This window comes from Lepus europaeus, chromosome 9 (assembly GCF_033115175.1).
Source record: "Lepus europaeus isolate LE1 chromosome 9, mLepTim1.pri, whole genome shotgun sequence".
Taxonomy (NCBI): domain Eukaryota; kingdom Metazoa; phylum Chordata; class Mammalia; order Lagomorpha; family Leporidae; genus Lepus; species Lepus europaeus.
Window position 1 is genome coordinate 117,109,520 of NC_084835.1, and position 288,358 is coordinate 117,397,877.

Sequence of the window (288,358 nt, forward strand, 5' to 3'; positions counted from 1 at the left end):
TCAAAAAAAAAAAAAAAAAACTTCCATTGAAAACATAGCTGATCTGGGTGCAATAGTTTCTGCACTCATTGAATGGAAAGTTTCTTCAAATTTTCCAGTCAGAATTGTTGAACAAATTGAAATTTCTATGGTATTGGCTATTATTTCTGCTATTTATTGTCAGGGCTGTACAGTTATCACACTGTTTACACTGTTTAATTAGGGCACAAACAAGATAATTTTTTCCTTGCAAACTGATATGGAAAGTCACTGTCGGATTCATCTTTAATACCATCTTCTCCCTTCTTAAAATGACTCATCCATTTATAAAACACTGATTTCTCTGGGGCATTGTCTCTGTCAACTTTTGGTAAAGCATCAATGAATTCAGCAGCTCCACCATAGCTTTGATGTTTTTTTTTGCTTCAGTTTTAGAATTCATGTTGCTGTGAGCCATAGGGATTTTTGTCAAACTCTTTAGTTCTTAGTGCCTCAAACTAGATCTTGCTCAGACGTTTTTCAATAGTAAATAAACTTTGTTCCTCTGAGATGACATTGTGAATAGTCACAGATTCCCATATAATACAGTTATGTGGTTTCAGGAATGTTATTACAAGGTTTTATTACAAGAATTAATTTATTTTGGTGCAAAGAAATTTGGAAATCCATGCATTGCTTTTCCATAATATGCATTTCCATAAGCTTCTTGAAAACTTTTCATACTTACCCTTGTGAGCAGTGCTTTGTAGGACTTACTTAGGTTCTCAGAAAGGACTTGGCATGTATCCATACCACCAATCTTCTCAGGACTGTGGTGTGCATCTCCAACAAGAACCTGCAATCCTTTGGCATGTTGAAATAATAGCTCTGACAGCACAACTTACTTCCCAGCACCTTCCCCTCCATGGAGGGAATGTTTTCCAGGAAACAGAAGACTTAATATTTTATTTAAAGTTATATGATTTTTAAAGAATTTTATAACAGTTAATCACTGACAAATCTAAGGGACAATTAACTATGGTCCAGGTCCTCTGCCCTGTGGTCAGTGCTTGCACCAACTCTACAAGTTAGCATCTTTACCCCCACACCAAATAACAGAGCCCCAAACTTGAAATTGGGTCCCCACAAGTACACTGGAGTAGCCAGGTCCAGTGGACTCCAGAGCCCTCTACTTTTTTTTTTGCCAGGCAGAGTTAGACAGTGAGAGAGAGAGACAGAGAGACAGAGAGAGAGTTATAGACAGTGAGAGAGAGAGAGAAACAGAGAGAAAGGTCTTCCTTCCATTGGTTCACTCCCCTAATGGCCACTATGGTCAGCACTGCACCAATCCGAAGACAGGAGCTGGGCACTTCCTCCCAGTCTCCCATGTGGGTGCAGGGACTCAAGTACTTGGGCCATCCTCCGTTGCCCTCCCGGGCCACAGCAGAGAGCTGGACTGGAAGAGGAGCAACCAGGACTAGAACCCGGGATATCGGCACCGCCGCAGGCAGAGGATTAACCTAGTGAGCCACGGGGCTGGCCCAGAGCCCTCTACTCTTAACCACTCTCTTAAGCTCTTTCATTTATTGAAATAGCTACAGTTATCTTTGCTACCATTCTATAAAATCTAAGGAACATGATGGCTCAAGAAGGAAGCTTGAAACTTCAGCAACTTGAGAAAATGGGGGCACAGCCAAGGTGCAGCCACAAACACTAATGATGGAGAATTACTGCAAGTAATGAGTTTAACACCACAAAGGAAATTGGTGACCTGGAGTTAAGTAAGCAACATTCTGTTTTCACTTGACTCTTTACAGAATACCAAACAAGAGTACATCCATTATTCACCTGCAAATGTTTTTAGAAAGAGTAGGAAAATACTTCAGCTAGGTCTTCTAACTATCCTTTTACTTATTTCTTGTTTTCAAAATTAATGGCCACTTTCTCCCCCGCCTTGTTCAAGGTCTTAAATCCAGAAGCCTCACCATCAATGTGTAAACTTATCCACATGGAAAGCTTTTAAATGCTTCCACAGCAGACAGACATACATTAACCCAATCAACTAAAGATGCTAGGAAACTGAAAAAGGAGATAATGTGTGCAAAGTAGTCAATATAGACCAGCGCCGGGTACTAGTCCCGGTTGCTCCTCTTCCAGTCCAGCTCTCTGCTGTGGCCCAGGAGTGCAGTGGAGGATGGCCCAGGTGCTTGGGCCCTGCACCTGCATGGGACACCAGGAGGAAGTACCTGGCTCCTGGCTTCGGATTGGCACAGCGTACCACTGTAGCGGCCATTTGGGGGGTGAACCAGCAGAAGGAAGACCTTTCTCTCTGTCTCTCTCACTGTTTAACTCTGCCTGGCCAAAAAAAAAAAAAAAAAAAAAAAGTAGTCATTCTACTCATTTCCTGGGCACCTGTAAACACTGGGACATGTGAGAGAGAACCAGATGCAAGTGTTGATTCCATCACCAAGTAAGCTTAGTGATATTTTCATGTTCTAGGTTGTTTCTATGGTCAGAGGAATTAATCAGTGTTTCTCAATTTATGCTGAGCACACCTGAGGAAGTTGCTAAGAATTCTACTGGACACGTCCCCGAGACTATCTCAGGGGTCCAGTTATCTGCATTTCACTAGCATCCCAGAGATTCAAATGCTGCTGCCACCAAGGTGGATGCATGCCAGCTGCTCACACAGTGGCTCATTTACCCCAGGTGACTTCTGTCTAAGCATCTTCCACATGGGTGGACTGCACACAACCTGAAGAGGCCTAGCTGTGAAGACCACCACCCAGGACCTGCACTGTGCAGGTCTCTGAGTTCAGTCCTGGACACCAACAGACCCAAGTTTAAGCTTCCCTGAAGCCGTTGCTCATCTCCTTAACCTGTGGTCTGCAGTCCTACTGGCTTCAACAGGTGACATCCCTTCCGATGTTAGTGTATGCTATGCGTTGCCGAAGCAAGCACAACAGGTAACATCTCTGAGTGGTTTTGATACCTGCATTACAAATCCTCCTCTGATACTACCATGAACTGCCAGGAAAAATAATTACAGCTCCTCCTGGTCCAAAGAGAAGACGAGGCACAGTATACTCAGATACAGAAACCAAGCCATCCATGAATCATAAAGGGAAGGATCATTTCGCTGAAGAGAGCAAATTTTTTGTAGAAAAATGGTAGTTGTCTTTTAAGACCAAAACACAAAGACATATATTTCAGTGGGGAAAAAAATAAAAGGCAGCATAGCATAGTAATTAAAAAACATTTTAAAGATTTATTTATTTTACTTGAAAGGCAGAGTTTCAGAGAGAGGGGAAGACAGAATCTTCCATCTGCCAGTTCATTCCCCAAATGGCTGCAAAAGCCAGGGCTGGGCCAGGGCAAAACCAGAAGCCAGTAGCTTCATCTGTGTTGCCCACATGGGTGCAGGGGCCTAGGGCCTTGGGCAATGCTCCACTGCTTTCCCAGGCACATTATCAGGAAGCTGGATTGGAAGTGGGGCAGCAGGGGTTCAAACTGGCATATGGAATGCCAGTGTTGCAATCTGTGGATCAACCCACTATGCTATAGCAACAGGCCCAGAAATTAAAATTTTTAAAAATCGAGGCTTATTAGCAGTTATCCTGGGTTCCAACCACAAATACTTAACAGGCACAGACCATGAACAATTCACTATCCATTCCGACCCTCTGTTTAGTTATCTCTAACACAAAGATAATAAAATTTTAGAGGAAGACAAAGTGAACAGTAAAAGTCTTCAGAATAGTACCCGAGACTTAGGATAAAGAATTCCCAAGACTCCTGCTCTTAGTATTGGTGAATATTCCAGAACACTAGTATGTTTACTGCTTCAAATTAATTTGGGCTGGTCATAAAAATCTGGGCTTCCTAGAATTTTTCAGACCTCTGATCACTAATTCTCAGATACCACAAACTTACCTGTTGTTATTATACAACACATATTTTGTCCTAATCCATCCCACTTAAATAACATCACATGGCTTATTCTGACATTAGCAATTTCCTATAAGCACTTAATAAAAAAGATGTTTTTCTCTTTTCTTGTGAACCATAATCCAGTTAGTTAGAAAAAAATAATTTTTTTAAAACACTTCTCTAAGTAACGTGTATATCTGTATGAGTGTGTATTCGCTTTTATTTTTCTTAGACACAGTTTTCTCTTCTTGATTTCAAAAGTGTTGGGAGAAACTCTGAAAGTGACTACTACATGCTGAGATCCCTTATCACACGGCGCTCAAGGCTAGAAGTGCTTCAGATTCTACAGCTGTCCAGTTGAGCATCTCCAATCTGAAAATTCATAATCTAAAATGTTCTGAAATCTGAGAGCTAGTTTGTTCTTCCTGTACTTTTCACAAGTATAGCAATGCCATTTTACTAAGTTTAGTACTACACTTTTTCATTATTTTATAATTTTTTAACATTTAGCTACACTGACTTCAAATGTAGACATTTATACATGTACACTGTTTTTTCTTGACAACAGAGATATCAATACTAGCGTGAGGGATTCTTGACAATGATCATAACATGGGGAATGAAAAATATATTGTCATTTACATGGTATGATTTGTGAAGCCATATTTATAACTAAATACCAAGTGATATCACACTAAATTATTATATTCTGTATATATTAACTTCTATAAATAAGAGAAAACATGTTTTTCTGGCTCTGGCTTCTTTCATTTAGTGTAATGATCTCCAGTTCCATCCACTTTGTTAGAAATGTCAGGGCTTCATCCTTTTTTATGGCTCAGCAATATTCCATTGTGTATATGTACCACACTTTCTTTATACAATCACCAGTTGACGGACATCTAGGTCAATTCCATGTCTCTGCTACTGTGAATTGAGCTGTTATAAATGTGCGAGCACAGGTATCTCTTTCAAATGCTGATTTCATTTCCTTTGGAAATATCCCCAGGAGTGGAATAGCTAGGTCATTTGGTAGATCTATTTTTAGTTTTCTGAAGAAAGTCACAATGTTTGCTTCAATCTGCATTCCCACCAACAGTGTATTAGAGTATCTTTCTCCACAACCTCACCAGCATTTTTTTCTTTTCTTTTTTTTTTTTTTTTTGTTTCTGGATAATAGCCATTTTAACTGAGATGAGGTGAAATCTCATTGTAGTTTTTAATTGCATTTCCCTGATGGTTAGTGATCCTGAGCATTTTTCATGTTTCTGGTGGCCATTTCTATTTCATCCTTTAAAAAATGACAGTTCAGGTGTCTTGCCCATTTCTTAACCGGATTGATTGTTTTGTTCTTGCTGAGCTTCTTGAGCTCCTTATATACTCTGGATATTAATCCTTTATCAGATGCAGTTTGCAAATATTTTCTTCATTCTGTCTGTTGAGTGTTCCTTGTGCAGGAGCCTCTCAGCTTGATGTAATCCCATCTGTCTACTTTTGCTTTTGTTCTAAATTTAAGAACGGTCACATTGATACAAATATAAGAGTAAGATAAATATAATTATAAATATAAATCAGCGCTCAAAATGTTTTTGATTTGAAAGCACTTCAGATTTTCAGATTAGGGATGTTCAAAGTCTACTTGAATTGATTTAGGTTTAGATACTGGGTTCAAAAATGCATGCTGGTTAGAGTTATGCAATGAAGTACTCTACACAGCTTGTTCCTCCTATATTTTTCATGATGTTTGGATTGAGCTAGAATTTGAACCCAGGCCTATAGGACTATAACTCTACTTCCTCTTTCTTTACCACGTAGCCTTTCAGAAGCTCAGAGGTAAAAACTGTAAATAGAACTGTTTTACAAATGATTTAGAAAAAAGTTAGCATCACTGAAAATTACACGAGGAAGCTATTCACAAATTTATACACTTACACCACTATATTCTTTCACACAAATGCATGCTGAAGGCAATCCAAAGGTTTGAAAACCAGGGATTTGTATTGACAAGGGCCAAATTTCATGACAAAATTTTTTAAAAAGAGTGAAAACAAAATGCAATACTTTTCTCCAATTCTAAAAATTAATATTCATAAGGTTGATAAAAGTCTTTAAGTAGTAATTAGTGAATTTTCAGTTTCTAAAAATATTTTTATTAAATAACTTAAATAGGATTTATACAAAGAAATTGCATAGAAAAGGGTAAAAAATGTTTATGTTCCCAGAAATTTCTATCTCCTTTTTGATACCCCGTCAGCTGCTATTACTTCTAGAGAGCTGCCACAAATGAACAGATTTGGTGTCACCAATTCTACTTCTTTCAGGGGTGCCCGTTCTGTTTCTCACAGGAAAGGAAGGATCTCAACACCTTGCAGTCAGCATATCTTCAGGAAACAGCTGCTACACAGCGCTGGCTTCAAGTTTAGCTTCCCTGTTGAGTGGCAGTCGGTTTTAAGCAGCATCTCTTGGCACTCAGGAAGAATTAAGGTGTTGCACAAGGTTTTCAAGACATTTCAAATAATAGGCATTTAGTGAGTTTTCTTCTGAGTTTGAGAAAGCTGAGAAAGAAAAATAAGAGTATAAAACTACTAGTTTACTAAAATCAGCATTACACTTAAGAGTGGCTACACACAAATATATCGATTTATATATAAAATTCCATACATATTTAAGCTCTTCATTTACGAACATTGTAAAGATATTTTACACTTAAAAATCAGGAAACTATAGAATTTGTGTCTATTTCTAATTAATGGTTTACCCAAAAGAGTATTTTAAAAATATACCTCCATAATAGGTACTAGCTAAATATATTATTAATTACAATTTCAAATGAACGCCATTACTTTTTAAAAAATGTCTATCCTTCCTCAAGCACAAACTTCAATGTAACTCAATTATATACAACCTCTAGAAACTTATGATCACAGATAAAAACAAACCAAAACTTCTCTCTCTTAAAAAAAATCAGACTATAACAATACAGACTAAAGATCAACAGATCCATTACAGTACAGTAAAGATACAGTTTATTGTGGTGAGAAAAATATGATTCAGAAAATGCTGAAAACTAGTATCAGCTAAAACAAGTAAAGCACTTTGAAAAGAAAATCCTCTCTCATACCATGACCAGATCACACAAGGACACAGGGGTAATGACATCTGTTCTTGGAGAACCAAAATTTGACACCTTTATGTTAAATCAAAGTTTTTTGTTCAAGGTTAATGCTAATTGGGTCCAGTTCTTAACACCTAAGAACACACATTAGCACAGTGGTAGCCACTGGCAAAAGAAATTTAATAAAGCAAAAATGACTTGGAGAAAGATCAGACACACATTTTAAGAAACTATTATATCTCAAACCATCATCTATAGATATTTATTATTTTAATGTTACAAAGGAAATCAAGAAACAAATATTGGCACATTTTACAATGTTTTAATGTTTTGGCAAAAAATTTCCTCAAATCCTAGTAAAAGAGTGTAAAAACTATCATTTTGCTACAGCTTGTCCAAATATTTCAATAACCAGAGAATTCACTCAATAGCCTCCAAGTTTAACTGTAATCTCTCCAATAAAACTTACCTTTCTTTGCTAAAGAATATGCTTCATCCACTCTTCTTTTTATTGATGGATTCCTCAAAGTTGTTTTTGCCTAGAGATAATAACAAACAAACCAAATATTAGATTTATTCACACATGTTAAGGACTTGGATATCAGAATATTAATCCTGCCCATTGCTATCTATATAGTCTTAAACAGGATATCATAAAACATAATAAACTATAGAATTATGTGAGCATGTCCTATTGTGCCATCCTATAATGCAACCATTCCACACATCCTTAAGTCTCACCCATAGCCTTTCTTATCTAATTTGATTCTTTCTCTACTACCCATGTTCCTTCTTCTTCTTTCACCCCTAAAATCAATTTGTTGTCTGAAACTTTAGTTTCAGTGTTTAGTAGTCTTTCATAACTCAGATTTGAGAGTAAGCACAAACATTCCAAATTGGTCAACAAACATTTATTGAGTGGCTACAGACTGCCAAGTCCTGTGCTGTGCCCTGGGGACCGCTGGGTGGACAGGACAGCAGCACCTCTCTCCTCGTGTCAGGAGAACCACCGGCGCAGACAGGCTGGCTGACAGCACCGCTTCAGGAGGCTGTCTACCCTGCACTTGCACTGTTTAGTCACTAGGCACAGTTACCTCTTAGGAGTGATTAAAGACGAGAGGCCAGAGGAAGAGCAGACACAGTACCCACCCTCTCGGTCTCGATTCACTCTGGGCAGACCCTGCACGGAAGCTCCTAAGAACTGAGCAGACCTCAAAGCTCAGTGCTGATGCGCACTAGGGAAGGGGAATCCTATGACTGCATAGAAGTTCATCATCTGGTTTTACTTCAAGATGCATTTTTCCTTGACATAAATTTTAGAAGAAATGATCTTTCCTAAATTGTAACAATATGGCAAATCCATTTAAATTACAGGAAAACTAACTTAAAACAGAGATACTCTTCTGAACTGAGACATTCAGTGAAAATAATTCAATAAAAATATTCTGACTGATAATTTCCTAACTGTATGCATGAACAAAGGAAATGTGTATCTGTGACTTCATTTGTGTTAATTTTACTAATACTCTTCTGAAATGGTTGGCAGTATCCTGGTCACTTGCCTGCCAGGTATGTCAATGATTTGAAAAACTGACCTTCTGGTAATTGTAAATCAGAGCCCAAAGCGCAGCTGCTCCAATCCTCTGAGCATTTTGATTCTCACTTTCCAGACAGGCAGCTAGCACAGTAATGACTTTTTCTAAAAATAAACACATTAAAAAGAAAGTCCAGTTCCAGACATTACATTGTACTCTTATCTTCAACTAGTTGAGTTCCCACATTCCCCCACTAGAATATATATACGAAAGTGGTATCAGTAGACCATGGCAAACAATCTTTTATAATTCCTAATACAATGAGAGGCCAGCTTCAAAACAACTTGATTTCCTTACAGGTAGTAGAATGGTCAGAGAAGCTGAGGCTGCCTACATTTTGTAGCACATTCAACAAAGGCACATTCACTTTATAACTCTAAGAATGCAAAAATAAATACACACTTACATTAACGACTTTTTCAATTACAGCTCACAATTTAGAATACAGGAAAATAGATTTGCTATCACAAGAAATCATAAAGACCATTATACAAACATACCAACAGTATGGCTGCCATATACAACAGTAATCAAGAAATACAATACAAGTTCTATGGCTGCTGTATAAAACAGTAATCAAGAAATACTACACCAGTTAAATCTTCTCTCTTAAAGATTTTTATTTATTTGAAAAGCAGCAGAGTTACAGAAATAGAGACAGACAGACAGACAGACAGATCAGGATCTTCCATCCAATAGTTCACTCCCCAGATGGCTGCAATGACTGGGACTGGGCCGGCAGAAGGCAGGAGCCAGGAGCTTCATCCAGGTCTCCCATGTGGGTGCAGGGGTCCAAGCACTTAGGCTGTCTTCTGCTGCTTTCCCAGGCAAGCAACTGGGATTCAAACTGGCACCCACATGGGATGTCAGCATTGCAGGCAGTAGCTTTACCTGGTATTCCACAACTCAGTCCTCTAAATCCTTTTAAAAAGAATATTTGGGGCCAGCACTGTAGTGCAGAGGGTTGAGTTACCAGCTACACTGGCATCCCCTATGAGCAACAGTTCATGTCCCAGCTATTCCACTTCAGATCTAGCTCCCTGCTCATGTGCCTGGGAAAGCAATGGAAGATGGTCCAACACTTGGGCTCCTACCACCTACATGGGAGACCTGGATGGAATTCTGGTTCCACCTGGCCCAGTCCCAGCCATTGTGGCCATTTAGGGAAAGAACCAGTGGATGGAAAATCTCTCTAACTGTAAATCTTTGTTCAAATGAATAAATAAATCTTTTTAAATTAATAATTTTTTAAAAATTAGAGTATTAAAAATTATATCTATTTATTTGAAAGAGAGAAAGAGAGAGAGAGAGACAGATGCCATCCAAAGGCTCACTCCCCAGACGCCTGCAATGGCCTTGGCTAGGCCAGACTTCCTGAACCAGGAAGCAGGAAACTCAGTGCAGGTCTCCTACATGGGTGGCAGGGTCCCAACAACTGAGTATTACTTGATGCCTCCCAGGGTTTGCATTAGCAGGAAGTTAGAATAGAGAGCAGAGCCAGTGTCAAAGCCAGGCACATGGGATGCAGGCATCCTAAGCAGGCACCTTTACTACTACACCAAACACCTGTCCCACAGCCATGTTTGTGCGTATGTTTGCCTGTGTGTGTGTCTGTGTGTGTCAGAGGAAAAGGTGATTTAAAGTCTATCAATAAACAATATATGCCTTTTTATATTTTTCACAAAACTAAAGTATAAAATAAAGACATTAATTATCTACTAATTTTACATGAAGATTCACAGAAGTCTATTTCCAACAAAATGGTCAAGAAGTTTCAGTATAATATTTGAACATACTTTATTACTATTTTTAAATATATTAAATTGTATCAAACTATTTCCCTCTAAATTATGTAATTTAAAAAAACTTGTTGCATCCCTAAAGTTGAAACATTACTGGGAACTCTCTCTAGATGCATACATTAGCCACCTCCAGCCTGAACACAACGTGTAAAGTAACCTGTTGAAAACAAGGCCCGATTCTGCTCACTGGTGAGAGAGGACTTCAAAATGTTCAAAGAAGAAGGGAATTGAAAGGGAAGGTTATTTTGGTGCAAAAATTTTTGAAAACCATGCATATGAGAGAGCTGCAAAGAATCCCCAAAAACGTGTCTTTGAAAACCCTATACATGAATCTCAAAATATTTTGTACCAAAATCAATGTATATTTTAATTCCATTTCCATAAATGTTTTGAAGTACTCCTGTACATATTTTAACCTCCAAGTTAATTTATATTACAGTTTGAATAAATACTAGTTGCAGAAAATATTCCATAACTTAATTGATTCTATTAGTTGCTTTTTTTTTTTTTTTAGTTTAAGGAATTTTACATACTTTACAGGGAAAAATGCTGCACAGTAAACGTCCATTGTGCAGTGAGAGCACGGTATGACAGGTGGGTGTGCATGCAGCAATGCTCCCACCACAGAGCCCCCTACTGCCTCAATGCCTCATGTGCATTGTCTGGTTCTTGGGCTATCTTGTACCACAACCTATCCAGAACTAGCTCATAAAAATCATTATCAGACATATTTTATCGTGGGAGGTAAAAAGTGACACCTGGTACTCATTAGGATACATCATCAAATGGGAAGGCTATTTCCTTTGTGTTCATCTGAGTACCACCAAGTTTTAGTGTATTGTACCAAATACTCAGAATATATAACCCTTGTGACCTAAGTAGGTTTATGTAACTCCTTATGGATGCTGGTTTGAGTCCTGGTTGTACCACTTCTGATCTAGCTCCCTGGTAATGTGCCTGGGAAGTCAGTGGAAGATGGCCCAAGTCCTTGGGCACCTGCCCCAATGTATGAGACCCAGAAAGACTCCTGGCTCCTGGTTTTGGCCTGGCCCAGCCTTGGCCATTGCTGCCATTTGGGGAGTGAACCAGCAGAGGGAGGCTTGCGCCTGCTTGGTATCTCTCATCTGTAACTCTTTCAAACAAATAATATATAAAAAAATTTTAATTGTGTGTGGTGTGTGTGTGTATGTGTATGTGTGACAGAGAAAAAGAGGGAAAGGGAAGAGAATCAATATGGCAGCACCCTCTCATAATGCAAGTGAACTAAATTTTTTTTTAAATCACATTTTATTGTGGAAAATTACATACAAAAAAGCACATAAAACACAGTTTTATGTTTGAGCTCCCAAATAAATGTATAAATAAGACAATATATATCAGTAAAATGCAGTTAAATAATTAGGAAGGGATGAGTTTTATATATTTATTAACTTTCTTAATAAAAACTATCTAATTATAAGCTCAGGGATATGTTGTTAGTGGTCTGAAGTCAGCTCTAGTGAGAATATTTCCACCACAAAAATCAACAAACACTAAATATCAAACCTGATTCAATGGTCAAGCTGAAAGAAATTTAATGAATAGACATGTACCTCAAAAAGTTTGTGGAAAGATAGAATTAAAAAATAAGTTTACTTTAGTGTAAAATAAAATACCTTTTGAAATCCATGCATTTTTTTTTTTTTGTAATACACACTTTTTTTTCATGAATTTCTGGGGAGTTTATTACACAACTCTCTGCTTTGGTATGCCTGCAATTTTCTCTAACAGAATATTTTTTAAAATATGAAGAGGAATCTCAAAAGAAATCAAGTCCCATCTAAGTGACAGCGTGGAGATCAGTCTTGTCTCATTGCAAGTTAAACAGCCACTTGGGACAATGGCATCCTGTCTGCTCCACTTTGGATCCAGCTCCCCTCTAGTGCACCTGGGAAAAAAGAGGAAGATGGCCCAAGCACCTGGGCTCTTGCCACCCACATTGGAGACTGTGATGGAGTTCTTGGCTCCAGCTCTGGCCTGGCCCAACTTCAGCCATCATGGCCACCTGGGGAGTGAACCAGCAGATGGAGGATTGCTCTCTCTCTATGTCACTGTGCCCTTCAAATAAATAAATGAATTTTTAAAAATAATAAATGATAGGACAAAGAAATTATTTTAAATTTCTTGGGAACTGTGAATTAGATTTGGTAACCACAAAATCTTTAAGAAATTAAACAGAACAGAAAAATAGCAGAATACAGCCTTCTAAGTACTGTTTTGTAAAGTATTTTACATTATATATGCATGTGTGTACTCAGTGAAAACTTTTTTTACTGTTATTGATAAAAACAAGTTTGAAAAACATAGACCTAATAGATAAAAACATAGCTTTGTGCCAACATAATTTAGTAATGAATTTTAAACTACTGAAAAATACACACAGGAACCCAAGTATCTGTCGTAAGAAACAGATAAACAAATGGAAGAAGGAAAAAGGGTTTTGATTACTGTTAATGTGAAGTGCTAACTGGTAAATGTGGAGAGTGTCAGTCAGGAAATTAAAACTGGTTCAGGCAAAAAGCAGCAGTGAATGCTAAATCCAGGAGGAAATGTTGGTGAGAAGCTGTGTAATTATAATTACATGGTCTCAAAGCATCTCAAAAGCATCCAAGGGAGAAACTGGACAATATTTTGTCAGGATGATCGAAACATCACCACCATTGTAGGCAAAGGATATGCTGTGCCTCTATGTATGTCACTCTGAGGACATAGCATCCCTTACGTAATACTCCACCCAGGCACACAGTACCTGAAGCTACTGACACAGAATAACAGACAAACTCACATGAGAAACACTCCAGTTTTTAAAAGACACAGAGGCAAGGACTATCACAATACACACTTTTCCATGAACCTTTCAAAGACCCCTTATATATTCATCAAAGGAGTTAGAAATCACTTTAACAGTACATTATTATCAAATTTAATGACAATAAATAAATTTATCTGGAAAAAAGATTGGGATGCAATTCCTTTTGTCATGTCACTACTGAATGGCAACTATAAACTGGCTACTGATACTAGAGTTTAGCCAAAATCAGTGAAAGTACTCTGTGAGAATAAATTAGCCGTAGAGAACTTAAATAGAGTACTGTTTATCATACCACTATCTGTGTGTGTTGTACATTCTTTAGCAAAATTTATATATATATATATAAATATAAATGAAGGTTTATAAAGCTTGTGGAAAATGGAATTAAAATATTAAAATGTAAGTTGGTTTTGGTGCCAAAGAATTTTTTAAAGATGTATTTACTTACTTATTTGAAAGTCAGAGTATGCAAGGGAGAAGGAGAGGGAGGAGAGGGAGGGGAGGGAGGGGAGGGAGGGGGGGGAGGGAGGGAGATGTATTTTCTATTTGCTGGTTCACTCACTAAATGGCCACAACAGCCAGGGTTGGGCCAGACAAAGCCAGAAGCCTCCAGGAACTCTGCCCTGGTCTTCCACATGGGTGGCAGGGATACAGGTACTTGGGCCATCATCCACTTCTTTACTAGGCACATTAGCAGGGAGGTAGATCAAAAGTGGAACAGCCAGGATTTGAACCAGCACTCCGATGTGGGGAGTCTGCATTACAACATCAGCTCCAGTGCAAAACACTTTGAAATACAGGAATAATGATATCATAATATATATTATCCATGAGGTTTTTAATGAAAAAATTATGCATGAATTTCAAAACTTGAATCCTTAATTTCATTTTCCCACAAAGTACCCTCATATATGCTACCCCTTCATTCTCTTAGATCTAAAACACTCTGTTCTTAACAGATTTTGGTAACAAGTTTTACACCAGCTTCAAAAAAAATGAAAAGCTATTCCCTCTTTGTCTTCTCTCTGTATCAGTCTATGTGTGTCTAGAACTACTTTTTGCTTAATATTTAGGAGAATACATTGGTGAAGTCATGTGGGCCTAGATTTCCTGTGTGATCAGATTACTGATGAATTCAATGTCTCTCATAATTGTTGGAATTTTTGGTGTTCTATTACCTCTTGAATCAATCTTTCTAAGTTACCTTCATCAGAGCACACACTTAATTTGTCTTTTTAGAAATTTTCTGCAGATTCTCTACGATGTGTCTAGGAAATAATTTATCTTTACATACCTGTTTAGAATCACTTGAGTCTATAAATCTGCATTTTAGAACTTAAGTTTTTTAGGGGTTGGAGCTGTGGCACAGTAAGTTAAGCGGCAGCCTGAATATCAGCATCCCATATCAGAGTGCCAGTCTGAGTCTCAGCCTGGCTAACTCCATTTACAACCCAGCTTCCTGCAATTGTGCCTGGGAAAGCAGAAGCAGATGACCAAGTAGTTGGCTCCTGCTACACATGTGAGAGACCAGGATGGAGTTTTTTGGCTTCAGCCTGACCCAGCTTTGGCTGTCATGGCTATCTGGAAAATGAAGCAGTAGATGGAAGACTTCCTCTGTCTTTCAAATAAACGAATAAAATGAAACTTAAAAAAAAAAAGTTGTGTGCTCAAACAGTATTTGGCAATTTGTATTCTGTGTGGGGCAAACTGATGAAATCTTTACTTAATATATACTAAATTGATCTTCTGTATATAAAGATAATCAAAAATGAATCTTGAAGTGAATGGAATGGGAGAGGGAGCAGGAGATGGGAGGGTTGTGGTTGGGTGGGAAGTTATCAGGGTGGGGGGGAAGCCATTGTAATCCATAAACTGTACTTTGGAAATTTATGTCTACTAAATAAAAGTTAAAAAAAGTTGTTAGGCATCATTTATATATTTACTCCCCAAGTCTTTTTCTTCTCTATTCTAGGACTTCATTAAACATACACCTAGACAATCTCAATGTATCTACTATGTTACCTACCTTTTAATCTTTTAATTCTTACACATTAGCTCCCTCTGCTACACTCTGGGTGTTTTTCTGATCTATCTTTCTAATTTCCAAATTCTCTCTTCTGCTATATTTAACTTTCTGTCTGACATGTATAGTGATTTTTGAATTTTGCTTACTAACATCCTAGAACAATGTTGTCCAATAGAACTTCCTATAATTACAAATTTATAGTTGTGCTGAGAGGACAGCCACAATCACACACAACTAGTGAGACTCATAGAATGAATTATTTAAAATTATTTAACCAATTTATTATTTAAAATAAATAGCTACATGTAGCTGATTATCATATTGCTAAGAGAAATTCTGTTTGGGTCTTGTTTCAAATCCTCCAATTTTTGAGTTTACTATTCCCTGAAACACTGTCAAGCCATCAGTTATTTATCTAAACATGACATTAGTAAATTCATTTTATAGTGTGAGTGCCTGAACTCTGGGCACATTAGTCAGTATTTTTTCTTCTGCTGGTTCTTATTCATGTACTGGTTAACAATTCAGGAAGGCCACAATCCTCCGCCTGCGGTGCTGGCACCCGGGGCTCTAGTCCCAGTTGGGGTGCTGAGTTCTGTCCCAGTTGCTCCTCTTCCAGACCAGCTCTCTGCTGTGGCCCAGGAGTGCAGTGGAGGATGGCCCAAGTGCTTGGGCCCTGCACCCGCATGGGAGACCAGGCGGAAGCACTTGGCTCCTGGCTTCGGACTGGCACAGCGCGCTGGCTGTAGTGGCCATTTGGGGGGTGAACCAAAGGAAGGAAGACCTTTCTCTCTGTCTCTCTCTCTCTCACTATCTAACTCTGCCTGTCAAAAAAAATAATAATTCAGGAAAATTATTTGTACAGGACTCCTGAGGGTTAGTATGAACTTAAGACACAGCTGCTGTCTCTTAGCTTATCCCTGCCTTAAAAACCCACTGATGTCAGTTTGTAGCTGTCAGGGAAGCTCCTTCTCACCAAAACTTTGTCAATGTGCTTTAAGTTAGTGAGGGAGAGAAAGCATTGCTGCCTACAAGGAAATAGATCCAAAGGAATCTACAAGGAAAATGCAGACTTCTTCAGTTCCCTAAAAGCTTCCCCTTTTTCCAACTCTCCCAATAATAAAATGTGGAAGGCATTGTTTTCCTTCTGCTAAGCACCCACAGGCACTGTCAGTTGAGAATGACCTCAAAACAAGGCCACAGTCCATGATTCCTGTGCAGTTCTGTGGTGCCCATTCTAATATTTTTCTTTCTTTTCTTTACAGTCACCCGGATAAGGGTTGGGAGACCAATTCATGCTTCTCCTAAGATGACAGTTTTTTGGAGGTTCAGTCTAATCTATCAGTTAAGAATCTCCAACATACAGGGTCTTGACTTCTGTTTGCTCACCACGTGGCACCCCTTATCTTCTGCAGTAAAGTGTCTTGGAGATTAAACAGCTGCTTCCTACTAGTCCAGGCACAGGCTTTCAGTATAAATCTCTTCAGTTCTCTATTTTGAGGTGAGTTATAACAGAGCTTCTCAGCATTTGTTTGTTTTCATGGGAGACTTTAGTCTGACATGACCCCTGACAAGGACAGTTCTGGATCTATTTTTAACAGGAAAGTCGTGTAACCACCAAAATTGGAAGTTTGGATGCTCCTGCTTAGAGGCAAGCAGCCCGACCTTTAGATTTTTAAGCCAGCCAACTCTGCTAATGTCTCCTCCATGGATCCCCAGGTGGAAAGGGAGGCAATGCCTGCTAACAACCCCCAACAGCTCCTTACAGAAACTGCACAGCTGCTGTCTCTTAGCTTGTCCCTGCCTTGAAAACCCACTGATGTCAGTCTGTAGCTGCCAGAGAAGCTCCTTCTCACCAAAACTTTGTCAATGTGCTTTAAGTTAGTGAGGGAGAGACAGCACTGCTGTCTACAAGGAAATAGATCCAAAGGAATCTACAGGGAAAGTGCAGGCTTCTTCAGTTTCCTAAAAGCTTCCCCTTTTTCCAACTCTGCCAATACTAAAATTGTGGTAAGCAGTCATCAAAGACAAAATTATTCTGAGAAAGGTGAATAAATATGAGAAACTATTGAATGGCTATTATGTACTTGTAATGGAAACAGACAATTCATACATTGTATCGCAGCTCAGAGGTAAGGCCTATTATCATCCACATTTTACAAATGGGAGGATTCAAGGCCGACACCATGGAAGAGAACACAACAGACAGGCTGAAGTGGATTTCCAAGCAAGGGACAGCAGTGTCAGCAAGGAGTCAGGAGAACACAGAGTAAGATCTACTGTTAACTTAATTCAAAAGTTGACTGGACTTTAAAATTTTTTAACATAATATTCTGGCAATTTAGTAATTATCCAAAAACTAGAATCACTACTATATGCAGATAGTAAGCAAAATCACTGCTATTCACTTGAAAAAACATGTGTTAATAGAAAAAAGATAAAGTGAAAAATATGAAAGGAAAAGAGAATGTATATATCTTATATATCTAGCATGTAGCAAAAGTGATGCTAGACATTTAATGTGTTCGAAAACTGAACCTACCTAAATCAAGAAAAAGAAATGTTGTAGATGAAGAAATTGAGTTCAGGGAAGGTATCCTAGGGACACTTAAGTGAGCACACATAAGTCTGGAATTCAACGTATGTGGGGGTCTACAGCCCGCCTCCTTTTTATTTCTTATTCTAAGACAATGTCTCTTAAAAAAAAAAAAAAAAAAGCAATGTATCCTTAAGCAAGTGTTTGACACAGCTGTTAGGAACCTACTTGGGGGACTGGTGCTATGGCGCAGTAGGTTAATCCTCTGCGTGCGGTGCCAGCATCCCATACAGGTGCCGGTTCTAGTCCTGGCTGCTCCTCTTCCAATCCAGCTCTCCACTCTTTCTCTCCAGGATAGCAGTGGAAGATGCCCCAAGTGCTTGGGTCCCTGCACCCAAGTGGGAGACCTGGAGGAAGTTTCTGGCTCCTGGCCTTGGATCGGCAGTGAACCAACAAAGGGAAGACCTTTCTCTCTGTCTCTCCCTTTCACTGTCTGCAATTCTTCCTCTCAAACAAATAAATAAAATCTTTTAAAAAAATAATCCACTTGGGAACTCCTATATGTTGTATCACAGTGTCTGGGTTCAGGTCCCAGCTCCACTCCTGATTCCAACATACTCCAATAGGCAGCAGGTGATGGCTCAAGTATTTGGGTCACTGCCACCCATGTGGGAGATCTGAACTGAGTTTTGGTTTCCTGGTTTTGGCCTGGCCTGGTCTTGCTATTGAGGTTTATTTTGGGGAGTTAGCCGGTGAATGAAAGATACACCCCACCTTCCCTCCGTTTCCTCCCACCCCCCCCCCACCTTTTAAATAAAATAGGTAATTTAAAAAACAAAAAACTCTTCACATGAAATTCACACAATCCTTACAGATATAGCACATGGCTGCAAAAACAGATCTTTCCAATTCTTTTGGCTTCAAAATTTTTCCGAATGCTCACCAGTCCTTGCCTCCATCTGTCCTATATCTCAGAACATTAAGTCTCTGTAAGGCCAAGCTTTCCATCTGGTCTTCTTGGGACCTGAACTCTCCTGCCTGCTCAGAATTTCTCTCAATCATCAAATATTTATTGAGTGCTCACTAGTGACTGGCACAATTCTAGGTGCTATGGATAAACATAAACAAACAGACAAACACCTCTTGTTTCTGTAAGAGTTTATTTTCTAATGCAGGAAGTCTAGGAATGAACACAAAAACTGTTTCAGATAGTGATGAATGCTATGGGGGGCGGGGATAAATAAGAGTGAGAGGGAGGGAACAACGCTGGACTAAGTGGTAGAGGCTTCAACTTGACTAGGTTCATAGGAAAGGTAAGTGACACAGTAGCATTTTCTCAGACACAGAGGAGGCAAGGAAGAGCAGAAGAGAGGAAGGGGAAGTGAGGTCAGAGGGCTCCTCCTGCATCAGTGTGTCCACTGGAATGACACGATTTGTTAGCCGCAGGAGACTCAGGGCAGCTCAGGAAAGCCGCAGCCTTGCTTGCGTCACTTCTATAGCCCCGCCCTCCACAGTGCCTTGATTACAGAGTGGTGGAAAATTATTTGGCAAATTATTTATAAAATTGTTTTGTTTTGATTACGTCAGCTGGCATGATCACTGCCTCACCTCCTCTCTGCCGAGGTGGTCAATACCTATGGCGAGCCCACAGTGGCTGCACACCCCACCCACACATCTGCAAGAACCACACAAAGGATCTGTGCAGTCTTCAGGGTATGCACAGAACCCGCTGCAATGAGCCCCAGGCACTCGGGGAAGCCACAGTGATGCCCAGAGACCTAGCTACACTCAACACACTACCACGTCGTCACAGAATTCCCAGTCACAGCACCTGGGGCTTCCACAGTCATAGGGAGCAGGAGATCCCCTCAGCCCTGCAGGCTGCTCTGTCCACGGAGAGACCCAAGGCATTCCCAGAGCCCACTGCCTGCTGCTGTTCTGCCTTGAAGTTTGAGTGTAGGTGCCAGTGATATAGACAGTAATAACAGAGTACAAAAAATGTAACGTATATGAGTTAAACTGACATTTTAGGAACTGATTATTGTTTACAGTCCTTGTCTCTACTGTTGGGGAACAGTATTCTTTTCTTCTTCTTACTATTTGTTGAATTCTTTACTTAGTGGAGGGTTAAGCTTATGATAATAAAATAAACTGAAAGTATGTCATTGGAAAAATTAAAAAAATAAGAAAAGAAGGAGAAGGGAGTGTGGGAGCAAGGGTGGGAAGTAACACTGTGATACTAAATCTTCTCATGAAATACCTGAAATTTGTTCATCTTATTTAAATTAAAAATTTAAATACATTCTACTAAAAACTAAAAGATTGTTTTGTATTCATCTGAACCAAACAGTCCATTAATAACTACTTATGTGTGCATATATGTGGAATCTACTGTGACTACTTACCATTAGCCAGGATCTTGGGCTTATTAGCAGGACTAAAGCAAATATTATGAAAAATAAGAAGAGGTATATAAGGACTGCTCTTGTGCTTGTACTTGCTCATTTCAGTCAGCAAGTCTAAACAGCCATCAAGCCTCAGGATCATCTGCTGTCCATCCTCTCCAGACGACATATTCAAGAGAAGCTTCAGCCAGAGAACAGTCAGATTGCTGAGATGTTTACTTCCTCCTCTTGGCAATGTTAGGGAGAGAAAGTTCTGCAGGAAGTTACTCTGTGGGTAAACAGAGAGAGCATTATTTTCCTCCGGAGTCTTTTTCATTATCTTCCTAGTCCCTTAGTGACCAATTAACTACCATTCTGATACAATTTCCACCAACTTTAATTTTTTTCTCCCTCCTAATACTTCCTAAATGCTCCATATATATTATTTCTGAGTGGATGTGGGAAAGGTAAAGAGAAAAAAATATTGCCCAAATTTTAACTCTTGCTAATTCTTTCCTGATGATGGCTAAAGTAAACTATAGTGAAGTCTTAATTATTTAGGATTTTAGGATTGATAGTTCAGTTTGGAGAACTGTATCCGGCCTCTTGAGTTTTCTCTTTTTGTCTGCCTTCTGGCAATTTTGCTACTCATTAAAAGCTATCCTACTGAGAAGAAAAAGAAATAAACCTCAAATCAATCCTGGATACTAGTTAACAACTCCAGTGTTAGGGTACCTTGAATCATTATAGCTACAACATTGTTTTTTATAATCTGTGGGTACATTTCATGTAGCAGTTTTTATATAGCAGTTATTTATCATTGCAAATAACTTCTCATAGATACATGTCACTCTGATAAATTTGTAAGAATAGTAATACAGACAATACAACTCTACTACTTGAACTGTAAGAGTCATTTCAATCTCCAAATGAAGTCTCTTCCACAAAAATCTCACCTAACCCTAAACCATATGAAAGATAATAGATTTAGATTACTGCACAGAATAACCTACACGAAAACCAAGTACAAAAAGACTATATCCAGTACAAGCCCATGATAGTATGGGAACTACAGTTGGTTAGGTATTTCAGAAATGAGATGCAATCACTTAACATTTGTAAGTACACAGAATAGTTCATTTCTCTCTCTCTCTCCTTCTCTCCCCCACCCCCCACCGCCTACCTCCCTTGAACAATCTACTCTAGTTTATCTCTTGGATTCTCTAAACCTAAATCAAGATATTGGCCATAACTTATAAATTTAATACTTTCACATAAAATGATTCTGACTATAAGAATGAAACTACAGAAATATTAGTAATATTACCCAAGTAACAACTGTAAAAGTGCATGACCACTGAATTGTACTCGCTGTCATTTATACCTACTTTTCATCTCTCAGCCCAGACTGATGCTTTTTTTAGATTCTTCCTTTTTCTTTTCTATTTGGCTACCATGACTGTGGAAATTTTAAGCTTGACAACAGTGATAAAATACATAGGTCAGTGCTTTAAAATGTAAGTGTGCCAGGGAAGCCCAGTGGCATAGCAAGTTAGGCTACCACCTGTGTCACCAGCATCTCAGATGGGCAATGGTTCAAGTCTTTGCTGCTGCTCCACTTCCAGTCCAACTCCCTGCTGATGTGCCTAGGAAAGCAGCGGAAGATGACCCTGGTGCTTGGCCCCTGCACCTATGTGGGAGACCCAGAGGAAGCTCCTGGCTCCTAGCTTCAGCCTAGACCAGCCCCCACAGTTGTGGCCATTTGGGGAGTGAGCCAACGGATGGAAGATCTCTCTTTCTCTCTCTCTCTCATTGTGTAACCCTGACTTTCAAATAAATAAAATAAAACTTAAAAAAAAAAAGAAAATGTAAATGTACTTGGGCATTCCTTCTCTTTGCTGGGCTTAAAGATGATTTTAGATAATTTCCTACTAGGCAGAATATATATAAATTCACCACTAGAAAGAAATGGAATATTTTAGAACCTGAGTTGTACAACAGCACTAGCTACATTTTCCAGTATGTGTAGATGAGTAATGGACAAGTATGACTGCAAGTAACCAGGCTAATTCTTACTTAGCATAGTAAAATGAATCTCACAAGTTTCTTAATTAAATCAAAGGAAGATGACTTTGTAAGCATATTGTATCAAAATATTTTAAGTATAGTACTAGAATTATAGATTGAGAATTGAAGACACCTTACCCCAATTATTATAAAATTGAAAAAAAGACATAAAAAGAGAATAAGTATCCAGTTCAAAGTCACAAACCAGACTCAAGATTAGCACTGACATTCCATTTGAGGGTTCCTGCTTTGCTTTCTACCTTTCATTTTGAGAGGCAGAGATCATACACATCCAGATCAAAATGACTTCTCTGTACATACACATGGATAGATATATATGTATATATAAATATAAGTATATTCTAATATATGTATATGTGGAACACACACATATGAACATTGGTATGAAGAAAACTGTGTGCTGTGTGCTAGTAAGTAACAACTGGTTCCATTGAGGGTAGGGGGGTCTCTGATCTATAGCATTTGTGGATTACATGATGTGAACATTCTCACCACTACTGATTTCAAGACACAATACTGTGAAAACATAATGATGGCACTCGTGAGGCAGTGGGAGTTCGCTCCAGCACACAACTGAAAACATTCTTCCTAAGACAGACCCATCTTCCCATTTCCTTAGTAAGAATGATCTTTCCACTTATTTTGTGATTGCACTGAAAACATCTTTGGGGAATTCAGAAAGATCTACCAGTAGAGGAAAAGGAGACTCAATTTTCATGAATAGTGTCAATTTTTGCAATTGATCTGGGCCTTCACATAAAATAAATGGAAGCATTCAAATGACTATCACTAATAAATAACAATAATCTGATAACATCCAAATTTCAAGGAACTTTCCCAAATATGGCTGCTGTTTATACATTTCTAAACCTAGACTCTGCACACTGCACTAATTTGTTTAACTCATTCCATCTGTTTAAGTACCATGTTAGAATCAATGATAAGAAGTTTTGGAAATTAAGTCCCAGATAACTAATAAAATTTCATATTATGTCATAAAGAAGTTAAAGGCCTAACTAGAGGAAAAGGGGCTGTGATTTCATAAGCCATTTTATCAATGTAAATTGAACTGAAATTGTTACTACTCAATTTGTTAAAGGACCAAATATATTACTTTTATGATCTCCAATAAATGTAAGCCAGCTGTCTTTCTAAAACCCTTGTTTTTGACAGAGATGAAATAATCCAAAAACTAAGAAGATAAACTAAAAAGAAATGGCATGATCATCATATTCTAGCTTCTGTCATTTTCCATGTAACATCTATCAACTGGCTTTAAGCAAAGCAAATCTCTTAATCCTTTTACAATCCTTTAAAATGTCTTGAAATCATAATAAATTAATTTTAGAACTTGAATCCTAAATTTTGATTGGCAGAATTATTTTATGGACTATCTACTTTATGATATGAAGGAGAGACTAAGAACATACCTTCTGAATGACTCCTTTGCAGTCATGAGACAAGGCCAGGTTTGAAAGAAACATGAAAACCATCTGCTGAACTGTGGTGTTCTCGAGAGGCCCCTGGGAAGCCAGCTTTAGGATGCACAGCATCAGAGAGCTGCTGGGGGCTCCTCTGTGTGCAGCTTGAGCAGGGTGCTGTCCGTAACTTGACCAACAGAGAGAGCTGCAACCTTCAAAAGTAAGAGCTCATAACAACCTCTTTCCAGCGTCACCATTCAGTTTAAAAATACGAAGCTGTAAAGCATATCTGTCTATCAAAATGACCTGGTCATTAACTTGTGAACCGCCAATTAACCCTGAAGGGTAACGTTGATGTCTACATTCATTCAATCTAATACATTTGCTGTGCTCATGGAGGGCCTAATTATCTCAACAGAACATTTTAAGACATCAGGTTTCTTTCTTTCAAAGTAATAAGCATAATAGATTTTTGATAGTTTCTAATGCCATATTAATAAAGGCCTACATAGCAGTTAAGATATGGAAGGTAACATGGTCTAATGACTTCATTTTGCAGAAGAAACTGAGGAACCTAACATCCCTGAGATACAGGGAGCAGTAAAAATACTGCTTTCTACACCAGGTAGACAAAGACAGAGCTCAGAAAAGCCAGAGAGTCACTCAAGGTCACACAGCTCACAAGCACAGGACCCAGCAGACGCATCTACTGCCCCTCCAGAGTCCAGTGTTTCTTCAATAAATTAGGTAACCACATGAGATTTATTCAGGGAGAAAAATAATCATAGAAGAATTAGAAATGTATTTTGAAAAAAAAAAAAGAAATTTATTTACTGTTCAATCAGTAAGACTATATTGTAACATAAACTTAAGGCATAATTCACTTGTAAAGTTCATGTAACGAGGTCAGCTTAAGTATAATTAGAATAGAAACCACTATAATATGCAAAATAAACTCAAAGATAAGTAAATAAATAAAACATAGTGATCTTTCTTGTATTCATAACTTTATAGCAGTATTGAAATACCAAAGTTTCCATTAACTGTTACACAAAACTGCCATTAAATGATGCAGTTTTGTTTAGAATTAGGAAAATAAAATTTCTTTGTCAATTTTATAAACCTAACCATTTCTAATATTCACAATGATTTTCAGTATGAAAACAACACAAATTAGTTTCAAAAGACTTGTATTAAAGTGTATATTTCTCTTGCTTAATACTTAATGACCCATTCCGTGTTCCTCCTAACTCCCCTATCTCTGAATAATAGACAGAACTCAGTAAAGGAGGACAAGGCACAGACGGATGCCACTGGCTCCTTCTCATCTCCCTTTAGTGCTGATTTCTCTTCTTTGATCAGCTCCAACAGGTGATGTACTCCAGAGCTTAGAAATGAGGCTCTCCCTCTGTGTCTAGGTATTCTCTCTAGATAAATTCAAAGAGCCCCATGGCTTCCAATTAAATGCAATCTCTTCGGACAGTGACTCCCAAGGTAGACAGCCTTCAAAATGGCTCCAGTGGCCTTGCCTCAGCCCTTTCCCTCCCTGAGCCAGGGCTGGTCTGTGTGACCAGAAGACAAGAGTGCAGTATGTCCCTCCTGCACTGGAGGACAGCAGACTGCAGCCCAATCACTCGAGAAGTTGCTTTCAGGGAAGCCAGCCTCCACATTGCAAGGGAGCCTGTGGAGAGGCCTAGTTGGCAAGGAACTGAGGCTGTCAACTGCCACCCTTTACCCCTCTCCACCCCCCAAAACGGGCAATGCACAGCCCAGTCAACAGCTTAACTGAAACCTGTGAGAGAATCAGAGTATGAACCACTCAGCTAAGCTGCCTCCAGACTGGTGAGTCACAGAAACTATCAGACAATTCAATGACTGTAGTTTACAGGTGCTTAGTTTTGAAATACTTTGCCATTCAGCAATAGATAACTAATAAAACTCCCAACATTTTTAATCTTCATTTTACCTCTCTGCTGAATTCAACTTGAACTTGGTATTTTCATTTTAATGAACAGACACCTCATATTTAACATGACCAAACTGAACTCGTGGGTTCTTCTTTTCCACATCAAATCTTCCCATATATTCAAGCCAGTTTCTCCCTATTTCCTATCTAGTGACTCTCCCACGTCAAGAAACAGACTATTTGTCTGCTTTTATAATACCTAGAATAAAGTTCACCTGTGATCAACATATGCTCAGCATCTAGAAGAAACACTTCAAAACAGCCATTAATTTTTCTAATCCACATTAACAACACTATATAAAATCAAGATTTCAGTTTATCATTAAAAGAAAATAGTGGATTATTTTACCATTTGGAAAATTTGCAGTATAGACACAAAGTAGCTGCAAGGCAATTTGTATCAGCGAATCATCCATCAAAAGCCAAGGCCAGAGAGAGTGCAAGACAGGGACAAGATGAGCACCGAGAGCTGCTTCCTGTTGGGGAAGGAAAAAGCGACAGATTAGTGTGAAGATATGAAAATATAAAACTGAAATCAAATCCACATAGAGTTCTCACCAAAATAAGAGGAAAACTGAATTTATCTTTGTTCTGATTGGTATGAGAGGCACCAAGGTCCTGCAGATGGACTGCTGCCTCAGGTTCAGCAGGCTTTGTGGCGAGGAAATCTCAGGAAATCCCTTGAAGACGAGGGGACTAGGACATGCCACTTATGTGGGAAACGTAGAAAACCAATGCTGCCATGTATAAACAAAGCAGGAGAGTGATAGCTCACAATACGAATACACACTCTGACAAATGCTCTGCTACGGTCAAGCAATGGCAACTTGTGGTTAAGTAAAATCCTTATCGGCTCTGAGTAATCCTCTCTTACCCTGCTTCACCTCCTTCCTGTGTATCAAAAGTAAATTAGTTTGTCAATAATTTAAAAATAGTAAAATTCAGTTTAAATGTTATGTTAAATAACCAAATTCTTAACTCTTATCATAGATTAGTTACTACCAGGGCAATATATAGATAAAATACTTGAGTCCAGCAATATCTTTCTTTAAATAACTTTTATGTAATTAATATAAAGAGATTTAGGAGCATAGTGATACTTTGAAGCCACCAAGGCAACTTCCGCTATCTGACAAGGTCACAGCAGGAGGTCTGTCTCCGTAGGGCTTGAGAACTACAAGCTGCGGTCCTCTTGGTGGTTTTAGATTTATTGATACAAGAAAGCCAGAGTTTCCTGGTGATCTCGCTGCTGATCTCTATATTCTTGAAAATCTGTGAGAAACGACCTCTGCTCAAAATGACCTCACTGAGAGTTGAGCTGTTTGATGTACTAGATCCTCCTAGAATAATTCAACCCCTTCTGATGCTTCAGTTACCTACAATAAAAGCCTAGAGGGAACTCCAAACTGTAGGGTATATGGAACGCAGTTAGACCTGATTTGCGGATAAGAGGGTCCTTGGAGATCTTCAGTCTCCTGCTATAATCCACTTAGAGTATGTCTTATCATAGACTAATGACTTGTAAATACCTTAGTTTGTGTGGCCTGGTGGAAAGAACATAAGGTAATTACCAAAATCAGGGAGTAAGTCTTAAATGAGCTACTAAAACTAAATAGTAATGAAGGGTTATGGAAAGGAAATGTGTAATGAATGGATTTGTTTGAGCAGGGTGTTAATGGTTACTAGTAAAGTTAAAAAAAGGTAGACATTGGCCAGCGCCGCGGCTCACTAGGCTAATTCTCCGCCTTGCGGCGCCAGCACACCAGGTTCTAGTCCCGGTCGGGACACCGGATTCTGTCCTGGTTGCCCCTCTTCCAGGCCAGCTCTCTGCTGTGGCCAGGGAGTGCAGTGGAGGATGGCCCAAGTGCTTGGGCCCTCCACCCCATGGGAGACCAGGAAAAACACTTGGCTCTTGCCATTGGATTGGCGCGGTGCGCCGGCCGCAGAGCACCAGCCACGGCGGCCATTGGATGGTGAACCAACAGCAAAGGAAGACCTTTCTCTCTGTCTCTCTCTCTCACTGTCCACTCTGCCCATCAAAAAAATAAATAAATAAAATAAATAAATTAAAAAAATAAAAAAAATTAAAAAAGGGTAGACATTCCAATCTTAATAATCAATTGTTACAAGTAGTTGTTCCGATTCTTTGCAAAATAACCACTATGTTTTCTGTAATCGATTATTGTATAATTTAGAATAACTTTGAGTCTCTGTTCTATTGTATCTCAAAAATTAAGTAAATCTTTAAAGTCAAAGAAATTGTTAAAATTGTTACATGGCTATGGAAACAGGATTAGGGAGGACTTACACATAACATAAGATCAGTGGTTTAAAGTGGATGGGAAACAGACTTTGTTATTATAAGGAAGAATCATTAACTCGGTTAGGATCACTAATGAGCAGATATTTGCAGAATTTATGAGAACAGTAAAGATTGTGTAAAATGAACAGTGGATATAACTTAGGGTGTAGATATAAAGTCTGGTGCTCCCTCATCGGAGCCATGTCATCAGCCTTGCTGTGAGTGTGTCTCTCCTTGTCACGTGGAAGCCTCCCACACCTTCGGGAACTCCTGGACCTGCTGGAGATGGCCTCCAGCAATACTTTCTACTCTCCCTCTTCCTCCATATTCTCTCTTTTAATTTTTTACAGTGATATACTTTCAATTCATCTTAACCCTCTACTAAATAAAGAATGCAACAACAACAACAACAACAAATGTTCCACAACAGTAGAAAAAAGGGATTTAAACAATAATCAGTTCTCAAAATGTCAATTTTGCTAATATACAGAGAAGAAATCAAGAGGATTGAATCCAAAAAAACATTACAAAAAATCAGCCAAACGAGGAGCTGGTTTTTTTGAAAAAATAAACAAAATTGACACCCCATTGGCCCAACTAACTAAAAAAAAAAAAAAAAAAGACCCAAATCAATAAAAATCAGAGATGAAAAAGGAAACATAACAACAGACACCACAGAAATAAAAAGAATCATCAGAAATTACTACAAGGACTTGTATGCCAGCAAACTGGGAAATCTATCAGAAATGGATAGATTCCTGGACACATGCAACCTACCTAAATTGAACCAGGAAGTCATAGAAAACTTAAACAGACCCATAACTGAGACAGAAATTGAAACAGTAATAAAGGCCCTCCCAACAAAGAAAAGCCCAGGACCAGATGGATTCACTGCTGAGTTCTATCAGACATTTAAAGAAGAACTAACTCCAATTCTTCTCAAACTATTCAGAACAATCAAAAAAGAGGGAATCCTCCCAAATTCTTTCTAAGAAGCCAGCATCACCTTAATTCCTAAGCCGGAAAAAGATGCAGCATTGAAAGAGAATTACAGACCAATATCCCTGATGAACATAGATGCAAAAATACTCAATAAAATTCTGGCCAATAGAATACAACAACACATCAGAAAGATCATCCACCCAGACCAAGTGGGATTTATCCCTGGTATGCAGGGATGGTTCAATATTTGCAAAACAATCAATGTGATACACCACATTAACAGACTGCAGAAGAAACACCATATGATTCTCTCAATAGACGCAGAGAAAGCCTTTGATAAAATACAACACCCTTTCATGATGAAAACTCTAAGCAAACTGGGTATGGAAGGAACATTCCTCAATACAATCAAAGTAATTTATGAAAAACTCACGGCCAACATCCTATTGAATGGGGAAAAGTTGGAAGCATTTCCGCTGAGATCTGGTACCAGACAGGGATGCCCACTCTCACCACTGCTATTCAATATAGTTCTGCAAGTTTTAGCCAGAGCTAATAGGCAAGAAAAAGAAATTAAAGGGAAACAAATTGGGAAGGAAGAATTCAAACTATCCCTCTTTGCAGATGATATGATTCTTTATTTAGGGGATCCAAAGAAGTCTACCAAGAGACTATTGGAAGTCATAGAAGAGTTTGGCAAAGTAGCAGGATATAAAATCAATGCACAAAAATCAACAGCCTTTGTATACGCAGGCAATGCCACGGCTGAGGAAGAATTTCTAAGATCAATCCCATTCACAATAGCTACAAAAACAATCAAATACCTTGGAATAAACTTAACCAAGGACGTTAAAGATCTCTACGATGAAAATTACAAAACCTTAAAGAAAGAAATAGAAGAGGATACCAAAAAATGGAAAAATCTTCCATGCTCATGGATTGGAAGAATCAATATCATCAAAATGTCCATTCTCCCAAAAGCAATTTATATATTCAATGCAATACCAATCAAGATACCGAAGACATTCTTCTCAGGTCAGGAAAAAATGATGCTGAAATTCATATGGAGACACAGGAGACCTCAAATAGCTAAAGCAATCCTGTACAACGAAAACAAAACCGGAGACATCACAATACCAGATTTCAGGACATACTACAAGGCAGTTGTTATCAAAACAGCATGGTACTGGTACAGAAACAGATGGATAGACCAATGGAACAGAATAGAAACACAAGAAATCAATCCAAACATCTACAGCCAACTTATATTTGATCAAGGATCCAAAACCAATCCCTGGAGTAAGGACAGTCTATTCAATAAATGGTGCTGGGAAAACTGGATTTCCATGTGCAGAATCACGAAGCAAGACCCCTAACTTACACAAAAATTCACTCAACATGGATTAAAGACTTAAATCTACGACCCGAAACCATCAAATTATTAGAGAGCATTGGAGAAACCCTGCAAGATATAGGTACTGGCAAAGACTTCTTGGAAAAGACCCCAGAAGCACAGGCAGTCAAAGCCCAAATTAATATTTGGGATTGCATCAAATTGAGAAGTTTCTGTACTTCAAAAGAAACAGTCAGGAGAGTGAAGAGGCAACCGACAGAATGGGAAAAAATATTTGCAAACTATACTACAGACAAAGGGTTGATAACCAGAATCTACAAAGAAATCAAGAAACTCCACAACATCAAAACAAACAACCCACTTAAGAGATGGGCCAAAGACCTCAATAGAAATCTTTCCAAAGAGGAAATCTAAATGGCCAACAGACACATGAAAAAATGTTCAAGATCACTAGCAATCAGGGAAATGCAAATCAAAACCACAATGAGGTTTCACCTCACCCCGGTTAGAATGGCTCACATAAAGAAATCCACCAACAACAGATGCTGGAGAGGATGTGGGGAAAAAGGGACACTAACCCACTGTTGGTGGGAATGCAAACTGCTTAAGCCACTATGGAAATCAGTCTGGAGATTCCTCAGAAACCTGAATAGAACCCTACCATACAACCCAGCCATCCCACTCCTTGGAATTTACCCAAAGGAAATTAAATGGACAAACAAAAAAGCCATCTGCACATTAATGTTTATTGCAGCTCAATTCACATTAGCTAAGACCTGGAACCAAACAAATCCCCATCAACAGTAGACTGGATAAAGAAATTATGGAACATGTACTCTATACAGTATTATACAGCAGTCAAAAACAATGAAACCCAGTCATTTGCAACAAGATGGAGCAATCTGGAAAACATCATGCTGAGTGAATTAAGCCAGTCCCAAAGGGACAAATATAATATGTTTTCCCTGATCGGCGACAACTAACTGAGCACCAAAGGGGAAACCTGTTGAAGTGAAATGGATACTATAAGAAACAATGACCTGATTAGCTCTTGTCCTGACTGTTGATGTACAATGTAATACTTTATCCTTTTTAGTATTTTTGTTGTTGTTGTTGTTCTAGTACTATTGGTTGAACTCTGTAATTAACACACAATTATTCTTAGGTGTTTAAATTTTAACTGAAAAGTGATCCCTGTTAAATATGAGAGTGGGAAAAAGAGAGGGAGGAGATGTACAATTTGGGAAATGCTCAATCGGACTTGCCCCAAATGGTGGAGTTAGAAACGTGCCAGGGGATTCCAATACAATCCCATCAAGGTGGCATGTACCAATGCCATCTCACTAGTCAAAGTGATCAATTTCACTTCACAATTGATCACACTGATAGGTCTAAGAGTCAAAGGGATCACACAAACAAGACTAGTATCTGCTAATACTAACTGGTAGAATCAAAAAGGGAAAAAACAATCCAACATGGGAAGCGGGATACACAGCAGACTCATAGAATGGCAGATGTCCTAAATAGCACTCTGGCCTCAGAGGCATTCGGATATTTCTGAAGAGCCCATGAGAGTATTTTAGGCATGGAAAGCCAAGACACTATGGGGAAGGAAAAAAAAAAAAAGACCTAAATCAAAGATCTCTGCGAGTGAGATCCCAGTGGAAAGAATGGGGCCATCTAAGAAGGAGGTACCTTTCTCTGAAGGGAGGAGAGAACTTTCACTTTGACTATGACCCTGTTGGAATAAGATCTAAGTCGGCAAACTCAAAAGGCTTCCATAGCCTTGGCAACTCATGACTAGAGCCTAGGGTGATTACTGACGCCATAAACAAGAGTGTCAAATTGTTAAGTCAACAACAGGAGTCACTGTGTGCTTACTTCTCACGTGGGATCTGTACTTAATGTGTTGTCCAATGTGAAGTGATGCTATAACTAGTACTGAAACAGTATTTTACACTTTGTGTTTCTGTGTGGGTGAAAACTGATGAAATCTTTACTTAATATATACTAAATCGATCTTCTGTATATAAAGATAACTGAAAATGAATCCTGATGCGAATGGAAAGGGAGAGGGAGCGGGAGATGGGGGTTGCGAGTTGCGAGGGAAATTATGGTGGGGGGGGGAGCCATTGTAATCCATAAACTGTACTTCGGAAATTTATATTTACTAAATAAAAAAAATATATTAAAAAAAAGGAAAAATGGGATGTTAACAATATTTAGTTCTAAAATGTCTGTTTTGCTAATATACACTTTTTTTGTACTCTTTTGGTGACCACAGATCAGGGACAACATATGGTATTTGTCTTTTGGAGAATGGCTCACTTCACTAAGTATAACTGTCTCCAGACAGGATTTCATTCAAGTTTATGGTTGAGTGGTATTCCACAGTGCATAAATAATCATATTTTCTTTATCCAGTCATAAGTTGATGGACATCTAGGTTGAATCCATATCTTAGCTATTGTGAATTGAGCTGCAATAAACATAGGAGTATAAATAACTCTTTCATATGCTGATTTCATTTTGTTTGACAGATTCCCAGGAGTTGGATGGCTGGGTCATAGAGTAGACCTATTTTCAGCTTTCTGAGGAATCCCCATATTATCATCCACAATGGCTGTACTAGTTTGCATTCTCACCAACAGTAGGTTATGGAACCTCTCCCCACACATTCTCACTAGTATTTATTGTTTGTAGATTTCTGTATGAGAACCATTCTAACTGGAGTGAGGTGAAACCTCATTGTGACTTTGATTTTTATTTCTCTGAAGGCTAGTGATCTTGAGCATGTTTTCATGTGTTTGGTGGACATTTAAACTTCATCCTCTGAAAAATGCCTGTTCATATCCTTTGTCTACTTCTTAACTGGATTGTTTGCTTTGTTGTTGTTGAGTTTGTTGACCTCTTCATAGATTCTGGGTATCAACCCTTTATCAGTTTCATGGTTTGTAAATATTTTCTCCCATTCTGCTGGTTGCCTCTTAACTTTGTTCAGTGTTTCCTTTGCAATGCTGAAGCTTCTTAACTTGATGCAATCACATTTGTCTGTTTTTGCTTTTGCTGTCTGCACTTCTGGCATCTTTTACAAGAAGTCTTTGCCTATGCTAATGTCTTGCACAATTTCCCCGATGTTTTGCTTTAGTAATTTAATAGTATCAGGTTATATATTTAGATTATTGATCCACTTTGAGTTGATCTTTGTATAAAGTGTAGGTAAGGGTCTGGTTTCATATTCCTGCATGTGGAGATCCAATTTTCCCAGCACCTTTTTGTTGAAGAGACTGTACTTTTTCCAGGGATTGATTTTAGCCTATTTGTCAATGATAAGTTGGTTGTAGATGCATAGACTGATTTCTGTTATTCTACTGGTCTACATGTCTATTTTTTTTGCTGGTACCAGCCTCTTTTGATTATAACTGCCTTGTAGCATATCTTGAAATCTGGTATTGTGATGCCTCTGGCTTTGTTTTGGTTGTTTAAGATTGCTTTAGCTATTTATGGGGCTCTTGTGTTTCCATGTGAATTTTAGCATAATTTTTTCTAGATCTAAGAATCTCATTGATATTTTAATTGGGATCACATTGAATCTGTAAATTGCTGTGAGTAGTATGAACATCTTGATGATATTAATTCTTCCAACCCATGCACATGGAAGACTCTTCTACTTTGTCTTCTACTTCCTTCTTTCATGTTTTGTAATTTTCATTGCAGAGCTCTTTCACCTCCTTGGTTAAATTTATTCCAAGGTATTTAAACATTTTTTGTAGCTATTGTGAATGGGACTGATCTTACAAGTTCTTTCTTAGACATGGCATTGTCTGTATGTATACAAAGGCTATTGATTTTTGTGTGTTGATTTTATACCCTGTCACTTTACCGAACTCTCTAATGAGTTCCAATAGTCAGTTTCTCTAATTTTAACATCATGTCATCTGCAAACAAGGATAATTTGAGTTCCTCCTGTCCAATTTGTATCCCTTTGATTTCTTTTTCTTGCCTAATGGCTCTGCCTGAAACTTCCAGGACTATATTGAACAGTTATGGTGGAAGTGTACATCCTTGTCTGGCTCCAGATCTTAGCGGAAATGCTTCCAACTCTTCCCCATTGAATATGATGTTGGCTGTGAGTTTGTCAGATATTGCCTTGAATGTGCTAAGGAATATTCCTTCTACTCAATTTGCTTAAGGTTTTTATCATGAAAGGATACTGTATTTTACCAAATGCTCTCTCTGCATCTATTGAAATAATCATATGGTTTCTAGTCTTTAATTTGTTAATGTGATGTATCATATTTATTGATTTGTTTATGGTGAACCATCACTACATACCATGTATAAATCCCACTTGGTCTGAGTGAATGGTATTTCTGATATATTGTTGGATTTGATTAGCTGGTATTTTGTTGAGGATTTGTACACCTATGTTCATCAGGGATATTGGTCTTTAGTTCTCTTCCTTTGTTGTATCTTTTCCTGGTTTTGGAATTAAGGTGACACTGACCTCATAGAAGGAGTCTGGGAGGACACCCTCCCTTTCAATGGCTTTGAATACTTTGAGCAGAATTGGAATTAATTCTTTAAAAGCCTGGTATAATTCATCAGTGAAGCCATCTGGTCCTGGGCTTTTCTTTGTTAGGAGGGAGGAGCAATATCTTTTTCAAATGAACAAGAATTACTGGGTTATATGCAGACCTATGTGCACACACATGTGAATGCACATAAATACACACACCCATGAAATGTAATGGAGTATCAAATGGCAGAACAGTTGGGAAGTTATTCCCAATGCTCAGCTTTCTCCACAAGCTTTGATGCCATCCCCAGTGTTCTTTCTGAAGGTCTTTCTCATGTCACCACTCTGTGTAAACTTGGCACACACACCTCTATTTGCAGCAGATAAGCTTGCATGCTATTTCATAGAGAAGAGAGCAGCAAATTACATGTAAATCCTATCTACCCTGCCCTTCTGTCCACACAATCTCTAGTTTCATCCATTCACCCTTCCTGCCTGCCCAGCAGTGAGCACATGTGTTCCTCTTTTTGTCACAGATTGATATATCCTCTGTGTTCTGAATACACCCCTTCCATCTCCTAGGGGGTCTTTATCCATGGACTATTTCTTTTCTTCCTGTTTCTTTAATAACTGCTTGCCAATTGGTTCTTTTTCCATTTGTATTTAGGCAGTTTAAATGTTGAAAAACAAACACTCTAACTTCCTTTAATGCTATGTGCTCTAAATTATTAATGGCTTTTCATGACCAAGATTCTAGAAAGAGCACTCTTACTGCTGTTATTTCTCCATCTTACATTTGATCTTCAACGAACTCCAATTTATCTCTGTCCTGATGATTTTATTGAGACCACTTCAGCAAACACTCATGCACCGTGGCATTTACTACAGGTCTCTTTTTTCTTTATTTGCATGCTATTGCTCTGTACTGAATCATCTCCAAATTCTGTCTTCAGCACTCTCCTTGGTTATTTTCTGCCTTCTCTGAAATAAGTATTTCCCAAAGATGGGACCTAGGCTTTCACTATACATTCTCTTGGGAAATTTCAACCACAGTCAAAACCATAAGCAACATCTACACATTCCTACTATCCCCAGCCTATTTGACTCTTCAGAGCCCCAGTTTCAAGTGTTCTGCTGACTACAAGTGTCCTCAACTAGATGTCCCTGTAGAGATGCTGCGTAAGTGCCTCTCGGGGTGGGACACACCCCCTGAAATTAGAGGCATAGCCACAGTTTCTGCTCACACCCAAACAGGCCAGGGCTGGGCGCACCTACCCAAAAGGAATGTGCAGCACGAGCAGCAGGGGGCTAATGGACATGAATTGGTACCTAGAGTATTTTCGGAAATTTGTAAATTTTCATGAGCATCTAAACAGGCCTGTCTCTGAAGATTTACAACACAGCTCTAATCCCTATGTTAGTCCACCAGAGCGAATTCCTTTTCCCAAATCCTTAAGTGGATGTATAACCTTGTCTATGTGCCTGCAGGCTTGCAGACTTGCTGGTACCCTCTAAATAAAAGTGGGAGCCCATAGCTATCCAGTGGTGTGCTCTTAGAATGGATGCTCCCATGTCCTGTCCCCTCATTTGAAAAACCCAAAGGGATTCTCCACTAGTATCTGCACAACTGAGCACCTGTCTCTCAAACCTATGCTCGGCTCTGCCATGTGTTCTTGCACTGGGAATCACTGTATATGGAGTCTGGAAGTCATTCCACATTTCTGTTTTCTCCTCAAGACATCGAGTCTACGCTCCACTTCCTTCCCTTTCCTGCTTGCCAAGGTTAAGGTCTTCTTTTGCCTGGCGTATCACAGTCATTTCCTTCTATCCATAAAAATGTAAACTCCATGCTTGTAACTAGTAGCCAGGGTGGCATTTCCTAAATCTCTACACGTAGATCCTGTCTGGGAATTATTTCACAGTATTCCCTGAGTAAAGAATCATCAATGAATATTGACTGTACCAAGTCACAATGATACGATTTGGCATTATAAATTCAGTAAACACCTCTATTTTGAGAAAAAGTTCGTAAAATTCATATACTGGGAATCTTAATAAAGTATATAAATAAATACTTCCATCAGATTGTTTCAAAATGTAAATTGTTAGTCATGTGTCTTGTTATTTAACATAGCCTATGGAATCTGTGTTTAGTATGTTCATGTCCCAGACATATTTTTTCCAGTTTTACTACAAGTAAGGGCCAAAAAGCTAAGGAATTAGAAAACAAAGAAGCTTCTATAATTTAACTTTGTTTTACTCATTTTCCACAGTACTTCCACATTAAAGAATTAATCTAGTGCTTCAAAAGTGTTGTACCAATATAGATCAAGCAAATCAAAATGATCAAAAGATTATATCCTATGCAGTACTAACACAATAGTTTAAAATGACAGCACTCATGCTTACAGAAAAAGAAAATACCTCAATGGTTTTCAGATGGGGAGCTCTGTACCTGTCACAGGGAGTCAGCAGAACCATCCTAGGCAGCAGCTATAAATACTTCCTACTCTGAAGCAGGAACCATACTCATCTTCTCCCCTTATTGCTACAAATACTGCTACTTATTCTTCTAAAGAATAGCTCTGAGAAGGCCCCTTTAAAAAATCTACCTTATAAGGCACACATTCATTTCATCCTAATTACAAAAAGACACATTTAGCAGAAGAGTACAGAATGAAGCTGAAGTCTGTGAAGGTGAAGTTTCAGTGATAAGATTAAGGTTAAACACTGATGTAACCAATAAATGTAACCTGTGTTGAAGCATAAAGAAATTTGGAGCATCTATGTCTCTGAATTAATACTGAGCTTAAGTACCAATTGATTGTTTAATCTAAAAAAAAAAAAAGAAAATTCTAAGAAATTTCCATTTTTTCTCCTAATTATCTCATATAAAAATTAAACTACTTAATATCAGCACTGTTATCAAAATTTTGAAAAGGAGTTCTACTTACTTTACATTCTTCATTTTGGTAAAGACAGTTTCTTAGGAGCTGCATGGTAATGCTCAATTCTTTAATAAAAGCATCCTCCTGTTTAAACAAAAAGCAGTGAAAAATGTGAACACAGCCACACAGAGTAACTGTATCCCCTTGGCAGCATAGCACAGCGCAGCCATGCTCTAAAACGCCTGACCACTGTAACTGAGGGGCTGACAGCTAACAGGCTCTGAGCAGTGACCATTTCTCAAGGAGACTATCCACCACATAGAAGCTATTTCTGTTCTATCAAGCACAGAGGAACTCAAGCTATATAATAGCCTCCATGTTTCATCTCCATAAAGTGAAGCAGTACTGACTGGTCTTCAATCATATCAGGTGCTGACTGACTTTCCCAGTGAAAGTCAGGGCCTCTGGCTAAGGGGGAAAAAGGAAAAGAGGCAAGAAAAGAAACAAACACAATCAATCCCCTGCATCAATTAAGGCTTTGTCTTAATATCTTATCAAATGCCATGGACATAGAGTGTTGCTATAATGAATGGTCTTCCTATACACATTTACTATGTGTATGAGAGTACTTCAAAATGTGGAAGATGGAATTAAAAAATAAGCTTATTTTGGTGTAAAAAATTAGAAATCTATGCTTAGGTTTTTCACAATACGCATTTTCCCTGAACATTCTGAAGGACCTTCCTAAGTATATATTTATACATATACACACATTTATTTTCTGAATAATACTGTGTGGCAGATCTTACTAACTAACGTTATTATTATTAACCACAGCTATGATATAACTATGTTATTACAAGTTCATGTGAACATAAGTTTAAACATGAGCCCAACAGAGTCAACACCAGAAAAGATACTCAGAAGTCTCATGAAGAGATAAACAGAGACTGAAGTACCAGCTCTGTAACCACTCAGATACACAGGCAAATTCTGGCTTCATCGATCACCAGTTGTGTGACTATGCTGTCGTGAGTGTTTGTTCATGAGGTAATTAATATGAAATGTTTGAACACTACCTGGCATACAGTAAACATTTAATAAACTGTAGTTTTTATAGCTCTCATTCTCTCATGAGCCCATGTTTATACTAAGAAAAAGATCTTATTGTGGAGCATAAAAAATTTATGCCACAGTATTATCTGCCCATGTAGGTATTTCCAAATATTTATGACAAATATACATCAGGAAAACTATCATTTAAATATCTTCAAGTGAGAATTTAGAAAAATAAAAGCCAACCACCTGCTACTGTAGAAATCTCTTTAATTTTTCTTACTGAATATATCAGACATTAATTTGAAGCCTGTACCCATTTATAGGCACAAGGGCACTGGAGATAAGTTCTCCATATACAGCCATTCCTTTACCCAGAATTTCAGAATTCACAGTTACCTTTTTTTTCAGTGCTGCTTTTCCAGGCCTCAGAGAATCTAGGTTCAGTTGTGCATGAATGTGCTTCATCTGCTCCATGCAGTTCTCTATGAGATTAGCTAAAAGACAAAGTCTGCAATTGTCAAAAGGACACTCCCTTTCCAAATAAGTTAAAACCATATATAACAGTGGTTATATAACATATAACAACAACAATAACAAAAGAACTTTATACTTCTTTCTTTATAAAGATTATTTATTTTAAAGGCATTGTGATAGAGGGGACAGTGGGGAGGGAGGGAGGGAGGGAGAGAGGGAGAGAGGGAGAGAAGGAGAGAGGGAGAGAGAGAATCTACCATACACTGATTCAGTCCTCCAAATGGCTGCAATGGCTGGTCCAGGCAGAAAACAGGAGCCCAGAACTCCATCCAGGTCTCCTACATGGGTGGCAGGGACCCAAATACTTGGATCATCCTTCACTGCCTTCCCAGGTACATTAGCAGAGAGCTAAACAGGAGGTGGAGCAGTTGAGACTTGAACCAGTGCTCCAGTATAAGATTCGAGCATTGCAGGCCACAGATTAGCTCACTGTACCACAATGCTGAATCCAACACTTTATATTTCTGACTTGCTTCATTTTAATGTTTTTATGGTGAAAGATTACTGAGAGTAAACAAAAAAGTGAACTGAAATGATGTTTTCAGTTCCTGGTATGATACTCCCCAAATCTAATTGACGTTTTGAGGCATGTATAATTTGTTTTAGTAGCAAATCACAATTGAAGTTAATGAATTTGATGATGCTGTTATTCCATTTTGTCAGACCTGTGTTTCCTGATGTCAAGAGGGGAAATTACAACACTCTAGAAAGGAAATTTATATGAAAATATAGGATCATCTGATGCTGTCATTTTTAACATCAAAACTGTGTTTCTTTGTTCTCGGGTATGCAGTGTGTGTTTGTGGATACTAACACTAAATTATCACAAAACTAAGTAAAGTGTCACTTTTTTTTTTTTTTTGCTGCTGTAATATGCACATAGAGTAAGTATCATTACATATTAAATAAGTAATCTGATCATAATCTGTCTTATTTTGAAAGTACTGCTTGGGGAGGCGGCAAGATGGCGGAATAGGCAGGAAGCACACTTAGTCCGGGGGGAGAGAAAGTTTAATATAAGTGGAGATACTGTAGAGTCAAGGAAGAGTAGGGGATAAAACAGCAGAGGAAACTCTTCCGGAACTAGTGATTCACAGTGGACCTGCGTGGAGAGCGTGGGAGCCCAAGTTCGGGACACCAGCGGCAGACTCAACGCACCAGCGCTGGAACGCGAGGTGAGCCGAATCTCCATAGCCCGAGATACCAGCAGGCAAGCGGAAAGAGGAGGCTAGAGGGAACGAGGCTTGAAACTCCGTGGGGAAAAGTTCACCAGGCTAACTAGAAGAGAGAGAAAAAAAATTAAAAAAGTGACTGATACGGACACAAGTTTCTCTCTCTCCGCTCACCTCTCAAAGGCGAGCAAGACAGAGCAGGCGCCATTTTGGACATACGTCATAAGCAGGGCGACCTCAGGTCTGCACCAGCCCTGAGCCTAGCAGAAAAACCTGACTCTGTGGGGAGGGGTGAAATAACAGGAGATTAGCATCTAACTTGGCAACCCAGTGGGAGACTGCAGGAGAATTGGAGCCCACACTGAGGGCAGCACAGATTCCCTGTGTGGTCCTTGGGAAAGAGCTTCTGATCTCTGGCTCCTGTGGGTATATCATTTGCCTGCTAACTACCTCCAATTACGTTCAGCTGTGCGGAATTACTTCCCATTTAAATCAAAAAAAGAAAGAGAGATTTACCACACCTAACCTGGGAGTGTCATCCTTGACACACCCTCAACCCTGAGGAACCAAACACAGCTCTCAGTCCACACTCATCTCAAGCCTCTAAGGCTCCACTGAAAGCAGACAGTCCACTTAATATAGAGCCATAGTGTAACAAGAAAAAACACCACAGTGAAGAAACCAAATATCTCCAACATGCCAAACAACAAACGCAAAAACCAAGCTAACAAGAACAAGGAAGAAACTATGACGCCCCCAAATGAAAAAGACACCCCAATTCAAGATTATGAAGATGATGAGATCGAAGAAATGCAAGAAGCAGATCTCAAAAAATTGATAAGAACATTAAGAAGTTCTCAAAAACAAATTCTTGAACTACAGAAATCCTTCATGGACAAGATAGAAAATCTCTCTCGTGAAAGTGAAATATTAAGGAGGAATCAAAATGAAATGAAACAACTACTGCAACAAGAAACTCTGAGAGTGACTAGAAATCATAATGAAATGAAGAGTTCAATAGATCAAATGACAAACACATTAGAGAGCCTTAAAAACAGAATGGGCAAAGCAGAAGAGAGAATATCAGACTTAGAAGACAGAGAACAGGAAAGGAAACAGGCAAACCAAAGAAAAGAAGAAGAAATTAGAAATCTAAAAAATATTGTCGGGAATCTACAGGATACTATTAAAAAACCCAACATTCGGGTTCTAGGAGTTCCTGAAGGCATGGAGAGGGAGAAAGGATTAGAAGGCATTTTCAGTGAGATACTAGCAGAAAATTTCCCAGGTTTGGAGAAGGACAGAGGCATCTTAGTACAGGAAGCTTATAGAACCCCTAATAAACATGACCAAAAGAGATCCTCACCACGACATGTTGTAATCAAACTCACCACAGTGAAACATAAAGAAAAGATCCTAAAAGGTGCAAGAGAGAAACGTCAGATCACTCTTAGAGGATCTCCAATTAGACTCACAGCAGACTTCTCATCAGAAACCCTACAAGCTAGAAGGGAATGGCAAGACATAGCCCAGGTACTAAGAGAGAAAAACTGCCAGCCCAGAATACTATATCCTGCAAAGCTCTCATTTGTGAATGAAGGTGAAATTAAGACTTTTCATAGCAAACAGAAACTGAAAGAATTTGTTGCCACTCATCCTGCCCTGCAAAAGATGCTTAAAGATGTGTTACACACAGAAACACAGAAACATGGTCACCAATATGAAAGAAGGTAAAGGAAGGAAACCTCACAGCAAAAGATCACAGGAAGCTCAACTTCTCTTTGACATAGAATTAAACTCTGATGCTCTGTTAAAGCAATGTGTTAAAGTAATCTATTATGTTCTCTTGATGTCTGTTACCAGACTTTAAGTTTCTATAATGGAAAATGCTATTAATACAAATGTTTGAGAATTAAAAAGTCTAATGATCTTGTGTTACTAGACATGATAGTTATCTTAATGAGAAAGCCCCAGAGGCCTAAAGGGTTAAATACCTGTAAAATCCTACAGGTGCTTTCAAAAATACTGTGAAGTAAGCAAGTGCCTCTTGTTGGTTGATGAGTTTATAATTTTAAACATGGCGACTTAAAGTCTTTTGTCATCCACAGTTATATATGATCTGCTGCTCATAAAACTAAAGCGTTGTTGGTTCTGTGTTTAGCTGTCCTCCTATAGGTTCCTATGGACTTTTTCCAGCCACTTCTATTGTATTCAGTACTTTGGGATGGCTCTGTAAACAGATGAAGCCAATAATGTATTAACAGTACCAACTGAGAGAAAGTATGGTTAACTGAGGTTACTAAAAACAAAAAGCAATTCAAATCAATTGGCAATCTACAAAAAGAGTTAAAGATTTTAAAAGCTATTATTAAAATTGCTATATTGGTCTATTATGCTATATTATATGTGTGTACATATTGTATGTCCACATGGGGAAATTTTATTAAGAGTTTTATTTTAAATGGCTTATAGATAAGATTGTCCATAAATTTAAGCTGCTAAAATCAATCAAAGATACATTTTAATTTGTGTGACCTGAATCTGTGTATCATATGTTTTAGACTTGTTGGTAGAAAGAAACTAAAAACATTTTATATGTTTGTGCTTAAGTTTACTGGCTAAACAAACTACACCTTGTTAGATTATTTAAGAGGTGTTTTCAAATACATGATTCTTAAAATTTATAGAAGGCATTGGACCTTCTGGTAAATGTTTTCTTAAGTTGTTATCTAATGGTTGAAACAGTTTGCTAAGTATTCATGTGATATTGCTATCGTCAGCAAGCGATCTAGGACTTGCTCCCTCACTTCTCTATTCTAAGCCCAACTTGTTCTTTCATTTCTCTATTCTCTTCAAGGTAGGAAACTAATTCTATTATGAAGGAATCTGTAAGATGCACAATTTAATCTTTAGACCTTATAAAAGAGATGGCTAACATTTTTCTGCAATAGCATAGCCAAAATAAGAACTTAAATAATAATCTCATAGCTAGATTCACTTCGCCATCAGCGAAGTATACAGTAAGTAGAAAAAACCTCCCTTTCAGACCAAAGGGAAAGAAAGTTTTAAAGTGAGAATATAATTTTCCTCATGGGCATTGTCTACCTTAGAAAAACTACTACAGAACATGCCTGTGACTATAGACTTGTAGTTCAGGCCACCGAAGATTAGAGATGGGACACGGGCACTCCCTTGACTTGCATCCTCTGGTCTGCTTTAACACAAGCCAGGAGGAAAAGAAAGCTCGGCATCAGAAGCAATGGGTGGCAGGCCTATTAATGGCTGATCTGTACAGTGATCTGCCCTCAAGGAGACCCAACAGGCCAGTCCACTGCAGTGGCTTTCAATGTGGTAAGCCTGGGCTTCAGCAGAAGTCAGCTTGTGAAGAGCCCTGGCAGCTCTGCCAAGAGTTGGATCACTGGAAATGGACCTGCCCTGGAGTCGAAGGATGCCCGGGTCAGAGCCACAGATCTTATTGGCTCTAAGCTGAAAAGCCCTTCACTCAGCCCAACTTCCAAAGGGACCACTGCAGCTGAGGGGATGGTCAAGTAGGGTCAGCAACATTGCAGGCAGAACTGTAAATTTCTTGTTAGAGATGCCACCTGCCTTTACCTGGCCAGCTCTCCTCCCAGGCCAGCCAAGTAATGAAAGTCAACAGAGTGCCTTCCCCTAGGAGGTTCACACCTCCCTTAGGATATACCCCATGTGAAGAGATAGATAGGTCTGGGCCTCTGAATTTACAAGGCCTAAAGCCCATCAGATTATTATCAAGTCCCTTCTATCAGGTTCTATTTGCCTCTCAATCAGAAAACTTAATTGTAGATTAGACAGCACCTTTCTTAGCTCCTCTAATAATGACTCTGTCCTTTGTTCTAGGCCCTGTCTAGTGCACTTGGGCCTCATTCCTTTGTAATCATAACCTCTACTCTACCACCAATGGCTCTACTCCCAACCTGTGTGTACTGATGGTCCTCTTCCCCACTTAATGCTGTATAATTGTTCAAACCTGGTAAATGCCACTCTTAGGATCATTGGTTACTATCCTCACTCTGTCTTTTATGACCTTGTCTAAATATGATCAGAGTCGGCAAACTTGGAAGGCTTCCATAGCCTTGGCAACTCATGACGACAGCCTAGGGTGGTTACTGGCACCATAAACTAGAGTGTCAATTTGTTGGGTCAACAACAGGAGCCACTGTGCACTTGCTCCTCATGTGGGATCTCTGTCCTTAATGTGCTGTACATTGTGATTTGATGCTATAACTAGTACTCAAACAGTATGTTTCACTTTGTGTTTCTATGTGGGTGCAAACTGTTGAAATCTTTATACTAAATTGATCTTCTGTATATAAAGAGAATTGAAAATGAATCTTGATGCAAATGGAAGGGGAGAGGGAGCGGGAGAGGGGAGGGTTACGGGTGGGAGGGAAGTTATGGGGGGGGGGGGGGAAGCCATTGTAATCCATAAGCTGTACACTGGAAATTTATATTCATTAAATAAAAGTTAAAAAAAAAAAAAAAAAAAAAGAAAGTACTGCTTGGGCATTGGCATAGCAGTTAATATGCTGTTTGGGATACCTGCATCCCACATCAGAGTGCTGAGTTTGAATTCTGGCTCTGTTCCTGATTCTAGCCTCCTGCTAATGCAGATCCTGCAAAGCAATGTATGATAGCTCAAATACTTGAGTTCCTGCTACTACATGGGAGACCTGATCTGATATTTTGGCTGTTGGCTATGGCCTGGTCCAGAACTGGCTTTTGTGGGCATTTGGGGAATGAACGAAGGAATGAGAAAGTGTTCATTCTCTCTCAAGTAAATAAAATAAAATACATTTTAAAGAACTGATTAACACATTAGATTCTCAGAGTCACAGTAAATGCATGATAATTACTACAACACAATTCTCATGTTAATGTGATGTAAATACAAAGAGAATGGATTCAATGCTGTTCATAGATACAATTCTATGAATATATTGATACTTCTCTTCCTTCCCTTGCTCCCCTCTCTCTCTTTCTGTTTTAGTTTTTGGGATAACACATTTTTACTTTACATTAAAATCAAAGGCTTGGGCCGGCGCCATGGCTCACTTGGTTAATCCTATGCCTACGGCGCTGGCATCCCATTTGGGTGCCGGGTTCTAGTCCCGGTTGCTCCTCTTCCAGTCCAGCTCTCTGCTGTGGCCTGGGAGGGCAGCGGAGGATGGCCCAAGTGCTTGCGCCCCTGTACCCACAGGGGAGACCAGGAGGAAGCACCTGGCTCCTGGCTTCGGATCAGTGCAGCTCCGGCCGTAGTGGCCATTTTGGGGGTGAACCAATGGAAGGAAGACCTTTCTGTCTGTCTCTCTCTCTCACTGTCTAACTCTATTAAAAAAATCAAAGGCTTAATTCTCCACTAAACAAAGTTCAACAAGTAAAAAGTAAAAGACCCTAGTTCAGCAGGAATATAGTCAAGAGCTATAAATAATAATCACATCAAAAGATGACATTTCATTCACAGACAGTATATTTTAAAATAATCACAAATCATTAAAACTATAGTAGTATATCATTCTTAACCATTGATTTGACAAAGATATAAAACAAAGTCTGATAAAACTATATTTGCAGTAATATTAACATATACAGGCATATCTTTTTTTGTTTTCGTTTTTTGATTTTTTTTTAATTTTAGCTCCCACATTTAAGAGAGAACATATACCTGTCTTTCTGTGTCTGGTTTAGTTCACTCAATATGAGGTCTTCTAGTTGCATCCATCTTGATGCAAATGGTAGAATTTCATTCTTCTTTATAGCTGAATAATATTCCATTATTACTCACACACACATGTTCTTTATCCATCCATTTAATGACACCTTGGTCGAACAAATTTTAAGAAAATTTTCTACGTAATGAATGTTTACTCTGTTTCCATATGGGTAAAAAACTATTGTTCTACTGACACTGATATTGTACCATAAATTCTCTAAATTTGATTCCAAGGAAATTAAAATGAACTAAAAGCAAAATGTGAGTTGACAAAATGCCATAAAAAAATAACTGACACGTCTTGTGACTCACCTTTCAAAGCATGTTCCTGTGCTCTTCTACTGACTGCCAAAAGTGACATCAGTGCATTGGCAGCAACTCTTTTTAGGACATCGCTGGAGGATTTTCCTTCATAGCACTGCAGAAATACACATCAAACTGCCTTGAAGAAAAATCTAATCTGGAGCAAAACTGTTGTGAACAAAACACTATTCTACCTAAAAGGTGTTTGCAGGTTTCAACTGTCACGTGAAATGCATTAAAATTTGGTAAATCACTAGTACTGAAACAGTATTTTTATACTTTGCGTTTCTGTGTGGGCACAAACTGATGAGGTCTTTGCTAATTATATACTGAAGTGATCTTCTGTATATAAAGAGAATTGGAAATGAAAAAAAAAAAAACAACCTGGTGTTAAAATGGAAATGGCATAGAAAATTAATTAATTTGAAAAAAAATTATGTAGGATCTCTTCTTTAATATGCTGTACATTGCTATTTAATGCTATAATTAGTAATCCAATGGTAGTTTTTTCACTTTATGTTGCTATATGGGCAAAATGTTGAAATCTTTACCTAATATATACTAAACTGATCTTCTGTATACAAAGAGAATTGAAAATGAATCTTTACATGAATGGAAGGGGAAAGGGAGCGGGAAAGGGGAGGGTTGCGGGCGGGAGGGAAGTTATGGGAGGGGGGAAGCCATTGTAACCCATAAGCTATACTTTGGAAATTTATATTCATTAAATAAAAGTTTAATAAAAAAAAATTTGGTAAATCACTTGAGAATTTGATAAATCATCTAAGAATGCTCTTTCTGAAAAAAACTACATAAAATAATATGAACAATATTAACAACCATTCTCAAATAAGTCTACAGAGGAAAAAGCTTTATTTCTTTATTTAGCATTAACAAATAGCAAGCTCATGCATTCAATCAAATTTGCCAGGCTATAAATGTAAACATGTGTAACTTATTAAAACACATCCTTAGAAAACTGTTAAACTGGGGTCAAATTCCTCCTTTCTCCTCCTGAGGATACATTCCCATCCCTCTTCCCACTTAACATACTCCTATATCTCAGGAGATTTGGTTCTCTCCATCTCTCTTTTCTATAGTAACATGTATCTGTCATATAACCTACTCTCCTCCCCAACTCCACCCCCAACCCCCACAGCAAAATCTAGGTGTAAGCATTGGGGTGTAGCAGGTTTATGCTGCTGCCTGGATTGGCCATATCCAAGATCCGAGTGCCAAGTCCAAGCATTGGCTGCTCTGTGCTTCTGATCTAGCACACAGCGGATGATGGCCCAGGTGCCTGGGTTCCCGCCACCCATGTGGAAAACCTGGATGGAGTTCCAGGTTCCTGGCTTTAGTATGGCATAGCTCCAGCTTTGAGGGCATTTCAGGAGTGATCAGCAGATAGAAGAGTTATTTGTCTCTCTCTCTCTTTCAAATAAATGAATGAGTCTCTCTCTCTTTTTTTTTTTTTTTTTGACTCTTTCAGAAAGCAATTTTTAATTTTGAAAATACTAGTATTCATTTGTGGGCCGGCGCTATGGCATAGCAGGTAAAGCCACACCTGCAGTGCCAGCATCCCATATGGGCACCGGTTCAAGTTCCAGCTGCTCCACTTCTGATCCAGGTCTCTGCTATAACCTGGGAAAACAGTAGAAGATGGCCCAAGTCCTTGGGCCCCTGCATCCATGTGGGAGACCCCAAAGAAGCTCCTGGCTCCTGGTTTTGGATTGGCACAGCTCCAGCCGTTGCAGCCAGTTGAGGAGTAAACCAGCGGATGGGAGACCTCTCTCTCTCTCTCTGCCTCTCCTTCTCTCTCTGTTTAACTCTGACTTTCAAATAAATAAATAAATGAATCTTTTAAAGAAAGAAAATACTAATACTCAAATATATTTCTTTTACAATGAATTTATGAGTTAGAACAAATTTTCATTGTAAAGTTTCAAACATATAGAATACTTACAGAAACTGAGTAACAAATCCATTCTAAGATTTTAAAGAAAATACTAGATATCATAGAATGTTCTATCAATATATATAACCATAAATGATCATCATTCCTAATATAACTAACAATAATTTTTTGGCATCAAGTAATACCGCTCCAAATTCACATTTTCTCTTTTGTGTCAAAAATGTCTTGCAGTTGGTTCACTGGAGTCAGGATAATAGGAATCCTCATGCCGCACCTGCAGCCATAGCTCCTCCGTCTAGAATGGCATCCTCTGCCCCACGGCTCCAGCAGCACTGTTTGGTTGCTGTTATTCCCGTGTCCCTGGCTTGCTGACCAAGCCAGACCACTCCTACAGAATGCCCACATTCAACATCTGTCTGCTTGCTTCCTCAGGATGCTTCACTGTCTTCTCTCTTCTGCATTTCCCATCTACTGCATCTTTTAGCTCTAAAGCCTTGACTACATGTATGTTCAATATTTGGCAGTAAGATTTCATGTAGCTATATGCACATAATTTTATAATTTCCACGGACTCATGAATTACATAAGATTCTAGAAGCTTCTCATTTGTAATTATTAAATTCAAATTCCTAACTTTTTATTCTGTCAGTAATTTTCAATACAATCTGACTTCACAATACCATTATTAAAATTAAACATAAGGTTATACAGTGTAACATAAAATATAGTACAGCCTGTCTAAATGCAATTCCACTTAGAATTCCTGTGAGGCCTGCGCTTGAAAACATGACAGTGGAGAGGCGTGCACGGAGGCCTCCCCAGCCACGTGATCAGGACCAGGGACATCTTGGACACCTCACGGCGGCTGCTGCCTGCAATCAGGCAGCATCCCATTAGTCAAGAAACTATGTTGTAAATACCCAGACCGAGATGCTTGTCAAAGATCACATTGACTGCAACCACGAAGATGAAGGGAGAAAATGGCAGGGGCATGCTGTAAGGTGATGAATACACATGGAGTGCAGCACAACCACTGTAGTTACCTAGGAGACTCCTAACTCATTTTAACTGCACTCTTCACCATTAAAATAAAAATCTTTTCAATACACTTACTAAATTTCCATGTATTAGTAATTTCAGAAAAATCAGAAAAATAAAACATACTAACACATATGCAGCAATTGGTGAGGAAAAGAGGTAAAACCTCTAAGGAAACAGCTATATCCACAGATTCCCTCTTGAATTCCAATTAAAATTACAGAAATGGAATTACACACACATATACACACACAGACACACACACACAGGTCTGGAGACTAAAAGGCAGGCATACAGGTGGCCAAAGTGCTAGCCTGCGAATCCTGACTCATTAAAGGAGGAGTGGGGAAAGCTACACTGAACGGCTGAAAGCTGAGGAAGTTCAGCACCAGCTGCTCCTGGAAGCAAGCGGTAGGCTTGTCTGGGAAGGCCAGAGTCTGTGTGCTGCCCACCAATTTCTGTGCAGCCAAGCCACTGCTCTTCCCAAGCTCTTACAAAAACCTGAAGGCCTAGTTTCTGGAGAAGATAAATTAGAAGGATTCTGAACTGACAAAGACCAGGCACACTGTGGTAAGGGTATTCAGCTGAAAACAGGAAGGATTAAAACTCCTCTCTAGGGAATCTAAAAGCTCCAGAAGGCAGGTCCACAACAAAACCCTCACAAGTCCCCTTGCACAGTCCCGCTTACAACTGCCAACCTCAACTCACATGCTCAGAGCTGTCAACCTGCTTTACGTCTCCCAGTCTTAAACTGAGCTGACAACCAAGACTTATCAAGCACCTAGTCAGAAAATAAACTAAAGCAGACAAAAACAGAGAGAGAACAAAGATTATGTAGAGAGAAGACGACTTAATAGAAATGACAACTCACAGAGCACCCAAAGTGGACAGAACGTCCACTAAATATTTAAAAATATGGATTTGGAGGTGAAAGAGCAAACAAGAGAGCCCAAAACAATTGATAAAATACACATCCTGGGCAGTACATAAGAAAAACTTAGAATAGTAGAGAAAAGAGAAACAGTTTAAAAACTTCCAGGCAGAAAAATAGCAGGAATTACAGTAGCTTCAGAATGTCTCATTAACACTGGGAGTTAAAGAAGGTGATGATTTCTGAATTATGAAGTAAATGATTTCCAAACCAGAATTCTCATCAGCCAAAATATTAGTAACGTAGAATGGCAAGTAGGATAAAGACACCTGGAGTTCAATAAAATCCCTCCCCTACACCTTTGCTCTTAAAGATACTGGACAACAGACTGCACAACTATAGGAGGGCATCAAACCAAAAAGGATGATGTGAGGAAAGGCAACGGAACACAGGAGGCAGACTAAACATAGCAGAGACGTCAAAAACCCAAGACCAGTGTGAATAGAGATTACAGGATGACACTGGGCACCAAACAAATCAGAAGGAATTTGGAGGGGCCGGCGTCGTGGCTCACTTGGTTAATCCTCCGCCTGTGGCACCGGCATCCCATATGGGCGCCAGTTTCTGGTCCCGGTTGCTCCTCTTCCAGTCCAGCTCTCTGCTGTGGCCGAGGAAGGCAGTGGAGGATGGCCCATGTCCTTGGGCCCCTGCACCCGCATAGGAGACCAGCAGGAAGCACCTGGCTCCTGGTTTTGGATCAGTGTAGTTCCGGCCATGCGGCCATTTGGGGGTTGAACCAATGGAGGGAGGACCTTTCTCTCTGTCTCTCTCTCTCACTGTCTATCTGTCAAACAAATAAATAAATTATTTTTTTAAAAAAAGAAGGAATTTGGAGAGATGTTTTTCCAGTAAATGAAACCATATAAGTTCTGAATTTTGAACACACTGAGAGGTCACTGCCTACTGGCAAAGAAAATGGAGCTGGCTGGCGCCGCGGCTCACTAGGCTAATCCTCCGCCTGCGGCACCGGCACCCCGGGTTCTAGTCTCGGTCGGGGTGCCGGATTCTGTCCCAGTTGCCCCTCTTCCAGGAGTGCAGTGGAGGATGGCCTAAGTCTTTGGGCCCTGCACCTGCATGGGAGACCAGGAGAAGCACCTGGCTCCTGGCTTTGGATCAGCGTGGTGCACCGGCCGCGGTGGCCATTGGAGGGTAAACCAACGGCAAAGGAAGACCTTTCTCTCTCTCTCTCTCACTGTCCACTCTCCTGTCAAAAAAAAAAAAAAAATAGAAAGAAAGAAAATGGAGCTTACAACTGATAAGACAAAACTCAGCAAATTAAAAACTAATAATGACTGCTAAGGAAAGCAAAAGTTGTGCAGGAAAAGAAAGTAAACATCGTCTGCAATACGTGTTTTATAAATATATATATATATATGAACAGTATTTACTTAACATATATTATTATATATAACAAAATAAACATGTATTTAGACACATGGGAGGGAAACTATAAAATAATTAGCTAAATGAGGTATAAGTGGTCACTTCTGAGAGGAGGAAAAAGAGGAATATAGAAGTTCCCTACTTTGGGTAAAAGCTTCAGAATCGTTTGGTGCTCTAAAATGCATGCATGGTAAAACTGATATGAAAAGCCCCAAACCAAGAACAACTAGGACTGATTAATACTAAGTCCACATACTTCACACTAAGAAAGGCCAGGGTAAAGGATTTAACTCCTGTGTGTGTGTGTCCATCCGTGTGCACGTCTGACTTTCTGGAGCTGAAAAGTGGTCTGAATTTCTGAACACAGAGCACACAGATGTCATGGAACTGTGAAGAGCCTGGAGGGAGGAAGGCTAACAATTGCAAGTGAAGAAAACTAGCTACCAGATGATGAGATAACCACCAATCAGAGGACACAGGTAATATGTCTTCTTTCAACTGATTTAAAAAAAAGAGAGGATTCAATGAAACGTTTTAAAGCTTATACCCTTTTTTGGACTAAGCCCTTCCATACATATGCAATGTAAAGAACAAATTTTTTGGGGGTAGCCAGCATTGTGGCACAGCAGGTTAAGTCACTGCCTATGATTCTAACATCCCATATGACCCCGGGTTCAAGTCAGGACTGCTCTACTTCTGACCTAGCTCCCTGCTAATGTACCTGGAGAAGCAGCAAAAGATAGTCCAACTATCTGGGTCCCCTCCCGCTGACTAGGAGACCTAGGTAGAATTTCAGGCTCCTTGCTTTTGCCTGGCTCAGCCCCAGCTGTTCCCACTATTTGAGGAGTGAACCAGCAAATGGAATCTCTCTCTCTCTTTCTCTTCCTCTCTCTCTATAGTTCTCTCTTTTGAACATTCATCAACACATAGTATCTCAAATATGTAAGCCTTCTCTTCAACAGTTACTCTTTAATTTTACCATTTGCTAAACTCAGGTACAAAACACTCACATATTTCCTAAAATATGACTTGATAATTTGTTGTTTATTTACATTTCTATCCTTATATTAGACCAAATATAAGGAGTAAAATTAATTCAAATTACACAGTCTATTACAGAAAGGTTTTCATTAGTTTCATTATCTACCTATTTTTGAAATGAAACATACTGGGGCTGGTGCTATGGCATAGCAGGTTAAAGCCCTGGCCTAAAGCACCGGCATCCCATTTGGGTGCCGGTTCTAGTCCCAGCTGCTCCTCTTCCGATCTAGCTCTCTGCTATGGCCTGGCAAAGCAGTGAAAGATGGCCCAGTACTTGGACCCCTGCACCCACGTAGGAGAACTGGAAGAAGCTCCTGGCTCCTGATCGGCGCAGCTCTGGCCATTGTGGACATCTGGAGAGTGAACCAGTAGATGAAAGACCTCACTCTCTGTCTCTACCTCTCTCTGTAACTCTTTCAGATAAATAAATCTTAAAAAAAGAAACATACTGTGTATTTCTATAAACTAAAGAATATAAAAATCCTTTAAGTAAAACAGGTTCAATATTTTATGGATAAAAGACAGATAATAATTTCTTATAAAATATTCAAACCCTGAAACCAGCTCAAAATGAATTTATAAAATAAACTTACACATATTTATGACTTAAGTATTTAAAATTTCCAAATGTATCCCTTATAAAGTAGTGCTATGAATCAGTCATTGAAAAGATACTCTGCAATTTTAATTGAAATTCTAATGTAATAAGTGATTAGTAGGATGGAAAATTTTAGAGGTCACTGAAATTTAGTAATAAAGTAACACAATCCTCTCATTTTGCATTTCAAGAACTAAATCTCAAAAGGTTAAATGATTTGCCTAAGGTCCAACATCTAATATTTTTTTAATATAGCCTTACACAGAATTTAAATATACCTTTAAAGACATCAATTTTAGAATAATATTTCTTCTGATAATTTAAAGACTGTAGTTTATTTTGTAAGATACAATTCTTAGCACAACTCCTAGCCTACACAGACATCTGAGTACAATAAGACACATATATATACTATTTATGATAATGTGTGGCTATTTAATGTATTCTAATATTTTAATTCACATACCATCTTCCTTTAGGGAAAGAAAATACATTGCTTGCAGCTTCATAGGCTGACTGATACCTGCCCCACTTCACACTGGTGTACGTTCTCTTGCAAGTGTGCCATACGTGCCACTGCTCTCTTCACTTTTTGCACTTGGAGCTAACTTACCTGTATTCTACTGTATATATGAGCAAGAAGAGTCTGGTTGATTAGGAAACACAACTTAAATAACTGTTTAATGTACCACTAACCACATAAAATATATCTTTCGTATTTTGGAAGAAATGGAAAATTATGGAGATACGCTGTGGCTACAGAATACCTCATTTTCTTTAGCCAAGAAAGTAATATAAAAATATCATAAGCAATAATTCTTATAATGAATAGGATTTCAAAGTATTAGAGAAAAGTAAGGGCAAGGTAAATTTCACAAACATTTATAGCATAGAGTTTTCCCTACACACACTATTAAAAGCTAGCACATGGGGCCGGTGCTGCGGCACAGCAAGTAAGGCTGCCACCTGCAGTGCCAGCATCCTATATGGGCACTGGTTTGAGTAGTCCTGGTTGCTCCACTTCTGATCTGGCTTTCTACTATGTCCTGGGAGAGCAGTACAAAATGGCCCAAGTCTTTGGGCCCCTGCACCAATGTGGGAGGCCTGAAAAGAGCTCCTGGCTTTGGATCGCTGCAGCTCCAGCCATTGTAGTTATCTGGAGAGTGAACCAACAAATGGAAGACCCCCCCCCCCCCCGCCTCTCTCTCGGGGGTTGAACCAACAGAGGGAGGACCTTTCTCTCTCTCTCTCACTGTCTAACTCTATCTGTCAAAAACAAATTGTTTAAAAAAAAAATGCTGGTTCAAGCCCCAGCTGCTCTGCTTCAGATCAGCTCCCTGGGAAAGCAATAGATCATTCAAGTGCTTGGGTCCCTGCCACCCATGTGGGGAACTCAGACGGAGTTCCTGGCTCCTGGGTTCAGTCTGGTCCTTCCCAGCTGTTGTGGTCCTTTGGGTTATAAACTGGTAGGTGAAAAATCTTTCTCTGCCTCTTCCACTCTCTTTCTCTCTGTCACTCTACCTTTCAAATAAATACACATATAAATCTTTTTAAAGAGAATTCATAATATTGAAAAATATAGAAGTAATATTTATAAAAAAAATGTTCAATACTAATGTAGGTAACATTTCTAGTTTTGTTTAAATTGTTTAGATAAAATATAGTTTAGTGATTTTACAAATTTCATGACTAAAATTCTTATTTCTTTTTTTGGATTGTAAAAATAAGTTTATAAGACAAAAATAGACAACGGGGTTTGGAAAGAGATTATTTGCTCACAGTGTACAAATCAAGTCCATCTTCTATATACTTCACTACTGACAAAATTATATGGCCACTCACACAAACGAACTGTTGCTTAAGATGTATTTTCACAAAGAGATAATCTTTCAAATGTCAATTTGAATTATACCTTCATTCATAAAATATGCATATTTAGTCATGACTTGGAACACTTTTAATAAACTGCTGGATTTAGATTATTAAAATTCCAATTTTTACATCATCTTCATCAGGGAAACTGGTCAACACCAGGACATCAGACAGGAGAGGAGACAGTTCATTTATCTTTGTATATTTCTGCATTTTTTTAAACAGTCATCATAAACATTAATTATTTTTTAATTCAAATGACTGAAAAAAATTTACAAGACTGAAAATCAATTCATTTAAATACTAAGCAACAGTTACAGAAAATTAAGAAATGACATACCTGAAGAATTACTTCATTAAATCGTTCTAGACGTTTTAGATTTTCCTGAGCTGTATCAAGAAGTGAGGCAATTGTTGGACTGTGGGATGAACTTCTTTTACCCTTATCCTGGAGATGCCGTTTTGCTTCTTCAGTTAAAAGAATAGAAAGGAATTGCAGGCCAGCAGTATATAGAGTAGGGCTTGTGAGAGACAAATCCACACATTTGCAGAACATATCTAAATGAAAAAATAATTTAATTTTGTATGTTTGAATAGTAATATTGGTTTTATGACTTTCTTATTTAAAATCAAGTAAAGCTATCAATAGTTTCAGTGTAAAAAGACTGACTCTAGCGTTTAAAAATATTAACTCATATTAAGAAAACACACTGAGCTAAGCAATCTATTTAATATTCAGTACATGCTGTTTCTTTTTCTTTATTTGAAAGACAGGATGTATGTGTAGGGGAGGTCTATAGACACCTATATACACAATATCTACTAATACACAAAATAGGAGGATTGCTTACATGTAAATGGGTATTAATTTTTTGGTGTCTATGGGGATACATGAAGTCTCAGGAATTTTTTTTTTTGAAGATTTATTTTATTTATTTGAAAGGCAGAGTTAGAGAGAGAGAGAGAGAGAGAGGGAGGGAGGGAGGGAGAGACAGAGTGAGAGAGATCCTCCATCTACTGCTTTACTACCCAAATGGCTGCAATGGCTGGGACCAGGCCAGGCTGAAGCTAGGAGCCTGACCTCCATCTGGTTTTCCTACATGGGTGCAGGGGCCCAAGGACTTGGCCGATCTGCTGCTTTCCCAGGTGCATTAGCAAGGAGCTGGATTGGAAGTGGAGCAGCCAGGAATACAACAGTTGCATATGGGATGCCAATGCCACAGGCAAAGACTATACCCACTATACTACAGCGTTGGCCTCAAGAATTTTTAACTTTAAAGTTTTGATTTTAATATTAACCTTAAAAAAATCTACTATATTCTTGATCATCTAGAAAAAAATCTCATGAGTATGACTGTGTTTCTGTTTTCAAACAAGTTAGTGTCAAACAGTATTTAAGACTGACTTAGGGGGCTGGCACTGTGGTGTAGTGGGTAAAGCTGCCGCCTGTTGTTCCGGCATTCTATATGGGCACTGGTTTGAGTCCCAGCTGCTCCACTTCTGATCCAGCTCCCTAATATGGCCTGGGAAAGAAGTGGAAGATGGCCCAAGTCCTTGGGCCCCTGCACCCATGTGGGAGCCTGGGAGGATGCTCCTGGCTCCGGATAGGCACAGCTCCCGCTGTTGTAGTGGTCATCTGGGGAGTGAACCAGTGGATGGAAGATCACGATCTCGATCTCTTTCTCTCTCTCTCTCTCTGTCTCTGCCTCTGCCTCTGCCTCTCTGTAACTCTGCCTTTCAAATAAAATAAATAAATCTTAAAAAAAAAAAAAAAGACTGACTTAGATGCCATGCTGCCATACAAAGATTTCATGGTAGAACAAGAATGCATTTTTGGAGGCTCCTCAAAATTCCTCAAGAAAAGCACCCTGGTATCTCCTTGCAGTGGCACAATTACTGGATTTTGGAGAATTTCCACATTCAACTGGAGTAATGACTATCAAATCAAATGTGACAGCATCTTCTTACCAAGCATGGCCGCCCAGTTCTTAGCCAAAGCCATGGTGACAGAAGGGAGACAGGCAGCACCAGCTTTCCTCAGAAGTGTGGCCAGAAGGTTAAACAGCTGTGTCCACGTGTAATGAAGAGTCGGTATAAGCTCTACATCTATAAAATTGATCAACACTTTTCAAGTTATTAACACAAAGACAGATAATCCCTTAAAATACAAAACTCACCACATTTTATGACACCTAAGAGGGTCACATTCACCAAATGCATTTCAGCACTATGCAAAATTTATTTCAATTAATCACTCTTTTCCCTTCCTTCTGAAAGATATCTCCCTTCCACCCTCCTACAAAGACACACTCACAAACACTCCCTTTACTAAAGTATACCAGAGCACACCTGACAACAAACACAAGTGTGGCAAACTGAACTGTACTTAGTAACTTAAGAACTACATATTGGGAACATTATAAACACATGTCATTGCACTATTCCATGAACATAAGGTTTCTCCTATTTACTTTATCCACTCTAGCAGCTTTGTGCACGACTGGAAAGGAAACATTAAGGACCAAGGTTAAGAGAAAATAATTATTTTTTGAAGAACCAAAAAGAGTATTACCCCACATAGAAAACTATGATACAAAATGAGATTCTGCAGTTTTGTCTATGACTAAGAACATATTTATTAACCTTTCAGGTAAGGACACCCTTTGCTTCCTTTGTGTCTGGGTAAATGGCAGCTGGAGAGTGGGGCTATCTACTGTGAAACTCCCTGACTATGTCGTCACCTTTTGCACACAGGCATTCAAGTGGCATCGTAACTGCCAGTCTGAAGGGCTACCCTGAATAATGTTTTAATGTATCAAAAGATAAGTTGATAGAATGAATTTTGTGTCATTCAAAATTATTTATCCAGAAAAGAATATTTTAAAAACTTAATCTCTTAAAAAATATTTTAGTGAACTTTTACCTTTTGCTAGATATGAAAAAATAACTTTTAACTTAACCAGTTGCTAAATATACATCCAAAAATTGTTGAATATTTTATTTCCAGCACTTAAAATACTTGATGGGTTAAATAACTTTTAGATAACTTAATAATAAAGTATATACAATTTTTTTTAGTTAATTTTCAAAGCCCTATTCACACACAAGCAAGAGAATGGAAAGCACCCAAGGCAACCAAAAGGAGCCCACACGTTTAGTACCCCTCTTGTCAAATGACTTTGGGACCAAGCAAGTGATCAAGTCTTCAGTTGAAGTTATTTTTCATCATTGTTTTAGGCACTAACTTCAACAACTTAGTATCTTCCATTAACTCAATGTCAATACTTCAGGGATACCCAAGAAAATCCAACCAGAGAAATGAAATGCTAAGTGGTAAGATTTTATCAGGTACAGATGAGTTTTGGGGGCCCCAAACCAATGTAATATCTAAGAATTTTTCACCTCATCCACTTCTCCTAATAATTTTCACTTCTTGTTGAGAGTACACAGTCTAACCTAACCAACTTGGGCTATTACTGACACAGATTTTCAAAGTGACAAGCCTCTGCACCTCTAGAACTAGATAACGTTTACAATGCTGAGATGCTAAGTACTAATTTACTGGATATCAGAACACACTTAAAAAAATCAAGTTAGCCGGCGCCGTGGCTCAACAGGCTAATCCTCCACCTTGCGGCGCCAGCACACCGGGTTCCAGTCCTGGTCGGGGCGCTGGATTCTGTCCCGGTTACCCCTCTTCCTGGCCAGCTCTCTGCTGTTGCCCAGGAGTGCAGTGGAGGATGGCCCAAGTGCTTGGGCCCTGCACTCGCATGGGAGACCAGGAGAAGCACCTGGTTCCAAGCTTCGGATAAGCGCAATGCGCCAGCCGCAGCGGCCATTGGAGGGTGAACCAACGGCAAAAAGGAAGACCTTTCTCTCTGTGTCTCTCTCACTGTCCACTCTGCCTGTCAAAAAAAAAAAAAAAAAATCAAGTTAACATTGTAATACAAAGAACTAAAAAGAATGAATGGGAAAACAAGGAAAATTATCAAATGATCAATTGCTTCTTTATAAACTATTATTTAAATTTCTGAAACAATTATATTTGATTTTTTATTAATATCCTACATTGGTTTAATTTTATCTGTTACTAAGAATTATACTCAACTTTTTATCATAGAATATCTTCCAATAATTTAGGACCTGAGGAAATTTTGACATTATATGCTAGATTGAATTATACTTGTCACTGCAAATGATTTATTAGGGGGTCATCTGGCCTTAGCCGCAGTTTATAAGTTTAATTAATTCCCAAAACTCACTGTACTTTCCAACATGACATAGAGAGCTTTGCCCTCACTTAACCTGAAAGCACCGGGATGGCCCTTTATTATACTACACACTTGCCTCAAGTGATCTCCTGGAACAACTTAAAAGCATCCAAACCATAAAACACATTACCAAATGCTTCCAGAATACTGGCAAAACAAACAGAAAACAAAAAAAGTAACTTTGAAATGAATGTCTGAAAAAAGAGTAAAACTTTTTTCCCTCAACATTATTCAATTCTTCCTTAATCTAAAAGAATTAAGGTTGCCTAACATACCTTTGGTGCATATGGTAAGAACGCCAACAACATTAGTGATGAGAGGTTTCAGAATTTTGTCCTGAATCACAAGGTTGGGATCTACCAACAAACATGACTGCAGAAGACTGGACAAAGAGGACATATATTCCAGGAGAAAGAAAACCTATTTGAAGAAGGAATAAAGTATAAAGAACATACCATATGAAAAGCCTGTTTCAATGATACAATATTTTATTTTTCTATGCATTATTATAAATCACTCTTTGTAAGACAGTGAAACTAATACATGGCAGGCAAAGCACTATTTTTTTTTTCATTTTACAAGCACATAATGGTCACATTAATACTTTCAACTATAACAACACGAAACAAAGCGAGATTTTTTCAACGCCAAATAAGATGGTCCATACGGATAAGTGAGCCGTAGAGCAATCCTGCAGTCATCAGAGACACTTCTACATACAGGCTGTATCTCTAATGTTAATACTCTCAGACTGGGGCCAGCACTGTGGCGCAGCGGGTAAACGCCCTGGCCTGAAGTGCTGGCATCCCATATGGGCGCTGGTTCTGGTCCCAGCTGCTCCTCTTCCGGTCCAGCTCTCTGCTATGACCTGGGATAGCAGTGGAGGATGGCCCAAGTCCACGGGCCCCTGCACCCACGTAGGAGAACTAGAAGAAGCTCCTAGCTCCTGGCTTCAGATCAGCGCAGCTCCAGCCATTGCGGCCATCTGGGGAGTGAACCAGCAGATGGAAGACCTCTCTCTCTGTCTCTACCTCTCTAACTCTGTCTTTCAAATAAATAAAATAAATCTTAAAAAAAATACTCTCAGACTATTTCAAAAATAGTTCTTCTGTCCTATCTCTCTTAATGAAAATATGCTTCCTTTATTTAACCAGCTAAAAGTACAGGTGGCTATACTATACACTTCTTATACTCCTCAGTCTGTCAAACTTATATTGCTTATTACTATGAAGTCTTTTTAATCCCTTCAAATTGTTCATTTAAAATAAATTTTGTTTATTTGAATGCTAGAGAGACAGAGACACACAGAGAAGTATTTCTTTTGTCTACTAGTTCCCTCCCCAAATGTCCACAACATACAGGGCAAGGCCAGGCCAAAGACAGGTGCCTAGAACTCAGCCAAGGTTTCCCACATGAGTAGCAGGCACCCAAGTACTTTGGGCTATCCCTGCTGCCTCTAAAGGTGCACGTTAGTAGCAATCTGGAATCTGAATCAGAGCCAAGACTTGAACACAGACACTCTGATACAAGAAAAGCTGAATTGTTCGACTGGTTTATAAATTATTATATTTAAGACTGAATATAAAGTATCAATCTAGTAGTTCATAAGTAAATCTTCTTCAATGAATGGCTCATCAAAAAATGTACAACCAGAGGGCCAGTGCTGTGATGTAGCCGGTTAAACTTCCATGTGTGATGCTGACATTTCATATGGGCACCAGTTTGTATCCTGCTGCTCCACTTCAGATCCAGCTCCCTGTTACTGTGCCTGAGAAAGCAGTGCAGGATGGCCCAAGTGCTTGGGCCCCTGAAGCCACGTGGGAGACCTGGAAGAAGCTCCTGCCTCCTGGCTTTGGATTGTCGCAGCTCTGGCTGTTGCGGCCAATTGGGCAGTGAACCATCGGATGGAAGACCTCTCTCTCTCTCTCTCTCTCTCTCTCTCTCTCTCTGCCTCTCCTCTCTCTGTGTAACTCTGACTTTCAAATAAATAAATAAATCTTAAAAAAAAACCCTCCCACCCCATTACAACCAACACAAACTTCAACAACCTTTTGCCTTTATCAGACTGCAACCCGACCACCCAAAGTCCTGCTGACAGGCTCTAGCCCAGCCGCCCATAGCCTGTTTCCTAACTTCCCTAAGATCTCTGCTCAAAGGCCAACTCCATGAGGTATTTCCTGAACACCTTACATGACCCTGCATAAAAGTGTAATGTCTCCCCCTGCTGACACCCACATTTGCCCATTTTCATTTAGCTTCTTCCATCCAATAAAGCACTAGACAGTTCATTTACTTGTTTGCCATCTGTTTCCCACAGGTGCTGCACTAAACATTCAGGACACACACAATACATAACAGGAGCCATGGAACTGCCTTCATAGAGCTGACTGCCCATCTGCCCCTGACACTCTTTCGTGGGTTCTGCTCCAGCCTCTCTGGCCTCCTTGCTGTTTCTTGCATAGGCCCTGTTCTCAGGAGCCTTGCTACTTCCTTGGGACTAGCTTTCTCACTTACTTATGTCACAGCTCATAGACGGCCCTCTCTAACCACACCAAATTGAACAACCCCACTATTCCAATGCTGACATCACTTCCTGTAACCCATTTTGTTTTTCTTCTGAGATATCTATTATCATCAGGCATATATGGATTTGCTTAGTATCCATTCTCTTAGAGAGAAAAGGTCATTGTCTTTTTATTTCCTTAGGGAAGAGTCTGGTGCACTATAGGCAATAAATAAAGATTTGCTGTATAGACAGAAGACAGAGGAGACAATCATTATGAAAATAAGTATGCTCAAATGAAAATACTGCATTGGGACAAGTGTTCTGAAGACAATGTACACGGTGTTCCCAAACCTTGTAACAGACGTCTACCCTTTTAACACAGCTCAACAAACACATCTCAAAGCAAGGGCTACTCCTCTACTTGACATTACTTCTTCACCCCTTCCCCCCAAAAAATCTTGAAGCCAATATTAAAATTTAATTTTGAGATAAAATTTCTATCAGCAACAATGGCACAAGGAATCATTAAGTATACTTTACATACAGACTCTAGCAACAGCAAGAACTTAAAATATTTTGTTCTTTGAAGGAACAAAAACAAAATTATTTACATCAGATTGGGCTTTGAAATGTTTAGCCACCCTGTATCAGCTTCAATTTAGGTGAAAACAAAGGATATGACAGAGAGAGGCTAAAATCACAGGAGAGAAAAGTGGGCCGTGCTCCCTATGCACCACTACCACCACCCCTACTTTCTAAAATAGACTTATTTATTTCAAAGGCAGAGTGACAGAGAAAGGGAGAGACAGAGATAGATATTCCATTTATTGGTTCATTCCTCAAATGCCCATAATAGCCAAGAATGGGCCAGCCAAAACCAGGAGCCAGGAACTCCATCTGGGTCTCCCATTTGGGTGGCAGGGACCCAAGTATTCAGGCCAAAATCAGTCACCTTCCCAGACATATTATCAGTCAGCTGGACTGGAAATGGAGAAGCTGAGACTGGAACCAGCACTCTGATATGGGACTTGAGTGTCCCAAGCTATGACTTAACCCACTGTGAGACAATGCACACACCCCAAATTTCCTTTCTGAAAGTGTCACAGAAATATGGATCCAGATACTTGGGTACACATTGATAGCTGAGTAATGAAGGAGTCAGGAATATATTCTAGGACTTCAAAGCCACTGCTCTTTTCTATCATCCACATTTTTTTTTTTTTTTAAATTTGACAGATAGAGTTAGACAGTGAGAGAGAGAGACAGAGAGAAAGGTCTTCCTTCCGTTGGTTCACTTCCCAAATAGCCGCTAGGGCCAGAGCTACACCAATCCAAAGCCAGGAGCCAGGTGCTTCCTCCTGGTCTCCCATGCGGGTGCAGGAGCCCAAGCACTTGGGCCATCCTCCACTGCCTTCCTCAGCCACAGCAGAGAGCTGGACTGGAAGAGGAGCAACTGGGACTAGAACCCGATGCCCATATGGGATGCCAGGGCTGCAAGCGGAGGATTAACCAAGTGAGCCATGGCACCAGCCCCTATCATCTACATATTAAAGTATTAAGTAACCTAATTCAAACAACCTCACTTAATGTATTTTCTGAAGCATTTCCATCTTTCTCCTACGGTTTGTATCTCCTCAGTAGAATGCACATTTTGGAAAGTAAAGCAAACAAACACCAACAGATAGACATGAGGCAAGGGATAGACCCGAGACACTTACCTGAGCTTGAGTGTGCTCAACTGGAGGAGACGAAGGCAATGGGGTCTTGAGGTCCTGAACAAAAGTCTCAATGAGGGTAGCATCAGCAATGCTGTGAAGGACAAGCAAAGAAAACCCTTTCGATGGTTAGAATGCTTCATATTGATAAGACTGATAAATCAGAATTTGAAGTTTGAAAGTATCCCTGAATATAAATGAAGAGAAAGAAGTTTTATGAGAAAATGTTTGTGAAAAAGTATTCTACTACATTTCAGAAAAACGGGAAAATATCCTGTCAGTTAATGTGAGAGTAAATTCTGAAGAAAACAGTATCTAAGGAAGCCTTATTAAAAGCTAAATAAAATATAATGCAGCCCATCCAGAAAAAAAAAAAAAAAAAAAGGCAAACAAGAATAAAAGTTTGGGGGCCAGCATTGTGGCATAGCAGGTAAAGCCACAGCCTGCAAAGCCATCATCCTATATGGGTGCTGGTTCATGTTCAAGCTGTTCCACTTCCAATTCAGCTACTTACTAACACTCCTGGGAAAGTAGCAGAAAATGGCCCAAATCCTTCAGCCCCTGCACTGACATGGGAGTCCCAAAAGTTGTTCCTGACTTGAGCCTGACCCAGCCCTGGCTATTATGGCCATTTGGGGAGTGAACCAGCATATGGAAGATCTCTCTCTCTCTCTCTCTGTAGCTATGCCTTTCAAATAAATGAAAAAAATCTTGAACCCAGGCTTTCCTAAGGGCAAATCTAATGGGATGAGAGGTGGGTATTTTTTTTTTTTTCTATGTTGTCCAAGGAAAAGAGAATCCCAGGGGGCATTGGTGATTAAGAATGTGTTTGGTGCTTTTTCAGCAGGTACCCACCTGGCAGACCCAGTAAAACCCAGCAGTTTGGGAATGGCTCTGAAACGGATTCTTCTAAAAGAGCATCTAAACCAGGGAGGGTAAGGGGCTGAGGAAATCAACAAGGACAACGCCAGGGACACTGCAGGCTTTGGAACAGAATAGTCTCCACCATTACCATCACATCACCTACATCCTCCACATCTTCTGTCAGATTTATCCCTAAGTTTTCCCTATTATTCACGTTTTTGTAAGTGGTATTGCTTTGTAATTTCAATTCCTGGATATTCGTTGCTAGTATAGAGTATACATCTGGTTTTTATGTATGCATCATGTAAGCTACAAAACTCACATATTGGTTCTGGTATTCTTTTTATTGATTCCATAAGACTTTTAATAGAGAACAGCTTGTTGTCAGCAAATTCAATTTCCTTTGCAACATGGATGCTTTTTACTTCCTTTTTTTGATTTTTTTTTTTACACAAGCTAGAGCCTTTAGTACAATGCAAGGGTTGAATAGAAGCGGAGATCCCATCCCCAGGGTATTTCGTTATGTATATGCAGGTATTCCAAGTCTGAATTTGGTCCAAGTATTTTGGATAATGGAGTCAGCTGGTAGCTGTCAGCGGCAATGGCCTGAAGTCTTCTGGCTTGCTTTTTTCCATGAGAAATCAGCTGTCATTCTTCTACCTCTGCAAATGCATTTCACTCTATTTTGCAGATTTTTCTTTATCACTGGTTTTAAGTAATTTATGATGAAACTTGATATATTTTGTTCATATTTCTTGGGGTTCATTGAACTTCTTGGATTTATGGGTTTATTGTTTTCATTCATTTTGGAAATGTTCTACCTGTTATTGCTTCAAATTTTCTGTAACCCTTCCTTCATTTCAGGGACTTCAGTTACTTGTGTATTTTGGCCACTTGAAACTGCTACATTTTTCAGTGATGCCCTGTTATATGTTTCTCTCCCTCCTTCTTAAATAAAGAAAAATTGTAAAACTCAAAATAAAAAAAAAAAAGCTTTGGTAGATACTTTCCTATTCAAAAATGTAAAAACATTGTCTAGGAAATATGCTCATATGTAAGAAGTAAAAAAAATACATCAAGTAGGAAACTATTTTTCAAAGCTTGAAATAAAAACCAGGTACAGAAATATAATAAGCCTATGCTACAAAAGATCTTGTATCATCTCTATGGTCTCAGCTCCACATCAGACGCTTAGCTGACCCTAGGAAGAATATTACTAGAGTTCCATTCCAGTCATTCTTAAGGCAGCAGCATACAGAAAGGGCAGTCAACTGACTGCCAGTTACTTTCCCAACCCTCATAGGCACTACAGCAGAGAAAATGACAAACAAACTCATACTTTTGCATATTATAAATGCTTAAGGAGTAATTACAATTGAGTGAAGTCAAACAAGAAATAGTTCAATAGTTCATTCTTTCTAGAATTTTAATATACAATAACAAAGAAGACATGATTCAGCAAAGAGAAGGAAGACATTTCAGACAGCAAGTGTTCAAAGGTAAAGACAAGACAGGCAATGAATATGGAGCTGAAAGACAGCACACAGACTTGGTAAGAATAAACTAGATGTCAAGAAAAGAAGAAAAATAACACTTCTAAATATAAGGAACTATCACAGACATCATCACTTTTAATCCACGTGCTAATCCCCTGAAACAGGTATTCTTAATGACACTCCAGAGACTGAAGTAATTTTCACAAGGCTGCCTTGCTACAGGGCAAATGAACTATAATTAGACCTCAGATCAGCCTGAACTCAACACGTAAGCCTTTTTACTATACATTGTAATAAGACTTTTAAAAAACGGAGAGACTCAATAATGTTAGGTTGAATAAGTAATAAAAATTCAAAGAATCAAATTATGATTTCTCTAAATTTTATCAGAATACTTTTCAAAGAAAAGTCTATATTCCAAATCACTCCAGATGAATTTCAATTGTGACTTTTCAACTCAAGGACACTTTTCTGATATGACCACTAACACTCCAATCCTTGTACATCCATTAAAAATAGGAGGATTGTACCATATTCCTTGAGTGTGCTGGAAGATAAAGTTTAAAATTCCTGAATTTAAAAATTTGGAAATTTTTTTCTTTTGGTCTTTATGGTCAACATAACAAACAGTACAAGTTCTATGATAGACCTAAAATAAAAACTGTCAAGAAAATTCTGGAAAAAGCAAAAAAAATAAAGCCTAATGAACCTAAAATGCTAAGAATCTATTTCCAGCACACACAAGTCTCATATCCTGTCATGCACAGTGTGCAAATCCATCTCTACTATCACACCTGCAAGGGAGTGCTTATCTCTTACCTGCAGAGCAGCTCTACAAGATGGGCCTCTTGAAAGGCATTTGCAGTGTCTCTTGGGGCAATCGCCAAGAGGTTGTCTAAGAGGCTGCACATCGCCGACAGAAGAGATGGAGTAACAAAAACACACTGTTTGGGGAGGGGAGCAGAAAAGGAGGAATCACGAGGAGGTCGTGGTGATGCAGTCTCATGCTGACCTATTATTGAAAATAAGCAAAAAAATTATTTTTTACCTTGTGGTTATGCACAATACTCACAATATATTCTTATAATTGGAGGAAAGTTCCCTTTATCTAGTATATTACAAGTGGTAACTTTAAGTCTATTATAGTCATTTTAACACCTTTTCATTGTTTTAAATACTTTTCATCTGCCTCCACCACCAATTCACCTTAACTACATTTTTAAATTGCTCAAGTTTTAGCAACTTTTATGACCCTGATATTTGTTTGTAGAACAAAGAAAATGAAACCAGCAGCAGATGAGCTATGAGATTAAAAGAGCTAATTCCTATAGAGGGCCTATGCAGGGTACACTGTCCAATAATCAATAGATAATCCTAACAATTTTCTTAGGGAGTTTGTTGTTAATAGGCATATGACTTTTCTTCAAAACTTAAAATAAGTGATTAGAGTAACAAATGATCTTGTAAATTTTACAAAATAAATGAAGAAAATGGAAACTATGCAGGGTTTCCAAAATGTTTCATGTAAAAATATATATTATGAAAAATGTATTCATGGATTTCAGAAAATTTTTGCACTAAAATAAGCCTATATTTTAATTCCATTTTCCATAAACTTTTTGAAGTACCTTTATATATATATTGATGCATATTCTAAATTAGCCTTCCTTATAGGAAAACTACATATCTTCAAGAAAGTTTGGTATTTTGAACCAAGTAAAACTGGGAAAATTAAACTGAGATAATTCTATGGAAACTGATCAACCATTTCAGGGAAATTTTTAAATATTCATAAGTGTGTCTTTAGCATAGGGCAAGCAAGAAAAAATATCCAAAAAAGGGAAGGAGGGAACTCAGCATTTAAGAATTTCCAACTCCTTGAATACACTCAATAAAATTGTACGTTTTATTTGTACATAATTTGTACATAATTCATATTAAAATATATGATACTTAGGAAGTTAGAACTTAGCCTATGTGTGTGAGAGGGGCATAAGGAGAACAAAGCATCTGCAGGTCACCTGGGAAGCAGCCCCACGCTTTATCCTACAAGGTCCTGCCCTTGCTCTGACAACAGGTGGTCTCGGCCTTCCCCCTCCGAGGAAAGCTTCTCAGGAGAATCCTTTCTCCTCAGCACCAAAGAGTACCTGGCCTGGTAACACTGAGCAATAAAACCTTTACATCCTTCCTCCAAAGCAGACTCCCCAAAGGAAGCTCCTCTGTCCAGGGGAGAGGGCTCCACAGTCTGATAGCACTGCATAGTGAAACCTTGGGAGGAATTTTACCTAACTCACACTCAGCAGAAGGGTTGCAGAAGGAGGAAGAGGGAAAGGAGAAACAGTGGAAAGAACTGGTCTCCTTTCCCTTAAAAGCCCCAGTCTGAATGCAGACTGCATGCTCAGCTCTCAGCTCTTTCCTGAGCCACCCACCTGGTCTAGCAGGTGTATTCTCTTCATTAAGCCACAGAACCTTGCTTTCCCCAATCTGAACGATTAGGTACTCCTAAGGATTCTATTCTATCTGTTAAAAAGGATTCCCTACCCCATCAAACCTTCCTACCTTGCTTACCACTATTCTCTGTCTCATGTCTGGCTTCTTTCTTTGTGCAAAGATAAGAACGTATCCTACCCATCACTGCTAACATGCATAGTACTCAAATGTACAATACTAATTAATTTTTTTTTTTGAGAAGAGAAATGGAGATAGAGAAAGACAGAGAAACATAGCCCCACCCTTTGGTTCACTCCCCCAAATGCCCACAATGCCCAGGGCTGAGCTGAGCCAAACTCAGGAGCCAGGAATTCAATCCAGGCCTCCCACTTGAGTGGCAGGGACTAACTACTTGAGTCATCCCTTGCTACTACCCAGGATACACATCAACAGAAGCTGGAATTTGAGAGCTGATCTGAGATTTGAATCAAGGCAATATGGAAAGTGTTTTAACCACTAGATCACACCAGTCCCTAAAAATTTCATTTTTTAATAATGACTTTTAATTTTGTACATCACATGTAGACTTACAGATATTAAAAGATCCGTTTAAAGTTTTATTTCTTATAACAAAAAAGGTTATATTTCTGGAGTAGTGATCAATGGGCATTACTTGAAAATAAATTAAATTGAGAGTAATAAAACAAAACTGTATATCCTCACAAAACTTTACATTGACAGTGACAGCAGTGTTATTTTTAATGGAAACATGGAAAAAATCCAAATGACTATCAAACAATGAATGGGTATATGCAATATACATGTACAATGTATATCAATGTACAATGGAATATTATTTAATAATATCAAAAATGAAGTTTTTAATTTATTTGACAGGTAGAGTTATAGACAGTGAGAGACAGAGAGAAAAAGGTCTTCCTTCCGTTGGTTCATTCCCCAAATGGCCGCTATGGCTGGCACTGCACCGATCCGAAGCCTGGAGCCAGGTGCTTCCTCCTGGTCTCCCATGCAGGTACAGGGGCCCAAGCACTTGGGCCATCCTCCACTGCTTTCCCGGGCCACAGCAGAGAGCTGGACTCGAAGAGGAGCAACCAGGACTAGAATCCAGTGCCCATATGGGATGCCAGCACACAGGCAGAGGATTAACCCAGTGAGCCACAGCGTCGTCCCCAAAAATGAAGTTTTGATATATGCTGTAACACAGAAGAATCTTGAAAATGATATACTAAGTAAAAGAAGAAAATCACAAAAGACCACATATTATAAGAGTCCATTTCTAAGAAATGTCCAGAATAGGCAAACCTATAGAGAAGGCTGTGGAGACTGGGGGTGGACATCATTTCTTTTTGAGATTCTGTAAATGTCCTAAGACTGATTGTGGTAATGGTTGTACATTCCTAAATATATGAAAAAATCAATGAATTATGTACTTAATATGGATGAATAGTATGGTATATGAATTATAGCTCAATAAATCCATTTTTAAAAAGAGCAAAGAAGTATGCTTTTATAGGTAAATATTCATGAATTTCATGATCAAGTTTCATTTCATGCTGGGTTCTTGGTCATAAAAACTGTGAATTTGTTCCTTTTCTTCTTGGGATCAAGTGAATATTTTCTAAAACGAAAAACTTTTATGCATTGTTAACGTGAATTACAAAAATAAAAAAGGGGCATCATTTAGTAAATTATTGGAACAGAAATTAAAATGAATATTCCATTTTTAATCAAGCATTGCTAAAAGCTTTAAAAAGTATTTTTTCTGCCCATGCTTATTATGTCCGTGTTTAAATTACTTTATTTTGGTGGTAGTATATTCATTCCATGTTATGTACTTAAAGCTACTGCATAAGGTCTACATACTCTCTAGAATTAACCAAAGCTAAGTTGTAATCTTTGGAATATATAAATATATTGATCCTAAACTTAAAATTTTAGCATGTTCCATGAGTCATTTCATGAACATTTTTGTTCTCAGACATTTAATTTCAAAGTAAATGTCTGGATCAAGCTATCATTTTCATCACGGAAGTAGAAAGCCTACTGGAGAAGATACCTTGAGCCACAAACTGGTCATGGGAAGGTTCAGGCAGAAGAGCTGTTGATGGCGTAAGTGGTTGAAATTCAGCACTCCCCAATGAGGGTGCCACCTACGAATCAGTAAATAAAACTACTTATTATGTTACAAATGGGAAATGAAACATAAGCAACATACATGTAACATATCCTTAAATAAGAAAAATTATAAAAACATATAGTAGGTAGTATAACTAAAAATATCTCCATATCTGGAGGGTTAACAGGATTTTTTTGAATGGCATTTTCTACTTTATATAGGAATTGTTATTATTTAAATATATTGGTAATTTGAAAGAGCATTTTTTAATTCGAGGCCCACTGAGGATTTTAAGGCCTATTTCCTCATGGCATGGCCGAAATGGTGAAAGAATAAGATTACTTAAAATAAAATTCATCGTGTTCCTGAGATATTTTGCATTTTTTGATTCATACCTTCTTAGATATTTCAAATGGCATAGTTTTTAATAGTACTTATAAAAGTTAATTTATTAAAAGATTTTTTTTCTATCTCACTTTATGTCAAAAAAAAAACATTGATAATATACTATTTTGCAGTATTTTAAAAAAATAACAGAAATTCTGTAAAAAAGCAAACACAGTTTCACCTATAGGTTGATAAAACAGCAAATTGTGTTGTCTCCTAAAATTGAAAAACCCAAAGCTGGTCTGTCTGGCACCTCTCTGTGAAAAACACCTTAGGTAGAGAGGTCAGGTAACTTTTTCTATGAGAGCTCTGAAATGCTCCCATATGGACAGCCTCCATGTCAGTGCACACAAATAGTAAACTATTAACAGAACTAATAAATCAATACTACTTCAGGAACAAATACTCTATAGCTCACAATGTTTGCACACTGATGGTGTATATTTTATCCTAATACTTAAAGTAGAATACTTTAGAATTAATAGGATAAAATGAAAGCAAATAAGGCTATTTTCATTATTATCATTCTGATAATAAAGCAAATACAAATGAATGCAAATTCCATAGGTACAACTTTAGGAATATAGTGGTTCTTCCCTCCAAACCCGCCCTCCCACCCCCACTCCTGTCCCACCTCCTACTCTGTCTCCCATCCCATTCTTCATTAAAATTCGTTAATTAATTTTATATATAGAAGATCAACTCTATACTAAGTAAACATTTCAAAAATTTGCGCACACACACACATACAACGTATAAAGTACTGTTTGAGAACAAGTTTTACAGTTAATTCTCTTAGTACAACTCATTAAGGACAGAGGTCCTACAAGGGGAGTAAGTGCACAGTGACTTCTGTTGTTAATTTAACAAATAACACTCTTATTTATGACATCAGTGATCACCCAAGGCTGTTGCCATGAGCTGCCAAGGCTATGGAAGTCTTCTGAGTCCACAAACTCCATCAGTATTTAGACAGGGCCATAAGCAAAGTGGAACTTCTCTCCTCTTTCCACTGGCGTCTCACTTACAGGATGTAGGACTTTTTTTTTTTTTTTTTGCTGCTGTGTCGCTGTGTCTTGGCTTTCCATGCCTGAAATGCTCTCATGGACTTATCAGCCAGTCTAGAGAGCCTTAAGGGCCAGCAAATACAAATCTGAAGTAACTGGAAGAAACGAAAATAGTATACAGTATTTTTTAAATGTCCCTATTGGGGATAGTGCTATGGTATAGTAGGCTAAGCCTCTACCTGTGGCACCAGCATCCCAAATGGGCACTGGTTTGAGTCCCGGCTGCTCCTCTTCCAATCGAGCTCTCTGCTTAATGGCCTGGGAAAGCAGTAGAAGATGGTCCAATTGCTTGGGCCTCTGTTCCACGTGAGAGACACAGAAGCAGCTTAGGGCTCCTGGCTCTGGGTCAGCTCAGCTAAGCCATCTGAGGAGTGAACTAGCTGATGGAAGACCTTTCTCTCTATCTCTGTGTGTGTGTGTGTGTCTGTCACTCTACTTCTCAAATAAATAAATAAAAATATTTTTAAAAAGAAAGGAAATCTCCCTATCAAATTAAGACTTTGATCATCTTAAATATGATAGTTACAAAAACAAGAAATAAGTACAAAGCAATTATTTTATAGTTGGTTATCAGAGGTGTTTAAAAATATGTCCCTCTCAGCATATATCAAGAAAAATGTTACAGCTCTACAAAAAAAAAAAAAAAAAAAAAAGAATCAAATACTCAGCCTGATTATCACAAACTATGCAGCCAAACTCCTTTGGTTGCACAAGTTAGGTGGCCAATGATACTGACTCCTTTATCGCTTCACTTAATATTCTCTGAATTAACAGAGGCTCAAGAAGTGCTAGCTGTTCCACGTTTTAGCATTCAGTGCAGGACCAGAAAATGCATACGGGCCCACTAAGCACCTGGCTCATCAGAAGAAAGCAAAGCTGTGATGAAAGGTCAGGCATTAAGAAAACCCATGATTTTTCTGAGTACAGTTGAGGGAAAGGCCTCAGAAATTTAGAAAAGATGTTAAAAGCATCTGAGGAGATTCTGTCTGAAGGAGAAACCCGCGGTCCCTGCTGACTTGGAGTATGATTTGGAGTGCATGGAGGACAGGAGGCCCACTAAGCACCATGACAGAGGGGCGTGCTCTCCCTGACTGCCCCTCACCCTCCCTTCAAAGCACCAGACTCTGCTTGCCAGGGCAGAGCACCTACTGATCTATTGAGCAGGTGGGTGGGTCTGGGGACAGGGAAGCCCTCTCTGTGGACTGCGAGGCTCACTGGGCAGATAGTAGATCCCCCTGTACCCTGCGAATGTGGGGTAGGCAAAAAACTGTGAAGGGCATGGGGTGTGGCTAGGTCTTGGGAAATCACTGGGTCTCACTCCAGAAGCTGAGAACTCTGAGTGCTGGGAAGGGTCATCAGGGAGTGCTCCACACGCACACTCCAGAGCACATAGGTTCTGTTTAATTTGTGTGCCTGAGTGGGCCAGGTATACAGGCAGCATGGGGAGCTCACACTAGGTAGCTGGTTCATCTCAGCTCACAGAAAGACTCAGACTGTGAACATACCAGCCAGGACAATCTCCCCTGCCACCAACTGATGTACAGGAGATCTGCCCCGCCCAACATGAGTGTCACTCTGGACACTTACCCACCCACACACTGGCACTAAGCTCCCTGGCCCCACCTACAACACAATTCTTGATATCTGACAGAAGTACAGGCATTCTAGTAAGCCACAAAGGCACATTTCCAAGAAAAAAGACTTCAGAGGAAAACCAACAAGCTTTTCCCCAGATGCATAAAAATAAACATAAAAATACAAGAAAAATGAACATGGAAGACAACAGAACTCCCCAAAAGTAACAATAAGACTTAAGTACTAGACTGTGAAGACTAATACTGAAGACTATGAAGAAGTATTAGACTTGTGAAGAAGAGGAGGAGGAGGAGGAAGAAGAGGAAAAAGAAGTGGAAGAGGAAAAAGAAATTATTTGGAACCTACAGGATACCATCAACTGACCCAATATACATATGTTAGCAGTTCCTGAAGAAATGCAAAAACAAAATTGGCTTAGAAGACTTATTCAGTAAAATATTAGAAAATTTCCATAATCTGGGGAAAGACATGGAAATCTAAGTTCAGGAAGTACATAGAACCCCATATAGACATGAGCATAAAAGATCTTTACCATAACATTCAAGTCAAACTTTAAAAAGTGAAACATAAAGAAAAGATCCTAAAATGTGCAAGAGGGAAACAACAGATTACCTTTAAAGGAACTCCAATTATATTGACAATAGATTTCTCATCAGAAATCCTACAAGATAGGAGAGAACAGACGAACATAGTACAAGTCCTAAAAGAAAAAAAAAAAACTATCAACCTAGAATACCATACCTTGCAAAGCTTTCCTTTATAAATGAAGTAAAATACAGACCTTCTAAAACAAACAGACATTCAAAGAATTTGCCACCACCTGGCCTTAAAAATGATAGTTAAGGATATGCAACACACAGAAATAGAAAAAAAGATAATTAGCATCATAAAACAATGTAAGGCAGAAAACTTCCAATCCAAAGATATCCAAAACAAACAATGGGATTATGTCTAGAAAAATTGCAGGCCCAAGTCATTACTTATCAATAATAACTTTGAATCCAAGTAGACTACATTCCCCAAATAAAAGATACAGACTTGCAGAATGGATTAAAAAATAAGATCCACCTTATGCTGTCTACAAGAAACACACCTCACAAACAAAACACACACACACTGAATGTGAAAGTATGGAAAAAGATATTCCATGAAGTTGAAAACAAAAATGAGCAGCAGTAGTTATCCTACTATCAGACAAAATAGACTATAACACAAAAACTGTTAAAGGAGACAAAGAAGAGCATTATGTAATGATTAAGGGATCAATTCAAGATGAATAATTGATTATAGTAAATGTATATGCACCCAAGTCCAGGGAATCTGGTTATTTATGACAAATGTTAATAGATCTAAAAGGAGACATAAGCTCCAATATGATAATAGTGGTGGACTCAACACTCCACTCTCATCAACACACGGATCAATAGAAAAAACAAACAAAATAAAACCAACAAAGAAACAAGTATTGACCAAATGGATCTAATTGATATCTACAGAACACTTCAGGGAAGAAATAATTAAAATAGAAAAAGATTAAGGAAATTAATATCTGGGTTTTTTTTTGAAAAAATAAAAGTGCTAAATCACTGATTGGTTCAACTGACCAAGAAAAAAAAAAAAAACTAAATTAAGAAAATCAGAGATGGAAATGTTACAACAGATACCATAGAAATAAAAAGAATTATCAGGATTAGTACAAACAGCTTTATGCCAACAAATAGGAAAATCTAGAAGAAATGAACAGACTTCAAGACATAGTTTACCAAAATTTAGGCATGAAATAATAGAAAACCTAAGTAGACCTATAACCAAGATAGAGATTGAATCAGTAAAAAAGATCTTCCCAATAAATAAAAGCTCAGGACTGGTTGGCTTCACTGCTGAATTCTACCAAACTTTTAAAGCAAAACTAATCCCCAAAGCTTCCTAAATCTGCAAAACAATATAAAGGGAGAAAATCCTCCCCAAATCCTATGAAGACAGTATTACTTTAATTACAAAACCAGAAGAAGTTACAACAAAGAAAGAGAACTATAGATCATTAACCTGAAAGAACATAAGTGAAAAAAACTCTCAATAACCTAATAGCTAATCAGATTCAAGAACACATCAAAAATCATCTACCAGGACGAAGTGAGATTCTTCTCAGGGATGCAGGGATGCTTCAACATATGCAAATCAATAGTTGTGATACTTTTTATCAACAAAGTGAAGAATAAAAACCACAATAGATGCACAGGAAACATTTGATAAAATACAACATCCTTTCATAATAGAAACCTTAAAAACATTGGCTATGGGAAGGAACACACTTCAACATAATCAAGGCTATATGTGACAAACTCACAGCCAGCCTCACAATGAATGGGGACAACCTGGATGCATTTCCACTAAGATCAACAATCAAACAAGGATGCCCACTAGCATCGTTACTACTTATGTCTAGAAGTTTTAACCACAGCCTTTAGGCAAGAACAAGAAATCAACAGGATACCTACGGGAAACAAGGACATGAAATTATCCCTATCTGCAGATGACATGATCCTATATATAAGGTGAACCAAAAGACTCCATTAAGAGAATACTGGAACACATAATAGAGTTTGACAGAGTTGCAGGATATAAAATCAACACACAAAAGTTAATAGCATTTGTATACACAATGAGAAAGAACTTTTTTCTTTTTTCTTCTTTTTGACAGGTAGAGTTAAGACAGTGAGAGAGAGAGAGAGTGAGAGAGAGAGAGAAAGAGAGAGAAAAGGTCTTCCTTTTTCCGTTGGTTCACCTCCCAAGTGGCCGCTACGGCTGGCGCGTTGTGGTCAGTGTGCTGCACCAATCCGAAGCCGGGAGCCAGGTGTTTCCTCCTAGTCTTCCATGCGGGTGCAGGGCCCAAGAACCTGGGCCATCCTCCACTACACTCCCAGGCCACAGCAGAGAGCTGGACTGGAAGAGGAGCAACTGGGACAGAATCCGGCACCCCAACCGGGACTAGAACCCGGGGTGCCAGCGCTGCAGGCGGAGGATTAGCCTAGTGAGTTGCGGCGTCAGCCAAGAAAGAACTTCTAAGAACAATCACACTCACAAAAGCTAAAAAAAATTTAAATATCTTGGAATAAATTTAACCAAGGATGTGAAAGATCTCTACAAATAAAATTATAATCTTAAGAAATGAAATAGAAAACAAAACAAAAATGGAAAAACCTTCCTTGTTCATGGATTGAAAGGATTAACATCATCAAAATGTCCATACCACCCAAAGCAATTTATAGATGCAATACAAAAATCAATCAAAATATCAAGGATATTCTTCTCAGATCTAGAAGAAATTATCCTAAAATTCACAAGGAGAACAAACATTTAGCAATCTTAAACAATAAAAACAAAGCCATGTGCATCTAAATTCCAGAATTCAAGACATACTATCAGGTAGCAATAATCAAAACAGCCTGGTACTGGCACAAAAATACACATGTAGACAAATGGAACAGAACAGAAACCTCCAGAAATTAATCCACATATCTACAAAAAACTAATTTTGACAAATGAGCAAAATCATTCCCTGGAGAAAGGAAAAGTGTCTTCGACAAATGCTGTTGGGTAAACTGGGTCTAACATACAGAAGAAAGAAATAAGACCCCTACTTTATACTCTATAGAAAACAACTCACAATGGATCAATGATCTAAATCTATGACCTGACACCATCAAATTATTAGAGAACACACAGGGAAATACTGCAAGACACTGTTATAGGCAAAGACTACTTGGATAATACTGCAGAAGCACAGGCAATAAACAACTGGAATTACATCAAGCTAACAAGTTTCTGCACAGCAAAGGAAACAATCAACAAAATGAAAAGATGACCAACAGAATGAAAGAACATGTATGCACACAGTGCACCTGATAAAGGATTAATATCTAAAACATACAAGGAGCTGGAGAAACTCAACAACAACAAAATAAACAACCCAATTAATAAATGGGCAAAAGATATGAACAGGCATTTTTCAAAGGATGAAATACAAATGGCCTACAGACATATCAAAAATGCACAAAATCACCAGCCATCAGGGATTGCAAATGAAAACCAAAGTAAAGGAAGTCTCTAAATTATGCTTAAGAATTAAGGTGGAGGCCAGCACCCTAGCTCGATAGTCTAATCCTCCGCCTGCAGCGCCGGCACCCCGGGGTTCTAGTCCCAGTCAGGGTGCCGGATTCTGTCCCGGTTGCCCCTCTTTCAAGTCAGCTCTCTGCTATGGCCTGGGAGTGCAGTGGAGGATGGCCCAAGTCCTTGGGCCCTGCACCCGCATGGGAGACCAGGAGAAGCACCTGGCTCCTGGCTTTGGATCAGTGCGATGCGCCGGCCGCGGCAGCCATTGGAGGGTGGACCAACAGTAAAAAGGAAGACCTTTCTCTCTGTCTCTCTCTCTCTCACTGTCCACTCTGCCTGTCAAAAAAAAAAAAAAAAAAGAATTAAGGTGGTAGAGTAATAAGGTGGCTTAAGAAGTAAGGTGCAGCTCGAGTCTAGGAGAAAATAGTTTTAAAAAAGTGGAATGAGTACAGTCTCAGGGAAGAGTTAGAAAACAGCAGAGGCAACTACACAAATTGGAGGAACACAATGGACACACACGGAGGGTGAGGACATGCACAACATAGGACTCCAGTAGTCGAGAGCCTCCACGCCAGCATTGGAGAGTGAGGTGAGATCAGACTGAAGCAGCCCAAGCCACCAGTGAAAAAGCTTCAGGAAAAGCCTAGAGGTAATCCTGCTTGGAGCCCCAGGGGGGATAGTGTACCCACCCAACTAGAGGAGGAAAAACAACAGAGAAAGAGAACTACAGACTAATCTCCCTGATGAACATAGATGCAAAAATTCTGGCCAACCGTAACAAAATTCTGGCCAACTGACTCTAACAACAAATCAGAAAGATCATTCACCCAGACCAAGTGGGATTTATCCCTGGTATGCAGGGATGGTTCAACTAAAGAAAAATAACCACATAGTTATCTCAATAGATGCATTTGATAAAATACAGCACCCTTTCATGATGAAAACTCTAAGCAAACTGGGTATGGAACATTCCTCAACACAACCAAGGCAATTCATGAAAAACCCATAGCCAGCATCCTATTGAATGGGGAAATATTGGAAGCATTCCCAATGAGATCCAGTACCAGACAGGAATGCCCACTCTCTTTTCTTTCTTTTAACTTTTATTTAATAGATATAAGTTTCCAAAGTACAACTTTTGGATTACAGTGGATTTTTCCCCCATAACCTCTCTCCCACCCATAACCATCCCATCTCCCACTCCCTCTCCCATCCCATTCACATCAAGATTCATTTTCAATTATCTTTATATACAGAAGATCAATTTAGTATATACTAAGTAAAGATTTCAACAGTTTGCACCCACACAGACACACAAAGTGTAAAGTACTGTTTGAGTACTAGTTATACCGTCAATTAACATAGTACAACATATTAAGGACAGAGATCCTACATGGGGAGTAAGTGCACAGTGATTCCTGTTGTTGACTTAACAATTGACACTCTTGTTTATGGCGTCAGTAATCACCCGAGGTTCTTGTCATGAGTTGCCAAGGCTATGGAGGACTTTGAGTTCGCAACTCCAATCTTATTTAGACAAGGCCATAGTCAAAGTGGAAGTTCTCTCCTCCCTTCAGAGAAAGGTACCTCCTTCCTTGATGGCCCATTCTTCTTTCCTCTGGGATCTCACTCACAGAGATCTTTCATTTAGGATTTATTTATTTATTTATTTATTTATTTATTTATTTTTTGCCAGAGTGTCTTGGATTTCCATGCCTGAAATACTCTCATGGGCTTTTTAGCCGGATCCGAATGCCTTAAGGGCTGATTCTGAGGCCAGAGTGTTGTTTAGGACATCTGCCATTCCATGAGTCTGCTGTGTATCCCAGGAATGCCCACACTCACCAGTGCTATTCAATATAGTCCTTGAAGTTTTAGCTAGAGTCATTAGACAAGAAAAAGAAATCAAAGGGATACAAATTGGGAAGAGGAAGTCAAGTCAAATAAACCCTATTTGCAGATGACATGACTCTATATATATAGGGAATCCACCAAGAGACTACTGGAACTCACAGAAAAGTTTGGTAAAGTAAGCAGGATATAAGTCAATACACAAATCAAGGCAGCCTTTGCATACACAGATAATGCCATGGCTGAGAAAGAACTTCTAAAATCAATTCCATTCACAATAGCTACAAAAAGAATCAAATACCTTGGAATAAATTTAACCAAGGACCTCAAAGATCTCTATGATGAAAATTATAAAACATTAAAGAAAGAAATAGGAAAAAATACTAAAAAAAAAAAAAAGGGTAGGGGAGGGGAGAGGAGATGGGAAGGGAAGAAGGGGAGGGGAGGGAAGCAGAGAGGAGAGAAGGGGAGGAGAGGGAAGAAGCAGAGGGGAGGGGAGGGAAGGGAAAGTTTATTGATCATTAACTGAAATATAAAAAGACAACAATTTCTGTCATGTTAGCAAATGCAACAATGTTAAAAAATGAATTTCTCTGTATTCTGCCTCACAGAAACAAATGGCTTCACTGAATACTTTGAACATTTTTGAAAGTTATAAATTGGATATTTTGACATGTGATTTTATTATGTTTTTCAACTTCTTTCAGCAAAAGCAGTATCACTACTTAAACAGGTTATTTAAGGAAAAAAAGTATAAAAGAAGAAAATAAGGAATTGTGGTATAAGAAAAGAGTGCAAATCTAGGAAAATTTTTAAAAAATTACAAAATATAAAGTATGGAACGTTTTATGTCTACTTAATCCTAGAAGACAACGATATAGACAAACAGGTAAGCTTATCTGCAAGATTCACATCACCTAACTTATATCACAATTTCTAACTTCAACATTTTCTTATATTTTTGAAAATGTTAGTTGCTCAGTACTGACTGATTTGTTTTAAAGTGATACTGGCATAATGAATAAACTCTACAGATTTTTCTCCTGTTGTAACATAGATACATATAATCTTAGCATGGTAAGGAAAACATAGCCACTAGTAGAATTAGATTATTAGATTATTATCATTAGATTATTTTTATAAATAAAAGCCAGCAAATCCAAAATTTGTTTATAACCACCCTCTAGCCATCAAAAAAAGAAAAGAGCTAAGAACGTAAAAGTTCTAAAAAACATTAGTCTCCAAGAAAAACAAGAAATAAATGTTATATTGGACTATATAACAATCCTTCAAAAAAAAACTCTTTGGTTTTATTTCTAAATATTTGTGTGACTTTCAAACAAAAACAAGTTAAAGACCTATATGTTAAATGCAGTGCTCCTACTTTTAAACGATCACAATAGCATATTTCCAAAGTTATTCTCAGAGAATCTCTAACTGTGGCCCGTCCTGTGTCGTGTGTGATCATAAAGGAGAGGAATACACAACTTTGATTTGCTTTTCATTTCTGCATTTAGGTCTTCTTGTGTAGGATAAACACAACTCGAGTGATGTCTATAAAATACCCAAGACAATACAGAGTTAAAGCAACCACTATATATTTTTTCTGCATACAATATAAGCAAAGGAAAGCAAGCTGCAAAGATTTCTAGGCTAGTCTATAGCCTTTTATCAATAGGACAACTTAAGAAGATCTACTTTTAAGTACATATTGATGCCATACTACTGGGAATTAAATAACCAATTAGTACAACTCATATTGGCATTTAAACGTTATTAAGATACACGCTATCTCTAGCTTGGAAAGCATGACATCTAGTGGTACTGAGATAATCATCCTATTTTCCACCTGACAGTTCAATCAAGCACTGAACACAAACTCTTCTCTCTTAAATATGAAAAAAAAAAAGGCTTAAAACTGAAAACTACTAGGAGCCATCATTTATAAATACTTAGTGTCTCCAACTTTCACGCAACAAGAGAACTGCCGCAGAAGGGCAGGCAGATAGGCAGCTATGCTTACTTTCAGGTTTTTCAGATAATCAAGAGAAGCTCCCATCATCCTCAGCACCACACTGGAATAATGCACATGTGTCAACTTTCTTCACAGTACCCTGTCCTTAAGCAAAATCTCAGGGTAATCAAACATGTGTAACCATTTTTTAACATTTGTCCCTGCCATTACTTATGAGAAATATTCTGATATTCTGGTATTCCTGGTTCTATCAAAAAAGGTAGAAAAGGGGAGTTGAAAACTCCCAACCAAAAGGAAATTCAGTGTAGCTATTCTAGAGTGAGGCAAACCCTAGTTCAAATTCCAACCCTGCTACTTATGGCACTATTGATCACAGTTATTAAAGTTTTCAGTGACTCCTTCACAGAAAAGTAAAAAAATATCTACTACACACAGCTGGTGTATAGGTTAAATATAAAGGATTTAAGGTAACAGCTAAAAGAATTCTACACAGACAGTACTTCAAATCATAGTTATCACAATCATAACCTTAATCTTAGTATCTATCTTGTCTCATTTTTTCAGAGTTAAAATAAAGCACTTAAGCATTATGTGAAAAGTACCATTGTTTCTGAGGTGGACAGAGAACTGGGATCACGATCTTGACTGGACATCCTAGATGAAGCCATCCAAAACTTCAATGAGTCATCTAACCCTGTGACAACAAGAACACTGTTAATGCGGACACTCTCCTGGGTACAGGGACAATTAGCAAAATAAATTAATTAATAAAAATAAAAAATAAATACTCACTACAGGAAACCAATCAAGAACTAAGGAATGAGTTATTTTTTTAAAAAAATATAATTTTTATTTTAATGGTACATAGTAGTTGAATATATATATGAGGTTCTTTGTTGACATTTTTCTATGTGTATACAACATGTAAGGATCAGATCAGTGTAACTGAGTTATCCTTTACCTCAGAAATTATTTCTTCTTTGGAGGAAAATTTAAAAATCTCCCTACTAGTTATTTTGAAAGACTGACTTAATTGCTCTCAATCACAGCTATCTGTGCTACAGAAAATTAGAAGTTATTCCACTTATAGCTATATTCTTTTACCCAATAACCATCTTCTCTTCATGCCTCCTTCTCTACACCCTTCCCAGGAACAGGTAACTACTATTCTACTGTCTCCTTCTGTGATATCAACATTTAGTTTCCATATTGAAGTAAAAACATGTGGTATTTGTTTTTCTTTGACTGATTACAATTAAAATAATATCTTCCACTTCCATCTATCTTGAGGCAAACAACAGAATCTCACTGTAATTTTGTGGCTGAATAATAATTTCATTGTGTATAGGAAGGTCCTTCACAAAGTTAATGGAAGTTCAATTAAAAGATACATATACATAGGTACAAATTTTTTTTTGAGATGTCACATTTTCTTTACCCTTTCATCCATCCACGACAACTAGGTTGATTGACTATCTTGGCTATTAGAAACAGTGCTGCAATAAACATGAGAGTGCTGGTTTTTCTCTGACATACTGATTTCAATTCTTTTGGATACATAGCCAGTAGATGGACTGCTGGATCACATAGTAGTTCTATTTCTTGTTTTTTGAGGAACTGCCATACTATTTTCCATAATGGCTATACTAACTTACATCCTCACTATCAGTGTATCAAAGTTCTCCTTTCTCTACATCCTTACCAGCATCTGTTATATTCTTTTTGACATCTGTTCTAACTGGGGTGTTTTCACCTTGTTGTGGTTTTGATTTGAATTTCCCTGATGAATAATGATGTTGAGTATTTTTTCATAGACTTCCATCAAATACTTTGTGTATTCTCTTTTGAAAAACATCTATTTAGGACACCTTTCCATTTTAACTCAGTTTTTGTTTTATGATGTTCTGCAGGTCATCTCTTCACTCTGTTGTTTCCTTTGCTATACAGAAGATCATTAGTTTGATGTAACCCCACTTGTCAACTTTCCTTTTATTGCCAGTACTTTGGGGGCCATATCCAAAAAATCAATGCCAAAACCAATGTCCTACAGTGTTTTCACCAAGTTTTTGTCAAGTAATTTCAGAATTTCAGGACTTAAAGTCTTTGATCCATTTTGTGTTTATTCCTACATATGATTATAGCTAACTGTCTAGTTTCTTCTACCAGCAGATATCCAATTTTCCTAGTGTGAATTTTGAGGGCGCTTTTTCTTTTCCCTGTTCTTGCTGTCTCTGTTGAAAACAAAGGTGGCTATAAATAGGCAGATAGACTTCTGGGTTTTCTATCCTGTTCCACTGGTCTGCATTTCTGTTTATATGGCACTACCATGCTATGTGGGTTACTGTAGCTTGGTAGTTGGTTTTCAAGTTTGGTACTGTAATGCCTCAAACTTTGCTGCTTTTGTTCAAGACTGCTTTGGGTATTTAAGGTCTCTTGGTTTCAAACACATGTTATAAGGGTTTTTTCTGTTTCTGTGAAGAGTGTCATTGGTAATTTTTTAAAAGATGCATTTATTTGAAAGAGTTAGAGGGAAGCAGAGGCAGAGAGAGAGGTCTTCCATCCACTGGTTTGCTCTAACACATTTTCTCTAATTTTTTTGAGGATTCCTCTTTTCTTTATATGTGGTTTACTAATATTTGCTGAGAATTTTGCATCCATGTTTGGATGTTGTTCTATAGTTTTCTTTTTGTTGTTCTTGCTTCTGTGTCTTTGGTTTTGGTTTAAGGATAATGCTGGCCTCGTAGAATGAGTTTGGGAGAGTTCCGTCCCTTTCAATTCCTTGGAATAGCTTGAGAACTGGCATTCTTTACATGTTTGGTGAAACTCAGCAGTGAAGTCATCAGGCTGTTTTCTAAGAGACTTTTGATTACTGATTACATCTCACTAATTATTGGTCTGTTCAGGTTTGCTCTGCCGACAATGGTCCCAGGTGGAATCAGCATATTACCATCTGGTAAAGGGGCAGGGTGCCTGTCAGTGTCTGAGGGCCACATGGGGGCCATTCATACCAGTAGAGCAGAAACAGCACTCATAATTGTCTAAGGACTGTACAAATGATGCATCAGAGCCTCCAAGGACCTACCTGGCTCAGGGCAAGATGCCCAGTTGCTGCTTCTCAGGGGCAAGAGTGGGTACACATCTTGTTCCTGTGGCCTCTATGAGTCATGATACTCAGGGTAAGCTGCCTATCTACTTCCAGGATGGAGGGTGAGCAAGTGGGGCTACACTGGCTGCTTTGGGGAATGCAAGCAGGTGGACAGGACTGCTTGACCGTTTCCTGAGAACCTCTGTAGACCAAGTCACTCAGGGTGAGCTGCCCAGGTATCTTCTGGGTCTGTGGGAGGCTAGGCAGGGTCACTCACTGGTTCACAAGGCTGAGTGTGTTGGGGACAGTTGCCCAGCTGCTTCACTGCAACCCTAGTGAGTAGGGTCTCAGGATGGTATCCTGCAGCAAAAGCCTGGGTGGTACAGGGTACAACATTAGCTTCCTTGAAGGTAATGCAGTGTGATAACCCAACGAGCTCCCCAAACTGGGCTCAGGACCTAAGAGGTCTACAAGTTTCTCTGGTAGCATATGCTTCAGGTATCCATGCTGGGAGCAGGGTCTGCTGGGGACCTCCTGTTTACCCTTTACCTGCTAAGCAAACTCCCTCCTAGTTCAGGGTTAACCTTACGACATCAGACCATGGACACTATGTGCTTAGTTCCCTTTCTTTATGAGGCCATCTGAATCTCCCTGCTCCACGACATCTCTCGCAGATCCCAACTCTACTCTGGCACTCTGCCTCAAATACTCAGGTGAAGTCACTGTTTGTTTTAAAACATTTATTTTATTTATTTGAAAGGCAGAGTCACAGAGAGGCAGAGGCAGAGAGAGAGGTCGTTTATCCACTGGTTCATTCCGTAGATGGCCACAACGACTGGAACTGTGCCAATCCAAAGCCAGGAGCAAGGATCTTCTTCTGGGTCTTGCATGCAGGTGCAGGGGCCCAAGGGCTTGGGCCATCCTTTACCACTTTCCCAGGCCATAGCAGAGAGCTGGATCAGAAATGGAACAGCTGGGACTCAAACCAGTGCCCATATGAGATGCTGGCACTGCAGGCAGCGGCTTTACCCACTACACCACAGCACTGGCCCTGTAGTCATTGTTTTTTTCTTTCTTTTGGTCCACCATTATGCAGGGAAATGTGCCAGGTACCTCTCTAGTCAGCCATGTGGCTGATCAGAAAGATTTTTCAGTATGCATAACCATCGAGGATGTGTTAAAGCAGTTTCCTGAGCAATGGTCTGAGATTCCAATGCCCAAATTCAGGATGGGGTCATGAATGAGCATTTCTAACAAGCTCACACAACATGCCAACATCACTGGATCTAGAGCCAGACTTTGCATAACACAGATCCAAAGGAACCCAATTAATTAGATGAGTTACTTTCCTAACAGGGACATTTATTTAAAATATTCAAAAACTTTGCCTAATGTTATTTTACTCTTAATTTCTATGAAAATTAAACACAGAAATAAATTACAAATTCACCCTTAAATATTTGGGAGTAAAAGAACTTCATGTTTGTGACTTATTGTTAAATAGCTCAGAAAAATACACAGACACAAATACACATAAACAAGTAAATTTTATATGTATCTATATACACACATACACACATGGGATAGTTAATAAGCAAAAAATGTTAACATTTTCAAATTTTTGTACTATTCTTGAACTGAAATATCTAAGAAATTACTTGCAAAAAATTAATTTCAAAATCGAAGCTATTTTTAATTATTTATTATGAGATATATTATTATTTATATGTTTTAAGATCTTATGCTTGGGGTCAGCATTGTGGCACAGCTGGTTAAATCGCTGCCTATGATGCCAGCATCCCGTATCGGAGTACTGGTTCAAGCTCTACCTTATCTGCTCCTGATCTAGCTCCCTACTGATGTGCCTGAGAAAGCAGCAGAAGATGCCTCAGCTGCTTGGGTCCCTGTCACCCACTTGGGAGACCTGAATGGAGTTCCCGGCTCCTGACTTCAGCCTAGCTCAGCCCTGGCAGTTGCAGTCATTTAGGGTGTGAAACAACAGATTGAACATTAGATTGCTTGCTCTCTCTCTCTCACCTCACCTTCCCAAAAAATTAATAAAAATATTTTAAAAATCTGATGCCTTGGCCGGCGCCACAGCTCATTTGGCTAATCCTCCGCCTGCAGCGCTGGCACCTCAGGTTCTAGTCCTGGTTGCTCCTCTTCCAGTCCAGCTCTCTGCTGTGGCCCAGAAAGGCAGTGGAGGATGGCCCAGGTCCTTGGGCCCTGCACCCGCATGGGAGACCAGGAGGAAGCACCTGGCTCCTAGCTTCAGATCAGCACAGCACGCTGGCTGTGGCAGCCATTTGAGGGGTGAACCAATGGAAGGAAGACCTTTCTCTCTGTTTTTTCTCTCTCTCACTGTCTAACTCTATCTGTCAAAAAAAAAAAAAAATTCTGATGCTTTCAAATAAAATACAATCTATAAATAGAAGTAAAAATGTTTTAGTAAGAAATTTTAATAAAGGAGTAATATACCAAAAAAGTACCTTTAGATATATTATCAAAATGAATTAGAAAATGTAGTGGGAAAAGGTTTCATTCATAAGAGTGAGTTTATACTACCCAGGAGGTGACATTCCCAAAGAGTTCAATACATTAGTAGAGAAAAAAATTATAAAACTTTACTGAAGGGCATAATATAAATTATGAACCATTAATATGGTATCAAAAATAGTTCCCATGAAGAATTTATAACATAAAAATGATTGGGCAACATTCAAAGTAGAGAATACAAAAGTGCACATAAGATATGACACCCTATGTAAAACAAACAAAAGCAACAGAGAAAGAAGACTAGAAAAAAATAAACTCTAACATAACAAGGGTATTATCTAGGTAGCAGGACTAGAGACACATGGTTTTGCTGTATACTTTTCATTAATTTCCAAATACTCTTAATAAACACAAGTGTTTTCAAGATACTTTGTAAAACCAATGATGTCGAACTTACCATTTGGATCACTGCCTTCTGAAGTTCCATCAAAAGCAGGAAAACTTGAGTCAAATATATATTGTCCTAGATAACAATGTCTTGTCATTTGATTCAAATGTTCATAAAAATGGCAGTGATACAAAAGTGCCTGAAGGGCAGGCTTTCCTATGAGTGACAGGCCAGAGTCTTCATCATGTACAGAGGGGCCCTGGAGGAAAGTTGAAAAAAGAATAGACAAACCGTGATTCATCACCACGTTCTTCAGAAAGACCCAGTGTCCTCGCTCAAGGAATGGTTCCCAGACTCCAACATGCTCTTGCCACTGTGCCTTCGTCCTTCACCAGGAACAACCACCTAACCAAGGGCGAATTCCTAAACACCTTCTGAAAGCAGAGGATGATCTACTCTCACTGACAATGCTTCAGCCACGTAATTACATACTTGAGCCACAAACACAATAGACGTAGTTTTTTCAACTACATGAAAGGTAAGATAATAATTATTAGAACAAATGAAATAATGTGGGCCAAGCAATTATGTTCAAAAGTATTTTGTCCCTATTAGTAAACCAGATAAAATTAATATACTCAACAATACCCATAGCAAAATCTGCCAAGTTACTTACCACTGAATTAATTCTGACATGGAAAAAAAGTGCGTAACACACAAAAATCTCCCACTAGGAGACTAAGAAGAATCTGAAAAATACATACTTTTATTTCTTTGTGCTTTTTTCCAATAATTTTTGCATTGCCATTCAGTAATTTCCCTGAAATATCCAATGGCAAAAACCAATCAGTGAGGATTGGAGTCTAAATTTACAAATAATCTCATCATAAGTTTATAAATGTCTATTTTGTGAAAATGATAATCAATAATCAATAAATAATTATCAACAAAAACTGATGATAAACGAAAATAAAAAAATAACATAGAAATCTAAGTGGCAAAAGGAAAGGAGGGTATTGTCAAGATGCTCAAAGTTCACCTTTAACCACAAGATTATATGTGTCTCTTCTCTTACCCTTCCCATCAAGAAAGAAAACAGATATCAAAAGTTACTCTTCAAGAAGATAAAGCAATTCACAAGTGAAAAGTATAATTACACTAAAAATATTAACAATTCTAACCATATTAACACTTTTCATTTGCACTTCTTTAAGACATTATCTTACAATTAAAACTTATACTTCAATATTAAATGCCTTTTATGATTATGAAGCTGTTAATTCTTATGCTCTAATAATTCTACTCAACACTATGAGTTTACTCTTCATAAACTGGATTTTGCATAAGAAGTAAGACTATCAACCAGGGAGAACACAATGGTTACTGTCATTTTAAATTCAAAGGTCTAGAGGAAACAGATAAAATGGGAATTGCAAAGAACAGTTTCATGCAGTTCCTGTTTATCAACCAAGCAATAAATTACAGACAATGTGGTCTTTTAATGCATTACTTTATTTCATTATCCATGGTGAAATATTTGTCCAAAACCACAGATATATATTTTTTTTTTTTTTGACAGACAGAGTGGACAGTGAGAGACAGAGAGAGAGAGAAAGGTCTTCCTTTTGCCATTGGTTCACCCTCCAATGGCCACCGCGCTGCGGACGGCGCATCACTCTGATCCGAAGCCAGGAGCCAGGTGCTTCTCCTGGTCTCCCATGTGGGTGCAGGGCCCAAGGACTTGGGCCATCCTCCACTGCACTCCCGGGCCATAGCAGAGAGCTGGCCTGGAAGAGGGGCAACCGGGACAGAATCCAGTGCCCTGACTGGGACTAGAACCCTGTGTGCCGGCGCCGCAGGCAGAGGATTAGCCTATTGAGCCATGATGCCGGCCACACAGATATAATCTTAACATTCATAGTTTTAAAATGTTCTGAGAGCCAATGCTGTGGCACAGCAGGTTAAAGCCCTAGCCTGCAGTGCTGGCATCCCATATGGGTGTAGGTTGGAGTCTCAGCTACTCAACTCAAACCAGCGTTCTCCTAATGGCCTAGGAAAGCAGTAGAAGATGGTCAAAGTCCTTGGGACCCTGTGCACCCATGTGGGAGACCCAGAAGCTCGTGGCTCCTGGCTCGAGATAAGCTCAGCTCTGGTAATTGCAGTCACTTAGGGAGTGAACCAGCAGACAGTAGCCCTCTCTCTCTCAATCTCTCTAACTCTTTTTTAAATAAATAAAATAAATCTTTGAAAAATAAGTAAATAAATACAAAATATTCTCTATTTTAAGCAAATTTTAACATTATTAAACTTGAAAACATGTCAAACGCACAAGAGATTTACCATAACTGCTTAATATCACAAATTAAAACCCTCAATATGGTAATTCAGGAAGGAATTTCCAATTACTAGATTAATTTCAAGCTCTCTAATAAGTCCAATAAATCAATAAAACAATTAGTAAAGTAGAATAAAAGTGATTTGTCCAAGTATATTTAATAATAATCAGCACAAATTTAAAATATTTTATTATATACATTGTACAAAATTATTATTTTTGCAAAATTATGTCCATATAATTGTTACCTTATCAAAATTACACTCATAAATCCACAAAGGTCTAATGAAAATAGGGGAAGAAATGTAAACTATATAAATCTGAAAAACAGAAAAAACTTGAGTATTTACAGCTCTTCAAAAGCTATTAAATCTATGCATTCTTTATTCCATTAAAGAGCCCACTAAGGCTTATGGCTATACCATCTTCCAGGAGGGTAAGGGTTACAAACCCACCATGTTCTAAAATCCAACTTTTATTTAGTCAGAAGTATTTTCAAAAGTTATAAATTATCTACGTAAATATGACATCAGAACTCTGGCAATTCTCTAAATTGTAAAGTTGTCAGAGTAATAAAGAATCTAACCCAATTATATTTGTCTTTCAATTAATACATTTTAAAACTTCATTTTCTCTTCTAGTTCTCCCTAATATAAAGGAAAAAACAGATCTGGAAAACAAAGGAATCATTAATAACAGATAGAATTATAATTAAATCTATCTAATAAATATTAGAACCTGATTTATTTCCTCTACCTATAAGTCTTGGTGAAAATTATTCAACATAGCAAGATGAACAAGCTAAAGGCTATGAAAAAAAGAATTGCTTAGGAAATAGTGTAGGAGCCTGCACTGTGGTGTAGTGGGTTAAGCCACCACCTGCAGTGCCGACATCCCATATAGGCGCCTGTTTAAATGCCAGCTGCTCCACTTCCAATCCAGCTCTCTGCTATGGTCTGGGAAAGCAGTAAAAGATGGCCTAAGTCCTTGGGCTCCTGCACCCTCATGGGAAACCCAGAAGAAGCTCCTGGTTCCTGGCTTCTAATCAGCTCAGCTCCAGCCACTGTGGCTGTTTGGGGAGTGAACTGCCAAATAGAAGACATTCATTCATTCATTCATTCTCTCTCTCTCTCTCTCTCTCTCTCTCTCTCTCAAAAGTGTAAAGACTAAGACACAGAAATATAAAACATATGACAGTGAAAATCAGTTCAAAGGATCTAATATGAAACTGTGTTCTCTGGAAAGAAAAAACCTAACAGAAAAGGAGCAAGTCATTTTCAATATATATGTGCAAAAAATTTGTCAAAACCAAAAAATACAGAAGGTCAAAGTCTTCAAATTGAGTTCAGTAAGTGCAAAGCAAGAGAAATAAAATAAGATGCACAATCATAAAATTGTAGAATACCACAGAATATACCATAGAAAAAAAGATGGTAAAAGAAAGGTCATAAAGAATTAAGAAACATTATATGGGAATGATTTTTTCCAACAGCACCAGATGCTAAAGACAGTGGGGCAAATGTGTAGGAGGAATGATTTCAACCTAAAATCTGGTAACTAGCCAAACTATCAATCCAATGCAATTTAAGGACATTTTCAAATATGTAAGAAGTCATGAAGTTTACCTCTTATGTACCTGTTGGGTAGGGGTTTAGTCATTTTGAGGATGCTCACTAGGTAAAGGGACTCTAGCACAAGTGAAAGGATGATAAAGAGCTTAGGGATGATATGGATTTACACAGCAAGAAAAACACAAATAAGGAATTCAGGGCGGGTAGGGGAAATAAATCAATTTTAAAACTCATGCACACACACAAATGTATGCATACATATAAACATTAAAGAATGCTTCAAAAGTCTATGGTAAAAACTGAATTAAAATGTAAGTTTATTCTGGTACCAAAAATTTTGAAATTCATGCATAGTTCTTTCAAAATATGCATTTTCCATTAACTTTTTGAAGATCTCACAAATGCATGTATTTCAATTTTTTTCCACCAAAATAAACAAATATTTTAATGTCATTTTCCACAAACTTTCTGAAGTATCCTCACATATACAAACATCTAGGAATTTTTCCTCTATGTATTCAATAGCCCAGCTCTGAGATAAGGGAGAGCAACCAGAGACCACCAAGTTGCTCTGCAGTGAATTACTGGCTTTCAAAAATTAAAAAAAAAAAAAATTAAAAGTCAGAATGCCAAATAGAATGTAAACATAATCAACTCTCACAAAGCACAAACAAGAAAAAGAAAAACTAGCAAAGATCAGCATTAACATTAAAAGCGAGACAGAAAAGACTGAGGAAAGAGTGAAAATATCCTAGCCACATCTTACTCATGTTCTAAATGGGGCCAGGAGACACAACACTAAGTTGAGAAAACCAGAAACTGCAGAGAAGACCAACGAACCATCTGAAAACAACACAACTATATCTACAGGAGATGGAGTAAATTAACTAAATCTGCATATATCAAGGTAATAAAGGAATGAATACATTATTGCAAAAATACTATTTAGATACATAGGAGTAACTTACTTAAGAATTAAAATCAGAAATAAAGCTGCCTCTGTGAATGGAGAGGCAGTGAATTTCATTATAAGCTATATTAGCTTTTTAACCATATGTATTGTTTAAAAATGTCTAACATTTCATAAAATGAGTACATTCATAATATTCTCAAAAGAAAGCTAAATGATCTAGAATAGGTACATACTACATAGCCATTATTTTTTATTGATTTATTTAAACATTAAGCCTGAAACCCCATTCTCTATATGCCAAAGCTTTCTAGTGGCAATGGTGTATTGTCAATAAAATTTCACTCCTGGCAAGGGAGCCAAGGCCAGCAATAAGCACAAAGGAAGGCCTGACTCAGGCTCTCCACAGATGACAAATGGTACGGACAAAAACAGGGGAGCTTTCCAAGCATGTACTAGGCATGCTCCACAGACACGTCAGTGATTGACAGGGTGGACTTCTGAAATAGGAGGGAAATTAACACAGCCTAACTGCCTTGTCTGGCAATGTTTGTATGGCTGCCAGTCTTGCCTCAGGTGAGTGCTGGGTCAGCCAGACCATCTGCTCAACTGCCAGGGAGCTGGAGAAGAGCAGGACACAAGGAAAGAAAACAAATCAAGTCCCAGCTGCCTTTACAAATAAACTTGCAAAATAAAATTGCACATTATGTCATTGAAAGTTCAAATTAATTTGAAAAGTGTTCAAGGATTCAATAAACTAGAATTTTAATTTCAAACATAATTGATTACTAGTATCATAATGCTAAAGTACCCATTTAACTACAACTGAAAAGGAACTAGAGGCAAAGAAACAATTATTTAGGAAGAACAATAGAAAATTAATTTTTCAAGAGGGGATTATTTTGATATATACTAAATTTTAAAATTCTAATTATATAATATCTAACTATAATAATTCAAAATAACCCCAAATACACTAGAAATCCTTAATTATACACAAATTACAAATATTATTAAAATACTAACACTTCACCAAGTAATCAATACTTCGTGAAATTAATACACATAATGCTTCATGATGAACACATTAAAATTTGCTAGATAGGAAAATAATTCATAGAAACTACAACTACATACAGGTCAACTGTCTAAAACATACACACACAAACACATTTGCAGACTGAGAGGGCATGGAAGCAAAGACACCCCAAAAACAAAGCAAATGTAGGACCCACATCTTATCTGCTAAATATCAATCTCCATGAATTGAAATCAGGGTGCTCTGAGCAAATTCACAATTCTAAACTAGGGCTGAAAAAGTCTAGAATATCTTGCTATTTCAAAAAGTAAGGAAATATTCAAAAATTGATAAAGATATGTTTAAAGCACAAAGAAACTTCCCAACTTCTCCTGACTAAAGCTAGAACAATTCAAACTTCTAAACAAATCACAATAAAAACAGATTATAGCACATCAAATAAACTGAGAATCCTTGAGTCCATAATTGATATAAGTAAATGAGGAACAAAGGAAAGTTCTTCCTTACAGAAGAATATAATAAATGTCAAAAATAATGATGGAATTAGAAAAGCAGTTGACAACCATTCTGTAATCACTATTTCAGATGGGAATAACAAAAAGAAATTAAACTAATAAAAGAAGGTTTTACGAGAACTTATTTACATGGTCTTAAAGGACCTCCTTGTAAATGAAAAAACTCCACAATACAGACAACAAGCCGATTATAATTTAACTAAGCAACCAAGTTATTACCACCAATAATGGGAAAAAATGATACAATATCTCCCGTATGATACCCTAAGCTCATATCATTTCTATCATTTTTCTGCCCAAAAAAAACATAATCTGTAATAAATGATGAAGAAAGAGACAATTTAATTGAAGAACATTACAAAAAACAAGTAGCCAGCATTCTTAAAAATGCTAAGATTGGGGCCAGCGCCAAGGCATAGTGGGTAAAGCTGCCGCCTACAGTGCTGGCATCCCATGTGGGCACCAGTTCAACTCCTGGCTGCTCCACATCTGATCCAGCTCTCTGCTATGGCCTGGGAAAGCAGAAGAAGATGGCCCAAGTTCCTGGAGACTTAGAAGAAGCTCCTGGCTTCGGATCAACACAGCTCTGGCTGTTGGGAGTGAACCAGCGGATGGAAGACCTCTCTTTCTCTCTGCCTCTTCTCTCTGTGTAACTCTGACTTTCAAGTAAATATATAAATCTTTAAAAAAATGCAAAGATCATAAATGTTAATGATTTAGAAACTATTTGAGATGAAATAAATTGAATAGATATGGCAATGATATGCCATATCTATCTTGAAAGCTAGATCCTGGATTGGATTGTGTGAGTGCAGGCAAACACATGAGCACATGCTATGAAGGACAGTAGTAGGATAACTGGAAACACTTGAGTAATTTTGTAATTTGAGGAATTAGGCAATAGAATATTCTTGCTTTTAGAAACTCACACTTAAATGTTCAGAGGAAAAGACACATTATGTCTATGACTCTCCTAGTAGTCAACAAAAAAATTGCTAGACAGAATGAAACACAAATGTGATAAAGTAACATTTGGGGAATCTGAGTGAAGGGTCTATGAAATCTGTACTATTTCTATAACTTTCCTATAAATATAATTTTTCAAAATAAAAGTTTTTTCAAAGATAAAGTGTATGTACAATCCAAAGTCCTATCAGAAATGCAGAAAAGAGCTAAAGCAAGACCAACTGTACTTGTATTGCACACCAACAACCCATTATTACCTTCACATTTAAATTTTAAGCACAAAGAACTTTAATATTATAAAAATTATGTATAATTTACCATTATTAAACAAAATAATAGTATAATAATGTTCCCTGGGTATTTGTCTTTCCTGGCAGGCCTTAAGTCCTAGAACACTAAAAATGATTATCTGTGAAGCCCCAACATTTAGACACTCAAAGAATGTTTACAGAAATGAACTTAAACAAACTACACAGACAACCCTTTTTTGATCAATAGATATGTTGTTCTAATTAACTTTAACATTTGCCATGATGTGGCTTTGTGACACACTCCTCAAACTAAAACCAACAGTAGAACCATTACATTCAGCAATACTCATTCCTAGTCACACAGTGGAGTTTACAAATCTATGGACAGCTGGGAGCCACAACCCAGTTCCAGGACACTTGGATACCGACTGCTTTCTCTCCTTGACAGAGGGAGGTAGCTCAAGAACACGATCAATATTTATAGACTTCTCCCTTAAAAGGTAGTGATCCAAAAATGAAAGAGCTGTGATGTACTATGGACTGATATAGCAAGAACAGAACTTCACAGACTCAATGAGCAACAAGGAATCAGATAGCAATGTTAAAGAAATTACAAAGAGCCAGTGGGAAAGTGATTGACAATTTACAATAAATTAACTTGAGTTTGTAAAATTGGGAGAAGCTAATACAACCTGGGCCTTTGACAACCACCTGGATTACACTTTAGGCAATGCCCCAAAAACCACCTTCACTACAGGTCACTTGGTCCAGTAACTCCACTAAAGGTATGAAAGCTCAAACATAAACCTTAGATTCATCTAGAACTCTGGAGAGTGAGGTACAGCATTGTGATAAATATACACTTATAAGTGATCTCCCCCAAGGAGATCACTTTTGTATCCTCTAAATTATCTGAAAATCATACAAAGGTAACTACCAATAGAACATAAAACAAAAGAATTAACATAATAGAAACCAAAGAAAGACAAATTATGATCCAAACTCCTCTGTGCTCAAACAAGGAACCATTAACAACATTGTTAACACCAAAATATGTTTAGCTACAAGAATTTCAAATCCAAAAATCTGAAATGCTCCAAAATCTCAGACTTCATAATTATCAACATGATACCACAAGTAGAAATTCCAAACCTGAACTTAAGTGCTGAGCTGCAGTCAAAACACACAAAATTATAAACAAAAACAGAAACAAACTACATAGGGGCCAGGGTTGTGGCGAGCAAGTTAAGCAACCAACTGCAATGTCTGCATCCCATATTGGAGCACAGGATTGAGTTCTGGCTCCTCTGATTCCAATCTAGCTCCCTGCTACTGCACCTGGGAAACTGGCAGAAGATGGCCCAAATGCTTGGACCCCTTCAACCCATATGGAGACCCTGATGGAGATCCTGGCTCCTGGGCTCCACCTGGCCCAGCCCCAACCATCACAGCCACTTGTCAGTGACTCAGTGGATAGAAGATCTCTTTCTTTCTGTCTCTCCTTCTCTATCATTGTCCCTTTAAAATAAATTAATCTCTAAATAATAATAAATACTATACAAAATTACATATAGGCCATATGTACAAGGTATATATGAAACATAAAAGATGTTTTTGTTTAGACTTGGATCCTTATTCCTGAGATACCTCATCACGTATATGCAAATATTCCAAAATTTTAAAAAATCCATTATCTGAAATACTACTGGTTCCAAACATTTTGGATAAGGGCTGCTCAATCTGTGTAAGCAAATGCACTATTATTTAAATTAGGGAGATAACACACTGAAGTAGCTAACAAACACACTGCCTGGAATCAAAGCACTGGCTAACTGTGCTAAAGTTTCTAACCCTACAAAATAAGACTGATAACACTTCACAACTGAAATAATTACAAAATTTAAGATATGGTCAACGTCTAGAAGAATACTCACTACACAGTAAACACCAGTGTAGCTATTATTTGTTTAAAATTATTGTAACACTGAAGATAAGTTTTAAAATATGATCAAGCATAAGGTTTCAGATTCCTGCAGCTCAGTATATAGTTTCAACAGTAATAAAATATACATATTCTGAAAATTTATCAGCAAGTAATCTCAAGTACAAGGGTACTTCAAAAAGTTTGTGGAAAATGGAATTCAAAGATAAGTTTGATGCAAAAAACTTTGAATCTATACAGAGTTTTTTCATAATCTGCATTTTCCATGAACTTTGTGAAGACCATTCATATCTACTAGGCTGATAATTGTTTAAATCACCCACCTGCCAAGTAGAATCCTTTATAATTTCTGTAGGCATTGGAATTACAAGGAGATTCTGAAGAATAAATGCAGCCTGTAAATTAAAAAGAAAAGAGTCAATACTGCCACCTTGTTGTGATCTCTGAAATAACCAATACAATGTAATTTGATAACAAGAAAAACATCTGGTTAATTCCACATGCGGAGAGGTCATTATGAAAATTGCCAAACTGCATTTCTTGCTAGGTGATAAACTTGTTAATCTTGTTAGGTGATGAACTAACTGTCTGAAATTATTTCATCAGGAAATATATTCTTTGTATTTCAGAGTTTAATTTTATTGAAAAACTAATCTGTATAACACAAACTGTTCTAAGAAATAAATTTCAAATATATTCAGAACACATTCTCGATTAAGAACGTCCAGGTTTCTGCCTCCCCTTTAAAGTGCATCCACACACCCACACACACACACAAACCCCCTTACTCACTCTCTTTTTTCCCTCCCTCATACAAAGTCCTCTCAATAATAAAAACTTAACTGTAAGTTCAAATCACAAACATCCAACTTAACCTACTTAGAACCTAAAGATGACCAAATTAAATGATCACACTAATGTGAGCAATGATCCTCTGTTTAGTGAGATCATGATATAATTATAACGGGAAAATAATAAGGATGATGGAGGATTCTGAGAGTGAAATTTCTAATCTTAACTGGACGTCAAAAGAAAAGCTTTACTGTTGATGAATCAAGAGGAAATTGTAAATGTAATCATTACTATCTAAAAACACTGAGGCATGTAACAAGATAACCAGCCACTCAAGTTAGGGACTCAGAACGGCTAATGGTGGATCCAGGAACTGCTATTTTCTTCCTAAGTCTCAAAGTACTATTTGATTATTCTTTTTAAACTCTTTGCATAAAATTCACAATGATAAAATTAGCAATAAAAAATGACAAACTGTTTAGAGAGAATTAAAATAGGGTTCACTTTTTCTCTTATACATTATATAATAAGTACCACAAAGAGTTATTTTCACAGTCCCTCATATTTACTAAAACGTTATAACCTGAGAGACCCATAAATGCTTAGCTAATATAAAAGTAATCTTTTTGAGGAACTACTTTTCAACGCTCAATAAAATGTAAGAGATGACATTAAAATACACCACGTTCTGGGGCAGGCATTTGACACAGCCACTAAGATGCTGCTCAAGATGCTGACATCCCACACAGGAATGCCTGGGTTTGTGTGCCAGCTCCATCTTCACCCATTCCTGCTAATGCACACCTGTGAAGGCAGCAGATGAAGGCTTAATTGCTTGGGTGTCTTCCACCCTTGTGGGAGACTGGATTGAGTACAGGGCTACTGCCTTTGGACTGGCCCATTCCCAATTGCCGTGGGAATTTGGGGAGTAAACAAGCAGATCTCTCTCTGTCTCTGTCTCTTTGCCTTTCAAATAAATAAAATGTAAGTTTTTTAAATATGCCATATCTGATTTATCTTATCAGAATAAAAGACTCTTTTTTAATTTTTCTTGTGAATTTGCACCATTTTTATTTTCTACTGCCGATTCAATTAGGTTTGTTACAAGCAGAAGAGACACAGTCAGTGGTCAGTTCACTATGCTGAACAGCGAGTCAGGGTTTTCGGTTTTCTGGCTTTTTTATGGACCTATAATATTTGCATTTATTTAAGGGGTACAGTGTTGTAGTTTGATACACAAACAAAATGGTTTATAAACACTATCAAATTGTATTTCTAAGGAAAAAGGAGAGAGAGAATACTAAAAAGACACACATACCTCCCGACGCACCATGCTACATTCTGACTGGTCGAGAAGAATGTTCACTACAGTTCCCCAGAGCCCACCAGAAATGTTCTGACAACTGTTTGCCAAGGCCACACAGCCAGTGTCAAGGGTGGTCAGGGCTGCTCCTAATGCCAGGGAAGTAAACCTCACCTGTTCAAAGTAAAGAGAAACATCAAGTCAAAGAATCCTACTTCCTAACATAAATTCTAAATTCTTCTGATATATAAAATATCCTTCTATAAGTAGGACATTGGTTTTATAACCCTAAATTACAAAAGATAATTATAAAAGACACTGTCCTGTAAATTTATGAATAAAACTTCTATTCCACAATTCAAATAATACTTGTAATGCAGAAAAAGTTAAATATAAACAAAAGATCCACACAAATAAAATCAGATATAAAGAGCATAAAAATTAGTTTACAAGTTTGTATTTTTTATAGGAAAATTAGAGCACTTACACATCTTTAATGATACAATTTCTATTGATTCTCCATTCTTAAAAATGGTACCTAATATTTCGTTCAGCCTTTCCTAACTTCAATGGTTTCTTCCAAATATAAGGTTTTTTAATTTCCTTCAATCATCTTTTTAAAATAAAGAAGTAACTGAACTATCTTTTTATAAAGCATTTTAGTATATTCTCAAAAATTAAATGACAAAAATGTTTTAAATATGGTAGAATATGTTTGCTGTAGTACCATTGTTATTCAATCTGCACATTTTGAATTTCTGAATTCTAACTCAAAACCAGTTTCAATGATAGCTACATAATAAAAAATAGTGAAGACAATAGTGCAGTCATAACATAGGTAATAAGTCTAAGTTCAATGTACCTCAATGTACCTTAAGTTCAGATTTGATTACAAATCAAGGTTTTTACTGTAATACAATCTAATCATTTCTTGCTCTAAGTCAGTGGGAAAATGGCTAAAACTGGAAAGATATTTAATCATATAAAATTGTGCGTTAGAGTTCTATTTCATTAAATGATACATCTGTGTCAATAAGCTTTGTAACTCAAAATTTTCAACTATGCTTCTAAACTGCTCGAAAATCACTGGGCTTCTCTCAATAATTTTCAACTGCCCTTTCTGAAAATCATAAATTTTATCACCTTTTTTATATTTTCAAAATGTAACATATGAATTAGATTAAAAAGTACATCTATGCACTGAAATAGATACCCCCAAAACTCCTATGTTGAAGTCCTAAATCCCAACGTGTCTATATCCTGAGACACAACATTTAGGGAATGATTACAGTTAAGTGAAATTACTTGGGGACCTACTGCACGAAGGACTTATGGCCTTAAAAGAGTGCGGCATCTTTTTCCAAATGCATGCACCAAGAAGGTGCCATGTGAGCACACAATGAAACGGTAGCCTTCTAAAAGGAAGGAAGAGGGCTTGCACCAGAGACCAACCATTCTGGCACCCTGATCTTAGACTTTCAGACTCCAGAACTGTGAGAAAATAAATGTGTTGTTTAGGCCAACTAGTCTCTGGCATTTTGTTATGGCAGCCTAAGTTAAGACACAGTTCAAATAAAAAGGGATAGTTACTAAAATAACCCCTAATAAGAACAGGTCCGAGCATGTATAGCTTGTTTCAATTGTTTTTAATAAGCACAGTGGGCCTGACTTTCCTTCACACTGACCTCTGGGTCCCGGTCAACCCACAGTGGAATCAACCAAGTCAAGCCTTGCTGAGCAGCAGCAGCAGCATGCTCTTCACAGTGACTACCTAAAGGCAAGAACCAAAGCGACATCCACTCCTAGAACAAGCAAAGGGGAAGCAAACACCTTAGAAAATTTAAAATAGCTGAATTTTTAAATGTCAAAACAACACACAAATTAATTTTAAGACTTGGTTTTAATCCATTTACCAAAACAAATGCAAATAAAAATTTTAGCTTCTCCTAAAAAAGTTAAACTTTAACAATTTTTATACAGAAGCTGTTTTTCCATGAATTAACAAACTGTAATTTAATAGTGATTATAGATTTCAATCAAAATAAATTTCAAATACAATTCAGATTTGTATAACATCCAATTTGTAAGAAACGTGTCAGACAAAAATCCCTTGTCTCCTAAAAAGAAAACTCAAAAGAATCATCTACACTTAGCAAACAAAGAAGCTCGACCCATGTTAGGAACAGCGCATTCCTTTTCAAGCAACTGTTGGAAGAAATGCAGCTATCAATGCTCTCACCGAACTCGGCTCCTGGGCCATCATCTCATGGGCTAAGTGAAGCAAACAAAGAACCGTGCTCTTTGTAACACCTTTTCCCATGAAAGACATGGCGTTTCCTCCACGTTCCACATAAAAAGAAGTAATGACCTGAAAATCAAATAGAAACAATTTTATGGTGGCTTTATTCTTCATGGTGTGTGTGTGTGTGTGTGTGTAACTTTCTGTTAACATGCCTGAATTGAAGCCTAATCATGTTAAGATACAATAGTCTTACTTTATATTGAACAGTGGTCAAGATAGTAAATTTTATGTTATGTGTATTTAACCAGTTTTAAAAAATGTTCTTGGTTTAAATATTTTCCCAATGGGATCTTCCTTCTGGGCACCTCCATTCTGTGCTTCCCACTCTGCCCTCATTGTGGCCCCATGTGGCTCAGCCTCTGCAACTCTGAGAACCTCACTCACCACAAAAGCCCTCAGGAGGCCTGGACTCCTTACAAACTGGAAAATGGTGTAAGAAAATAAATACACCTCCATCCAAAAAAGGAAGAGGAGCTGATGCTCATAAAAAAATAAATAAATATATATATATGTGTGTGTGTGTGTGTGTGTGTGACTCAAAAATCTGCAGGAGCGTATTGGGTTGAGTATCCAAGATGACAGAATAGGGAAAAGACGTGCTGATTTGACCAAGAGAGGATAACAGAAGGAAAGCAGAGTAAATGCATTCCCAGGGGATAGTTGGAAAGAAGTCTGCAGTGGAAATTCTACAAAAAGGAGAGTGATGCCATGCAACAGCATGGACAGTACAAACACATTACATCCAACAGGGACACCAACGGAAACTGCCGATGGAGAACACATCATCCTCACGGAGCATGGAGCAAGGTGAGAGGAGTCTGCAGCAGCCTGTGTCATTGCTGATACTGCCTGAGGGAGAACCTAGTGGACCACACTGATTTGCAGTCTGGCCTGGAGCATCTGCAGGGTCCAGGGAGCCCACCTAACCCCATGAAGGGAGAGCGCATTGCTTTCTTCCCACTCCTCGACAAGGGCCCCCAGAGACTAGTAGGGAGGAAGTACCACCTTAATAAGGCAGGTAGAGGCTGCTGCCACTCCCACACACACAAGACCAGGGAATTTTATCAAAGAACACAAATCCATGATCCCTACTGACTTTTGAGTCTGAACTGGAGGGTTGGCAGGGGGCATGGCATCCACTTAGGCCTGTGAGACACTTCCCTCCCTTCACTCTATTATTGGAACCTGGAATCAAACTACCAAGATGGACACAGACAGGCAGTTGGCTCTGGGAATGCCTTGGCTCTTACTGAGATGAGGCAGGCTTGTGAGGCTGAAAGTGGATCCCCTTCTCATTGTGACTACAGGAGCCCTGCATCGTATGACTATGGGAATTCTGTGACTGCATGACAGGGCATGGGGTCCAGCAGGTCTCTGGGCAATCACTGTGTCTGGAATCAGACTCAGAGCTCCCTGAGTGCCTGGGGCAGGTCATTGCAGAGGGTTATGTGATCACACTGAGGACTGCACAGATCCTTTGTGTGCTTGATGCACCTGCCTGGGTGTGGTGTAGCCACTGTGGGCTCACCCCAGGCACTAATCACCTTGGCAGAGAAGTGATGTGATCATACTCTCCTTGTTGCTGACAACAGAGGAGATCTGCCAGGAGATCTACCATGGACTCTTACTCTATCCTTGAGCACTGATCAGAATTCCCTGGCCCCACGCAGCACACACCTCTGGATATCCACTGAAGGAACAGACAGTCCACTAAGCCACAGAGGCATATTTCAAAAATAAAACCTATCAGAGAAGAGAACCAACAAGTGTTTCCACAAATACCTAAATATAATGTACAAACACAAGAAACATGAACAAGGAACACAATATGACTCCCCAAAGGAACACAATACTTCACTATTAGAATATAAAGACAATTAAAAAAAAAAGATTGTGAAGACAAAGAGATTGATAAAATGCCTTAAAAAGGAATTCAAAAGAATAATCATAAGATTACTCAAAAACACAGAGAAGCAAATACATGAGTTAAAAAAACCTGAGACTCTCCAGAAAACATGCAAACACATGGAGACTGAAACATGTTCTTGAATGAAGAGTGGTTCACAGAAAAAAATAAGAAGGGAAATTAAAAATTCCTAGAAATGAATGAAGATGATAATACAACATATCAAAACTTGAGCGATGGAGCTGGCACTGTGTAAGCTAAGCCTCCACTTGTGGTGCTGGTTCATGTCCCAGCTCATCTTCTTTTGATCCAGCTCTGTTTATGGCCTGAGAAAGCAGTGGAAGATGGCTCAACCTGTTGGGCCCCTGCACCCATATGATACACCCAGAAGAAGCTCCTGGCTTCTGGCTTTGGATTGGTTCAGCTCTGGCCATTGCGGCCATTTGAGGAGTGAACCAATGGATAGATGACCTTTCTGTCTCTCTCTGTGCCTGTACCTCTAGCTCTCAAATAAATAAATAAAATATTTAAAAAAAAAAAACTAATGGGGTACAACAAAAGCAATGTTGAGAAGTTTATAGCAATTGGTGCCTATATCAAGAAATTGGAAAGGAATCAAACAAATGGCTTAACAATGCACCTCAAGTACCTAGAAAAGAACAAACCAAACCCCTAATTAGTAGGAGGAAAGAAATAATTAAAATTATAGAAGAAGGAGCTGGCACTGTGGTGCAGTGGGTTAACGCCCTGGCCTGAAGCACCAACATCCCATATGGACGCCGGTTCGAGTCCCGGCTGCTCCACTTTCAAGCTAACTCTCTGCTATGGCCTGGGAAAGCAGTAGAAGATGGCCTAATCCGTGGGCCCCTGCACCTGCGTGGGTGACCCGGAAGAAGCGCCTGACTCTTGGCTTCAGATTGGCACAGTTCTGGCCTTTGCGGCCAATTGAGGAGCGAACCATCAGATGGAAGACCTCTCTCGCTACTTCTCCTCTCTCTGTATAACTCTGACTTTCAAATAAATAAATAAACCTTAAAAAATTATAGAAGAAATAAACAAAACTGAAACAAAAAAAGATACAAGAGATCAGTGAAATGAAGAAATTATTTTTTGAAAAAATAAAACCGTTATACATTTGGCCCAAATAACCAAAAAAAAAAAAAAAAAAAAAAAAAAAAAAGCAAGCAAACAAACAACTTGAATTAATAAAATCAAACATGAGGGGCTGGCACTGTGGTCCAGCAGGTTAAAGCCCTGGTCTGCAGCACTGGCATCCTATATGGGCACTGGTTTGAGTCCTGGCTGCACCATTTTCAATCCAGTCTCTTCTATATCCTGAGAAAGCTGTAGAAGATGTCCTAAGTCTGTGGGCCCCTAAACCCATGTGGGAGACCCAGAAGAAACACCTGACTCCTGACTTCAGCTCAGCTCAGCTCTGGTCACTTCAGTCATTTGAGAAGTGAACCAGTGGATGGAAGACCTCTTTCTCTTTCTAGCTCTGCCTCTCTCTAACTCTGACTTTCAAATGAATAAAATAAATCTGAAAAAATAAAATAAATAAAATAAAATCAGATATGAAAAACAAGATGATACAAATGGATACCATAGAAATAAAAAGAATCTAAGGAATTACTACTAACAGCTATATGCCAACAACTTGAAAAATCCAAGAGAAACAGATTTCTGAACACATACAATCTACCAAAATTGAATCACGAAGACACAGAAAGCTAAATAGACCAATAATCAAGAGAGAGACTTAACTAATAACAAAGATTCTCCCCCTAGCCCCACAGGGGAAAAAAAAGTCCAGGACCGGACGGCTTCACTGCTGAATTGTACCATAAACCTTTAAAGAAGAACTAATTCTAATTCTCAAACTATTCAAAACAATTGAAAGGGAGGGAATCTTCCCCAACTCCTTATATGATACCAGCATCACCTTATTTCCAAAACCAAAGATACAAGAAAGAGAACTATAGACCTATAACCCTGATGAACATAGATGCAAAAAATCCTCAACAAAATACTAGTTAATTGAATCCAATCACACATTAGAAAGCTCATTCACCCAGCTCAAGTGGGATTTATCTCTGATATGCAGAAATGGTTCAACATATATAAATCAATAAATGTAATACATCATACTTTTTATTTATTTATTTTATTTTATTTTTGACAGCAGAGTGGACAGTGAGAGAGAGAGAGACAGAGAGAAAGGTCTTCCTTTGCCATTGGTTCACCCTCCAATGGCCACCGCAGCCAGCGCGGTGTGGCCAGCGCACCGCACTGATCCCAAGGCAGGAGCCAGGTGCTTATCCTGGTCTCCCATGGGGTGCAGGGCCCAAGGACTTGGGCCATCCTCCACTGCACCCCCGGCCATAGCAGAGAGCTGGCCTGGAAGAGGGGCAACCGGGACAGAATCCGGTGCCCCGACTGGGACTAGAACCCGGTGTGCCGGCGCCGCAAGGCAGAGGATTAGCCTGTTGAGCCACGGCGACGGCCGTAATACATCATACTTTAAAAACTGAAGAATAAAATCATATGATTATCTCAATAGATACAAAGAATGCATTTTAAAATACAACATGTTTTCATGATAAGAAAACAAAAACACCTTAAGCAAACTGGGTATAGAAGGTACATTCCTCACCAGGAACAAAGCAATGTATGACAGATTCACAGCCCGCATCATATTGAATGGGGAAAAATTGGAAGCATTTCCACTAAGATTTTGAATCAGACAAGAATACACACTTTGACTATGCTTACTCTATAGAATTCTGGAAGTTTTAGCCAGAGCCATTAGGGAAGACTAAGAAATCTAAGGGATACAAAGTGGAAACGAGGGAGTCAAATTATCCCTTTTTGTAGATGACATGATCCTGTGAATAGGGAAACCAAAAGATTCCACCAAGAGAAGCTTGATAAAGTTGCAATATATAATATCAATTAAAAAAAACCAATAGTCTTTGTATATACAGAAAATGCCATTGTCAAAAAAGAACTTATAAGATTGGTCCCATTCACAATAGCTAAAAAAAAAAATAATAATAATAAATAAATAAATAAATAAATAAATAAATAAATATCTTGGAATAAATTTAACCAAGGATGTGAAACATTTCTACAATGAAAATTATAAAACATAAAAGAAATAGAAGACACAGAAAAAATTGAAGGATCTTCCATGTTCATACTCCATTAATTAGAGGAATTAATATCATCAAAATGTCTATACTACCCAAAACAATTTACAAGACTCAGTGTGATCCCAACCAAAATATCAATGACCTTCTTCTCAGATCTAGGAAAAAAGGATACTAAAATTCTTGTGGAAATACAGGAGACCCTGAATAACTAAAGCAATCTTATACAACAGAAACAAAGCCCGACGCATCACAATACCAAATTTCTAGACATATCATAGGGCAGTTAAAATCAAAACAGCCTTGTATTGTATTAGAACAGAAACAGACAAGGGGATCAAAGGAACAGAATGGGAATTCCCACAAATTGATCCACGAATCTACAACCAGCCAATTTTTGACAAGTGAGCTAAAACCAATCCTTGGAATAAGGACAGTCTCTGTACTTACATTTGGTTTACAAGTCTCATTTCACTACAGCAAAAAACAAATACTCCTATTCAAATTTCACTTTGCATAAATAAAATAATTAGGAATATAACTCCTTTACATAAAGGAATCAGCTTTAATTACTTAGAAATATATAAAGAATATTACTTGGGCATCCAACTTTTTTGGATATCCATTCACATAAGTCTTACTTTATCTTTAAAAATATTAATTTAGTCAATAGTAAAAAATAGAGACCTGTTTAAACAGAATATCCCAAGAATTTGTGACTCTGCTATAATTTCTAACAAAGGTGACGGATTTCTTCACATTGTTTTCCTGTCATTTACTATGAAGACAAAGATTTTCTTCTCAAGATGTTTTATGAAGTATGAAACGACCTCTGTTTGCACCAAATTAAGATTTGTTAATTATCTTTTTCATAACCATGAAACATCATAAAACAGACCATATTTTTTCTGCCTTAGTTAATAAACTATGCTGATTTTTACTACCTCAAAGACAACTGAACTTAGCATCAGATTAGTTTCTTTTTGCCTTGACTTTACCTAAAACTAAGCCTTTTGTTCTCCAATACCATAAAAAAAATGATTTTATTTTCTGGTTCTCAAAATACAGGTTTGATTTGAAACATCTCTTCTTAAAAAGTTTTTAAAAAACTTATAATTCCTAGCTATAAATAATAGAACCTCTAGCTTCTCCTTGAAGCTGCTCAAATATCCCTGATCTGATGCAGATAAAGCTCACTTTATTAAGGGATATGCTCCATAAAGTTTATCAATGGAGGATTTGTAAATTAGGAACTTGAGGGTTGAATTATACTTAAAATGCAGTAAGGGAGCTGAAATTTTAACAAAGTATCATGGTTAATTTCATAATATATCTGTTTAAAAACTCATGCATTTGGGGCCAGCGCCGTGGCTCACTTGGTTGATCCTCCGCCTGCAGCCCCAGCATCCCGTATGGGCACCGGGTTCTAGTTCCAGTTGCTCCTCTTCCAGTCCAGCTCTCTGCTGTGGCCTGGGAAGGCAGTGGAGGATGGCCCAAGTGCTTGGGCGCCTGCACCCACCTCGGAGACCAGAAAGAAGCACTTGGCTCCTGGCTTCAGATCGGCGTAGCTCCGGCCATGGCAGCCATTTGGGGGGTGAACCAACGGAAGGAAGATCTTTCTCTCTGTCTCTCTCTCTGTCTAACTCTGTCAAATAAATTAAAAAAAAAAAAAAAAAAAAACCTCATGCATTTTTTATCATGTACACCTTGTAGTATGGAAAAACTAGTTACACTAACAATGTGTCCTTTTTCAATATTCAATATTATTTAAGAAAAATAAAAAAATTAAAAGATCTAGCATAAAATTCATATTAAATTTTACAGAATAGCTAAGAATATTTAGAATTTTGAAATCTTAAAAAAAAAGTGCTTTGAAAAAAATAATCTTAGCAGATCTTCACCCAAAGGAGAAGCAGGGTAAATAAGGAGGTCTTTATACCATCGCTTGTATTAAGCAGAATGCCTGCAAATCCACTGGTGGTAAAGCACCCAGGGGGAAGCAATTGGCTACAAAAGCCGCCTGCAAGAATGCACCTTCTACTGGAAGGGTGAAGAAGTCTCCTCATTACAGGCCTGGAACTGTGGCACTGAAATCAGACGTCATCAGAAGTCCACTGAGCTTCTGATTCACAAACTCCCCTTTCAGCATCCGGTGCAAGAAATTGCTCAGGACTTCAAAACAGATCTGCACCTCTAGAGCGCAGCTGTTGGTGCTTTGCAAGAGGCAAGCGAGCACTATCTGGTTGGCCATTTTGAAGACACCAACCTGCGTGCTATCCAGCTAGCACACCACATATGTGGAGAATGTGCTTAAGAATCCACTATGATAGGAAACTTCATTCTCAACAAAATTGTTTTCTCTTTTTCCTGTTATTGGTAGTTTTAAAGATTAGAATTTTTTCCCCCATAGAGTCAAAAGGTACCTGAATATATGACTGTGACTAAATAAACAGGGGATAGAAATCAGGTACTGACAATTCTTCCACTTTCATTTCTATGTGAATTTTTATTAAAAATACAGGGACATAAAGCACTAATGCAAGTCAAATGTTTCAGTGAAGTTTCAGCTGTTCAATTTTATAACTATTATAAATAAATCTGTTAAATGATTCTGGACAATGTCTAGCCCTGAAATGTTAGAAAGAGAATCATAAACTAAACAAAAAGTAGGAAAAATAATACTAAATAGGAAAACATTAAAGAGAGTATCAAGACAGTTCATTCTTTGATAAGACTAAAAAAACACAAACTCTTACTGAGTCAATCAAGAAAAATGAAAAAAAAAAAAAGAATAATTAAACCTGAAATAAAAGACAACCTCACTGTAGATGCAACAAAAATTATTTTAAAAGGATTATTTTATGAATATTTTATGACTAAATTCATAAATACAGATAAATTTTAAAAAAACTTACTAAGCCACACACACACACACACACACAAACAGCTGAATAATATGAAATTAAAAATGCAACTGATAATTTCCCATCTTCTCAAAAACAAAACTCCCTGTCTGGATTGCTATATCATCAAATTCCATCAAATATTTGGAGGAAAATTAACACTAATTCAAATCAACAACTCCAAAAAAGAAAAAAAGACAAAGTTACATAAGCAAAAATTTTAAATTGCATGGATGTAAAAAACAGGTAGAATGATTTTATTGTTAAGATGTGACAAAATCTTTATAAGACAACAGGTAATCCTAAAAACACACTTTGTACATAAGAAAACAGGTAGATTCATTCTAAAAACATTAATAAACTAAATAGACTAATATCTAAAAGGTATGCATCATAACATAGTTGAAATGTTTCCAGTTAAGCAAGGTAGTTTAACATTTTAACTTAGTCAAAATAATATACCACCTTGATGGAACACAGGAGGGAAAAAAACACATAATTATCTTTAAAAATACCAAAAAATATCATAAATTTATGATTTTTAAAAAATCAAAATCCATCTGAAAAGTAGAACAGACAATTTCCTTAATTTGATTTTATTGACAAAATGTACTACAAACGACATACTGAAACATGAAAACTTAGAGGCCTTTGTTGTGAGATCAGAAACAAGACTTGGGGCCCAACACTGTGGCACAGCAGATTAATGCCCTAGCCTGAAATGCCGGCATTCCATAGGGGCACCAGTTCGAGACCCGGTTGCCCCCTTCCAATTAGACTCTTTGCTATGGCCTAGGAAAGCAGTGGAGGATGGTCCAACTTCTTGGGCCCCTGCACACACGTGGGAGACCCGGAAGAAGCTCCTGGCTCATGGCTTCAGATCAGCGCAGCTCCAGCCATTGCAGAAAATTGGGGAATGAACCATTAGATGGAAGATCTCTCTCTCTCTCTGCCTCTCCTGTATAACTCTTTCAAGTAAATAAATAAATCAAAAAAATAAAACAATAACAAAAAAAATTAAGGATTGCCAGGTAGATGGTCAATATATAAAAATATATTTCCATATACCAATAAGTGTTAATAAAACATCAAAAAACATACAATATACTCATTTTCACCAAAAGACAAGTGTTCATAGCAGCAGTATTCAAACTGCCCTCAACTGGAAGACAAACCAACACCCTTCAGCACTGCAGAACAAAAAATACTATACAATAGTAAAACTAAACTAACACCATTTATCAGTAACAAAAAGAATAAATCTCTTAAGTATGGTGGTGAAAGAAAATGGACATATGATTCATTTATACAAAATTTTTGAAAGTCAAACATGATTGCATAGATAGATATATTCTTAAGTGTTAAAACTGTCAAGAAATGAAAAACTTGATTCTTGGAAAGATGTAGAGATTCGGAGAGGTATGATAAATCCTTCCCAGGTGCTGGCTATGTTCTAGTTTTGGATCTGGGGATGATGACATGGACTTTCATCATTTAATAATTTACTGAACTCTGTATTGTTTTGTATTTTATGCATATGTGTTATCTTTCACAATTACAAAGGTAAAACAAAAAATGAATAAATAAATTACCCTAATGCAAGGACTTAATTGGAAGGCCTAGTTTTTCTTGAAAATGATGACAAGTCTGATCATGTCACCTCCTATTTAAAACGTGACATTGTATAGCTCTCAGAACAAAGTCCGGGCATTGGATTAAGATGGCATAATAGAGAGGGAGTTGACTGTTCTAGCCTAGGAGAAGATAGTTTTAAAAAAGTGGAGAGAGGGCATCTCAGGGAAGAGTTAGAAACAAAACAGGCTAGAAGAGACAGGCAAGATACATTCCAAGTTTTAAGAGAAAAACATTGTCAACCCAGAATACTGCACTCTGCAAAGCTCTCATTTATGAATAAACTTAAAATAAAGAAATTCCACAACAAACAGAAATAGAAAAGAATAAGTCACCACCCGTCCAGCCCTACAAAAGATGCTTAAGGATGTGCTATTCAGAGAAACACAGAAACGTGGTCATCACACGAAAGGTGAAGGCAGAAAATCTCCCAGTAAAAGTACAAAGGAAATCCAAAGTAAAAAATAAGAATACTTATGTAAAAATGACAGGGAAAACTCGTTACTTATTAATAGTCACCTTCAGTGGCCTCAGCACTCCAGTTAAAAGACACAGACTGGCTGAATGGATTAAAAAACAAAATCTGCTGCCTACAAGAAACACATCACACCAACAAAGATGCAAGCAGACTAAAAGTGAAAGGATGGAAAAAGATATTCTATTCCAACAGAAACCAAAAAAGAGTTGGTAGAGCCATCCTAATATCAGACAAAATAGACTTTAACACAAAAATTGTTAAAAAAAGACAAAGAAGGACGCTATCGAATGACTAAGGGATCAACTCAACAGAAAGACAGGATTATTATACACATATATGAAACTAATTACAGGTTATCTGGCTATTTAAAAGCAATGTTGGCCAGCGCCATGGCTCGCTTGCTTAATCCTCCACCTGTGGTGCCAGCATCCCATATGGGTGCCGGGTTCTAGTCCCGGTTGCTCCTCTTCCAGTCCAGCTCTCTGCTGTGGCCCGGGAAGGCAGTGGAGGATGGCCCAAATGTTTGAGCTCCTGCACCCGCATGGAAGACCAGGAAGAAGCACCTGGCTCCTGTCTTTGGATCAGCATAGTTCTGGCCGTGGCGGCCATTTGAGGGGTGAACCAAATGGCCTCTGTCTCTCTCTCACTGTCTAACTCTATCTGTCAAACAAATTAAAAAATAAATAAATAAATAAAACAAATGTTAAGGAATCTAAAGGGAGACACAGACCCAAATACAATAGTAAGGGGGACTTCAATATCCCACTTTCAGCAATAGACAATCAACCAGACAGAAAATCAACAAGGAAACAACAGAGTTAATCAACAACAACTCAGGAATCTCTAGAACACATGTATACACATGGAGACTTAATAACCTGCTCCTGAATCAAGAGTGGGTCACAGAAGAAATCAAAAAATTTCTGGAAACAAATGAAGATGGCAACACAAAAATCAAAACTTACAGGATACACCAAAAGCAGTATTAAGCGGAAACTTTAAAAACAATTGGTGCCTACATCAAGAAATTGAAAAGGCACCAAATAAATGAACTATCAATGCACTTCAGGACCAAGAAAAACAACAGCAAACCAAACCCAAATCTAGTAGGAGAAAATAAATAATTAAAATTAGAGAAGAAATCAATAAAATTGAAACCAAAAAAACAAAATATAAAAGATCAGCAAAACAAAGAGCTTGTTTTTGAAAAATTAAAAAAAAAATTGATACACATTGGCTCAACTAACCAGAAAGGAGGGAGAAGGCCCAAATTAATAAAATTAGAGATGAAAAAGGAAATCTAACAAAGACAGCACAGAAATAAAAAGAATATTGGAAATTACTACAAAGAGCTGTATGCCAACAAACTGGGAAAACTAGAAGAAAAAGTATAGATTGCTGGACACATACAACCTACCTAAAATGAACCATGAAAACACAAAAAACCTAAATAGACCCATAACTGAGAAAGAAATTGAATCAGGAATAAAACCCTCCAAACAAAGATAAACCCAGGACCAGATGGCTTCACTGCTGAATTCTACCAGACATTTAAAGAAGAACTAATTCCAATTCTTCTCAAGCTATTCAAAACAACTGAAAAGGAGGCAATCCTCCCAAATTCTTTCTATGAAGCCAGCATCAATTTAATTCCTAAACCTGAAAAAGATACAACAGAGAAAGAACTACAGGCCAATTTTCCTGATGAACATAGATGCAAAAATTCTCCACAAAATACTAGCCAATGGAATCCAACAACATATCAGAAAGATCATTCACCTGGACCAAGTGGGATATATCTCTAGTATGCAAGGATGGTTCAACATTCATAAATTAATGTGATGCATTACATTAAAAAATTATAAAACAAAAACCACAAGATTATCTCAAAAGATGCAGAGAAAGCATTTGATAAAATATAACATCCTTTCATGATGAAAATTCTAAGCAAACTGGATATAGAAGGAACATTCCTCAACACAATGAAGGCAATTTATGACAACTCATGGCCAGTGTCCTATTGATTGGGGGAAAGCTGGAAGAATGTCCACTGAGATCTGGAACCAGACAAGGAAGCCCACTCTCACCACTGCTATTCAATATAATCCTGGAAGGTTTAGCCGAAGCCAGAGGGCAAGGAAAAGAAATCAAAGGGATACAAATTGGGAAAGAGGAATTCAAACTACCAGTATTTGCAGATGATATAATTCTATATACAGGAGATCCAAAAGACTTCACCAAGAGACTACTGAAACTCATAGAAGAGTTTGGTAAAGTAGCAGGATATAAAATGAATACACAAAAATTAACAGCCTTTGTATACACAGTCACTGCCACTGCTGAGAAAACTTCTAAGATCAATCCCACTAACAAAAGCTACAAAAAAAATCAAATACCTTGAAATAAATTTAACCAAGGATGTCAAAGATCTCTACAAAGAGAATTACAAAACATTAAAGTAGAAATAGAAAAAAGACACTAAAAAAAAAAAAAAAAATGGAAAAATCTTCCAGGTTCATAGATTTGAAGAATCAATATCAAAATGTCCATACATCCAATAGAAATTTACAGATTCAATGTGATACCAATCAAATGTGCTTAAGTGATCATATAAATAGGATTAAGTGTTTGGTAATAATAATAGATAGAATTAAAATGGAGTGAACGCTTCAACATGGGAAGTCGTCCATAGAGTAGATTCACAGAATGACAATTGCTTTAAGTAGCACTCTGACCTCAGAATCAGCCCTTAAGGCATTCTGGTTTGTCTGAAATGCCCATGAGAACATTTCAGGCATGCAAAGCCAAGACACAGGGCCAAAAAGTGTTCTACTTGAAGGACCTCTGTTTGTGAGACACCAGTGGAAAGATGTGGTCATTGAAGAAGGAGGTACTTTTCTCTGAAGGGAGGAAAGAACTTCCACTTTACTTATGGCCTTGTCTAAATACTGACAGAGTTTATGTATTCAAAGGATTCCACAGCGTTGGCAGCTGATGTCAAGAAACTCAGGTGATCAATGACTTCATAAATAAGATTGTTAATTGTTAAATTAACAACAGGAGTCACTGTGCACTAACTTCCCATGCAGAACCTCTGTCCTCAAAGAGTTATGAGAGCTAATAGTAAAACTTGTTATCAAAGAAAAAAAATCATAAAAGTGATCTTACATATTTATTAGTAGAACCATTATAACATTTTTACATTATGAGTTATATAAATACTGTATAATAATTTACATTAAAGATAAAATATATAGCACATTTGGGTCTGGCACATAGTAAAAGTGACCAATAAACAGGCAATAGCTATTATTTGTGGAGTTATTTTTACTTACCTCCAGGAGACCTGACAAGTACTTCACACAAATTTCGAGGGGCTTTGTAAGGGGAGAATGTGAGCTCCACCCCGGAAATGCTGTGAGTTGAGCCATCCCTCGTAACGTGCGCTCAAGGGAAGGCAGGCCATAGAAATGAGGAGCATTCGTGACTCTCAGACACTGGAGCAATTTCAGAGCCAGTTGCGTTTGGAAAACGTAAAAAAGTTCTGAGCATTTCCTACATATGTAAAAGGAAGAAAAGTCAATCACAGAGCAAGTGTAATGGGCTTATGGGCTGTGGAGGGTTACTTAGTTTACTATACTACAGAAGTATGAACCAGACAAAAAGATCCAAAATATTCACTTTTCAAAGCAAAATTTTACAAGGAAAACATAGCTGAAATACCAACCAGGATACCAGATGTAAAACACAAGTAACAATTACATTGAAAAACATGTAAGTGAATGCTGATAGCGAAATAATTAAAATTAAATTAAAAATGAAGTTGAATGATGAAATTAAAAAGTTAAAAAATGAAAAATTAAGTGCTACTTCAATGACTTTAATTGGTATATATTAAATCTATTTGTTAAAGTCATTAGGTGACATGAAAATATTTAATTTTAATTGGCTAAGGTATATTGGTTTTTCCTAGACAACTAAAACTTTTACTGAGTTTGACACATGTTTAAGTAAAATTGTGAGAAAAATAGAACATTTCCTATTAGAAAACAAAATTCTTAAAATTAAGTAGCTAGATATGCATTCAAAGATGTAATTCCTGAAAGAACAAATATCTTTGTACAAAGAATAAAATAAAATCTGAAACTACTCAATCTTACGGCTTTTTGGACTATATTAATACCTGTGCAATCACAGTATTATAGCTATATCGGTATACAAATTTTAAGATATATAACTTTTATATATCTGGCATTCTCTGCTTCTAAAGTTTTTTAGAAACACAAAGCACTTACACTAAAGTCTAAAAGTACTTGTATAAACTCATTTATTCATAGATCAACAACAAAATAATCTAATCAATACCATTAAAATGACCTTACTGTTTTTTAAACAAGTAATACGTGCTAACATACAAGTTGCTATGTCTTTAATATTCCCACCAAACTCATGTTGAAATCAAATGCATGTTGTGAGGTGTTAAGAGGGTAGAAACTTAATCTGAAGTATTTGAAATGAGACCTGTGGGAATAATTAAGATTACATGGGGAGGGGCTAGCGCTGTGGAGTAGCAGGTAAAGCTGCCACCTGCAGCACCAGCATTCCTTATGGGCACCAGTTCGAGTCCCAGCTGCTCCACTTCCAATCCAGCTCTCTGCTATGGCCTGGGAAAGCAGTAGAAGATGGTCCAAGTCATTGGGCCTCTCCACGTGGAAGACCCGGAAGAAGCTCCTGGCTCCTGGCTTTGGATCGGTGCAGCTCCGGCCATTGCAGCCAGTTGGGGAGTGAACCATCAGATGGAAGACCTCTCTCTCCCTCTCCCTCCCTCCCTCCCTCCCTCCGTCTCTCTCTCTCTCTCTCTCTCTCTCTCTGCCTCTCCTCTTCTCTGTGTAACTCTGACTTTCAAATAAATAAATAAATCTTTTTAAAAAAATTACATGAGTGCATTAGGGTAGGGCCCCAAACCAATGGGACTGTGACTGGATAAGCAGAGGAGACAAAGTAGGATATTCTGCCTTACTTCTACCAGCAAAGACCTTACTGGTGCTGGCTGTGTAATCTTGAACTTCCCTACCTTCCAAATATGAGCCAAAATAAAACTTTATTTTTTATAAATTATTTGGTCTGTGGCATTCAGTTATAATAGAAAATATACTAACACACAAGTCATTTTCATTTTCCATTACTCTTAGCTTGATCCCTACACAATCAAAGGAACTGGTCTGACCTCAAATGTCTGACCGCTAAGCTCAGTTAAACCCTAGTATATCATCTGTCAGCTCCTTCTCCTCATCCCTGCCAGCTTGAAGAACCATATGTCTTATCCCTATCCAGTTCCTCTATGCAAACAGCCTTTCACAGAGAAAAATGAAACTATTAGAAGTTAACTCTCCAGAGCCAGTGCTGTGGCATAGCAGATAAAGCTGCCACCTACAGTGCTGGCATCCCACGTGGGTGCCAGTTCAAATCGCAGCTGCTCCTCTTCCGATCTAGCTCTCTGCTATGGCCTGGGAAAGCAGTAGAGGGTGGCCCAGGTCCTTAGGACCCCACACCTGCATGGGATACCCAGAGGAAGCTCCTGGCTCCTGGTTTCAGATCAGCACAGCTCTTGCCATTGCCCGTTGAGCCATCTGAGTGAACCAGCAGATGGAAGACCTCTCTCTCCCTCCCTTCTCTCTTACTGCCTCTGCCCCTCTGTAATTCTGTATTTCAAATAAATAAATAAATCTTTAAAAAAGAAAAAAGTTAACTTCCTAACACCCTTCTCTCATACTATATAGTAACCTATTTTAAATCATATTTATTTACACCAATGTTCTCATTCAATTCTGTCTGACCTTAATATACCTCTCTTTGCCTTCCGTCTTTTTATTACTATCTGTTCCCTTTCTCAATGTGATTTCCCCTTAGGAGCACAAGTACAACAACCTGTAAGTATGCATATCTCCTATCCTAAAAGTAACAAAAATACTAACCTGCTCTTTACTCTGATACACATAAAAGAAAAGTCTCACACATAACTTTTCCTTAATCTCACAACTCACCTACACCACACCACACCACACCTTTTGTGTTCAAAGCCTGAGGCAAAAACCATCTTCCACAGAATCACCTGTAGTATTTACTTAATTGTGCAGAATTCTGAGCTATTAAAGATATTTTATCAAGCTGCCCAGAAGATTCTTATGCATGTATCAGCTTGGTAACCACTTGCCCAGCTGCACAGATTACACCATCCTTGGGTTCGCATGGCTGTTATTTTGTTCAGTACTTTATTGAGAGATAATCTGCAGGCAGTACAATCCACAGATGTATATAATACATGACATTTGTATGTATATATGTAAAATCATAGAACCACAACCATACAAAACACAAACATCCTCAGCACCTCAGTAAGTCCCCAGGTGTCCCTTTCCTAGTAAATATCACTCCCAATTCCTGTGTTCTGTTTGACAAATTTCTACTCACTAAAGTACACTAACGCTCTCCTCTACTGTGTCCAGTCTTCCATGCAATGAATTATGTAATTTAGAAACTTTATTCTTCAGTTATAGAATTAATTTGGACTTAGGTTTTTATTTTCAGTCTCCATTCCTCAATCTTGCCTACCTTGTCACCTAATTTCCATTATATTTATTTTTATATTTATATTATATATTTATATTAGTTAAAATATTACTACTACTTAAAATGGTAGTTTAAAAATCGTTGCTATATTTGACATTTGCATATCCATTTCTAATGACTTTTTTCTTAATAATGAATATATTTTCATGCATCTTCACAATTTTCTACAGTTATGACTGAATGTGAATCTTTTATAAAAGTGACTGAATGTGACGTATATAGTTTCTCACAGAAAGTGCTTCCCTTTTGGTAACACAACTGAGGTTAACAGCAGACCTTCTGGATCTAATGCAGTACTGAAATAAATTAAAGCTGTTTGTCAGTTTAGTTTTTTCAAATGTTATGTGCATGGGATCAGGTCTTTGTCCACAACAGAGCTTTGGAATCTAAGCAAGACAAGACCAGGAATGTTTTCCTTCTTTTCCAGGGTCAATGCCAGGAAATCACCTTCAGCACAAAGCTGAATGAATTATGACAGATCTCAAGGACCCTGGGGTATTTGCTTTGTTTTGTCATTATTTTTAAATCTACTTTGCTGTTAACTTTCTGGAGAAACTTCTTGTTTTGGAAGACATGTATTTTAACATGTGAAACAGCTTGGATTTATCTAAGAAACTAACAGTGTTTCAGCTATCAAAAGAAATCAGAAGGAACAGCAGCTAAAATGCTGGACTAAGAGACTTTACAAGAGTACCTTGTCATAAAGCAAATAAAAGTAATTGGCAGAAGTTTGGCAGACTCAACATTTTTGGAACTCTGGGAAGTAATCAAAGCCTGCAGCAATCATGGGAACATTTTTCGAGAAAAATGGGTGAATATCAGTCAGAACAGCAAGTTCTGTGATGTTTATATCTCATCTTAGTCCCATCCCCATGCCTCGGCCAGTGACAGCCTTGAAAATTACAGCCCACATTCACAGGATCTATACTAACGGGAAAAGAGCAAATCTCAGTGCAACAATAACTTCAGATAACCTTTGTAGTGGTTTCTTCAAAGACAGGACCAAAGAGTTAAAACCAATACTAGAGAATATCCATCGACAATGCACTTAGTTTTAATTGTTGCTATCTGAGCAATGGATAGAAGCTGGACCAAAAATGTAGACTAATGCGAAAGCTCAGAAGGAAAGCCAGGGACATGAAATGTTTTGCCACATAAACAACCACAATGGAATGAAATTTAAATCAATAACAGAAAAAATTGTAAAAATCCATCAACATATGGAAATTAACAAAAAAAAAACACTTAAACTACCCATAAGTGAAAAATGAAAACCGAAGAAAAATTAGAAAACACCAAGCAGAATGAAAACGAAGACACACACACCAAAACATAGGAGATGCAATACAAGCAGTGCTCAAAAAGATTATCTGTCAGCACCTGTATCTAAAAGATCTAAAATTCACATCCAGTAGCTTTAGAATTAAGGAAATGGGTCCAGCATTGTGGTGCAGAGGGTTAAACTGCCACCTGTGACACCAGCATCCCTTGAGAACGTCTGTTCAAGTCCCAGCTGCTCCACTTCTGATCTACCTCCCTGCTAATGCCCCTGGGAAAGAAGCAGAAGACGGTCTTTCTAATAAATAAATAAACCTTAAAAAAAAAATCTTAAGTACTAAACAAAAGAACACTAAGCACAAAGTAACAGAAGGAAGGAAATAAGGTTAGGGTAGAAATAAATGAAATACAAAATAGAAAACAGTAAATAAAATCAACAAAATCAGGGGCCAGCGCCGTGGCTCACTTGGCTAATGCTCCGCCTGCGGCGCCAGCATCCCATATGGATGTTCGATTCTAGTCCCAGTTGCTCCTTTTCTAGTCCAGCTCTCTACTGTGGCCTGGGAAGGCAGTGGAGGATGGCCCAAGTACATGGGCCCTGCACCCACATGGGAGACCAAGAAGAAGCACCTGGCTCCTGGCTTCAGATCGGCGCAGCACGCCGGCCGTAGCGACCATTTTGGGGGTGAACCAGCGGAAGGAAGACCTTTCTCTCTGTCTCTCTCTCACTGTCTAAATCTGCCTGCCAAATAAAAAAAAAAAAATCAATAAAATCAAAAGATTAAAAAAATTTGCAGATCTTTAGCAAGACCAACAAACAAGAGAAGACTCAAAGATTCAAATTACTAAAATCATAAATGAATGTGGGAACATCATCACTACCTTAAAGAAATAAAAAAAAAAAAAACTATGAAATATACTATGAGCAACTACATACCAACAAGTAGATAACCTAATTATAATGGGCAAGTTCCTAGAAACATGCAGACTATAAAAACTGAATAAATCAGCAGCAACGGAAAATCTGAATAGATATAAGCAACAACAGAGTCACTACTAAGAGCTTCCCAACAATGAAAAGTTAAGGACGACATGACTTAACTGGTAAATCCACCAAACTTTCAGAGAATGATTACAAACTACTCTTAAGCTTCCAAAAACCGAAAAAGAAGGGAACACTTACCAATTCATTTCATATGGTAAGTACAATCTTAATACCAAAGCCAAAGACATTGTAAGAAAAGTTCTCAAAAAGTACTAGCACACTAAATTCAGTAGCATATTAAAGATCTATACACCATGAACAAGAGAATTTATCCTAGGAAGACAATGATGGTTCTCATTACTAGAACAAAGGGGGAAATGGTCACATGATGATCTCAACTAATGCAGAAGAACCATTTGACAAAAGCCAGCAATCTTTCCCAACAAAAGCACTCAGAAATCTAAAAACAGAAGGGAATTCCTAGGGCCAGCATTGTGGTGCAGGAGATTAGGCTGCCACCTGCAGTGCCAGCATCCCAAGTGGACATGGATTCTAGTCCTGGCAGCTCCACTTCCGATCCAGCTCACTGCTGATGCTCCTGAGAGGGCAGCAGAGGATGGCCCAAGTGCGTGGGTCCCTGCACCCAAATGGAGGATCCAGATTGGGCTCCTGGCTCCTGGCTTCAGCCTGGCCCAACTCTGGCCATTATGGCCATTTGTGGAGTGCACTAGCAGATGGAAGATCTCTCCCTCTTTCTCTGCAACTCTGCCTTTCAAAAAAATAAAATACATCTTTAATAAAAGGGAGGGGGCTTTCTTCAATGTTATAAAAAGCAAATATAGGGAAAGCAGGGAAGCACTACGGCCTAGCAGGTTTAGTCTCTGCTTGCAATGTTGGTATCTCAGTCTTAGTCCCAGCTGCTCAGCTTCCTGTTAATGTTCCTAGAAAGAAAGTTCAAGATGGCTCAAGGACTTAGGCCCCTGCCACCGATATGAGACATTAGCATGAAATTCCTGGCTCCCAGCTTCAGCCTGGATCAGACATGTTTGTTTCGACCATTTGGGGAATAAACCAGTGACTCAAAATCTGACCCTCCTCTGTGTCACTACACCTTTCAAACAAATAAATATTTTTAAAAAGCATATATGCATCTCACAGATCTAGAAAAACTGCAGCAAACCAGACCCAAAACTAGTAGAAGAGAAATAACTAAAATCAGAGAAGAAATCAACAGGCTTGAATCCAAAAAACACATTACAAAATATCAGCAAAACGAAGAGTTTGTTTTTTGAAAAAATAAAATGGACACACCATTGGCCCAACTAACTAAAAAAAGAGAAAAGACCCAAATCAATAAAATCAGAGGTGAAAAAGGAAATGTAACAACAGACACCACAGAAATAAAAAGAATCATCAGAAATTACTACAAGGACTTGTATGCCAGCAAACAGGGAAATCTATCAGAAATGGATAGATTCCTGGACACATGCAACCTACCTAAATTGAAACAGGAAGACATAGAAAACCTTAACAGACCCATAACTGAGACAGAAATTGAAACAGTAATAAAGGCCCTCCCAACAAAGAAAAGCCCAGGACCAGATGGATTCACTGCTGAGTTCTACCAGACATTTAAAGAAGAACTAATTCCAGTTCTTCTCAAACTATTCAGAACAATCGAAAAAGAGGGAATCCTCCCAAATTCTTTCTATGAAGCCAGCATCACCTTAATTCCTAAGCCAGAAAAAGATGCAGCATTGAAAGAAAACTACAGACCAATATCCCTGATGAACTTAGATGCAAAAATCCTCAATAAAATTCTGGCCAACAGAATATAGCAACACATCAGAAAGATCATCCACCCAGACGAAGAGGATTTATCCCTGGTATGCAAGGATGTTTCAATGTTCACAAATCAATCAATGTGATACACCACAGTAACAAACTGGAGGAAAAAAAGCATAAGATTATCTCAATAGATGCAGAGAAAGCATTCGATAAAATACAACACCCTTTCATGATGAAAACTCTAACCTAACTGGGTATAGAAGAACATTCCTTAATACAATCAAAGCAATTTATGAAAAACCCACAGCCAGCATCCTGTTGAATGGGGAAAAGTTGGAAGCATTTCCGCTGAGATCTGGTACCAGACAGGGATGCCCACTCTCACCACTGCTTTCAATATAGTTCTGCAAGTTTTAGTCATAGCTATTAGGCAAGAAAAAGAACTTAAAGGGATACAGATTGGGAAGGAAGAACTCAAACTATCCCTCTTTGTAGATGATATGATTCTTTATTTAGAGGATCCAAAGAAGTCTACCAAGAGACTATTGGAAGTCATAGAAGAGTTTGGCAAAGTAGCAGGATATAAAATCAATGTACAAAAATCAACAACCTTTGTATACACAGGCAATACCACGGCTGAGTAAGAACTTCTAAGGTCAATCCCATTCACGATAGCTACAAAAACAATCAAATACCTTGGAATAAACTTAACCAAGGACGTTCAAGATCTCTACGATGAGAATTACAAAATCTTAAAGAAAGAAATAGAAAAGGATACCAAAAAATGGAGAAATCTTCCATGCTCATGGATTGGAAGAATCAATTTCATCAAAGTGCCCATTCTCCCAAAAGCAACTTATAGATTCAATGTGATACCAATCAAAATACCAAAGACATTCTTCTCAGATCTGGAAAAAATGATGGTGAAATTCATATGGAGACACAAGAGACCTCGAATAGCTAAAGCAATCTTGTACAACAAAAACAAAGCCAGAGGCATCACAATACCAGATTTCAAGACATACTACAGGGAAGTTTTAAGCGAAACAGCATGATACTGGTATAGAAACAAATGGACAGACCAATGGAACAGAATAGAAAACACCAGAAATCAATCCAAACTTATATTTAATCAAGGATCTAAAACCAATACCTGGAGCAAGGACAGTCTATTCAATAAATGGTGCTGAGAAAACTGGATTTCCATGTGCAGAAGCATGAAGGAAGACCCCTACCTAACACCTAACACAAAAATCCACTCAACATGGATTAAAGATCTAAATCTATGACCCAACACCATCAAATTATTAGAGAACATTGGAGAAACCCTGCAAGATATAGGAACAGGCAAAGACTTCTTGAAAAAGACCCCAGAAGCACAGGCAGTCAAAGCCAAAATTAACAATTGGGATTGCATCAAATTGAGAAGTTTCTGTACTGCAAAAGAAACAGTCAAAAAGTGAAGAGGCAACCGACAGAATGGGAAAAAAAAATTTGCAACCTATGCAACAGATAAAGGATTAATAACCAGAATCTACAAAGAGATCAAGAAACTCCACAACAACAAAACAAACAACCCACTTAAGAGATGGGCCAAGGACCCCAATAGACATTTTTCAACAGAGGAAAACCAAATGGCCAACAGACACATGAAAAAATGTTCAAGATCACTAGCAATCAGGGAAATGCAAACCAAAACCACAATGAGGTTTCACCTCATCCTGGTTAGAATGGCTCACATTCAGAAATCTACCAACAACAGATGCTGGCGAGGATGTGGGGAAAAAGGGACACTAACCCACTGTTGGTGGGAATGCAAACTGGTAAAGCCACTATGGAAGTCAGTCTGGAGATTCCTCAGAAACCTGAATAGAACCCTACCATACAATCCAGCCATCCCACTCCTTGGAATTTACCCAAAGGAAATTAAATTGGCAAATCAAAGAGCTGTCTGCACCTCAATGTTTATTGCAGCTCAATTCACAATAGCTAAGACCTGGAATCAACCTAAAACCATCAACAGGAGACTGGATAAAGAAATTATGGGACATGTACTCTATACAATACTATACAGCAGTAAAAAACAATGAAATCTGGTCATTTGCAACAAAATGGAGGAATCTGGAATACATCATGCTGAGTGAAAGCCACTCCCAAAAGGACAAATATCATATGTTCTCCCCAATCAGTGACAGCTAACTGAGCACCAAAAAAGGAAACCTGTTGAAGTGAAATGAACACTATGAGAAACAGTGACTTGATCAGCCCTTGTCCTGACTGTCGAGGAACAACTTAATACTTTATCCCTTTCAGTATTTTTTTGTTGTTCTACTTAATACTATTGGATGAACTTTGTAATTAACACACAATTATTCTTAGGTGTTTAAATTTAACTGAAAAGTGATCTTTGTTAAATATAAGAGTGAGAATAAGAGAGGGAGGAGATGTACAATTTGGGACATGCTCAATCCCAAATTGACTTGCCCCAAATGGTAGAGTTAGAAATGTACCAGGGGGTTCCAATTTAATCTCATCAAGGTAGCATGTACCAGTGCCATCTCACTAGTCCAAGTGATCAATTTCTGTTCACAATTGATCATAATGATAGGACTAAGAGTCAAAGGGATCACATAAACAAGATTAGTGTCTTCTAATACTAACTGATAGAATTAAAAGGTGAGAACGATCCAACATGGGAAGCAGGATACACAGCAGACTCATAGAATGGCAGATGTCCTAAACAGCACTCTGGCCTCAGAATCAGCCCTTAAGGCATTGGGATCTGGCTGAAGAGCCCATGAGAGTATTTTAGGCATGGAAAGCCAAGACACTCTGGCAAAAAACAAACAAACAAAAACAATAAAAAAGAAAAACACATCATTTTTATACCTATTAGCATTGTTACAATAATTGCTGGCAAGGATATAGAGAAACTGGAACACTCATACCTGGTTGGTGGGAATGTCAATTGGTTTAGCTACTATGAAAAATAGTTTGCACTTCCTCAAAATATTAAACATAGAGTTAACACATAAATCAGCAACTGTACTCCTACTTATGCCCACACAAAAGTCTTTCTATGAATGCTCATAGCAGTATTATTCACAACGGCCAAAAGGATAAAAAAATTTAAATGTTCACAAATGGATGGAGAAACAAACTGTAATATTATCTATCCACAGAATATTCTCATAGAAATTAAGTACTCATATTTGTTTCAATATGGGTGGACCTTAAAAACACAATGCTAAATGAAAAAAGCTGGACAAAAAAAGACACATATTGTTAATTCTTTTTTTATAATATATTTTAAATGAGCAAATTCATACAGACAGAATGCAGATGACTAGTTGCCAGGGCTGTAAATAAGGGTGAAAGGGGAGAGATTCCTTCATGGACACAAGTTTCGTTTTTGGGTGACAGAATTTTCCTGAATTAGATCGTGGTGACAGGTACACAATGCTGTCAATAGTACTAAAAACAACTCGAGTGCATACTTTTAAATGGTTAAAATATTTTTAAACTTTTATCTTAATTTTCAAATGAAAGAAAATCAGAAATAAGCATTTGAAAATCAGCAGGTAGCCAAAATAAGAGCTTAAATAATAATCTCATAGCTAGATTCACATCGCCATCAGCGAAGTATACAGTAAGTAGAAAAAAAAAAAAACCTCCCTTTCAGACCAAAGGGAAAGAAAGTTTTAAAGTGAGAATATAATTTTCCTCATGGGCATTGTCTACCTTAGAAAAACTACTACAGAACATGCCTGTGACTATAGACTTGTAGTTCAGGCCACCGAAGATTAGAGATGGGACATGGGCACTCCCTTGACTTGCATCCTCTGGTCTGCTTTAACACAAACCAGGAGGAAAAGAAAGCTAGGCATCAGAAGCAATGGGTGGCAGGCCTATTAATGGCTGATCTGTACGGTGATCTGCCCTCAAGGAGACCCAACAGGCCAGTCCACTGCAGTGGCTTTCAATGTGGTAAGTCTGGGCTTCAGCAGAAGTCAGCTTGTGAAGAGCCCTGGCAGCTCTCCCAAGAGTTGGGTCACTGGAAATGGACCTGCCCTGGAGTCGAAGGATGCCCAGGTCAGAGCCACAGATCTTATTGGCTCCAAGCTGAAAAGCCCTTCACTCAGCCCAACTTCCAAAGTGACCACTGCAGCTGAGGGGATGGTCAAGTAGGGTCAGCAACATTGCAGGCAGAACTGTAAATTTCTTGTTAGAGATGCCCCCTGCCTTTACCTGGCCAGCTCTCCTCCCAGGCCAGCCAAGTAATGAAAGTCAACAGAGTGCCTTCCCCTAGGAGGTTCACACCTCCCTTAGGATATACCCCATGTGAAGAGATAGATAGGTCTGGGCCTCTTAACTTACAAGGCCTAAAGCCCACCAGATTATTATCAAGCCCCTTCTATCAGGTTCTATTTGCCTCTCAATCAGAAAACTTAATTGTAGCTTAGACAGCACCTTTCTTAGCTCCTCTAATAATGACTCTGTCCTTTGTTCTAGACCCTGTCTAGTGCACTTGGGCCTCATTCCTTTGTAACCATAACCTCTACTCTACCACCAATGGCTCTACTCCCAACCTGTGTGTACTGATGGTCCTCTTCCCCACTTAATGCTGTATAATTGTTCAGACCTGGTAAATGCCACTCTTAGGATCATTGGTTACTATCCTCACTCTGTCTTTTATGACCTTGTCTAAATATGATCAGAGTCGGGGAACTTGGAAGGCTTCCATAGCCTTGGCAACTCATGACGACAGCCTAGGGTGGTTACTGGTGCCATAAACTAGAGTGTCAATTTGTTGGGTCAACAACAGGAGCCACTGTGCACTTGCTCCTCATGTGGGATCTCTGTCCTTAATGTACTGTACATTTTGATTTAATGCTATAACTAGTACTCAAACAGTATGTTTCACTTTGTGTTTCTATGTGGGTGCAAACTGTTGAAATCTTTACTTAAGGTATACTAAATTGATCTTCTGTATATAAAGAGAATTGAAAATGAATCTTAATGTGAATGGAAGGGGAGAGGGAGCGGGAGAGGGGAGGGTTGCGGGTGGGAGGGAAATTATGGGAAGGGGAAGCCATTGTAATCCATAAGCTGTATACTGGAAATTTATATTCATTAAATAAAAGTTAAAAAAAAATACTCATAAAGCTATAAGAACAGACATAAATGCTGAGGTAGAAGTGTGGAGAATGAAAGAGAATACCATAAAATAAACTCTAGAGAACAACACATTATCTGTGTGTACATGTGTGTGCAATGAAGGAATCTGAGAAGTTACAGTCAGGCCATACCAGAGACTCAATTGAAACAGAAACAAAAAGACAACCGTAACTGATTATTACGTAAGTATTTTCACTTCTTAACTGTAAGGAAGTGAAAAGTGTAAATATGGAAATGAAAGGAAAACTACCCAAATCTTCATGCTGAAAACAGTACCTGTCAGTGATGGCCATGAAGCTGAGGAGCAGGGTACTGAAAAAAGCAATCAGCTCCTTCTGAAGCTGTTGCCTGACAGCAGTGCGCACGTCATCTGTTTCTTCCCGTGCCTGCGCCTCCGTCAGCACCAGCAGGTCTAACAGTGGGTTTGAACTCTGAAATATGAAATTTGTAAGAAATATATTTAATGTCTAATTGAGTCATACACTGCTCCTTGCAAAGATTTTGTTGTAACCATGTTCTAGATTAACAAAGAGTTACATCACCCAACTAGTAAGCATGGACTTTTACTGTATTAATAAAGAGGTTCTAAACTTAAAAGGTGTTTAACATGTTACCTCAATAAAAGGAAAGCAAACCTATTAGAGAAAACTGGGAGAAGCACAATCAGAAAAGCACAACCACACCTATCTCACAGAGACTGCCATTGCTAGACACTGGTACATCTCTCATCTTTGTCTGTGAATACAAACATAAATGTAAACAGCACTATAATTATATACTTTAGATAAAGTTGTTATTGAGAAAATCCACTATTGAATGAAATTTTCTACATCTTAGTATCAATATTTCTTCAAAAAATATATTTTAAATGCTGATTATTTTTCAACTCCAAGAATTTCGTACACCAACTAATAGGCAATGGTTTATAGTTTCACTGAGCTCCAACAAGTGGGCTCAACTCTGATTACTTCTTATAAACTCTAAAGCATGAATAAATAAAAACTTTATAATAGTTTTGATTCTTTTGATAAATATTATGAAACTGTCCCAGAAAAGGTATCTAAATACTCATATGCAACTAAACAAGATATAGGAAGAAGCCCAAAGAACTCAAATGAGGATTATTACTGCTGTAATCTTTACCAGTATGATAGCCTAATAAACAAATACAACTGTTCTGTAAAACTTTTCATATGTCTTTCCAACCAAAAAAAAATGCAGCTAAAAAACAGTCCCAGTGAATAGGACCCTGTCACCCAAGTGGCAGACCTGGATGGAGCTCCAGGCATCTGACTTTGGCCTATCCCAGCCCTGGCTGTTGCAGCCATTTGGGGAGTGAGCCAGCAGACAGAAGATATCTCTCTCTAGTGTCAGTTGTTAAATCAACAACAGGAGTCACTGTGCACTTGCTCCCCATGTTGGACCTCTGTCCTTAATGAGTTGTACTATGAGAATTAACAGTAAAACCTCTTCTAACTGTACTTTATACAGTGTGGGTGCTAATCATTGAAATCTCTACTTAGCATAGAGTTTGTCTTCTGTATATAAAGTCAAAAACGAATCTTAATGGAAAATGGAATGGGAGCGGGAGGGAAGGTGGAATGGGAGGGTGGGGATGGGGGGAAAGAAACACTATATCCCTGAAAGCAGTACATACGAAAATTTGTATTCATTAAAAAAAAAAAAAAAAAAAAAAAAAACCTTCAAAAAATAAAAAAGAAGATATCTCTCTTTTTCTAATTCTGCCTTTCAAATAAATATATTTTTTGAAAAAAATGGAACATAAAAGGATTATTTCTCCTTTGCTTAACATTTTATTTATATATTTGAAAGAGCTAGAGAGAGAAGGAGAGAGAAAGAGATCTTCTAGTTGCTGGTTCACTCCTCAGATTGCCACAATGATCAGAGCTAGGCCAGGCCGAAGCCAGGACCCAGGAGCTTCTTCTGGGTCTCTGATGTCAGTGCAGGGTCTCAAGTACTTGGGTCATCTGCCACTGCTTTCCCAAGTGCATTAGAAGAGAGCTGGATTGGAAATGGAGAAGCTAAGATTTAAACCAGCACCCAGATGGGATGCTGGCACCCCAGGCAGCAGTTTTACCCTCTACGCCACAACACCGGCCCCAACAGGTTTATTTCTAATAACACTAAAGGCACAGCACAAAAAATGTCACATTAGCCAGCAATATTAACACATACACAGAATATTTATTAATCACACTTATCACAGGCATTGTGCTAAAAAACAAAGAATAGCAGATTTCATTTAAATTTTTGACTAAACTAACTAAGCATGTTCACTCTTGTTCCACAGATAGGCAAATAAAAATTCGAAAACAGGCTATACAATATGTCTAAGTCACCCAAAAGGCAGAGCAAGAAGCATCCTACTCCAAAACCAGTTAACAGTCTGTCTTTAGTGGTGTGTCATCTCACTAGCACATATAACAACATACAAAAAAAGAGATGAGCAAAATGTAACTGCTATTGATATGAAATGCTTGCCTTAAAGAGCTCAATTCTAAATTAACTACATACCTTTTAATAAAAGAAAATTTTTAAAATGAAGGGGAAAAAACCTTCAAATTGCTTATACTATACAGTATGAAGAGCATACTTTACTCAGGTACAAACAATTAAAAGCAATTTAATTGAGAGCTTAGGAAAGTATTGGGGATGAATGGTTTGCTTTTAACTTATTCTACCATGTTTTACAACTAAACAGAATTTTTCCCAACTTACCTACACCTTGAGCAAGAAATGCCTTTGGATCTACTAAAATTTTCTATAACATAAGGGCAACTTCTGTGTTACATGAATAAAAGAATCAAGATAACAAAACTGATAAATTACATAAATAAAGACAATGGTTGTCCTAGCCATAAATAACCAAATGTTGACACAAACACCCTCCGACTCCCTTAAATACTAAGAAAATGAACAATCTCTTCATACCAACAAGCAAACACCATTTTTATAAAATAATTTTATCAATTATTAACTCTTAATATACAAAAGTAGAAGCTAATAGTACGTGAATATACTGATACAGCATATCTAAAATTAAGATATTCCAATCAATCTCATCCCATTCACAACTTGTTTCTGCCTGTAGATTTCTGAGACTGTTTCCCTTCACATCTTCTATTCCTATGTTAAGATTCAGTAAATTTCAGCAACACCACTTCTAAAATATGGGATGCATTATCATTCCTCAAGAACAGACAGTACAGTAGACATCTCTACTAATGCCTATTGATCTCAAGTGCTAAATCAAACCTGAAGTTTTTATCCTTACATTAGTATTCAGTCCTAACTTTAAACCAACTACTTAGGACATTATGTTGTCACTACTGACCTCAAAAAAGCAATGACTTCTATATTAACGGATCACTTTTTTATGTACATATGGTTATTACTCATCAAATCCAATTTTAGATTCATCACAATCTATGCCAAAAGATCAACACTGAGTGTACATGAACTGTTATGTGAAAGTCAGCAAAGAAAGATAAGTATACTATAGAGTTCTCAATAAACTCAAAAAAGAACAAAAAAATTATAGCAGTGCTTTTACAAATTTCTATCAAAACCTCTCATTCTGAAAAGGAAGGTATTCAAATTCATTCCATGTAGAGTGTTGTATATACAGAACACTGGCATTAAAAGTTTCTAAAGCACCTAAGAATTCAGTTTCTAATGTTTTCATAAAATACATAGCAAAAACTTTCACAAAGTTCCTAAATCCGCTCTCAGGAAGTTAGATGATGTTTCTTTTTACTTCCTACTAGCATTTTTTTTTTTTTTACTTAATTGGGTATTCACATGCCACTCATTACAATTTGTTTCTGCAACCATAGCTTTTGCATATCATTTGATGTACGTCTACACAATCAAAATAATTTCTTATAAGTAATATATTACTGAACTACGTCAATCATTTCATACTTATTTTATCACTTTTAAGTGCCATAAAAGGCACTTGATTTTCAATCTTCAGGTGTCTCTTATCATAAACACTGATTATCAAATAATACATAATTTACCTTGAGCATGACACTTAGAGAGTATGCTCTCTTAACATCCCATTAAAATAGTTATAGAAGACAGTCCAAAGATAAAAGCCACCACAGCAAAAAAAAAAAAAAAAAAAAAATCAAAGAAATCAATGAGTATCTCCACAAACACCAAACAGCAATCCAAGAAACAAAGACAATGAAAACAACATGACACCCCCAAAAGAACACAACACTTCAATATTAGATTATGAAATGATGAGACTGAATAAATGCCAAGAAACACATCTAACAAAGATGCATGCAGACTGAAAGTGAAAGAATGGAAAAAGATATTCCATTCCAACAAAAACAAAAAAAAAGCCATTCAGACAAAATAGACTTTAACACAAAAAATGTTAAGAGACAAAGAAGGATACTATGTAATGATTAAGATTTCAATTCAACAGGAAGATGTCACTATTATAAATGTATACGCACCTAATTACAGGGCACCTGACTATTTAAAGAAAATGTTAAGGGATCTAAAGGAAGACATAGACTCAAATACAATAGTAAAGCAGGATTCCAATACCCCACTTTCAGCAACGGACAGATCAACCAGACAGAAAATCAGCAAGAAAACATCAGAGTTAATTAACACTATAGACCAAATTCACACTATAGACCAGATATCTACAGAACTTCTCATCCTAACATTGCAGAATACACATTCTTCTCACCAGTAAATGGAACCTTCTGTAGGATTGAATATATGCAGGGCCATAAAACAAGTCTAAGCAAATTCAAAAATATCGAAATCATACAATGCACCTTCTCAGACCACAATATGACGAAGTTGGAAATCAAGAAATCTCTAGAACATATACAAATATGGAGACTTAACAACACACTCCTTAAATAAATAGTGGGTCATAGTAGAAATCAAAAAATTTCTGGAAACAAATGAAGATGACAATACAATTTCTCAAAACTTAGGGATATAGCAAAAGCAGTGTTAAGAGGAAAGGTTACAGGGCCAGCGTCGTGGCTCACTTGGTTAATTCTATGCCTGCAGCGCCGGCATCCCATATGGGTGCCGGGTTCTAGTCCTGGTTGCTCCTCTTCCAGTCCAGCTCTCTGCTGTGGCCCAGGAGGGCAATGGAGGATGGCCCTAGTCCTTGGGCCCTGCACCTGCATGGGAGACCAGAAGCACTTGGCTCCTGGCTTCAGATTGGTGCAGCGCTGGCCGTGGTGGCCATTTGGGAAGTGAACCAACGGAAGGAAGACCTTTCTCTCTGTCTCTAACTCTACCTGTCAAATAAATTTAAAAAAAGAAGAAGAAGAAGAAGAACATTTACAGCAATTGGTGTATACATAAAGAAATTGGAAAGACATCAAATAAATGAGCTATCATGCATCTCAGGATCTTTTAAAACAACTGCAAACCAAACCCACAACTACAGAGTAAAAGAAATAATTAAAATTATAGAAGAAATCAACAATATAGAAATGAAAATAAATTAAAAAGATCAGCAAAATGAAGAGCTGGTTTTTTGAAAAAATAAACAAAACTGACATACTACTGGCCGAACTAACCAAAAAAAGAGAGATGACTCAAACTAATAAAATTGGATATGAAAAAGAATATGTAACAACCGACACCACAGAAACAAAAAGAATCTTAAGAAATTACTACAAAGAACTTGTGCAAACAAACTTGAAAACCTAGAAGAAAAGGCAAGATTCAAGGACACATACAACCTATCTAAATTGAGCCATGAAAGCACAGAAAACCTAAAAAGACCTATTACCAAGATGGAAATTGAATCAGTAATAAAGATCCTCCCAAAAAAGAAAAGCCCAGGACCAGATGGCTTCAAGGCTGAATTCTACCAGACATTTAAAGAACTCCAATTCTTCTCAAGTTATTCAAAACAATGAAAGGAAAGAAATCCTCCCAAATTCTTTCTATGAAGCCAGCAGCATCTTAATTCCTAAACCTGAAAAAGCTACAACAGAGAAAGAACTACAGATCAGTTTTCCTGATGAACATAGATGCAAAAATCCTCAACAAAATTCTGGCCAATTGGGCTGGCACTGTGGTGCAGCGGGTTAACACCCTGGCCTTAAGTGCCACCATTCCATATGGGCAAAGGTTCAAGACCCAGCTGCTCCACTTCCAATCCAGCTCTCTGATATGGCCTGGGATAAGCAGTAGAAGATGGCCCAAGTCCTTGGGCCTGCTCACCTGTGTGGGAGACCTGGAAAAGCTCCTGGCTCCTGCCTTCAGACTGGTTTAGCTCTAGCCATTGCGTCCAACTGGGGAGTAAACTATCAGATGGAAGATCGATCTCTCTGCCTCTCCTCTCTCTGTGTAACTCTGACTTTCAAATAAATAAATAAATCTTAAAAAAAAAAAAAAATTCTGGCCAGTGGAATCCAACAACACATCAGAAATATCATTCACCCAGACCAAGCAGGATTTATCTGCATTATGCAAAGATGGATCAACATTCACAAATCAATCAATGTGATACCTCACATTAACAAATAGAAAACAAAAACCATGTGATTATCTCAAAAGATGCAGAGAAAGCATCTGATAAAATACAGCACCTTTTCATGATGAAAATTCTTTTTTTTTTTTTATTTGACAGGCAGAGTGGACACTGAGAGAGAGAGAGAGAGAAAGAGAGAGAGAGAGAGAGAAAGGTCTTCCTTTTCCACTGGTTCACCCTCCAATGGCCGCTGCAGCCGGCGCACCGCGCCAATCCGAAGCCAGGAGCCAGGTGCTTCTTCCTGGTCTCCCATGCAGGTGCAGGGCCCAAGGACTTGGGCCATCCTCCACTGCCTTTCCGGGCCACAGCAGAGAGCTGGCCTGGAAGAGGGGCAACCGGGACAGAATCTAGTGCCCCGACCGGGATTAGAACCCGGGGTGCCGGCGCTGCAGGCAGAGGGTTAGCCTGTTGAGCCACGGCACTGGCCTTGTGATGAAAATTTTAAGCAAACTGGGTACAGAAGGAACATTCCTCACCACAATTAACACGGTTTATGACAAACTCACAGCCAGTGTCCTACTGAATGGAGAAAAGTTGGAAGCATTCTCACTGAGATCCAGAACCAGACTACGATGCCCACTCTCACCATTGCTTTTCAATATAGTGAAGTTTTAGCCAGAGGCATCAGGCAAGAGAAAGAAATCAAAAGGATTCAAAATAGGAATGAGGAAGTCCAATTATCCCTAATTGCAGATGACATGATTCTGTATATAGGAAATCCAAAAGACTCCACCAAGAGAGTACTAGAACTCACGGAAGAGTTCGTTAAAGAAGCAGGATATAAAACCAGTACACCAAAACCAACAGCCTTTGTATACACAGACAATGCGACAACTCAGGAAGAATGCCTAAGATCAATCCCATTCACAATAGCTACAAAAAAAATCAAATACCTTGGAATAAATTTAACTAAGGATATCAAGGATCTCTATCATAAAACTACAAAATATTAAAGAAAGAAATAGAAGAGGCCGGCGCATGGCTCACTAGGCTAATCCTCCGCCTGCGGCGCCAGCACACCAGGTACTAGTCCCGGTTGCTCCTCTTCCAGTCCAGCTCTCTGCCTTTGCTGTGGCCCGGGAGGGCAGCAGAGGATGGCCCAAGCACTTGGGTCCCTGCACCCGCATGGAAGACTGGGAGGAAGCACCCGGCTCCTGGCTTCGGATCAGCGCAGCGCCGGCCATGGCAGCCATTAGGGAAGTGAACCAAGGGAAGGAAGACCTTTCTGTCTCTCTAACTCTATCTGTCAAAAAAAAAAAAAAAAGAAAAAAAAAAAAAAAGAAATAGAAGAAGATCCACAAAAATGGAAAAATCTCCCATGTCATGGATTGGAAGAATATCATCAAAATGTCCATTCTTCTGAAAGCAATTTATAAATTCAAGGTGACACTAATCAAAATACCAATACATTCTCAGATTTGGAAAAATTATGCTGAAATTCATATGGAATCATAGGAGACCTCAAATAGCTAAAGCAATCTTAAACAACAAAAATAATAGAGGCATCACAATACCAAATTTCAGGACATAATACAAGACAATTATAATCAAAACAGCCTGATCCTGGTACAAAACAAATGGATTGATCAATGGAACAGAACAGAACACCAGAAATCAATCCAAGCATCTACAACCAACTTATATTTGACCAAGGACCTAAAACCAAATCCTGGAGCAAGGACAGTCTCTTCAACAAATTGTGCTGGGAAAACTGGATTTCCACATAAAGAAGTATGAAGCAGGACCCCTACCTTACATGAAAATCCATTCAAAATGAATTAACGACCTAAATCTATGACCTGATACCATCAAATTATTAGAGAACATTGCAAAAACCCTGCAAGACATTGGCACAGGCTAAGAGTTCTTGGAAAAGACCCCAAAGGCACAGGCAACCAAAGCCAAAATCAATAAATGGGATTACATTAAATTGAGAATCTTCTGTATTGCAAAAGAAACACTCAGGAAAGTGAAGAGGCAACCAACATAACAGGAGAAATTATCTGCAAACAATGCAACTGATAAAGGATTAATAACCAGAATATAAAGACATCAAGAAACTCCACAACAGCAAAACAAACAACCCTGTTAAAAAATTGGCCAAAGATTTAAACACACATTTTTTAAAAGAGGAAATCGAAATGGCCAACAGACATGTAAAAAAATGCTCAGGATCACTAGCCAACAGGGAAATGCAAATCAAAACCCAGTCAGAATGGCTTTCATACAGAAATCAACAAACAACAAATGCTGGCGAGGACTTGGTGAAAAAAGTACCCTAATCCACTGTTGGTAGTAATAGGAACTGGTAAAACCACTATGGAAATCAGTTTGGAGATACTTCAGAAATCTGAATATAAACCTACCATCCCACTCCTGGGTATTTACCCAAGAGAAATGAAATCAGCCATTAAAAGAGTTATGTGCATCCCCATGTTTATCGCAGCTCAATTCACAATAGCTAAGACATGGAATCAACCTAAATGTCCATCAACTGAAGACTGGATAAAGAAACTATGGGATATGTACTCTATGGAATACTACTCAGTGGAAAAAAAAGAAAGAAAATCCAATCATTTGCAATAAAATGAATGAATCTGGAACACATCATGCTTAGTGAAATAAGCCAGTCCCAATGGACAAATACCACATGTTCTCCCTGACCTATGATAACTAATTGAGCACCAAAAAGGAAATCTATAGAAATGAAATTGACACTTGGAGAAGCAATGACTTGAATAGCCCTTGTCATGACTGTCAAGGAATAGAATTTTGGGGTTTTTTCCCCCTTAATGTAGAATTATACTGGGAATGGGAGAGGGAGGAGGAGGTAGGGTGGCAGGGCAGGTATGATGGGAAGAATCACTATATTCCTAAAGTTGTACTTACGAAATTGATACTCATTAAATAAATGGTTTCTTTGGGAAAAAATAAAATAGTTACAGAACATGAAATACATGAGAATAAATTTAAACAAGAAGGTGAAATACTTGTACACTGAAAACTTTAAAACACCAATGAAAGAAATGAAGAAGGCACAAAGAAAAATGACAATAACCTATATTCATGGATTGGTTAATTACTTTATTATAATGTCCATGATACCCATTTTAGAGATTCAATGAAATCTCTATCAAAATTCCAAAGACATTTTTCACAGAAATAGAAAAAAAATTCTAAAATTCATACGGACCCCAAAAAAAAGACTTCAAATAGAAAAGGTACACTTGAACAAAAAGAAGAAAATCTAATATAACATACTAGCTGCCTTCAAAATATACTAAGTATATCTTAGATATATAAAGCATACCAAGTAACAGTAATCAAAACAAGCTAGTCATGACATAAAATCAAACACATACACCAATAGAACAGGACAGCCCAAAAATAAATCCATAAATTTACAGTCAATTGATTTTCAACAAAAATTCCTAGAACAAATTCCTAGAAAAAGTCTATCCAATACGTATAAGGAATTCAAACAAGTCAGTTAAAACAACATGATTTAAAAAATATACAAAGCACCTGTGTCAGTATTTCTTAAAAGACATATTTGTGGCCAAGAGGTAAATGAAAAAATCCTCAATATTATTAATCATCTGGAATATGTAAATTAAAACTATAATGAGATATCATCTTACATCTGATAAATATGTATAGATTTTGTCTACTAAACGAATAAGTATATATTGTTTTAACTATCTAGTTTCAGTTACATGCAAAGATACTCCTCAATGTTCCTGGGAAAGTAGAATTATAAAAGATAAGCTTGTTTTGCAGAAAAAAAAATTAATTCATGTAGGTTTTCGTAATGTACATTTTCCATGAACTTTCTGAAAACCCCTCACATGCATAGATTTTGAACACTTTGCACCAAAATAAGTTTATCTTTTAATTCCATTTCCAACATAGTTTTTTAAGTATCCTCATCATTTAGGTAAATATATCTAAATATGCACAGTGATTTTTCTATTGTTATGTACTCTGTACACAGCCTTTTAGTCAAACTAAATTAATTCAATTATTGCACAGAATTTTCAAGAAAAGGTCCTAGAACTAAAGCCACACTACTCATCTCTGCTATTTTCAGAGCAGTCGTAATACCCAGCAATCTTATACCCAGAATATAAAAACTCTGAGCACGATTATTTTAGGGACAATGCTGTAACATATTGGGTTAAGCCACCTCCTACAATGCTAGCATCCCATATGGGCACTGGTTCAAGTACCAGCTATTCCACTTCTGACCCACCTCCCTGCTAATTCAACTGGGAAGGCAGCAGAGGAAGGCTCAAGAGTTTGGATACTTGCAACCCACATGGAAGTCAGAAAGACAGGCGTGGAGGCACAGCATCACATACAATAGCCAAAGTTTCTCTGTTTAACATTTGAACGGAACACTGAATAAAAAGTGTAATCATCAGCTATATGAACAATTAAGGGAAGAACATTCCAACCAGAAAGAAAAGGAAATGCAAAAGCACTCAGGCAGCTGGGAGCGCCATGTCTGAAAACATCTAGGAGACCAGTGGGCAGAAACAGGAGTGGAGTGCAATGGTAGGAGATGGTGTCAGACAGTTTAGCCTTGTGTGGTACAGTGAGTACTATGGAGCTTCATAGGAATGACAGAGCTGCTGCTAGAGAATGTGAGCAGATGAGTGGCATGGGACTTAAAAGATCACTATGGCAGCCGTCTTGAAAGCAACAGGCAGCATGAGTGGAAGGCCGAGGGCAGATAATGAGGGGAGGCTGTAGCTCAGCCTAGGGTAGTAATGATCAACAAGATCACTAGGTTTTTTTGTTTGGTTGGCTTGTTTAAGATAATTGAATAGGGGCTGGCACCATGGTTCACTTGGTTAATCCTCTGCCTGCAGCGCCGGCATCCCATATGGGCACCAGGTTCTAGTCCCGGTTACCCCTCTTCCAGTCCAGCTCTCTGCTGTGGCCCGGGAGGGCAGTGGAGGATGGCCCAAGTCCTTGGGCCCTGCACCCGCATGGGAGACCAGGAAGAAGCACCTGGCTCCTGGCTTCGGATCAGCACAGCGCCAGCCGTAGTGGCCATTTGGGGAGTGAACCAACGAAAGGAAGACCTTTCTCTCTGCCTCTCTCTCTCACTGTCTAATACTCTACCTTTCAAATAAAAAAAATAAATAAATAAATAAAAAAAACAAAAAGATAACTGAATAATATGCAGAGAACTAAACTTGCTTTTTTCCCCCCTTATTTGAAAAGCAAAGTGACAGAGAGAGATAAACACAGATATATACTCCATTCACTGTTTCACTACCCAAATGCCCACAACAGCTGGGGTTGAGCCGAAGCCAGATGCCAGAACTCCATCCAGGTCTCCCACATGAGTGACAGGAACCCAATTTACCTGCTACCCTCCAGGTCTCCATTACCAGGAAGCTGCAGTCAGGAGCCAGAATCCGGTATTAAATCCAGGTACTCCAACAAGGGATACAGGCATCTAAAATGGCATCTTTTTTTCTTTTATTACCCCTGCAACTGCAAGGCTCTCAAAAACTTGCGTAATGACTCAGAATTGTTCCTCTAAAAATATGGAACGCTTCATGAATTTGTGTGCCATCCTTGCGCAGGGGCCATGCTAATCTTCTCTAAAATGGCAGCTTAACCACTAGGCTAAACACCCACTCCATGAGAACTATTTTTAAAAGCATGGGATACATAAAGATTATTCATTCCATAACACAATATTAATAATTTCTACAAATAAATCACTTCTCAAACAAAAATGCAAACTCCTTAATAACTTACATGTCTAAGAAGTAATTCCAGAATCCAATTTAGAAGCTCTACTGATAGATTTCTTCTCTGTTCCTTCATTAGCTTATTTAAAAAATGTATGATGTCTATTAGCAGTTTCTCATCTTCAGTACAAGCAGGAAGCACTTGTAAAAACCTATAAGAAAGTAATTATGGTACTTAACTCTTTAAAATATACCTACTACTGATTACCACAGATATGTATACTCAACACATTTCTTGTGAGCATGCTATTTTATGAGACACTACTCTAAGTGTTATGAAAATGCAAAGATATGGGAAATAGGGCATCTGCCTTCAACACCCTGAGCCTATAGTAAAGAAAACATTCAGACATGTAACTGACAAAACTGAGAAGAGACAAGATAATAGAAAAATATCAAATTCAGAAAAAGTGCCAAAGAAATGTAAAGAGAAAAACATTGCTTCTAACTGACTGGGGAAAGTTGCTTAGTCACAGTAGTCATGCTTCACTAAGAATCAGGATTTCTTTTTTTTTTTTTTTTTTTTTTTTTTTTTTTTGGACAGGCAGAGTGGATAGCGAGAGAGAGAGACAGAGAGAAAGGTCTTCCTTTGCCGTTGGTTCACCCTCCAATGGCCGCTGCGGCCAGTGCATCTCGCTGATCCGAAGCCAGGAGCCAGGTGCTTCTCCTGGTCTCCCATGCGGGTGCAGGACCCAAGCACTTGGGCCATCCTCCACTGCCTTCCCGGGCCATAGCAGAGAGCTGGCCTGGAAGAGGAGCAACCGGGATAGAATCCGGTGCCCTGACCGGGACTAGAACCCGGTGTGCCGGCGCCGCAAGGCGGAGGATTAGCCTGTTAAGCCACGGCGCCGGCCAGAATCAGGATTTCTAACCCAATTCTTTCTGACCAATTAGGAAGAACATGGCAATGAGGGGGAAAAAATTATCTCAAGAATGCTACCGGAGTTTGTAACAGGCAAGGAAAATGTTGAGGGTAAACTTAGGACTTAGGAAGGAAATCTTTGTAAGTTCAGAATAAAAGACTATGAACCTATTTTTTTTTTTTTTCATTTGAAAAGGAGAGAAAACGGAGAGAATAAAGTGTCTTCTGCTGGTTTACACCCAAATGCCTTTGACAGCAGGACTAGGCTGAAACTAAGAGCCAGAAACTCAAACCAGACCCGGCACATGGATAGCAGGAATCCAATTATTTGAGCCATCACTACTTCCTCCAAAGGTCTGTCTTAGTGGGAAGTTGGAGTTGGAAGCCATGCCTGGGAGCTGAAACCAGTCACCCTGAAGTGAGAGGCAGGTATCAGAACTGCTATCTGGCTGGCACCGTGGCTCACTAGGCTAATCCTCTGCCTGCGGCACCGGCACACCAGGTTCTAGTCCCGGTTGGGGCGCTGGATTCTGTCCTTGTTGCCCCTCTTCCAGTCCAGCTTTCTGCTGTGGCCCGGGAAGGCAGTTGAGGATGGCCCAAGTGCTTGGGCCCTGCACCCGCATGGGAGACCAGGAGAAGCACCTGGCTCCTGGCTTCAGATCAGCGTGGTACACTGGCCACAGTGACCATTGGGGGCGTGAACCAATGGCAAAGGAAGACCTTTCTCTCTGTCTGTCTCTCTCACTGCCCACTCTGTCAAAAAAAAAAAAAAAAAAAAAGAAAGAAAGAAAGAAAGAAAGGAAACTAATGGGCAAGAAAACTTTTTATTTAAAAAAAAGTCATTTGGAAAACTGTTTTCTAAAAAATGCAATGAGGAAGAAGTACAATGAGATTCAATGTTATCTATAATGTTACATTTTTATTTCTGAAACATCTAAAACAACTATTTCAAAATGTTAGTATGAAACCCAGTAATACCATAATATCCAACATTTCTTAAGCACTGACCTTATGCCTGACTCTGTTTTAATATCTTAAAATTAACTTTTCAATCTTCATAACAACTCTATGAAGTGTGCAGTTCTATTTCACAGGTAATAAAACTCAGAAAAAGAACAGATAGTTCGTCAATAGTCACAAAGCCAGAAAACTTGAGTATAACTACTAATCAAAGCTGTCCAACACCAAGGCTAGTTAGAATGGCTCTCCTACAGAAATCAACAAACAACAAATTCTGGCAACAATGTGGGGAAAATGGTACCCTAATCCACTGCTGGTGGAAATGTAAACCGATATAGCCATTGTGGAAGACAATATGGAGATACCTCAGAAATCTGAAAATAGATCCACCCCATAACCCAACAACTCCACTCCTGGGAATTTACCCAAGGGAAATAAAATCAGCATATGAAAGAGTTATCTGTACCCCCATGTTCATTGCAGCTCAATTCACAACAACCAATGTCTACCAACTGATGACTTGATAAAGAAATTATGGTATATAAATACAATGGAATATTACTCAATAGTAAGAAGAAATGAAATCCTGTCTTTTGCAACAAAATGAACACAACTGGAAATTATTATACATTATAAAGTGAAATAAGCCAGTCCCAAAGACAATTACCACATGTAGATCTTTGTAAAATTTAAGGGTGGGAATAGGAGAGACGGGAGAAGAAACCTGGGAGCATAGGCGTGAAGGTGCACAGGATGGGAAGAATCACTATGCTCCTAAATCTATCCATATGAAATTTTTTACCTTACATAAAATTTTGAAAAATAAATTTTTTTGATTATTCAGTCATTTTTCATTTCAAATGCCCACCCTTAAGCTGGTGTCATGGTACCACAGGTTAAGCCACCACCTATGATGCTGGCATCTCATATTGGTGCCAAATCAAGACCCAGCTGCTCCACTTCCTATTCATCTCTCTGCTAACTGGTCTGAGAAAGCAGTGGAAGATGTTCCAAGTACTTGGGCCCCTGCACCCACGTAAGAGACCAGAATGGAGTTCCAGGATCCTGGTTTCTGCCTGGCCTAGCTCCAGCTGTTGCAGCCATTTGGGGAATAAACCAGCTGATAGAAAATATTTTCTATCTCTCTAAACCAGCTGATGGAAGATATTCTCTCTCTCTCTCTCTCTCTCTCTCTCTCTCTCTCTTTAAACCAGCTGATGGAAGATATTCTCTCTCTCTCTTTCTCAACCAGCTAATGGAAGATATTTTTTCTCTCTCTGTAATTCTGCCTTCAAATAAATAAATATTTTAAAAATAATAAACTAAAATGTCTACTTTATCCTACCCCCCCCAAAAAAAAAAAGACAATCAGTTAAGTATTATAGAAAGTTTAGAAAATAAGATTAGGGGGCAGGCACCATGGCGCAGTAGGTTAATCCTCCACCTGCAGCACCAGCATCCCATATGGGCGCTGGTTCGAGACCCAGCTGCTTCTCTTCCGATCCAGCTCTCTGCTATGGCCTGGGAAAGCAGTAGAAGATGGCCCAAGTACTTGGGTCCCTGCACCTGCGTGGGAGACCTGGAAGAAGCTCCTGGCTCCTGCTTTGGATCAGTGCAGCTCTGGCTGCTGCGGCCACTGGGGAGTGAACCAATGGAAGGAAGACCTTTCTCTCTGTGTCTTCCTCTCACTGTCTGTAACTCTTACCTCTCAAATAAATAAATAATAAATAAATCTTCAAAAGAAAAAAAAAAGAAAATTAGAAAAATATTCCAAAGGGATGGAATGAAAGAATTATAACAAGATGAAATTTAAAAATCATAAAGAAAATGTCTTCCATGACATTCTCTATAATCTTAAAATATCACCTTTGCAGCCTCATTTTATATCTGTCCTCCTATATCTCTTAAAACCAAATATATTATCCTTTGTTCAATTTTTGAAAAACATTTTCTCAATTTGGGGGCTTATCCCTTTGCCCAGCATCCTTCCTTCTTCCACTCCCACAGGTTTCCAATATTCTGCCTGTATTGAATGCATGGGCTTACAGTCCACTCCCTGGGCCGGCAAGTAACACAGCAGTTAAAGCTGCCAACTGAGATGCCGGCATCCCATATATGTACCCATTCAAGTCCCGGCTGCTCCACTTCTGATCCAGCTCCCTGCCAATCGCCTGGGAAAAAACAGTGGAAGATGGCCCAAGTGCTTGAGCCCCTGACACCCACATAGAAGACCCAGAAGAAGCTCCTGGCTCCAGCCTGGCCCAGCCGTGGTCATTGCAACCATCTGGGGGCGTGAACCAGAGGACAGAAGTGCACTCTCCTTCTCTCTAACTCTTTCAAATAAGTAAATAAATCTTTACAAAAAAAAATCTATCCCTCTCCAGATAGGTGAGATTAAATGACCCTCAAATACAGTTTTGTAACAGACTTTTCCTTGGAAGCATTCCTACTTTTGAATCCCCTTTTAGCTGCGTTAACTGCAAGTTCCACAAAAACAGGGACCTTACTAATTTTGTTCAACACTGCATTTCCTACAAGAGCTTGGTACCTAGTAGGCAATCAACAAATGTTTGCTGAATGATAGAATAGCCCCTTTCCTTAAACAGATGCTATCGCACACAACTTCTCCTATAAAAATCATCATGTTCGGCATTTATTAGGAACCAACTATAGCCAATGCCTTATGCCCTATGTATGGGATATAAAAAGGAAAGTAATAAACCAAAGCACAGAAGGCGAGAAGACAGATATCTGAACTTTAACAAGTATAGAGGGGCCGGCTCTGTGGCGCAGCAGATAAAACCACTGCCTGCAGTGCTGGAATCCCATATGGACACCGGTTCAAGTCCCAGCTGCTCCACTTCCAATCCAACTCTCTGCTATATCCTGGGAAAGCAGTATGGAAAGCAGTGTAAGATGGCCCAAGTCCTTGGGCCCCTGCAACCACCTGAGAGTCCCGGAAGAAGCCCCTGGCTCCTGGCTTCAGATTGGCACAGCTCCGGCCACTGTGGTCAATTGGGGAGTGAACCTGTGGATGGAAGACCTCTCTCTCTCTCTGCCTCTCCTTCTCTGTGTAACTCTTTCAAATAAATAAATCTTAAAAAAAAAAAAAAAAAGTACAGAAGCAATACAGGAGAGGCATGTGACAATCACCATGGTAACTACAATCCTACTCACATCACAGGAAGAAGATCTTGACCCAAAGCTAAAGAGTATGTAGATCCTAACTAGCAACTAGGGAGCTATCTGTGTGAATGCAAAGTGTAAAACAGAAGTACATGCACTGAACCCAAAAGTTTCATAAAACTATAAACTATGTACTTCACAAAACCACAGTATATGTCAGAGAGAGTTGGAAAATATAGCCAAGAAAGTAGACAAGGGCCAGATCAAAGAGGACCTTCTATGCCATACTGAGGGGTCTGAACTCCATTCATGCCATAGAAGGGTCATTCAAGAAGCAAGATGAATGAGTGGCATAAGGCTAAAAGTTGAACAAATAGTAAACTAGTCATTCTACAGTCCAGGAGAAAAATGGTGAAAGCCTCAGCTAAAATAGCAATAGGAATTTCAATAGGAAAGGGGTAGAGAGACAGTAAACCACAAAATCAATAGGAATTGGTTGAAGAAATACCAAGATATCTCTAACAACTTGTAATTCTACTGAACCATGAACTATCATCTATTTTCTTAAAATGTTTTCAAAATGAGATGGGATTATAATAGTACATGTCTGTGTGTTAGTATACATATACAAAAACACATATCTACAAATTAACACTCAATTGTTCAAAATAATTGGCTTACAAAGCCATCTTTAGAATCCCTAGCATTATACTTAAAAATACTTTACCAATCATTTTTTGCTGCCAAACTGAAACACACTCTTGTCGATAGTGGTAAACAGTCATCCTTAGAGTAGTATTCATTTTAGTATCTCCTGCTCTCTCTCTCTGTGCATATATATATATATATATAATATATACATATGTACACACATATACGTACATAGACATATATATATATATATATATATACACACAGACCCTTTTAAACTTTAGGGTAGTATTCGTTTTTTAATCTTTCTCTAGATGGCTAAATTTGTTATTTTTTGATTAAACAATTAAATATGATTTCATAATATAAGACTTGTGTACATCTACTGTTTAAATAACCAAGGAGGACAATTTCAAAAATATCTGAGCAAAATCAGTATTACTATAACACACATACTTATTCCTAGAAAGTTTACTTTTGGGAGGAAATTCATTTGGATATCTTATATATCTTTTTTTTGTTCTTTTTCTTTTTTTTTTAACAGGCAGAGTGGACAGTGAGAGAGAGAGAAAGAGAGAAAGGTCTTCCTTTTGCCGTTGGTTCACCCCCAATGGCCGCTGCGGCCGGTACACCGCGCTGATCCGAAGCCAGGAGCCAGGTGCTTCTCCCGGTCTCCCATGTGAATGCAGGGCCCAAGCACTTGGGCCATCCTCCACTGCACTCCTGGGCCACAGCAGAGAGCTGGACTGGAAGAGGGGCAACAGGGACAGAATCCAGCGTCTCAACCGGGACTAGAACCTGGTGTGCCAGCACCGCAGGCAGAGGATTAGCCTATTGAGCCATGGCGCCAGCTTCATATATCTTAAACTAGCCTCAAATTATTCACTCTCATGGAAAATGTCCAAAACATAATGCTATTTTTAAAATAACATATACAAGATGTCTCTTCATATTGTTTCATCTAGAATGATAGTTTGAAATACTTATATAATGTAAAATTTTTAAAATTAAGCTTGTAAAAAATAATCTCAAAAATGTATGATGTTGTAACTTTTAGAAAATTTTCTGTCTCCAAACATTTCCTTTAAAGTATTAATCTATCTTAATCAGCCAAAAAGGTGATATTCCTTCAACTGAGTGGCAACAAAACTTCCCAAAGTCCCATACATTCATATATTTATGAAAGTAAAATTATTGTTTGGACTTTTCCTCAAAAAATGTGGATTCTGTGATTAGTTCTGATAATTACTTAGCAAAAGATAATACAGGAGAAATACAGGAGTAGATTTTATTTTAGGCAATACAATCTATGCTGTAATGAACAAACATGAGCCTTGAAGTCAAATAAGATACAACTAGTGGTTCTTCAATATCCTTGGGGGATTGCTTCCAGGACACTCATGGATACCAAATTCTGTAGATGTCCACATTCCTTATATACTCACATCACCTACATACATCTCTATATATACTTTAAAACTTCTCTGGCTTACTTACAAACTAATACAATGTAAACAGTAAGTAAATAGTTTCTATACTATATATTGTTTAAGAAATAATCACAAGAAAAAAGTCTGTACATGGTCAGTTCAGATACAATTCTCTTTTCTCAACTATTTTCAAACTGCACTTGGTTGAATTCATAGATTCAGAACCCCTGGGTTCAGAGGGCTGACTATACATAAAATAATTTCACTCTGCACTCTCAACTTATGTTAGCACTAGAGAAAAATCCCACCATAACAGTGAATGCTGCACAATAGCAAACCATGATTTAGTATTTCAATAAAACAGATACAGTACAAACAACCTCAAGATGACTGATAAAGTAAAATAATTAGAAAGTGATGACTTTTATATATTCATTACCCTTATTTTCATATAATTAATTTAAGTTCATATAATTTTTAAGAAGAGCCATGCTGCTGTGGTACAGCAGGTGAAGCTGGACTTGGGATGCCAGCACCCCACACATGAGGGCCGGTTCGCTTCTCATCCAACTCCCTGATAATGCACCCAGGAAAGCAGCAAAGGTTGACCCAAGTACTTGGGTCCCTGCCATCCATGTGGGAGATGCAGATGGAGTTCTGGTTTCCTGGCTTTGGACTGGGCCAGCCTTGGCAATGGTGAGCATTTGGGGAGTGAACCAGCAGACAGAAATTCTCTCTCTCTGTCTCTGTTTCTTTTGCATACAAACACACTCTGCCTTTCAAATAAACAAACAAATATTTCTTTAAAAAAAAATAGAAGGCCTGATTTAACACTCAATTTGAAAAAATCCTGAAAATTAAAGCATCAGCTTTCTCATAAGGTACTACTGACTGCTTCTAACCCACCACTGGAAAATCTAATTACATGTCCCAATTATTAAAGCAAAACTAAATAGAGGAGTTCACATTTTGGAAACTCATTTAACCAAGCATTCTGAAAATGATGACTTTATGTTTAATAAGAAAGTTATGCATTTTATACTAAAGTCACATGAAAACCAAAATGAAAAACTGCTTGCAGTATTTGCTTATCAGTCTTGTTTCAAATGCAGCCATCTGGTACCAATTAAATGTGCTAAATTTATAAGCTAGAGCCTTTTCTATAACTATTAAAGGACTTCCACATGCCAATCAACTTCATGAAATTCAGAAGAAGAAGAAAAATGAGATAATTATTTAAGCACAAAACAAATGCAAAACAAAACAGCCTGTGGCAGGTGTACCAAACCTATTAATCAACCTGCTGATATCTCAGCTCATTTATAATAAGGACAGGAATAAACATTCAGTTTACTCCATCCACATCTTATCCTAACCACTTTTGTGAAATAAAACAAAGTTTTCTTAAATAGGATAATAAATGTTTATAAATTTGTTCATAATTCCTTAAAAAAATGCAGTGACTAAGTTAACATTTTTGTTTTGCTACTATTATTTGTGGTAGATAATAAAAATCCTGGTGTTTTTCTTTCCATAAAAAATATTTCCTTCATGACAGCAACAATAAGAATACATACTCTGATCTTCAAAGGTTTGAAGATGAACCCAGATACAATTCAATACAGGTTTTTGAAACTGGCAGCCTTGAGCTTACACTGACCTGTTTAGTGCAGTATGCCAAGCCATGGACTTCAAGGTAAGCCCACATGGGCCAGTGCCACCCTTTAAAGACAATCTGTCATTCAGAAGATAAAAGCTCATCCTTGCAACAGCAGCCCTGACATCCCTGTGGGCTGCAGCCTGAACGATGGAATGGAGACAGTCCTGCAGCCCGCTGGCCATGTGTGTTATCTTCAGAATAAGGGTGTCCTCTGTGGATAACTTCAATGCATCTAAAAATCTAGACAAAAACAAAAAGAACAGCAGAAAGCTATTTAAATTAGAGCTCACACTTATTGCTATTATGAATTCTCTCCCCAAAATTCTGTTTTATATTTATTTTTTTATAATTAAAGGTTGACCTTCAGCCAAAAGAAAAGTGGGGTATAATATTAGGTTTTACACAAGCATCTCAAGGATTTACATTGATTTGTTCTTCCTTACAGAAACATATTTGTATTCATATAAAAAGACTGACAGATTCAAATATTAAGATATTCAAAAGTAATCATAATAAAGTACAGTTCATACATACACCATTGAGCTTTTACTCTAATCCAGAGGTCTATTCCTAGCAATGTACATCTATTATTTAACCAAACTTCATTATGAGGGTACTTGAAAAAGTTCACAGAAAATGGTATTAAAAGATAAGTTTATCCTGGTGCAAAAACTTTTGAAATCCATGCATAGTTTTTTCTTAATATGTATTTTTCCACCAAGTTTTTGAAGATCCCTTGTATAATCTCTAAATATTTTTTAAAGTTCCTTATATGATAGATTTTTAGAAGTAATGAGCACTACTATGCTTAGGGAAATAAGCCAGTACCAAAAAGCCAAATATCATGTTCTCTCATTTGTGGTAACATATACAGAGTACAAAAAAAAGGTAACATATATGAGCTAAATTGACATTTTGAGATTTAATTATTGTTTAAAGCTCTTTGTCTATACTCTTGAGGAACAGTGGTTTTTCTACTTACTACTTGTTGAATTCTTTATTTCGTGGAGGGTTAAGCTTGTGATTTTAAAGACAATTTAAAGTATGTCATTGCAAAAATTAAAAGACAAATAAGGAAAGAGGAAGGGAAGTGGGAGGGAAGGAGGGAAGAAGGATGGGGCGGGAAGTATCACTAAGCTCTTAACACTATATATATGAAACACATGAAATGTGTTCCCTTTATAAATTAAAAATGATAAGCTTCAGTTAAACAGTAGAATCAAATGACATCAAGTGAAAAAGCTACTCAACCTAAAGAAAACCTAATTAATTACAATTAATTAACTACAAATGGTTTTTCAAGTAAATGCAACAGCTTACTCATGGATTTTTGTTTCAGAGTTCATCTGCTTCAAAAGATTATCACTCCCATGATACCATGACAGGTTCCAAGCTATTCTCAGCATGTCTGTCACAGGTTTCAAGGCCAAACAATCAGCAGACAATGGCAAAACTATTGAGTAAGGACTCACAGCATGATGGCCAACGACATATACTGGTAGATGATACCTGAAAAAACATTTACAAATAATTAAAAACTTCCAAATCCTTAAATACTACTCAAAAGACGACAAGCAAATAAGAACTTGGGTAGCACGCCTCCCATTCCACAATATTAAACAGTTATCACAGCGCACACAGTACTTCACTTTCATTGTAATCTAAACTCCCATAAACATCTCTTCAAACGCCTTCCTGCAGACTCACCACAGTGTATGTCACCTGAAAATCACTGCTGAGGTTACTAATGCTCCTTGAAGCCAGAGCCCATGATGATAGTGAATCAAATAGAAACGCTGTTCAATTAAAACACAAATACCAGGGCCAGTGGTATGGCATAGTAGGCTAAGCCTCCACCTGTGGCACCAGCATCCCATAAGGGCGCCGGTTCTAGTCCTGACTGCTCCTCTTCCTATCCAGCTCTCTGCTACAGCATGGCAAAGCAGTGGAAGATGGCCGAAGTGCTTGGGCCTCTGTACCCCGAAAGGAGACCTGGAAGAAGCTACTGGCTCCTAGTTTTGGCCCTGCTCTTGCTATTGTGAACATTTGGGGAGTGAACCAGTGAATGGAAAATCTCTCTCTCTCCATATCTCTGCCTTTCAAAAAAAAAAAAAAAAAAAACTTCAGAAAATAAGAGGGGGTAGCACTGTAATGCAGCAGGTAAAGCTGCCGCCTGCAGTGCCAGCATCCCATAAGGGCACCAATTCAAGTCCCGGCTGCTCCACTTCTGATCCAGCCTTCTGCTGTGGTCTGGGAAAGCAGTAGAAGATGGCCCAAGTACTTGGGTCCCTGCACCCTCGTGGGAGACCCGGAAGATACTACTGGCTCCTGGCTTTGGATCAGCACAGCTCTGGCCATTGTGATCACTTGGGGAGTGAACCAGTGGATGGAAGCCCACCTGCCCGCCCTCTCTCTCTCTCTCTCTCTCTGCCTCTGCCTCTCTGTAACTCTGCCTTTCAAAAATAAATAAATAAATCTTTAAAACATAAAATAAAATAAGAAAAAGAATTCTAGAAATAATCAAAAGAAAATCACCTTCTGCAATTCTTTTTTTTTTTTTTTGACAGGCAGAGTGGACAGTGAGAGAGAGAGACAGAGAGAAAGGTCTTCCTTTTGCCGTTGGTTCACCCTCCAATGGCCGCCGCGGCCGGCGCGCTACGGCCAGCGCACCGCGCTGATCCGAAGCCAGGAGCCAGGTGCTTCTCCTGGTCTCCCATGGGGTGCAGGGCCCAAGCACCTGGGCCATCCTCCACTGCACTCCCGGGCCACAGCAGAGAGCTGGCCTGGAAGAGGGGCAACCGGGACAGAATCTGGCGCCCCGACCGGGACTAGAACCCTGTATGCCGGCGCCACAAGGCGGAGGATTAGCCTAGTGAGCCGCCGCGCCGGCCACCTTCTGCAATTCTGCAACCCCACCACTCAAATCAACTATGGATGCAATGTTAGTGGTAAAGGCTATTGCTCTACAAGATATTTATATGCCTGAGAGTCCCACTTTCATGAGAAAAACACACTTTTACACTGAGAAGAACTGACATCACCTTAAGTAAGTGATCAACCTTAGCATTGCCAATAATAGAAATAATTACACAAGTTCACACTGTAGAATATTCTATATGGAACTGGTTTACATACTTCAAAACAGACAACCTAATTTTTAAAAAAATGAAATCCTTTTTTTTTTTTTTTTTGCCACAAAATGGATGCAACTGGAAACTATTACACTTAGTGAAATAAGCCAGTCCCAAAAAGACAAATATGTTTTCCTTGATCTATGGTAACAGAGAACAAAAAATTGCAATATAAATGAGCAAAACTGACATTCTGAGATTTGATTACTATTTCCAGCCCTTTGACTCTACTGCTGAGGAACAGTGTTTTTTTCTTATTATTATTTGTTGGATTCTTTACTTACTGGAGGGTTAAGCTTATGTTTATAAAATAAACTGAAGGTATGTCACTGTAAAAATTAAAAGAAAGAATACGAAAACAAGGAGGTGGGAAGGTGGGAAAATGGGTGGGAGTGACGATAGGGAAGGAAGTATCACTATGTTCCTAAATCAGTATCTATGAAATACATGAAATTTGTTCACCTTATATAAATTTTAAAAATTGAAATACATAAATTAATAAATAAATAAATAAAGAGAAGAAAGGTGAAGAGACTCTGAGAAAAAGCCAAACAACAAACTCTCACTTCCAATGATGAATTAGAAGCATGAGTGGTGTAGCAGCGCTGTGGCGTAGCGGGTAAAGCCGCCACCTGCAGAGCCAGCATCCCATATGGGCACCAGTTCTAGTCCCAGCTGCTCCACTTGCAATCCAGCTCTCTGCTATGGACTGGGAAAACAGTAGAAGATGGCCCAAGTCCTTGAGCTCTGTACCCATGTGGGAGACCAGGAAGAAGCTCCTGGATCCTGGCTTCGGATTGACACAGCTCCAGCCGTTTTGGCCACCTGGGGAGTGAATCAGTGGATGGAAGATTGTTATCTCTCTCTCTCTCTCTCTCTCTCTCTGCCTCTCCTACCTCGGTGTAACTCTGATATTCAAGTAAATAAATAAATCTTTAAAAAAAAAAAAGCATCTTTACTTAATATATACTAAACTGATCTTCTGTATATAAAGAGAATTGAAAATGAATCTTGATGTGAATGGAAAGGGAGAGGGAGCGGGAAAGGGGAGGGTTGCCGGGGGTGGGAGGGACGTTATGGGAGGGGGGAAGCCATTGTAATCCATAAGCTGTACTTTGGAAATTTATATTCATTAAATAAAAGTTTAATAAATGAAAAAAAAAAAAGCAAGAGTAAATCAGACTAATTTCCTAATGAGGACAGTTAAAAAAAATTAGCCCTACATTCTCCTCAAAGCTTTATCCCAAGGCATTGTTTTCTGATTCCAAAGAAGCTCATGGGTAACAGGCCAAACTGCAAGCAGCAGTTGAGAGTTTTCGGAAGCCAAATGGCAAAACCTGATGTTTAGGACGTACCACAAAAGGAGCAGCTGGTAAAAACTCCAGCCTGCCCGTTTAAATTCCATATGGATTATGTTCTAGAAAACCAGAAAATAGACAAGCATTTACAGAAAGGGAAATCAAACCTAAATCATCTTGTTCCATTACCTGATTAAATAAAACTCATCTGTTAATAATCTAAATGCAGTCAAGACAAAATTAAATCATCTGTGAAGGGAAAGAAAATCAGCTAGTCTCTAAAATTTTTCATTTGCTATATGCAGTATTGGATCAAAAATCACTAGGTTTGCCAGACGCAGAATAACCATTTAAAAAAAATGGAAAAAATCTTCTAGATAAGACTATAAATGACGCAGATATTACAGTTTTCAGCAAAGAACTATTGTGATTGGCTGGCGCCACGGCTCAATAGGCTAATCTTCCACCTGTTGCGCCAGTACACCGGGTTCTAGTCCCGGTCGGGGTGCCGGATTCTGTCCCAGTTGCCCCTCTTCCAGGCCAGCTCTCTGCTGTGGCCAGGGAGTGCAGTGGAGGATGGCCCAGGTGCTTGGGCCCTGCACCCCATGGGAGACCAAGAGAAGCACTTGGCTCCTGGCTTCGGATCAGCGCGGTGCGCCGGCCGCAGCGCGCCGGCCGCGGCAGCCATTGGAGGGTGAACCAACGGCAAAGGAAGACCTTTTGTCTCTCTCTCTCACTGTCCACTCTGCCTGTCAAAAAATAATTAATTAATTAATTGAAAAAACCTATTGTGATTAGTACATTCAAGAAAATCATGACATGATGGAGAATTTCATCAGACAAAGGAAATCAACAAAATAACCCAAAGAAAATTTTAGAATTGAAAAATGTAAGAGGGCCGGTGCCGTGGCGTAGTAGGTTAATCCTCCGCCTGCAGCACCGGCATCCCATACGGGCGCCGGTTCTAGGCTCAGCTGCCCCTCTTCCGATCTGGCTCTCTGCTATGGCCTGGGAAAGCAGTAGAAGATGGCCCAAGTCCTTGGGCCCCTGCACCCACATGAGAGACCAGGAAGAAGCTCCTCGCTTTGGATCGGCGTTGCGGCCATCTGGGGAGTGAACCAACAGAAGGAAAACCTCTCTCTCTGTCTCTCCTTCTCACTGTCTGTAACTCTACCTCTCAAATAAATAAATAAAATCTTTAAAAAATATATAAATGAGGCTTAAAACTCTACAGATGAATTTCACGCTATGTTGATGTCACAGAAAAGGACAGGAAGACGGGTTATTAGAAAATAATCAGGGCTGGTGCATGGCTCACTTGGTTAATCCTCCACCTGCAGCACCAGCATCCCATATGGGCGCCGGGTTCTAGTCCCGGTTGCTCCTCTTCCAGTCCAGCTCTCTGCTGTGGCCCGGGAAGGCAGTAGAGGATGGCCCAAGTGCTTGGGCTTCTGCACCCGCATGGGAGACTAAGAGGGAGCACCTGGCTCCTGGCTTCGTATTGGCGCAGCACGGGCCGTGGCAGCCATTTGGGGAGTGAACCAATGGAAGGAAGACTTTTCTCTCTGCCTCTCTCTTTCATTGTCTAACTCTGTCAAATAAAAAAAAAAAAAAAAGAAAGAAAAAAGAAAAGAAAAGAATCAGGGGGCCGGCGCTGTGGCGCAGTGGGTTAATGCCCTGGCCTGAAGCGTTGGCATCCCATATGGGTGCCGGTTCTAGTCCTGGCTGCTCCTCCTCCAATCCAGCTCTCTGCTATGGCCTGGGAAAGCGGTACAAGATGGCCCAAGTCCTTGGGCCCCTGCACCTACGTGGGAGACTTGGAAGAAGCTCCTGGCTCCTGGCTTCGAATTGGTGCAGCTCTGGCCATTGCGGCAATCTGGGGAGTAGGCCAGCAGATGGAAGACCTCTCTCTCTGTCTTTAGCTCTCTCTGTAACTCTTTCAAATAAATAAAATAAATCTTTAAAACAAAAGAAAAGAATCAGATTGAAACAAAAATGAGGAAAAATGGAAAATACAGAAAGGAATTTCACACACAGGATGAAGTTGTTGAAATTGTCACTGGGAGGCCATCAGGCTGTGGTGGTTCCAGGTCTTTACTATATAGGCAAACCAATGTTCAACATATATAATAAACCCAGACCACAGAATTTATTATCAGAAGCTGCCAACTAACCTCTAATAAGGATCTTTCCACTGTAAGCAGCCAACTAAGCTCTCTCTCCTTAGACATCAGCCTACGAAAGCTCGCTGCTCACTGTGCAGCAGAGCTCTGAGTCTCTACTGCACTGGAGTGCTGCCCAATCACTCTACTTGAATGAATCTTTTAAATTGATTTTGCCTCAAGTTTCTCTTAAACAAGTACATAACATACATGAATTTTAATCCCAGGAAAAAAAAAAAGGACAAGAGCAATTTGTAAAGAGAAATGAACTAAAAAGTTTTTAACTTCATGAAGAACTAATATTAACCTCAGTCCAACAGGCTACCAGAGGTGGGGAACGTTTTGTCCATCAAGGGCCATTTAGATATTTATAACATCATGCAAAGGTCATACAAAATTAAAAATCAACTTTAAAATTAACGTGCTATAAATTTATTCAATATTGAGTTCTGCCTGCAGTTGCCTTGGCAAGGCCAGATCAAATGATTTCACAGGCCAGACATTCTCAACCACTGACTGCAGACCAAACAAGATAAATCATAAATAAATGAATAAATACATATAAATAATAGTACAAAGAAAGAAATTAACAGCAGCCAGAAAGAAAATAAAATAATAATCCACATGTGAATAACTGTTTCAATAATAAATATAAAAAGTGCTGTGGACATAGAGGAAGGAACTTCCTAGGAACTGAAGGAACACATTTGCATCAATGAAGCAAAAATAAAACGGACAGCTATTCTTCAATAAAGAATGGACTCCAATTGCCAATCTAAAATTCTATGCCTAGTGAAAACAATCTTTAAAACAGAAAGCAAAATAATTTTTAGATTAAAAAAATGGGAGTAGGGGCCAGCACTGTGGCATAGTGGGTAAAGCTGCTGCCTGCAGTGCCAGTTCAAGACTCAGCTGCTCCTCTTCCTAAACAGCTCTCTGCTATGGCCTGGGTAAGCAGTAGAAGATGGGCCAGGGCTTGGACCCCTGCACCCATGTGGGAGACCTGGAAGAAGTTCCTAGCTCTGAATTGGCCCAGCTCTGGCCGTTGTGGCCAGCAGATGGAAGACCTCTCTCTCTTTCGCTCTCTCTGCCTCTACCTCTCAAATAATAAATTTTAAAAAAAGAAAAAAAAAGATACTGTTGCTAACATAATTCCACTAAATTAAATAATAAAGGAAACTCCTCAAAAACCAGGAAGATACCTCACATAGGAAGCGGGCATTTGGCGTGGTGGTTGAATTGCTACTAGGAAGTGGGGATTTGGTGTTTTGGTTAAATTGCTACTAGGAATGTCTGCAACCATGTCAGAGTGTCTGTTTCAAGTCATAATTCTTCCACTTTCAATCCCGATTCCTGCTAATGCTCTTGGGAAGAAGCAGCTGATGGCTCAAGCACTTAGGTTCCTGTCACCTTTGTGGGATATCCAGAGTTAAGTTCTGGGCTCCTGGCTTTGCCTGACCCATTCCTAGCCTATTGTGGACACACCAGTGAATGAATGCTCTCTCTGTGTCTGTCTATTTCTGGCTGTCTGCCTTTCAAATATAGAAAAATAAAATCAGAGATGAAAAAGGAGATGTTACAATGGATACCACAGAAATAAAAGAACTATCGGGATTTACTACAAATAGCTGTATGTCAACAAACTGGAAAATCCAGAAGAAATGGATAGATTTCTGGAAACATACAATCGCCATAATTGAGTCATGAAGACAAAGCCAAAATAGAACAATAAACAGAGACTGAATTAGTAACACAGACCCACCCAATAAAAAAAAGCCCAGGACTGGATGGCTTCATTGTTGAATTCTACCAACTTCTAAAGAACTATTTCCAATTCTTTTCAAACTACGCAAAACAACTGAAAGGGAAGGAAATATCCCAAACTCCTTCTATGAAGCCAGCATCACCCTAATTCTAAAGCCAGAAAAAAAAAAAAATACAACAAAAGAAGAGAACTATAGACCAATATCCCTGATGAATATAAATGCAAAAGTCTTCAACAAAATATTAATCCAATCCTACAACACATCAGAAAGATCATTCACCTACACCAAGTGGGATTTATTCCTGGTATGCAGGGATGGTTCAACATTCACAAACTAATCACATTAACAAATTGAAGAACAAAAACTATATGATTATCTCAACAGATGCAGAGAAAGCATTTGATAAAATACAACACCCCTTCATGATGAAAACTCTAAGCAAACTGGGTATAGAAGGAACATTCCTCAACATAAGCAAGACAATCTATGACAAACCCACACCCAGCATCCTATTGAATGAGGAAAAGCTGGAAGCATTCCCACTGAAATCCAGAACCAGACAAGGATGCCCTCTCTCACCACTGCTATTTAATATAGTTCTGGAAGTTTTAGCCAAAGCCATTAGACAAGAAAAAGAAATGAAAAAGATACAACTGGAAAGGAAAAAGTCAAATTATTCCTGTTTGCAGATGACATGATCCTATTTATAGGGGCCAAAAGGCTCCACTTAGAGACTATATTGCAGCTCATTAAGAGGGTTTGGTGAAGCTGAAGGATATAGAATCAACACACAAAAATCAATAGCATTTGTATACACAAACGATGCCACAGCTGAGAAACAACTTGTAGGATCAGTGCCAGGGCCAGCACTGTGGCATAGAGAGTAAAGCCACCACTTGCAACATCAGCATCCATGTGCGCTCCAGTTCCAGTTCTGGCTGCTACACTTCCAGTCCAGCTCCCTGCTAATGTGCCTGGGACAGCAGTGGAAGATGGTCCAGGTATTTGGGCCCTTGCATCCATGTGGGAGAGCTGGATAAAGCTGCTGGCTCCCATCTGACCCTGCCCTGGCTGTTAAGGCCATTTGAGGAGTGAACCAGCAGATGGAAAACCTATCTCTACCTTTCTTTCTCTCTGTAACTCTGCCTTTCAAATAAATAAATATATTTTTTAAAAATTTAAATATATCTTAGAGTAAATTTAACCAAGGATGTGAAAGATATCTATAAAGAAAATTATAAAATATTAAAGAAATAGAAGACACAAAAAAAGGGAAGAATCTTCCACATTTGTAGAGTGGAAGAATTAATATCATTAAAATGCATATATTATCCAAACCAAAATACATTCTTCTCAAATCTAGAAAAAAACAATGCTAAAATTCTTATGGAAACACAAGAGAACCTGAATAGCTAAAATAATCTTAAACAACAAAACAAACCCCAAGGCAGCATAATACCAGGATTCAAGTTATACTACTGGACAATTATAATCAAAATAGCTGGGACTGGCACAAAAATAGATATGTAGACCAATGGAACAGAGTAGAAACCCCAGAAATTAATCCACACATCTACAACCAACTAATCTTTAACAAGCTAAAACCAATCCCTGAAGCAAGGATAGGCTCTTTAACAAACTTGCTAGAAAAATTGGATATTCGCATACATAACTATGAAACAAAACCCCTACCTTACACCTTATACAAAAATCAAATCACAATGAATCAAGAATCTAAATCTATGACCTGATACCGTCAAATTACTAGAGGAAAACATCAAGGAAACTCTGTAAAACACTGGCATAAGCAAGACTTCTTGGAAACAACCCCAACAGCACAGGCAGAAAAAAGCAAAAGTTGAGAAATGGGATAACATCACGTTAAGAACCTTCTAAACTGAAAAGGAAACCCTCAATAAAGTGAAGAGGCAACCAACAGAATGGGAGAAAATATTTGCAAACTATGCAACTGATAAAGGATTAATATCTTAATCTATAAAGAGCTCAAGAAACTCAACAACAAAACAAAAAATCCAATTAAAAAATGGGTAAAGGACATAAACAGGCATTTTCAAAGGATGAAATGCAAATGGCCAACACACACATGAAAAATGCTCAGGATCACAGGCCATCAGAGAAATTCAAATAAAAACTACAATGAGTTTTCACTCACTCCAGTTAGAATGCCTATCATCCAAAAATAAAAAAAACAATAAATACTGGCAAAGGTGATAGGAAAAAGGTCCCCTAATATAGGAATGTAAACTAGTATAACTATTATAGAAAACAGTATGGAGATTTCTCAGAAAACTGAAAATAGATCTACCATATGACCAGGCTTCTCATTCCTAGGAATTTAACCAAACGAATACGAAATCAGCCTATGAAAGAGTTATCTGCACCCCATGTTTATTGCAGCTCAGTTCACAATACCTAGGATATGGAGTCAACTCAAATGCCCATCAACTGAAGCATGGATAAAGAAAATGCAGTGTGTGAATATATATATATATATATATATATATATATATATATAATTTTTTTCCTATGTAATACTACTCAGCCATCAAAAGGAATGAAAGGGAGAAAGGGAGGGGGGAGGATGGTCATCTTCTTTGAATTGTACCTATAAAATACATGAAATCTGTTCTCTTTATAGTCATAAAAAATTTTTAAAGAAAAATATGAATTTATTTTTTAAAACAGTCTAAAGAGACTGGAAAATCAAATGCAATACATGACCTTGACTGAATTTTGCAATTTAAACAAAGCAAAATTATATCTGAAATTTATTTTCATCTAGTTGGAGGTGGAGGTTAAATATAAATTAAAAAACTATACTGGGAACAAGAAAGCAATTAGAACAAATGTTAATAATTGATGACTTTAGGCTGAAGAGAATACACAGGTGTATACTGTATAGTTCATTCCAACTTTTCTTAGATTTGAATGATATCAAAATAAAAAGTTAATGATGGGATGGTACAGCTACTGAAATCTCCAAAGTATTAATGTGAAGAAAACATGAAAGCACTGTAAGTTATGCGATTTAAATATAACTAAATGTTTAAAAATATAAAGATTAGGCTTTGTGTAGCATTATTTTATCCTTCAAGAAAATCAGAGAAATAAATTCTTTACCTTCTAAAAACTGAAACAGGCAAACTGAAGACTGATGATAAAGTAGGTTTACTGGAAGGATCTACAGACCTATTTCATTAAAGAAAACAAAAGAAGGAGATTATAGCTTTGTCTAATACAGGTTGCTCATTTCTTTGCCTAAAAATACAATCAAGAGTTGAAATTGGGTTTGTCATTTAGTATAGTTATAACATGTCTGCTACATGGATTTTGCTCTTGCAGAATAAATTATGTTTTTCTTTAAAAATGCAACATAATAAATGATCCATATAATGCAGTGGTTGCACTGGCAAGTGGATTCCACAGATCTTCTCCCGCCACTCCCGCTCAAGTTCAATGGTAACCAGATACTATCATCCTAAACCTCTGCCTGATGATTTTTTAATAATAAAACATTAAAGAAAAAACACAAAGTTGAAAGTATATACTAAAAATGTACTATAGATAAAAATCACTATAGTGATTTTTAATTTTGTACCTAGTTATGTTCAAAATAAAATATCAGGGTGACTTTTTGTATCAGTGGGCTTCTTAATACTGCTTAAACTAAATCATACCACATATATCTAGCATGGATAGCAAAAGCCTCTTACGTCAGAATGAACTGTTATAAGATTGTATCAAAACCCTAGGATAATTAACAGTAAAAAACATATAAATTCTTATATCTTACCACATATCCATTCTTGATACCTCATCAAATAACAGAAGACAAAACAATGCGCCAACTTCAGTCACAACAGTACAGTCTTCATGAAATATCAAGGAAACTGAGGAATAAAAAGAAATATAAATAACAATGAAATATTTTTACTTCTACTAAGAATGGACCTCAAATTAAAAATGTCTTTTTAATGTGAAGGGAAAAGAATGCATCAACCCAGAAAAACTGCCATCACTGAAATATTGACTCGAACTTTTGAATATTTTTTTATATTTATAACTTTTTATATTTATAACTTTTTTATATTTTTTATTCTTAAGAACCTACATTCAAGGCCGGCGCCATGGCTCAATAGGCTAATCCTCTGCCTAGCAGCGCTGGCACACCGGGTTCTAGTCCCGGTCGGGGTGCCAGATTCTGTCCTGGTTGCCCCTCTTCCAGGCCAGCTCTCTGCTATGGCCCGGGAATGCAGTGGAGGATGGCCCAAGTGCTTGGGCCCTGCACCCCATAGGAGACCAGGATAAGCACCTGGCTCCTAGCTTCGGATCAGCGCAGTATGCAGGCCGCAGAGGCCATTGGAGGGTAAACCAACAGCAAAAGGAAGATCTTTCTCTGTCTCTCTCTCTCTCACTGTCCACTCTGCCTGTCCAAAAAAAAAAAAGAACCTACAAATTTAAAAAAACATTTAAAATATTGAAGTATATAATAGGAAAAATATAGCATGTTTACAAAGAAAAGATCATTCCAGATAATATATTCCAAACAATAATTAGGACACTATTTATTTATTATTATTTATTTTCTGGAAAAATCAAGGTGAAAATGAAAACTTTTAGGATTTTACTTTATATAGTTCTGTACTTTCTGAATTTTTTCAATACAGATGCGTAATTTTGCAATTATGTAAAACAAAACAGAAAAACAAGGATATGAAGTCTGGATTCTTCTCTTGTTACCATTGTGTGTCTGGTTATGACTTACACCAGATAAAGAAGTCTTTCTAGACCTCATTTTCCTCTATAATGGCATAATAAGTGTCTATGTTAGTTTCCAACCCTGAAATACAGTATAGAATTTTGTTATGATATAAATCTAGTAATTCAAAGCAATGCGTCTAACAGGTTATCAAATTATTGTATCCCTTTGATCTACTCACCATGCTATAGACAGTACGATCTTTCTAAAACATATACTCCCCCATTTAGCAACCTCACATGACCCCTCACTGCTGTTTCATCAGTCCCTCCAGGCCCTGCAGGGACTACTCTCCTTACAACACCCCACCATTTCCCCTTCACCCAGCCTCCCAAGATCCAGCCATCCTTAACCCACCACCATCTCAAATACACCATTCTCTCTCACCCATCACTGCGGCTCCCTCTAGCTGGAAGTCAATCCTCTCTGTATTTGAACTCCTACTTACTTCTGCAATTCCAGCTTAGTGCCATACCCCCTGGAAACACTCTCTGATGTCTTCCCACCACCTCATCTATTCAGCACTTCCTCTGGCACTAGAAATCCAACTATAAATATTACTACACTGCATTTTATATTCACTTGTCAAATCTCTGACTCTACCGTAAGCTGCCTGAGGGTCATTCACCATGTGCTCCACAAAGGACAAAAATTTAATTTTGATCTGAAACCAAATCTATTAATCAGAGATAATATAATTTATGTTCACACTGAAGTAATTTTCATAAACAGTGAGACAGGAAAATTCTTTAGTAACCAATAGGGTATAGATTATGTTGCCTTGGAAAGTACCCCAGCAAGTACTCGTAAGTTCAAACACTGAATAATTTAAACAAAAATTATAAATGAGAAGGTAAACTGGAGACCAAATTAAATTAAACTGAGGTTAACAGGAAGATAATTAACAGGATTAAAGAAAACTAGAAATCTGTAACTGCTGCTCTTTCAAATGAACAGTCTGTGAGAACTTATAAAAATTTTACATTCTACTCAAAATTTTATGAGTCTAAACACACTTACTCTGTTTAGAACTTCATCTGATTTGGACCTCTACTAATGCTACTGCATCCAATTCACTCAGCAAGCAGAAACCATTAGCAAGGGAAAAAAAACTAAAACAAAATGACTATATTCTAATAATAAACTTTGAACATAATTTCTTTTTCACTCTTATATTCCTGATAATAGACAAGGTTAAATATACTGAGATATCTCATGAAGGCCTATCTTGTAAAATATGTCAAACCACTGGCTTAAACCTCTAGGAAAGAAAACAGAATAAAATATTAAACAAAGTTGCTATAAAGATAGGGAAGAAAGAAGGTAAAACTATAGGAGATGTTTCCATTAAAGACATTACTAAATTAGAATCAACCTAAAATGTGTTTTAAAAAATACTACAATGTTTAAATGTAATAAAACGTATGCTCAGAGTCATTCAGAAAGACCTGGTGTCCAAGCCTCACAGGTTAGGTCTATATCTTTAATGCTAGTCAAATGCTAGTTAAAGGACGTAATCAGTGTACCGCACAAAGGTTTTGGATCTGAAGGCACAAGCAAAAGAAGAGACAGATCCTGGAAAGAAGGCTGCAGCTTTCTCTTTCCCTAGATAATAGTTTACCTTTGAGCACCAAATGATCAAGGTGCAAAGAACACTCATAAACTTTAGCTTTTCTTAGCACTAAGGCCCAGTCAGTATCAAGATTAGAAAGAAATATCCATAAAAATATTAAGTGTTTTCCATTAGCAAATTCACTAGTAAACTCCACTGTCCCACTAGTAAAATGGAAAGTAAATATTACCTACAATTAATGAACAAACACTTAAAGCTTATGACTGATCTCATTATTAACAGAATTTTTGTTCACCTCTGAATAACAGGATCAAAAGAGAAGACTGTTGCGAGAGGGAAACACGCACGACTGGATCAGCACATAGAACCTTCCTCAAGAGCGTGAGGCATGGCTGGATCAAACACTCTACCACCTGGCCAGGAGAAAAAACATGTAACTATTTATTTTCAAAAACTTAAGGTCAGATAAAATATATCATAATATTATCTCATTTTTAATTTTAAGCCTTTCAGTCAAAATTATGTGAAGCAGAAAAGCACCATGATGCAGCAGGTTAAGCAACCACCTGAAAAGTCCACATCCAATACCAAAGGGTCTGGTTCAAGTCCAAGCTACTCCATACTGCCAGTCCAGTTTTCTGCTAATGTGCCTGGGAGGCAGCAGATGATGGTCCTAGTACTTTGGTCTCTGCCAAACACTTGAGAGCTGTGGATGGAGTTTTAGGTTCTTGGCTTCAGCCCAGCCCAGCACTAGCTGTTTGCAGGCATTTGGGGAGTAAACCAGGGAATGGAAGATTCCTAACCCTCCCTTCCCTCTCTCTCTGTCATTCTGCTTTTAAATGAATGAATAAATAAATAAATCTTTTTAAAAATATATGTGAAACTAAAATGCAGATAAAATTAGAAATGTCCACTGAAAATACTTCTATGCTTTCTTTGTATTTCTGCTTACACATCTAATAGAACTTTTTTTTTATGATTTTTATTTACTTATTTGGCAGGTAGAGTTACAGACAGTGAGAGAGAGAGACAGAGAGAAAGGTCTTCCTTCTGTTGGTTCACTCTCCAAATGGCCGCAACAGCCAGAGCTGCACCGATCCGAAGTCAGGAGCCAGGTACTTCTTCCTGGTCTCCCATGTGAGTGCAAGAGCCCAAGCACTTGAGCCATTCTCCACTGCTAACCCAGGCCACAGCAGAGAGCCAGACTGAAAGAGGAGCAACCGGGACTAGAACCAGGCACCCATATAGGATGCCGGCGCCACAGGAGGAGGATTAACCAAGTAAGCAACAGCGTTGACCCCTGGAACTCTTAAGATTAGTTTTTGTTTATAGAGATTGCAGTTGAAAAAAAGAAAAAAAAAATGAATGAGACATTGGGTGTTACTTAGAATTTAAAATCCAAGTACTCACCCAATTCAGCTGGATTCAATTTCAAATCTGATTAATGAGAACACTTAACCTATATAAAACACATCTAGATGTACATTAGTCTTACCTCACCATGCTGACCCACACATTCATTTAAGTATTCAATTATCTTGTCAATTAAGCATAACTTTTTCACCACAGCATGCATTTTAATATCTGTAAAGAAAAAGCTAAAAGTTACCAAAAATTAAGAAAGACAACCCAAGATTTGGGTCCTTGCACCCATGTGGGAGACCTGGCAGAAGCTCCTGGCTTCAGCCTGGCTCAGTCCTGGCTATTGCAGTCATTTAGGGATTGAAACAGTGGATGGAAGATCTCGCTCGCTCACTTGCTTTCTCTCCCGCTGTCTCTCTGTAACTCTGTCTTTCAGATAAATAAATAAATCTTTAAAAAAAAAAAAGGCAATGGATTTCAATGGACTCTACTTATGAAGAACATAAACTTCAAAAAATATATTCACATTACATTTGTAATAAGACAATTACAAGAATTATACACATATACATAGAGAGAGAGAAGCTGTTTGAGGGCATCCGGGCAATGAACCAGGGAACAGAAGATCCCTAACCCTCCCTTCCCTCTCTCTCTGTCACTCTGCTTTTAAATAAATAAATAAATAAATAGTTACTTACATATTTGTTGCAAGTATTTAACAACTTGAAATTTTCTATATACTCAGTGAGAAAAACACACACATATATACACATTAACACACACAAACAGATACTGAACTAGTGGCTATCAGTGTAACTAGTTCTAACTGCTACATTTTAAAAAAGGCTTCCATTATCACCTAGTAACACGCAAATGTATAAAGAACCAGGTAGTCAATATTTTGGGCTTTGCTGGCCACGTATGGTCTCCACTGCATATCCTTTGGATGTTGAGGATGTGGGGGATTTGTTTTGTTTTTGTAACAACTCTAAAGATGTAGCCCTTAATTTGAGGGCCATGTAAAGAAAAATAGGTCACAGGCAAGACCTGGTCCAACACTACTACACACAGCACTGTAAAATTCTATTACCAATAGTACAGTAATTATCACCCTTAAAAGACATTACCTTGCATAATCACAGCTAACTGTTCAGCAGCTGACTTTCTCAAAAGAAGATCAACATCATCTGAGGTGAAAATTTCATAAACCCTTTCAACTGTCTCCAACTACAAATCAAGAAAAAAAATTACATTTTTTCATATGTTCCAAATTATTCAATAAAATCATACAGTTCATGGCATAAAAATAAAATAAAAGCTCAAAAAGTCAACTTATTTAAGTAACCACTTAAATCTGTAAATTTGTAAATTGTAAATTTGCAACAATGCTGTGCCAGGTCAGGAAGGAACTTGGGTTCTAAGGAGAGCTATCATGTCCAATAAGCATGTCTTCATAACACACATTTCTGTTAGAAGTCATTCGTAACCCAGTAGTCCATTAGCACCCTAAGAGCATCACAAAAAATACTTACTTTTAAAAGTCATCACTAAATTTCTTTCCACCAAATTGAATTAACCTAATATTGTAACCAAAAAAATCTGCATTTCTAGTGCATATAGTAAATTAAAAGGCATATAATGTCTAGCATATGGTGGGCACTCAACATAAACAAATGTATCCTATCCAGAAGTTGGTTAAAGCCAGAAAATAATTTCAAAATGGTCCCAAATCACCACGCCTCTTCTCTCTTCAGGATACACACAAATTAGAATGTCACATAAAATATGAGATATATAAATGCATCAAATAATCATGAAGTAATAAACTCAAAAGTTACAGTACCTTAATAACCAGTTCTTTTCTGTCATCCAATTTGAGTTCAATAGGTTTTTTCACAATAAATAAATTAGTAACTCTGGAGAGAACTCTGGCATCTATTAAAGGGCGCTTTGAGTCAGCCCCTTCTTCATTTGTAAGATGAAATGCTAAAAGCTTTAATGCTAGTGAACGAACTCTAAAAACACAAAGTATTGAAGTCAACATTTTCACATTCAGATGTCTATAAGAAAGGCCCATAGTCACAAATAATTATCTATCCAAAGTATAATTATAACTCATACTTATACTGACATTAATATATTTCACTTGTTCCATTAAAAAATCTTTCCTCTATAACTACATTTATTCAACTTTATAATATTTATAAAATGAACATCAGAAACAAAGAGTAAGCAATATAATTACAAATGAGACTCACTGAGACTAAACATCACAGTCAACTTCAAGAAATAGATCTGAAAAATCAATTCTGTAACTCTTGACTTCAACTCTAGTGATCTTTCTCAACCATAAAAAGTATTACAGTGGCCAGTGCTGTGGCACAGTAGGTTAAAGCCCCAGCCTGCAGCGCCGGCATTCCATATGAGTGCCAGTTCGAGACCCAGCTACTCCACTTCTGATCCAGCTCTCTGCTATGGCATGTGAAAGCAGTAGAAGATGACACAACTCTCTGGGCCCCTTCACACCCACATGGGAGACCTGGAAGAAGCTCCTGGCTCCTGGCTTCAGATCAGCTCAGCTCTGGCCACTGTGGTCATTTGGGGAGTGAGACTCTCTCTCTCTCTCTCCCTCTTCTCTCTCTTTCTCTCTCCCTCTCCCTATCTCTCTGGCACTACCTCTCTCTATAACTCTGTCTTTCAAATAAATAAAAATAAATCTTTAAAAAAAAAAAAGTATCACAGACCCCTAACCAGAGTCCAAATATTAAGTCAAACCTCAGGACAATGACTATAATAATAACTAGTAGTAACACTAAAATTACAAAAATCTTCTCATATTAGGGGTCAGATTCTTCTCAAATATGAAAATACACATAATTTAGATTCCCATCAAAATACTTCATTTGGAACAGATTAGGATTAAGGTCATTTGAGTGGTGAGATTTTTCAAGTTTAAATGCTGCATGCTGACTGGCGCCGTGGCTCAACAGGCTAATCCTCTGCCTTGTGGCACCGGCACACCAGGTTCTAGTCCCGGTTGGGGCGCCGGATTCTATCCCGGTTGCCCCTCTTCCAGGCCAGCTCTCTGCTGTGGCCTGGGAAGGCAGTGGAGGATGGCCCAAGTCCTTGGGCCCTGCACCTGCATGGGAGACCAGGAGAATCACCTGGCTCCTGGCTTCGGATCAGCGAGATGCGCCGGCCGCAGCGGTCATTGGAGGGTGAACTAACGGCAAAAAGGAAGACTTTTCTCTCTGTCTCTCTCTCTCTCACTATCCACTCTGCCTGTCAAAAAAAAAAAAAAAAAATGCTGCATGCCACTAGATGATGAATGGGAAAAACAGAAAAACCTTCAAGTGGACAAAATTCACTGGAGGTGTGAGATACTGAGACAATTGCGTATCTGTCCCTCCTCTGATAGATTCGTGAACTACCTGAAAATGGGGCAAATGTCAAGCAGCAGTGCATGTTGCCGGGTTTTAAGCACATCCATAAAGCAACAATTAAAGCATGCATACTAAGGGAGGCCTCTCTGCTACAGATTAGATTGGATCAGCTGCCTTGCTATACATGATGGACCTGCCTCCATGAAGTTCCTCATATCGTAACACTTATGTCCCTTTATTACAATTAATAGTAAGATGTAACTGATAATAAGCTCTAATGTCACAATAATGCCAGATTCTGGAAAGGCAGAACACATGTCTGTGTTGAGTGTTGCTACATTCCGACAGCTGACCACAGCTTGTAGGTACATAGCAGACAATAAATACTCACTGGATCTAACAAGAAGCAGATATTCACTGCAATGTTAATAGTCATCAGATGACTAATATTTACTCCAAGTTAGGCAAACTTTCTCCTCCTATTTGCTGAGATACTTCATGAAAATAAGAAAAGCTGTACACCTACCTAATGGGGTTCTTTTGTTCCTTTCATAATATGCCAATGACAGCAAAACTGGAGCTGTCAGTTTAGAGTCAGTTACAACCCCTGGTAAGGAAGGCTACAGATGGGATATGTAAAGCATATATTCATGCATCTTCTCAGTTATGTAAATTTAGCATCTTTAACTACATTAATATATATTTAAATATTTATATACATATATATATGCACATATACATATATCCTATTGTAGAGGGAGAGCGAACGAGCAAGCAATCTCTCTTATACATTGGTACACTGCACAAATGCTCACAATGGCCAGGGCTGTCATGAGCCAAAAATGCAATCCAGTTGTCCAATGTGGGTGGCAAGAACTCAATTACTGGAGGATGGCCCAAGTCCTTGGGCCCTGCATCCACATGGGAGACCAGGAGAAGCACCTGGCTCCTGGCTTCGGATCAGAGTGATGCGCCGTCCGCAGCGCGGTGGCCATTGGAGGGTGAACCAATGGCAAAAGGAAGACCTTTCTCTCTCTCTCTCTCTCACTGTCCACTCTGCCTGTCAAAAAATTAAATTAAATTAAAAAAAAAAAAAAAAGAACTCAATTACTTAAATCATCATGCCTGCCTCCAGAATCCGCACTGGCGGGAAGCTGGGGTCATTCAGGAGCCTGAGCCAGAAATCAAATCCAAGTACTCCAATAGGGGATGCAGGTATCTCAACCAACCCTTAACAAATATTTATGAGTATATTTAAGATACTGCATGAAGTTCTTAAGACAAAGATTAGCCAATGCACATAGCTCCTGTCTACATGGAGTTTATGGATAGGATAGGGCAGAATTAATCAAACAACAACAAAAAAAAAAAGAAAGAAAAGAAAAAATTCTGAATAGAGGATTGCCTTACTCAAGGAGAGGTCAGGACTAGCCCTCAGCTCCTGGGAAGGTCTACCTGATAAGAATGTCTGTTTTTCCTGGTGATGTGAACAAGAAGTGAACCACGGAATCGGGGTTTGTGAGAGTAAGGAGTACTAACCAGCCCACTCATACACACACCACCGAGGGACTATGGTAACACATATGAAGACACTCCCTAAGGGGTAGGAGCACCATGAGGCCACGTGACCAACTTCTTCCTGCAGTATCCCTTCTACAAAATACAGACATTTTCAGTTTGTTCCTTTGACTTTCCTCCTCCCACTCTCATGTTTTATTTTATTTCTACCTAATTATTTTTCAGTCTGATCATCTGAAGTGGGACTGGGGAAAACAAATTAAACTAGTGTCAAAGAACACCTGTATGCTCCCCTTAGCCTCTAAAGCAGACTATGCATCACTGCTTTTCTATTTTGACTCCAAGCTTGCTTTCTCTTCTCAGTAGGAAAAATCTAACCATGGTTACCTAAAGAGTAACAAAGATTCTTGCTGCACTGACAGAGAGAGAAGAAAAACAATATATTTCTCCTTCTGTTCTTACAGCTAAAATGATCCCTATATGCAACTCTGGTATCTGAGGCGATTGGGGATCTACACCTTTATAAAAATAATTTTCAGAAAAATGGTTAGAAGAGAATCACTCGTGAAGGCAAATATTTTCTAGAGAAGAGAAGATGGGAGAACATCATACCTTTTGTAATTTGTGTATCACTCTCCAGCTTGCCTGCAACACTACTGAACTGACTGATCTGGCTAGGGATAAGTAGGCTATAATATGGATGAAATATTTCAGAAAAGCATCCAACAAACTTTGCTTAATTTCATGCATTACTTTCCTCTCTCCCTCTAAAAATGAAGGATCACCTTCCTTCATACTCTTTAGTTCTACTGCTTCATACTGACATCACGACTACACTTCAGTGTTTTCATTAATCTTTTACACTCAAAGGATCACCGGGTACTCACGATGGTTTCTTCACAAGCAGAAGCCGCAGCATGGACTTTAATCGAGCAGTACAAGGCAGAATCTCCTGCCCTGCCTCAGGACCCGCTTTGCTTAGCAGGAGAATGCAGTTACCCAATGGGTCTTCTGTGTCAGCATAGCCCTAATAGACATTTTTAAAAGAGAAATTTGTGTGCAATTTATACACATTGACTTTCAACTAAAAATTATAATGTATGTGTCTAATAACTCATACATTTATTTCAATTCAGTAAAAGTCACTTTCTCAAAATAACCTACAAGAGGTAAAAAGCCTAAAGAAAACTTCATTTAAAAAATAATACTGCATCAAATCAAAACGTACAGTACATTAAGGACAGAGATCCCACATCAGGAGCAAGCGCACAGTGGCTCCTGTTGTTGACCCAACAAACTGACACTCTAGTTTATGGCGCCAGTAACCACCCTAGGCTGTCGTCATGAGTTGCCAAGGCCATGGAAGCCTTCCAAGTTCCCCGACTCCGATCATATTTAGACAAGGTCATAAAAGACAGGTTGAGGATAGTAACCAATGATCCCAAGAGTGGCCTTAACCAGGTCTGAACAATTATACAGCATTAAGTGGGGAAGAGGACCATCAGTACACACAGGTTGGGAGTAGAGCCATTGGTGGTAGAGTAGAGGTCATGATTACAAAGGAATGAGGCCCAAGTGCACTAGACAGGGCCTAGAACAAAGGACAGAGTCATCATTAGAGGAGCTAAGAAAGGTGCTGTCTAAGCTACAAGTAATTTTTCTGATTGAGAGGCAAATAGAACCTGATAGAAGGGGCTTGATAATAATCTGGTGGGCTTTAGGCCTTGTAAGTTAAGAGGCCCAGACCTATCTATCTCTTCACATGGGGTATATCCTAAGGGAGGTGTGAACCTCCTAGGGGAAGGCACTCTGTTGACTTTCATTACTTGGCTGGCCTGGGAGGAGAGCTGGCCAGGTAAAGGCAGGGGGCATCTCTAACCAGAAATTTACAGTTCTGCCTGCAATGTTGCTGACCCTACTTGGCTGTCCCCTCAACTGCAGTGGTCACTTTGGAAGTTGGGCTGAGTGAAGGGCTTTTCAGCTTGGAGCCAATAAGATCTGTGGCTCTGACCTGGGCATCCTTCGATTCCAGGGCAGGTCCATTTCCAGTGATCCAACTCTTGGCAGAGCTGCCAGGGCTCTTCACAAGCTGACTTCTGCTGAAGCCCAGGCTTACCACATTGAAAGCCACTGCAGTGGACTGGCCTGTTGGGTCTCCTTGAGGGCAGATCACTGTACAGATCAGCCATTAATAGGCCTGCCACCCATTGTTTCTGATGCCTAGCTTTCTTTTCCTCCTGGTTTGTGTTAAAGCAGACCAGACGATGCAAGTCAAGGGAGTGCCCATGTCCCATCTCTAATCTTTGGTGGCCTGAACTACAAGTCTATAGTCACAGGCATGTTCTGTAGTAGTTTTTCTACGGTAGACAATGCCCATGAGGAAAATTATATTCTCACTTTAAAACTTTCTTTCCCTTTGGTCTGAAAGGGACGTTTTTTTTTTCTACTTACTGTATACTTCGCTGATGGCAATGTGAATCTAGCTATGAGATTATTAGTTAAGTTCTTATTTTGGCTATGCTATTACAGAAAAATGTTAGCCATCTCTTATAAGGTCTAAAGATTAAATTGTGCATCCTACAGATTCCTTCATAATAGAATTAGTTCCCTACCTTGAAGAGAATAGAGAAGTGAAAGAACAAGTTGGGCTTAGAATAGAGAAATGAGGGAGCAAGTCCTAGATCACTTGCTGACAATAGCAATATTACATGAATACTTAGCAAACCGTTTCAACCCTTAGATAAGAACTTAATAAAACATTTACCGGAAGTCCAATGCCTTCTATAAATTTTAAGAATCATGTATTTGAAAACACGTCTTAAATATCTAACATGGTGTAGTTTGTTTAACCAGTAAACTTAAGCACAACCATCTAAAATGTTTTTAGTTTCTTTCTACCAACAAGTTTAAAACATATGATACACAGATTCAGGTCATACAAATTAAAATGTATCTTTGATTGATTTTAGCAGCTTAAATTTATGGACAATCTTATCTAAAAGCCATTTAAAATAAAACTCTTAATAAAATTTCCCCATGTGGACATACAATATGTACGCACATATAACATAGCATAATAGACCAATATCAAAATCCAAAATATCTGGTTGAAATAAGATTCCTTAAAATCATGACATAACATAGACCAAATCTGATCATTGTTACAAGGTGATTATTCAAGTCTTTGAAAATAAGCACATAGTTAATTAACCCATAGCTCTTCATCTCCTCCCTCTCTTTTTCCACTCTTAGATTTAACAGGGATCACTTTTCAGTTAAAATTTAAACACCTAAGAATAATTGTGTGTTAATTACTGAGTTCAACCAATAGTACTAGAACCACAACAACAACAACAAATACTAAAAAGGATAAAGTATTACATTGTACATCTAAAGTCAGGACAGGAGCTGATCAGTTCATTGTTGCTTATAGTGTCCATTTCACTTAACAGGTTTCCCCTTTGGCGCTCAGTTGTCACCGATCAGGGAAAACAAATGATATTTTTCTCTTTGGGACTGGCTTAATTCACTCAGCATGATGTTTCTATGTGTTTCTATGTGGGTGCAAACTGTTGAAGTATTTATACTGAATTGATCTTCTGTGTATAAATAGAATTGAAAATGAATCTTGATGTGAATGGAAAGGGAGAGGGGGCGGGAGAGGGGAGGGTTGCGGGTGGGAGGGAAATTATGGGAAGGGGAAGCCATTGTAATCCATAAGCTGTATACTGGAAATTTATATTCATTAAATAAAAGTTAAAAAAAATGTAAAAGTAAATGACTAAATAAAATAAATGTCAAAGAAGCAAAAAAAAAATAATAATAATAATACTGCAGGTGCCAGTGCAGTGGCTCAGTAGGTTAATCCTCCACCTGCTGTGCCAACATCCCATATGGGCACCAGTTCTAGTCCCGACTGCTCCTCTTCTGATCCAGCTTTCTGCTATGGCCTGGGAAAGCAGTAAGAGATGGCCTCCGCAGATGCTTGGGCTCCTTCAGCTATGTGGGAGACCTAGAAGAAGCTCGTGGCTCCTGGCTTTGGATCAGTGTAGCTCTGGCCAATGTGGCCATTTGGGGAATGAGCCAGCAGACGGAAAGACCTTTCTCTGTCTCTCCCTCTGTCTGTAACTCTATCTCTCAAATAAATAAATAAAATATTTTTTAAAAAATAATAATATTAGAGTGGCCAGCAATGTGGCATAGCGGGTAAAACCACCACCTGTAGGGCCAGCACCCCATATGGGCACCAGATTGAGTCCCATATGTTCCACTTCCAATCCACCTCTCTGCTATGGCCTGGGAAAGCCATGGATGATGGCCCAAGTCCATGGGCCCTGGCACCCATGTGGGAGACCTGGAAGAAGCTCCAGGCTCCTGGCTTCAGATAAGCCCAGCTCCAGCCACTGTGAACACTTAGGGAGGGAACCAGAGGATGGAAGACCTCTCTCTCTCTCTCTCTCTCTGCCCCTACCTCTCTGTAACTCTGTCTTTCAAATAAAGAAATAAATCTTAAAAAAATAAATAAATAAATAACACTGGAGGTGTAGTGGGTAAAGCCACTGGCTGTGACACTGGCACCATTTGGGAGGGTTTGGGTCCTGGCTACTGCACTTCTGATCCAGCTTCCTGCTAATGGTTTACGAAAAACAGCAGAAGATGGCCCAAGTGTTGGGTCCCTGCTACCCACGTAGGAGACCCAAATGAAGTACCTGGCTTCAGTCTGGCCCAGCCTTGGCCATTGCAGTCATCTAGGGGAGTGAACCAGTAGACGGAAGATTTCTCTCACTCCCCGTCTCTCTCCCTCTGCCTCTCCATCCCTCTCTCTCTATAACTGTTTCAAATAAATAAGTCTTGTAAAAAAAAAAAAAAAAGACTCTTTTCCAAGGTTCTAGTAGTAGTACCTCTCCAAGATGAGGCACTTTACAGATCTGAAGCCTCTCCCCTCCAGAATACAAAAATGAAGTACAACAAACATTATATGCATGAACAGAATTGTATGAGCCTCAAACTCAAGGCCTGGGGCCAGTATTGTGGTATGGGGAGTTAGGTTGTGACACAGGCATCCCAAACTGGTGCTGTTTCATGCTCCGGCTGCTCCACTTCCAATCTAGTTCCTTAATGAACCTGAAAAAGCAGTGGAGGATGGCCCAAGTACTTGGGCCCCTGCACTTATGTGAAAGATGCTGAAGGAGCTTCTGGCTCCTGGCTTCTGGCTGGCCCAGCACTGGCCATTGCAGTCATTCAGGAAGTAAATGAGAGGATGGATGATCTCTCTCTCCTCCCACCATTTGTACTCTGGCCTTTCAAATAAATAAATAAATCTTTAAAAAAAGAATCAAGGCCTGGGCTTTCTTAACAGAGAATTATACCTGTTACCTGGCATTGACTATCTCTGCCTTTCATCCAAGTTCAGGAATGCTAAAAAGGCTTTGTTTCCAAGAGCTTATAAAGCAAGGTATCATTCTTTTTTTTTTATTATTTGAAAGTCAGTTACACAGAGAGAGGAGAGGGAGGAAGGGAGGGAGGGAGAGGGGGAGGGAGAGGGTAAGGGGGAGAGAGATGGGAAGAGAGAGAGGGGGAGAGAGAGGGGGAAGAGAGAGGGCGAGAGAGAGGGAGAGAGGGAGGTCTTCCATTCGCTGGTTCACTCCCCAATCGGCCGCAATGGCCAGAGCTGTGCTGATCTGACGCCAGGAGCTAGGAGCTTCTTCCAGGTCTCCCACGTAGGTGCAGGGGCCCAAAGACTTGGGTCATCTTCCACTGCTTTCCCAGGCCATAGCAGAGAGCTGGATTGGAAGTGGAGCAGCCAGATCCCGAACCAGTACCTATATGGGATGCTGGCACCTCAGGGCAGGGTGTTAACCTGCTGTACCACAGCACTGGCCCCTCAAGGTATCATTCTAATCATATATATGCATAGACAGATTTCATGAGGCAAGCTAGTTTTATAATGTTTAATGTAAAAGCACTGATAGTGTTGTGTGAAAGCCTTTTTCTAAGGTTGAGTTCTATTTTTCAGTCTACTTCAAGTGCCTGCACCTCACATTTTAACCTTCCACCCAGATACATAAAGTATAAACTAGCTGTCCTGGTTCAACCATCTTCCGGCAACAAGACAGCCACCCGCTTCCTGTAAACTTATCCACAGTGCTTTCATAGCTTTTCCTCATTTTTCTCACATCAACTTTCTGCTGTAAGTATGCTTTTAAATCAACCACATTTAGCCAAAGATAAATGGTATCCCAGAGATGAACTGCACAGAGTACCTGTAGTACTGGAATGACAGGACAGAGAGACTCAATAAACTTGTTCCAAGTCAGTGCTGTCATCATCAGTCGTCCCTGAAGCAGATACAACAGGATGGCCTTGGCAGCCGCACTCACCTACTCAACAACACAGAAACAATCTAGTAAACGAGATGTCCCACTAAGTCACCTTACATACACATAGCAGTTCCTAAAACCTGAAGGACACTATCATTAACCTCTCTTTCCTCAGGTGCTCCCATTTCCACAGTATTATATTTTAATTTTTCAAAATTATATTAATAAAAAGAGAACAGATTTCATGTCTTTCATAAATAATTCTACAGAGATATACAGTATCACCTTATATCCATTTCTCAAGTAGTTTTTCTCCATTAATCACATCCACATTTTATGTTTAAGATGTATTTTCCCACTGAATAAAAACTTCCCTTACTGAAATAACCTGCTTATAATGACTATTGTATAGTTCTTTATATCTTAGATGAAAAACGTTAGTAAACCATTTGACCTGAATTCTTAATCAAGTGTGTTCTGTATTTTGTTTCCAACACTTTACCATTCCTTTTTATTTAAATAATAACTCAACTGGATCAATATATAAACGATGTTTCTTTTTAATTTATCAGTACATGATCTTGACTTGGCTGAATATCCGACTGTAGTAATCTTTTGCACTCATTTTTCACGTTATACCTCATTTTTGGGTTCTTGTATGCCAAATGCAGAGATTTCATATAGAACTTTTGGATGAAGTAGAAAATTAATTCCATTACAAAGCGAAGACACAGGTTTAGTGACATTATGGACACCTAAACATTCCTGTAAAATTACACAAAATTTTTTTAGTTAGTGACCAACTTTTCCAAAAAAAAAAAAAAATCTCTCTCCTATTCAGAATTCAATTCCAATTTTAGTGCTCACTCCAAACTTTTTTGTAACAGAAGACAAAGATTCTCTGCCTAAGAGTTTTTGAGTCTATATGAAATATATACTATATTACCTTCTGCCAACAAGTGTAGTCTTGATAATGAAATAACCAAACTGCTGAAATAACTATAACTTATTAAGGTTGTTCATAATAACAATAAATTATATAAAACACATTTACCCTGGGGCTGGCACCGTGGCATAGCAGGTAAAGCTGTCGCCTAAAGTGCCAGCATCCCATAATTCACCGGTTCAAGTCCTGCTTGGTGCACTTCCAATCCAGCTCTCTGCTGTGCACTGGGAAAGCCACAGATGATGGCCCAAGTCTAGGTGCCCCTGTACCTGAGTGGGAGACCCGGAAGAAGCTCCAGACTCCTGGCTTCGGATCAGCCCAGCTCCGGCAGTTTGGGGAATGAACCAGCAGAAGAAAGACCTCTTTCTCTCTGCCTCTGCCGCTCTGCCTTCCGTATAAATAAATAAATTTTTAAAAATACATTTATCCTACAGTGCTTGCATTTTACTTATCAAGGTTTGAAAAACAGAAAATAAATTTTATCAAAATACTTAAGTTATGGGCGAAGAGAAAATGACATGAAAATTAAGTAGTGACTATGCCATATCTCAACTATCACAAATTCTTTTCTCAATTATTGATAGAGAATAATATTTTTAGAGGCTATTTCAAATGAGAAAGAAAAAAGCTACTAGAAATAGTAATAGAATTTAAAAATAATATACAAGGTTAATATGCGATCAATAATGAGTTACAGAAACATAATATTTTTCATCTTGGAAATTATTACTTCCTAACCACTACCAACAATTCAGAGGTCAAAGATTTACATACACAGAAACTCACACAGAGAGCCAGCACCGTGGCTTAGCGAGTAAAGCCACAATCTGCAGTGCCAGCATCCCATATGGGCACTGGTTTGTATCCTGGCTACTCCACTTCCAATCCAGCTCTCTGTTATGGCCTGGGAAAGCAGTAGAAGATAGCCCAAGTCCTTGGTCCCCTGCACCTGCATGGGAGACCCAGAAGAAGCTCTTGGCTCCTGGTTTTGGATCAGCGCAGCTCCGGCCATTGCGGCCAATTAGGGAGTAAATCAGTAGATGGAAGACTTCTAGCTCTCTCACTCGCTCGCTCTCTCTATGCCTATCCTTCTCTCTTTCTGTAACTCTGACTTTCAAATAAATAAACCTTAAAACACACACATACACACACACATGCACTCATATTTAATCTTTTCATTTGTTAACTTCATGACATAGACAACAGCTTAATATTCCACCCTTTTGCAAGAGCTAACACCTCAGCCCTAGGTTTAAAACTAGCTGTAGGGCTGGTGCTGTGGTGCAGCAGGTTAAGCCACCACCTGTAGCACTGGCATCCCAACTGGACTTCAGCTGGAGTCCAGGCTGCTCCACTTCCCATCCAGCTTCCTGCTAATGCAACTGGGAAAGCAGCAAAGGATGGACCCTGTGCACCCATGAAGCTTCTGGCTCCTGGCTTCAGACCAGCCCAGTCAGATGGCTCCAGCCATTGCAGCCATTTGTGGAGTGAACCAGTGGATAGAAGATTATTATTGCCGGCGCCGTGGCTTAACAGGCTAATCCTCCGCCTTGCGGCGCCGGCACACCAGGTTCTAGTCCCGGTTGGGAGGCCAGATTCTATCCCGGTTGCCCCTCTTCCAGGCCAGCTCTCTGCCATGGCCCGGGAAGGCAGTGGAGGATGGCCCAAGTCCTTGGGCCCTGCACCTGCATGGGAGACCAGGAGAAGCACCTGGCTCCTGGCTTCGGATCAGCGAGATGTGCCGGCAACAGCGGCCATTGGAGGGTGAACTAATGGCAAAAAGGAAGACCTTTCTCTCTGTCTCTCTCTCTCACTATCCACTCTGCCTGTCAAAAAATTTTTAAAAAATAAAAAATAAAATAAATTTTAAAAAATATTATTATTCATATTCATTCATTCTCTCTCTCTCTCTTTCTCGCTCTCTCTTCCATCTATCTTCTAAGTCTTATTCTATGAAACTAGCTATAATTTGCTTCCTAAAAATACTTTTAAAATCTAAGCTTCAGTATACTCACCCATAAAATCAGAATGATTCCTAATCCTTAATGAAACACCTTTCTTTCCCATTACTAAATATACCAACCTGCTTCTAGTAGCCTTCTTAAAAGAGAAAAAGTACTGTGAATCCTATCAGAGACTAATCCCTACTCTATAAACTTCATTCTTGGTAATACCGATTTATCACTCACTTCTCCTCCATGGTCCAAGTACTTGTAGGAGTTTACTGTCCTTGGACATTAATTCCTCACTCCCCAGACTCTCTCCCACCCGTACCAATGTAGTTTCTTTCCCTACCACTCCACGGAAGCTTCTCATCATAAACACCAAGTTCCTCTCTAAAGCCAAACCCAATGGGGCTCATCCTGTCTGTCATGTGACTCTCCTATCTCACCTCATTGACGACTCCTGTCTCCTTTGCCAGCTCCACTTGCCATTCACCCCCTCTACCTGCAATCTTTCCTTCTCCACAGGTTCTTGTTGTTGTTGTTAAGATTATTCATTTGAAAGGCAGAGTTACAGAGAGAAGGAAAGACAGAGATCTTCCACCCCCTGGTTCACTCCACAAACGTCTGCAAAAGCCAGGAGCTCAGAACTCCACCTGGGTTTCCAACCAGGACTCAAACTGCCGCTCCAATATGGGATGCCAGCATCATAAGCAGTGGCTTAACCCACCATGCCACAATGCCGGACCCGTCTGCTGGTTTTTTCAGGAGGATTTCAACACATTAAGATGAAAATACACCTTCATGACAAACCTCTGCAATGAAAAGATGAATGTGTAAACAAAATGCGGTGTACACATACAATGGTGTATACTATTAAGCCTTAAAAAGAATGGAATTCTGATACATGCTACACATGGAAGAACCTTAAGGCCATTGGGCTAAGTGCAACATGCCAGACACAATTCCACTTACATGGGCTTCCTAGAGTAGTCAAATTCCTAGAGATGCAAAATGGAATCCTGGTTGTCAGGAGCTGGAGACAGGGGAGATTGTTTACTGAGTACAAAGTTTCAGATTGGGAAGATGAAAAAGTCCCGGAAATAGGCAATGGTGATGGTGGTATAAGACTGTGAAAATATACTGATGCCACTGAACTGCATACTTAATAATAGCTTAAATGGTGAATTTTATGCTATGAATATTTTACCACAATAAGATCAGATTCACATAGCTAAGAAAAATTAGTGTACTGAGGAATTCTATCCAAATAAAACTTAAAAAGATGTGAAAAATATGGAAGAGGGTTTAAAAGACACAAACTCATAAAATAAAAAGGCCTATTAAACATCTGAGTTCCACTTGGGGATCACAGCAAGAATGAGAACAAAGCAATATTCAACTAATAATGACTGACAATTATTCAGAGATGAAGGTAAGTATTAGTGCTCAGATTAGAGTCCTAAACAAAATAAAAATAAGATGTAAATGAAAATAGACTAAAAACAAATAGAAGAACACTAGAGACAAGAAAAAAGATATTAAAAGAAACTAGAGTGCCCAGCGCTGTGGCGTAGTGGGTAAAGCTGCTGCCTGCAGTGCCAGCATCCCTTATGGACGCTGGTTAGAGACCCGGCTGCTCCACTTCCTATCTAGCTCCCTGCTACAGACTGAGAAACCAAGTCCTTGGGCCCCTCCACCTGTATAGGAGACCGGGAAGAAGCTCCTGGCCTCTGGCTTCGGATCGGCACAGCTCTGGCTGTTGTGGCCAATTGAGGAATGAATCAGCTCTCTCTGCCTCTCCTCTCTGTGTAACTCTGACTTTCAAATAAATAAATTAATTAAAAAAAAAAAAAAAGAAAGAAACTAGAAGGAGAGGTCACAAGATGGCACTGTAGCAACAGGACGATCCGAGTCATGTGGGGCAAAATAGACAATTAAAAAGGAGAAGATATACGCCGGAGATAGAGCAGTGGGAAATTATCGATGTGAAGCCCAAGAAAGCAACAGACTGGGCAAGTCTACACCAAAAGAGCAAATAAGAAAGGGAACAGCGAAGACTCGCACCGGGGAGGTTGGCACCAGCCCCCAGCAGCCCAGGTAAGACGGGAAATCATGGGTCCACAGAGCTGGAAATAGCAGCAAGAAGGAGAGCTTGGTGAACTGCTTTTGAAGTTCCTCACAGGAATAAAGAGAAGGTATAGAGAAAAAGAGAGGTAGGGCAACCCACTGCCCTCTCCCCCTCCCCACCTGGACCTGTAGCCAGCTGGAAGAAGCCATTTTGTTAGCTCACATGTTCGAACTTAAGCAGGGGACTGCTGCCTTTCCCTCCCAGCACATGCCCCTCAATTGCAGGGGTCACGTCACCACACACCCCACCCAGGAACGAAGACCACAACATTTCTGAATTTCTTCCTCACCAAGCAAGTATTAAAAAGGAGACGTCTTGAATATCCACCCAGACAAAGTGTAATTTATCCCTGGTATGCAAGTATGGTTCAACATTCACCAATCAATGTGATACTACATAAACTGAAGAACAAAACCATATGATTATCTGAAAAGATGCAGAGAAAGCATTTGATAAAATATAACAACCTTTCACGATGAAAATTCTAAGAAAACTGGGTATAGAAGGAACATTCTTCAACACAATCGAGGCAATTTATGACAAACCCATGGCCAGCATCCTACTGAATGGAGAAAAGCTAGAAGCATTCTCACTGAGATCAGGAATTAGACAAGGATGCCCACTCTCACCACTGCTATTCAATATAGTCCTGGAAGTTTTAGCCAGAGCCATTAGGCAAGAAAAAGAAATCAAAGGGAAACAAACTGGAAAGGAGGAAGTAAACTAACCCTATTTGCAGATGACTTGAGTCTATATATAGCGTATCCAAAAGACTACACCAAGAACTACTGGAACTCATAGACAAGTTTGGTAAAGAAGCAGGATATAAAATCAACAAAAGAAACCAACAGTCTTTGTATTAACAGACAATGCCACAGCTGAGAAAGAACTTCTAAAATCAATCCTATTCACAATAGCTACCAAAAAAATCAAATACCTTGGAATAAATTTAACCAAGGATGTCAAATATCTCTATGATGAGAACTATTAAAGAAAATAACAGAAGATACAAAAACATGGGAAAATCTTCTAGGTTTATCAGTTGGAAGAATCAATATCATCAAAGTATCCATTCTTTCGAAAGCAATTTACAGATTCAATTAGATACCAAACAAAATACCCAAGACTTTCTTCTCAGATCTAGAAAAAATGATGCTGAAATTCATATAGAAACATAGGGAACCTTAAATAGCTAAAATAATCTTATACAACAAAACCAAAGCCAGAGGCATTACAATACCAGATTTCAAGACATAGTACAAGGCAGTTAAATCAAAACAGCCTGGTACCGGTACAAAACAAATGGATAGACCAATGGAAGAGAATAGAAATGACAGAAATCAATCCAAGCATCTACAACAAACTTATATTTGACCAAGAAGCTAAAACCAATCCCTGGAGCAAGGACAGTCTCTTCAACAAATGGTGCTGGAAAAACTGGCTCTCCACATGTAGAAGAATGAAGCAAGACCCCTACCTTATACTTTATACAAAAATCCATTCAAAATGGATCAAATATCTAAATCTACCACCAAATTACCATCAAATTATTACATAACATGGGGAAACCCTGAAAGACATTGGCACAGGCTAAGTTCTTGGAAAAGACCCCAGAGGCACAGGCAATCAAAGCCAAAATTAACAAATAGGATTACATCAAATTGAGAAGCTTCTGTACTGCAAAAGAAACACTCAGTAAAGTGAAGAGGCAACCAACAGAATGGGAGAAATTATTTGCAAACTATGCAACTGATAAAGGATTAATAACCGGAATATATAAAGAGATCAAGAAAATCCACAAAAACAAAACAACCCAGTTAAGAAATGGGCCAAAGATTTAAACACACATTTTTCAAAAAAGGAAATCCAAATGGCCATTAGGCACATAAAAAAAATGTTCAGGATCACTAGCTGACAGGGAAATGCAAATCAAAACCTCAATGAAGTTTTACCTCACCCCAGTTAGGATGGCTTTCATACAGAAATCAACCACAAATGCTGATGAAGATATGAGGAAAAAGGTACCCTAATCCACAGATGGTGGGAATGTAAAAAATAAAACCACTATGGAAATCAGTTTGGAGATACCTCAGAATTCTGAATATAGACCTACCATCCCACTCCTGGGTATTTACCCAAGGGAAATGAAAACAACAAATAAAAGAGTTATTTGCTCCCCCGTGTTTATTGCAGCTCAATTCACAATAGCTTAGACATGGAATCAACCTATATGTCTGTCAATTGAAGGCTGGATAAAGAAATTATGGAGGGCCAGTGCTGTGACACAACAGGTAAAGCCACCACCTGCAATGCCAGCATCCCACATGGGTGCCAGTTCATAGTATCCTGGCTGCTCCACTTCCCATCCAGCTCTCTGCTATGGCCTGGGAAAGCAATAGAAGATGGCCCAAGTGCTTGGGCCCCTGCACTCCATTGGGAAACCAGAAGGAAGCTCCAGGCTCCTGCTTTCAGATTGGCACAGCTCCAGCCACTGTGGCCATCTGGGGAGTGAACCAGCAGATAGAGACCCCTCCCTTCCTCCCTCCCCTCCTCCCTCCCTCCCTTCCTCTCTCTCTGCCTCTCAGTAAATCTGCTTTTCAAATAAATAAATAATTTTTTAAAAAAAGAAATTATAGGGGACGGCACTGTCACTCAGCAGGTTAACGCCCTGGCCTGAAGCGCCGGCATCCCATATGGGCGCTGGTTCTAGTCCCGGCTGCTCCTCTTCTGATCCAGCTATCTGCTATGGCCTGGGAAAGCAGTAGAAGATGGCCCAAGTCCTTGGGCCCCTGCACCCACATGGGAGACCAGGAAGAAGCTCCTGGCTCCTGGCTTCGGATTGGCGCAGCTCCAGCCGTTGCAGCCATTTGGGAAGTGAACCAGCGAACGGAAGACCTTTCTCTCTGTCTCTCCCTCTCACTGTAACTCTTTCAAATAAATAAAATAAATCTTAAAGAAAAAAAGTATATAAAGTCAACTGAAAATAGATCTCAGTAAAAAATAAGAGTGGAGGGGGGGCCATTGCTGTGACGTAGCAGGTAAAGCTGTACTGTATTGCGGGTATCCCATACAGGTGCTGGTTCAAGTCCTGGCTGCTCCTCCTCCAATCCAGCTCTCTGCTATGGCCTGGGAAAGCAGTATTAGATGGCCCAAGTCCTTGGGTCCCTTTACCCCCATAGGAGACCTGGAAGAAGCTCCTGGCTCCTGGCTTCGGATCAGCCCAGCTCCAGCCATTGCGGCAACTGGGAAATGAACCAGTGGATGGAAGACCTCTCTCTCTCTCTGACTCTGCCTCTTTGTAACTCTGCCTTTCAAGGAAGTAAATAAATTGTTTAAAAAAAGAAAAATAATGAATCACAAAAAATGACAAAATATAAACTTTGTAATATACTGATAGTATTTATAAGAGTATTATATACAAGAGGATGCTTTGAAGAGCACATGGGAAAGTATATATACATTTCAATATTGTCCTACATAAAATGTGCTTTTCAGTACTGATATATTTAATATTCTGTACTGAAATATTTTATCAATATAAAAGATGGAAAATAAATATATTTCAAAAGGAAATAAAAAGTACTAAGAAAACAGACCTAAAACCATAAAATCTAAACTTTTCCTGAGCATAGAAATCAATTCTGAACACCTAGAAGTCAAATTTTCCTTTCAATGTTTCCATAATTAAAAAGCACAATATAAATGTAATGATTAATAAAACTAATAATAAAGCATTTCATTTGCTGGGTTACTGCATTAAGGTAATTTAGTAGCACAAACTTTCTAGAACTGATTAATTATAACCCTCTATTTTATTGGATATTTCTAATATCTCAAAAGTCAAATACTTTAATTTTGTAGGTATAATAAAAGAATCCACCATTTGTTCTCAAAAACCAAACCAAACCAAACCCTACCTTAACAATTTCCAGACAGCAGTGGTAAGTCTCAACTTTCACTTGTGGCACCGGGTGAGACAACATACGTAGAAACACCTTTTGACTTTCCCCTTGTAATAATGGACTGGCCTGTGCAGATTTCCAGCTGGTAAAAAGGAATAACAACCAAGACATTCAAGACAAGTCAGTTACTAAGCAAAAGACTGTAAAGCATATTAGAAGGGATTTCTTGCTATTCCAATTTCTGTAACCAGTGACCCAGTGGTTGGAAGTATTATTATCAAGTACTTAACTAAACACAAATTTATTTCAATGCAGACCATGTTTTCTCTTAAGAGTGAAAAAAAAAAAAGGGTCGGTGATCTAGCGTAGCAGGCAAAGCCTCCACCTGAGATGCCCGCATCCCATATGGGGCCAGTTTGAAATCCAGCTGCTCCACTTCCGATCCAGTTCCTTGCCAACGGCCTAGGAAAATCAACAGAAGATGGCCCAAGTCCTTGGTCCTCAGCCACCCATGTCTGAGACTGGATGAAACTGCTGGCTCCTGCCTTTGGGCTGGCCCAGCCCTGGCACTGCAGCCATCTAGGGAGTGAACCAGTGGATGGCAGATCTCCCTCTCTCTCTCTACCTCTCCGACTCTCTCTGTAATTCTTTCAAATAAATAATTTTTTTTAGAAAAATTAAAAAGTGTCTTTAAAAATTCATACTTTGATGTTTACCATATAATGAAATTTATTTTTTTTTTCAAAAGCAATGAAGATACTAAGTTCTAAACAGGAAATCTGCTTTGATATCTTCAAAGTACATTAACGAATGTACAGTGCTTTCTGAAAATCTAAGAAAAAGGTGTAAAGTCATGAAACTTTCAAAATAAACCCTAACTTTAAGCTATTAATTAAAACAGCAAAGATAAATAAAAATGCTTGAATAGTTGATCCAAATGGATACCAACAATTTTAAATAATGAAATGTATAAAAATCCAAGGATTATTCATTTTGAATATAAGCAGATTTCTGAAGTCTATCCTTAAATAAAATCTCTAACTGTACTAAGGCAATTATGTATGTATTTGTATACATACACACACAAATACATACATACATATACATAGTTTAAAAGTCAAGTGTATATAAAAGTAATTTAAAGGGATGGGTGCTGTGGCATAGCAGGTTAAGCCACCATCTGCTCTGCACCCACATGAGAGACCAGGAAAAAGCTCCAGACTCCTGGCTTTGGATTGGCCTAGCTCCGGCCGTTGCAGCCATTTAGAGAGTCAACCAGCAGTTGAACAGACTCTGTTTCTCCCTCTCTCTGTAACTCTGCTGTTCAAATATACGAATCTTAAAAAAACTGGGGCTGGCATTGTAGCATTGCAGGTTGGGCTGCCGCGTGCAGTGCCAGCATCCCATATAGGCACCAATTTAAGCCCCAGCTGCTCCACTTCTGATCCAGCTCTCTGCTAATGCACCCTGGAAAGCCGCAGAGGATGGCCCAAGTGCTTAGGCCCCTTTAACCACATAAGGGACCCGGAGGAAGCTCCTGGCTCATGGCTTCAGATCGGCTCAGCTCCAGCCACTGCAGCCATTTGGGGAGTGAACCAGTGAATGAACGAGTCTCTCTTCTTCTCCCTCTCTTTCTCTCTAACTCTGCCTTTCAAATAAATAATTCTTTAAAAAAAATTAATTTGAGGGAAAAAAGGCAAGTTAAACTAAAAACAGTAAGAATAAAGATTTAAGATCAGTCTCATTTCCACTGTTCCTAAGTTTACATACATACACATAAACACATACACAATGTATCCTACAATAATAGAATCACAGTAAGAAAGAAAATATTACATCTTTGAACAAATGCAGATGATTTCCTTTATCAGGGGGAAATGCTGATGATAGGAAAAGCTACGCAAGGCTTGGTCTGCCAGCTCCACTAATTCCAAGAGATTCTTCTCTCCCTAAAAAAGAAATACAATGGAATAATAAATGTCAAGTTCATATGCAATAAGATTCTCAACAGCTAACTAAGCAGCCTCATGAAATTAGACTGTCAAGAGACCTGGAGATTGTTCACATTTGTTTAAGTTCATTTTCTTAAATCCACCTAAACATGTCACCCCAGGAGAAAATATTGAAGGAAAAATTCCTAAGTAAATGCCACATTAGACTTTTTATTATTGAACTGAGTAAGCTTAAAGGTACAATCAGTTGTCTGGTTCTCTGATTACTTGTATATAGCCCTCCATCCCCTATAACAGGCAGGGACAGTGTATTTTCTTATCTCCCTCTCTCTTCCAACACCCTGACCACTTCTGGGAACATCAATACATGTGTGATCAACAGGCCACATAGGACGCCACAGAAGTAATTCAACCAAAAGACGCATTTCTAAATTCTATCACACAAGAAATAAGAAGCAAATGGTATCAACATGTGTCAAAAAAGAAAAGAAACCACAGTGGGTAAATAAAGGAAAATCACATATATGAGGAAAAACTACTGTAGGAACCAAAAAGTGAAAATTTTATCCCTAGTTCTTCAAGATCTTCATGATCCATTTTGATATTTTCAGACAGTAAACAACTACAGTAGCCAATATCTCTAAGACCCATTTAACCCACTTATTAATAACATAGTAAATAATATCATAGTGGTATTTTAAAAGATGTAAACACTATTACACAGTTGCTGTAACACTGCACTTAAAGTCATCCTGTTACCTTACAGAAAATGTAGTTCATGCTGTTTAATTTTAAAAAATCGACTCTTTACCATTTCAGGCACTTGGGGAGGGAACCAGTGGAATGGAGATCTCTCTCTCTCTTCCTTTCCCTCTCCCCCTCCTTCCTTCCCACCTTGTGTGTCTTTCTCTCTGCCTCTCAAAATTAAAAAAAAAAAAAACCTCCAAAATAAATGTGTCTACATGCCCATATATTTATGTCAATGTATAGAGAAAGGACAAGAAAGTTACAGAGCAACTTGTTGACTCTGGGTCATCTTGGGATGGAAAGCTGAATTGTAACATTGGAAAAGAGAACTGCTTTTATAGTTAACTGACTCCTTTAGTTTCAAAGTTTTTCAGTTATCATAGCTTCTGAATAAATAAGTCATAAAATAAAACCAATGCTTCCTTGGAAAAAAAGATCAGGATCTTTATGTGAGTATACAGTAAGTACCTATAAAAAATTAAAGCAAAAATGTGGCCACAAATAAGCATTAAAATGATCCTTATAATTCTAGCTATGTCAGCTGTCACTCAGTTCATATGTAGTAAGTCACTTCATAAAAATACTTCCTTTTAAATATTAAGGCTTTTATTAAACCACTGATTTTATGAATACCCAACATAGATTAATGTCTTTGAGTTACTTTTATACAAATAATGATCTTACTTTAATCCAGTAACTAACCCACTACGTAACAATGTATCCCACCTCTAACAATTCAATTGTTTTATATACACACACACACACACACACACATATTTGAATACAAATTTTCTAAATATTTCATCACCAGAATTTAGAAGACATATTAGCAAAAGTCTTTTACCTCCTTCCCAACCTCAGACAGGAAATTACAAGTACATTCAATTGAATAAACAGCCTCTGCAGTTCGTTTGTAAATACTGTAGTTTTCAGAATTCAGCTGCTCCAAATAGGCCACAACAGCTTCATGAATATTTGGATACTCCAAAGAAACAGGCATGTCCAAAGAAAGAAGAAATAATGCTGCTGACATCGGCTCTGGTAAAAACTCATTGGCCTTGATGAATTTAAGAGAAAAAAAATTAAAATTTTGTTATAAAAAATTTTCAGAAAGTTTTAGAATATAATCTTAAACTAGTCTAACTCCCTTTTTAGTAATTCTCTATCACAAAGTCCATGCTTTTTCCAAAGAAAATTCTTGTATTTATTTATTTATTTATTTATTTGACAGGCAGAGTGGATAGTGAGAGAGAGACAGAGAGAAAGGTCTTCCTTTTTGCCGCTGGTTCATCCTCCAATGACCGCTACGGCCGGCGCATCTCGCTGATCTGAAGGCAGGAGCCAGGTGCTTCTCCTGGTCTCCCATGCGGGTGCAGGGCCCAAGGACTTGGGCCATAGCACAGAGCTGGCCTGGAAGAGGGGCAACCGGGGTAGAATCCGGTACCCCAACCGGAACTAGAACCCGGTGTGCCGGCGCCGCAAGGTGGAGGATTAGCCTGTTAAGCCACAGCGCCGGCCCAAAGAAAATTCTATTTCTCAATATACCATCCACTTGTATGCCTTGGTTCAGTGAAATCTGTATGCATCTAAAACATCTCAAGCACAAGTATCAATATGTTCTTCCCCACATCAATACCAGTATTCTCTCTCAGCCTTACACCTCGTTTATATATCTGTGACTTAAGTAAGACATAAGGCCTTTTCTCTAAGTATTTAGGGCACTTTCATAAAAATCTCCACAATAAACCAACAATCCCCTGAAGATAGGAACATATTCCCATCCCATAAACACATAACAAAGCTATTACTAATTACATGCTAAATTGAATGAAACCAAACCAATATAACTATAGATTGAATTGAACAGAAACTGATTTTTGGTTTTGTCTTTTAGAGGGGAAAAGGGAAATTCAGCATAATATTTTAAATAGTTTTAGGGGCCAGCACTGTGGTATAGCACATAAAGCTGCCACCTGCAGTGCCAGCATACCATATGGGGAGCCAGTGAGAAAACTGGCTGCTCCACTTCTGATCCAGCTCTATGCTATGGTCTGGGAAAGCAGTAGAAGATGGCCCAACTCCTTGGGCCCCTGCACCCATGTGGGAGACCCAGAAGAAGCTCCTGGCTCCTGAATTCAAATCAGCCCAGCTCCAGCCATTACAGCCATTTGGGGAGTGGGCCAGTGGATGGAAGACCTCACTCTCTCTCTTTCTCTCTCTCTCTCTCTCTGCCTCTGTAACTCTACCTTTCAAATAAATAAATAAATATTTTAAAAAAAAAAAACAGTTTTAGAACACTCAGAAAAGGTTGCCACTTAATTTACATTACACTATACATTTTATAACCTTAAATCAATGTATTTAAAACTTTAATAGCAGTCTATTTTTTTGTTAAAGATTTACTTATTCATTTTAAAGGCAGAGTTAGAGAGGCAAAGGCAGAGGCACAGAGAAGTCTTCCATCCACTGGTTCACTCCCCAAATGGCCACGACAGCAAGAGCTATGCCAATCCAAAGCCGAGAGCCAGGAGCTTCTTCCAGGTCTCCCACGTGGGTACAGGGGTCCAAGCACTTGGGCCATCTTCCACTGGCCTTCCGAGGCCATAGCAGAGAGCTGGACTGGAAGTGGAATAGCCAGATCTTGAACTGGTGCCCATATGGAATGCTGGTACTGCAGGCAGCAGTTTTGCACTATGCCACAGCGCCAGCACCTAACAGTCTGTTTCTTAAGGGTTCTTGCTTTGAGATAAGATTATACACATAAACTAAAGAAATAAAAACAGTGAAAAATCCAATGTTCAGAGAAAATCATTTAACAGAGCTCACTATCACAGCTGAAATGCTATCTTTACTAAAGTAGATTTTTTTTTTTTTTTTTTTTTGACAGGCAGAGTGGACAGTGAGAGAGAGACAGAGAGAAAGGTCTTCCTTTTGCCGTTGGTTCACCCTCCAATGGCCGCCGCGGTAGCGCGCTGCGGCCGGCGCACCGCGCTGATCCGATGGCAGGAGCCAGGTGCTTCTCCTGGTCTCCCATGGGGTGCAGAGCCCAAGCACTTGGGCCATCCTCCACTGCACTCCCTGGCCACAGAAGAGAGCTGGCCTGGAAGAGGGGCAACCGGGACAGGATCGGTGCCCCGACCGGGACTAGAACCCGGTGTGCCGGCGCCGCAAGGCGGAGGATTAGCCTGTTGAGCCACGGCGCCGGCCCTAAAGTAGATTTAATCTTAATATATTTCATGGGTCACCTATATTAAGAATAATCATTAATTGCCTGGAAAGCTAAAATTAAGAGCTGAATCAGCTAAACATCACCCTTAAATGAAATAAAATAAAGTTGTCAAATAAAGACTGGAAACTACAGGAATCAAATTTTTAGGTTACTAAACATGAAAAAATCTCCAGATTTCTAAGACAGCAAATATTAGAATTTTGAGAGAATTACATTATTCTGTGAAGTACTCTCCTAATGGAGAAGAAGGGAGAGGAGAGAGGAGAGAGGAGGATAGAGGGAGAGCGGAGAGGGGAGAGGAGGGGGAAAGAGGAGAGGGGGGAGGAGAAAGGAGAGAGGAAAGAGGGAGAAGGGAGAGGAGAGAGGACAGACAGAGAGGAGAGAGGGAGAGGGGAGAAGGGAGAGGAGAGAGGGAAAAAAGGGGGAGGAGATGGAGAGGGAGAGGGAAAGGGGGAGGGAGGAGAGGGGAGAGAAGGAAAGGTAGGGGAGAGGAAGAGGAGGGAGAGGGGAGGAAAGGAGAGGGGGAGGAGAGGTTGAGAAAGAAAGGGAGGGGGGAGAGGAAGGGGAGGAGAGAGGGGAGAGGGAGTTGAGGTGGGGAGAGGGAGTTGAGGGGGAGGAGAGGGATGAGAAGGAAAGGGAGGGGGACAGGAAGAGGGAGAGGGGGGAGGAGAGAGGGAAACCAAGTATCTGCTTATCTATTATTCACTCCCTCAGTAAATATTGACTGGACCCCTACTGTAGTCCTCTACTGTGTGCCAGGCACTGCCCCAGATCCTAGTAACACAGCTGTGAACAAAGCAAACCTCTGCTCTCTGAAGCTGATACTCCACTAGAAAAGAAAGCGAGTAAGCGGAAACACTTCATGTCAGTGTAGTAAGAAAACTGTTCCTTCATAGGAAAGATGGAGAGGAACAGAGAAGGATGAGAAGTAGAGCCAGGGAAAATACTCTTCCTGTAAAGCAGTAGAAGGCCCTCTAATAATGTGACATTGAAGTAGCAACATGGAAGAGCCAGGCGCCATGTGGACTGGGGGGCTAGGGGAGGGATTCATAGAAGAGGGAGCCAAAAGAACAAACATTCAGAAACAGGGTAATTTGGTAGTAAGAGGTCATTGTAGCTAGCACTGAGGAATAGAGTCAGAGGGGTCTGGTAGGCCAGATCCCCTAAGGCTCGGGTCATGGTGAGGACTTATTCTCTGATGGAAGCCATTAAAGGTTTCAAACAAGTATAAAAGTCAATCTGCAAAGAACAGATGCAAAGGGGGAAACCTAGAAACCAAGGAGGAGTTCAAATCTCCAGACAAGATCAGATGCTAGACTCAAGGCAGATTGCTCAGATCCTAGATGGATGCTCAAGGGACAGATTTTGCTCAGGAACTGGATCTGGATGTTAAGTGAAAGACAAGAATCGAAGCTGACTCTAAGGTTGTTGCCCTATCGACTATTAACTAAGTTATTAACTAAGTTATTAACTAAAGTTATCATTGACTGAGACAGAGAAGACTACATAAAGAATATATTTGTGATAGGACACAAAAAATTAGGTGTGGGACTTTTTTTTTTTTTTTTTTTTTTACAGGCAGAGTGGACAGAGAGCGAGAGAGACAGAGAGAAAGGTCTTCCTTTTCCGTTGGTTCACCCCTCAATGGCCGCTGCAGCCAGCGCACCACGCTGATCCGAAGCCAGAAGCCAGGTGCTTCTCCTGGTCTCCCATGCAGGTGCAGGGCCCAAGGACTTGGGCCATCCTCCACTGCCTTCCTGGGCCACAGCAGAGAGCTGGACTGGAAGAGGAGCGACCGGGACAGAGTCCGGCACCCCGACCCAGACTAGAACCCGGTGTGCCGGCGCCCACAGGCGGAGGATTAGCCTATTGAGCCACAGCGCTGGCCCAGGTATGGGACATGTTAAGTTGTAGATATCCACTGTCAGCCAGATGAAGCTGTCAAAAAGGACACTGGATATACACACATTTGGACTTCACGTGGTATATCTGGTCTGGAAACATTTAGAACATACAACCAGCATGGAAGCATTTAAACCATGCAACCAGAAAATTTTTTGAGATTACCAATGCATTATTTTTTTTAAAAGATTTATTTATTTATTTGAAAGGCAGAGTTACAGAGAGGCAGAAGCAGAGATAGAAGACTTCCATCTGCTGATTCTCCCCACAAATGGCCACAAGGGCCAGAGCTGGGCCAATCTGGAGCCAGGAGCCAGGAGCTTCATCCAAATCTCCTGCACGGGTACAGGGGCCCAAGCATGTGGGCCATCTTCTACTGCTTTTCCAGTCCATAGCTGGATTGGAAGTGGAACAGCCAGGACAGGAACCGGCACCCATACTGGATGCCAGCACTGCAGGTGGCAGCTTTACCTGCTATGCCATGGTGCTGGTCTGCATCATTTTAAACTATACATGAGTATTCTTAACAGTGGTTAGTACGCTGCTTGGGATGCCCAAATCCCATATCAAAGTACATGAGCTCTGTGCTCGCTTCGACAGCACATATACTAAAATTGAGTCCCAGCTCTGCTTTCAACTTTACCTTCTTCCTAAAGCACACCCTGGGAGGCAGCAAGTGATGTCTCAAATAATTGGGCTCCTGTTGTGTTCCAGGCTTCTGGCTTCAACATGGCCCAGCCCAGCTGTTGTAGATATTTGGGAGATAAACCAGCAGATGGAAGATACCTATCTATCTACCTCTATCTGTATCTCTCTCTCTCTCTCTCTCTCTCTCTCTCTCCATGCCTCCCAAAAATAATGAATTAACTAACTAAAATAAACAGTTTCCTAAAAGCTCTTTTAAAAGATCATTTAGATGGGCCACCACTATGCCATAGCAGGTAAAGCCACCCCCTGCAGTGCCAGAATCCCGTATGGGTGCCAGTTCAAGTCTCAGCTGCTCCACTTCCAATCCAGCTCCCTGCTGACATGCCTGGGAAAGCAGTGGAAGATGGCCCAATTTTTGTCCCCTAGACCCACATGGGAGACCGGGAAGAAGCTCCTGAATCCTGGCTTTAGATCAGCCCAGCTCCAGCTACTGCAACCAACAAATGGAAAAGTTTCTCTCTTTCTGTATTCTGTTTTTCAAATAAATAAATAAACCTTAAAAAAAAAAAATCACTTTGACAGGACCAGTATTGTGGTGTAGCAGGTTAAGTCATGCTTCCAACACTAGCATACCATATGAGCGCCAATACGAATGCTGACTACTCCACTTCTGACCCAACTCCCTGAAAATGTGCCTGGGAAGGCAGTGGAAGACGGCCTACAGCCTTGGGTCCCACATCTGGGAGACCCAGATTGAGTTCCAGGTTCCTTGCTTCAGTTTGGACCAGTTAGGCTATTGCAGCCATCTGGAGAGTGAGCCAATGGATAGATGATCAATCAACTGATCAATCTCTCTCTCTCTCTTTCCCACCCCACCCCATAACTCTTTCAAATAAATTTTTAAAAATATTTTTAGAAAATCATTTAACAAATTCAAGATTTCTACACAGATTCACATTCATTTTCCTACATCCAAATTACATAAGGTAAAGTTTCAGAATCCAAATTCGACTTCAATTGTTAGTGAGCTAGCAACAGGCAGAGGGCAGCATAACCTTACATTTATATAAACCAAAGAACAGCAATGAAACATAATGTTTAGAATCTATTCTGAGTTCATTAATCAAACCAAGAACCATCTATATACAAACACATTAATGACAATCTCCTATAATGATCAAAATTGTTATAATACATAGTTATGTATTTTAAAGTGCCACCAAAATTACAGACATTGCTTTCAAAAACAAAAACAAATAGAAATAACTATCTTCCACTGTTGATGCAATTTTGAATAGTAGAGCAAAAAAAAAAAAAGACACATGCACATGGCACTAACATACGCTAACTAGGAAATACTCCTCGAAGGACTGCTGGGAACTACTGTTTGTCTTCCATATGCCAAGGAACTTGTGAGATGGCGAACGAGTGAAAACTCTACTTAATTGTAAAGAAGGAAAAGATAACTTGGTATTAAGAGGATCTAAGACAGACTCCCTTGGAAAAAAGGAGATCAGTAGGTTTTCAACAAACTTCATTCACTTAAGAGGCATATTAAATGCATCAATCATAAATGTACATATACACATTCATAAATTTATAAGTTGATTTCAAAAACGTCATAGAAACATGAAATTAAAAGAAAAAGTGAGTTTTCTAAAAACTCTTGGAAGCCTCCTTGTATATGTGGGCATATATGAACACATATATTAACACATATATAAATATTAAGTATTTACAATGTTTGCCAAGTGCTAAACTCAGAAACTGACATAACAAGGAAAAACGTATTCATATAAAAGATATGATCTCTGCCTTCAAAGTATTCCAATTCTGTTAAAAGTTCAACAAAGTAAGTAAAGCATAAAATCAGGTCATTTACACAGGTTCTCGAATCCACGAACCAATTCTAACTTAGTTTTCTATCCAGAATCTAATATTGTTAGCACACTGTAGGCAATCAATTAAATATTCACTGAATGAATAAATGAAGGAATAAACCAATTTTTATACATAAGCATAAGACACATGCAATAAAAACTGTTAGATTATAAAGCAATTTTCTATCAAATGCTTTGTAAAGACTATTCAAAAGGTTAGACATTTCTAAATTTCCACATTTCACATATAATCTTTGTACCTACACTTTTTTTTTGACAGTCAGAGTGGACAGTGAGAGAGAGAGACAGAGAGAAAGGTCTTCCTTTACCGTTGGTTCACCCTCCAGTGGCCGCTGTGGCCAGCGCACCGCGCTGATCCGAAGCCAGGAGCCAGGTGCTTATCCTGGTCTCCCATGTGGGTGCAGGGCCCAAGTACTTGGCCATCCTCCACTGCCTTCCCGGGCCACAGCAGAGAGCTGGACTGGAAGAGGCGCAACCAGGACAGAGTCCAGCACCCCGACCGGGACTAGAACCCGGTGTGCCGGCACCGCAAGGTGGAGGATTAGACTATTGAGCTACGGCGCCGGCCTGTACCTATACTTCTTTCGATAAAAGTCTGAAGTAGAAAACCATCACACCATGAAATGATCAGAAGAAATTCATAACAGAGCACTTATTTATAATAGTTCATAGACTGCAAGTAGGCAGCAGCATCCTGCTTACCTTTTCAACAGGGAGAAGCATTTGTAATAGGCGAACTGCAAACAGCGCAATGCTGACAAAGGCCATTCTGTGGTGCACCAGCATTACCTCTGGTTGTTTCAAACTGACACTGCTTTTATGGTAGCATATTGTTTCTCCAAGAGATTCCAATATCAGGAGCAGCTTCTCTTTCTGAAAACATTTAAGCAACACGAAACTGGGAAAACAATAACTTGCAAGGACAGGCCCACATGCAAATGCCTTTGAGAACAGTTTAAATAGTGTTATTACACGGCAAAGGAAACCAAGACAAAAATTTATTCTTCTGAGAATAACCACTATCTACTGAGATAATAAAAAGTGATAAGCATACCTACGCTTTAAAAAAACAATGTTAAGTACTTAATATGATAAATCCTAACGGATAATGAATAAAAAACAAGCATTAAAATACAAAAGCTTAATGAACCAAAAATTCCTCCTACTTTGTAGTGTTTAATAGTTCCAACTTAGAATATTTGCATGTAAATCTGCAAGCATTTATTAGGCTTAGTGCATGCCTAATATATGAGCAGGCAGACTTGGGTGGGTGTGGGGATATATTAGAAAGTAACTTAAGAAATGAAATAAGAGAAGTCAAATAAGCAAAAAGCAATTAAATATCACAACTGTATAAACACTCTCTCTTCAGGTAATTAAGTAATTTCAAGTGGAAAATGTTCTGCCAAAAGAACTTAAGAGTTTGCAAAAGAGATTTGTATACCCATATGCAGTAGTACTATTGACAACAGCCAAAAGGTAGAAATAGTGCATTGACAAATGGATAACAAAATGTCCTTCTGTGATATATACATACAACAAATATTACTAAACTGAAGAAAAAACTAAAATTTCATTCATGCTACAATACCGATGAACCCTGAAAATATTATACTTAATAAGACACACACAGGGGCCGGCGCTGTGGCACAGCGGGTTAATGCCCTGGCCTGCAGTGCCAGCATCCCATGTGGGTGCGGGTTCAAGACCCAGCTGCTCCACTACCAATCCAACTCTCTGCTATGGCCTTGGAGAGCAGTAGAAGATGGCCCAAGTCCTTGGGCCCCTGCACCCAACATAGGAGACCCAGAGGAAGTTCCTGGCTCCTGGCTTCGGATATTGGCGCAGCTCCAGCCACCTGGGGAGTGAACCAGCGGATGGAAGATCCCTCCCTCTCTCTCTGCCTCTCCTCTCTGTGTAACTCTCACTTTCAAATAAATAAATAAATATTTTTTTTAAAAAAAAGACATACACAAACACATATAGATATAAATTTTGTAACTGTACAAATGTGAGGAAGCAGGGGCTGAGGGAGGCAGAATGGGAAACTGCGGTTTAATGGGTACAAATTTCAAAAAGTTCTGGAAATAGATAATAGTGATGGTGGTACAACAACATGAATGCACTTAACACCACTGAAGTGTACATTGCAAAAATGGTAAATTTTGGTTTTTACATTTTACCAGGAAAAATGTTACCTAAAGGAATAAGCTTTGTTTTGTATGCACATGTATCACTTCATAAATCTAAGTTTTAAAATAAGCACAAATGAAATTAAAACTATAATACTTACTATCCAAATCATTACAGAAGTTGTGTGTGTATATATATATATATATATATATACACACACATACATATATATGCATACACACACAAACACATATTTCCCCAAAAAAGAAATGAGACAACAAAAACTTTTGAGAGAAGATCAAACATACTACAAAAAGTTGAAATATATAGTAGTCCCCCCTTATCCACAAAGGATACATTCCAAGACCACCAGTGGATGCCTGAAATTGTGGATAGCACCAAACTCTCCATATACTATGACATTTCCTATATGCTTGCATAGATTCCAAATGGTATCAGAGTTCATCTATCCTTCCATATTTCATTTCCCAGTGCCTTCTTAATGAATATTAAGATAAAGAACATAACTATTCTTGTGCCTCAGGTAAAATAAGGATTACATGAACACTGCAAATGCACCAACAGTCAATCTGATAATGGCAATGGCTACTAAATGATTGAAAGGCGGGTAGCCTTTACAATATGGAAATGCTAGACAAAGAGGTGCTGCAGTCTTGGGCAGGAAAAAGTAGGAGGGCATGAGAGTGTATCATGCTTTTTAGAACAATGTACAATTTAAAATTTATGGATTATTTCTGGAATTTTCTATTTAATATTTTCAGACTGCAACTGATGTCAGGTAAGGAATTTTACATGTAAGCAAAAAACAAAAATTACACATATAAAAAGACAACTTTTTCTTTGTGTAGAACAGGTTAAAAATTAAATGTGTAGGGGCCAGCATTGTGGTGTAATGGGTAAAAAGCCACCAGGTGCCAATTCAAGTCCCTGCTGCTCCACTTCTGATCCAGCTCCCTGCCGATGGCCTGGGAAAAGCAATAGAAGATAGACCAAGTGTTTGGGCCTCTGCCACCCACATGGGAGACCCCTGGCATTGAAACAATGTGAGAAGTGAACCAGCAGATGAGAGATATCTCCCTTTTTTCTGTAATTGTGCCTTTCAAATAAACAAATCTTTAAAAATTAAATGTGTGGTAGAATATAAAAAAAAAAATCTAAGCAATATGATTAACAAATAGTTTAGAGCAAAAAATCAGATAAAGAAAATTTTCCATTGACAAAATATAAAAAAAAAAATTAGAAACAAGTCTTTGTGATCTGAACAACATAAAATATCAAGCAAAACTTGTTACTGATAAGGACAGACTTTAACTCCGTCATTCTGAACTAATTAAAATAAACTTCCTTTTTTTTTTTTTTGAAAGAGAGCTCCCATTTGTTAGTTCACTCTCCAACTGTCCCCAAAAAGCCAGAGCTGGGCTGAGACCAGGGTCAAAACCAGAAGCCAGGAATATAATTCTTGTCTCCCACATGGGTGACAGGAACCCATTACTTGAGCCATCACTGCTGCCACCCATGGTCTGCAAAAGTGGACGCTGGATTCAGGAACCAGAATCAGGAGTCAAACCTCAGGACTCCAACGGAGAATACAAATGTTTTAACCACAGGCTACACACTCCCTCCAGCAATGAACTTTGAATGGCACAAAGAATATAACTTTCCAAGTTTCAATTAAAATTGACAAAAACTAATAATAAAGTTACTCACAAAGAAAACATCATTGAATATTTAAGGCTATATTCTCTGATTCCAAAGAAATAAAACTGAAAAGTAATCAAAATTTGGAGTAACTGTTTAGCGTAGCAATTAAGATGCCTTCATCACACATTGAAGTGCCTTGGTTTGATTCTCAGCTCTGGCACCTGACTCTAGTTTCCTGCCACTGCAATCTGAAGAGGCAAAGTAATGGCTCAAAGAATTGGGTTCCTGCCATTCAGGTGGGAGACCTGGACTGTGTGCACTCCTGGCTACCTGGCTCCAGCTCCTGCTCAGCCCTGGCCGCTGCAGGTGTTCTCTTGCTCTTGTTTTTTTCTATCACTTAGATACATTTTAACTTTTTAATAAAAATTTAAACCAAAAGTAGGGCAACACAACACTAAAACAAAATTAGAAAAACTAAAAAGTTCCCATATGAGTAAATATTCCAGAGAAAACAAACCCAAAACACAATGACCGTCTTCCATTGGCAGGTAACTACTCCATAAGTGACTCCTTACAAATACTCCATACATTGACAGGCATACTTCTCCATTAAAATAACAACTTTTATACACCTAAGGATAACATGTCACTACCAGTTAACATTAATTTTGACAATTTACAATTTAAATCAATACAAGTATTTAAGAACTCAGAATAGTAGAGCTTTTTCTAAAAGCCTATTTGTGAAATTGTTTCAAAAACCTTTGGAGTGCTTCACAAAACAGGATAAAAAGGAAAGATTAAAAAGACCAGGTTTTTTCTTTTTCTGTTTTCAAAAACAGCTTTATTGAGATGTCATTCCCATAGCAAACATCTCACTCATTTAAAGCATACAATCCGATGGTTGTATGCTGAACAATCATCACCAGAATCTAATTATACAACATTTCTACTGCCACAGAAAGAAACCTTGTTAACAGTCACTTCCCATGCAGCCACCTCCGCTCCCAGACCCAGTCGAAGGCTAATCTACTGTCTTCGTAGATGTGCCTACTCTGGACCTTTTGTATCAGTGGAATCACACGACGTGTGGCCTTCTTTCTTTTAATTAGCATGTTTCACGACGGTAGCACATCTCAATACTTTATTCCGTCTCACAGTTGAGTACACATTTTATTTATCCATTCAACAGCTGGTGGACCCTTGGGTTGTTTCCATTTTTTGCCTCTTATGAACAGTGCTGCTACGGACATCTGTGTATGAGTCTTTTCACACAAGTTTTATCCCATCGTTCTTGGGCATCTACCTGTAGTAAAATTGCCAGTTGCATATGGCCGTGCTGCTGAATCTCTTGAGAAACTTCAGATTGGTTTTCAAAATGACTGCACTGTTTTATGTTCCCACCAGCAATATCTAGGCGTTCCCATTTCTCCACATCCTTGATAACACTCGCTTTTTCTGTTTTTCGACAGCCTAGTGGGGATGAAGTGGTCCCTTTATTCACCTTTACATCCCGATGCAGCCAAATCCAAATCTGCAGCCCACCTGGCTCCAGGGTTCATGCTCTTCATTCCAGCCTTCCAGGGGGAACGCACTTGGTGTTCGAGGAGGGGGATGGCAAAAATGAAGGGGGGTTTGCAAGGGCATCTGGGAAATACCCGAGCTCCCCGCGCGCTGACTGGCTGTGTGCACCGCAGGGACAGGCCTAAGGCAAAGGGAGGTGGGAGGCAGTGGCCGGTGACTCCTGCGACCCACTCGCCATAAGGACCAGCTTTACAGTTTTCACTACCTGCAGCATTTCTTATAAGGAAACAAAGCAGCGATTTTTTAATATTTATGGGCTTTCAGGAAAAGAGAGGTGTGAAAAACTGCCCGATAGCTTTAATTATTTGGGCTAAAGACGTTTAAACAGCCCTGCAGGAGCTGATGGTGCTAAAAATTCTTAAAGGTCAGTTTTCAGAGGATACTCATAGTTTATATGCTACCTAGAAATAAGATATCAGATTAGCAAATTTTTTTTTTTTAATTTTTGACAGGCAGAGTGGACAGTGTGAGAGACAGAGAGAAAGGTCTTCCTTTTGCTGTTGGTTCACCCTCCAATGGCCGCCGCGGTAGGCGCGCTGCGGCCGGCCGGCGCACCGCGCTGATCCGATGGCAGGAGCCAGGTACTTCTCCTGGTCTCCCATGGGGTGCAGGGCCCAAGCACTTGGGCCATCCTCCACTGCACTCCCTGGCCACAGCAGAGAGCTGGCCTGGAAGAGGGGCAACCGGGACAGAATCCGGTGCCCTGATCGGGACTAGAACCCGGTGTGCCGGCACCGCAAGGCGGAGGATTAGCCTAGTGAGCTGCAGCGCCGGCCAGATTAGCAAAATATTTTTAAAATACTCGATAGAGAAGGATTTTATAGTACAAACACAATTTCTGCACTATAAATATCTCCAACAACCTAAAGCAGGTGTAATGCACCTGAAGTGAATGTGGTGTGCTCTCCCCCATATGCTTCCACTGGCTGTCAGTTTCTCATCAGACACACTTCCCTGCTTAAAAGCAATCTCATCCTTCCTTCAGAGTAAAAGCCACACCACTCAGCATCACACCAAAAGTCTTCTCTAAGCAAACCTCCCTTTAACCACCAGCCCTCTCCCAACATTTCCATCTCACATTTTAGGTCCTAGGTTCTTGTGTTCCACCATCAGCCCCAGCCTTCACCACCCCCACCACCCCCACCATCCACACCTCCTTGTCATGGCTCATTCTCTTCTACGTCAGATGAAAAAAAACTTATATTTGCTTGGCCAAATCATATTCAGCTTATTCACAATGTACTACAAACCCTAAGATCTTAGGTTGGAACTGATTCCAGTGCACCCAAGATACTAAAACATAATGATGACAAACACAAGATCTCAAGTGACTTTAAAAAAGAATATATGACTCATTTATCGCATCTGCAAATGGATTACCTGTAATTTACCTGGTCATGCAGATTAAATGACATCATAAGGGCAGTCCCAAAAGGACAAACACCACATGTTCTCCCTGACCTGTGATAACTAACAGAGCACCTAAAAGGCAATGTGTAGGAGTGAAACTGACACTTGGAGAAGCAACGACCTTAAACGGCCCTTGTCTTTACTGCTGAGAACAGTTTTTTATATATATTATTTGTTGAACTCTTAATATAGAGTTAATCATATGTGTATAAAGTTAATTGAAAATAGATCTTAGTTGGGCCAGTGCCGTGGCTCACTTGGCTAATCCTCCGCCTGCGGTGTCAGCATCCCATATGGGCGCCAGGTTCTAGTCCCGGCTGCTCCTCTTCCAGTCTAGCTCTCTGCTGTGGCCCAGGAAGGCAGTGGAGGATGGCCCAAGTGCTTGGGCCCCTGCACCTGGCATGGGAGACCAGGAGGAAGCTCCTGGCTTTGGATCGGCACAGCACCGGCCATAGCGGCCATTTAGGGGGTGAACCAATGGAAGGAAGACCTTTCTCTCTGTCTCTCTCTCTCACTGTCAAAAAAAAAAAAAAAATAGATCTTAGTAAAAAAAAAAAAAAATAAGAATGAGAATAGGAGAGGGAGGAGGAAGAGGTGTGATAGAGTGGGTGGGAGGGCAGGTACAGTAGGAAGAATCACCATGTTCTTAAAGTTGTAATTATGAAACGCATGAAGTTTGTATTCCTTAACTAAAAGTGGGGGGGAGTTTATTTTAAAAAAAGAAGGGGAGTAGGCATTTGGCCTAGCAATTTCACCACCAGTGAGGACACCCGTGTCACACATCAAAAGTCTAGATTTGACTCCCAGCTCTGGCTCCTGGTTCCAGCTTCCTGCTTGTGCAGACCTAGAAGGCAGCAATGACGGTCCAAGTAATGGGTACCTGCCACCCATGTGGGAGACCTGGATTAGGTACCTGCCACCCACGTGGGAGACCTGGATTGGGTACCTGCCACCCACGTGGGAGACCTGAATTGGGTACCTGCCACCCACATGGGAGACCTGGATTGGGTACCTGCCACCCACGTGGGAGACCTGGATGGGTACCTGCCACCCACATGGGAGACCTGGATTAGGTACCTGCCACCCACGTGGGAGACCTGGATTAGGTACCTGCCACCCACGTGGGAGACCTGGATTGGGTACCTGCCACCCACGTGGGAGACCTGGATTGGGTACCTGCCACCCACGTGGGAGACCTGGATTGGGTACCTGCCACCCACGTGGGAGACCTGGATTGGGTACCTGCCACCCACGTGGGAGACCTGGATGGGTACCTGCCACCCACGTGGGAGACCTGGATTGGGTACCTGCCACCCACGTGGGAGACCTGGATTGGGTACCTGCCACCCACGTGGGAGACCTGGATTGGGTACCTGCCACCCATGTGGGAGACCTGGATTAGGTACCTGCCACCCATGTCGGAGACATGGACTGAGTTCATGGCTCCTGGCTTCCATCCCCTGGAAGTTGAGAAAGTGAACCAGTGAATCAGTGTGTTCACTAGCATGTATGCATGAGCATGCACTCCCTGTCTGGCTTTGTCTCTCAAATAAAAAAACATAAACTCAAAAAACAAAAGCGACTTCGAAAACACTGCCCAGATAACCTGACACATAGTAAGTATTATATTTAAACTACTTTTAACTACTCTTCCTGTAATCTTAACTCTGGTGTTATTAGTGTCACATTTAAAGTATCTGCCACAAGAGTAAAAAGATCAGGGCCCCTGCTGTGGCACAGTGGTAAAGCTGCCGTATGCAGTATGGGAATCCCATATGGGCGCTGCTTTGAGTCCCGGCTGCTCCACTTCCCATCCAGCTCTCTGCTATGGCCTGGGAAAGCAGCAGAAAATGGCCTAAGTCCTTGGGCCTCTGCACCCACGTGGGAGACCTGGAAGAAGTTTTGGTTCCTGGCTTCAGATCGGCGCAGCTCTGGCCATTGTGGCCAACTGGAGAGTGAACCAGCAGAAGGAAGACCTCTCTCTCTCTCTCTCTCTCCCTCTCCTCTCTCTGTGTATCTCTTAGAAATAAATAAATAAATCTTTAAAAAAAAAAAAAAGAGTAAAAAGATCTACAACTTATTCACATTATACCCCCATTATCTCATAAACAACAGGCAATCAAGAAATGTCTGGGGGGCCGGCACTGTGGCTTAGCTGGTAAAGCCACCACCTGCAACACTGGCATCCTCTATGGGCGCCAGTTCAAGTCCTGCTGTTCCACTGCCAACCCAACTAATGTGCTTGGAAAGCAGTGGAAAATGGACCCTGTGCACCCACATGGAAGATCCAGAAGAAGCTCCTGGCTCCTGGCTCCTGGCTCCTGGCTCCTGGCTTTCGATGCGCCCAGCTCTGGAGATTGCAGCCATCGGGGAGTGAATCAAAGTATGGAAAATCTCTCTCTCTTTCTCTCTGTAACTCTGCCTTTCAAATAAATAAATATACCTTTAAAAAAAAGAAACAAAGAAATGTTTGGGAGGGGATAGATGTTTGTTGCAAGTTAAGATGACTCTGGACATGCACATCCCGTAAGAGAGTGACTAGGTTCAAGCTCTGACTCTGTTTCTGATTCCTGCTTCCTGTTAATGAACAACCTGGGAGGCAGCAGGTGATGGCTCAAGTAGTTGAGTCCTTGCCACCTATGCTAGAGACCTGAATCAAATTTTGGACTCCTGGCTTTGGCCTAACCCAGTCCCAGCTATTGCAGGTGTTTGGAGAGTGAACCAGAGGTTAAAAGATTATTATCTGTGTGTGTATGTGTATGTGTATGTGTATTTGTGAGAGTGAGAGGGAGAGGGAGAGGGAGAGAGAGGGAGAGAGAGGGAGAGAGAGGGAGAGAGAGAGACTTGTTTTCAACTAAGTAAAAATTTAAAACAAATATTTGGGGAATAAAATTACTGTCTTTCTACTGGTGGCAGCAGAAGGGAAGGCCTATACTAATTAGAGCTACTACTACCCTGATTATGAATTTACCATCTGTTTAAACTCGCCCTATTGAGCCATTCTTTCTAGATTCTTTCACAGTCCCATCAGGCCCACTTGTACTCCAACCAGCAATACTACCAACATCCATGATATCGCAGTTACCAGCTCACCACAGTTCAGAGGGGAGTTTAAAAGCAATGAGTAACAAAAAGAAGACACTGCGATGACAAGACTGACACAGAGAAGAAATACTAACAAAAAAAAACTGAACAGAAATCAGCCCCAGGAGTCAAGTTACCTGGCAAAAGGTAAAGTCCTCATTCCTTGAATCTAACTTACCATATGAATAACAAAAAAACAGGCTTGATTTCATGAAGGTGGCATGAGGGCCATGGATGACACACTTCAGGTCAACCTAACTTTACAAATCCTTATCAGTAATTTTTTTATTTTAGCAAAAATTAATATTTTTGGTAAGAAATAGTTTTTTTCTTTTATTTACCTCAGATAAGATTAAAATAATTTTAGGGAGAAAATTTCTTTCACTATGCTTACTAAAATTGAGTTATTTGGTTCCAGATGTGACTGATGTTAGCAATATCTGGAAATATCTAGAGATTTGATTATATGTCCTCAGGTATTTAATTTCTGAAATGCTAACATATTTTGTTCCTTTAATGAATCAACAAAACTACTGCTTCTATTTTTCTTAAAATTGTCAAAAGTGGGGACATTAAGAAATTTCATTTGTCTCTTAATATACAAAGGAAAGAAATTGTTCCCAATAGGGATTTATTCCCTTTAAATAAGTAAATCAAATATAATTTCGAGCAGTACTGTTTAATTTAGCATTTCTAACATACCAGTTGGCACTTGTACAACAGATTTAACCTTTAAGTAAAAATAATTCATTGAATCATAAAAGATCAGCAGCCAAAAATCAAAAGAGAATGACTAACTTTTACAGATAAATGTTCTGGCCAAGAAATTCAAGTTAATTTAAGCAGCAACTGATAAAGCATTCTTCACACTTCCAAGGAAAAATTCATTTGTTGAAAAGCTTCAGTATGTAAAAATCATCTAAAAGAACTACAAAACTTCATGATAACCTTAAGGAATAAAGAAAAACCAAGATTAAGAACTACCATCAGTGGCTGGCACTGTGGAGCAGGGGTTAATACTCTACCTGAGGCACCAGCATCCCATACGGGTGCCAGGTGCCAGTTCTAGTCCCAGCAGCTCCTCTTCTAATCTGCTGTGGCCTGGGAAAGCAGAAGATGGCCCAAGTTCTTGGGCCTAACCCAACTTCATAGTGACCTAGACCCAGCATGGAGACCCGGAAGAAGCTCCTGGCTCCTGGCTCCTGGCTCCTGGCTTTGGATTGGTGCAGCTCCAGCCATCGCAGCCATCTGGGGAGTAAACCAGAGCATGGAAGACCTCTCTCTCTCTGCATCTGCTTCTCTGTAATTCTGCCCTACAAATAAATAAATGAATCTTTAAAAAATTGTTTGATTCTTCTCCCCTGACATAGTAAGCAAAAGGAAGAGAAGAGAAAAAATGGGGGCCAGCACTATGTTGTAGCAGGTAGGCCCGCTGCCTGTGGTGCCCGCATCCCATATGGGCACTGGTTCGAGTCCCGGCTGCTCCACTTCGCATCCAGCTCTTTGCCTTGGCCTGGGAAAGTAGAGGATGGCTCAAGTCCTTGGGGCCCCTGGACCCACAATGGAGACCCGGAAGAAGCTCCTGGATCCTGGCTTCAGATCAGCGCAGCTCCGGCCATTGAGGCCAATTAGGGAGTGAACCAGCGGATAGAGAACCTCTCTCTCTCTCTCTCTCTCTCTCTCTCTCTCTCTGCCTGTCCTCTCTCTGTGTAACTGACTTTCAAATAAATAAATAAATCTTTAAAAAAAAAAAAAGAAGGGAAAAGATGGTAGGAGGCAGGAAAGAAGGAAGGAAAAGACAGACCACACATTACCAATATACATTAACAAAACAGATAGAATATTAATTCTTCAAGCAAGGTAGACGCATCAGATGATAAATTACAAATAAAAGACAGAAATCAACAAATGATTTGGAATAATACTGAAGTGTCAAAAATATACAATTTCCAGGTACATGGATACACTAATAGTCCATAGATCTCTTAAATATTATGCTGTAACACAGAACTCCTAAGGCCACAGTACATGTCTTGATTTCCCATGCAAAACTGTATCAAAACACTTTCACAAAAAAAAAAGTGGGTGGCATTTTCCCTAGCAGCCAGTATGCCCGCTAAGACATCATGGCCTTCAAGGCTACAGTCATTTGGGTTTGACAGCTGGCTCCAGCTCCTGACTCCAGTTTCCTGCTAATGTAGACTCCAGAAAGCAGCAGTGAGGGCCCATATAATCGGTTTCCTGCCATCCACATGGGAAACCTGTATTAACTTCCCAGTTCCCAGCTTCAGCATGGCACAGTCCCGGCTGCTGTGGAATCTGGGGAGAGAAACAGCTGAAAGGAGCTTTCTTTCTCTATGTCTTTAACTCTCAAATAAAACACTGGAATGGTTGAAAAGATGACAGTTTAGTTTTTCAAAAATAATAAAAGAAAAATAAAATATAATGGCCATGTTTTAAAAATTATCTTCCCTATTGAAATACAAATAACAAAGAACAAGGCATCCTTCTGATGTCTCCACATTTTGAATGATTATTCTAAGACTGATGGGCAATATTCACTATAGAAACTGTACATTTAAATCCTAGTAACCTGGGGTCGCCGCTGTGGCATACGGGTAAAGCGCTGCCTGCAGTGCCAGTACCCCATAAGGGTGCCGGTTCAAGTCCTGGCTGCACCACTTCCGATCCAGCTCTCTGCTACGGCCTGGGAAAGCAGTACAAGATGGCCCAAGTCCTTAAGCCCCTGCACCCACATGGGAGACCCAAAGAAGTTCCTGGCTCCTGGCTTCGGATCAGCACAGCTCCAGCCATTGCAGCCAATTGAGGAGTGAACCAACGGATGGAAGACCTCTCTCTCTCTCTCTGCCTCTCCTACTCTCTGCGTAACTAACTTTAAAATAAATAAGTAAATAAATCTTTAATAAAATCCTAATAATTTACCAGTTGTTTAAATGACATAATTATAAACTTTAAATAAAAATTCCACTTCTTCCCATGAAGTAGCAACAAGGACTGACTCTGTCCTTCCCAAGAAATCAACTAGAAAACTGCACAAAATATATTTTTAAAATTTATTGTTAGACAAGGGACAGGAGACAGTGCAGACTGTGATACCGAAGAGAAAGAAAACAAGCAATGACTGCATGCTATGCTAAAAACAGTGTCCAGAAAACAGCAAGAGAAACCCAAAGAGACTGGCAGTGTCGATGACATAAAGAGATAAAGACACTCGGCAGAAGCTGTGATGATCACAAGTTGCGGGACAGAGGACCAGACACATGGGAGCTATGCAACAAAAGAGACCCAGAAAATTAAATGGGGTGCCATTCAGTCCTTGCTGAAGCTGGGTAGCTCATGTTATAGACAGGAACTCCACACATGCCAAAAATGACCACTGTGATTTAAAGAGAACAATTCCCAGGGCTCGCACAGCACAGTAAGAGACTCAAGCTTCAGTCAGCAGAAGTCCCAGAGGGTCACACTGCAGGAAGAGTTTAACTCCCAGTAAAAGTTACTTGAGATCAGAGTTTCTCAAACTAAACATCACTGACATCTTGAACCAAAAATTCTTTGTTGTGAAGAGCTGGCCACTACATGTCACTAGCAGCACTCCAGGTATGACAACCAAAACTGTCTCCAGACAGTCAAATGTCCCCAGTAAAAGTGCTCCCAATTGAAAAACACTGCCCTGGATCCATACCAACAAACTTAGACTTGAATAAATGAAACTGCTCCACAGGTACTTCAGAACCTGTCAAAACAGAAAGCAGGAACAAGTGTGACGCTGTACGCTAAGTTGTCACCCTGCTAGGGATAACCACATCCTATATGAGAGTGCCTGGTTCAAGTCCTGGCTACTCTGCTTCCAATCCAGTTTCCTGTTAATGTTCCTGCAGGCAGCAAATAAAGGCTCAAGTCCTTGGATACCCACCACCCACATGGGAGACCCAGCTGGGGTCTGTGGCTCCTGATCCAGCCCCAACTGCTATGGGCATTTGGGAAATAAAACAGTGGGTGGAAGATCAAGACATTTATCTCTTTCTCTCTCTCTCTCTCTCTCTCTCTCTCTCTCTCTCTCTCTCTGCCTTTCAAATTAACAATTTTTTAAAAAGATGCACCACAGCTTCAGAAGTGACACTTTCACTGAGCATGAGGTGCAGCAGCTTTCCCAGAAGACTGGCCCAGTCAGCCAGCCCCAGCTCCAAGGTAATCATGTGCAAGAGCCAACTGCAACCGCAAGGCGATGATCAGAACAGAACACGGCAGAACAGACGACAGTATGGTGGAGTGTGCGCCTCAGGCATCAGAGAAACACAAAAGGATGTTGCAGCCCCTGTTAAGAATTAAGTACAGACAATAAGCACAACCCCACTTGCACTACATTGTGGGAAGGAACTTTGGTAGTTATGTGATACCAAACCAAACACTTCCTCTACTTCTACCTGGGCCAGGTGGCCATTCTTTCATTCAAATCAGGTTTAAAGCCTTGCCTCTGCCACAAACCCAGTAACCCAACCAAAAACAAGGACTGCAATCTAAATTCCAATTATCACAGAGGAAAATCTTCAGCCTTGCTAAATGAGCACCTCAATCTTTAAACCGTTATTGTATTTTGTACACGGCATCCTTTGTACTATCTTGTTGTGGTTATGAAACAATTACCCAAAGAGCTTATATTTGTATTTATTTTCTATTCTATTCTTGTCTGCCTTGCTTTTGCTGTTGATGTTGTTAATTCATCCTTTGAAAAGTAAATCTGGGGTAGGTGTTGTGACATACCAGGTTGAGCCATTGCTTGTGACATGTGCATACCATATGGGCATCAGTTCTAGTCCTGGCTGCTCAACATCTGATAGAGCCTCCTGCCAGTGCACCTGGGAAAGAAGCAAAGGATAGCCCAAGTTCTTGGGCACCTGTCACCCATGTAAGAGACCTTGGGCACCCATCACCCATGTAGGAGACCCAGATGGAGTTCCAGGCCTTTGGCCTGGCCCTGCCACAGCTGTTGCCACCATCTGGGGAGTAAACCAGTGGATGGAAGATCTGTATATCTCCCTCTGACTTCCAAATAAATAAATTTTTTGAAATTATTTAATAAATCTGCTGGAGATACAAAAAAAAAAAACAATTGTAAAATAAGAAAATTTAAAAAGCAATCATTCAACAAATTAATATTCAAAACGGCTAGAAGTTAATCAAAAATTACTAAAATATCAAATATGAACATCTATAAACAGTAGGAAAATCCAATGAAAAAGACCTAACACTGAAACACTTAGAGAAAACTTCAAGATACTGTTCAGAGAAATTAAAGAGCTAAATATGTAGAGATCTGGTGTTCACGGATCAGCAGACTCAATATGGTTAAGCTGTCAATTCTCTCCAAATTGATATAGATTCAACGTAACTGCATTCAAAATCACAGCAGGCATTTTTGGTAGAAACTGACAAGTTGATGCATGTTGGAAATGTAGGGGACCTAAAACAACTTTAAAAAGGAAGAAAAAGTTGAAGAATTTATACTACCTGACTTCAAAATTTCTAAGCTACAATAATTAAAAGAGTTGAGTATTGGTATTAGAGAAAATGAACCAATGGGATACATTCCAGAAATAAAATCATACATAAGCAGGGTAGTTGGTAGGAAATTTAGGAACAAAAGCACAGTCACTTGAATAAATAGTGCTGAAATAATTGTTTATCTATATGCAAAAATTTTGAAAAAAATTTGAATTTTGGTCGGTGCCACGGCTCAATAGGCTAATCCTCCACCTGCGGCGCTGGCACACCGGGTTCTAGTCCCGGTCGGGGCGCCGGATTCTGTCCCGGTTGCCCCTCTTCCAGGCCAGCTCTCTGCTGTGGCCCAGGAGGGCAGTGGAGGATGGCCCAGGTCCTTGGGCCCTGCACCAGCATGGGAGACCAGGAGGAAGCACCTGGCTCCTGGCTTCAGATCAGCACAGCGCGCTGGCCGCAAAACACTGGCCATAGCAGCCACTTGGGGGGGTGAACCAACGGCAAAAGGAAGACCTTTCTCTTTGTCTCTCTCTCACTGTCTAACTCTGCCTGTCAAAAAAAAATTTTTTTTTTAATTTTTACTTGTACCATATATAAAAAGTAACAGGAGCCAGCACTCTGGTGTAGTTGGTAAAGCTGCTGCCTGCGATGCCATCATCCCATATGGGCACCAGTTCATATCCCAGCTGCTCCACTTCCTTTTTTTTTTTTTTCTAAATTCACAGGCTTTCATTGGGGTTCGGCTCCCGGGCGAGGTTCCACGGCCCCAACAGAGCAACAGAGCAAGGGCCAGGGAAGTCGCGCATCAGAGACTGGGAGGGCTCCTTTTATAGATTCAGGGCATGGGGGTTAAAGGTTGAGGCAGGTCTGATCCTCATTGGTTGACCTTTAGGGTCCTTGACAAGGACTTTCTTCCCCAGAAGTAGGTCTCTCCATTCCTGGAAGTGTAGGCCTTCCCTCCTTGCAGATCCCAAAGCTACCATCCCGACCTTTTGATGATAGGAAAGGGGACGACGATAAGTCTCTCTGGCTACTTCCTGCTGACTGGGGGCGTATCTACAGGGGCCCGCTGGGGGTATCTTGGGGCTCTGCAGGGACAGGCATGTATGGATGGAGGGCTGCTCCACTTCCAATCCAGCTCCCTGCTAATGGCCTGGGAAAAGCAGTGGAAGATGGCCCAAGTGGGCCCTTGCCACCTTCTGGGAGACCCAGATGAAGCTCCTGACTCATGGCTTCAGCATGGCTCAGCCCTGGCCATTGCAGCCACTTGGAGAGTGAACCAGCGGATGGAAGATCTCTCTCTGTGTTTCTCTCCCTCTTTCTCTGTAACCTGGACTTTGAAACAAATAATCTTTAAAAAAAAATTGCACAAAATTCATCATAGAGGTAAATGTACCTGGCATGTCGACATCCCATACCAGAGGGCCTGGTTTGAGTCCCAGCTCCTACGTTTCTGATCTAGCCCCTGGCTAACACACAAGCTAGGAAGCAGCAGATGATGGTTTAAGAACTTGGGTCCCTGACACCCACCTGTAAGACCCTGATTGAGTTCTAGGATCCTGGCTTGGCCTGGCCCAGCTATTGCAGGCATTTGGGGGAGTGAACCAATGGATGGAAGATTTCTCTCTCTCTCTCTCTCTCTCTCTCTCTCTCTCTCTCAGAGGATGGAAGATTTCTGTCTCTCTCTCTTTCTATCTGCCTTTCAAATAAAATGAAAATAATCTTAAAAAAAAAAAAAAAAGAAAACATCTATATTCTCCAGATGGCAAAGATTTCTTAAATATAATATCAAGGCTGGCACCGTGGCTCAATAGGCTAATCCTCCGCCTTGCAGCACCGGCATACCCGGTTCTAGTCCCGGTAGGGGCACTGATTCTGTCCCGGTTGCCCCTCTTCCAGGCCAGCTCTCTGCTGTGGCCCGGGAGTGCAGTGGAGGATGGCCCAAGTCCTTGGGCCCTGCACCCGCATGGGAGACCAGGAGAAGCACCTGGCTCCTGGCTTCGGATCAACACGATACGCCGGCCACAGTGGCCATTGGAGGGTGAACCAACGGCAAAAAGGAAGACCTTTCTCTCTGTCTCTCTCTCTCTCTCTCACTATCCACTCGGCCTGTAAAGAAAAAAAAAAAAAAAATTCAACAAATTAAGAATACAGAGAGGGGACAGCACTGTGGCTAGTAAGTGGGGCTGCCACCAGCAGCGCTGGCATCCCACATGCGTGGTGGTTCAAGTCCCAGCTGCTCCATTTCCAATCCAGCACTCTGCTGTGGCCTGGAAAAGCAGTGGAAGATGGCCCAAGTCCTTGGGCCCCTGCACCCACATAGGAGACCAGGAAGAAGCTCCTGGCTCCGGGCTTCAGATCTTTACAGCTCTGGCCATTGGGGCCAATTGGGGAGTGAACCAACAGATGGAAGACCTCTCTGTCTCTGCCTCTCCTCTCTCTGTGTAACTCTTTCAAATAAATAAATAAATCTTAAAAAAAAAAAAATACAGAGAATATCTTCAACTTCACAAAGACATCTATAAAGTCCTAGACTCAATATTACATTTAATGGCAAAAAATTAAATGCTTCCTCTCTAAGATCAGGAATGAGGTTCTTATCATATCTACCCAACATTTTACTATAGGTTCTAGACATGGAAATTGGGAAATAAAAAGAAATTAATGGGTATCCAGATGAATAGGAAGAACTAAAACTCTTTATTCACAGAAAACAAGGCTAAAACTGTTTTAATTCAAAGATAACATGACTCTCTATGTAAAAAATCCTAAGGAATCTACCAAGAAAAAAAGAAAATGCTACCAGAATTAATAAGTTCAGCAAAGTCATAGGACAGAAGATTAAAACACAAATATTAACTGCATTTCTCTATACTTGAAATTAAAAATCCAGAAAATGAAACGTTAAAAGGATTTTCATTCACAACAGTATTAAAAAGAAAATACACTTAGGAATAAGTCTAAAAAAAAAAAAAAAAAAAAAAAAGACTTACAATTGTGACAAGCTACCCCTTTATTTTCAATATCTAAAAAAATACCTTCGTGGGAAGACAGCAATGACTTTACCACCTACTCCCCTATAGCTCTTTGTTCGTTTTTATGTTTCTTCTGTTGGCGTCTTTTGCTAATAAGACTCAATAAACGATCTTGTAAATAAGAAAAAGAATACTCAGATTTGTTAACTGAAAACTGCAAGGCATGTTCAGTATCTTTGGTCACTAGGGAAATGTTAATTAAAACTAGAGATACCTTTACACATATATCAGACTGTCTGACAAGAAAAAAACAGAAACCTGAACATACTAAATGTCAGAGGAAATGCAGAACACTCCATAGGATCCTACCTGTAATAACTACAATCTAGAAACAACCCATATACATGTCCATTAAAAAATGAATGACCTAACAAGTCGTGCAACCAGAATTCTGGAGAATGGCCTGTTGCAGAACATGTCCAAAATAAGCCTGAAATAATAAAATAATGATAAAATAATAATAAAAAAATCCTTTGAAGACTAATGAGACAATGAAACCATCTCAAAAGAACAAAAATATGCCAAAATAATAACACTATTATCCAAGAAAACATTAATTCTTACCATATCTATAGCAAAAAGGCTGCTGTCATCCCAGATATCTGATGAAATTGCTTCACCAATAAGTATCATATCATCCGCAAGCAATTCCAGAACTCGAATTATCATCTGTCTGCTACCTAGGAAAACAAGCAGGAGGAAGATAAGGGAATAAAAAGAAAGCTACTTAACTTTCAAAGAATCAGCTCAATTCAATACTCTAGTTAGATATACCCCAAAATTCCCCTCTCCTTCCCTCTCTCCCTCTTCAGTCATATTACTAATTGACTACAACAAATCAAATTCACTCATATGCAGAAAAGATACTCAAGAGTAAAGTAGCGCAACAGGCATTTAGTTAGCAATTAAGACACTGATTAAGAAGACCACATCCCATATCAGAGTGCCAGGGTTCAGTGGCCAGCTCCAGCTCCTGACTCCAGCTTCCTGCTAATGCAGACCTAGGAGGCAGCAGGTGACAGGCCGAGTAACTGAGCTCCCGCCACCAATGTGGGAAACCCAGCTTCAGCACCAGGAGAGTCCAGGCCATTGCAGGCATTTAGGGAGTGAACCAGCAAACATAGCAGTCTCGTACTGGTTCATTCATATTTCCTCTCTCTCTCTCTCCATCTCAAAGAAAATTTTTTTAAAAAAGATAGTAGCAATAACCTATCTAAAAAAACAAGAGCTAGTGGCCGGCGCCGCAGCTCACTAGGCTAATCCTCCACCTGCGGCACCGACACCCCGGATTCTAGTCCCGATTGGGATGCCGGATTCTGTCCCGGTTGCTCCTCTTCCAGCTCTCTGCTGTGGCCCGGGAGGGCAGTGGAGGATGGCCCAAGTGCTTGGGCCCTGCACCTGCATGGAAGACCAGGAAGAGGCACCTGGCTCCTGGCTTTGGATCGGCGCAATGCGCCGGCCATAGTGGCCATTTTGGGGGGTGAACCAATGGAAGGAAGACCTTTCTCTCTGTCTCTCTCTCTCACTGTCTAACTCTGCCTGTCAAAAAAAAAAAAAAAAAAAAAAAAACAAGAGCTAGATTAAAATAATTTCTCAAATTCAGGACCATCTTGTTATACTTAATATGTGACAAAGCACCCAACAATTGTAGAAAATGCATTATAATAATTACTATTTAGTACTTGAAAGATTAAGAATCATCAGAAATTAGTATTTTCTGACCCAGGAATTGCCTAGGAAACAGCTTACGCTGGAGTAACTAAAGCAATAAATATCTACACTGGCATTTGCCAAAGACACTTCAGAAATTCCATCTGCATTTGTCTTAAATTCAAAAAAATTCCAAAAGAAACTCTGCTGCCAGAGTCACATCCACCAGAGCACTCTCCCCTCTCCAAACACAGAGTAACAAAGGAATTCCATGCTTCGTTATTCTGTGTGAGGTGAACATTCAAACAAGACTTCTTGTCTCCCATCCAAAAGGTTAATTTCTAATGAATAAAACTACCAGATCATAAGGATCTAGATTAATTCTTTCATTAGAACAGCTGGAGCAAGTTCTCTAGAAATCTCTTATGATATTGAACAATTACAAATTAGGCAATAATTTAACAGAAAAGGGCAAGAGAACATTTAGAAATTTTTATGTACCAAGAAATAGCTTTCTAATTATTAATCTGACTTTTTACAGGAAATTAAGAAAAGGTTAAATGCAAAATCATTAAGTCTAAAACTGTTCTTCTCCATACACCAGGCAGATAAACATATACTTTATGATACCAAAGTTCAGACCTTCCTTCATTTCACATTATTAGCATATGAATTCATATGTAGTCCTAACTCCTGGAAGCAGTCATTCACTTGGTGAGAAGTAAGGTATACATTTTTCCTCAGTACAAAAAAACGTTCAACATTTTTCAAATACATACCTTCCTCCTGCTTTTCTTCCCATTACCTACCAAGAGGCAAAAAATAGCCACAGGACTTAAACAACCATTAACATGAAATATATTTTTTACTTTACCTATACAAACTAAGAAGGGCAAAACTTGCTTGCTTACCTGCTGCTAGAAATGTGTACATTTAGAAAATAAAAAGCATCACTGCTTCTAAAGTTTATCTTGCTAAATGCTGACATATTCAGAAGCCCAGACTTCGGATGCAGAAGAACTCTGGTTCAAGATCTTGCTCTCAGCTATTTCAGTTTCTAGAACACTCTAAACCTCAATTTCCTCACATGTAAAAAGGGGACCAGAACTAGTAACCACACTATTTAGAAAGATAAAATCATTCAGTGAGAGAAGTACACCCAGAAAAGTATGACAGTGGAACACAGCAGGATTCAATACATGGTAACTGCTATTTACCTAGCACACTGAGTAACCCCAGAATCTTTGAGGGTTCTTTTTGTTGAAAAAAATCATATCACTACAAAGAATTCAGGTTTGGGGATTTGCTCTTAACATGTTTCATGACTTAGGCAGGAAATAAATGGGAAGAGTAAAGAACTGAGAGCAATTCAGAAAGTTTCTAAACAAAAGCCAATGATTTTTTTAAAATTGTGGTCAACTCAAGCCAGTCAACCTTCTCTGGTTTTTTCCAGTGCATTATGTTGTCTGGGTTTATGTTTAAAACTGCTATACACGGAACAGCACTGTGGCGTAGTGGGTAAGGCCACCAACCACAGTGCCAGCATCCCAAATGGGTGCCGGTTCTAATCCCGGCTGCTCCACTTCCAATCCAGCTCTCTGCTATGTCCTGGGAAAGCAGTAGAAGATGGCCCAAGTCCTTGGGCCCCTGTACCAGTATGGGAAACCAGGAAGAAGCTCCTGGCTCCTGGCTTCAGATCGGCAAAGCTTCAGCTGTTGCAGCCAACTGAGGAGTGAGCCAGCGGATGGAAGACCTCTCTCTCTGTCTCTCCTTCTCTCTCTGTGTAACTCTACTTTCAAATAAATAAATTAAATTAAAAAAAAAAAAAAAGCTATACAGGAGCTGGTGCTGTGGCATAGTAGTTAAAGCCACCACCTGCAGCACCAGCATGCCATACATGTGCTGGTTTGAGTCCTCGATGCTTGACTTCCAATCCAGCTCCCTGCTAATGCACCTGTGAAAACAGCAGAAAATGACCCAAGTTCTAGGGCCCCTCTCCTGGCTTCCCATGGGCCCAGCTCCTACCACTGTAGCCATCTTGGGAGTGAACAAGCAGACAGAAGATCTCTCCCTCTCTCTGTAACTCTGCCTTTCAAATAAATAAAATTTAAAAAGTCACACAGTGAGGCCGGCGCCATGGCTTAACAGGCTAATCCTCCACCTGGCGGCGCCAGCACACCGGGTTCTCGTCCCGGTTGGGGCGCCGCATTCTATCCTGGTTGCCCCTCTTCCAGGCCAGCTCTCTGCTATGGCCCGGGAAGGCAGTGGAGGATGGCCCAAGTCCTTGGGCCCTGCACCCGCATGGGAGACCAGGAGAAGCACCTGGCTCCTGGCTTCGGATCAGCGAGATGCGCCGGCCGCAGCGGCCACTGGAGGGTGAACCAACGGCAAAAAGGAAGACCTTTCTCTCTCACTATCTACTCTGCCTGTCAAAATAAATAAATAAATAAATAAAAATTAAAAAAAAAAAAAAAAAAAGTGAGGAAACCTGTGCCAAAGAAAACCCTGACTGGAAATGAATACCATCTGAACAGCGTTCCATGGCATAAATGTTTAATTAATAATAAAAACCTTATTGAATTCTTATAAATTTTTATCCTAAAAGGTAACAGACTTCAAAGGACCTAATAAGGGTGGACATCCACACAGTGCTTAAGATACCAAGTGGGACACCCACATCCAGTGTGAGATTGCTGACGTTCAAGCCCTAACTGTGTCTCAATTCCAGCTTTCTGTAGATGTGCACTGTACACTAAGAGGCAGCAAATAATGGCTCAAGTACTTTGGTCCCTGCTACCCAGGTAGGAAACCTAGACTGAGTTCCCAGATCCTGGCTTTGACTTGGCCCAACCCCTGCCATTGCAGGCATCTGGAAAGTGAACTAGCAGGTGCAAGATGTGTGTGTGTGTGTCTGTCTGTCTGTCTGTCTTTCTGTCTGCTTTTCAATTACATAAATTTAAAAAGAATGATATAGGCCCTAATATAGGAAAGAAAAGTCTTAGAAAAATTTTAAACAAACACAAGTGTGTACGAACTACAATGTCAAAAGACAACTAACCTGTTCTCAAGAGAGGAAGTGCTGATTCCAGAATGGAGATGCAGAACTGGGGAAGACTAAGCTGCTGGAATCGTAACTCCAACGTGTCCTCAGTTTCCAGCTCTGGCAGATCTATGTGTCCCGCATCCAGAGCTGAATGGACAGATATCCTGGAGTTTATGTGAGCATGACTACTACCGCCACTGCAAATTTTAAAAATGATAAAACCTTGAACATGGAAACAACCCTCAAACAGATTTATCCTCTATCTGCTACTTGGCATATTAAAAGCCTCATACTGATCACAACCACACTTTCATGCAACAATTCTTGTCAGATTTGTAAAAATCCTGATTTTATGAGATTGAATGCCATAGAGATGACTCAATTGTATTTGTTTACTTTTAAGATTTATTTATCTATTGGAAAGGCAGAGTTATAGAGAGGCAGAGGCAGACAGAGAGAGAAGTCTTCCATCTGCTGATTCACTCCCCAAATGGCCACAATGGCCAGAGCTGGGCCAATCAGAAGCCAGGAGCCTGGAGCTTCTTCCGGGTCTCCCAAGTGGATGCAGGAGTCCAAGGACTTGGGTCATCTTCCTCTACTTTCCCAGGCACATTAGCAGGGAGCTAGATCAAAAGCGGAGAAGCCAGGACTCAAACCGGCACTCATATGGGATGCCAGCACTGCAGGTGAAAGCTTTTACCAGCTACACCACAGTGCCAGCCCCTCAAATGCATTTAAATTTTGTTTTTCAAACTGCTTTTCCCAAAATGTGTCAATGTTCCTTTAGTAGCAGTTAGCATTAGTGATGATAACCTATTTCTAAATGAAAACAAGCAGATTTATAATAATTTATAATCAACATGTATATAGTTTGTTGGATTTTCTGTGATTTTTCACCAAACATTCTAGGGAGGCCACATGGATTACTTTATTCAGTACACTTGACATCACACAATTACTTTGAAAATGCTTCTAAAATATGGAATATCTCATCTTCCTTGGCTTCTTCATTAAGAAATTTTTACCTTGGGTGTAAAGTGGTGGGTTAAGGATGAAATTGGCAGGACCAGCATTGTGGCATAGCGGGTAAAGCTGCTGTCTGCAATGATGCTGGCCTCCCATATGGGTGCTAGTTCATGTCCTGGGTGCTCTGTTTCTGATCCAGCTCCCTGCTAATGTGCCTTGGAAAGCAACAGAGGATGGCTCAAGTGCTTGGGTCTCTGCACCCAGGAGGGAGACCTGGAAGAAGCCCCTGGCACCTGGTTTCAGTCTGGCACCTCCTTGGCCATTGCAGCCATTTGCAGCATGAACCAAGATCTCTCTCTACTCTGCCCTTCAAATAAATAAAATAAATCATTAAAAAAATTAGCATAAAGGGTTTAACTTCACATTTATAAACTCAAAAATGTTTATGCTTTAATTTGCATCTTTTTTATTTATATTTTTACTAATATAAAGAGAACAGATTTCAAATAGTTCATAGATACAGTTTTGAGAATATAATGATAAACCTCCTCTCCCACCTTCCCTCTTCCCTCCTTTCTTAATTTTTGCAGTAACATTTTTAATTTACTCTATAGTCAAAGGCTTAATGCACCATTAAATAAAGAGGAAAACAAGAAAAAAGTGGAAAGACCATTGTTCAGCAGGAACACAGACAAGGGCTATAAATAATAATAATCAATCCCCAAGATGTCAATTTCACTCATATTCATTAAATTTTTTATACTCTATATATTGGCTACCACAAATCAGAGAAAACATGTGATATTTGTCTTTTGGGGTCCGGCTTATTTCACTAAGCATAATGATCTCCAACAGAAACTCAAAATTTTTACTTTTGATGTAATCCACAAATGATTGAATACAAAGCTATACTAATGCTATTGAATATTTAAAATTCCTCAAATCTTATACCCATCCTGTCATTTCTTCAAATTCAAGATACCAAGAATCCCAAGGAGGCAAATGATCCCAGCTTCTCTCAAACTCTGAAAGTGGTCCACTCAAGAGTGAAAACTTAGAGCCCGGCATTGTGGTACAATGGGTAAAGCCATTGCCTGCCAATGCCAGCATCCCATATGGGTGCCGGTTTGTGTCCTAGCTGCTCCGCTCCAGATCCAGCTCCCTGCTAACGTGCCTGAGAAAGCAGTGGAAGATGGCCCAAGTGCTTGGGCCCTTGCACCATGTGGGAGACCCAGAGGAAGCTCCTGGCTCCTGGCTTCAGACCAGAGCAGCTCCAGCCATTGTGGCCATTTGGGGAGTGAACCAGCAGATGGAAGATATCTCTCTCTCTCTGTGTGTAACTCTGCATTTCAAAAAAATAAATCTTAAAAATGAAAACTTACAAACATGCAGCTTACTAATGGGGGAGAAAGGCATTAAAAGGGCCCAAAACTGATCAACTAATGACAATATAACAACAGCACAGGCTCTCCTATTATATTACTCAAAGCCAGCTCCACTCTTTTTTTTTTTTTTTTTATAAATTTTTTTTATTCAGTTGAGAGTCAGAGTTACACAGAGGAGAGAGAGAGGGAGGGAGACAGGGAGAGGTCTTCCATCCGATGGTTTACTCCCCAAATGGCCACAACAGCCAGGAGCTGCACCAATCTGAAGCCAGGAGCCAGGAGCTCCTTCTAGGTCTCCCACATGGGTGCAGGGGTCCAAGGACTTGGGCCATCTTCTACTGCTTTCCCAGGCCATAGCAGAGAAGCCAGCTCCACTCTTAACCAACGGTATTGTTCTTTCTTTCTTTCTTTTTTTTTTTTTTTTTTGACAGGCAGAGTTAGACAATGAGAGAGAGACAGAGAGGAAGATCTTCCTTTCCATTGGTTCACCCCCCGAAATGGCCGCTACAGCCAGCACACTGTGCTGACCCGAAGCCAGGAGCCAGGAGCCAGGTGCTTCCTCCTGGTCTCCCACGAGGGTACAGGCGCCCAAGCACTTGGGCCATCCTCCACTGCCTTCCCGGGCCACAGCAGAGAGCTGGACTGGAAGAGGAACAGCAGAGACAGAATCTGGTGCCCCAACCGGGACTAGAACCCGGGGTGCCGGTGCCACAGGCGGAGGATTGGCCAAGTGAGCCACAGCGCCGGCCCGGTATTGCTCTTAATCTCTCTAAACTTGTGGCTTTTCTGTAAAATGATGATAACAATACCAGGCCTACAATAGAACTGTGATGAGCATCTTTAAAGGAAACAAAGTATACAAAGTGCATAGCATAACACTACCCAGAGCAAGCACAAATCAGCTAGCTTGTAGTACCACAAGAAAATATCAAGCCAAAAGACAACTGTTCATCATACTGAACATTTTTTAGAATGACAGTAAGGGAGAAATTAATATATTTCTAGGATATTTGTAGCCTAGAATAAAGTAACACACAAATATGTCAATCCCTTTATGAAATAAGAAAATTTGTATTTACATAATAAGATAACATAAATTATACATACATCTTGAAGAAGCCTTTGTTTCATAAAAATATTCTCCAATTTTTCATCTTAGTAGTAGATACATATGGGTCTAATCATGATTAGACTTATAAAAATGTGTTTAAATGCCATAAAGCCGGGGCCAGCACTGTGGCATAGCAGGTAAAGCTACTGCCTGTGGTGCCAGTATCCCATATGGGCACCAGTTCAAGTCTCGGCTGCTCCACTTCCAATCTGGCTCTCTGCTATGGCCTGGGAAAGCAGCAGAAGATGGCTCAAGTCCTTGGGCCCCTGGCACCTATGTGGGAAGACCTGGAGGAAGCTTCTGGCTCCTGGATTTGGATTGGCGCAGCTCCGGCTGTTGCAGCCAACTGGGGAATGAACCAGAGGATCAAAGACCCCTCTCTCTCTCTCTCTCTCTGCCTCTCCTTCTCTTTCTGTGTAACTCTGACATTCAAATAAATAAATAAATCTTTAAAAAAATATACCATAAAACCTTATATGTCTCTTAAAGCTATGATTTAAACCAGATCATATTCCGTTCAGCTGGTAAAAACTCAGTGGTCACAATCATCATTCCTAGGAAGGAAGAGTAAATACAGTTCATTGTATACAGCATGGAATCAGAGTATAATTTTGTGAACATTTTGTGTTGGCAGACAAACACACATATGTACACATACACACAGAGTACATATATGTGTGTATATTGAATACTGAGTTACAATGTAATACTTACTTGTACTTACTATGGGTCATAGTCCAAAAAAGTTCAAAAGCCTTGGTTTAACACAAGGCCTATATCCCTATGGTAATATTTCAAAAAAGAAGGCAGAGAAAAATAATTATCTCCTTCCGAAATCATAAAACACACAAGTTAACTAAGCGCTTCTAATTCCCTGCAGACACTGTCACTAGTCACCTGGAAGACACTGCATCCCAATCCTGGCCATCTCCTCTGGGTCGCTGGCCTGTACGCCCAACCACAGAGGGCCGAGGGCTGCTGCTCCCTGGGGAAGGATTTTGGGAATGATGAGTACCTCGTGCTTCATGGCCATAAGACAAAGAAGAATTCTGGGAAACTGTGTCTGGGAAAAAGAGAATTAACATTATCAGTTAGTAGAAACAGATTTGTGATTACATAGTAATTGTATATATGTGTCATTCTTCCAAAAAATTATGAAAGTAAAATGCAGAACTGTTTCCACAGAAATAAAAATAAAAGTAAAGATCAATCTTTCCTACAAGTATTCATTTAGCACATTTAGGTTTTATCTCTAACTGATCTAATTATGAGGAACCTCCTGGCCATGGTATTCACTTAGAACATTACAGACTACCAAAGCAGAACAATACCAGTTTATGTACTTCCAAGAATCCTGAACCCTTACCTCAAGCCAAATGCAAAATCTGACTCAAAAATGCATCAACAACCTAAATATAACAGCTAAACTCATGGGGCTGGCACGGTGGTGTACAGGTAAAGCCACCATCTGCAGTGCTGGCATCCCATATGGGTACCGGTTCAAGTCCCAGCTACTCCACTTCTAATCTAGCTCTCTGCTATGGCCTGAGAAAGCAGCAGAAGATGGCCCAAGTGCTTGGACCTCTGCACCTGCATAGGAGACACAGAAGAAGCTCCTGGTTCCTGGCTTCAGATTGGTTCAACTCTGGCCACTGCAGCCATTTAGGGAGTGAACCAGCGAATGGAAGACCTCTCTCTGGCTCTACTTCTCTCTGTAACTCTCTCAAACAAACAAAACAAATCTTTTTAAAAAAAGAAAAAGACAAACTTTATATAAGCTCACTCATATGTGGCACCTAAAATCAACTAATTCAGATTCCGAAAGTAGACTAGAGGTCATAAAAAGCTTTAGAAAACAGGAAATGGGGAGTTATTGCTTAATATTATAGAGTTTCTGTTTAAGGGAATGAAAAGGTTGCGGAACAATGATAGTTGAACAACAGTGTGAATGTTTAATTAATGCCACCAAATGACACACTTAAATATGGTTACAATGACATATTTTATGTTATATATATTTTACCACAATAAAAAAAAAAAGTAAATGCATTTGCAGAGAAAAAAAAGGAAAAAAATCTCACTTACTGCAAAGAAAACACGAAGTGCTCTGGCCTGATTATCACTCTGATCTCACTGCACTATTCCCCACCTCACTATACACTCTTTGCAGGGGCCTTCTTGCTGCTGCTCAAGCCCATCCCTCTCACTGTTGCCTTGAAGCCTCTGACCTCCCCTGGAATATTCTTCTAATAGCTCTTTGAGTGGTTGATTCCTCATCCCCTTCATGTTGCCTCCTCTGAGAGGCTTTCTTGGTCCTCCTATAAGCTACATCTTCCTAGTCATGTTCTGTCATGTCACCGTTTCAATTTCCTTCAACACTGCTCCTTATCTGAAGATAACCTGATTATGTGTGTACTACCTGCCCCAGTCATCTAAAATACAACTCACAGGGATGGGACTTCATCAGATAACTTTCTCTGTTATGCCATCTAAAGGGTAGAATACCAGCTGGTAAATAGGTGATAAACATCTGTTTAATACAGGAATAAATCTTCATAGATAGAACTCTTTTCCTGCTGAAGTTTGGGGTACCCGAAGCTCTCTATTATCAGTCATTTGCAAAATGCCATACCTCAAGAATGTTACTGAGGAAACACCACTCCCTGTGAAATCTATAATAAAGCCAATGGGGGCTGGCGCCGTGGCTTAACAGGCTAATCCTCCACCTTGCGGCGCCGGCACACCGGGTTCTAGTCCTGGTTGGGGCGCCGGATTCTATCCCAGTTGCCCCTCTTCCAGGCCAGCTCTCTGCTATAGCCCGGGAAGGCAGTGGAGGATGGCCCAAGTCCTTGGGCCCTGCACCCGCATGGGAGACCAGGAGAAGCACCTGGCTCCTGGCTTCGGATCAGCGAGATGTGCCAGCCGCAGTGGCCATTGGAGGGTGAACCAACGGCAAAAAGGAAGACCTTTCTCTCTGTCTCTCTATCCACTCTGCCTGTCAAAAAAAAAAAAAAGCCAATGGGGCCAGCACTGTGGCATGGCAGGTAAAGCTGCCGCCTGCAGAGTCGGCATCCCATATGGGCACCAGTTCAAGTCCCGGTTGCTGCACTTCTGATCCAGCTCTCTGCTCTAGCCTGGGAAAGCAGTAAAAGATGGTCCAAGTCTTGGGCCCCTGCACCCACATTGGAGACCCAGAAGAAGCTCTAGGCTCCTGGTTTCAGATCAGCCCAGCTCTGGCCATTGTGACCATTTGGGGAATGAACCAGAAGATGGAAGACCTTTCTCTTTCTCTCTCTGCTTCTGTCTCTCTTTGTAACTCTTTCAAATAAATAAATAAATCTTTTAAAAAAATAAATAAGTCACTGTGTAATACATATATTCAAGTAGTGTAGCATCAGTAGAAACCCCAACAAAACAGGGGTTATCTGTGAAACACAATGACAGATGACTATAATTTAATACTGGACATTCACTACATATTATGTAAGTTCACAGAAAGCAGAGTTTGGAGATATTGTTTTGTCAAGGCTAGGCTGGTATTCCATCGGCCATTAGGTGGTGCTTTTTCTCTGAAAAGTCTTGACATTGCTATCATGCAATACTGACTACATCACAAGCTGCATGAAAACAGTTTTCATAAAATACAAATCAATTATTTTTCAAACCAAACAATGTAGTGACTCAATCTATAACTTGCTAACACCCCCTGAGGTCCTACATGAATAGCCATATTCAGAATCCTAGTCTCTAAGTCCCAACAACACTGTTTACAGAGAATCTGAATGTGTGGGAGAAAAAAGAAAAACACTTTCTAAACAACCCTTTCCAAAAATAAATGCATTTTTTAAAACATTAAAGAAGCACGAAATCATGGTGGTTCTGTCATTCAAAGTTTGTATCCAAAGATGATAATCTAATTACATTTAGGAGTGGGGAATTAAAGCCGTGAACAAGTACACATGGTAACCCCTAACAGTAAGGATAACGGGGAGTTCTCACATGAATTTGCAAATAACACCAGTGGCTAATGAATAAAAAATATCAGCACCTTGTTTACTACAGAAAAAACCTGGATCTCGGTGAAAGTTCAGTCTGTTTCTTAAATACACACACAGCTGCTGCAAACAGGACACTGACTGTAATGCCAGACGATGCTTTCCATCTCCTCCAAAGGCCAGTTTCAACAGAGACAAAAGGCTCTGAAATAAAGAGCAGGGAAAATAACCAAAGGGACAAAAGTCTCAAGTTCAAAGAAGAATGTGGAGAATAAGGGTAAGTGAATAGTCAAAGGCTATAAAATAAGGTGCCAGGTATTTATAAAACAAAAGAAACAGAAATGGGCAACAATGACTTAGCATGATGGAAAAAGATTAATGAAAATGAGACAACACAATTTAAATACAATGGGCAGTTTCTTACTTCTAAAATCTGTTAGTTGAGGACCCACTTTGAAAGAGGGCAGGAATTATGTCCCATTCTGGACGATATATTTCACAGGCCTTTTTTTAAAAAGCAACCGCTGGGGGCTGGTGCTGTAGCATAGTGGGTAAAGGTGCTGCCTGCAGTGCCAGCATCCCATCTGGGCACCAATTCAGGTCCCAGCTACTCCACATACGATACAGCTCCCGGCTAATGTGCCTGGGAAAGCAGCAAAAGATGGTCCAAGTGCTTGGGCTCCTGTACCTACATGGGAGACCCAGAAGAAGCTTCTGGCTCCTGGCTTCATCCTGCCCCAGCACTGGCCACTGCAGCCACTTACGGAGTGAACCAGAAGTTGAAAGACCTCGCCCTCTCTCTGTAACTCTGATTTTCAAGTAAATAAAACAACACACACACACACACAGCTGATCCTTTTCATCTCAAACTTCTAAATTGTTTTACAACATTTTAGTAATTAACAGTTTTCTCTCTGCTATCAGAGTTACAGAGAGAATGAGAGGCAGAGAGAGAGACTTCCATCTGCTGCTTCACTCCCCAGATGGCCGCAATGGCCGGAGCTGCACCGATCTGAAGCCAGGAGCCAGGAACTTCTTTAGGGTCCCCAACGTGGGTGCAGGGGCCCAAGGACTTGGGCCATCTTCCACTGCTTTCCCAGGCCATAGCATAGAGCTGGATCAGAAGTGGAGCAGCTGGGACTTGAACCAGTGCCCATATGGGATGCCAGCACTGTAGGTGGTGGCTTTACCTGCTACACCACAGTTCCAGCCCCTCTGCTATCATTTGTCAGCTGCAATACTATGTATTAATATTTGCTGTTCGGGGCCAGCACTGAGGCGTAGTGGGCTAAGCCTCCGCCTGCAGCATCAGGATCCCATATGGGTACAAGTTCAAGTCCAGGCTGCCTTCTTCGGATTCAGCTCTCTGCTATGGCATAGGAAAGTAGCAGAAAATGGCCCAAGTCCTTGGGCTTCTGCACCCACAGGGGAGACCTGGAAGAAGCTCCTGGCTCCTTGCTTCAGATCAGCCCAGCTCTGGCCATTGTGGCTATTTGGGCAGTGACACAGTGGATGGAAGACTTTTCTCCCTGTCCCCCTCTGTAACTCTACCTCTCAAATAAGTAAACAAAAATCTTTATATGTATTTGTGTGTATATATATATTTGCTGTTCACTGGAGTCCACCCCAGCCCTGTGAGCAAGGAGCAAAAATGCTGAGGCCCTACTAGTTACAGAGGAGACGTCACAATCCCCAAACCCCCATCCCTCTTACCCTATTGCCTAAACAATAAACAAGAGAAAATAATCCACCACTATTGCTCACTGCTATAGTAACCCTATATCACTAGCATCTAACACTATGCCTTAAACATACTGGATATTCAAAAACCAATGAAACTCTTGCTGTTAATAAAAGTTACTTCCTAACCTCAACATTCAGAGTCTATTCTCCCCTTTAGGTTATGCATAAATGGTAACTTACGGTGGTCAACCTAAATCTAATGAGAATACCACCTGTTGGAACAATCATAACCATAGAAGTCAAAGAATAGGTAGTTGAAATAATCAAATATTTCATTTTTACAAAGTATATTACTATAAACTTCATTCTCAAGGACTCCTACAGTGAAAAATCTGTATTACTGCAAAAAATTGTTTTAAAATATGAAATTACTATGGAAGGTACTTACCTGAACAATTTTTGGCCTTTGAAGGAAAATCTCAGCAGGAAAATCTTGCATGATAACATCCTTCAATAATTCACAAGTGTTCCATATTAAAGTGTGGTTACTACTTCTCAAAGAGCTGCAAAATAAATATTCATTTTTGAGAGTTCACCTAGACCAGATTCTAAGCAATATACAGGCATAACGACTACTAACAATAATTGAGCTCTTGGCTGAAATATCACATCTCCTGAAAAGACTTCCTAGGTCTTTTCCCTAACCAAAAACAACTAAGGAGGTGTCCCTTCCATATGCTTCTATTTCCAGATATTATAAATGTTTGTTGAGCTTGTATCCCCCACTAGACTCTGCTCAGAAGCAGGACTTACATGCTTAGAGACGATATGCCTAGAAACTATATTAACGCTACAAATGAGATCAATGAGTTTAAAGGTTATAGGGTTCAATGACTTCTGCTAAATATATAAAACAGAAAAAATTAGTAGTAAGTCTAGTAGTAAATCACAGGAAATAGATTCCGTACTAATTTGTCCTACTCTGAGGTGAATCAGGTTAGCACTCCCCTACTAACCCATGCATGAGACAACCCTCAACTTCTGGTAAGCTAGGTATCTAGCAGCTGTTCAGTCTCACCCAAAGAAATCAAACCCCTCTCTCATCCCAGTTCCAGTCTACCATCTCCCACCCAGAGGTGTGCACTAGAAACTATTGCTGTCTCTTTCTGGGGATGGACTCAGATCTGGCAGCGCAAACAACCCCTTACTGTTTCCCCGTGTGCACGCCACTTCTTGAATATTCTGTTTCAAGACAATTTACTAATAATGCCTTAGAAGCACCATCATCAAAATCCTTTAATAGGGTTGGCGCTGTGGCTTAGCAGGTAAAACCGCCACATGCAGTGCCGGCATCCCACACGGGCACCAGCTCGAGTCCCAGCTGCTCCACCTCCAATACAGCTCTTTGCTATAGCCTGGGAAAGCAGTAGAAGATGGCTCAAGTTCTTGGGCTCCTGCACACACAAGGGAAACCTGGAAGCTCCTGGCTGCAGATCAGCCCAGCTCCAACCGTTGCAGCCATTAAGGGAGCGAGCTAGCAGATGGAAGACCTCTCTCTCTCTCTCTCTGTAACTCTGCCTTTCAAATAAATAATTAAATAGTTTTTAAAAATTTCTTTTTTTTTATTAAACTTTTATTTAATGAATATAAATTTCCAAAGTACAGCTTATGGGTTACAATGGCTTCCCCCTCCCAAAACTTCCCTCCCACCCACAACCCTCCCCTTTCCCGCTCCCTCTCCCCTTCCAATCACATCATGATTCATTTTCAATTCTCTTTATATACAGAAGATCAGTTTAGTATATATTAGGTAACGATTTCAACAGTTTTCCCCCATATAGCAACACAAAGTAAAAAAAAATACTGTTGGAGTACTAGTTATAGCATTAAATAAGAGTGTACAGCACATTAAAGACAGACTTGTATCTAGCCCTAACTGTAGCAAGTTAGTCTTGATTTTCCAGATTTATATCCAAAATAGGCTAACAGCTCATATATCGCAGCATTCATTGAAACTGCACAAAGTGAATTTGGATATTAAAACACTCAAATTTCTATGTATCAGCTATCTATTTTTGAAGGTAACAACCAACTAATATTCTTAAAACTATATCAATAGTCCCAAATATTCTCAATAGGGCATAATTTTTCTCCTAATAGAGCCTACGTTTTAAAATATATATTTTACTAAAAAGAAAATGGCATTTGTGTTTAACTTTTCCATTTTTATTAATCAAGGGCATAAGCAATTAGAGATTCTGGTCCATAACAAATACTTCACATCACCAAGATCTTCACAAGTTCCAATTACCAAAAATAAATAAATAGAGGGGCCAGTGCTGTGGTGTAGCTGGTTAAAGCCTGGCCTGAAGCACTGGTTCTAGTCCCGTCTGCTCCTCTTCTGATCCAGCTCTTTGCTACAGCCTGGGATAGCAGAAGATGGCCCATGCACTTGGGCCCCTGCACCTGCCTGGGAGACCCAGAAGAAGCTCCTGGTTTCTGGCTTCGGATCGGCGCAGCTCCGGGCCACTGCAGCCATCTGGGGAATGACCCAGCGGATGGAAGACCTCTCTGTCTCCTCTACCTCTCTCTGTAACTCTGTCTTTCAAAATAATAAAATAAATCTTTCAAAAAAAAAAAAAAAGAGACAATAGAAATCATCTGGCTTTTTTGAAATATTAGAAATCATTCATGGGGCCAGCGCCGTGGCACACTAGGTTAATCCTCCACCTGCGGCGCCAGCATCCCATATGGGTGCCAGTTCTAGTCCCAGTTGCTCCTCTTCCAGTCCAGCTCTCTGCTATGGCCCGGGAAGGCAGTGGAGGATGGCCCAGGTGCTTGAGCCCCTGCACCCGCATGGGAGACCAGGAAGAAACTCCTGGCTCCTGGCTTCAGATAGGCGCAGTTCCAGCCATTGTGGCCATTTGAGGGGTGAACCAACGGAAGGAAGACCTTTCTGTCTCTCCCCGTCACTGTAACTCTACCTGTCAAATAAATTAAAAAAAAAAAAAAATACTTAAAAAAAAAAAAGAAATCATTCATATATGGCCACTTCTACCTTTCACAGCCACTCAATCTTTTCCTGGTGAAAATGGATAATAATAACTATCAGACTTAATGGCTATAAATGAACAAAAATAAAATACATCAGAGACTGTACCTTTCATTAGAGGAGAGAACATGTCTATCTGTTGTGGTCAGGGGTAGCCAAGGAAAAGTAGAAAACTTCAAACACTTCACATTCTGATTTACTGTTAATGGAATAACAAAACTTAAGGTGTCAAAGAATAAAATGATGACAGATTGACATTAAAAGTGAAGTTTCACCTTTAAAGCAAGACCCAAAATAAAGGGTGTATCTTACAGTAACCTAAAATATTCTAAAGAGGTCAGCTACAAATTTGTTCTATTAATGGATAATAGGCTCTTTCTTGTCATAATTTAAACATGACATATAATATTAAAAGAAGCGTTAGTAGAAAAGCATTAACCACAAACCAATACTGAATGACATTTAAAGTTTCAATTTTACCCTTTGGCTGACGAGATCATCAACCTTAAACATAAAAGGAAACAGCATTTGGAGAAAGCCTTTACTTCTAGAAATTAAAAATGATATAAATATAACCACATACTATATCTAGCCATGTTCAAATACTGTATACAACTGCTATAATCCAAAAGTTGTACTTATGAAATTTATATTTATTAAATAAAAGCTTTCTATAAAAAAATATGATAACCAGCAGGAATTTGCAAGAACATTCTGAAGGGATATACTGATATTGTTGCTAATAAATGTTCATGATACTGTTGCTAAATAAGAAAAAATACCATATAAAAAAAATACTGTGTACATATTAGATGTTTAAACCTCTATAAAGACGACTTGAGGACCATAAGGTTGAAAACCAAATGTAAGTGCTCAAACAAGACTGAAAGAAACCTCAGAAACCAACACAATTTTAAAGTAACTCCATTCAAATTTTTTAACAGATCTTATATTTTACAAGTTACCATGACAACACAGAGAAATGGTATCTATGGGCATATAAGAACTTCCAAATAGCAAATGATCTTCCCACCAAATGCTTTGAAAAAAACATGGAATAATTAAATTCAAATAACAATACCATCAAATTGCCAAACATGGTACAGCTGCTTCTTCAAAAGTGATAAAAAGGAAAAGTAGGCCTTACTTTCTAACAACTATGAGAGGCGAACAGAGGAAGGGACAGACTGCACACGTACAGACGTGTCCAAAACAAACACACCATCAGTTCAGACACACTTGCATACAACTGTTAACCATCCCAATTCACCTTGAAGCTTTCATCAGGCTCACGCAACACCCATCTTACAGGCCATGGAGATTCCCTACTCCCTTCAGATGTCTTCTGTCATCAATTAAACCACTGGGTCACAAACACAAAATCTACCATCTTACCTCAAAAACAAATTTTCCCATCAGTCTAACAAAACTTTTCTAAAATAGAAGGGTTAATTATTTTAACAGCTTAACAAGTTTTGTGTTCTTTCTTATTCTGTTATTCATCCTATGAATTTCCACTAAAGCTTTTTAATAACAGGCCTCCAAATTTGAGTTTATTTGAATACCCGACATCAGCAAATAAATTCTTGGGTATACTTTTCATCTCAATTATGCAGGCAATAAAATGTTGAGTACATACTTAATGGTTACTTAACCATTTCCTAACTGCTTTCCCTGGGACCATGTGGGGTTTTTTGTTTGTTTTTTTTTAGTTAATTTATATTTTAAGGAATAATACTTTCATAACTACATAACTACTAGGAATAGTTATTCTTCCCATCACACCCATCCTCCCAACCTTCCCCCTCCTCCCTCTCCCTTTACCAGTCCCATTCTCCATTACAATTTATTTTCAATTAACTTTGTACACAGAAGACCAACTCTATACTAAGTAAAGGTTTCAACAATTTGCACACACACACACACACACTCTCTCTCTCTCATAATACAACTCATTGAGGACAAACATCCTACATGTGGAGTTAGTGCACAGTGACTCCTGTTGTTAATTTAACAATTAACACTTTTATGGATGACGTCAGTGACCACCCGAGGCTCTCCACATGAGCTGCCTACAGGACCAGGTCTTTAACCTCACTAAGTCTCAGTGACCTCATCAAAAACATGAAGATGATAATAACACTAATCTCACCAGGACTCCAGGAAGATTCATTCACTCCTTCAAAGACTAGGTACTGAGTGCCTAATGCATCCATCACTGGGTATAAAGGCAGTGGCCACAGCCTTTACTGTACATTCAATAAGGGAGATACACAAGAAATAAATAATTTCAGAGCATGTGATGTGTTAGGAACAAATCTAAATAAAGAAACTGGTCGCTGATTAGAACCATCAATCAGGTCTCTTTGGAAGTGGCATGTGGGCCCCAGAGACCAGACATAGCCAGATACACAAAGACCTACAGATAAAATTCCTGGAAGGGCCTCCATAGCAACTGGATGTTGAGAAAACAGCAAAACAAGAAACCACGATGAGCCTGATCTCAGGTTGGAGTCCCTGGACACACGGCACCAGTTACTGAGCTAAAGAAAACATGAGATGACACATGCACAACGCCTGACAAGGAATCTACATTCAATAAGCACTAAGTACCACTGCCATCAAATACAGTTAGAGGGGCCAGTGCTATGCTGTGGTGCAGCGGGCAAAGCTGCCTCCTGCAGTGCCAGCATCCCATATGAGCAGCCAGTTCGAGTCCCAGCTGCTCCGCTTCTGATCCAACTCTCTGCTATGGCCTGGGAAAGCAGTGGAAGATCGACCAAGTCCTTGGGCCCCTGCACCCATGTGGGAGACCCAGAAGAAGCTCCAGGCTCCTGGCTTCAGATCAGCCCAGCTTCAGCTGTTGCAGCCATTTGAGGAGTGAACCAGCAGATAGAAGACCTCTCTCTCTTTGCCTCTGCCTCTCTGTAACTCTGCCTTTCAAATAAATAAATAAATCTTTAAACAAGAATACAGAATAACATGAGCTTTTACCATTGTATATTCTCCATCCTGAACTAATGTGTGGCAACAGAAGAATTTATTTTGGTGCTAAAGCACTGAAGTTTGACCACAATGTCTTCATAGCAACGAGGGAAAGTATATTAATTTTGACTTACCAGGTTAACAGGTCTTACGCCCCTACATATACACACCTATTGGTCGTGAGGGCACTTCCATCTGCTGGAAATTACTGTTGTCTTGGGGAAAATATCCTGTTAGGGTTACAGGCTGTTGTGACATTTCTGAAAAGAACATATATATGTTTACATATTACTTTATTATGGTCTCATCATCTGCTAACAGTGAAACTTACTCTTCCAAAATAGTAATGTTTTAAGTTTCTGAATCATTTTAAAAACAAAATAAACAAAAAAAGTTATTTTTTCTCCAAATAGACTATCTTCTCTAAAGTGGGGGGAAATGTGAATGTTAAACCAATTTCTAATTGAGAGATTGTTTCTCCTCTCTCTTTCTTACTGTTAACCAAACACAATTATGTATCAGAACGAAAGCGTCTGACAGCCAGGAAGCATCTGCAATGAAGTAGTCGAGGGCTGTTCATGCACACTCCTTAGTCCAGCCTTCTCCTACCTTCTGCTCTCCTCAGGTAGTCCCTATCACTTCAATAGTCATTAGTACCTTAAAACAACTTGTCCAAGACAGAAGAGTCAAACATCATCTTTCAAGACATATTTAGCACTTCAGTTACAATAAGAATAAGAATGATAAAAGGCTAAAATCTGATTTTATGATTTTATGCTGGAAGTTATCATGCCAGGAAATCCTAACATTAATAGACACCCAGCAGAACATTTTTGCTAACCTTACCTGTAAGAAATTCAGTGAAAATTCAGTTATTTGTAATAGCTTAGAAACCATAAAAACAGGGGGCCAGAGCTATGGTGTAGCTAGTAAAGCTGCCACCTGCAGTGCCGGCATCCTGTATAGGGTTCAAGTCCCGGCTGTTCCACTTCCAATCCAACTATCTGCTATGGCCTGGGAAAGCAGCAGAAGATGTTCCAAGTCCTTGGGCCCCTGAACCCATGTGGCAGACCTGGAACAAACTCCTGGCTCCTGGCTTTGATGAGCCCAGCTCCAGCCATTGCAGCCATGTAGGGAGTGGACCAGCAGATGGAAGACCTCTCTCTCGCTCTCTACCTCTGCCATCTCTGTAACTCTGCCTTTCAAATAAATAAATAAATCTTTAAAAAGAAATCATAAAAAGAAGTTAGAAATCACACAGGTTTTGGTGCCAGACAAAGCAAAGTTAGAATCCTGGCTCTGCCTCAGATTAGAAAACAAAATAATTTTGATTAAGCTACCTTATATTTCTATTCTCATCTCTAAAATAAGGACAGCCTTAAAATGAATGAAACAATGTGTTTAAATTGATTCTTTCAGTGTCCCCACAAGAAAATTCAACAGCTGGCATAAGTTGTTGCGCTTCTTGTTACTGTTAACAATAGCAGTGACAGCTGAAGCAGCAGCAGTCCTGCAGAAGTATAAAGAAAAATATGGGGGCTGGCGCTGTGGCATAGTGGGTTAGGCCACCGCCTGCAGTGCCAGCATCCCATATGCCAGTTCAAGACCCAGATGCTCTACTTCCCATCCAGCTCTCTGCTATGACCTGGGAAAGCAGTGGAAGATGGCCCCATGTCCTTGGGCCCTTGCACCTGCCTGGGACACCCAGGGGAAGCCCCTGGCTTCTGATTGGCTCAGCTCTGGACGTTGCAGCCAACTGGGGAGTGAACCAGTGGATGGAAGACCTCTCTCTCTCTCTGCCTCTCTTCTCTCTCTGTGTAACTCTTTCAAATAAATAAATAAATCTTTTTTTAAAAAAAAGAAAAATATGATTTAACAGATTAAGCAGTCAAAACAATTCTCACTTAATCATGCATGAGCACTATATTACTTCGAATCAGTTTAAATGCCTTGCATATACAAGCCACTCTACTGCACATTAAAATTAAACAACAGCAAGAACACAGAAGGGGCAGCTAACATGACTGCACTGATACATTCCAGGCCTATGGGCTGTCGCATTTAAGCCTCATAACAATCCCATGAGAATTCCATCTTTTCACAGTATCCTGATTTGGGGATTTGAACCCTGAAGTCTGGAGGGGTTAGGTACCTTACCCAAAGTCACACAACTAGCTGCAGAACTGGGCCTTAAATCCATGTCTCTGATTTTAAATAGTATACCACTGTGTACTACAGCATGTAAAACATTTGTTTCACATCACTTTAACCTGTCTCCACAACAAAAACAAACTGGGGCAGATAACAAAGCACTCAGTGGAACACTGTGATCCGTAACGAATGCTTGGTGAGAAATCTGTTGTTAGTGTTAAAGAAATAACTATCAAACTAGTAACACAAAAAACAAAGTCACTGGCATCTTTTAAGGATGACCACAAACCAATAAATACAAATGTATCCTCTGAATAACAGTGCGGGGGAGAGGGATGTCATAGATAACACAAGAAAAATTAGTTTGGGAAGGGTGGAAGAAATTTTCTTTTTACTCTAATGCCTCTTTCCTTAACATTTACCATGACAACCAAAGTAGTCTACTCTAACAGCCTCCACAAACTGACTCCCAAAGAGTTACCAGTTTCATTGGTTCGGTAAGCGGCAGAACACAGTGCAGGAGCTTCCGCAGGAAGAATAAAAAGTCCATCCAGAATGCCATCGATTTCAGCCTGTAGACTGGGCTCCACGTTGGGACGAAGCGTGGACAGGAACGCCACTGCGCCAAGGTCGACCAGATGCTGGACCGCTGCCGGAAACTGAAACAAGAAGGCAGCCCTGGGCATCGCGGCAGGGACCGAAGTCTGCACACTCGACAACAGCGGTCGAGACTGAAGTTACCGTTGCGTACCGGGCGCTCCTCTCGGGAAAAACAAATCCTAAATTAGTGTGGCCTTAACAGCGTCCGTGAACAGGACCTTCAGGGAGGACTCCGTGACACAAGCGGTGGTCCCAGAAATGCACACCTCGCTCTCTGTCTTTATCGCGTGGGTTACCTTCCCCACCGGCCCTCACGTGGGTTACCTTCCCCACCGGCCCTCGCATGGGTTTCCTTCCCCCACCGGCCCTCGCATGGGTTACCTTCCCCACCGGCCCTCGCATGGGTTTCCTTCCCCACCGGCCCTCGCATGGGTTTCCTTCCCCCACCGGCCCTCGCATGGGTTACCTTCCCCACCGGCCCTCGCATGGGTTTCCTTCCCCACCGGCCCTCGCATGGGTTACCTTCCCCACCGGCCCTCGCCTTTTTCCTCCCCTGCCCCCAGTCAACCTCCCATCACATTTACGGGCTTGGAAGCTTAAGCTGATGCTCTGACATCTGACCCTAGCGAGGAACTCCTGGGACAAGCACAGGACCACAAAGTTGAACAAAACAGCCCAGAAACTAACACCACACCTGCGGGATTAATTAACCACGCCCTGTAACTCCGCTGTTTTTATAATGCGCGCTCTTCGGTGCAGAACACCACGTTAACGCTCAACACGCAGATACCGGAAAATAAACAGTGACACATGCCAACCGGCGAAGAGGCCTCCAGGCATCTACAACAGCGCTGGACCCCGAGGTGGCTCCGAGCTCAGCCCGGCCCGGCGGCAGCCACGCGAGACGCAACGCCACGAGTGAGAGAACGGCCCGACCCCCGCCGGCTCCGGTCACTCGGCCCCGACCACCGGCACCCTCCGCACTTCGAGGCCAGCCCTACCTGCACCAGCCTGCCGAGCAAGCTGAGCACCTCGGCCCGCAGCGGCACGGCGGGGAAGTTGAACCACTCCAGCAGGTGCAGGAAGAGCAGCCGCTCGTGAATGAGGTCCGCGTAGGCGACCAGGCCGTGCTCCAGCTTGCACAGGATGCTCCGCAGCGCGCGCTCCCGGATCTCCGCCAGCGGGTGACCTGACGAGGAAGGAGGCCCCCACCGCGCTCCGTCACCCAGGAGCCATGCCTTCGGGACGCCAATCCGTCACCCAGGAGCCATGCCTTCGGGACGCTAACCACCCAGCTCACTGCGAGCGCCCCAGGGGTCCCCCCGGGACCGCTCTGGCCCAGCGGGGACGACAAAGAGGGAACCCTGACAGGACCCCTCTCGGCCAGCGGCCCCGACAAAACAGCGCCTCGGGCGAGGGGCGTCTCCAGACTGTTACCGAGTTTCCTGATGAGCCCGGTCAACACCATCTCTTCCCCGTCACTCTGCCGCCGCCGGAGAATTAAACTGCCGCGCCTCGGCGTCCGTTAACAATTTATGTCCCTCCCGGAAACTCTGCCGGCGCGACGGTGGTTCCGCGGCTAACCACCCAAACACACACACACACACAAAAGGGGGACATTCAGCGAGGTAGTCCAGGCCTCGCGTCCCCGGAGACGCTGGCTGCATTTTTTAGAAGCACGTCTATGCAGTTCCTAAACTTCGGTCTGTGTAGTAAGAGGCAAGCAGGGGGTTAGCGCTAGCTGCGGCCGCCTGGCACGTCGGGAGTTGTAGTTCGTGCGCAGTCGTGCTCCCTGCACGCAGTTCCGGACTCGCCCCCGCGGCCTCCCGCCTGAGGTTCCGGCGTGCGAGCGCGGGCTGCGGCGCGGGCTTCGTTTCCGCGCCTGCCGGCTCCCGGAAGGTTAACCCTGGACCGCAGGTGGATGCTGTGTCCTGTGGGGTTGTCCCCGGCGACTGAATGACCTGCCCTGTTTACCCGAAGTCAGGTGACGTCCTCGGGTCCCTGAACTCGGGTGTAAACGGACAAGCGAGTCGGGAGAGGGAGAAGGAGAGTGATCGGCACGCGGGAGGACGCCCTGAATGGCGGCATTTTCACGCCACAGGGTTGGCCTTTGTTGTCCAGCGCGCTGGTGGAGTTGAACAAATGGGGGGGGGTGGAGGGGGGGGGTACATGGGGACATGGTAACGTCAGCGACAAAGTTGAATTTGTCAAAGTACTGGCCTTGCCCTGGGGAGAGCATCTCGTCCCCAGAACGTCAAAGCAGACAGCCGCATCCTTAGTTCTGCGTTCACTCTGAATACCCACAACGCGCCCTGTCACCACAGAGGCACAGCTCCAACCAGACCGCCGGGTTCCCATTTCTGTATCTTTTCTCTGTGTTTGCAGCCTGCCGGCGCCCCTGTCCCAGTTCTTTCTGTAGAATATCATACACCTTCGGGAACCCCGGTCACCCCACAGTGCTGCAAGACACTGGAAGCCGTTAGGTTCACCCCACTGTGTTTTAGTGCCCGTTGTCCAACCTCCCCTTCCCTCCCCCAGCCCTTCCCAGCTTCTAGAAACCACTCTTTTCAGTTTGGATTGACTGTATACATAATGATCACTTGGATCGTCCAGAATGAGACCGTGCGGGATTTGTCTTTTTATGTCTGGTGTATTTCACTCCTTTTAAATATTTTTTTATTTAATTAAAAGGGTGGAGTGCCAGAGAAGGAGAGACTGAGAGAGAGACAGATCTTCCGTTCACTGGTTCTCTCCCCACTTGGCTGCAATGGGCAGGGCTGGGCCAGGCTGAAGTCAGAAGCCTAGAACTCCATCCAAGCCTCCCATGTGTGTGCACGGGCCCAGATACTTGGAGTATCATCCACTGCTTCCCCTGGCATGTTAGCAGATGTGGGATGCTGGCGTCACAAGTGGCAACTTAACCCACTGTGCCAGAACCTGTCCCTCACTTGATTTAAAATCAGAGAAGGGGGCTGGCGCTGTGGTGCAGCAGGTTAATGCCCTGGCCTGAAGCGCCGGCATCCCATATGGGCACCGGTTCAAGACCCAGCTGCTCCACTTCCAATCCAGCTCTCTGCTATGGCCTGGGAAAGCAGTAGAAGATGGCCCAAGTCCTTGGGCCCCTGCATCTGCGTGGGAGACCCGGAAGAAGCTCCTGGCTCCGGATTGGCGCAGCTCCAGCCGTTGCAGTCAATTGGGGAGTGAACCATTGGATGGAAGACCTCTTTCTCTCTCTCTCTCTGCCTCTCCTCTCTCTGTGTAACTCTGACTTGCAAATAAATAAATAAATAAATCTTTAAAAAAAATCACAGAAGTATACCAGTCCCCTTAAGGTCACATCAACTAGGAAGTGGCAGATTGAGGACCTGGTCTTCTGTGTAACAGTCCGCTTCTTGAATATTGCTATCTCTGCATGTGGTGAATGGAAGAGAGTGGTGACATTTCAGTTGGATCATGAAGAACATGTAGGAGTTTTCCAGGAAAAAAAAAAAAGGGGAATTCTTGCCAGAGAAAAGAGTACAGATGGAAAGACCAGGACGGAGAAGCGCCAGGAAACTCGGTGTGGCCATATTACCTTGAGGAAGCAGAAAGAGGCGAAGGGGACAACTAGCATGTGGGGTCTTCTCCAACTGGCCCTCCAGCCACCGCCAAGCTCATCCACCTTACAGCAACCGACCTGTGGAGATGAAAGATTCACCATCCAGGCTTCTTGGGCCTCTGACTTGCATGTGACTGTGGCCAACAGAAGATAGCAGTAGGAAATTGGAAAACAGGAGGAAAGAGGGCGGAGAAGCGTGAATATTCATCCAAGACCCCACAGCCCAAAATTCCGTCACTGCATGGCTCAACCTTGAGCTGCTGATGGATAGTGCACTGAGTGGACCAAAATGTGGAGACTGGAGACAGAAGTGTCTGTAGTTATCCAGGCATGAACATTTTAGTGGTGGATTGTAAGTCTGAAGTTCCAAATATACATGTTAGTACAGAAAAATATTGGAAATAACTTTCTAATTATATTTCTAAGATGAACAGTCTTAGATGATGAGAGACTGGGGATACAGTGGGTACGGGGTGATAATACTGTGGGAGAAACATAAATTAATTTTTAATGTGTTATACACAAAATGGGAGTCAAACTATGAATGATTCTTATTTATGTTGTACCCAAGGTCAACATCAACACTTTATTTTCTAGTTTTTATCATTGAACATATTACTTTTATTAGAGAAAGATCAGGGCCGGGGCTGTGGCTCAGTAGGTTACTTCTCCACCTGCGGCAGCAGCATCCCATATGAGTGCCAGTTCTATTCCTGGCTGCTCCTCTTCTGATCCAGCTGTCTGCTATGGCCTGGGAGAGCAGTGGAAAATGGCTTAGACACTTGGGCCCATGCATTCACATGGAAAACTCCTGGCTCCTGGCTTCAGATCAGCACAGCTCTGGCCTTTGCAGCCATTTGGGGAGTGAATCAGCAGATAGAAGACCTTTCTCTGTCTCTCCCTCTCACTGTCTGTAACTCTTATCTTATCTCAAATAAATAAATAAAATCTTTTAAAAAAATAATTAGAGAAAGATTATTAAGTCCAACTTACTGCATTTTTAAAATTATCATTTTTCTATTGAACTAAATATAGATTCAGCCTTTTTTCTCTCAGAGAATCAACATTCAATGTATTGATTCTGCTATTTTAAAAATGCACACATATTCTAATGTATTAACTGTGATTTTGTTATTTATTACTTTCTGATTCCTTCTTTAGATTCATTGTGCTGTTAGTTTTCTAACTTCTTGAACTTGCTTTGTTTTCATTCCTGCTTAAGTACGGAGAACTTCAAGTACATTAATTTGCGCCTAATAAAAACTGTAATCATATATCATCAGTTAGATTTATAATGCTCCAGCTATTTTTATTCTCGACCAATCTGAAAGGTTATTTTGATACTTTCCATGATACACAAGATCCACTTAGAAGGGTGGTCCTTAGTAACCAAGCCTTTCTTACATATACTTTACTTATTAATGCCTACTTCTAGTTGATCATAGTCACTAACTGGGCCTTTTTGAACTTTAACCTTTTTTTTATTAAGATGTGTTTATTTATTTGAAAGTCAGAATTATACAGAGAAAGAAGGAGAGGCAGAGAGAGAGAGAGGTCTTCCATCCGCTGGTTCACTCCCCAATTGGCCACAACGGCTTGAGCTGTGCCAATCTGAAGCCAGGACCCAGGAGCTGCTTCCAGGTCTCCCATGTGGGTGGAGGGGCCCAAGGACTTTGGCCATCTTCTGCTGCTTTCCCAGGCCATAGCCGAGAGCTGGATTGGAAGTGGAGCAGCCGGGACTCGAACTGGTGCCCATATGGGATGCTGGCGCTCCAGCCAGTGGCTTTACTGGCTACGCAATAGGCCGGCCCCCCTTGAACTTTAGCTTTTAAGTGTTGCCTGAGAACTTGCAGAATAGGCAATAGAAGTCGGTAGATGTTTGGAGAACCATGTGTGTGTGAGTGTCCTTGTATTTTTCTCCTATATTTACAGCAGATTTTATTATACTTACTTAAATGGTATCATCATGAAAGCTTAAATGAGCCATTCCACCAGTGAGGAGCACATGGGTCAGGAGAGTGGTGGAGGTGGAGCCACCTAAGTTTGTCAGTTGTGACTCACTGGCAGTCACGCCACAGTCTTCCGTATCAGATTGCTCGAATCAAATGAAGATACTTACACTCGCATTATTAGTTACAGTGATTTACTCTAAGAGAAAATAAAACGTTTTTATGGAAATCACAGGCAGTTTTACTCTTCCTCACACTTTGGACATGAGGGCTTTGTTGGGCGAGTTATATATAGTAGTTCTGTCTGTTTTGGTCATATGTACTTCATATCCTTTCTTTCTGTTAATATTTGACCCACTTCAAATATCTGGCACTTAACCATAAACTGAAAATATTGCCTGGAGCACACAGGCTTGGGCGCCAGGCAGTCCTGTGTTTAAAACCAGCTTTGCAGCCTTCTTAACTGCATAATTGTGGACAATCTAATTCTTAAATGCACTTGTTAAACTCTAACAAGGAAGCCTGAAAGAGATACTTATTTTTTTGCGTTCTAGACATAGACCTAACCTCAGAGACTCAAAAAAAAAAAAAAAATTCTTTCTCTCCACCATTTAAAAAAAAAAAAAAAAGATTTATTTTATTTGAAAGTCAAAGTTACAGGGAGAGGTAGAGACAGAGAGAGAGGTCTTCCATCCGCTGGTTCACTCCCCAGAAGGCTGCAACAGCCACAGCTGCACTGATCCAAAGCCAGGAGCCCACACGGGTGCAGGGGGCCCAAGGACTTGGGCCATCTTCTACTGTTTTCCCAGGCCATAGCAGAGAGCTGGAAGGGAAGAGGAGCAGCCAGGACTGAACTGACACCCAGATGGGATGCCGGCGCTTCAGGCCAGGGCGTTAACCCGCTGTGCCACAGTACCCGTCCCTCTCCACCTTTTGATATTGCTTCTTAAACTGTGTTTGTCTTGCTCTCGTCTATTACAGGCAGAATTCCCTCAAAATAAAGAAAAGGGAGGATCGTGGTCCAAACTTTCATCTTCCCACGTATGACTTTAGGAGAAAAAGAAAGCTCCTTTGTCAATGTGCAGGTAGAAAATCTACATAAAAATCCCAGTCAGAATCACTAAAAGCAGGTTCTGTAATCCTAGGTTACTTGTTCACATTCTTTGAACACAGGGCAAGATATTATAATTATTACACCAGAGTTACAGGGAGTGGGCAGAAGACTTCCACTAAGAAATGAGTATTGTTAACACAAAATTTGGGAACAGAAACTTGAAGGCGGGTGGGGGGACTAACTTGTCTATTCCCTCTTAGCCTCAGCTCCGACCAGTAAAAATTTGGATTAGTAGTAGTACCTATTGGTAGGACTGTTTGCAGACCAAAGAAGGTACGTTAGAGAAAGCATCTATTTCATGCATCTTCCATAATAGGTAGTTATTAAAAAATAATAGCTCTGTTTGACATCTGTCAAATGTGGGGTACTTCCCTTTTCAGCAATCCAATGTAACATCAAACCATATGCAAGAACCACCTGTGAGTAAAACTACAAGGAGTCCTATATCAGAGGGATCCTATGCCCCAGAAACAGGCCAGCTGCCTCAGTGATGACTGATGGACCGTAAGGGCAGAGGTGCGTGCAGGCTACAGCCATTCACACACACCCACGTCCAGGTAACAGTTCCAGCAAAAGTAAGGCAGTCCTCTGACCCTTTGTTCCTTATTTTCTTTTTTAAGATTTTATTTATTTATTTGAGAGGCAGCGTTACAGACCAAAAGAGGGAGAGACAGAGAAAAAGGTTTTCCATCCACCGATTCACTCCCCAAATGCCGTAAACAGCCGGAGCTGGGCCCGTCAAAAAGACAGGAGCCAGGAGCTACCTCCAGGTCTCCCACTTGAATGCAGGGGCCCAAGCACTTGGGCCACCGTCCAGTGCTTTCCCAGGCCATCGGGAGAGATCTGGATCAGAAGAGGAGCAGCGCCAACCAGCACCGCAGGCATAGGTTTAGCCTATGCCATCGCGCCAGTTCCATGTTCCTTGTTTTTCAGAGGGAAGAAATTACCTAAAAAAGAAATCCTTTTATAAAATGCTTTTACATTAATTTGATCCTAATTTATTTATGGAATCAGTATATAAAAAGAGCAAGTAAGAAGGATTCCTAAACAAAATGAGCTCAGATCAATAAATGTATGGACATTATTCATTGTCCCCAGGGCAAGCATTCTGTGTGTCTTCCAGGAGTCACCTGGACCCCAGGCTGCCTTGTTCAAGATGAAAGTCATATTTTATTAATTCCTCTGATCTCTAAAAAGAAAAAAAAAATGGTCAGGACTGGGGGCTTTACCCCCTGCCTATGAATTCTCCTCATTATGCCTCCTGGTTTAGTCCTACGAATTCACATGTTTAATTTTTAAGAGGGTCATCAAATTCTAATTTATCCTCCCAATATGAAAATAGAAAATTAGTAAATGTTTTATACCATTTTAAAGTGGGAGGAATGAAAGAAGATATTTTTATATTTCATTTTTAATATCAGAGCAACGTGAATTTGAGCTCTGCTTTCTTCACACAATTTAATACAGAGGGGGCTTAATTATGGAAATGTAGGAGCAGACACTGTTGTCTGTTCTCACCACACCTATTCAACATCGTACCAGAAGTCTTGTCCAGGGTAAATATACAAAGACAGGAATAGGAATAATCTGGATTAACAAAAAAGGAGTAAACCTATTCCTATTTGCAGTTGACCTTATACTTACAAATAGAAAATCTTAGAATCCACAAAGAAACTACCAAAGCTAAAAAAAGGATTCAGTAAACTTACATAATAAAGCAGCAATATGAAAAATCAAATCTATTTTCTTAAATATTTATTTATTTATTTATTTGAAAGTGTCAGAGCTACAGAGAGAAAGGGAAAGAAAGGTTTTCCATCCAAAATGATCCACTCCCCAGATGCCTGCAATGGCCAGCCCTGGGCCAGGCCAAAGGCAGTAGCCAGGAGCTTCTTCTGGGTCTCTCAAATAGGTGCAGAGGCCCAAGCCCTTGAGCATCTTCCACTGCTTTTCCCAGGCCATTAGCAGAGAGCTGGATGGGAAGTGGAGCAGCCACAACATGAACCAGCACCCATATGGGTTGTCAGCATCACAGGCCCAGTACACCATGACACCAGCCCCTCAAATCTATTCTTTATTTTTCTTAAGATTTATTTATATGTTTGAAAGTCAGAGTTACATGGAAAGAGGAGAGAGAGAGAGAAAGGTCTTCCGTCTGATGGTTCACTCCCCAGATGGCCGCAACGGTCGGAGTGGCGTCAATCCGAAGCCAGGAGCCAGGAGCTTCTTCTGGGTCTCCCATGCAGGTGCAGGGGCCCAAGGACTTGGGCCATCTTCTACTGCTTTCCCAGGCCATAGCAGAGAGCTGGATTGGAAGAAGAGCAGTCAGGACTAAAACCCAGTACCCATATGGGATGTAGGCGCTTTAGGCCAGGGCATTAACCCGCTGTGCCACAGCGCCAGCCCCTCAAATCTATTTCTATATGCTAGCAATAAAAAAATCCAAAAGTTAAGTAAAGAAAAAAATTCCATTCATGCAATACCAAAAGGAACAAAATATTCAGGAATAAATTTAACATAATAAATGAAATGCTTCTACTCTGCAACTACAAAAAATAATCAAAAGAAGCCAAAGAACATTTAAATAAATAGGAGGACACCTTATGTCTTTCTATGTATTTATATTCAGATTGTAAGATTCAATGATAAGGTGGCAGTATCCTCAAAACTGAACTATAACTACAAAGCAATCTCTGTCAAATACTCAGCTGCAATCTGTCCTATTATCTAAGCAGAAATTAAGAGAATCAGACTGGTCAAAAAATGGAAAAATAACAAAAATGGAGGATTTCTGTGTCCTGATTTCAAAACTTTATACAAAGCTACAGTATTCAAAACTGTGTAGCACTGTGTAAAGACAGACAAATAAACCAATTGAATGGGACTGACAGTCCAGAAATCAGCACTCACATCTATGGTCAACTGATTCTCAATCAGTATACAAAGACAATACCTGGGGGAAAGAACAGCTTTTTCAAAAATGACACATTTAGATATGTGCATGCCAAAGAAAAATTTGCATTCATGCCTCACACTATATACAAAACAAATTAAAATAGATTAAAATCCTAAATGCAACAGTTAAACTATAAAACTCTTAGGCGGGGCGGGTGCTGTGGCATGGTAGGCTAAGCCTCTGCCTGCAGCACCAGCATCCCATATGAGTGCCAGTTCGTGGCCCAGCTGTTCCTCTTCCGATCTGGCTCTCTGCTATGGCCTGAGAAAGCAATAGAAGACGGTCCAAGTGCTTGGACCCCTGTACCAGCATGGGAGACCTGGAAAAGCTCCTGGCTCCTGACTTTGGATCAGCCCAGCTCTGGACATTTCAGCCATTTGGGGAGGAAACCAGCAGATGGAAGACCTTTGTCTCTGTCTCTCCCTCTCTGTATCTCTAACTCTCTCTCTAATAAATAAATAAAATAAAAAAAAAAAACCCTTAGGAAAAAAAATATGGGTGGAAACATTTGTGCTTGTGGTGTTGTGGTGCAGCAGGGTAAGCCATGGCTGGAAACACCAGCATCCCACTTCAGAATGATGGTTCAAGTCCCAGCTGCTCCACTTTCAATCCAGCTCCCTATTAATATGTCTGGGAAAGCAGTCGATGATGGCCTAAGTACTTGGGCTCTTGCCACCCACGTGGGAGACGCAGGTGGAGTTCCAGACTCCTGACTTCAGCCATCTGAAAACTCTCTCTCTCTGTCTCTCACTCTCTCTCTCATCACTCTACCTTTCAACTAAATAAATAAATCTCTAAAAAATCAAGAATTCATTTTGTAAAGGTAAAAAACAGTCTGCTGAGGAAAGCCAGTGTCCTTTCTCGGGAATTTGTGAGCATGATGATGTTTGTGTCCTGGTGACCTTCAGGGGCAGCCCGGCTGCAGTAATGGATGGACAGAAGGCCCCTTATGTGAACCTGAGCACACAAGTTATCTGCACTATTCACCAGATGTTTCTGTCCCCCTCCAGTGGGCGTCACCATCCACACTGTCATTGCAGCCCTCTACCACATTCCCTTTGATGAAATGAAGTAGAGATGTACTTTCCCTTCCAAACTGTACGTTTAATTAGCTAATGATGGGAAGCCCGTGGGTAAAGAATGCAGGGTAATTTCAAAGTAACAGGGTTATTATGCTTAGACTCTTTTGCAAACTCATTATTATACTCATTTACATGATTCTGGACAGGGGTCACTTCCAGGAAAAAGAACTGAAAAGCCAGCCCTTGAGATATCTAGCACAAAGACATCTTTTCTGGTGGTGCTCAGATGGCTCTCATGTGAGGAGTCACTTTCTACCCAACTTGAACAGTAACTCCATTTATCTCGAGCTGGATGCAATCTCTCCAGCTGAAGTTTAGACCCGGGTCCTGACTGCCAGCAGTGCCTCGGCTGGTGACACAGCAGTGCTGACCGTAGGTTGATCTGGAGGTGAGAGGCAAATCCCAGTCACTTTCACAGAATGAAGCTCGATGCTGTGTGTGTCTTTCAGCCCAGGCTGGATTTTAAAGTCAGCTACTCTAACAGAAAAGGCAGTCTGTTAAGTCAATCAGTTAAGACCACAAACAAAAGAATGTGTAACCCTTTGAAACTAAGTGTTTGGACTCTCCTCTCAATGTGTGAAGGTCACCTCGCACAGTGCTAACATAGATTTAAACATGATGTCCTGTTAACTGCCAGAAGAAGACAAAGTTCTTGGAATGTTCACAGGGAGGGGCTCCAAAATCCATTTAAAATATAGATCATATTTTTTATCTGTTGCATTTCTGGACACCTCAAAATGTCCTGGCCAGGCTGGCCCTTGATGGGGCCCGTAGCTCTTGAAGACGTCTCCATCTTTGCTTTTCCATAGAAATCAAGCCCATCGTATCTGCTTTGTAAATACTCCAGCTGAATAAATCAATGAACTTCCACAGGTGCTGAACATCATTGTGCACATAGCTTCTGTTAGGAACTGAATGACTAAGTCATGAATCACAAGAGAATTAATCTCTTCAAAAAGAGATTTTATAAAATTGAAAAAAAAATTGGATTTAAATAAGTAAGTAAATAAATAAATAGGATAGTTTTAATACTTTCTCTAGATCCTAGCACTAAGGGTACTTCTCCTTCATAAACTGGTAATGGTGTACGTTCCGAAATTCCCAAGCTGAGGCCCATTTTATTTGCTGTCTCCTCCCAGTCTTTTCACATCCTTGGCTTCGACTCACACCAAACACAAATGACTCACGCGTGTACAACTCCAGTTCTTTCCCTTGCGGTCCTGGCCAGGGTGCCCAGCTGCCTACTTCACTATCTCAGTGGCATCTCAGGCGCGACACCAAACAACGAAGCATATGGTCTGTCTCGCAGACATCTTCCTTCAGAGTTTCATGTTTCAGTGAACAGCAGTGTGGCTATCCAGTTTTAAAAGCCAGACACCAGAGGGAATTCTTGTTGTGCCCCTCTTCCTTATTACTAAATAGAAATGGTCTCCAAATATTGGTAAATGCTATTACTTTTGTCTCTAAAGCATCTCTCATTTAAAATTCTTTTTTTAATATTTTATTTATTTATTCGAACGTCAGAGTTACACAGCGAGAGCAGGAAAGGCAGAGAGAGAGAGAGAGAGAGAGAGAGGTCTTCCATCTACTGGTTCATTTGGCAATTGCCCGGAACGGCTGGAGCTGGGTTGATCCGAAGCCAGGAACCAGGAGCCTCTTCTGGGTCTCGCATGTGGGTGCAGGGGCCCAAGGACTTGGTCCATCTTCCACTGCTTTTCCAGGCCATAGCAGAGAGCTGGATTGGAAGTGGAGCAGCCGGGACTCGAATCGGCACCCATATGGGATGCCAGCACTGCAGGCAGTGGCTTTACCCGCTACACCACAGCACCAGCCCCTCATTTAAAATTCTTCACCCTCCTCTCCACCACAGCCACTGTAGTATAAAACTCTATGCTAATCTTTTTCTCTTGCCTGAATTCCTTAACTCCTAAACTATTGGCATACAAATACAATACAGCCCCTCAAATCAATTTTCCTTAACAAGCAAAAGCAATCCTTTCAAAACGTAAATCTGATATTATCATCCTTTCCACACCACTGTTCAAAATACCCAGTGGCTTCCAGTTACTTTTAGAATAATGTTCTTTGAGGCAGAGAACAGCTCCACTGTCCACCTCAGCTCTTCCCGTCTACTCCCACTTTCCTCAGTGTTCGCTCAATCTGGCTCTGCTTTTCCCCATGGTCTTTTCTGCCCTGATCGCTGTACAGTCTCATTTCTGCAGGATAGGGTCTTCTCGCCCATCTTTGCCTCCCAGATTCCTCCCCACCTTTCATATCTTCATAGGCTCAAGCTTCGTCCCTCAGAAAGCCTTCTCAGACCTCCAGGATTAGTTCACAATCCTGTTATGAGCTCTCAGAGCACAATTCCTATTTATTTATTTGAATGATATCCATCACCTCTTCCAGAAAGCAAGTTCTATGAGAGCAAGTACTCTGCTTTTGTTTGCCATGTTATACCTAGACTATAGGTAAATGCTTAGCACATAGGAGATAATAACTGCATTAATACATGAATGAAAAAATGAATTTTGTTCTGTAAGAGTACCTGGCTACAAAGGGGTTGCATCCAAACAAGAGAATTATTTTTTTAATATGTTTATTTATTTATTTGAAAGGCAGAGTTAAAGAGATTTCTTCTGTATGCTGCTTCACTCCCCAAATGAACACAACAGCCAGGGCTGGGCCAGGCTGAAGCCAGGAGCCAGGAGCTGCTTCCAGGTCTCCCACGTGGGTACAGGGGCTCAAGGACTTGGGCCATCTCCCACTGCTTTTCCAGGCCATTAGCAGGGAGCTGGATTGGAAGTAGAGCAGCTGGGGCACAAACCAGGACCCATATGGGATGCTGGCACTGAGGCGGAGGCTCAATCTACTACACCACAGTGTTGGCCCCATTTTCTCTTTCAAGTTACCTGAAACACAGAAAATACCATGTAAAATTTTTGTCTTTTAGTTCCAATGCTGTATCATGGTGTCATTTTTTGAAGGTGTTTATTTCATAATTAGTGATCCAAATAGAAATTAAAATGTAATCCCATGAAATATTATCCATGGAAATAACTAAGCAAACTTGATAGGCAGGTGACAAAACCATCTCAGCGTGGCCACGTGAACTGGTGGGTTGGTAACAACAACATTTTATGACTAACAGCAGGCAGCAGACAAGTTTCTTTCTTTTTTTTTTAAGATTTATTTATTTGAAAGGCAGAGTTACAGAGAGGCAGAGGTAGTGAGAGAGGTCTTCCACTTGCTGGTTCACTCCCCAGGTGGCTGAAATGACTGGAGCTATGTCTGTCTGAAGCCAGAAGCCAGGAGCTTCCTCCAGGTCTCCCATGTGGGTGCAGGGGCCCAAGGACTTGGGCCATCTTCTACTGCTTTCCCAGGCCATTGCAGAGAGCTGGATCAGAAGTGGAGCAACCAGAACTCAAACTGGCACCCAAATGGGATGCCGGCACATGCAGACCAGGGCTTTAACCTGCTGCGCCGCAGTGCTAGCCTCAAGTTTCTTTTATTATCTCTTTTATTTTAAAAGATTTATTTATTTATTTAATTGAAAGGCAGATACAGAGAAAGATAGAGAGAGATCTTCCATCCTCTGACTCACTCTCCAAATGGCCACACTGGCCAGGGCTGGGCCAGCCCAAAGCGAGGATCCAAGAGCTTCTTCTTGGTCTCCCACGTGGGTGCAGGGGTCAAGGACTTGGGCCATCTTCCCCTGCCTTCCTAGGTGCATCAACAGGGAGTTGGATCAGAAGAGGAGAAGCAAGGACTTGAACTGGTGCCCACATGGGATGCTGGCCCCACTGATAGAGGCTTAAACTTACGTCACAGCACCAGCCCTGAGAGTTTCTTTTGATGGTTTTTTTTTTTTTTTTTTTTTTTTTTTTTTTTTTTTTTTTTTTATAGGCAGAGTGGACAGTGAGAGAGAGAGAGACAGAGAAAAAGGTCTTCCTTTTTGCCGCTGGTTCACCCTCCAATGGCCGCTGCGCCCGGCGCATCGCGCTGATCAGAAGCCAGGAACCAGGTGCTTCTCCTGGTCTCCCATGAGGGTGCAGGGCCCAAGGACTTGGGCCATCCTCCACTGCCTTCCCGGGCCACAGCAGAGAGCTGGCCTGGAAGAGGGGCAACCGGGATAGAATCCGGCGCCCCAACTGGGACTAGAACCCAGTGTGCCGGCGCCGCAAGGCGGAGGATTAGCCTGTTAAGCCACGGCGCCGGCTGATGTTTTTTGAAGACTCACTTCAATTCCAGAAGTATAAATGCGCTACTTGTACTAGTAATAAATAAGAAAAAAAAGCAGCAATTGTCCACTTTTAATAGAAACTCTACTACAAAATTAAATTATGCACTTCACCACAAATAGGCAAAAAGTCTACAACAACAGAGAAGAAGAAAAGGAAGAAAAAAATATGGGGGAAAAATGTGTCTTACCCTGGGCTGGTATAATCAGCAGCCACACGCTGGGAAGTTTGTCTCTCACAGTCCAGAGTCTGGAAGTCTGAGATCAGGATGCTCTCTGGGCTCTTGATCTCAGTGATAAGGGAGGGCACTCTCTCTGGTTTCCAGACAGCCACTTCCCCTTGTATCCTCACATGGCAGAGAGCTCTCTGGTGTCTCTTCCTACAAGGACAGTAATTCCCTACCAGAGGGCTCTAAAAAAGGCTGAACCCCAGATACCCTAACACTAGAGGTTAGGAATTTATCAGAGGAATTTGGGGGGGTGAGGGTGTCGGAAAAACTGTCCATATCAAAATGTGAATGTATGGATCAGAAGAGGTCTCTCCAAAGAAGATACCGAAATGGAAAATAAGGACATGGAAGGATGCTCATCAGTACTCATCATTAGAGAAAAGCAAATCAGAACCATGCTGTGATACCAGGTTATACCCATTAGGATATGTACTATCAAAAAGATTAAAAAATGAATAAAAATAGAAAAAATAAGTTTTGGTGAAGATGTGGACAGCTGAAACCTTCGTGCACTCTTAGTGGGTGCAGGCACTATGGAAAACTATAAACATTCCCCAAAAACTTAAACGTAGAATTACCATATGTCCCAGCTATTCCACTTCTGAGTAGCTACCTAAAAGAATCAAAAGCAAGGACTTGAACAGATATCTATACACCCATGTTCGTTATTCTTTTCTTTAGAAAGATTTATTTATTTATTTATTTATTTGAAAGAGTTACAGAGAGGCAGAGAGAGATGTCTTCCATCCACCAGCTCACTCCCCAGTCATAGTGGCTGGAGCTGATCTGATCTGAAGCCAGGAGCCAGGAGCTTCTTTTGGGTCTCCCATGTAAATGCAGGGCCCCAAGCACTTGGGTGATCCTCCCCTGCTTTCCCAGGCACACTAGCAAGAAGCTGGATGGGAAGTAGAGCAGCTGGGATTTGAACCGGAACCCATATGGGATGCCGGCACTGCAGGTGGTGCTTTACCTGCTATGCCAAAGTGCTGCTGAAAACAGAATTCTTCTTCTTTTTTCTTTTTTTTTTTTTAAGATTTATTTATTTATTTACTTGAAAGAGTTACACAGAGACAGAAAAAGAGGTCTTCCATCCACTGGTTCACTCCTTAGATGGCCGCAATGGCCAGAGCTGCGCCAATCCGAAGCCAGGAGCCAGGAGCGTCCTCCAGGGTCTCCCACGTGGGTGCAGGAGGCCAAAGACTTGGGCCATCTTCTACTGCTTTCCCAGACCATAGCAGAGAGCTGGATCGGAAGTGGAGTAGCCGGGACTTGAACCGGTGCCCATATGGGACACCAGCACTGCAGGCACTATGCCACAGCACTGGCCCCAGAATTATTCTTAATAACCAAGATGTGGATTCAACCTAAGAATTCACTGACAGAAGAAATGGTTAAACAAAATACATATATATATATATACATATATATATATGACATACTATTGAACCTTAGAAAGGTGCTATAATAAACCTTAAGGGTATAATACCTTAAGGGTATTGTCCTAAATAAAATAGGCCAGGGCTTGGCGCTGAAGTATAGTGGGTAAAGCCAATGCCTGCAGTGCCAGCATCCCATATGGGCACCAGTTCGAGTCTCTGCTGCTCCATTTCCAATCCAGCTCTCTGCTATGTCCTGGGAAAACAGGGAGGATGGCCTAAATCCCTGGGCCCCTGCACATTCATGGGAGACCTGGAAGAAGCTCCCGGCTCCTGGCTGGCAATTGGCCCAACTCTGACAGTTGCAGGGATTTGGAAGTGAACCAGTGGATGGAAGATCTCTCTGCCTCTCTCTGCCTTTGCCTCTCAAATAATAAATAAATATTTAAAAAAATAAAATAAGCCAGTAACAAAAAGACAAATACTGTGTGATTCCACTTCCTGTATATGAAGCACTTAGAGTAGGAAAATTCATAGACTCAGGAAGTTGAATGATGGTTACCAGAAGCTCAGGAAAGGGAGGATGCAGAAGTTCAATCTACAATAGGAAAAGAATTCAGCAGAAGATCACCCGGGTGTGATCTCATCCCCCTACCTCACCCCACATGTATGTCCACCTACCAATCAGGCTATGTGACCAGGCCCCTTTGGAAGTGGATAAAAGCCCTTGTTGCCCCATGCCTTCAGGGCGTGTGGCCTTTGGGGGCACATGGCCTTCAGGGCCTTGGCCTTTGGGCAGCCCACTCTCTCTGCCTTCCGCCCCTGTCTGTGATAAGCTGCTAGTAGCTGCTTAGAACCCAACACTGGCTGGCTCTTGGCCTACTCTGCTTGGTATGGATCCAGATTTCCCTTTCTCTCTTAGATAGGGCCCTCACTCTCCTATGCATTTCTCTCACTGAATAAAAAGCTTAAAAACTTACCATGTCGTCTAGTCTATTTGAGCCAGTATTCAGAAATCTTCTCTGAATTCGTGGCAAAAACCCACACAGCTTAATTTCAGAAATATTGATAAGCAGATTGCTTTCAGTACATGTTATGTGCATTTCACCATAGGCTTTTTTTTTTTTTTTTTTTAAGAAAACAGAGAGAAAATAAATCCCAAAAGTGAAAGGAAAGGGCTAATATTAGGGTCCTATATATGTAGTGTCTCATTTACAGTTTTATGGGTTTGCCCAAAAGTGACCCTTTATAATTAACCAATGGGAAAACAAACATGTGACAATATCCAAGAAATGAGGCACGAGGGACACATTCGGGTGAAGAGCCTTGACATGGAGGTTGTAGTCACAGAAGGTTAGCTTTCAGCAAGGATTTAGTACTGCATGCCTGGTTTCCTTTGCTTGTCTGTGTTTTGTTTTTAGCAGGTGGACATGGGCCTCCTGAGTGCCATTTACTACGTTGTATATGTAATTTTTCTGTGTATTTGCACATGTTCACTATTCTAAGGAGAAAGCCCATGGCTGCCATTGGATTCTGAAAACATTCTATTAACCTGTAGAAAATAAAGAAATGAATCTGAGCCACTTTCACCTGTTTCAGATCTGGAGACAAGAAATGCAGCCTCAAGCCCAAGATCACAGAGTTACGCACAGCGGCATCTGCTTCTTTCCACTGAGGAGTTTGAGTTTCAGGTGACTTTCCCTTTGGGAGTATTTCTGTTTTTCAGAGAGTGCTGCTGTGCCCAGAACAAAGGGACAGATTGTCCCCCAACTGCTGGCTGTGCTGGTCCTGCCTTTAGCAATTCCGATGGGAGTCCTTTAATAAGGGGGCAGGGAGGGTGCCTAGAATAGAAGCAGAGGAAAGGTACAGGGTTTGCTGACAGCAGCGGGTGGAGGGGGAGGTGCAGACTGTAACGCTGGATGTCCTTGGAGTTAAATGACTCCCCTGGGATGGGGCCGGAACTGGAACCATTGTATTCATATCACAGCACAATCTAGATGCAGAACCGGGCACAGCACGAGCTGGCCTCCACGGGGGAGAATGGAGAGCAGTTCACAGCAGGACCTTTCGAGAACAAAAGGAGAAGGAAGAAATTTGGGCTGTGCACAGTGATCACAAAGACCAAACAGGCAGCCTGATGGAGGCTCAAGCCAGCCAGAGAAATGTAAAACCTTTTCTTGGCAAGAACCAGCTACGTTTTAGTAATCAGATCCTTTCACAGGAAAGCAGGTGCTCTGTAGACAACTGGTCTTATTGCACACACATCAATGGGCTTGGCTGAAAAACCTGCAATGCCCAAGAACAGAATAGCTCTATTGCATGTGAAGGTGCCGCGGTGGGTCAGTAAGTGAAAACACAGCATTCAGAACCTGTGGGGTTTTGTTAAGTTTCAAAATGTTGTCACGAGTGTCACAATTCTCAAAAGAAGTGCTCATTAAGTGAGTGGATTGGGATCATCAACTAATTACATTATGCAGCTCATCTTCCAGCAGCAAAGAGCCCATCCCAGGGGCATTCCCTCAGGCAGAGCAGCATGTGCTGGACTCGCCCCAGATCAGCTCCCACCATTCACTTGCTAGAGATTAGTTTTACAGATGTGCGATATTCCAGCAATAAATCATTTTCTTATGCACATCTACAAATTTGGCTCTTCCAGGTGACACGGACAGCAAACATAAGATATGTTAGTTTGTTCTTTCTTGGAAGAAACGTTCAGGAAGTACGAGGCACAGTAGTTTAGACTATTCTGGAAGTAACCTGTCTACCATACCTAGAATTTGGATTGTTTATCCATGAAAAATAAACTTTACTTCTTGTAATGTCGAATGCAGAGTCTTCTGTTGCTATGTTTCAACGCCAGATACTGATTATTGTGCTATCCATCATAATATAATATGACTAAACTTTAATGGGGAATAGAAAAGAAATTAAATATCTATATGGCAAAATTACCTAATGGGTAGAATGGAGATTTGATTTGTAGATAAACATCATTTAAGTGAATGCTATGTGAGTTTTATGCTAAAACTGCAAAAAATAAACCATATATAATTAACTGGTCTCAATTTGACATCAATTGTAGCAACTTGACTTTTAGCATCTTAAAATAAACTTGCAATGAACTCTCAAAAAGATATCATAAACAGCCCAACACAATTTTTCTTTTTTTTTCCTTTCTTTTTTTTTTTTTTTTTTTTTTTGACAGGCAGAGTGGACAGTGAGAGAGAGAGACAGAGAGAAAGGTCTTCCTTTTGCCGTTGGTTCACCCTCCAATGGAGGGTGAACCAACACAATTTTTATAAGCACCCTAATAATTCAAAACCATGCGCTTTTATAAATTATATCTTTGGAGTTTTTACTATAAAAGTAATCACTGTCATTAAAGACATCTGAAACCATAAAAAGGTGAGAAAAATGTAAGACTTCTGTAAATAGATGTCTTGGCTTATTTGCTAGTCATTTAGAGTTATAATGCATATGATTTAAAATTCTTATTTATCTTAAATCACCTTCCCATGTCATTACTCTTTTTTTTTTTTTTTTTTTTTTAAGAGAGAGAGAGAGGGAGAGGCAGAGATAGAGGTCTACCATCCACTGGTTCACTCCCCAAATGGCCACAATGGCTGGAGCTGAGCTGTTCTGATGCCAGGAGCCAGGAGCTTCTTCCGAGTCTCCCACGAGGGTACAGGGGCCCAAGCACTGGGGCCATACTCTACTGTTTTCCCAGGCCATAGCAGAGAGCTGGATCAGACGAGGAGCAGCTGGGACATGAACTGGCGTCCAGATGGGATGCCGTCACTACAGGCAGTGGCTATACTCACTGCGCCACAGCACCGAACCCCCATGTCATTATTCTTTACTTCCATAAATAGATTTCAATGTAATTATACTACATATCATCTAAAATGTACTTTTAATAATTACATAGTATCCTGTTGGTTGGTTGTTATTTTCAATAGCATCAAAAGGAACTAAATACTAAGGGATAAATTAAAAAGTGTAAGACAAGTATAAGAAAGTTATAAAGTGTTATTGAAAGAAATCTCTAAAAACAAATAAATGTAAAGAAAATTTGTGCCATGGACTGCGAGACTTAATATTGTTAAAATGGTATGCTCCCCAATTGATCTTCAGATTTAATGCCATACTTGCCAAAATCTTAACTGCCTTTTCTATAGAAATAGACAAAGTTGACCCTAAAGTTCACGTGAAATACAAGGGAATCATAATGGCCAAAACCATCTCAAAGAAGAACAAACCTGGAGAATTCATACTTTCTGATTTCAAAATATATAAAACTATGTAATCAATACAATGTGATGTTGGTATAAGGAATAAACTAATCTAGATCCATGGGGCAGTGTTGAGGGTCTGGAAGTGAACCTATAAACACATTTTCAGTTGATCTTTGACAGGATGCCAAGACCGGTTAATGGGGAAAAATTATTCTTTCAAATGCTGTTGGGACACCTGGGTATCCATATGCAAATCATGGATTGGGCCCACTACCTCATGCCATACACAAAAATTAACTAAATGCAACAACTAAAAATATAAACTTCTTAGAAGATAACATAGATGTGATCTTTGTGACCTTGGATTAGATAATGGTTCCTTAAATAAACAATGCTAAAAGCTACATTGATTTCATCAAAATTTAAAACCTCTGTGTATCAAAAGGCACCATCAAGAAATGAAAAGACAACCCTCAAAATTAGAGAAAATATTTGATAATTAGATAAAGGTCTAGTATCCAGAATACATTAAGTACTCTTAAAAATCAGCAATAAGTAAATAAGCCAATTGAAAAACAGTAACAAATTAAAACAAATATCAAAAGAAGATATACAGGGGCTGGCACTGCCGCGAAGCAGCCGCCTGCAGTGCCAGCATTGCAAACCGGCGTGGGCTGCTCCACTCTAATCCAGCTCTCTGCTGTGGCCTGGGAAAGCAGTGGAGGATGGCCCAGGTCCTTGGGTCCCTGTGCCCACGTAGGAGACGAGGAAAAAGCTTTAGACTCCTGGCTTTGGATCTGCCCGGCTCTGGCCGTTGCGGCTAATTGGGGAGTGAACCAGCAGATGGAGGATCTCTCTCTCTCTCTTTATATGTAACTCTGACTTTCATATAAATAAATATATCTTTAAAAAAAACAGAAGATAAACAAATGAGTAATAAACACTTGGAAAGATGTCCAGGGCAATTAGTATTAAAAACAAATGCAAATCAAAACCACAATGTGCTATCCCCTTCGTTGTGGGTATAGCAGGACTAATCTGCCCCAAACTCAGTGTAGATGTTTAAAACACTCTGATTTTAAAAACTATAAAACTCTGATGTCTTAATGTTGATGGATTAAAGGTGGATACCTGATCTCATTGTGGTGGCTCGGAGATGGGGCTGGTGGGAGGTCTGTAGGTCACTGGGGTCATGCCCTCAGGGGTGGTTCTCTTGTGGGGTAAAGACTCTGAGTTTGGCCTCAGTTCTATCTATTTCTGGGTTGCCAGGTGAGCTTTCCTCTGTAACCACCATGACCAGCCCCCACAGATGCCCAACAGGGGCCACCAGATCCTGAACTGTAACCTCAAACTGTAAACTCTAATACGGTTTTGCATTTCTAAGAAGGTCCTTTCCAATATTTTAGGTAAAGCAACAAAAAACAGACTAATACCACTTCACATTCATTATTATGGATTTAATTTTAATATTTTTTTTCATTTATTAAACTTTTATTTAATGAATATAAATTTCCAAAGTACAGCTTATGGGTTACAATTTTTAAAGATTTATTTTATTTATTTGAAAGTCAGAGTTACACAGAGAGAGAAGGAGAGGCGGGGGCGGGGGGGTTTCCATCGATGTTTCGCTTCCCAGTTGGCCACAATAGCCGGAAATGTGCTGATCTGAAGCCAGGAGCCAGGAGCTTCTTCCAGGTCTCCCATGTGGGTGCAGGGGCCCAAGGACTTGGGCCATCTTCTACTGCTTTCCCAGGCCATAGCAGGGAGCTGGATTGGAAATCGAGCAGCCGGGACTAGAACGGTGCCTATATGGGGTGCCGGCACTGCAGGCGGTGGCTTTACCCGCTACGCCACAGCGCTGGCCCCTGGATTTAATTTTTAAAAAGTGGAAAATAAAAAGGATGTGGAGAAATTGGAAACATTGTACATTGCTACTAGGACTGTAAAATGGTATAACTGCTGTGGAAAATGGCTTGGTGGTCTCTTAAAAAGCGAACTATGAGGGCTAGCATAGTGGTGCAACAGGTTAACCTGCCCCCTTGTGATCACAGATCCAAGTTCTAGTTCAATACGCAGATACTCTGCTTCTGATCCAGCTTCCTGCTAATGCGCCTGGAAAGGCAGTGGTTGATGGCGCCATGTTGTAGACCAGGCTGGAGTTCCTGGCTCCTGGCTTTGATCTGACCCAGACCTGGCTGTTGCAGCCATTTGGGGAATGAACCAGCAGATGGAAGATCTTCTTCTCCTTCTTCTCCTTCTCCTTTTCCTTCTTCCTCTTCTTCTTCCTCCTCCTCTTCTTCTTCCTCCTCCTACTCCTCCTCTTCTTCTTCCTCCTCTTCCTCCTCTTCTTCTTCTTCCTCTTCTTCTTCTTCCTCCTCTTCTTCCTCCTCTTCTTCTTTCTCTTCCTCCTCCTCCTCCTCCTCTTCTTCTTCTTCTTCTTCTTCTTCTTCTTCTTCTTCTTCTTCTTCTTCTTCTTCTTCTTCTTCCTCCTCTTCTTCTTCTTCTTCCTCCTCTTCTTCCTCCTCTTCCTCTTTTTCTCTCTGTCACTGAGCCTTTCAAATAAAGAAGTCTATTATAATAAAAAATCAGTTTCTATATGACCCACTAATTCTACTTCTGTGTTTACAACCAAATTAAATGAAAGTATGTTCATACAAAAATTAGTAACCAGATGCTTATAGCAGCAAAGCCCTCATATCCTAAAAGTGAATTCCATGCAAATGTCCATCAACTGACAAATAAAGGAATAAATTAAGTGTGGTATAACCATATGTACACAATTCAGTCATTAAAAAAAGAGTGGGTATTAATATCTAATATATCATGGATGCATTTTTTAGGTTTACTTATTTATTTGAAAGTCAGAATTACAGTGAGAGAGAGGGAGACAGAGAGAATCTTCTGTCCACTGGTTCACTTCTCAAATGGTCGCAATGGCCATGCCTGGGCCAGAACAAACCCAGGAGCTTCATCTGGGTCTCCCACGTGGGTGCAGTGGCCCAACCACTTGGGCCATCTTCTCTGCTTTCCCAGGCACTTTAGCAGGGAGCTGGATTGGACGTGGAGCAGCCAGTAATCAAATCGCTGACTATATGGTATGCCAGTGCTACAGATAGTGGCTTGACTTGCTGCGCCACAGCACCAGCCCATATGGGTGCATCTTGAAAACATTTTGCTAATTTAAGGATACCATACACAAAACACCATATATCTAGAATATGCAAAGCCATAGAGATATAAAGTAGATCCTTGGTTTCCAGTTACTGGAAGGATTGGGGTGGGTGGAGACTGGACATAGGAGAATGGGAGTAGCAGCTTTTGGGGAAAAATGTGGAATTATACGGTGATGACTGCATAATCTTGCAAATATATTAAAGCCCACTATGTTATACACTTTAAAATGATAATTTTTATAGCATGTGAAGTATATCTCAATACAAGCAATTGATTTTAAAATAATTTTTTAAACAGATAGGGTGGTTACTTTTGTGTCCAACATGAGTAAGCCACAGTACTCAGCTATTTGGTCAAACATGATTCTAGATATTTCTTTTAAGGTATTTCAGTAGGCTCTGAGTAAAGCACATGAAGCTTCCAAATATGGAGAGCCTCATCTCATTCATTGAAATTTTGAAAGAGGAAGGACTGAGACCCTCAGGGAGAGAGAACTCCACCTTTAGAACACCTTCAGACTCAGCTGTAGCATCAGCTCTTTAAGTCTGCCAGCCAATCCTGCAGAAGTCAGTCTTGCCTGTCTCCACAAGTACATGACCTGGTTCCTCTCTAGGGACTCTCTCTCTAGGGACTGGTGCTGTGGGCTAAGCCTCTGCCTGCAGTTCCAGGGTCTCATATGGGGAGTGCTTGGGCCCCTGCACCCACTTTGGGGACCTGGAAGAAGCTCCTGGCTCCTGGCTTCAGATCAGCTCAGCTCCAGCTGTTGAGGCCATTTGAGGGGTGAATCAGCAGTTGGAAGACTTTTTATCCATGTCTTCCTCTCTGTCTATAACTCTGCCTTTCAAATAAATAAACAAATCTTAAAAAAAAAAAAATCTCTCTCTGCCTGTGATCTACACTTCCACTTCTGGGTATGTACCCAAGATAACTGAAAAAAAAGTCTTCTTGCAAGAACTTGTATACAAAGGTCAGTAACAGCATCATTCATATCAATAAAATAAATAGATACAACCTCAACATCCAACAACTGATGAATAGATCAAACCGAATGTGGCATTATCCATACAATGGAATGTTATTCAGCAGTAAAAAGAAACTACCGATATATGCTTATTACGTGAATGAAACTGGTGAAAGAAGCCAGATACAAAATGTTGTATGATTTCAGTGATATGAAACATACAGAACAGACAAATCCAAAGTGACCGAAAGTAGATCAGTGGATGGCAGGAGTTAGCTGGGAGGGATGAGGAGTGACAGCTACCAGTACAAGAATGCCTCTTGAGTTGATGAAAATGTTCTGGGATCTGGTTGCTCAAATGTGAAAATAGTTTCTAAAACACTGACGTTTACTTTAGAAAAGGTGAATATTGTAGTACATAAATTTTATTTCAGTAGAATTTAAAAACATGTCTCTTGGGGCCGGTGTTTGGCATACTTTTCAGTTTTTCCATTCCCATACAAACTAGACTCAAGGAACCTCCTCAACAGACATCGCAGTAGCTGAGTCCTGAAGTCTGGGTACCAATGCCACAGGGCCCTAACTCTGTGCTGAGTCACCAGCACCAGCTAAGCCTCGCCCCATTCTCAGAGGTCTGGGCTTCAACTCTGAGACCTCTCCTCCAAGCTTCTCATTAGTCCCTGAAGAGAGGCAACAGTCTGCTTCCCACACATCTATGGTTATTTAGTGCTCCATCCCCACCCTTTTTTTTTTTTTTTCAGGTTTCAAATTCAATGTTTATTAGCTGGTTTGTTCCCCTTTTTTTTTTTGAAAAATTGTTTCAGTGCTTCAAAATGTAGTTAACAAATTTTTAGACCCAGTTACCTGTCCTTTATATTAAGTTGTCTCTGTTAAAATGACTCAAGGATTTCTGTCATCTGTCTGATACAGTTGTATTAGGAGGAAAGGGATGGAAGCAACTCAGCTATAACCATCAGCCAAATAATAGGGTTAGAACTCTGTGGAGAAACATATTAATTTAGAAGATGAAAGAGCTAAAGTTTACAGCATTTTATAAAGAGAGAGATCATGTGAAAGTACTCTAAAACTTGGCTGAATCCAATGGTTTTCCTAATACTAGTAATGTGAGTTTGCTCTGTTATTAATGAATATTCAATTCTACTACAGAAGATGAGACAAACGGAATGAATAAAACACATGTTAAATCAGTAGCTATAAGTTATGGGAGAAACTCATAGCATGTGTTAAAGATAGGAAATGAATAAACAATGAGCTTGAGAAGCATCAGTATTCATAAGGCACATTAGATATAAATAGTAAGTAATATCTTCGAGAAATATTATATGGCAAAAACAGTGAAACAAGGAAACCATTTGTAAAGATGAGGATGGCCAGTGACTTTCAGATGACAGCTAGATCATCCCTAAGTCATCTACTGACTTGGAGCCATCCTGGCCTTTTTTGTGCTCTAGTTAAATTGTTCAATAGGCCAACTGGCTAGGAGTGCTTGCCTCTGTTGTTCTAAGGGGGAGAGTGTGTCTTATTGACAAACGCACTCCCTGCTCAATCTCAGCATGTTTTTTTGTTTTTTGTTTTTTTTTTTTTGACAGGCAGAGTGGACAGTGAGAGAGAGAAAGCAAGGTATTCCTTTGCCCTTGGTTCACCCTCCAATGGCAGCTGCGGCCCACGCACAGCGGCCGGCGCACCGCGCTGATCCGAAGCCAGGAGCCAGGTGCTTCTCCTGGTCTCCCATGGGGTGCAGGACCCAAGGACTTGGGCCATCCTCCACTGCACTCCTGGGCCACAGCAGAGAGCTGGCCTGGAAGAGGGGCAACCGGACTAGAACCCGGAGTGCCGGTGCCACATGCGGAGGATTAGCCTATTGAACCGCGGCGCTGGCCAGCATGGGTTCTTGGAACAACTACCTTAGTAGGAAGCTGATGGGGGTTGGAGGAGAAACACACACACACATACACACACACAAATACGAAGTGAAAGAGAGAGAGAAATAGATGAACATTGTGCAACCTCATTTCAGGGAAGTAGGCGTTTCATTCCACGGCACCCCGTACTGTGTTACACTAATCCCATCTTTCCCCTACGCTTGTATCCTACTGTGAATTTTGAGTTGACTTAATAAACTATGTAATTTGAGTATCTTAAATGTGTCTGCAGCCTCTGAGATGGCCTCCACGACAGTGTATCTGGAGGTCACAGCTGCATTAGGATAACTTTATTAAGGAAGCAATCTGTTATGGATTTGTTTATGCAAATAATAATCTTGGTGAGTGTGTGAATTCCCAAAGTAAATAAGCATGGAAAAGTGTCCAGTGATCATATCTAGTAGGCAGTAACAAATACCAGAAGCTATGTGACATGATAAGATTCAACTGTACCACAGTAACAGTCTGCTGTTACTGGAGTGGAGAAATATTGCTGGGGCATTGCTCACAGCTAGAGGAGCAGATAGGAAGCCCACGAGAAGGAGCAGCTCCTTCCTCTCCTGGCCGAGGATCCTCCTTCCAAAACTTCCCGCCGACAGGACCAACAGGGCACCAACTGGCAAAGCATAAATGCAGTTTGTTGAGACTCTCCCCCTACACACTGCCGAGACTGGAACAAAAGATGGTTTGGAGCTGAGGACAATGACTTAATAACTGGTAAACAGCTGTGTCAAATGTAGTTAGACAACTTGACTGTGTAATTATTATTGAAATATGGGTAGAAAGTCCCCATGGGCATCAAAGCTAATATATGAACCAAAGGTGTGAGAGACAATTTTCATTACTATGTGAGATAAACTGTCATTCCTTTCTATGAAGCGGTGAGAAAATCCCCAAAAGAAGTAACTGATCTTTTCTCTCTTGAATGGGGAATTTATCCTGAATTTTCAGCTAAGAGTCAATACTTGATTCTCCCAAATGTATAATTTATAACCCCTATTTCTTTCAGGCTTCAGAAAGACTTATGCAGTAGTTCCTGCTTGGATATAATGATGAGTTATTTCTGATCATTAGGTCTCTGGTAATTGTCCTCATTCTCCTACAAATCTAGAAAGGGTGACTCTCACTTGTCATGTGAATTTTTATCTCTACCGCCCTGGGTATGAGATTGTGCTGTAAATTCATTCCTCAAGTCCATCCCCTATTGAAATACTCAAACTATGACTAATAATGAGCTCCAATCAGGGTGTTGTGAGTGCGTTTGGTCATTTCTGAGGAGCAAAGTTCAAGAGAATTATATCAATGTCATTAATCACAGATATATAGCTTGATTGTTTTTAAATATCAGCAGAAATTAAAGACTATATTGAAGCTTTAATAATTAATCAGAAATATGCAATGTTAATGAAGCCTGATATGCTCTGTATTACTTGTTAACACAGTATGGGCACAGAAAACCCTACATCACAGTATTTCAATGAAAGACAGAGTAGGAGAAACACCTGACACTCATTGAGGTAACAACTCTCCTATTGTAATTTTAAATAAGTTGCACCATATAACTGAAAGCAATGTAAAACCACATATAGCCTTGGATGCAAATAACTATTAACCAGGTACTCTGTTGGGGCTGGCGCAGCGGCGCAGCGGTTAACGCCCTGGCGTGAAGAGCCGGCATCCCATATGGGCACTGGTTCTAGTCCCGGCTGCTCCTCTTCAAATCCAGCTCTCTGCTATGGCCTGAGAAGGCAGTAGAAGGGGGCAGGCCCCTGCACCCATGTGGGAGACCCGGAGGAAGCTCCTGGCTCTTGGCTTCGGATTGGCACAGCTCTGGCCGTTGCGGCCAACTGGGGAGTGAACCAATGGAGACCTCTCTCTTTGCCTCTTCTCTCTCTGTGTAACTCTGACTTTCAAATAAATAAATAAATATTTTTTAAAAAAGGTACTGTGGTTGTTAGAGATTCTACCAAACTAATATTAACATCAGCAATTACACTCCTTAATTTTATATATCTGTTAACTAAAATAACAATGATGGAAAACCTTTGCAGTAACAGAAAATTTTGCAAGAATTTAAACAATGTTTTTATCTAATAGCCAGGGCTGGACCAGGCCAGAGACAAGAGTCAGAAACTCAGTCTGGGTCTCCCATGTGGATGGTAGGGACACAAGTACTTGCTGTCTTCCAAGGTGTGAATTGGTGGGAAGCTGGAGCCTTGAGAGGATCCAGGACTGGAACCCAGTCACTCTGACATGGGATGTGTGCATCCCAAGCCCTGTCTTAGCTACTGTGCCAAATGCCAACCTTGGAGAAGTTATTTACTATAGAAAACACAATTTTTTATGAAGACTGTAATTTTAATAATGATATTAAATTTTGTGAAAGTAGTTTCATGATCTTTGTGTTCATATTTTAACTATTTTATGTATTTGAAATAACAATCATTATGCACTCAATAACTCAACCATTCAAAACATATTTTCCAAGACACACAAAAAGAAATCAGTTTTTGCCCCTGCCACATGGAATGTAGAGTTTAGTAAAATCTGGGGTTTTTGCTCTTAGCCTTTATGTGCTTTCATATTTTTTATGCAATTCTTGAATAGGATTATTAGCCTGAGAAAGTATCTGATTTCAGACTGGCATATAACGTTTGCAAATCTTGTCACAATGTCACTCATCTGGTTCAGTCTTTGCATTTTCCCTTAGTTTATACCTGTGACATGTATCTCTCTATGTAGGATGGTCAACCACCCTTTGTGGAATATCCATAGCATCATATAAAAGGTGAAAATGCTTTTCCAGGTAGGTAAAGTCACACAAGAATTTCGTGGTCAGATTGTGTCACTGATCAAATTCATCAGATCATTTTCACCAGATAACCTACTTGATAATATAATTGAGCTTCAAGAATAAAGAAAACTTTTTTCTTTCATTGGTAACTATTCATTTTAATCAGCTTTTTATTATTGTGGTTGCTACTTCCAGGAATTTCTAAGAACTTGATACTGTTGGTTGCATTAACTGAGTCAAATTAAGTTTTGTTTTAAAGAGAAAAACATACACAATGAGGTACCAACAATTGAAAAAGATTTAATTTTGGTTACTTTAAAGATTATGAACCCATCTCTTCCTTTCTATGGGGGGTTGGTTCCAGAATGCCAGTGGATACCAAAATTGGAGGATGCTCAAGTCTCTTATATAAAATGGTAGAGTGTTTGCCTATAACCTACACAGTCCTTCCATATACTTCAATTCACCTCTGGATTACTGGAGGAAGCTCCTGGCTCCTGGCTTTTGCCTTGCCTAGCACAAGCTGTTGTGTATCTGGGAAGTGAACCAGATAGAAGATCTCCCTTTCTCTCTCTCTGTTTCTCCTTCTCTCTGTTCTGACTTTCAAATAAACAAAGTTGTTTTTTTTTTTTAAATGAAGGCTCAAAGAAACATTTATATCCAAACACTTATATACTGAATTTGGCACAGTACAGCAGGTTGTGGAAACATAATGAGGCATCAGGCTTAGGGTGGAAGAGTTAAGGGCAGGGGCCAGTGCTGTGGAGGTTAAGCCTCCACCTGCAGCACCAGCATCCCTTATGGGTGTCAGTTCAAGTTCTGGCTGCTCCTCTTCTGATCCAGCTCTCTGCTGGAGGAATGGGGAAGCAGTGGATTAAGGCACAAGTGCTTGGCCCCTGCCCCCACATGGGAGCCCTGATAGAGGCTCCTGGCTTTGGATTGGCCCAGCCCTGGCTGTTGTGGTCATCTGGGGAGTGAACCAGTGGATGGAAGAACTCTGTCTCTCCCCACCTCTCTCTATAACTCTGCCTCTCAAACAAATAAATAAACCATTAAAAAAAAGTTAAGGGCAAAAGAGAAATGACTCATAAGATTAGGGTTGTTCTTTTAAGGTTTGCTTGTGAAGGTTTGTCTTTCATCTTTGACTTCCTCGTCCCTGAAGGAAAGAATGCTACTCTCGTCTTGGTATAGGGAGAGCATCTTCCACGAGACAGTTTTGTCTCCTGCTTTCAGGAAGGAAGAGGAGGTCAGAGTGATCCTCCTGCACCTGCTGCTGCCTTAAGTGCATTTAGCTGAAAATAACCCTTGGGATGGAATATTTTGAACTCCTTCGAATCATTTCTCTATATCCAATGTACATATGAGAGTTCCAAAAATTCCTCCATTACCTTCCCTGCCAATCACTTACAGAGTAAGAAAGAAACCCAGGCCTCCACAGTTGCTGTCCATGTCAATATTCCTTCCAGTCAGAAGCACATTCACTGATTTAGGAGGAACAGATTCTTGGAGTCAGAACTGTATTCGGCCGGAGCCGCGGCTCAATAGGCTAATGCTCCACCTGCGGCGCCGGCACACAGGGTTCTAGTCCCGGTCAGGGTGCCGGATTCTGTCCCAGTTGCTCCTCTTCCAGTCCAGCTCTCTGCTATGGCCCGGGAAGGCAGTGGAGGATGGCCCAAGTTCTTGGGCCCTGCACCCGCATGGGAGACCAGGAGAAGCACTTGGTTCCTGGCTTCGGATCACCACGCGCTGGCCGCAGCAGCCATTGGAGGGTGAACCAACGGTAAAGGAAGACCTTTCTCTCTGTCTTTCTCTGTCCACTCTGCCTGTAAAAAAAAAAAAAGAACTGGATTCTTGATCCAGCTCAGCCACCTCTGGGCTAGGACACTGTGTCTCTGCACCTCTGAATCCATCTGCACAGCAGAAATGATGTGAGCACCACTTGCTTCCTGGCACAATGGAAATCCCAAAAGGGGTCATGCGTGGGGAAAGGCTTGGTAAATATGTTGCTTTAGTATTTACCACTGTGTCCCCCAGTGAGGAGAGCAATGTGTTCAAAATAGACCATCAGAAAGAACAAGCAAGACAGCTTGTTGTTAATAAAATGATTATGGAAGTACATTGATTTCCTATTTTGAGAACTGATCACAGAGGAGATTAGCAACATATGATAGATCTGTTTGAGTCTAATATCAGCTTTAGATCAATTCTTTCTCATGTTGTCAAATACAGGTAAATAGCAGTAACCTCTTAGATGCTTCTGAATTTTACAAAAATGAGTTTATTGGGGCTGGCACTGTGGCGTAGAAGGTTAAACCTCTGCCTTCAGTGCCAGCATCCCTTACGGGCACTGGTTGGAGTCCCAGTTGTTCCACTTCCAACCCACTCCCTGCTAATGTGCCTGGGAAAGCAGCAGAGGATGGCCCAAGTTCTTGGGCCCCTGCACTCACATGGGAGACCCAGAAGAGGCTCCTGGCTCCTGGCTTTGGCTTGGCCCAGCTCCTGCCATTGCAGCCATTTGAGGAGTGAATCAGCAAATGGAAGGTCTCTCTCTCTCTCCCTCCCTCCCTCTCTCTCTCTCTCTTTCTCTTTCTCTCTCTCCTTTAAAAAAAAATCAGCTAAGAATGATGGTTTTTGACATTGTGACTATCGATCTATTATTCTCCATAATAACTTAATATTTTTAGCTTTGAAAACATCACAGAAAATAGCCCAAGAAAAAAAATGACTAAGGTTAGAAAACTCTGAGGAAATGTGTATTGAACAATGCATAAGTTCTTTTGTGGCCACATCTACTGTTTAATCGTACCACTTCACACCAAAGACCCAAGACCCCTGGATTTCCCCGTCACAGTCACTGAACTCCGTGGCTATTTCCAAATAAGCTTTTCATGGCTGATTCCCATTTCTTTGCACAGAGTAATAAGGTAATGAACAAGTGTTATTCTTAATTGAAAAGTTGTCCCTCAAAACAGCAATGCACTGAGTTGCAATTAAGTATTTGTGGAAGGATAATGATTTTCTTTTTAAGTTTCAATGATCCTCTTTGTTTCATTAAACTGGGTTTTCCACTTGGAAGCATTTATCAGTTTGGGAGGAATTCTATTGTGCTAGAATGTTTATTTTATAGCAGAAAAACACACCTTTCACTTGGAAATTGTTAGCCTGTTTGCCAAAACTACCCTAACCAACATGTGGTAAAATTAAATTCATTTTGTAGAGCTAGTCACATACGTGAGTGCTATGTTTTACAGATTCATTGCTGCTCATTTTAATGACCTTTCCTTATTTTTTCTACTCCAGCATCTCAGAACCACAGTGCCCAGCTAATAAGGTCCCATAATATAAATTTTTTGAATGAATATCAAAGTTAATTAGTCTGTGAGTGAAAAATATTGATGTTTTATTTTTTACCAGATGGAAGAATTGCATGCATTATTATGACAAACACTGTTGGGTGCCGCCTCCCCCTACTCTTGTCCTTGCTTCCCATCTTGGTTTCTGTTGTCAGGGAGATGAGCGCTTCTCAGGCCTACATGGGGCTGTCCATGGACCCTCCAAGAGTCATTCTGCTGGCAGGGATTGGGGAGGGGCTGGTGTTGCAGTACCAGCCAATGAGACAGAAGGGGGCCTCACAGGATGCTGTGTCTAAACACAGACTAGGAGAAGGCATGTGCCCCACTGTCCCTCAGCCTCTGTGTGAGCACATGACAATCTGAAGCTGCTGCAGGTGACTTGTGACCCCTGGGAGGTGGGAAGAAGTGGCCCATGTGCTTGGAGGATGGCAGAGTGGAAAGATGAAGAACAGAAAGATGAAACTTGTCCCTGGATGATATCCTAAGCCTGTGGCTTAATGACACTCAGCATCAGTCTCCTTCCAGACTGCTTGTTAAGTAGGAAGCTCCCCTTCCCTATGAGCTGGGAGTTCTATTATTTTTTGGCCAAAGTACTGTAGTTGATACCTGATCCAGCCAACAATTCATTAGTTGATTGATTTTGGAATTGACTGCCAGAATGGTCAGAGTCAGATATTTTAGAAGTTCTATTATTTATTTATTTGAAAGGCAGATTGAGAAAGAGAAGAGAGAGAAAAAGAGACTCAGAGAGATTTCCCATCTTCTGGTTCACTCTCCAAATGCTCATAACAGCCAGGACCTGGGCCAGGCTGAAGTCAAAGGCCCAGAACTCAATCTGGGTCTCCCCATGTGGGTGACAGGGACCCAAACACTTGAGCCAGCACCGCAGACTTCCAGGGTGCCCATAGCAGGAAGTCCGATTGGAAATGGAGCAGCCAGGACTCACTCCCAGGCACTCTGATTTGGGATGTGGGCAACCAAGTGGAATTCTAACTGCTGCACCAAACGCCCACTCTCAGAGGGACCTTTCATGAGAAAGCAGCACCATGTTCTATTCCCAGCTTTAACAGAACACCAGCTAACATCACGAGTGATGTTTTTTCTTTCCTCAACCAAGTCTAGAAGATATATACCAACAGCCTTCACCACGCAGGTAAGTACAGACAGACACAAGTTCCTCTTCTCTTATCTGCTAAGTGTCTGCTCCAAACTGCTTCTGGTCCTTGAGGCAGGTGACTTGGGTGTCTGGAGTGCTGGTGCCAACCTCACCCCTCCTAGGGAAGGGAGATGGGCCTTGCCTGCCTCAGCCATGGAGGGTGTTCCTGCTGCACACCGACTTCCAATTCCTGTGCCCCCCAGCCCTGTGCCTGCCCTCATTCGTGTCTGCCTGTGTCTCACATGAAATCCTGGGTGGGCCTGGCATCTGGCTGGCACACTTCCCATTTCCCCTCTGTGTAAATGACATTGAAACCTCACATCCTGTGCTGTGGCATAACAGGTAAAACCGCTGGCTGCAGTGCCAGTATCCCATATGGATGCTGGTTCAAGTCCCGGCTGCTCCACTTCTGATCCAGCTCTCTGCTATGCCCTGGGAAAGCAATGGAAGATGTCTCAAGTCCCTGGGCCCTTGTACCAATGTGGAGGACCCGGAAGAAGCTCCTGGCTCCTGGCTTCAGAAGGCCTCAGTTCCAGCAGTTGCAGCCATCTGGGGAATGAACCAGTGTGTAGAAGACCTCCCTCTCTCTCACTCTCTCTCTCTCTCTAAGCCTCTGGCTCTGTGTAACTCTGCCTTTCAAATAAATAAATAGAGCTTAAAAAAAAAAGAAAGAAAGAAAAGAAACCTCATGTCCTTTATGTGGACTGGATTTCTGTTGAGACTCTCATAATCAAAGAAGGTGAAGAATATGAAAATAATTAAAATGGGGTGAAAAGCCACAGGGTGGTTTTAAATCAGGAGCCCACCTGCACAGTAGCTGATTCCCAGAGCTCTGAGTCTCCCCACCCAGCAGTTCTCATCCTTTACCTGTGGCTCCTGCTGAAGATGAAGTAGCTGTGCAGTCAACCTGAGGCAGCCAGGGAGGTAGCTAATGAAGAGGAGATGAGAATGGCAGGTGCTGTGGCCCCAAGTGCACCACTCAAATCCCATCTCCTTGTCAGACTCAGCTGCTGGGGTTGTGCTGACTGGTAATATCCCACATGGCTGCAGGCTGAGTACCTGGATGATAATGGAATTACCATAAAGGGCACACCCACTCCCATGAGGCACCTGAACCCCACTCCCATCATGCACCTGACACCATGACACTTCCAAGATTTCCAACACAGGGCACAGCAATGGGTGGTACTCAAGCCCTGCCCTAGATACCACCCTCTGTCCTATAAAAGGAGGACTATGTCTCTTATAAATTGCAATTCCCTGGTTCCTTATCTACTTTCACTTTAAAAATTCTTATTTTCCAGCTCACCTTTATCTATACTCCTCTCTTGAATTCTTTCCTTCAAGGAGACAAAAACCCAGATCAAGCCTAGCCAGGGGCCGCCCTGAGAACAAAAATGGGTGCCAGGTGCCAGCTCTAAAGCACTAGTGACACATGATCTGGGCCACAATCTCGAGGTAGGACAGATAGGGAAGGGGAGGAAGTAGTGGCAGGGAAGCAACCAGCTCACAGACTCTTCCCTTTCCCAATAAAAAGCAAGAGGGAAAATTAGTTAAAAGGAAAAGGCAAAATCACACCAACAGCAACCAGAAAGGGCTTTGACGAAGGTAGCAGGTTGGTTCGCAGCAAAAGCTAGCGATTCCCCATCCCACTGAGTCACCCAGATTTAGAGGCAGGTCCTGAATAGATCCCCATTGCAGACAACTGCGTTCTGAGATGGCTTGTCTTTCTTCCCCTGTGTGTCTCTGTGTGAGGACAATGGCCCTGGGGAGGAATTCCTAAAAGAAGGGGCCTGGCTTTTGTGCTGCATTGGGGTAGGGATGGGGAGACCACCTGAACTTTGGGGTGTGAACCCAGCGTCACAGCATGCATCCTGTCTACTCTCTCTCCTTTAAGGGACCCATTATGTGACACCTTTGGCAAAACCTGAAGGAGAAAGACTCTACTATGTTCAGTTAGGGCACATTCAATAATCTCAACTTATTAGTTCAGAGGAAGCAAAATAAAAATGGAAGCACACGTTCAGAAAATGTAAGAACCTATCAGGGGGCCGGCACTGTGGTGGGTAAAGATGCCTTGGGCATCCTATATGGGTGCTGGTTCAAGTCCTGGCTGTTCCACTTTTTTTTTTTTTTTTTTTTTGACAGGCAGAGTGGATAGTGAGAGAGAGAGACAGAAAGGTCTTCCTTTGCCGTTGGTTCACCCTCCAATGGCCGCTGCGGCCGTCACCCTCCAATGGCCGCTGCGGCCAGCGCGTGGTGATCCGAAGCCAGGAGCCAGGTGCTTCTCCTGGTCTCCCATGCGGGCGCAGGGCCCAAAGACCTGGGCCATCCTCCACTGCCTTCCCGGGCCATAGCAGAGAGCTGGCCTGGAAGAGGGGCAACCAGGATAGAATCTGGTGCCCCAACCGGCGCCGCAAGGTGGAGGATTAGCCTGTTAAGCCACAGCGCCGACCTTGCTCCACTTCTGATCCAACTCTCTGCTATGGTCTGGGAAAGCAGTGGAAGATGGCCCAAGTCCTTGGGCCCCTGTACCTGTATGAGAGACCTGGAAGAAGGTCCTGTCTCCTGCCATTGTGGCCACTTGGGGAGTGAACCAATGGATGGAAGGCCTCTCTCTCTCTCTCTCTCTGCCTCCATTTCTCTGTAACTCTGTCTTTCAAATAAATAAATAAATATTTTTTTAAATGTTATAAGAGGGCCAGTGTCGTGGCTCAATAGGCTAATCCTCCACCTGTGGTGCCAGCACACCGGGTTCTAGTCCCAGTTGGGGTGCCGGATTCTGTCTCGGTCGCTCCTCTTCCAGTGCAGCTCTCTGCTGTGGCCCGGGAGTGCAGTGGAGGATGGCCCAAGTCCTTGGGCCCTGCACCCGCACGGGAGATCAGGAGGAAGCACCTGGCTCCTGGCTTTGGATCAGCGCCTTGCGCCGGCCGCAGCACACTGGCCACAGTGGCCATTGGGGGATGAACCAACAGAAAAGGAAGACCTTTCTCTCTGTCTCTCTATCTCGCTGTCCACTCTGCCTGTCAAAAAAAAATGTTATAAGAAAATATTGGGTGACGGACTACTCATTTCTGAACATTTATACATGCCCTGGCCATTTTTAACAACTGCTGTTTCATTAGAATAAGCAAGGAGTTATTCTTTCTTCATTGTAGCTTTATTTAACTACCTCCACAATGAGCACACCAGCCGTCAATGGTAAGATTTTATAATGAGGAAAAAGTGACGGTGCATCCTGCATACTTTCGGAAGGTGTGCCTCTGTTGGTGATGACCAGCTAGGGCGTGGTGGAGCCCACAGTCAGCTGGAAGCTTCAGGCTTGTGAAAACAAAAGCATCAGCGGAGGCTCCCAATGGAGATCTCACAAAGCAGTGTGCTGCTTGTACCGACTGATACTCAGATTGCCGTCAGAAACTACGGCAAACAGTCTTATTCAGAGTATGGAGGTAATTCTTTTTAAAAGGACATGTTCAGTTCCCATTTAACAATAATGTATTGCTGTACGCAGATTCGTAGGGCACTACAATACACGGCAAAACACTGGCCAAGCTTGAACACATACAGAATTCTAAATAGTACAATTGCTAGGATTTGTGTGAAGACTGATAATTAACAATGAGTACCAACAAATGACGTGGTTTGCTAATTTGGGCCAGCAGGAAAGCTTCATGGAATCTGGCTCAAAACTGTAAGAGGAACTGCCCTATTTACCTTTCCCATAATCAGAAACAAAAGATCCAAACATGATTTAAAACGGTGGTTACAAATACAACACTTGGTGCTTTACATCTTTGTTTACTCAAAATTATTTTTCTCAGAGTTTGAGTACAATAGTGCATAAAGCCAAGATCTACATCATGAAATTCCCTCATTTTTATACTAGCAAGAAATAACTTTAAAAAAGAGTATCACAAGAATTGCTGAAAATGTTTCAGTAAAAAACATGGCATTTTTGGAGAAGCAATGGAATTTTTTTTAGTGAGTGGAAACAGTAACAGCAGATACTTGGAAACATAATATGATTTTTTTTATTGAATGGAAAAATACTTTCAAACATATTGCAGTATATCTGTAGAAAAACCAGTGGACAGGAAGGTGAACTATATTGCTGGCCTTTGAAATCATGAAAAGCAGACAAAAATGTAAGAAACTTTATTTGCATGTGAAATGTAAATTTTTAAAAATCTAAAGTAAAGAAATATGTTTAAATAAAATTGTGTTAAGGTGGTGAGGTGATCAGTGTTTTTCTTTGTTTTTACAAACATTCTGCAATATGTGTGTGTGAGATAAGGAAACTATATATCAATGGCTTCCCATATGTACATTTTAGGTAAGGGAGTGTATATAAGATCTCATTTATTCAACGTGAAGCCATATTGCACTGTGTAGTCTACTTGCTTAGGATCACAGCCAGAATGTTGATTTAATTATCAATATTTCGCAGCACTCTATAAACAAGTACCCAGGGGCCAGTGCTGTGCCAAAATGGGTGGAGCCATGGCCTGAGGTGCCAGCATCCCATATGGACACTGGTTCAGGTCCTGGCTGCTCCACTTTCGATTCAGCTCTCTGGTATGGCCTGGGAAAGCAGTAGAAGATGGCCCAAATCCTTGGACCCTTGCACCTACATGGAAGACCCATGTAGGCTTCAGATTGGCACAGCTCCAGCTGTTACAGCTCTCTGGGGAGTGAACCAGCGGACGGAAGACACCGCCCCACACCTCTGCCTCTCTGTTTCTCTGCTTTTCAAATAAATAAATAAATCTTTAAAAACAAAAACAAAAACAACAACAAAAAAGTACCCAAGACACTGTTATGCCAAAAATGCAGTAAGTGAAGAAAATCCAAGCTTAGCATTTCTCTTATGCTGTTCCCACTTCCCACAGCCTCCTGCAGGAAGACCTGCAGAACTTCTTTCATTTGGCCACTCAGGCTTTGCTAGTTTTAATTCCAATATTCTAATGTTGGAGGAGGCAGTGGTGGTGGTGGTGCATAAATAGATACTGGCCAGCAGCTCCAAGTCTAGCTGGGCAGCAGTTACACTGAGAGCTGTTTGTGAAAATCGTCATAAAAGTTATATGGGCTCATGGGGTGGGGGAAAGTAGGGAGTCATAAAAATTGGATATCAAAAGTCCCCAGTGCTTTTCTTCTCCCCACAAACCATTACCTGGAGATAATCCTTGCTAACAGTCCCTATGAGCTGTCCAAAAACAAAATTTCAACAAATTGAGTTCAGTGATCGCCTTAGTCTACTTTTTGTTCCTATAACTGGTGACCTGAAACTAGATGATCATTTAAAGGGGAAGTTTATTCAATTCAGTTTTGAAAGCTGGAAGCCCAAGATAGGGCAGCCACATCGAATAGGCTTCTGCAGAGGGCCTGAGAATGACAGAAAAACAGCAGTGTGAAAGAAACAACACCTGCACGCAACTTTGCTTTTACCTTTTGTTTTTTAAGACTTATATATATATATGTATATATATATATATATATATATTTTTTTTGACAGGCAGAGTGGACAGTGAGAGAGAGTGAGAGAAAGGTTTTCCTTTGCCATTGGTTCACCCTCCAATGGCCGCCGCGGCTGGCGCACTGCGGCCGGTGCACCGTGCTGATCCGAAGCCAGGAGCCAGGTGCTTCTCCTGGTCTCCCATGCGGGTGCAGGGCCCAAGCACTTGGGCCATCCTCCACTGCACTCCTGGGCCACAGCAGAGAGCTGGCCTGGAAGAGGGGCAACCGGGACAGAATCTGGCGCCCTAACTGGGACTAGAACCCAGGGTGCCGGTGCCACAGGCGGAGAATTAGCCTAGTAAGCCGCAGCACCGGCTGAAGACTTACATCTTTATATGTAAATTCAGTGTTTACAGAGAGAGAGAAGCACTTGGGCCATCCTCTGATGCTTTCCCAGGCACCTTAGCAGGGAGCTAGCTCAGAAGTGGAGCTAGCCGGGACTCTAACTGGCACCCATATGGCACCCATATGCCTGTGCTGCAGGTTTGTGTGTTACCCACTGCACCACAGCATGAGCCTAGTAACTTTGCTTTATAACAGCACAGGGATCCAGTCCTGTGAGAGCAAGAACTCACTCCCCACTGGAAGATGCATTAGTCTATTTGTGACAGCTCTGGCCTCACCACCCAAACACCTCCCATGAGGCCCTTCTCCCAACACTGCTGCTTTGAGCAGTGAAACCTCCATGCAGGCCTTGTTGAGGACCACCGTATTCAAACCACAACAATGGTCTTATTGGGCTTTTGTGAGCAGTGCATGCATTGGGTAGCGTCTCACCCATGAAACAGAAAGGTGTTCCAATAAGTGGAGCCCGCAAGGGATGGGGGGCACACTCTATAGACCATAAAAAGACTAAAAACAGCAGAAACAAGAAGCAAACCACGATGAGAGAGAGAGTGAGAGAGAGCAAGGGAGAGACATGTGTTCAGGAACAGGTCCTCTTAAAACTTTGCTGAGGGGCTGGCAGGGAAGTAGGAGCAGTGAATCCCATTAGGGTGGGGGTGGAGCTGACACAGGTGGTTGGGTCACGGGGCTTAGGACCTGAGCCTGCGGGCCAGGGCCTAAGATGACAAGTGAGGCATAGGTGGTGCCACATAGATTGTGCCATTTTACTAATATCACCCCCTTTTGTTTTTTATAAAGCAAGAGCTGTATGGGATTACATCAGCTCCCAAAGTCCAGGAGGGATGGAGGGACAATGATCTGTCTTCAGAGCTACTTCCTTCTGATATGGGGCAACGAGGTACCCTCTGCTGTCATGGAGCGATGTCTCAAGCCGCTGTCTCCTGGGTGGGGAGCCGAGTATATCCCTGTAGCAGCATTTGGTTGATTTCCTGGTTGGTGAAGGCCTTGGGCAAAACATGATTTCTCATTTCAAATGTGCTTTCCTTACAGGGCGAAAGCAGGGGAGACTTATCATGCTGGCTCAGACTGGCTGTGCCCCTATAGATTGATGGCTGTGCATTTCCTTGCTTTGGAAAACTGGCTCAGTTTGACTGGTGGCACCTAGCAGGAGGCACCCCATTCTAATTTCAACTAATCTGCTGAGGCCTGCTAAAGGAGCACATTCCAGGCACTGGCCTCCCATAAACTTTGTTTAACAAAACATAGTGGAGGCATGTGGAAGTTGAATTATGTGCACCATTCTAACTTACTTAACTCATACTGTGCAGATCATTGTTCTGCAGTTAAAAAAAAATTGTTTCCTCACTTAATCTAAAGCAAAGCCTTAGAGGTTTATTCATAGAATAAACTGAACGAGAAGGCTCTGGACCAGAGATTTCTGGGACACTCAACAGCTTATCGGGCAAGATTTTGGCAGCCAACAGATGGCACGTTTCCCCCCATACTGAAAAGAGAGGAATGACTGAAAGTCTTCACTGTAAACAATGTGTCTTCAGTTTCACTGCCAAGTACACAGGCAGCCACATATTCCTCTCTAAGGAAACTGACCATCCAGAAAAGAAAAATCAAACTCAAAGATAGACCTGTGTCACAGTATCCCTTCACAATACTCATTGCCTGAATACACAGAGCTTCCAAATCTCTCAGAGCAGCGTTTAAAAATAGGAACAGCCCATTAGGGATCACTGAACATTTGAAGGAAGGCAGATATGAAAAGGAAAAACAAAGAGACAGAAGAAAGAAAGTTGCCGGGGACAGAGAAAGCTCAGGAAGCAGAAGGAACTATATATAGATAGATATAGATACAGATATAGATGTTCTCAAAGTTATACGAGGATATATTTCCTCCGTGAAGCCAGAACTGATCTTATAACAAGAGAGAACATTCAGAGACCAAAAACAACTCTGGAAAGTTAATATTACGATAGCAGAAATAAAACATTCTATAGGATTGGGAGATGAAGCTGAGGATATCTCTAAGAAATTGCAATTGAAAGGAAAGAGATAACGAATAAGACGAAAAGAATATAAAAATAAGGTCAGAACGGAGATCAAAATTCCACTGGTAGAAAACAGGGCACAGAGAAGAAAGAGGGAGACAGAATACCAGAACATTCCCCCAAATTAAAAGGTAAGAGTTCTCAGAGTAAAGTTTCCTATCATCAGCTCAGCACAGGGAGTGGGAAAAGACCACTGGAACAAAGCGTCGGGCCAAATACCCTCAAAATGATGTCTACTGACTGGCTCAGTTTAAATGTCTTCAACTGTGTTTGAAAGTCTCCAGCTGGCTAAGATCTAGGACGTGAGCCCACACTGCATCCTCTAAACTTACTCCACATATTCTGATTTGATTACATACACATCAGTTCTGGTCAGAGGTTTATTCTTATTGATAGGGGAAGCATGCATACACATTATAGTGGATTCTTAAAGGGGATTTTACAGTATCTTGGCCTTTGCTATTTAAATTTTTTTTTAATTTATTCATTTGAAAGCAGAGTTACAGAGAGGCAGAGGCAGAGAGAGAGAGAAGTCTTCCATCTACTGCTGGTTCATTCCCCAAATGACCAGAGCTAGGCCTATTCAAAGCCAAGAGCCAGGAGCTTCTGGGTCTCCCATGTGGGTGCAAGAGTTCAAGGACTTGGGCCATCTTCCACTACTTTCTCAGGCCATAGCAGAGAGCTGGATTGGAAGAGGAGCAGCTGGGACTTGAACTGGCACTGTAGGTAGCGGCTGTACCTGCTATGCTGCAGAGCCAGCCCACTATTTAAAATTCTCACATCTCTTATTTGCTTATTTATTTGAGTGGCAGAGAGATAGAAAGAGAAAGAAACAGACACACAGACAGAGAGATCTCAGTCTGCTAGTTTACCTCCCAAATGCCTGTACAACAGATAGGACTGGGCCAGGATGAAGCCAGGAGCCAGGAACTCAATCGAGGAGGGTGTCCCACATGAGTAGCAGGGACCCATGCACTTGAGCCATCACCTGCTGCCTCCCAGATTGCACATCAGCAGGAAGCTAGAACTGGAAGTGGAGCCAGGACTCAGATCCAGGAACTCAGATACGGATTGGGCATCCCAAGTGAGATCAACCACTGCACTGAATGCTATCCTCTAAATGCTTTTTTGTCTTCAGATCGGTTACCATTCGGCAAAAGCTAACAATATTTTTGTAGATCTAGGCTATTTTCCTAAATTAATTTTTGGTTGGATTCTGTTTTTGTTTTCTGTTTCCATTTCCCTTGTTTTATCTTCATCTTTCGAACACAGGAGCTCACTGGAGCCGATTCTGAGCATCCACAGTTTGGAGCACTTTCTATAGCCATTCTCTCGTCAGAATCACTGAAGATTTCGTGGATGTCAAGCAGTTTTTAAGAAGTCCAGTAACAGTGTTAATAGTTGTTCATACAGGCTGCTGCTCCGTGTGCAGTCTGGGGGATGGTGCAGGCTGCCTGCTGGCCCTGACAAGGGCAAGGATCTGGACCCCCGGAGTAATGGTCTTGTTCTATTGATTTTCATGTGGATCATAGGTAGCCTGGAGCCTCTTGGAAGTTTAGGATCTACCCTCTGCAGCACTGGCTCACAACCCTGGCTGCCTGTTAGAATCACACAGGCAGCTTTTAAAGCACGCCTGTGCTGGGGCTCCACCTTAGATTGACAGAACCTGGAATCTCTGAAGGTTAAGGCTACACTAGAATACCAGGTAGGTCATTGCAATGACGACTTTGTGTTGAAAGAAGCAGCACCAGGGCATATTTCTTGTAATTAATTACAATTTTAGCTCCAGTTAAATTAAATATTTATTGTTAAGATTTATTTATTTAAGAGGCAGAATTACAGACAGAGGGAGACACAGAGAGAGAGGCTGTCCACCTGCTGGTTCACTCCCCAAAGGGCCACAATGGCCAGAGCTGGGATGATCCGAAGCCAGGAGCCAGGAGCCTCCTCTGGGTCTCCCACGCTGGTGCAGGGGTCCAAGCACCTGGGCTATCCTCTATTGCTTTCCCCGAAGAGCAGCAGCCAGGACAGAAACTGGCACCCATACAGGATGCCAGCGCCGCAGGTGGGGGCTTGACGTACTATACCACAGTGCCACAGAGCTGGCCCCTAAATTAAGAATCCCGAGACAGGGAAAATAACCTGGATTGTTTGGGTCATTCCAATATTGTCCCAAGCGTCTATGTAAGAAGGAGACAGGCTGATCAGAAATGAGCAACAGATGTGATGTTGGAGCTAACGGCTGGGTCGCTAAGAGGAAAGCAATGGGTCTCCACCTGCTGCAACATTCACCCTTCCCTGAAGCCCCCAGCAGGAACCAGCCCTGACAAACTCAGTGTTAGCCTTGTAAAACTCATCTTGAACTTCTGACATCCAGAGCTGTAAGATGATAAATCTGTGCTATTTTAAGCCACTTTGTGTAATTTGTTCTAACAGCATCAGGAAACTAATGCATTTCCCTGAAGTCAAGGAGAACAAGAAGTAAAAGTCACCATGGGGGTTGGCACTGTGGTTAATTCTCCGTCTGCGGCACTGACATCCCATATCCAGTTCTAGTCCCGGCTGCTCCACTTACAATCCAGCTCTCTGCTGTGCCTGGGAAAGTAGTGGAAGTGGCCCAAGTACTTGGGCCTCTGCACCCACATGGGAGACGCGGTAGAAGCTCCTGGCTCCTGGCTTCAGATAGGCCCAGCTCTGGCCGTTGTGTCCATTTTAGGGAGTGAACCAGTGGATGGAAGACCTTTCTCTCTCTCTCTCTTTCTCTCTCTCTCTCTCTAACTCTGCTTCTTAAATAGATAAATAAAATCTTAAAAAAAAAAAACCTCACGATGGGTGAGCCATGGATTGCTTGTAAGCACAGCATACTTTTGATCTTTGTTTATCACTCTTCACTTTTCTTCCAAGGTAGGAGATGAATTAATAGAAAGAATATTGAGTTTTTAGTTATTTCAAGAAAGAAAGAAGTTACAGAGTCAACTAAGCAAGTATTTGTTGAGGAGTTAGTCTATGCAGAATTGTGTATATGTATTATCTTCTAGAAGTGAAACTAGATAATAAATATTATATTTTAACACAACAGAAAATTTCAAGGATACAACTTGACTGTCTCAACAGCAAGATATAAAATGAAAATCAATGTTGTTTCTTGGTACCTACCAGTATAGCAGGTGTAATGCAAGATTATATGGATGGGGCCAGCTGTGGTGGAATGAGAAGGTCATGCCAAGGTGGCCACTGGCAAGCGAGCGTCAGTTACTCAGGGATGGCTTTGGAAACTGCCTGGGAACAGGCTGTGATTGGATGGCTTTGGAAACCGCCTGGCAAACTGTGATAGGTTGGGGCATAGACCGCCCCTTGACAGGATTGGCTGGTCTTGGCTATATAAGCTGTTGTACCACCTGAAATAAAAGAGTCTGCCGGCTACTCGCCTCAAGCCTGCTTCCACCCAACTCCCGGGGTCTGTGTGGTGACTCCGCGCCTCTTGCCCCCACCACGCTGCTCCTCTCAGAAACGAATCCACTGCAACATTGTTGAAGCATTGTGGTATAGCAGGTAAAGCTGTCACCTGTGATGCCAGCATCTAGCATAGGCACTGGTTCATGTCCCAGCTGCTTCACATCCAATCCAGCTTCGTGCTGATGGTTTGGGAAAATCAGAAGAAGAGGCCCAAGTGCTTGGGCCCCAGTACCCACATGGGATACCCAGAAGCAACCCTTGGCTTCTGTCTTGGCCTGATCCAGCCCTGGCCACTGTAGCCAACTAGGGAGTAACCAGCAGATAGAAGATCTCTCTCTCTCTGTCTCAACCTCCCATAACTCTGACTTTCAAATAAGTCATTTAAAAAAAGATTACATAAATAAGGCTACTTATATTTAATACAAAAATTTGTTGACTCAATTTCTAAAATTACTTTGAAATAATTATTATTTTAGAAGGTGTTCATGGTAATAATGGAAACCTTTGCTGAAAATAGGCAATTGTGTAGTTGTTTTGACTTTGTATGTATATATAATGTTGCTAGATTTAATAAATCAAAATACAGAAGACACATTTAAGTTTGGGTTTCAGAAAACAAATTACTTTGTATATGAGTACTCATACAATACTTAGGACACAGTCATACTAAAGTAAAATCATTGTTTTTTCAGAAATTCAAATGTAATGGGGCCTCCTATAATTTATCTGGCAACTCCAGTTGAAAGGCTATTGGCAAAACTAGGTAATGTAGAAACAATCTTATTAATTTCTTAAAAGATTTATTTATTTTATTTGAAAGGCAGAGTTACAGAGAGGCAGAGGCAGAGAGAGAAAGAGAGGTCCTCCATCTGCTGGTTCACTCCCCAAATAGCTGCAACAGCCGGAGCTGGGACAATCCGAAGCCAGGAGCCAGGAGCTTCTTCCGAGTCTCCCACGAGGGTACAGGGGCCCAAGGACTTGGACCATCTTCCATTGCTTTCCCAGGCCGTAGCAGAGAGCTGGATCGGAAGTGGAGCAGCCAGGACTCTAACTGGAGCCTGTATGGATGCCTGGCACTGCAGGTGGTGGCTTTACCCACTGCACCACAGCACAGGCCCCTAAACAATCTTGTTTTCTTGTTTTTTCACTTTAGTGCATTGAAGAAAATCACATCAAAGGAAAGAACTGTAAGATAAAGATCATTTTAATCTTACTAAACATAAACGTCTAGATGAGTAGAAATCACTATTTCTGTTATCAGATAGATACCAGTGCACATTGGTCAATTAAAATGCAAATTGGGACTGGTTTTTTTCTGTTGAACATACTTCAGAGATGAATAAAACTCATGAATAACTGATTAATGTTGAAAAATGATATGTGCGTTTTAATGACACTATTAGATAAGTAAATCAGTAAAATTCAAAGCAGGAAAAGGGACAAATGGTTTTATAATTAAAGGATGCTGCATGGATTATGTAACAGCGCAGCATCTCCTTAGGGGAATCTGGCACACAGGGCTATTTCTAGGAAGTATTGGGGCACACATAATCCCATTATGTGCTTCCTTCCCTTCCTAGCCATCAATTTGGTCCAGCTGAGATCTAGTTAAATAAATTTCCAAGACTCCCTGGAGGAAAAAGGAAGGTCACAAGAGGGCAGAGGGGAAATGGTTTCCTCTTTTGCTTTAGAAATTTGGGAAGAGAGTATAGAGTGAGGGTATGTGCTGTGCAATTTAGCCATAATCAGTGGAGAAGAAAAATGAGGGAAAAAATAACCTCTTTATTCTCTCCTGCATTTCTCTGACATGGGCCCGTCTAAGACAAATGAGTGAGACCATCTGCAATGTAGGGATGGAAGCTTTAAACGTGAAATCAAGAAACCATAAAGTATAGCCAGCCATAATTTATAACTGAGATGTCACAATTGCAATAGTTATGGATTTCAGGGTGCAACAGATCAGTCATTCGGTACTTAAAAATAATAGACATATCTTGAGTATCAGCAATGTCCAAAAGAATTATCCCCAAGGTGCTTCTATCCATCAGTCTGTGAAATGCATTTCTCTCATGGCCTTTTCAACATGGCCTCCTTGTCTTCACCTTTTTGCTCTAAGGACCTGATCCCAGACATGGCAAGCCCAGGGAAGCCCCGAATCACAGCCGTTAAACTGCAGTCTGCCTGTTTGAGCATAGCCATACTTCACACCTTCCTTCCAATTTTCCAGCAACAGTGCTGAGAACCTAGAGTCTGTCCTCAGTCCCATTTTCTCATTATTCTTCCCCAGAAAAATTAATTTTGCTCTGGTCTGTGGCTCTGTGAGACAGCAGTCAAATGAAGTCCTTAGTATGCAAGTCCTTAGGAAATCATATTAGAATATAACAACATATTGCTCATCAATTTTCAAGCTTGAGAGATAACCTTATATTTAAATGGTCTTATACTGATGCAAATAAAATGTACTTCCTTCCCACTGAGAAAGGCAATGTAAAAGATTAATGATTTGAGGAGAAGACAACACATAGAAAAAGCAAAGCCTACACATGGTTAGGAGCCGTACAGATGTACAGATGACTGTAGTGTCACTACAGTTGATCACCATGGTTCCAAAGCTAAAGCTAGTGTAAAATCAGATCTATATAATATATTGTATTATCTATATGTTAAATCTATATAATAAATACCATATAAGTGATATTTCCATCATGAGATTGTCTTTTTTTGCTATATAAAAATAATCTATTTTATTAAAAATTTGAAATTATTTTTACCTAAAATAAATTTGTATGACAGTAGTTTCTCTGACATAACCCCATGTGAGAGAGAGATGACCAAGGAGCAGACTGGTAGGGTAGGATTGATGTATTTACATCTAAGAAAAAATTAGTAGCAGAAAGACTTCTCAGTTCTCTTGGAACTAATATTTGTACAAATATACATAGATTTTATGTTTGTTTTACTTCATTGGCTTGTTTCTAAGAGTGTTTGATCATTATTTTACTTCAATGCTGTCATTCCTTAGAATACCCTTTTCACCTTTTTAAGTCATTTTATTATCTTAGGATGCACATAAATAAATCATTTCTTTACTTCATTGCCTTCCAATACAATTTCCTGAAGCCCATTATTCAATGAAAGGGTGCTGTATTTTTTAACACTAAGCACTTTAATATTGACTTGACACTAATTAGTCTATTTCTTCCTGGTAAATAGATTTGGATTGATATAACCTGAAATATTTACATGGGCATTTTAAACATGAGTGGACCACAAAAATTATTTTATTCTGAAGATGTCTTTAGCAATAATATCCCCTTCCTAATCTTCTTATTCACCTTTTAATTTTTTTACAATTTTTCAATTTTTTGTGGCTAAACTGTTGAAATCTGAGTTTGAAACAATTGTGTGATGAACACACATATTGCAAATATTGTATTTTACCTTGACTTCAGGAAGCATCTTTTAAAATTGAATTTTTCCTGTATAATCACAATATCATTGTCATATCTAGGAAAATACATAACTCCACATTATCATCTAATATACAATTTATTTTCAAATTTTCTGAAAGATTTTTATGTATGGTTTTATTTTAGGTTTTGCTTTCAAATTAAATGTAGCATTTGTGCTAGTTGAAAATTCTCTGCCAAAAATGTTCGTGAATATATAAACATATATCCTATTTTTTTAGGTATGAAGGTGTGCCTAGATTCTGTTTACACATTCCTAGCCCTTTTATAATATATGTGTGTACTTCACATAGCATGCCATCAAAAAGTATGTATTGGTATTGTCAGATTAATGATCTTTTCATATAAGGGAGAGACAGCAAGATCATTCTATTGTGGGTAATTTTAAACTTTGTGATTAAGATGTATAACAAGTCTACTGTAACTCTGCAAATTTATACTAAAAATCATCAGATTTGCAAAATTGCAAAATAAAAACCACAAGTCTTATTGGTGAAAATCAGGGTGGAGGCACTCCATTGCTGTGGTTTGGGTGTGGTTTGAATGCTTCTGGGGTTAGGCACATGCCTCAGAAACTTAGTTCTCAGTGTGGCAACGTGGGAGGTGGCGGCACTTAAAGGTGGGGGCCCAAAAGGGAGGTCCTTAGGCCACTAGGGCACATTTTGCCTTGCAGGGATTAAGGTAGCTTTGATAGGACCCCTGAGGTCTTACAACAGCAGGCTGTTTCAAGAGCCAGCCTGACTTCTGAATCATTCGTTGGCTCCCCCTGCACAGGCTCCTGCCATGGTGCCATGAAGACCCCATCAGAACCAAGTTGATGATCATGTCTTTGAACCTCCAGAGCTGTGAGCAGAATAAACCATTTTCTTTAAAAAAGTTAGCCTTTCTCCAGTATTTTGTTTTAGTCATTAAAATGGACTAATACACATGATAGATAAATAGAAACCCAATAAAAATGGTAGCACATTTTATGCTCATACATGTTAAATGGCCAAGAAATGCACACACACTATAGAAGTCAGGTATTTTCTCCTGAAAAGACCTGAAGTTTGCATGTACAAGTCATGTCAGAAAGATGATTCTTCTGTATTAAATCATGTATAGCAAGTACAAAATTTACATTGTGTTAAAAAAAAATGTTCCCTAGTCCATGAGTTACATTAGAACCAAATTGTGGTTTCAAAACAGAATGTAACATATGGCTTAATGCTTTGACACCATGTGAAAATCCTATTGCTCACCAACCTTTCACTTATTGGTTAAAACACCTATTGATTGTTCCTGCTGAAGTCAATTATTTCAATGGCAGGTGAAAAATTATGACTTCGTAATTCCATCAGGGTTCTTACATTTATAAGCGAACATTGATCTGCACAAGTTTACCTCTCTATCCAGTGGATGGTCTGGCGTTAACCCTCGGACGATGCCCTCATCTAATCTTTCTTTTCCTGGCTGTCCTTTCAACGTTTTAAAGCCATGATTTTGGATTTTTCTTGTCTCCTAATTCCTTAAGTATTTCTGATAGCACATGCTTTGGAATTCCTTCATTGTCCTGGTCACTTTCTTTTGAATAAGCTCCAATTTCACATAAAAACTTCAACTTTTCAGGCGGGGTTTCATTGGATTGAGGTAATTACCTTCATCACTCTGGACATCACAGTCTCCAGTGATGCAGCTGGAATGAGCTTTTCAGGAGTCACAGTTTATTGCTGGACTCATATTTTCACTGAAACTGCTAAGCTACCTTTCCTCTGACAACACGTCTAATTTTTTTTAAAAGACCAGCATCAAGAAAACACTGTTACATCTCATCTAGCAAATTCAACTAAGATCTTTCTGCTGTTTGGATTTCTATGCCAACTATAAATCTAAAGAACTTCAAATTTTCATCCAAGACATAAATAAATTTGACCAACACAGGGCCAAGGACAGAGCATGCCCTTGACTATGATCATTCATCCAGGGCTTAATCTATCAAACTGTCCTTGCCTCCAGCTAACGTTTCTCCATCTAATTCTCAAAGTTGTGAGATGAGAGACCTTGTCAAATGCATTGAGGAAGTCCAAATACCCTGGCTCTATAACATGCCCCTTAATTACCTATTTAGCCACGCTGTCTAAAAAATAAACAAGGAAGGTCTGTGTGACATCACATGTTTTGGATGAAACTGTGCTATAGTCTCATGATCCTGGCTTCCCTTTCAAGAGACTCACAAACTGCTGAATGTCCAATAACTCATTCCTCAACTTAGCAAGAGCCACTATTTTGAAAAAATAAAAATGAAATATCTTTAGGGAGAATTACCCTAAAATTCAGATAAGATACTGAGTTCTAATGCTTGCTTGTATTACAATTTCCTAGATTTTCAGTAGGCTTTGACCATGGGTAAATTTTATGAAAGCATGAAAATACAATAAATGGCAATAAATATGGTTTTCATTTTCATTTCTTCCCAACAGAGTACCTCTCATTTAAATTTTTGATAATCTATATTTTGAACAAATTCTCATTATTTTAGAGGATTTGCAAACTTTTAAAGGATAACGTGTTCAAGTCAGTAATATTCTCCAAAGCTTATCAAATTTTATCATCATTAGTTTAGTAACACTGGCTGTGAAGCCTTGTTAAATAACATTTCAATATTACTAGCTTCATGTGATGTTTGACAGGTCTGTAAATCTATTGAAACAAAGGAAGGTGGAATCAATCAACAGGCTCCACCTAAAGCGATCAATCAGTCATTTCACAGCAATCTTGTAAATAGATTCATCTGTGTTAAAATTCGAGCATTGCAGTTACAATCTGGAGTAAAATTTCATGCAAGAAAGTCTACATAGCATTTACCTCATAAAATTAAAATACGAGTGAGAAAAAGTCAGATGACTATTTTTGTGTAAAATTAGAACACTAAAGAAGTGTTTCTGGCAGTGCGTTTTGCCAGACCTAAAACAACACCATCTTTGTCTTTGAATTCATGTAGCAACATCGGTCTACAGTACAATTCCCAAAATTGCTCATGGGAGTTAATGCTGCTGAAAACCAGCTGAGCGAGGCATGTGGCTGAAACCTTAGGGACATATAAATATTCTCACACTGGTGCATTTCAATGTTTGTTCTGTTTATTTTAAGATGGTAAGACAGTTAAAGAACTAACATCCATGCTTAAGGCTACTGGAAATGAAAGTGACTATATAAGTCACTCC

At 40.0% G+C, this 288,358-nt stretch overlaps 1 protein-coding gene and 1 pseudogene across 5 annotated transcripts; both read right to left on the reverse strand.

Annotated features, from left to right (window-relative positions):
* Positions 1–6,048: 6,048 nt before the first annotated feature.
* On the reverse strand, positions 6,049–237,803 carry RTTN (rotatin). Of its 5 annotated transcripts, none has more exons than XM_062201791.1 (49): positions 237,590–237,802; positions 237,154–237,341; positions 236,034–236,211; positions 233,572–233,661; positions 230,525–230,615; positions 227,813–227,927; positions 225,735–225,885; positions 222,584–222,749; positions 218,240–218,421; positions 214,096–214,211; positions 195,809–195,979; positions 188,271–188,483; positions 186,564–186,676; positions 184,743–184,869; positions 176,445–176,570; positions 175,749–175,865; positions 170,373–170,512; positions 166,428–166,599; positions 165,712–165,811; positions 164,718–164,806; positions 163,518–163,635; positions 160,684–160,780; positions 160,011–160,079; positions 149,833–150,021; positions 148,513–148,752; positions 139,831–139,975; positions 127,776–127,930; positions 114,976–115,195; positions 101,510–101,638; positions 100,956–101,072; positions 99,286–99,444; positions 97,499–97,570; positions 87,716–87,905; positions 82,280–82,371; positions 70,629–70,722; positions 66,941–67,133; positions 63,765–63,855; positions 59,816–59,960; positions 57,238–57,375; positions 55,610–55,827; positions 46,504–46,609; positions 39,133–39,230; positions 37,744–37,821; positions 26,022–26,148; positions 23,716–23,918; positions 20,219–20,486; positions 8,599–8,702; positions 7,473–7,542; positions 6,049–6,443 (listed from the first exon to the last, which is right to left on the reverse strand). In XM_062201791.1, exons 1-49 carry the CDS (start codon positions 237,618–237,620, stop codon positions 6,358–6,360), a joined length of 6,687 nt encoding a protein of 2,228 aa, XP_062057775.1. In that variant the 5' UTR covers positions 237,621–237,802; the 3' UTR covers positions 6,049–6,357. The 5 variants fall into 5 exon arrangements, with proteins under 5 accessions (XP_062057775.1, XP_062057774.1, XP_062057777.1 ...); XM_062201790.1 differs by having other exon boundaries at positions 57,238–57,393; XM_062201793.1 differs by lacking the exon at positions 218,240–218,421 and having other exon boundaries at positions 57,238–57,393; positions 214,096–214,207; positions 237,590–237,803.
* LOC133767348 (U6 spliceosomal RNA) lies at positions 139,608–139,705 on the reverse strand (annotated as a pseudogene).
* Positions 237,804–288,358: the final 50,555 nt, after the last annotated feature.

Excerpts from the sequence above, each read along its gene's own strand:
- RTTN (XM_062201790.1), bottom strand. The coding sequence starts at position 237,620 with ATGGTGTTGACCGGGCTCATCAGGAAACTCG. Across the intron at positions 166,600-170,372 it reads CTGCTTGTGAAGAAACCATC|AGTTCGTTCACTAGCATTAA; the intron begins GTGAGTACCCGG and ends TTGTGTTTTTAG. Across the intron at positions 139,976-148,512 it reads TGGCATACTGCACTAAACAG|GTTTTTACAAGTGCTTCCTG; the intron begins GTCAGTGTAAGC and ends ACTTTCTTATAG.